Source organism: Lates calcarifer, linkage group LG6, assembly GCF_001640805.2.
Source record: "Lates calcarifer isolate ASB-BC8 linkage group LG6, TLL_Latcal_v3, whole genome shotgun sequence".
NCBI classification, from domain to species: domain Eukaryota; kingdom Metazoa; phylum Chordata; class Actinopteri; family Centropomidae; genus Lates; species Lates calcarifer.
The window spans coordinates 27,086,157-27,374,514 of NC_066838.1; the positions used below are offsets into that span (position 1 = coordinate 27,086,157).

Below are 288,358 nucleotides of genomic sequence, written 5' to 3' on the forward strand. Positions count from 1 at the left end.
GTCTGATGTAAAGAACACTCCTATTACTTGTTTTTTTTCTTTACTGGAGCTTTCAGTCACATCTCATGGTTTTCATCTGCTGTTGAAGGTCATGAGAAGCAGCTGAAAGCTCCAATAAAAACCAAATAATAATAGTTTTTGTTGAGTTGCTGTTTCCTACGTGAAGAATGAACCGAACTCGACTATAGGTACAATCTCAGATGATCCAGAACATAAACAGACCCCAGCTTTTCTGTAATGATGTGGTATGATATTGTTGCAGATAGGAAGCCCAGGAAATAGCCAGATCACAACAGAGTTACTGCACATAGAAACCATTAAAATAACAAATTCAGTCAGTTAAGATACCAGGCTCATGTGTGTATGTTTCCAGGACATAGCCAGGACCCAGCAGGCAGACATCAGGACAGAAATGAGCGAAAGCAAAGATTTACAGTCAGTTACAACAGAAATCATAAGTCTGTTACAATGTGTGTTTTCCAAGTTGTAGCCAGGACTCGACAGAGTGGTGCAGTCTAATTACAGTACATTCAATAACAACATAAATGAGCTGAGCCCAACTTTTCATGTTTCCATTCCCTCTGGTTTTTAGTTTCTCCTTCTTTTAAAATTCAGTCTCCTCTTGTCATAGAGAAACAATAGATGGATAAATTCCAGCATTTAGTTGTAGCCCAGCAGGCAGACTGAAGTGGTGAAATCAAAACAGCTCCAGACAGTAGTCAGAGCCCACAGCAGGTTCTTAGGTCATGAATGGGAAAGTAAGACTTGCCGATTCCAGGTGTTAGTCTGAGCCCAGCCCACACCATCCAGCTGTGACGAACAGACAGTAGTGAGAGGGAAGGGAATGGACGGATGGATTCAGGCATTAGTCTCATCCCAACCCAGCCGCACCGCCACCAGGACTGTTCTCTTTGCTGAGACGGACTAATTCCTGGGACAAAACCTCCAGATCCTGCAGAAAGAGAGAGTTTTAATTCATTTGAATCAAATCTAATCATTCTTGACTTTGGAAACAGCAGCTGACAAAACAGAAACAACAACATGTACATTTCCAATCTTTTTTTTTCTATCAACACACTGCAGCTTTTTTGGTTTTAATCTATGACAAGTCAGAAACATAAGAAATGTCCGTCTTCATTTCTCCAGAGTCCAAAACCCAAACGTATCCAGTTAATAACATTAAACTCTTCTAAAACAATTAGTTTAACAATCAACTCTTCGCGAAGCCCCGCCCCTTTGTTGTTAGCTGCTGTCGGAGCTAGCATAGCATCCACCGTTGCTAACATCAGCCCCTGAAGAAATAATATCCTAATGCTACTAATGTCCTCCCCTGATTGGTCACACACCGATCACGTGACCCATTTCAATGGAAACATATCAGTGTGGGTGGAGCCTGGCTGGCTGATGCTACGCTATGATTGGCTGTCTAGCTTCTGAGGGGCGTAAAAAGTCTTGTTCTCAGTCTTGATGAAGCTGCAGCTAATGATCATTTTATTCATCAATGTTTCTTTTTCTAATTAATCATTTCAAACAGACTGTTTTGGTTCAGAACGACGATGCTAAAACTGAGACAAACTGCAGATTTAAAGCAGCGATCAGCTGGAGGTTGATTTTCTGTTTTTAACTGTTCATGATTCATCATGTAAATGGAGAAAAGAGGAAACAGTCTCCTGTGAAGGTCACTGCAGACTGAGAGTAACCTGCACCTCCCTCTGGGCGATCTGTCCTCCTCCTCCACCCTCCTCAAAACACTCCTCCACCCCCCGCCATGAATTAACCGCCTTACACACAAACACACACTCAGCTCCTGCACACACACACACACACACACACACTCTGTCCAACATGTTGATTTAAAGCAGCATTGTGTAATTTCTGCCTATCGCTGTGTGAACTGCATTACCCAGAAACCCCCTGCTGTGATGTCAGCGTGGAGGAAGGACAAACAGAACAAACTGCTGAGGCTGTAACTTTGGCTCCTGTGTGTTGTTTATACCTCGATGTGAATGAAACAATTAGTCAACTGATCGCCAGGAGAAATAATCTGTAACTAATCAATCAGCTCTGATTATTGTTTCTGTCACTGACTGAGATTTTCAGATTTTCTTGGACCCTGTTCAGACGAACATGAACATCAGGAACCAATGCCTCGTAGTGTGACATGATCAAAGAGCAGCGATGTGGCGTCCATTTTACGCCGTTTGCTGACAGGTACAGAGAAATGTGATGATAAATATTCACTTGCTACTGCTTTCACTGTGACGAGACAGAGAAGAGGAAATGGCTGCAGGTGATAAGTTACAGTTTTTAAACAAATGAAGAAAAGGACAGTAGGTGCTTATGTAGCTAGCTAACCTAGCTAACCTTGCTAACGTTAGCCAAAAACAAAGTTTGATGCCAGCAGGTGCTAATATTAGATAGCTACATGAACATGAAACACCCTGTAAAACCCATAGTTTATACAGGGGTACCTGCTTTTACCCACAGTTGCTAACCGGTGCTAACATTAGTACCCACTAGCGTCGAACTCAAATGCAGCCATTTCCTCTTCAGGTGGTAAAAACAGGAATGAACCCTTTGTTCTGTTTGGTCTTTCTGTCTTGAATTGAAGTTTTAATGAAACACGAATTGGTCAAATCTCTGCAGACGTGATGTCAGGAAACAGTATTTTGTCGGTGAACATCACAGTGAACATCACAGTGAACTATCAATCCAACAAACCAAAAGCTGAACAACTGTGAGTTTTATTTTCTGCCCTGATGACCCAGGTGTAGTTCACGGCTGTGTTTGTGCATTACCTTCTGCAGGTGCATATTCTTGGTCAGCTGCTCCTCCAACATGTTCTGCAGCTTCTTGTTCATCTCTCTCAGGTTCTCGTCTCCCGGTTTGACCAGATCTCTGAGGACCGAACCCAGACCTCCTCTGTCTCCCTGAGAGCCTCCGTGACCTCCGACAGCGCTGCCCGACACGTCTGAGGAGACAAGGAGACGAGGAGTCAGTGACAGGGTAAAGCCGTGCTCAGTCTGTACCGAGTGATTTCCACTGAGACGAGTTAAAGTTTCTCTGCCCGGCTGTAAAACGTTCATCGTGGATTAAGCACCATAATAAAGCTGCTGATTCACTTTAACACCTTTAAGGTCCTTTTCTAAAGCCACTCTGAGACCTTTTTAAAGGCTCTTCAGCCACCAGCTGCACAGTTAGCGCTCCACTGCAAACACAAAACACATTTACAAAGTGCTGCATGGACGAGACAACAATCCAACAATACAGGCACCAGCAGTGGGAATAAAACACAGAACAGTTGCTGAGCAGGAGAAAACACAGACCACAATGTTCCCTTGTTCAATTCCAGCCAGGAGCATTGGTTTCCTTTAAACCCCCCCACCCCACCTCCTTTTTTCCTCAACCTGTTTCTCTTTATTGACCTCAAGGGGTTCATGTAGTGTCAGTAAACCTGACAGAGTCTACAGCCTGTTAGCAGCTCTATGAGGTGCTCTGAGCTAAACGCTAACCTCTGTATGCTAACGTCCATAAACCAAAGCATAATGCTTTGGTAGCTGACCTCACGCAATCCCAGCATGCAACAGTTGAAAACAAAACACTGCCATACTGGCATGAAAGCGCACTCCTCAGGCATACCACTGCTAGCAGCTAGCTTGTCTTTTGCATGTTGTGTTTATAAAAAGTAAACGTGGTGGACGTGTTGTAAGGGTCAGTGTTTTGCAATATGTCATTCAGTTTCCCTGGATTTAAAGTTTGAAGTGAACTTGGCTTGTCCTGCCAAAATGGCGGCTTAAACAAATCGAGTCATGTGACGCCTGGAGCTCCATAGGCCCTTTAACTGTCAGTAAACATAATGATGTTTTTTTGAAGGCAGAGCTCCCTACGCATGTTAGCTAACACTAGCGAGTGAGTTTTGTTGGCTTGTTTTTCAGCGATGGCTGAGGAAAATGTGACATTTACACCCAGAGGCCTGCACCACGTCAGGTAAAAACTGTTGTAACAGGAAAATTTTGGGTAAAAAAACGAACCAAATCTGGGCGGGTTGTGGGTGAGAACAATTTTTTGAACCTTTGACCCCTTATGTCACAGATTCTACAGTGATTTCTTTCATGCTATCTTGGAGCATTTCATAAATATGAATGTAGTAAAAGCAAAATTGTTGTGGTACAAGTCAAAGTCAAACTGGCAAAGTCAGACGTTTGGATTAAGTATGGTTTGATCACGGACGATGAAAATAACATTATCAGCGACTCTGCAGTTTGTAAAAACTCACACCCCTGCAGCAATCTGTTTACACCTACCTGACTGAGAAACCAACTGTGTAAACTAAAGAGAAACTGAAGGCACATAAATCTTTAGATGGAGAAGAGGAGGCAGGTTGACAAGTTGTTACATTAAGTGCAATAAAAGCTCCTACATTTTACAGAGTTATAAGTCTCTGTAAAATCATAGATGGACAGACGTCGATCCCAAAGGTCTGAAAGTCAGAACAAAATATCAGCGTTTTTAGCTGCTGTCCTGTCTGTCTATGTCTGCTTGTAAGACTGAGAGTGACTCAGGCCCATTACTCCAGACAACACAGCAAAGTAACATTTTTTCTTGGTTACATGACCTACTCCTCTGAGGTGATCGTTTGTTTCCGGCTATCACCGTGACCTAATCATGTCGTTGGCACTAAAAGGGAATACTGGACGAATCACAACTTTTACCCGATGATGGCGCTTCATGAAAAGTCAGAGGATCAACAAAGTTCATCACAATCCATCCAACAGTTGCTGAGATACTTCAGCCTCCACACACTGCAGCTCAGACGAGACGAGCCTCAGGCAGAACAGGAGAATCTACACGACAACTAAAACCTGAAACATCCTCCACTGCAGCAGAGGAGGGTGGAGTTTAAGAGGTTAAGAGGCCGACAGCAACAGAGATGAGGATGATTTTTGGTTCTGAGGAGACGAGCAGATGTCAAAGAGCTGAAGTCACTCGACCAACTTTACAGACTGTTGGACCTCGCTGGACCTCTGAACGGGAATGAATCCAATGAAACCAGGAGAGAGGAGGCTGATCCTCCTGCTCTCCTTATGTCTATGAAGGATGGGGCCTCCTGCTGTAAGGAGATGATGAATCTGATGTTTACTGAGCGCTGACAGGAAACGGCGTCCGCTGGCGAACACTGACGCTGAACACTCATCTGCTGAAGCAGCAGAGAGCTGACAGACCGACGGAGAAACCTGCTGCTTCACCGACAGAGAGACGATTACTCAGGTTTTATTTAGACAGCAGAGGGAGAGGGAAACAAGATGGAGACTGTTTACATGGACCGGGTTATTGTTTTAATCTGAGATGATGGAAGAGGAGGAAACAAGAGAGGAGAGAGGGAGGAAAGAAGACAAAAAGGAAATGAGGAGAGGAGGAGATGGTAAAGAAAAGGAGACAGAAGAGGAGGCAAAAGAGGAGGAGACAAGTTGAGCAGAAAGTGAGGAGAGGAGAAAAGAGGAAACAAGTGAGGAGAGGAACAAGGAGAAGAGTTGAGGGGTCTGGAGAAGGAAGGAAAGGAGGCGCTAAAGAGAGGAGAGGAAGAGAAGAGAATACAAATGGGGAGTTCAGAAGTTAGGAAATTAGAGAGGAGAAGAGAGGATGTGGTTCTGTGGTGTTTTTATAGATCTCTTTAGTGAATGAGACAGTTTTACAACCAAACACGTCTCTCTCTCACACACACACACACACACACACACACACACACACACACACACACACACACAACAGAAGCTTGTTCATCACATTTGATCATAAAATTAGACACAAACACTCAAACTGTGTGTGAGGCAGCTGCATAAAACCAAGACATTGACACACACACATACGCACACACACACGTTCCTATAGAGGCTGGGCTGGATGCTGACTGTGCAGAGTGTGTGAGTTGTAAATATTTAACAGCTGAACACCTGTAAAGGCCGAGTGTGTCCCGGGACCTGGCGTCTTTCTTCAGAGAGCTCCGCCCTTCATGAGAATCTCGTTAAAAAAACTCAAAGCGGTGGAGGTGACATGTTGTCAAGATGTTGTTGTCACAGAAACGGTTTTTAAAGAAGCACTGGGATAAACAGGTAAACAATCACACCAAGTCAAGTGCCGACCATTTGAATCGAGCCCTGTTAATATCCAATGTCTCGCCAGGAATATTCACCATTTCCTTATGTTTGCTCTAAAGTTCTAGTTTCTCTTCTAAAATGTGAATCAGTGTGTGTATCATTGTGTTATTAAAGAAGAAGAGGTGTAAACAATCAAAGCAAGTCGTTAAATGTTGATTAAATCTGTAACTGACACAGTCATGGGCCAGTTTCAAAGTATAGCAGGGCTTCAAAAGGTCAAGGTTTCAAATTCTCCATTATGTCGTTCCTTCGGTGTAAGCTTCCCTCACAAACACAAACCCACAACAGACAGAATGAACATTAATCAGAGACCCAGCTGATAGTAGAGCTGCTGCAGGAGACGTTTGTCATTTTAACTGGTGAAAGTGACGTCGATAAATGTGTGAAGCTGCTGCCTGCAGGTTGAGCTGTGATGACGAGAAACAAAGGGAAGAGAACAGATTTGCTTCTGTCTGAGGCAGAGTTTACGTATCACTGGCCACAACGTCCAGTGGAAAATACACTGAATAAACATCACTTTCAAAGGATCTCTTATCACATATAAACATATATTAGGTGACAGTAGAGCAGTAGAGTTCAGTGAAGAACCAGATTATTTTAACTGGGCTGCTGGTTAATGACGACTCATCTTATCCAAATCCCAGAAAATGTAAGTGATGACCTCTGAGTCTGAACAGGAGCTGCTGATGTGCCCTGAAGCAAGGCACTAACCCTCCAGCTGCTCCACACATCAACAGCGTTGCCTAGCAACCACTAGCAACCACGGCAGCAGGTTATAATAACCTGCGACACGCTCGGCCGAGTTTCCACGACGAGTTTTAACTAAGTGGGAAATGAACACTGGACGTAAAGTCACACACACAGAGTCTGGTCTGCAGCTGAAGGAGCTCAGCTCTGGTTTTACTGCCCATTAGATTCACCATTGTCACAGTGTTAATGGGAGCAGAGTGGAGAGAGAGAGAGGAGAGTTAAACCAGTCAAACATGAAATTGAAAACAGCAGGAGAGAAAAAACAGAGAGAGAGAGAGGGAGGGAGGGGGAGAGAGAGGGAGGAGGAGGGAGGAAGGTAACTATTAGTACAGCACATTTCACACTGAGTGATTCAAAGAGTTTTACATAAGATAGAGTCGCATGTTGGAGTCTTCAACCTTCTGCGTTTGTTTAGACGTTTAGTTTACCTGAACAACAAAACCACCTCACCTGTTCACAGGTGACACCTGACAGGTGCAGAGACAGACTCTCAATCAGTCAAATCATCGTGCTGGGTTTTCTTTCTTACATTTCTCCTCAGCTTATGCAGCCTGTTTCATTAGAGATGCACTGACATCTGTTCTAAAATGTGTAAGATCTGAATTAAAATTCTCAACCTGATCATTAACTCTCTCTCTCAGGATTCACGGATATTCATGGGCAGGAACTCAAGGTGCAGCCGAGGTGAGGAGAGCGTTCGGTTTGGCGTCTCTGCTCTTTGCAGACGATGTGGTTCTGTTCGCTTCATCAGACCGTGACCTTCAGCGCTCACTGGAGCAGTTCTCAGCTGGAGTGCTGCATTGCTTCCTCCACGTTTGGAGCGAGTTGCTGCCCCAAGTAAAGGAGGCTCAGTATCTGAAGGTCTGGTTCACAGGTGAGGGGAGGATGGAGTGAGAGTTGGACAGGTGGACTGGCACAGCGTTAGCAGTGATGAGGACGCTGTACTGGACCGTTGTGGAGAAGAGAGAGCTGGGCCGGAAGACAGAGTTTTACCAGATGATCTACGGTCCAACCCTCACCTGGACTTTTGGGTTGTGATGGAAAGAACAAGATCGCAGATACAAGCAGCCAAAATGTGCATCTGACATCTGATCAGCATCCCCCTGATCTTCCCCTCTTCTTTGGAGGGTTTCTGGACACATTCAACTGGGAGGAGACCTCAGGGTAGATCCAGAACAAAGTGGGAACCAGAGAAAACAGGACTAATGTTCTTATTTCTGCTATTTTTTTTCTACAGGAAGTCTGCAGGGAGTTTAACTGAAAAATAAATCTGCTGATAGTTTGAGGAGTTATTAAAAACACTTCTCAGCCTCACTGTGCTAAAACAGCGAAGCAGCTAAATATAGCAGCACTGGGACATTGGAGAGGGAATAAGACTCACACACATCAAACATCATCACAGAGAGGACATTTTCCAAACTAACTCACTAACTTAATTATCAGGAGACTTTCTCTGCTCCCTGCTCATGATGAACCACACACACAGATGTCAGTGCATACCTGTGTGCAGGTAAGTGAAGCGGTAGATTACAGTGGTTGTAATGAAGTGTCAGTGTCAGATAAACGACAGGCAGAGCCGACCGCCTCGCCGCTGACCTCCGAACATGGTGTACCACAGACTCATCTCACACTTACCATCATAAATCTGACTTACGTTTATAACAGTTGTCTTTGTCTACAAAAAGCAGCAGAGAGTTTAATGTAAAGAACAAAGATAATCTGAGCATGTTAAAGTTTTTACCAGCAGCTGCACAAGTGACTGAAGCAATTACAGGCTAATTAAGGGATCTGAGGTTTGGAGACCTGTGAGCGACCGATTAAAAAGAGGAACAGATCAAGTCTGAGCAGCAGAGGTGCAGATTTTAAACCCCACCCCATCACCAACTAAAAAACGCTGTAGGAAATAGCTGTTATTGAGACACTGCCACCAAGCTGCACAGGTAACAAACATTGAGATGTGTTCACTGTCCTTCTGAGTTTGAAACCTCTGGACTGGAGAGTGTGTTACCTATGCGGCTGTCCATCACATATGTCTCTATGATGGCGCTCTTCCTGCAGATATCCTCGGCCATCGACGAGCAGCTCACCTCCAGATGTTTCACCTGAAGACAGAAAATAAAAAACAGTCAGTTGTGGGTTTTTCTTCAGACAACAGAAGGACAATTTACTGATCAATTCAGTCTCTGATACATAAAAAACAATGATAAGAAGCATCTGCAGCTAACACCAGAAAATACCCTGGAGAGTTAACAGACTACACAGCTCTGAGCCACAATGGAACCTGGGAAAAATATTGAGTACTGCAGAGGACATTAATAATGCATCTAAACATAAACCTGTTTCTAAAACAGGTCGAACTTTTTCATTGTTGACCTGTCGACTCTGGGAACAAAGTGAAGCGTGAAAACTGCTGAGACGTTAAAACAGGACGTGGTGAACGTTTGCTTTCGTTCTGACTTTTTTCTTTAATACTTTGACAGGAGTGGGGGGACATATGGTCGTCATGGTAACAGATGGGTCCTCACCTTCTCCTCCAGCATCCATTTCTCCTGCTGAACCTCGGCGAGACGCTGGAACAGCTCTCCGACCTCGTCGTCCGATAATTCGGCGGGACGCTGAGACTGAGGACTGCCCCCTCCGGACTGACAGAGAGAACAGAGAGAAAACATCAGACAGGGATTCAAACTCACTACTCTTTGTCCAAGAGGCTCATGAGAACGTCAGCACAAGATGTAAAAACAATAACATCACCGTCTTTGTCTTTTAAACAGTGTTAGTGAGGCAATCCAACCTTAATTTTATTTTTTATGTCTTTCTTACTGCATTTTAACTTTTGGATGGTTTTATTCAGTTTCTCTTAAATGTCAAATTCCTTGTACTATTTAACCCTTTATTATTATTTTTTCTAAGTTATTTTTTGGGCCTTTTTGTCTTTATTTGATAGAACAGTGGAGAGAGACAGGAAATGCAGGGAGAGAAAGAAGGGGAGCGACATGCAGCAAAGATCCGGTCAGATCAGGAGTCGAACCAGGAACTCAAGGACTCAAGACTCTGATTGAACCCCTGTTTATTCATGTGTTTTGTTGTGTATTCATAATTTCATGTAGTCATTTCAACTTTTAGCTTTTATGCTCTGAGCTGCTGGAACAGTCTGACGACCTGAGAGGAGCTGAAAGTGTCAAAATCTTTAAATGCCAAATTTAAATCTCCCTCTTCAGCCTGGCTTTTGATTAAGTATGGTTCATAGACATCATTCTTTTTACTTGATTTGCTCACTTTATATTATCTTTATTGTTTTATTAATTTTTGTTATTTTATTATTTGAATTGTTTCTTCATTTTATCGCAGTTTATTTTTTGTCTGTTCATTTACTTTTACTTAACCATTTTTAGGACAGTTTTTACTAACTCTGCTTTTATAATTTTAAAATTCTATTTCACAGTTTTTAATGTTCAGCACTGTGTTTGTTCTGTCTTATTATCAGCTCATCAGTCGACTGTGAGGCACTTTGAACGGCACTAACCTGTGTGAAAGGTGCTACACAAATAGTCTGACTGATTGATTGATTGACTCGGGTGCTTATCGAAATATAAAACCAGCACCTGAAATTACCAGAGCATTTACACAACAGGGCTTTAAACTGATGGTTTCACAGCTCAGTCTCTCACATCACAGCCCGTCTGTCATGTGATGCTGTTGCTAACGACGACCGAACCACCACGGTAAACTGACCCGACGATGGACTCTGCTTAGTTTCATGTTTTGACAGAAACACTCAGTTACATAAACTGAACCCGTCAGCTCTATTTACAGCGTTTCTATCAATAGGACACACACACACACACACACACACACACACACACACACACACACACAAATTAAAAATAGCTGCAGACTCAAAGACAGAAAATAAACGTGAACATGATAAAACTTAAATCTACTGTCTGATACAGCGACAGTCTGAAGGGAGTTCAGCCTGTCATCGCCACATCAGGACATCGCCGTGGAAACAGCTGTCATAGCAACAGACAGACAGACACACACACACACAGAGAGGTCAGACTGACCTTTCAGAGGTCACGACCCCGACCAGTGTCTTTTGGTTCCCATTTGATTTTTTACAGCGTCTCCACCCACCTTGTTCTGATTGGTCGGCTGAGCCTCCTTCATCATGTCTCTGTAGGAGAAGGAGGAGACGGAGGACGAGTCTCCGGTCTGCTGAGTCCGACTGGGGCTGTTGATCTCCGACAGAACCAGCTCCTCCAGACCTGAGACAGAGAAGACGAGGATGATGACGAACGCCACAGGAAATCATCAAAATAAACACAAACAACATCTGTGTCCATGCAACAATATTTCTACAAGTCAAAGAATCTCAAATTAGTTTTCTATCCCTTTAAACACTTCAACATGCCTCTAACACTCTGTAGACTGACTTCTAATCTACAGCACCGGCAGCGTACGATCGTTAGCTTCAGAATCCACCGCCGTTACGAAACGACTGGGCCCCAGCACAAGAAATACTCCAACACAAACTCCATCAACAACAAAAACCAGAAAACTTTATCTCATCAGGCTCGTTTGACCAAACAGATTTGACTGATGTTGGGGACAACAAGTGTCAACATCGGGGATTTGATTTGATGTTTTCTAGTGTTAGCATGTCTGCTACTGTGGACAGATCTGCAAACTACTCTGCTGACTGGATAACCTCTGCTAATTCATCTAAACCCCCGAGGCTGATCTGGCTAAATCGTTCGGCTAACAAACCAAAACTGGACCCTGCAGTGAAGCTAAGTTACAGCTACCCAGCTAATCTTTGCTCGTTTGTTCAGTAAGAGGCCGAAGGGATCGGTCAGAACTTTAAGGACTTTACACTTAATGGCAACAGGGGTCAGTAATAACAAGGGTTTTCAGATTTCTGTGTACAGAACTTTTACAAAACACATTAACCTTCATCCATAAATCTCTGGACTGTCCCTCGTCACATTAAGTCAGTGAAGTATTTCTTTAAACAGACTGTGTCTTAAGATGTTGGACTGTCCCTTTAAGTGAAGTAAATGATCCATTAAAGAGATGGTCCTGTGTCTGCACGTTTACCAGGTTTTGTCCTCAATGAACTGTGTTAAATGGTTGCCACTCTGTGCTTTCATGAGACTGTGAGACAGTGGACTATCTGTTTAAGGCAGTGGACTGTCCCATGAAGGCAGTAAATTATCCATTTAAGACCACGAACTGTCCCTTTAAGACCACAGCCATCACTGTTAGGTCGTACACTGTCCCTCTAAGGCAGTAAATTATCCATTTAAGACCGCAAACTGTCCCTGTAAGCCCATGGCCGTCTTTGTGAGGCAGTGGTCTGTCCCTGTGAGCCAATAGACCGTCCCTTTAAGGTGGGGTGGGGTGGGGGGGTAGAGAGATAAGAAGGCTACTTTAAAATGTCTGATTCTCAGGTTTGTGCAGAAGAGCTTTTTAAACATTCATCACTGCTCATAGATTATACATGATGCTGAGGACTGCCCTGCACCGCTCTGAGGGCGAGTGTGAGTGTGTGTGTGTGTGTGTGTGTGAGAGAGTGTGTGTGTATAAATGTGTATAAACAGTGTGACTGAAATGCAGTGAAATAATGTCCAAGAAAGAAACACAGAAAAAGAAATACAACAAAAAAATGAATGTGGACAAACAGGAAGTGACTGATTGTGCAGGTGTGTGTGTGTGTGTGTGTGTGTGTGTGTGTTGTGTTTGTGTGTATTTGTGTGTGTGTGTATTTTGCCAGCAGACGCCAGTGTGTCCACCTCAGCTCTGGGAATCAGAGCGCTGCATTAAATATTGAGCAGAAGGTTCCGGACTGAGCCAGAACCTCCTGATGCAGGGTTAGCACGCCGCTGATTATCGGACCCATCGGTCACGTTACAATCACATCTCAGCCACACACACACACACACACACACACACACACACACACACACACACACACACACACACACACACACACACACTGTTGTCTCTCCTTACTGAGGCAGCTAAAGGGGAACGCCGTCCTTTTAGGAGATTTACACACACTCCCTTTTAGTTTCAGTGTCACTTCAGGTTCTGCTTCATCAACAGTGAACAAAGCTCGATAAGCTGCTGGAAAACATGGCTGCCATGTCATGGAGTTTGGGTTCAATGTGCTGTCATTTTTGTCAGTTACAGGAAAAAAAATCTAAATTTGGGACTAAGTAGACCAAACCAGTTCCTTCATCAGCAGGTGGAAGCATGCATTCAGACCTGACTAATCTGGGCTGTTGGCAGAAACAAAACAAGCTGCCGTTACTGCAGAGAGAACATGACATGTAGTCTAACTGGAGTCTGAACAGGGAACCCAAAACTGAACGTTTATTCTTGGAGGTTTGAACTTGGCATGTTGAAGCCAGACTCCCAGGAACAGGAGGATGCATCTTGGAAAGAAGCTCAACAGGATTAATGTCGCCACACCTGCACACCTGTTTGTTATCATTCACCAACACTGCATCTGCTGGGTTTTATTTTTACACAAGAAAAACTAGAATACTGGAAGAAGCTTTGTCCAGACGTTTATCTTCTCTTTCAAACTCTAGAGAGACATCAGAGCCAGTACTAAACTACCAAAGATGCTGAGACCAGATTGAGACAGGACGACCATGGACGCTTAAACATTATGAAAACCGGGGTGTGTGTATGTGTGTGTGTCAGGTGTCTCAGGTGTGTGTACCTGTCCTGGTCTTGCTGTTGGTCAGTATCTCCTGGAGTCTCTCCTGCAGTTTGTCCGCTCGCTTCCTCTCCAGCTGCAGTTGCCGCTTCAAATCCTTCAGCTGCGCGCACGCACGCAACCACACACACACACACACACACACACACACACACACACACAGAGTCAGGGATTTACTTTCTAATTATTATTTTCCATGCACGGCTGCTCTTAAATTACTCTGCAAAATATTCTCTCTCTCTCTCATCTCTATTCAAATTTTTCTGTCTGTGCATCCACCCATCTGTCCGTCCCTCTACATACAGTCTGTCCGTCCGTCCGTCTTTAGTAACGTCAGTCAGATAAACATTAAACTCACCGCTGCACTTCCCTTCTTCTCCAGAATCCTCTGACCGTCCACGGTGTCCTTTATCTCCTGCAGAGAGAGAACAGATCGATGGAGGACAGAGACAGAAAGAATAAAACTCGAACTACTGCACAGTTGTAAAATAATTCTGCCTCGAAGCTGATACAGCTTTTTAAAGGATCACACCACTGGGTTTGCATATTTCAGCTGCATATTTTACAAATGATCTTGCTCCAGAGGTTCATATCTTTAAATACAAGCATGTGTTCAGATCTCCAAAGGTTAGGAACCACCACTGTCATCCTTTATCTCTAAAGCTTCACCATGTAGACTCTGAAACTCATCACAAGAACCTTAAACTGGAGCTTAAATCTGCTGATCGACCAGAGTCACAGGACACCTTTCAGTGGTTCAGAGGTTATTTATTTTAACTTTACTTTCATCTTAAAAAGTGAGTGATTCTTTTTTTTAAAAAAACAGAAACATCACTATTTGTCAGTGGTATTCCAGCAGCTCCTGGTTAAATCCCTGTTTTTCTCTATGGAGTCTGGTAGAGATATATAGAGATGTTTCTGGTTAAAGTAAAGGATCTGACTCTTTAATAAAAAGCTCTGTCTCTGGAGGAATCCTCTCATCATGTTGTCACTGAGAAGAACAGTCTGAGCTGTTACCTGTTTGAGTTTCCCGATGGTGTCTCCGTGTTCATCCCTCTGTTTCTCCACCTCCACCAGCTGCTGCTTCAATCCCTCCATCTCTGCCTGTTTCTCCTGCAGGACAGAGACAAGAGGACATTATGTTTTAAACAGCACAGTTCAACAGTTTACAGAAACATCACTGAGTGTGTCCGACAAAACAGACGAGACATAAAGAAACTTTTCTTTGCTCTCCTGGTGAAAGAAAAGTAAAATAAATATTTAAACAAACTACATCTCCACCTCTGCTGATGCCCCCTCACTCTGCTCTTAATCCTGCTGACCGGGGATTAATCTCCAAAAAAAACCTGCATTTAATTCTCTTCTAATCTTCTGCTGCTAATTAATTTGACTAAAATCTACATTAACACGCCCGCAGGCTGCAGCCGCCCACCTGACACAGAGGAAAAAAAACAACATGTAATTCTGGAGGAAAACAACCGAGTCTGTTAATTCCCTGTAATGTCAAACACCTTAATAACCGACACACACACACACACACACACACCCCTCATCAGGCAGAAATGAGCTTCTGTGTTAATTTGTTTTTTATTACACTGGGATACAGTTAATAGAGGAAAACAAGGAGGAACAGGAACAGAAAAGAAAATAGCTCAGTGAGGATGTGGATCAGACACAGACAGTGAAGAAGCAGACATGCTGACGAAGGAGGAAAAAACAAAAGCCATGGTGCAGATAAAATAATAAGCATAAAGAGAAACACATGCAAACTACTCATAAAACCGTGTTGGGCAAATGTGAACTTGCCCGTCCAAAAATTTTTATCCTCCTCCTCCTTATTCATGAAAGATTTTTATATCAGTAACAAGAATCACTGCCTCATGGTCGTATGTCTCCACTAACCAGTCCACCTGCAGCTATCGCCCTGACCTTTGACTTCTGACCACTAAATTAACCACTAATTCTAATCACGTCCAAGTGGAAGTTTGTTCAAAATTTGAGGGAATTCCCCCAAGGTCTTCCAGAGATATTACACTGATGAGGATGGGGTGGTCAGCCTGTGTGTGTGTGTGTGTGTGTGTGGACCATGTTGCTTTTTGTCCTGCACCTGTACCTGTAGCTAAGCCTGGATGTGTGGACACCATCCACCTGTTGTTTAATCATTGCTCTGTATTAAACAGATGAGAGCAGCATTACAGACCTCAGAGACCTCAGTGGAGACAACGTGACTGTAAACACTCATGTTTTAAACAGCAGAGTCTGAGGTTACACACACTGTCACTTCACACTCCAGTTACACACTCAAGCTTTTTTCCTAGTTAATCTTCAACTTTTAATTCAAGCTGTGACTGAAAAATAAAACTACATAAAACAACACATCATTTATTCCATTACATCTTTATTATAAAACATGTCCTTTATCTTTTAAAATCCAAGAATCTCTGAGGTGTGACTTGATTTTCTAATTTTTGACTGAACCATAAACCTTTTAATTATCATCAGTTCTCATCTGAAATCTGAGTTTTATAAGAAACAGAATAAACTCGTGTCTTCTGTCTTCTTCTTCTTCACCGTCAGAGTTCACTCAGCCAGGAAACGGTACACGATGACTGAAATTCAAACCCACGACACGCAGAGTACCTGCCGAGCGCCCGACCTGCGCCTGCTAATTAGACTTCTTCCATCATTAATTAACTTTTCCTATTAAGTTTCCCTCGTTCTGCTCTTAGTACGAGGCTGTTATCCAACAGATAACACACACACACACACACACACACACACACACACACACACACACACACACACACACACAGAGTAATCAGTGGAGTCGGTCTCTGAGGAAACAGTTTCTCCCTGAAGGATTTCAGAGGACCACCAGAGGACCAGTCAGCCTGTGTAATCTGATTGGCTCAAAAGACCTGATACATCCACACTGACGTATCCCATGATGCACTGCGGGTTGTACTCTATTGGCTGATAATGATAAGAACGATAAAGGCTCCAGACTGAATCATCGCTCTGGCCTTTTGTAATCCTGGACGCCTCGTTAAGACGTTAACGTTCTGTTTCTCGTGGCTTCTTCCTTATAGAGCCTGAATCTTTAGCAGCGCTGTCCGTCCTTCTTGTTCTGATCTGTATCGAACTGACTGAAGCCAAAGTGGAACCATGACGATGACAAAGCAGCTCGTACATTATCTGCACTCACACCCTCAGTGGACAGACGTCACAGACATGTAGCTGCTGCTGTTGTTATACTCTTTCTGATCTGCGTGGACGATGTTGAGCCTGCAAACGCCTGCACAGAGCCTCATGTACGACCTCCACACTGACTGACTGTGATTGGACTTCTCTGACCGTACAGTCTGAGCCAAGACTACAGTCACAGTAAAAGCAGAAATGGCCGGAGTTACAGAGAGTTCAAACAGACTGGGGATTTATAACTGAGCTGTGAACGAGACGCTAACTTCATATCTACAGTGTTTCTGCTGTTCACAGTTTGTAGCAGCAGGAAATTAACTGTCACTGTTGCAATTACACAACTCTGCAGAGCGCTTTTAATTTGAAACGATGGTCACAGGAAGTGGAAACAGTGGTAACACCAGGTGAGAGAGAGAGAAAGAAGAAGAGAGAGAAATGTCGATGTAACTCGTTAACATTACGTTATACTGGTGATAACTGATCCCTGCTCTACTGGGACAGATCCCAGACCCTGTTAAGTTATTGGCTGTGTCTGTCTCTATCGCCCCCGAATGGTCGAATCGTCATATTGATCATCTGAGTCGACTACAGCCCTGCACTACAGGTCATCAATGAGTTGTCTGACAGAAGGCATGCTGGGAAATGTGATCGTGGAGCTGCTCAACATCCTGTCAACATGTCTATGATTAACAGGGATCTCTGGACCCCACACACTGAGCATCACACAGCAACTGATCTGCAGAAATTCAACTCAGGCTGTGCAGCGTCTGCCAGGCTTTAACAATTCATAATGTCAGGTGTTAATCAGGCCTTCTTTAATTTCCAACACACTTCATCAGGTTAAACGACGCCTCGTCGCCTCGTCGAGAGGAAGGGTCGCTGAGGTCACATGACAGGAAAGACAAAAGACTGACGAGTGTTTTCTGTTTCTCGCCAGAGGCCGGACAGCGAGCGGAGTGTTTCACCAACACGGCGTCAGACTGTGTCTCTGTAACAGACTGTCAGTGTTAACATGAGCCTCCTCCACTCTGATCTGCTGTTAACACGATTTAACCTCCCTGTGTTGCCATGGAGACGACTACGCTTTAATTAGAAACACGCATTCAATTAGAGCTGGACCAGTTTCAACACACACACACACACACACACACACACACCCACAGAGACTGCACATATAAACAAACACCTGCACACTCTTGTATTTATATTTACAAAGATGCTCTCTGAAACATCTTGTTCTGTGTGTGTGTGTCTGTGTGTGTGTGTGTGTTGTGTACCTCCAGCTGAAGTGTGTGTTCCTTCTGCAGCTGCTTGATCTCCTCCTGATGTTCCAGAGAGTTCTTCTCAATGTTCTCCTGCACACAAACACAACAGGTCTTCAGTCAGACGACACAAAAAAAACAACAAACCCAAAACAGAACAACACGTGTGTGTGAGTAAATCCTGTCCAGGTGAAGAAGACAAAGAAGCAACAGCAACACTCACTCTTTATTCAGAGTGTGTGGATTAGAGCTGCACGATTCAGGAAAGATTCTCTCTGAGGATTTTTGTAAAGACGTTTCTCACCCTTATTTACCAGACACACGAGGAAGCAACAGAAAATATAACGATGCCTCACACAGAACAGGCTCATCAGCTTTAAACTCAGCAGCAGTGTGGTCTCCTGGATTTCTGTATACCTGCTTCTAGTGTCCAAGGAGACGTATCAGAGTAGGTTTGTGACAGGATTTTCACATCAGAAACCAAACGAACTGCTCAGCTGGGTCGTCCTCTGGATTCATTTTGCTGTTTTTATTTGTCCTAACACGACGTCTGTCCTCACTCTGTCATTAGTCTCTGTCTCTCGCTCTCTCTGGGTTTACCTCTGTCTCTCTGAATCACCTGCTTTAACGCAGCGTTGTCATTGGCTCAGGGAGAAGAAAGGAGCGTTTGCTTTGATGGCGCTGGTGACAGACTGTGAATTTTATTATGATTAGATGTGAGGTTTAGCAGCTGTGAACACTGAGCACTGGATGTACAGGTGAGTGATTAACGTCCACAGTGCAGGAGCTGGCTAACCTGTGTCTCAGCCACAGCGACGTCCTCCAGTGACTAAAACACTACAGAGTGTTAACTGACTACCATGAGCTCTGGCCTTCTCTGATTGGTCTGATTAACTGTCAGACTGACCTCGGCCTCTTTCAGTCGTCTCTCGAACCATCCTTTGGTTCCCTCCATGGACTGAACCTGAGCCTGTAGCTCCTCCACCTTCGGCTGGAGACCCTCCAACTCTTTGGTACGAGCCTGAAAACACACAGATGCAGGATATACCATGTGATCAGATATATCCTCCTGCCTCCTCACTCCTGGTGCTCCCTCTTCTTCCCCCCTCTTTACCTTCTCCTCTCTCAGCTGCTGTCGGATCTCCTCTTCAGAGCGGTTCTTGTCTTCATGGAGTCCTCTGAGCTCCTTCTCATACCGAGCCCTCACCCCAAGAACCTGGGAGGAGGAGGAGGAGGAGGAGGAGAGGAAGGGACAAGAAGATGAGAGGAGAAAAACAGGGGAATGGATCAGGGTACGATTAAAAAGGAAAATAAAACATGTATAAAGTACACACAAATAAATCAAACAATCCATGAAAGTAAAACCTCAGTCAGAGTGAGGAGAGAAGCAGCTCCTCTCTGCTCCTCTCTGACTCTCACCTCCTTCTCGTGCTGCAGTTTGAGGTCTGACAGCGCCTCCTTGTGGTCGGACTTCTCCTGGTTCAGCTGCATGGCCATGTCGTCCAACATGGCCTTCCTCTTCTCCGCTGTCTGTGCGGGCACACACACACACACACACACACACACACACACACACACACACACACACACACACAGTCATTAGTGTGGTTATGACCTTAATGCCTTGATGTGTTTGTGTACATATGCCACGCTTTTCTGTGTGTGTCTGTGTGTGTGTGTGTGTGTGTGTGTACTATGTACTGTACATTTGTATTTTTCAGTATTCTGTATTTGTGTTTTAGTGTATTGTGTATTGTATATTTGCGTAGTTGTGTGTAGGTATATTGTGTATTTGCACATTGTGTGTATGTGTGTGTGTGTGTGTATCTCTGTGTATTGTCTATTTTTGTGTATTTGTATGGTGTGTATTTTCCATATTGCGTATTTCTGTATTTTGTGTATACAGTGTGTGTATTCAGTGTGTATCAGTGTGTGTATTCAGTGTGTATTCAGTGTGTATACAGTGTGTATTCAGTGTGTATTCAGTGTGTATCTGTGTGTATTCAGTGTGTGTATTCAGTGTGTGTATTCAGTGTGTATCAGTGTGTATCAGTGTGTATTCAGTGTGTATTCAGTGTGTATTCAGTGTGTATCTGTGTGTATTCAGTGTGTGTATTCAGTGTGTGTATTCAGTGTGTGTATTCAGTGTGTATCAGTGTGTATCAGTGTGTGTATTCAGTGTGTATTCAGTGTGTATTCAGTGTGTATTCAGTGTGTGTGTATTCAGTGTGTATCAGTGTGTATTCAGTGTGTATTCAGTGTGTATTCAGTGTGTATTCAGTGTGTGTATTCAGTGTGTATCAGTGTGTATTCAGTGTGTATTCAGTGTGTATTCAGTGTGTGTATTCAGTGTGTATCAGTGTGTATTCAGTGTGTATTCAGTGTGTATTCAGTGTGTGTATTCAGTGTGTATCAGTGTGTATTCAGCGTGTATTCAGTGTGTATTCACTGTGTATTCAGTGTGTGTATTCAGTGTGTATTCAGTGTGTGTATTCAGTGTGTATTCAGTGTGTATCAGTGTGTATTCAGTGTGTGTATTCAGTGTGTATCAGTGTGTATTCAGTGTGTGTATTCAGTGTGTATCAGTGTGTATTCAGTGTGTACCTTCTTGGCCTCGTCCAGCTCTCTCAGCAGTCTCTCCTTCTCTTGTCCTTCCTCTGTTAACTGCTCCAACAACTTCCTGTTCGCAAAACTCGACTCCTGAGAGAAGCAAAGAGACACAAACAGACGGTGAGGAAACACCTCAGTTTGTGACGTATAAAATATGTTGACAAATGATTTATAAAATGAGGGACAAAAATCTTTGGAATCGGTGCATCACTGATCAAGAACAGTGAACACATTAATCTCTACCAGACTCCATTGACAAAAACAGGAATTTTACTGAGCAGAACACAGGAGCTGCTGGAATACCACTGCCTCCATCTGTTAGTGTGTGTGTGTAACACAAACACACCAACAGATGGAGGCAGTGGTATTCCAGCAGCTCCTGCTGGACTCCTGGTGGAGTCTGGTTGAGATTAAAAAAGAGATGTTTAAGGTTAATAAAAAGGTGGATTTTAAATTTAATTAAATGTAAAATATTGTTGGGTCTGTTATCAGTCCAATCAGCAGCAGGTGTGTCATACCCACAGGTGAATGTGTGCGTTACCTGCAGCTGGGAGTCGAGGTCGTCTCTCTGAGCCAACAGACTCTCCTGCTCAGCTCGTCTCTGCTGCAGCTCGGCCGTCAGCGCCTCCTGCTGCTCACGCAACAGATTCATCTCCTGCGTCTTCACCGTCTGGATCTGCACACGATTCAATAAACTTTATTTATCTTCAGATTTTTAAACGAAAACACACCTGTTAGTGCAGAGTTCGATGGTGGAGTTGATGGAGAGGAGGATGGGCGATATGGAGCTGAAGAGTACTACCACATGTGACAGTAGAAGACATCAGATGCCACAAAACAATGGAACAGATGAGTAGAAAGCAACAGAATGACAACAACTAGGAGACAGTAGATGGCAGTAAATGAGACAGCAGAGTCCAGTAGTCAAACCGGGTAAAGTCAGTTGGAGATGGATGAGATGGATGACTCAGAACATACACTGGGTTCTTGTTAGGGTTCTATAAGGTGTCAGGGCTGGCTTTAGAACATTTTGATTGTTATCGAGGGTTTTGGGAGAAGGTTCTGGGGTTCTACACTAGTTTCAGACCATCAATCTAAAGGTTCTACATAAGGGCTCTAATTAAAGCCTAAGATATAATTACCTGTTCAAGAGCGCACAGATTAGTCCTCAGAGCACTGTTCTCCTGTGAGATGGGTTATAGTTCCACACTGAGTGAGGGGTTGACTTAAAGGCCTTCATGATTCTGTCAATGTAAAATGGGTTCTAGATAGTGTTTCTGGAAGATGGTATTTTAGATTTCTTCTGCTCCAGCACTGGCTTTAGTCCTCAGAGCTATGTTCTCTGCTTGAGTGCATGTTAGTTCTCAACAGTCTCGTCCAGAACTATTCGGTTCTAGCTAGGTTCTAGCTATATCGAACTCAAGATAGTTCTACAGGTCTCAGGATTCTCTGATTCTACAACAGACTATGACCAGAAATGTGGTCTGTGGTTCTAGAATACTTCAATCTAAGGGAACCTAGGTTCTGCCTGAGATATAATTACCTGTTCAAGATCGTAAAGGTTAGTTCTCAGAGCACCGTTCTCCTGTAAGAAGGGTTATAGTTCCATACTGAGTGAGGTTTGTCTTATTTATAGTTCAAGATGTTCTCACTTAGAACCAGCTTTGCACTGTAGTAAGAACCTGAATTATTCTATTGCAGAAGAGCCAGTTCTAGATACTTTATTGGGTCAACATAATCCAGACTCCATCTAATCCAGCATAAGAATTCATCTTTTCTAACTGGGTGTGTGGTTATTAGCAGCTAGGTTAGTCATCAGAGAAATCGTCAGGGTTCTACGTAGCGTTCTCCAGGTTTACTAATCATTTCAGCAGCGAGGTTAGTCCACTGAGCACTGTTCTGGGGGAGGTTAACCTTCTACATGATGTTCTCCAGGGTTATTACCTGTTCTAGAGCAGCTAGGTTTGTCCTCAGAGCATCGTTCTCCTGCAGGATGCTGTCCACCTGCTCCTGACTGACTGCGCTCTGATTGGCTACCTGTAGTACCCGCGAACCACAGGGAGGAGGCAGCAGAGAGAACAGAACAGAGGGAAGAACGTACAGAGAAGAGTTCCGATATAGGGAAAAAAAAAAAAAAAAGCCAGAAAAAGAGAAGAAAAGCAAGAATCAGAGAAGGATTTAAAACATGGACACAACCAGAAGAACACAAAATAAAAAGACAAAAAGAGGGATAAAGAACAGAGGAGGAGGATAAGAGCAGAATAAAGCAGGTCAGAAACACAGAGCAGCAGGCAGAGAAATCAACACCAGGCTGTTCCACTGCCTAAGTGATATTGGAAAACATATTTATATTTTTATGTCATATGACAGGGTCGGGAAAGAAAAATCAATCCGTATTATCGAGCTCCATCTCCCTCTCTCAGCATGGGCATCTCTTTTTTTTTACATTTGTTTTCCATTTTGAAAACAGCTCTTGGTGAACATGAATCAATTTTTAAAGATTCATTCACTTTGGCAGGAAACGTCTTCACAGAGCAGTGACAGAAGGAAGCAGGAGTTCCTACAGTCCTCAGTTTTAGCCACATTCCTCCCATCGATCCAACACACTCCCTTGTTTCCTTATCATCTTCCTCCCCCCCACCCCGTCTGTCCTTTGGATAATAATGTGGATAATAATCTAAAAAAGTGTGAACAGATTTCCTCTGTTGGACCTTAGCTTTCCATTGTTATTACATGTCAGTTTGACTTGTCTTTGCCCTGAATCAAGGCTCAGAGGCTAATTTGTTGCTGCAAAATGCCAGGATGTGTGGAGGTCAGTTACTTCCACTTTGGTCTTAAGGCACTCTTGTTGTTCCCTGAGTGTGTTTGTGTGTTATTACCTGATCTTTCAGTGTGTGCAGAGCCAGCTCATGCTCTTTCTCTTTGCTCTGCAGGTGCTCTCTCAGCTCTGCTGTCACCTAAACAACAACACAAACACAGGTTAGTCTTTAGCAGAAGGAGCAGTAACAGTGACAGTAGTTAACAAATCTTTGAGTCTGTAGCCACAGTGTAGGGAGAAGATGTCGATCAGGGAATTTAATGGATGCTGCCGTCAGTGCTGTTCAGAGATATTCTGTGAGTGTTCCTTCAGTCCTGAGGTCTGACCTGATTGGCTGCCATGACGTCTGACTGCAGCTTCTGGACACGGAGGTTCACGGCCTTCAGCTCCTCCTCTTTCCTCTGGTTGATCTCATCGATCTTTGTCCTGCAGAGGAACAAAAACAACAACATCATCATCAGCTCCACGTCTGCTCAACAACACAACAAACATCACACTTATACAGTAGAGTGTATTTCTGACCTGCTGTCGTTGTACAGAGCCTCCTTCTCTCCCTGCAGACGCTGAAAACTACAGAAAGACATGAACACAAACTTCATCATCCATCAGTCTGTTTTTATTTACGATCCAGTCTAAAAGTGCAGCTGATATAAACAGATAAGCTTTAGATAAACTCTGCTGTTCACTGTCTCTCATTAACCTGCTTCCTCTCATGTTCACATCCTGCAGAGATCATTAACTGAAGGTGTCTCACCTCTCCTGCTTCTTCTTTAACTTGTCAGACAGCTGGAGGGCAGACAGAGACAGGAAATCAGATTTTCATTCTTCATAAACAGCTTTGTTTTCTGTTGGTTCAACACTGATATTTCCTGTCAGACTTCATCTTGTCTGATGATATTTACCTTTGTGATCTCTTCCTGTAGTTTGGTGATTTCAGCCTGTTTGGATGCCTGCCGGGAAAACAGGAGACAAACTTTCAGAAACATCTCAAAGTCAAATAAAACACAGAGAAACACAAACACTTTACACTTTTAACACTTTACCTGATGATAAAAGTGGCCACTGAGCGTAAACATTTCATGCAAAGCTGCAGTAGAAAAACTTTATTTCAACACACTTGCAGCTCCAATGTATTATTCCTTTCCAGTAGGATGCAGTTTGGTCAATACTTCTTATTTAATGTTATATATAATTATCAATGTGAAGTGCAGAGTGGTGAGATGTAAGGATTTATAGTCAAACATCCACAGAAGCAGCTCTGTTGTTAAACTGTCCAATAAAAACATGAAACACTCTGAGACTCTGAGAAGTTTGTTTCTGTGTCTACAGAGGCTTCAGCTGCTCAGATCCCTCCTGAGGATGACCATGGACTCTGACTGAAAGGTCTGACCAAACTAACAGCTCCTCCCAAAACATCCGATCAAATCTTCTGAATTATTCTGATAAAAATCAATCAAATATTAAATATATCAAGCGTAGACTGTAATGCAGCTGCAGAAGGAAAGTCTGTCTCAAATCCTCAGCTGTCGCCCCCGGCTGGTGTGAAATGCATGCTGGGACACTTGTCTTGCCCAAGGACATGAGCTGGGACAGTTGCTGGATTATAACATCCTGTTACACAATACAAAATATTTAAATACATCTTGTGATTTTGTGTTTCAAGCGACTTTTAAAGAAACAGCAGGAAAAAGAAGCTATGAATTAATAATAAAGATTTCTTTTCCCCTCCACGTGTGGCGTCTGAGATCAGCTCTAATGATCTGAATGTGCTGTATGTTTCCACTAACATGTTTGGGAACCTTTAAAAAGGCTCCCAGCTGCTGTTGATGACTGAATATTATGAAAAGGACAGAAGACGACGGGATTAAAGAGCTGCGTCTTTCTGTTCGTCTGGTACACACTGACATTTCACCGCTGCTCACCAGCTGCCGTTTATGTTCCTGTCATGAATTAATTAGTTTCCTCTCTCTCACACAACATGTGGCCGTTTCATCTGATGCCATCTTTACTTTTTAGTTTCTCTGTGGTTCAGCTGAGACAGTAGCAGCAGGCAGGACGCTGCCTTTACACTGCAGGGAGTTAAAGTGAGAAGCAGAAGCAGCTTCTGTTTGTATTTTACAGTGTTTTATCTCATGCACGTCAAATGTTTTTAGCCTTTCTTCAGATAATAAACAGTCAAACTGTGTTTGTATTTACTCTGAGGCCAAAGTTTCTGAGGGTTTGCAACAGTAAAATCTGAATGTTTGGATTAATTAATCGTGTATTTTAGTGCGTCCTATCTGAGCATTCAGGTTTGGACAAACAGCTGAACCTGAACGTGGAATCAAAAGAAAGCAGCAGCTTCTCCTGCTCAGAGTAACTGTGTCTATGGCTGTAAATGGCAGAGACTGCTCCTGTAAATATGTGCACAGCCGACAGTTTATCATGTGTATCAGTAGACCATCTATCCATGTTTGTTGGAGCGTCCCTGTAATGCCACAGCTGGTGAGAGGAAGCACAGCGAGCATCCACTCTGCTGGTGAATGTTCACTGCCTGGATAATAAACATATTATTCTGATTCTGACACCTGACTGAAGAGCTCTGCTGTCGTCTGTTTCACCTGTAACCACACCCTTCAGTGATGTCACCAGGTCCTTGAGTACACCTGTGCTTCACTGCAGACAGGTGCAAAGGTAAACCACTGGAGCAAAGACAGGATTTTCAGGGGACTTTAAACTTTAGAGTTACGACAACCTAAAGCAGTCAAATATTGTTCAGTGTGTGGATCAGGTGTGTGTTTGTACCTCGAGGTTGTGGATCTGCTCCCTCAGCAGCCTCTTCTCCTCCTGCTCGGTGTTCAGTGCCATCTCCAGCTCTGGTCCAAAGCAGTGAGTTATTGGACAGAGAGCAGCCGACCAGCCTAGCGCTGCCTGCTTAGCTACAATCTTCTCTACGCTCTTCTCTGACAGGCCTAAAGGGGGCGCCGCACACAGCAGGGGCAGTCTGTTAGGCCAGACACACACTACACCAGCTCCTTACTCTACATGGGGGGTAGGGGAGGGGGCAGGGAAATAAGGGGTTTTCTGGCTGAGCTGCAAAATCAGTCACACCTGTGAGACATCATGGTTTATTGTGGTGCGTTCGCTGACGGCACGTTTATATGTTTGCTCAGCTGAGAAGCAGTCATTAAACATTTAGTAAAACAGAAGTTTCCACTGAAACTGTTTGGGGTCTGCAGTCTCAGGGTTATTATTCATCTTTAATTAAACCAGCTGAACTTTTACTGCAGGTGTGATCTCTAGATCGTGATTGGACCAATAATCACATGACAGGCACAGATGGAAGACAATACTAAGTGTTTGTGTAATGTGTAATATTTACAAAATATGCAGCTTAGTCTGACTTTAAAGTGAATTATTTTCTGATTTAAATGTGTCTTAGTGTTCGTCTCTCCAGTTTTTGTTAACATTTCCAGTCGTCATTACCTCTTTTTTCTCCCGCTCCTGACGTCCTGCTGTGCACGGCTGCTTTCGTACAAACATTAGCTTGTGTGGCTGCTGTTCCTGAGCTATGTGAGTCAACCTAACCTGACGTGGCTGTAAGTCTGGAAATCTCTATAGGAAAAGTTATTCCACGATAATTAGCGTTAGCGCGCAGCTCTACGTAGACGTCTGTAACATGGTTTCTCTCTCAGTTTCAGAATCATTACACCCCAGGTATCCCTTTAAATATTTACAATACTAGTGCTGCTACAATAAGTCTGATGGGGTTTTTTGCATTTAACAATAATTCAATGTTGTGTTGTCTAATGAAGGCAGTCATATTTAGACTGGTGTATTTTAGATCTAAATCAGTTTGATGTCGACTTTCTTGACACTAAAACAAACTCAGCATTAGATGTCAGGAGGAAGTTTAACTGTTAGAAGCAGTCGTCCTGAACAGATGCTGATCAAAAACAGACAAATTCCTGAACTCCATCATCCATCACGTCCTCAGACTGCAGCAACATCCAACAGGTGTGAATCCGTTTTTGCAGCTTTGCCAGAAAAGACCTGACTCAGGAGCCTGAACTCATTCATCAGGGAGAAAATCCTGATGTTTCTCTGAAGCCTCATTAACTTTTATTTGCTACATTTATGTTGACAGTTTATCAGTTGTTCTCGGCTGTGTCGGCTTGTAGTGTGTGTCTGCCCTGAGCCAGCTAGCTGCTCTATGCTTCAATAAAGAGGCTGCGGGTTCACCGTAAATTCTCAAATAAAAACCAAACACCTGATTAAAAAACATGTAGGAGAGGTGGAGGTAGCTGCACTGTAACAACAGATTAAAAGGCCAGTATTTGAGAATTTATGGTAACAAGCTCCATAAAGGGCCACTCCGGTCAGTTCACATGCTTTCATCTGCTAGTATTAGGAACAAATAAATTAAACATGAATCAGCTTTTAGGCTGATTTTCTTCGTTCCAGGCAGCTGCTGGTGAAACGTCGCCTCTGCATAAATCAACCTTTAGAAATGATCCATCACAGTCAGAGTGATGTTTTCATTGTGTTAATGCAGCCAAGAGCAGGTCTCTAAAGTGATGCGTTCAAGGACACTGACGTCTACGACTGAAGTTGTTATTGCAATGATAAAGAACGGACGGTAAAGACAGTTAGAGATCACATTTCTACACAATAAGAGTTTAAACTTTTTACAGTTCAGTGAAATAATTTGGTTTGATTTTCTCACATAAACAAAAAAATATATAAAAGGAAACGTGTTAATTTTCTGTCAATCAACTAATTAATCCACTGACAGATTCAGTTCTACAGAAGATTTAAAATGAAGATCTTAAAGGGCTTACAGAGAGACTCAAAATGTAGTTTTAAGAAATTGTATTTTTCCGTGCTTCCTGATTGTTCAGGTGTAAAATGTCAAAACATAATGAAAAACACGTATACAAATATTTTCTTTCTGACCAACAGTCAGAAAGTTAAAGATGTTGAGTTCACTGACACGGAAAACTGAGAAACTGGATTATTTTCACATTTAAGAAGCTGGGATGAAGTTTTTGTCATCAAACAACCAGTTATCAAAACTGTTGCTCATTAATTTCCTGTTGATTGATTAATCAGTTAAACAACTCATCATTTCAGCTCAGAAATACAAAGGCCTGCTTTAAAAGGACTCCTGTTCAGAGGCTGGAGCGTCCTTCAACGCACCTCTCAGCCACACTGACACACCACTTTAATAAATAATGTTGATTAAATGTTGACTGTGTTGGATCATCTGTGTGCAGCAGGTAGATTTTCAGACAAACCGGTCTGGTCCTTTAAGGATTGGATGAAGCTGTTAGTGAAGGTGTTTGTGAAACAGGTGAAGTAGAAACATGAGTAAATAAAACCTGACCTTCGTTTCAGTTCACTGACGTACATTCTACAACACTTTAGTGCACTGGTGATATTCTATATTTTCCCTCAAGTGTCTGGTTAGTTCATAGACAGGATTCCTACAGAGATAGAGCTTTTTATTACGATCCTTTCAGTTTAACTGGAAATATAACTCCAGACTCCACTGACAAAAACAGGGATTTAACCAGGAGCTGCTGGAATACCACTGCCTCCATCTGTTAGTGTGTCTGTGTTACTGTGGGACTTTCAGTGGTGGAAGAAGTAATCAGATACTTTACATGAGTAAAAGTACCACACAGTAACACAGACACACTAACAGATGGAGGCAGTGGTATTCCAGCAGCTCATGGTTAAATCCCTGTTTTTCTCAATGGAGTCTGGTAGAGATATATAGAGATGTCTGGTTAAACAAAAAAACAAGAATAAGGTTAAAATGAATTAAATAATGAATTCTGTATGAATTAAACATCACTATATATCACTACCAGACTCCACTGGCCACAATACTGATTAAACCTCCCAGGGATGGACTAACACACTGTTGGTTTGAGCCTGCACATGAGCTTTAATGAAAAATACAGAATAACACCAGACTGGTGCCTGCCTGCCTCAAATGGATGACTGATTTAAAATGATGCTGAAAATCTAACATAATCTCACAAAATCAAAAAAGAAACAATCAGAAATAATCAGTTAAAGTAAATCTGAACAGTTTAGTGAAGAGAATAAAGTCGGCAGAAAGCAAAGCTTCTTGTGTTTGTGTTTGTTTCCATGTGAAATCCAGACGTTCACTGAACTGAGACTAATAACTGTGCAGCATCCATGATTACTCTTTAAATCAATACAACATTCACAGAAACACAAACTATTTTAACACAAACACAGGCAATTTATCATCCTTTGGCTTTTTAATTAGAAGTAAAATAAAGTGAACTTTCTCTGTCTCAGACCAGAGAATTACTGAATATCACATGAAGGAGTTTTTCTCTTTTCTTTTAAAGGGAAATGCTGTCTAATAAATAAGAAAAAGAAACTCACCATGAAGCTGTTTCTCTGTCTGCTCCAGCTGAGCCTCTGTCTGTAAACAAAACAATAATCCAGACACGTTTGTATAAATGATCAAATTATATTCTGCTATTTAATCATTAAAAAATGTCTGTTTCTGTCACTCACCTGTTCCAGTCTTTCATTGGTTCCCTGTGCTGCAGACTCCTCCCCTCTCCCCGTGACATCAGAGATTCCATTGGCACTGGCAGATCCGTCGGTCTCTGAGGTGGCACTCTGGTTGCCCTGGGCGACAGTCTGTCTCTGCAGCTCTTTGTCGTAGCGCTCCTGCAGGACTGGAAGGGAATTACACCTCAGATTTATAAACAGTGGTGCTGAAGTCATTATAATTGGTCCTGAACACATCAGAAAGAAATTTTCTATTGATGTAGTTCCATTAGACGGCATTGCCCTGGCTCCCAGCTCCACTGTAAAGAATCTGAGAGTCATCTTTGATCAGGATAGGTCCTTTAACTCTAACTTTAGGGTTGGTCTACAGAAATACATCATCACTGCAGGACGCTTTAGCCGAGAATATTGAACAGAAATATTGCTCAAAGGCAAGGCAGGTTTATTTCTATCACACAGTTAACAAGTAAAGTGCTTCACTAGAAGCAAAGAATATATGAGGCATCAAGACAAAATGTAAAAGCCACATAAGACAAAACTGTTTAGATAAAAATTTAAATGAGTTAAATGGAAAATAAAAACAGAACTTTTTAAGGTGATCAATCTGTCATCAAACAACATCACATCGTCAGCGTAAAAATTGTTGTCGGGGACGTTAACATGAAAACCCATCTACTCACCAGTCCACCTTTACAGCCTCGTTGTGTTTCTACTCACGCTCTTTCAAACTCTCACTAACTTTCTAAGAAGAAAGGCTTTTGTAGAAGAGCTCAGAGCTAAATGAAATGACCAGTTGGAAGCTTAGTGGTGGAGACGTTGACGTCATGTGACCGTGGTGTAGTTGGTTTATAGCCTAACATTAGCTTCTTACTTCAAACATCAGAACAGTGGTGTTCATCTGTGAAGATGATCTGATCAACTAAACCTGAAGGATCAGAAACTTTAGCTGCTCACTGTTTATTTTCTGGAATAATCCAAAACACTATGAAAAAAGCCCACTGGCTTTTTGTGGAGGAACCAGGCTGATGACTTACTAATAAATAATAAGTGATAACTAATAAAACATCAATACCTTTCATTTTCTTCTGGAGGGTGGAGTTTTCAGCCTGGAGGCGTAGCAGTTCTCCATCCACAGGACTGGAGGCAGGGTTGGGCGGAGGAGCAGCTGCAGAGGCTCCTCCTCCCTCCTTCAGGCCCTGGTTTTCCTGCTCCAGCTGTTCGATCTGCGTACACAACTGGAAACAACAACAACAATATAAACCTCACAGAAATATTGATTCAGCGTTGTTTTAGACACAGATGCTCAGGTTTACCTTGGAGAGCTCAGTCATCAGAGTGCTGTTCTGTAGTCTGAAGTCTTCCTCCTGACTGTGGAGTTTCCCCTGAAGCATCTCGTTCTCACTCAGCAAAGCATCGACCTCCTACATCAACACAACACGTACAGAGCGTACGAGGGAGATCAGGGCGGATACACTGGATACTGGCCACTAGTTTGATTAGTTTAGAAACATTTTGTCTTAGCACAGGTGAAACAAGACCTGCAGGAACCTGTGAGTGAATGTGGAATTTGTGTGTGAATTTTAAAGTGACTAAATATATGTGCTGACAGGTGATGAACACTAGAGGCTGCTACTGATCAGTGTAAACCAAAGGTAACCACGGTAACCAGACAGGAGAGACTCACCTGAGCTTTCTTGCTCTTATTCAGAGCCTGAGGAGACAAAAAAGAAACATCCTCATTTAATCTGCTGTCTGAGATAATCTGAGAGAAACTGCTGGTGTTACATTTACAGTCATCAATTAAATAATGAGTAAATAATGACTGATTGTTTATAGTAATTAAGTATTTCTTACCTTCTGTGCTTTGACAAAATCTCTTTCCAGAGCCACATTCTTCTGACGGACGGCGTTCAGTTCTGAAACAACATAAATATTTCAAACTATTGGTTCATTGACAGGGTTTTCCACAAGAACATAAAAGTGCATTGATAAGTTAAACTGGGAAAAACATTGAATAAAGTAGTTTCATGTTCAGTGTTTTTCTGGCGAACACAGGACGTCAGTTAGGGGCTGCAGCTCAGCTAACAGCCTGCAGCCCCTATTTCCTGCCTTTAAAACCTGAGCAGAATAACCTTTAGAAATCAGATTATAAAGAAGTTAAAAAAAGAAAAATAAACATGATTTCATTTTATTTTCTCCAATAAAACAGTCTCACATTAAAAGTCTTGCCTGTATTTTATATGTTTTATACCTTTAGCTGTAATTGTTGTGGAGATATAATTACCAGCAGTGTATCTCTTACAGGTTGTTACGACAGCAGCCTTGATCAAGTTTGTCTATTACCGTATTTTACAACTACTTTAGTTCAACTTTCACAATAGAGTTTCGACATTTCTTCACACACACAAAAAAATCTCAAGACACAATTTCATTTGCTCATCACTAAATAAATGTGGTTTCTCCACCACTTTAGTAAAATCAGCGTTGTTGCATCATAATGATTCATCACAGAAACTCTGTTCTTTCCTGTTGTTACTGTAAAATGTTGCTGTAATGTTGTGACTCACTTTCAACTGGTTTGTGGTTTAATGATGTCCAAGATAAGAGGACGACATTAACTTACGGCGTTTTTTCAAAGTTAAACCTGTGGTCGATTGGAGAGAGATAACAAGCTGATGCAGAGACACAGTCATCATTTAATCTAGGATATTACTCTTTATTCAGCAAACAAAATCATTTTAAATCCTTATTTCTCTTGTTGCGGTTTTATGTTTTTTTATGTTTAATAACTTTTTAAACCTTTAATATCTTTTTTTTCATTCATCTACTGAGCTTTACTTTTGAGTATTTTCTTTTCATGCTACTTTATATTTCTACTCCACATTTCAAAGACAAATACTGCACTTTTTACTCCTGTGTTTACTGTTTTATAAAGTTGTCATTTTAAAGTTTCATTAAATATCACACATCCCAGAATCAGCACAACCTCAGCTCATCACATCAGTAAAAACTCCTGTTCACTACAACAGGAGATATTAGTCCATAAAACACACAGAGAGCAAGAAACAGATGTTGAATCTTCAGTCATTTTCTTCCAAACAGCACCGTGAAACCTTAGCACAGAAAGCTGCACAAACTTCTGTGGGTTGTTCTAGAAGTGATTTGAACTTGTAGCTTCTTCTGAACTTTTTTCTCTTTTTTACCAGGACTTTCCAGCTTGATAGAAAACACAGATTCTCTGGGCTTAAGAGGAAAAACACATCCGTGTCTCGAGCCTGAGGGTTCATTTATTTACTGATTAAACAAGACAATAATCAGCTGACGAGCTGATGATGAAAATATCAGTTGTGTTATTTTCTTCTTCTTTTATGGCGACTGTTTGCAGATAATCTTCATTTATATTGACTATGTTACATGTGTGAGGACATTCAGTCTCTTCAGTGTTAAATTCCTGCACCTGAAACCCAAACATCATCATCATCTAAATCACAGAGAGCTGTTTTACCTGCCGTGTTCTTCCTGAGATCATCAGACAGCTGATAATTCTGAGTCCGAAGCTCCAACAGCTGAGCCTGCGACAAAAATACACAGAGAAATGATCTCATGTCATCATCCATCCACCTGGTGTTTAATTACAGCGATTAAGAGTCCAAGTGAACAGTGTCAAACACACAGAGTTTTAAACGTGAGTTCCTGGTGTCGTGTCTCAATCCAAACGATCTGTATCAGGGATCCGAGCACATACTGTTTATTTCAATGGATCAGTGTCAGCTGAAATAAAGTGGATCAAAACCTGAACCTTTCCTTTCAATCGATTACGTTTTTATTCGTTTTCACATTTGGACCTTAGACAAAAATACAAACAGCACAAATGTGACACAGCAAAATATAATTAGAAAAATAAACACATTTCTGTTAATTCCCAAGGAAAGTTTCCAACTTGGAAATATTTCCAAAATTCATTCAATTCAGTTTAACCTTTGCAACCCAATATGGTAACTACGGTAACAGGGACTGAGCCTGTATCCTACCCTGTGTTCATTAAGTCCGTTAAAGCAGTGATAATTAGTTAGAAGTATGAGCAGCAGTGTAACAACTCTCCACATCCACTGTTCATACTTCAGGGGTTTTTGTTGTTGTTGCTGTTTGTTTGTTGTTTTGTTTTTGTGGGGAGGAACATAAGGTCACATGAATCATGACTGTATCACAGTATCAAGATCATCGCACCCTGAATATTCAAGTACAAGATGCCTATTTTCATCCTGTCTCTGTCACTGCTTAGAATGAGTCCCATCATGATAACAACAACAACAACAACACAATAATTACACTACATTATCTGAGTCTCTGTGACATTAGAGATCATAAACAACCAAAGCAGCCCCAGGTAAAATAAACCTGAGGAGCCGAAGTCACGATACCAGACGAACACACAAACACAGTTTAATAACAAACAAGATAAATGTGAGGCTGCAGCTCGAGCATCACACAGAGGTGTTTCCTTCCTACAGTAAAAACTAGAAACACCCGCAGCCTCCAGAACAAAAACAGCCGAATCAGCAGCTCTGAAACACAAACTCAACAGTCTCACCTTCGAGGGGGGAGGGGGCGGGCTGCAGGTGTGAAACCCTGTGTATGTAAACAGCAGCAGTGTCTGCAGTGAGCATGCTAACAGGTGTCACTGAACTAACTCCCTCCTCTGTCTCATGTTAACACCCTCAGACAGACTCACAGAGGCTTTTATTAGCGCGGCTGATGCTGTAACTTTACCTTCACACACAGACACACAATAGACGACAACAAACAAACAAACACACACACACACACACACACACACACACACCACCGAGGCTGCAGATAAACACAGTCCGCTGGGTGTGTTAGCCTAGCCCGCCTCAGACCCCGTGACTCTCATCAGGGCTAATGTCCCGTGGCTGCTAACATGCCAGCTAACAGACAGACAAGTGTAGTGTGGGGACAAGTGTAGTTAGTGTGTGTGTGTGTGTGTGTGTGTGTGTGTGTGTGTGTGTGTGTGTGTGTGTGTGTGTATGTGTGTGTGTGTATGTGTGTGTGTGTATGTGTGTATGTGTGTGGTTTCTGTTGCCCCTTCCAGGGGAGGAGAAGGCTAAGCTAACTCTAAGCTAGCTCTGACTAACTGCTGTGGACGCGGAGCTAGCATACCGCAGTGGACTGTTTATAAAGCTAATTCTTATTTCATTTATTTGTAATAAGAATAAAAACACCCCTCAGACTCACTGACACCTCCCTGACATTATTAAATTAACACCATCAGCCCCCTCACCCCCACCAAACCCCGAGCTAACGCCGGACACCGTTAACTACTCACACCCTTTAACGGCTAACGGTTAGCATCAACGCCCGTGACAGGTGTTCCTCGCGGCACTGACAGCTACCTGCGCGCGAGCCCACCGACCTGAAACATCAGCCGTCGTGTTTTTCTCACCTGCATCCGATGGAACTCCTCCTCTGACAGAGCCTGCGACATGGCCATGTTTACCTGGGCTGCTTGCTAGCTAGCTAGCAGGCTAAGCTAGCGGAGGAGACGGCGCAAGCTAACAGAGAGGAGAGCAGCCGCACAGAGGAGGACACGGGACAGGAGGTCTCACTCTGACGCCGTTTCCGAGAACCGAGAGCGAACCACAGCTGGAGAGGAAGGTAAACCCTCAGGGTCTGCTGCCCCTCGGTTTAATGGATGAGAAGTAAAAGTACCATAATCTGATAATACTCGATTACAATCAAAAGTACTGTACTCACAAACCCTTCACTTAATGCTGTAATTTATATTGTGTAGCTAGTTTTCCAGTTACTGTAAAAACAAAGCTCTGCCTCATATTTTCTAACTTCCTCACATGTTGTGCCTCTAACATCCTAATGTGAAAAGTAACTAGTAACTAAAAAGTAAAAGTTACATTACTTTTCTCTGAAATATCATGGGTGAGAAGTATAAAGTGAAAATAAAGAATGAAATACTCCAGTAAAGTACCTCAAACCTGTACTCAGGGACAGTACTTGAGTAAGTGTATTTAGTTACCCTCTGACAGGACAAGCAGTATAGATAATGGATGGAGTCTGCTGAACCTGGCAGTGTTTCTCTTCTTCCAGGTAACATCCTGTTTTCATAGCTTGTTTGTGTAAACAGACCCTGAGGAACCTGATGACGCTGTGAGGTTGAATCTGATGAGAAGCAGAAGGAGCTGAGTTAAACAGCTGTGGTTATCTGGACATGCAGTTCAGCTCTGTCAGGCCTTCATGCAGCCGTCTGATACCTCCGTCTCCAGGGTTTATCACCCAGGACGTCCATGAGGCGACGCCAGCCGTCATGTTTCTACCTCAGGACACAAACAGGTCAATCAGACCTGTTGTTTCTGGACAAACCCTGGTGTCCTGAGACAAGACGAGTCTTTCAGAGGGACACTTCATGTCCTTACGCCTCTAACATTTAAAGATAGAATATCAGTTTGCAAGTTTAAATATTTTAAATCAACTCTTAAGCTCCTGCTTTGACCAATTCTATTAATGCATCTACTCTGTCTGTGCACTGGCTGCAGACGGTCGCAGGTGGAAGTGGTTCTCTGATTAAACTGACCACAGCTCAGCTCATTCGCATGTTGTCTCAGGAAGGAAATCTCTCTCTGACATGCATTTACACATGAAAATTTAGCGAAGTAATGAGGTTGCCATCTTGAACATTTTCTTATGTCATTCTAAGTTTCCTCACACTTCTTCCTCCTTTATGCAGAGAAAGAAAGAAAGAAAAAGAGAGGGAGAGACGGGAGCACAGTTATCTACTGTTAAATTATTAACTAACAGGAGTTACATATAGAGACAGAACTGAAACAAAGACTGACAGAGGTAAAGAGAGAACTAAGAGAGCGAGAGAGAAGTCAAGAGAGGTAGAGAGAAAACACAGAGAGAGAGAGAGAGGGGTAGGTTGATTTCATTTTCAGTACTGTCCGATCAGACTGCAGCCTCAGCTCTGACAGAGAGACTCAGTCAGTCAGAGGTCGGCTCAGGTGTTGGATGTCGTCTGATGTTTGCTGGATGTAATTCGATGCGACATGGAGCCGCTGGCCTCGCTGCTGTCCACCCTGAAGACCCTGGATCCTGGAGTTCTGGATCAGGAGTACAGCGTGAGTGTCTCTCAACCAGTTTTAGAGCTTTACACCATCACTGAGAGCAAAGTGGAAATGTTTTCACACCTTCAACAGCCAAGTTTTAATTTAGCATTAGGAGATAGAGGAGAGTTTGGCTTGTGGTTAAAGACAGTTAGTTCTCTTTAGAATCAGGACTCATCATGTTGACAGAGTCACGTTGATATTTGACTTAGAAATATTCAACCAAGCAAATAAATGAAAACAGATCTGTTTGTGTAGATTTCACATGAGAGGACCTAGAAGTAAGTGTATAGAGGTTGAGTAACCCAGAGGTCAGGTTTGAGGGTTGAGGTTGGCGCTGATGTAAAGATACTGGTACATTTCTCTGTCGCACACTTACTCAGCACACAGACTTCTGTTAATTACTTTTCATCTCTGTGTATCTGTGTGTGTTTTTCTGGATCATTAACTCAGCTGGGGTTTCCTCTGTCCGTCTTTTCCTCTACGTTGTTGTTGTAGTTGAGAGAAAGTCTCTTCACTTTCCTGGAAAAACCTTGCAGGGGTTTGTGTGGTTTTGACCCATGAGTTTAAAATTTACACGAGCTGCAGCTTTAATCTGATAAACTGAGCAGCATCAGGCTGATTTGTATAAAACATGCAAAGTTAAACACACTGTCAGGTCTGGGTACTTTTTATTAGACACCACATGACTCTTAACTTTTTCCTTCCCTGTTCTGTCGTTTTATACAAGCTAAATAAAAGAAATCAGACCCCAGATCAGTCAAACTACCTGAGGCCGTTCAGTTCACTTTAAAGGACAGATGCCAAACTCTTCATCAGGTCTTATAGATGCTACAAGGTTTTTAACAGTGTTGGTCTGACAGTTTTATCTGTTGTAAATACCTCTGTCTGCTGGTTGTGTTCATCTAAAGGTTGTTTATTTTTCCTTCTAAAACTGCAGCATTGGTTTTGTTTACACCTTTAATTTCTCCTCACTTTTTGCGATCAGTGGGACCTGATTAGTATAAAATCTAATCCATTATTTCAGTGTCCTAACATGGCTGTACAAAAACAACATTGCAAACAGTACAACCCATCTAAAACCCTTCTGATTGTTGAACGTTCTGTAACTGAACATTTTCCTTCCTCCAGACTCCAAACTGTGAACGTCCATTCAGTCTGTATGAACAGTGGTTAAACATGTCCTGGAAACGTATTGCTATTTAACCAACTGTAAATGGTTGGTTTCTTCCTAAGATTTCTCAACTTATGTTTCCTTACTTTTACATTTTGCGTGAACAATTTGTACGATGTCTTCAAATGAGCACTTCCTAGTTAAAGAGGATGTAAAATGACAAAGAAAGAAATGCCCTGCAAAGTGGTCTGAAAGACTCATTTTGTTCAGGGTTGAGCCAAAAAAAAGATCTCTCACTCTTCACTTAATCTTGTACAAAATGCAGTTGCTCAGGTTTTAATACATCCCAAAAGACAGCATCATGTCGCTCCTGTTTTAACCTCTCCACTGGTCACCAGTCAGTTTTAGAATTGATTTAAAACATGGTTAGTTTCAAAGGACTTCACAGTTTCAGGACTTCACTCTCTGCCTGAAGATCTGAGACTTTCAGAACCAATAACATCTTTTAAATCACCTCTTAAAACTTATCTTTTCAGGAGTTTTCTGTAAAAGTGTAACCGGAAGATGATGCTAGAATCGACAGCAGAATATAAAACGAATTTAATTCTCAACCTCAGAGTCACTTTCTGTCTGTGGGGCTGAATCAAAGTGTTTCCACAGCCAGAGGCAGCAGTTCAGATCATAAACAGACCTCTGACTGCCTGTAACTGGCACTTTGATATGGCGACCCGCTGCAGCAAGTGATGAGGTGAAGCTCTGAACTTCACAGAGTTCAGGGGATGAAATGGCATGATGTTAGAGCGCACAGTTCACAGAGTTCACGAGTAAAAGGTGTTACTGCTGTAGCACAGAAAGCTGAGGGAAAGCAGCTGCATCAGCTTGAATCTTAGACAGTGTGAACATGTCCAACTCAGCTTCACACATCAAATCAGACTTAAGTTACAGTTTGCTGCAGCTCACGCCCACTTACATACAAACTTCAGGCTGAGTAATTCTTCCCCTGGTTCCTTCACTGATAACAAAGGTCAGCTGCTGTGTTTAAACCCTTCTCCATGTTAGAAGTAGTTTAATCATCGTTAGTTTAGCTTGCACTTCGGGGTGAAATTACACCTTTATTGTTTTTCTTTTTAAACTTAATCAAACACTTTACAACAGCAGCAACACTAACAACAACAAACAACATCTGGGGGCTTCAAAACAGACATACACTACGATGATGACACAATAGAGTGGGGCAGGAACAAGTCCTAAAATCAGGAAGTAACTTAGCACGTTAGCATGTTAGCACTTCCTGTTCTCTCGTCCCAAAGTTTAAATGAGTTAAAAGGAAAATAAAAACAGATTTTTTTAAGGTGATCAATCTGTCATCAAACAACATCACATCATCAGCGTAAAAATGAACCAGGATTCTCTGTGTTATATGTGACAAATATCATTATTAACAAGACGATTTGTGTCAGATATGATGAAACTTCACCTGAATATGTTTCATAATGATTTAAAAACTGGGTAGGAGGAGAAAATGTACAAGAAATAAAATGAATCAGACTCAGTGTAGCACCGACAATAGCATCTGCATACCGGCTTTGTTCTTATTCAATCGTTTCACATTTATCTATATTTATGTGTAACTGCGACGCTCAGTCTCAGCCCAGAATTAGTGCTTCACCAGCGTCCTCTTTAACCAAATAACCCAGCAGGACTAAAAAAGGTGCAGCAGAGTATCATAACCAGCAGCTGCTCTGCTCATACTTATATAACAAGACGCTGTGGTTGAACAGACATAAGAAACTGGTTGGTCACAGAGGAAACTTCATTCACAGTTAATATTATAAAGAGTTTGGTCTAAACTTTCTTTATATGAAAAGTTTACTGACATAACTTCTATTATGATTTGATGTTATATAAATAAAACTGACACAACACTAATAAAGATCACCACATCACACACACTGTGTCCAGTGGAGCTGTATCTGCAAAAAGTCAACTGGTTGAAAATAATCCAGCAAGTGGACCATGAGTTAAGAGTTTTTGTCAATCTACAATTTCTAAAATTAGGAGTCGATATTCATGCTTGCAGAAACATATTTCTGTTCTTATTTCCAATGATATGAGGACCTGCAGATCACTTTGGTTAGTGTACAATCAGGAAATGTTATTTAGAACATTATAAAACAAGTCTTAGTTTAGCGAAGTAATGTCAGGTTTAACCGATGTTGAACGACCCGACTACTGACCAATCGGATCACTGGAAAACTAGCCCAAACTGGCCCAGGCTCTTCCCTGAAAGGTTACTGGTACGAGTCAACAGCCACAAACATTTATTTTACCAGTGTCCCAGGCTGTTGGGGGTGTATGAGGTGTGGATGGGTTTGAGTTGTTCATCCATGGTCCTAAATATTCAGCCAGGAAAAAAGGTACTTACACAGTGATCAACTTTATTTCAGCTACTGCCAAATTAGCATTTACTCATTTCACATGAAAGCGTTCATGACTGGATCAGGAAAACCTGGGTTGACTTAACAAATTGATAACCACCTTCGTACAACTGTTTAGTGAGACTGTGGCTGTTAGGTTTAACAAAGCCAGATGCTGAAATTATGTTTAACAGAATTGTCCTGAACCTGACCCTGAATCAGATCTGTGATCAGATTTCTGAATTTCAGATCAGCTCTAGAGGTTAGCGGGGCGTCGCCCAGCTGAATCCTCAGACAAATATAATCATTTTGACGTCTGACGTGGTGACTGTCTGATTACTGATTTATAGTGAGATACTCAGTGACAGGCCTCTGAAATTAAACCTGACAAACTCTCTGCCTCACAGTTTGTTTTAAATCATATGTTCATCATGTGTTGACCCAGTTCGTCCTCTGTGAGCTCGTACACTTTGTCCCACATTACTTAATTATCATTTCCTGTTTCCTACAAACTGTCACGTTTCAGACGATGCAACAAACTGAGGAACTTTCTATTTTCTAATTTGAATAACACAACAGGTTCTTTGTGTTAGAGAGACATATGAGTGGTTATGATGGCTGTAATAAATAAAAGAATTGAGTTTGGTTTAAAGCAGACACACACAGGCGCTGTGTTTTCAGTGTGTGTGTGTGTGTGTGTGTTTTAAGGTGAGTCCACAGGTTGGCTGTTTGTTCCTGTGTGGCAGCAGAGGTTTAACATGAGTCAATAATCCTACTTCCTCATTCTCTCTGTAGACGCTCTCCCAGGTTGGTTCATTATTAACCCACCACAGCAGCTTCCTTGTTGTCGTTGTTCCTGAAATGACTCATCCAGTGAAAGTATGGAGCCTGAAAAACAGACCTGAGATCTGCCTCAGAATCGTCTCAGGTTCAACAATCAGGAGGGTTTTAGATGGGTTCTACTGTTTGTAATGTTGTTTTTGTACAGCCATGTTAGTAAAAGTCTGGTGACATTCCAGATTTTTCTTCTTCTTGTGTTTAGACTCAAACCAACACTGACTGATTTATCTTCCTCCTCTGAGCCACAGAGCTCTGTTGTTTAGAATTCACAGTAATTACTCATTAATCCGCCGCTGAAAATAGCTCCCCAAAAAGCCCTTTATATGTTTCCTCCTGTTTATTTGAATTCAGCCTGATTGTGACATGATGTTTTTGTGGTCAACAAATTTCCAGCATCAGGCCTGAGTATGAACGTCAGGAAGTGGCTTTGTAGCATGCAGTGTCGGGTGAAGTTACTTTTAAAAATAACTTGGTACATTACAAAATTACTGGTATTAAAAAGTAACTCATTGCATTAGAGTACTTTTGCGTTGCCACCACAGTGACAGCTCTAGCTGATCTAAAAACAAGCTGCCGTTGATGTTTTGGAGTTGTAGCACCGGCATCATTGTTGTGGTGCTGTTAGCTTAGCTTGCATGCGCTAGCTAACTCTACTTCACATTTGAAATTCATTTGAGTACTCTGAGTGATCAGAATACTCTGACACCTTCATTTTTAGTGCCCCAAAGAAAGGTCTAACATGCCAAAATTGTTTGTATATTCCTGCCCGGTGTGACGTCTGCTATAATTGTTCTTTCATGTTGACCAACAGGAGGACGGAGCGTTCTCGTAGGGTTATATCACCCCTTGTTGGTTTGACAGCTCAACAGTTTACACACAAGGACGTTATCTTGGATTGGTCGGGGTCAAACTTGAAGAGAAAGCAATTGTGTAGTCTGATCCCGAATAGCAAACACACAGGTGATTTAATTGATCTTGCACCTGGCAATCAGCTGTCATGACTGGAATGCTCAAAAACAAGAAAAACAAACCAGACAGGCGATGATAGAAAGAGTCAACAGATAGAACCGTGGTCAAACAGGGATCAGAAGGAGGAATCAGACAGGTAAACAAAGGTTTAGATAACAGGGAGGTTTATGTACAGAGGGGATGTTCAGCTAAATGGGAATAGGTGTGTGCAGTGGGCGGAGCAGCCAGGAGGCTGGGGGGCGTGGCCAGGTCTGAAATGATATGAGAGCAGGTGAGAGTGAAAACAGGAAAGGAGGAGGAAACTGGTTCAAGACAAACAGTGATTGTTCAAAAACATGTGCACTGGGGACTGGAGACTTGACTGAGACTTGAGGTTTAGTAACTCGACTGGCTGTTATATTTACATTTACATGTGTGTATTTCATCAAACAGTCATATATTAAATGTCAGTTTCGTTGCAGTTGACGCCGAAAGGTGACGTGTCGGACTGTCCCTGAATGCACCAACAGGTGGACTTCCTTTGACAAACAGTAAATAAATGGAGACATAAACAGAGAAAACAACTTGTCTTTGCTCGGGGGCACTCAGGCTCTCTGTGGTGCTTCAACCAGCCTCTGCTAGTGAGTGACTAGAACAGGAAGCAAGTCTGAGTCTGAGCTGTCGAGTGATCAGACGCTGTGGTTTTCACAGTGAGTGACTGAACTGTGACAAAATGAGGATGTGAATTTTAACATTTCTGAGGCTCCTGAACGTCACAGCCCCCTCCCTCTTACTGGCACAGAGACCTGGTTTCTGCTCAGACTGGTTCAGGTCTGACTGAGGTCTTTGAACGCATCAGGTCCTAATCCTCATGGTCTCATCTTGTCTCTTCTCCCGTGCTTCTGCCTGTGAGTGTTTGCAGCTTCACTTCCTGACGCTCTTCACTCAAACACCCCCACACTGGTAAATACTACCTTCCTGTCCAGGTAGTGGTTGCCCTGTGTGGTGAATCATATGTGGGTAAAACAGGAGGGAAGTGAAAACACATGTTGGTGTCAGAGATGTATATGGACAGACAGGGTGGAGGCTATTTTCAGAGCACGGGCTGGCATCACGAATTAAAAGGGAAATGAAGAATAAATACTTTGAATCAGTTTAAATAAGAAATCAGGATGAAATAAACATCATTCACCTGGATGTTACTAACACGTACCACCCACCACTGTTGTAGACCAAACACCCCTCACCCCCCATGGCAACAGCACTCCCCGATGGCAGGGGTCTTGCCCAGCAGGACAAACCCACTACGCCAGAAACATCTGGAGGAACACGACAAAGAACCCAAGGCGTTGACCTGACCTGACCTCCAAACTGGTGTAGTGGGTTTGTCTTCTGGGTGAGGCCCCTGTCATTGGGGAGTGCTGTTGCCATAGGGGAGTGTGTCTGTTGGTCGTGTATCATTAGATTTTTTTTACTTCAGAGCAGCTGATGGGTGCTGACTGTCAGGTTTTTAACCATGTTGCATTCACTGACCTCTTTGTGTATGTGTATGTGTGTGTGTAACAGGTGGTGCGTTCACAGACCCTGTCATTGAAGAGAGATCTGGCTTTGACCACGGAAGCCGGAGCTCTGAAGGAAAACATCAAGAAGAACAGATACAAAGACATCCTGCCGTGTAGGAGCACGCCTCCTCCTCTGTGTCCTTGTCTCCTTCACTTCCATCCTTCCATCCTTCCATCCTTCTCTTTGAAACTCTTGAAGCTACAAACATTGAAAAACAATTCAAATATGAAGTGATGAACAGCAGGACTGATTTCATGTGTGTGTCTGTGTGTAGATGATCAGTCTCGGGTGGTGTTGTCTCTGCTGACGTCTGACTCCGACTCTGACTACATCAACGCCAGCTTCATCAAGGTAACAAACCCAGGTCTTATTTTCCCATGTTGTTGGGTGTAAATGTTTGTTTGAGTAAGAAGAGTAAGATCCAGAAACATCTCTATATATCATTACCAGACTCCATAGAGAAAAACAGGGATTTTACCAGGAGCTGCTGGAATACCACTGCCTCCATCTGTTAGTGTGTGTGTTACTGTGTGGTACTTTTACTTCAGTAAAGTATCTGATTACTTCTTCCACCACTGAAAGTCACACAGTAACACAGACACACTAACAGATGGAGGCAGTGGTATTCCAGCAGCTCCTGGTTAAATCCCTGTTTTTCTCTATGGAGTCTGGTGCTGATATATAGAGATGTTTCTGGTTAATAAAAAGGTCTGTGCTGTTGTTGTGTCTGTAATGTGGGTGTTTGTCCTGCAGGGGGCGTCAGCAGACAACAGGTACATCGCCTCTCAGGGTCCCCTCAGCTCCACCCTGACTGACTTCTGGAGGATGATCTGGCAGCACGACGTCAAGGTCAAACACCAGGAATTAGTCTGTGTCACATGTTCACAGAAAACAACACAGTGACTGGAATTATTGTGGAATTAAATTAGTGAGACTGAAATCTAATCAGTGATGATGAGGTCACTGGTTTCCTCTCAGAGGGCTCTGACTAATGTCTGACCTGTGTTTGTGTTTCAGGTGATAGTCATGGCCTGCAGAGAGATAGAGATGGGAAAGGTAAAACAACAAAACAAGACACAACAGAACATCTCTTCATTTCTGTTTCTGTTCATTTTACCAGGAAAAGAAAAAATGTTGATCAAATATCAAACAAACAAACAAACAAACAATAACAATGAAAAAATAAAAAATTATATTCCTGATTTTTTTTTTTTTTTTGGATAATTCTGATATCAGTGGCTCTTATTTTTGAGGAGAATATCACAAATAAGAAAACTGTGACTTATAGAAATGATAATTCCTATTAAGTATTTCATCTTTATTTAACTTGAAATTCTTTTCCTGTCGTTTTTCTCAGAAACGATTCAAACAGAACAAACTTTTTTCGTACTGCAGATATAATGTTTTCCTCCCAGCTGAATGTGTCTGTATCGTCTTTCTGAATGTGTGTTGTTGATATTTTGTCCTCTGCAGAAGAAGTGTGAGTGTTACTGGGCTCTAGTTCATCAGTCTGCTGCGTTCGGCCCGTTCACTGTTCACAACGTAAGAAAACACTGCTCTTTATTATATGAAATAGTAATAATGATTTAAAGTAAAGATTCAGGGAAAATCTGATTTTTTTAATTTCACATTTTTTAAATTAAATACAAATTTCCCCACTGTGGGACTAATACAGGATTATCTCATCTTATCGTAAAGTGAAAACAGTTTGTTTTAAAGATGTTGTTCTGTTTTTCCAGCAGGGGGAGACTTGTCCTAATGAAGACATGGTTGTCAGAAATCTGACTGTCACATACCAACAGGTAAGAACCTCACCTGAGATCAGATCAGATCAGATTAGTACCAGACAATAACACAAACACCTAATGAAGGCAGATGAAAAGCAGTGCTTTTCTTGGTAAAATTCCTGTTTTTGTCAGTGGAGTCTGGTGCTGATGTGTAGAGATGTCTGTGGTTAAACAAAGAGGATCTTGTCATTATGAAACAACTGAAGCCAAAATTAGTTTTGAACTGATGAAGCTTTAACAGATGAAGTCTGACTCTCATGTTGTGTCTTTGTGGTTGAACTGGAGTGAAGCTCCTCAGTGCTGATCCTGAGTTTATTTACACATTTAGAATAAAACCAAATATCAGACGACACACTGTTTACTGCAGAGCGGTGAGTTCAACTGCCCAATAAAAACCTCCTGACAAACTCATTTCATTTAAAGTTTTTCCATCGTCTGTGACTCTACAGCGACGTCAGGACGTAAACCACAGGAGCCTGCACCGACCTGACCGCTCACAAAGCTTTGACTGTTCTCAGTCTTGATCCTAAAACAGAGACTGAAATCAAACCATGTCAAATAGTTTAAAGTTTAAAGAGGAAATAAATGTAAATGTAATAAATGTAGTGAAGCAGCAAGTAAAATATTTGACTCTGAAATGAAGTGGACAAACATCAAACTGCAGGAAATGGAAAATAATCCAAAAAAGTCCAAGAACTCCTGAACTGTAACTGTAAAAGTAAAGTAGTGGAGTAAATGTACTTAGTTACATTCCACCACTGAGAGTCCAGTGAGTGAAGAACAAAGCACAGTTAAACATAGATGTGTAATATCTAATGTAATCCACAGTAAAGTATCTGATTACTTCTTCCACCTCTGAATTTAGAGCTGAAACAGTTAGCTGATGGATGCTTGTTCATTCATTTATTCATTTAATTCACTGGTTCCAGCTCCACACGAGAACATTTATGATTTTATGTTGTATTTCTTTAAAGACGTCTCCTCACTCGGTGGAAGTTTTCATTATTTCCTTCAGGTTTCCCAACATGTCCCAACATGAGTGTTTCTGTGGTGACTGTAGAGAACCCAGAGTACTAAAAGAAGAACCCCCCCCCCCCCCCCCCACTCCCCTCATCCCCCCCCCCCTCCTCCAGGACACCCGTTCACTGACTCAGTATCAGTTCCTGTCGTGGCCGGATCACGACGTTCCCTACGAGGCTGCAGGAGTCCTGGACCTGCTGGAGAGAGCCAGGAGCAGCCAGGGAACACACACCTCTCCTCTGCTGATACACTGCAGGTACACACACACACACACACACACACACACACACACAGACACACACACACACTCCACCCGCCTCTAAACGGCTGCTAATTCCACATCATTACTGAGGCTTGTTTTTGCCAGCAGTACAGATCGCAGGTCAGATGGTCATTAACATGCAACAGGCCATATCACACATATGGCAGCTTATCTCACACACACACACACACACACACATACTCACACACACAGACACACACACACACACCCACAGCCAGAAAGCAGGAGGCTGTGAATATGCAGCAGGTAACACCTGCTAACGATGGCACAGTTAACATGCACACTGCATCTGTTCCTGTGTGTGTGTGTGTGTGTGTGTGTGTGTGTGTGTGTGTGTGTGTGTTACAGTGCGGGCTGTGGGAGGACAGGAGTCATCTGTGCTCTGGACTACATCCATGACCTGATGGTTACCAAGGTAACAGACGATAACACAGAGTACTCCACTACTTTTACTTTACACTGTAAAAAGTTACGGCAGCGACCCCCGGCCGATCAATTTTCATCTTGGAACAAAGAAACAGAAAACAAAGAACTTGTTTTTATTTGATTTTAATGTAAACATGTGGAAAATAAGAATTATAAGTTGAATTATTTGATTTTGCTCTGGAAGCACAGGTTTGCTTCTTTCTACAGACCATGAGGTGGAGAGGTGATGGTGAAAGAAGGCGACTAAATAAGCCAAATATTTTAGGTATTGAAGCTGAAGTTGTCCACACGTCTCCAAACACTCCTCTCTGAAACTCCTGGTCTGGAGTCAGAGTTTCATGGCTCAGTGGTGTCACCACGAGTTGTGATGCGTTTCTCGTCTGAATAAATCGTCAGTTTCTTCTTCTTTGGTTTCAGGCTGGTAAAACAGGTGAGGACCAAACCAAAAACACTTTGGAGCATGTCAATAATCTTTTATCATCTACAAACGTTTAAAAAAGAAATCTGACACGAGTCCTTCTTTGTTCCAAAACGAAAACTAGAAAACGGTTCTGGTACCGGAGGACGGACACACACACACACACACACACACACACACACACACACACACACACACACACCGGTTAATCAATTATTTTTTATTGACAGTTGTTTTCATTTACAGCAGATCACAACAGACTTCAGCATCATGAAGATCGTCCTGGAGCTGAGGAGACAGAGACCCTCGGCAGTCCAGACTAAAGTAGGTGGATTCACAGCATCGAGACCCTGAGAGATTAAATCCTGTCTGACGGCAAAAACAACACAAACATACACACACTGAAGTTACAAACGCCTCTGATACAAACATGAACAGATTAATGACAGAGCTCAGTTTAGATACACAAACTGACCACAGAGAGACACAAAGAGACACAGAGCGACTGCAAAGACACACAAAACAACCACAAAGATACAGAACAACCACAGAGAGACAAAGAAATGACCATAACAAAATACAAACAACCACAAAAAGACATAAAACAACCACAGAGAGACATTACAACCACAAACACATGTGACCTGTTCACATCCATCAGAGGAATTGTAACTAAGGTGTGTGTGTGGTCAACAAGGCTACACACCGTATATGTGTGTGTGTTTGTGTAACCTCTGTAACCTTGGTGCACTCAGTCAGATAAAATATCAGCACAAGTTTTGACATTCATCACTAAGTTCAAAGATCAGCTCAGTTTGAAGCCAGAGGAGTTTGTAATTTGAGAACTTAACACTGACCTAATATTGAGACATAATGCACTTCCTCTCCCCGACAGTCTGATAAACCTGCACACACAACAAAACAGATTTCTGCCAAAAAATCCCAGTGTGTGAAAATAAAGACGTGAATCATCTGTTTCTTTTCCTCTCTGCAGGATCAGTATCAGTTCATCTTCACGTCCGTCGCCTGTATGTTCGAACAGGCCCTGCAGCCGACGAGGCCACAGCTCTACTGCAACCTGTCCGAGGTAAAAACACAAAGACACACCACACACACTGGAGGAGCTACGTTCACAGGTGTAAACAAAACATGTAAGCTGGAATCAGTGGTGGAGGAAGTCGACAGAGAGCAGCAGCAGAAAGAGGAAGTGTTTGGTAAAGCCAACTTCCTGTATGTAAATTCACTGCTGCAGAAAGTTTGACAGCAGATTGTTCAGAGAGACGAGTGTGAACATTAATGTTTAACCGGAGGAAATTGAAGTCGAACTAATGGACGACACACGCTGACAGGTAGGTCCGACTTTACCGCTGATTTCTAAACAGAAAACCATCAGATGAACAAGAAGTTTTCCTTTTTATATTCTGCTCAAAAAAACAAAACCATTTGATCACGTTACTCAAAAAGGGAAAGACTGACCTTTAGTAACATCGCTTCAATTTTATTTATTTATATAGCACCATATCACAACAAAAGTCATCTCAAGGCACTTTTCATATAGAGCAGGTGTAGACCATGCTCACATATAATATAATGTGGTTTTAATCATTATACGTGTCACTGTTTTGTAGAGACTTGAACCTTGCGTCATTAAATTCTGATTCATGAAAGGTTGATAATGTTGGGGTCATCATTTCCACCTGCAGACAAGTTATAGAACCCAATAATAACTTCATTCAAACTTAAACTCGTCCAAATATCGAGAGTAAAACTCTGTAAATGTGACGTGTTTGATGGTGAGATGATATTTTGAAGACGTTTCCGTTTGTCTTGTTTAAATGTAATGTTCTAATGATAATGAGGCTATAATGATAAACATTAATAATCAGTTTAGAAATGGGTTTGAGTCCATATCTTCTGCCGATGTTTTCTGGTTGTCAGTCGATTGAAGAGGACGACCAGCGATGAATTTAAGAGATAAAAACTCAAGCAAATTGTTGTGATATTAAACATTAGTTACAGCTCATGAACCTTTTTATTCATTTTGTTATTTACTTTCTAAACCAGTGTTACAAACCAATAAGGAAGCAGTAAACAATAGAAAGTTTCTCCTCTTCGTCTACATGTTAAAACACTGACTGGAACGTGTCGTCGTCATTTATCGTCTCTGAGTAGAGTTGTGTGTTTGACACAAGGAACCACACAAACGTGACCACAGCTCGTTAGAGAGGCAGTTAGCTCCTCTGTTAATGGGTTTCCTCAACAGGTGACAAAGTTAAACAGTTAGTGAGTGAGCCCAGAGAGGAAGCATCCAGCACCCTCCTCTAAGGCCGTTAAACTTTGTGATCTGTGCTGTCTGAAAACATCCAGAGCTTCGTCAAATCATGTGCCGTTGTTTTGTCCAATGCAACAGTAACTCTCAGGGTCACTGGTCCGACACAAAATACACCATCATCATGTTAGAAATAAAGGTTTCACCAAGATCAATGTCAGACTTTAAAGGTTTGTTCCATTCGGAGGTCGAAGTCACCGAGTCGACGGCGTTCCAGTTGAGAAGTTGGAAAAGCACGGACACTCGCAGGAAAGTCTTTGTTGTTGTTGCTTTGACGGAGTATCAAAACAAATCTGCTCCACCTGGACAACACCTCAGCTGTTAACGTCAACGTTTTAACACAAACACTTTAGAATGTTCTTAAAAAGTTCTTCCGTTAAACCATGAAGGTGAACTGATTCAGTCGTATCTCAGATTAGCTGTTGTTGCAACAGTTGCTAACAACACTCTACAAACAGCGTAGCAACATGTCCACAGATAAACCTGAACAGTTCTCTGTGTCTGACTGACTTCATGTGAAACTAATGAGACTGAGCTGCTATAAACAGGAACATTAGCAGAGAGTTCACTGCTGCTGATGAGGAGCAGCCATCTTGGAAACTCTGACTTCAGAGTACAACTGGAACCCATGATTTAACTAATTTAAATAATTAACCTTTAAATTATGAATAATATGGATGACAACCAGCTGTGTGCATTTATTTCACATGAGCATTTCCCAACAGGTTATTACGACTGTTCCTGATAATAATTCATTAATTGATCATTAAATACTTCCTGGATAAGCAGCATTAAATGGGCGCATAAATATTTCTCTCTGGTTCACATATAAACCGAAACGACATCAGATGTCTGGAGCCTTCAAAAGACTTTTTAACATATTTGACACTTTTTTTTCTTTTAGAGGAAACTGGTAACAAAAAATGCAAATTAAGACTTTTCAGAAGCTGAAGATAAAAACTGAAGTAAACTGTTCTGCTTTCTGTTTGTTCACCAGCTGAAGACGAAACCAGAGAAACCGGAGAGAAAAACCTCATTAACATCTCCTCACCCCTCCAAGAGGTACATCTGTCTATCTGTCTATCTATCTATCTGTCTATCTATCTATCTATCTATCTACCTGTCTATCTATCTATCTATCTATCTATCTATCTATCTATCTGTCTGTCTATCTATCTATTTGTCTATCTATCTATCTATCTATCTATCTATCTATCTGTCTATCTATCTGTCTATCTATCTATCTATCTGTCTATCTATCTATCTGTCTATCTATCTATCTGTCTATCTGTCTGTCTGTCTGTCGGTCGGTCGGACAGGATGTCTCACCCCAGGGTGTTAAACTAGCACTTTCTCACCCTCCTCTCCTCCATTCCTCCATCCCTCTATTCCCATATGTTACCATGTTACCATTGGAAACGAGCAGAGCGAGGGAGGAGGAGGAGGAGATGGTTTAGAGAGAAATAAGACAAAAGTGGAGGAAAGAAGATGGTAAAACAGGAGAAAAGAGGAAATACAGAATAATAATAATACAGAATATGTAGGAAGAAGAAGAGGTCGAGAAAAGAGGAGAATATTTAGAAGGTGAGAAAAGGAGGGGGTGACAAAAAGAATGGTGTGAATGAGAAAGGAAGGGTGAGAGAGGAGGAGGGGGTGAGACATTAAGAGGAAGGAAGAAAAACATGACAAAGAAGAGAAAATAAGAGAGAGGAGGCAGAAGAGAGGAGGAGAGGAAACAAGAGGAGAGGAGAGGAGGAAGAGAGGAGGAGGAGAGGAAAGAAGAGGAGAGGAGGAGGAGAGGAAAGAAGAGGAGAGGAGGAAGAGAGGAGGAGGAGAGGAAAGAAGAGGAGAGGAGGAAGAGAGGAAACAAAATAGGAAGATGAAAGAGGAAGAGATTGAAGAGATTAAAAACAAATCAGGTGTCAACCACACCTGTTACTGGTCGGCTGCACTGGGACCAGTCGGCCTATCTGGTTACACCACACTGGTTACAGACAGTGTTACCATGACGACCTCAGTGAAACAGCCATAACAGGAAGTGGAGAGCTGAGTGACTTCCTGCTGAGATGTAAATAAGCAACAGCAGCATGTGTGACCTTTCACCACTGAACTCAAAAACTCTGCAGTGCATCATGGTACTGATGATGTACAGGCTGATGCTAACTTTAGGGTTGGTCTACAGAAATACATCATCACTGCAGGACGCTTTAGCCGAGAATATTGAACAGAAATATTGCTCAAAGGCAAGGCAGGTTTATTTCTATCACACAGTTAACAAGTAAAGTGCTTCACTAGAAGCAAAGAATATATGAGGCATCAAGACAAAATGTAAAAGCCACATAAGACAAAACTGTTTAGATAAAAATTTAAATGAGTTAAACGGAAAATAAAAACAGAACTTTTTAAGGTGATCAATCTGTCATCAAACAACATCACATCGTCAGCGTAAAAATTGTTGTCGGGGACGTTAACATGAAAACCCATCTACTCACCAATCCACCTTTACAGCCTCGTTGTGTTTCTACTCACGCTCTTTCAAACTCTCACTAACTTTCTAAGAAGAAAGGCTTTTGTAGAAGAGCTCAGAGCTAAATGAAATGACCAGTTGGAAGCTTAGTGGTGGAGACGTTGACGTCATGTGACCGTGGTGTAGTTGGTTTATAGCCTAACATTAGCTTCTTACTTCAAACATCAGAACAGTGGTGTTCATCTGTGAAGATGATCTGATCAACTAAACCTGAAGGATCAGAAACTTTAGCTGCTCACTGTTTATTTTCTGGAACCAGGCTGATGCTAACTTCAGGTTGGACTACAGAAACACATCATCACTGTGGGACTGTATTTTACATTAAAAGTCCACTTCCTTTTACACTGAGGGGCGTCACATTCATCTCATTTGGAATCATCTTTGTTGCATTAGCAAAACGGAGATAATTTTGAATGTTTGACCTTTTAATAGCGATGACTCTTTCGTTGCCACCGCTGCTAACGTTAGCATTGGTACTTTGCTATCGTTCTTAGACAGTCTTAGACAGACTTTATTGATCCCTTTGGGATGACTCCCTTGGGGGAAATTACGTATTACGTTCAGTGCTCTCTGAAACAAATCTTAATCTCCTTCCATCACGATCACAGCCGGGTCTTTTTGGATCAACTCAAGTCTTAAACAGATGTGGGACCTGTAGCAGTAGAACTGGTCCTGACAAAGACCTGTGACAGTAGGAAATGTGGATCTGAACCTGCACAGGTCCTGGGTCGAGGATCAGTTTCTTTGGTTTGGATGGACGCATTAATAATCTCTCATCTATTTAGGGTTAGGGTTAGGGTTCTGATCTCTGAGCTCAGTCTCCACCTGTGGTGACTCCAGCTTTATAGAACAGTTTTCTGATTCTGTTCAGACTCTCACAGCTGCTTGTTCAGGTTCAAGGTCAGAAGGTGGTCTGGTATAATACAGAAAAAGTTTACAGTGACTTCAGGTACATCCTGTTTATCTATACTGAACGTAAACCACTATCTTTCCCTGAACCTTAACCATCTAGTTTTAGTCAGAACCACAGACTCTACTCCTATTAATAAATGTGTATCATTCGCCTTTGAACATAATTTATCTTTAGTCGTACAGAAATGTAATTTCTAAGAGACAGAGTTCCTCTGTCTAATGTCTGGCAGCCGATGGTTCAGTTAAAACATGAGATATGAAACAAAGCTTTTTTCATTTCCTGGTTTTATTCTGTTGTATTCTATTTTCTGCTGGAAACTAACTATATGCAGCTAAGAAACTTCCCCCGCTGTCTTCACACAAGGCCCACCAGTTTTTTTTTTTTTTAACAGGGTATTTTATAAAATTCATAGTGAACCTGAAAGTCTATTTTTGTGTTTAATGATGACTGATGGCATTAACGCTTTGCATGTTCACTTTCTCCAAGAATTAACATTTAAGAGTAAGGATGTAGTTAGCCTAGCTTAGCATAAAGCCTTAAAGCATCAGTAAGCAGCTGGCCTGGGCAGAGTTCGCCCCCTATGCAAACAGTAATGTAGAGAGTAACAGTTAGTCGTTTTGAGTTAAATGGTGGAACTGGTGATAGCACCAGTTTAACAAATGAGAATCTTATGGAGGAATGAGTTAGCTCTGGTTAGCAGCTAACGTTTATCTCTCTCTCTCTTGTCCGTGTACAGATCATCAAAGCAGATTGAGATGAATGACACGTATGCTGTGGTCAACAAGTCCAAACTTTCCCAGCAACCTCCAACAAAGTCTGCCTATTCTGCTGTAGCCCTGCCCAGATCCAGCAGGTAAAGAAACACCTTAAGTCCCTCTTTAAATGTACAAAACGAATTAGACTTAAATGTTATTTTGATCATTTTCAATCAGCTTGTCAGGATTTCAGGGCTGAACATACGTTATGTCAGATCTTAAAAATAGATCCTGTTAACCTCAGTCAGCCTCAGCCCTTAGATTAAACATTCTTAGAGATAACAAAACCTAAAATATTGAACTTAACCTTTTAGATAATTATGACTTTTTAAATAAAAGATATCAACATTTTGATGTAAAAGTTATAGTTTCAAACACCACTGAAACGTTTTAGGGTTTCCCATAATTTTGACTTTCCTTAAGTATACATCAATTTTTTTTTTTATCTCCAGCTTTGCATCAGTACTCTCCTTATAGAAAATTAAACCATGCTTTTTACGTCCAGTCTCCTGATGTTAACCCTGTTTCTTCCCGCTCCCAGGACGCTGCCGACCTCCCATCACTATGACAACGACCCCGCAGGAGCATCGGCCGCTCCTGTCTACAGCTCGGTCAGACCGCGAGCTAAACCACACAGCCTGACACTCTCCACCACGCCCATCTACGACATCGCAACGTCAGCCAGTCAAAGGCCAGCAGAGGGACCATTGATGCCACACAACAATGGAGAATATCACCTGGTGCCAGGTAATAAATAGAGGACAGGGAGGGTGACAGATGATGGATGAAGAGAAGGACAGACCATAGGTGTAGATTTTCATACGGACAGTAGGAACATTTTTTTTACTGATCTTACAAGAGGTTATGATTTTTAACACCAGTGAAATCTACACAGAGCTGTCAGGTTTGTGTGTTTTCTGGAGGAAGTGAGTCATTGTGTTGAAAATGTGGTGAATGGACATTAGTTCATCTTCATAGGTCAAACATTTCAAACATTACAGAATCAAAACATCCTCCCATTCATGTAGGAGTCAAGACACTTTTCATATATTTGACTTTTGTCTCTTTCAGCTGATCAGCTTTCAACAACAGACGATGATTATGAAGATTTTTCCACTTCAGTCACAGATGTGTCCAACGTCTGTTCACATGGAAACATCGGTCAGTACACCTGTACGGGCTTTCTTACCTTTAAAGGAACAGTCTACCATTTTAGAAAGTCCTCTTGTGCAGAAATAGAAACGTAATCTGACCCTTTGACCCTGTAATCAGACTTTGATTGATTGATTTAATTGGATGTTTCTTGTCCAAATGCACTCTAGGAGTTGTAGCTAACTTTTCCCTTGAAAGTTTTATTTACACAAACTTGTATTTTTGGCTTTCTATCCGAGAACAAGATATTTTTAACACAGTTGTTAATTATTTGGAGTGAGGTTGAGGAACATTAGCAGTTCACTGTTGTTCACTGCTGTTGATGTGAGGAGCAGCCATCTTGGATTCTGATGTCTGATGGTGGGGTTGTTCTGACTTCAGGGGGTGTTCAGGTTCAAACTTCTGACTCAGAATTCAGAAATTCTGACTTCTGAGTACATAAGGAAGACACCATTATTCCACCTGGGACATTTGACTGAAACCTAAGGAACAGTGAAAACCTGAAGTCCTGCCTGGACTGGAGAGAACTAGCAAACTTTAACTTTTATCTTGTATTGGCCTTTTATTTCTTTTAAAACAAACACACACATTCAGCATCCAGAAAATACTCTCATCTAAACCAAGCTGACTACTTTTAACGGAGCTAGCTAACAGCTAACCCAGGCTAACCACATCCAACTCGGTACCTAAATTTCTGAGAGGGAACAAGAGACTTTGTTCCTTCACCTCTGTGTTGAACTGTGTGTATTGTTGTTGGATTATGTATTTTAATGCATCTGTCTTTATTTTTCAGGGTTTAACAGTCGTATCCAGAAGCCCAGAGGACCCAGAGATCCTCCTGCTGAGTGGAGCCGACTAGAGAGATGAACCACTCAAACTGGACGTTGCTGGTTCACAGTACAGACCATCAGGCCATGTCCACACTAATACGTTTTGATTTTAAAACGCAGCACTGTTGCTATGGTTACGCCTGGCGTTCACACTACTGCAGAGTTTTCAAGCCCCCTAAAACTTTTGGAGACTTTTGTAAACAAAACACTCCTGGATGGAAATCGTTTCTGTTTTAAAATTAAAACAGGTTAGTGTTAGGGGAAAATTTCAGGTTAACTGGAGAATTTTGGAAATATTAAAAATTGGAAACTTTCCATGGGAAGTAACTGGATTATATCAGAATTAATGGAAATTAACTGGAAATTTGGGTTAGTTTATACAAACTGTATCAAATACAAACATAACAATAAACATTTAGTTAGATTTACTTAGATTTTTTGTGAACTTGATTAGATTCTTTCTTGAATGAATGAAAGAATTTTTATTCAACTTAAACTGTCAATGAAATGGTGTTAGCTAGCTAACATTTAGCATCTCTGATTTAGCAGCTAGCTACTGTAAACACATGTAGATGTATTTTGTTGCACAGATCAAATATATTAATACTGGGTAGAAATACTGAACTGACTTTACATGAAATCTAGTTGTTTTAACCAAGATTAGGCTGCGAGGTGGGTTTTCTTTTTCAGCTACATTTGAGTTCCCTGTTATAGGTTAACCTGTGATTTAGTTAATTTACATTTTATTCCTGTTAATTCCCAAACTTGCAGAGTTTTGCAGCCCTACTTAGTGTGGACGTAGCCTGAGTCTGGACCGAGTGATTCGACTCTCGATGCATTAAAGTCAACGGACACAGTGGGAACTTTTAACTGAAACCAAAGTGACCTGGACTGTGAGACTCACCCTGTGCTGTGATTCGATGTGACTTGTTGCTTTTGTTTCCTGCTGGTTGAACTGACCGTCACTGTGATCTGATTCCTGCCTCCGCAGCAGGGCTTCATGCTGTCTTTGTATTTTATGAAAGGATTTTTAAAGTTTGGTTTTCAGTGTATGTGTGTGTGTTTTTAAAAACTCCCTGAGAAGAATATTTAACAGCAGCTCGGAAACAGACTGGGACTTGGTTTGTTATTTTATTTTAAGATGAAGTGCATGTTATTTAAAAACACAAAATCCTCATGATTCAGTCCAGGTGGTTCAGTCCAGGTGGAGTCACATGGTCTTGGTGTCGACCACCAGGGGGCAGCAGAGCAACATGAAAACACAGAGACAGTGAGTGTGTTACAGTGAGTTACAGCTTCATCTCAGAGGAGAGACTTGGGAGTTTGTGGCTGGATAACTGGGACACACACACACACACACACACACACACACACACACACACACACACTGTCCAGTCATGCCAAAGGTTTAATTGAAAACACCTTCTTTCTCCCTGAGCGAGTGTGTGTGTGTGTGTGTGTGTGTGTGTGTGTGTGCACGTGTGACATCATCAGATCTGAATCAGATTACGAAAGATAGCTGTGATTCAGCACACACACACACACACACACACATGTCCGTCACTCTGATTTTCAAAAAACCACTAACTGCTGTTCACTCACTGCCAGCTGAGTGTGTGTGTGCTGCACAAAAATGCACACACACACACACACACACACACAGGTCATGGGTGTTGGCTCGGTCAATGGAGAGGAGACCACAGGCATCCAGAGAGGAGGAGGAGGAGAAGGAGGAGGAGGAGGAGGAGGATGGAGAGCGAGTGATGAAACAGAGCGATAGAGGAAATTAAAGGACAGGTTCGTGTTTTTTCAGGGGTCTGATTGTGAGTCGTGTTCTGGCCTCCTGAGCTCTGAGGTTCAGATCAGGATCGTACGAGCTTCAGCTTCATGTTCTGATGATTCATTCTGCAGGTGGAGGCACCAACACGTAGAACAACATGAGCTTGCTAGCTTACATTTAGCATCTCAGATTTAGCAGCTAGCTGCTGTATAAACAGATGTAGATGTGTTTTTTTCTGGTTAAACCTTAATAGCACATTTCAAATATATTAATATAGAGTAGAAATTAAACTGAATTTACATTAAATCTGGTTGTTTTAACAAACAATATGCTGCCACATGTTTTTTTTTTCAACTACTTTTTTCCTGCTAAAGGCTAACCTGTCAAATCAAGAGAACTTGGTAAATTTAATAATTAGGAAAAAAGTAACTTTCCTCACACAGCACTTTTCAAAGATCAGCTACAAAGTGCTTTACAAGACAAAATGCAAATAAAAAACAAAACAGTTTAAGAGGAGGGAAAATATGAACCAAGAGAATGACCATGTGTATTAAAAAGGTTTTAAAGAAGTGACTTAAAAGCTTTAAGAGCAAAAAATCAGACTGCAAACCCTGAGTAGCACACTCATAAAAAGAGTTATATTGAGATGTAAAGTGGTATTAAATAAAGTAATAATTAATGTAATAACCAATTAAAACCACATTTGAACATCACCTCAAGCTACATTCGGATTTTAACTGACAAGAACTTTCAGTGCACAACAAAACCCAGTGTTAGTTTGAACTGGTTTAAGAGTGACCTAACAGCTCCTGACAATCTGGTTTAAGACAAGACAAGATAATCCTTTATTAGTCCCACAGCAGGGACAGCAAAGGTAGAAACGTTTAAGTTAATACTGAGCTCATTAGTTTTAAAGTTGACTTTTATAAAATTGCTTTAATTTTTTCTCTGTGAGTCAAAGTCATTAACACTCGTCACAGGAGCAGTTACTCTCATCATCAGTCGGTCTGAGTTTTTTTTTTCTTTAATAACTAATTGATTGTTCAGTGAATAAAATGTCAGGAAATGTTGGAAAATGCTCATAATTACTCCCTGAAGGATTTGCTGTCAGAGAAAATATTCACATCAGAGATTTTTTGGGCATTTTTGCTTTAAAGAATAACTTTAACACGTCATCAATTATCTAAATGAGTTTTATTTTATTAGTCCGACCTGCTGCAGTCTCTGCTCTGGACGTCTTCTCTCAGTCTTATTAGAGATCTCGAGAAACCTTTGTGAGATCTCAGGAAACTTTCACAAGATCTGGAGAAACTTTCTTAGGATCTCGTAAAAGTACATCTTCAGATTTTCTTTTTTTCCCCTCCTTATCTCCCCCCTTTCATGTTTTCAGTTCTTGTCTTATTCTGCACACTCCCTGTTTTATTTTGGTAATTATTCCTGGCATGTCATTTGTAGTTTTACTTCCTGTCCGTGTGTTTTCTGTCTCACCTGTGTCCCATTAGTTCATTAGTCCTCCTCCGTCCCCGGTGTTTTCCCCTCCTGTTTAAATAAATTATTTTGTTTGTATTTGTACGTCATAATTAGTCCTATATTTGTTTTTTTCTTACAGTTTTTATTTATTTATGCAGGCTAGCCGTTTCCAGCTGTTTCCAGTCTTTACGCTAAGCTAAGCTAAGCTAAGCTAAGCTAACCAGTGGCTGTAGCTTCATTTTAACTCTGCAGACATGAGAGTGAACTGCTCCTTTCCAGACACGAACCTAAACTGAAATCATTTGTTGTGCAGAAAAGAGTGAAGGAAAAAAAGAGAAAGGGGGGGTGGATGAGTGAGGAGGTGATGAGAGGATGAGAGAGGTAGAAAAGTGTAAATGTTAAGAGAGAGTGATGGAGGAGAGAGAGAGAGAGATGGAGTGTGTGAGAGAGTGGAGAGAATGGAGAGAATGGAGAAGAGTGACGAAAATGGAGAGAGTGATAGAAAGAGAGAGAGAGTGATGTAAGAGGATGAGAAGCTGAGGGAGATGGAAAAAGGAGAGAGGGAGGAGGAGTGATAAAAAGAGAGAGAGATGTGAACGGGCTGATGGAGTGATGAAAAAAGATAGATAGTGATTTAAGAGGGAGAGAGTGATGAAACAGGGATAAACGGAGAGAGAGAGAGCGCGGGCCTGCCATGGAGCCTTGTTGCTAGGCAACTGAGCAGCTCCTCTTTGAAGTTTTTCCTCATTGTTTTTTTTTCTTTTCTTTTTTTTTTTTGAACAATGAGGCCAGAGCGAGGCTCAGCGGTAACCACGGCAACCACCTCAGCACCACGCCTGGCGGCCGTCCCGTCCCTGCCCCCCCCCCCACCCCCTCAAAGAGAGAGAGAGGGAGCGGTGGTTTCTGCCAAAGTGCCCACGAGCAGCAGTTTTTCACCCTGAGTTCAGCCTCTCAGGCGACTGTCAGCTTTAACATCTGCAGGATTTTAAAGCCACAGTAGATGAGTTTTTCAGCCTGTAGGGGGCAGAGCTGCTGACGTGTTTTCACCTCATGAAGAGTCTAACAAACAGCTGTTTATCTCAGCATTAATGTGGAGTGGTGTTTGAGTGCAGCTGATGAATCTAAGTCCAGTTCTCCCTGCGTCTTAGCTCTGTGTTTGGTCTCCACCACCTCCGCCAGTCCAGCCCTAAAGTTAGCATCACTCATTAGCAACAGACGCGTAAAAGCTTCAAACATCAGGAGTGGGGGATTTACTGACCCATTTTATGTTGGAGAATCAAACCTGAAAATGTCTTGAGCTTGTGTTAAAACCACAGACCTTATTTCAGACATTTAACCAGAAACACACTGACAACAGGAAGAGCTAACATGCTAACATGCTAACTGACTTCCTGGTTTTAGGATCAGTGCTGCAGCTCTGTGTGTCTGAGTGAACAAGAGATTCATTGAAGAAAAAAATGAGAGAAAGTGAAGTAGAAATCGGACAAATGCGATCAGTCTGTCGTGGTGTTCAGCTGCGTTTTCTGCTTTAAGTGTGTTTGGGTTCTGGATAATAAAACACACTCATACACACACACACACACACACACACACACACACTAACAGATGTTGGATATCAGACAAACCTCAGAGAAGTAAAAATAAATAAAGACAGAGACACCGAAAATTTGTTCTGCTCTGCGGCTTCGACCTCGTAAACTTCACTCGGGATTTAATCGACAGCTGCACACACACACACACACACACACACATACATGCACACAGGGTCCAGATGTGTTTTGTAATAGTAGCAGGGATGTAAAGAAGGAAGCATCCAGTAGGTCCTACAACCACAGAGACACACAAACACAGGCCTATTGTCATTAACACACACACACACACAGATACACACACACAGATACACACACACAGATACACACACACAGAGGTCCATTGTCATGCATGCTGCTGACTGTTTCACGCCGACTTAAAAAGATTAACGGGCAATCGGCATCAATTTACACTGAAGGCAGAAAGAAAGAGAGAAGGGGGTGAAGGGGTGGGGGGAGGTGTGAGAGAGCAGGGGGAGGTGGGGGAGTGAGGAGGGGGGAGGGGGGAGAAAAATGTTTTTAGAGAAACAAATACAGAGAAAAAACCTGCGTGCTGAAAGCAGCGTGAGGATCAGAAGTTAATGAGTTTCAGCTTCTGTCCGACCTGATGTTAAACTGCTGCTGTTACTTTATGATTACAGTAATCTATTACATTGTAATCAGAGGGTCCATGTCCATAATGGCCAACTGATTTTTGTTTTAGAGTATGAAACCAGAAAACAACGAACGACTAAGTTTTATAGATGAGCCAGAAACACGCTGCTCTGAGCCCCAGCTTCCTGTTTCCATTTGTTTTCTGTGCTGCCCAAAAATATCAAAAACAGTTAGCTAAGGTCGTCTGCTTTCACCTTAGCTGAGTGACGATAGCTAAGTCCAGCTTTATTCACCTTAGCTGAGGAGCACAGAAAAGGACTGACAGCTGAAACATGAAGATGTGGCTCACAGCATGAAACACCAGAGCTGATATCAGAGGGACCTGCTTTTACCGGCTAGGTTAGCTAGCTACTGTTAGCACCAGCTAGCATCCACCTTTGTTTTTTGTTTAAGAATTGTAACCTATCATCTGCAGTCATTTCGTCTGTTCTTTCTTGTCACAAGGAAAGCAGTAGAATGACACTGAATGGTTCTGGAGGACGTGTTGGCCCTGGTTTCGGGTCGGTTCAGGAAAAGATCGTGGTTTTCCTGAAATGAGTTTGTCCTCATAACGTCAGAGGACCTTTGTCGTCATGGTTACAATCATAAACACACAGTTAAGGTTGTGGATTAAAGTGTTTTGTCGACCCATCCATCCTCCCTGACCTCCTCCTGACATCGACGATCGCTCTTTAAACTCCTGTCATAATAACTCCAGCCACTAGAGGTCGCCTGACGATAAAACATCACTTGGTTGCGATAAGCTGCTGCAGAGACGATCTATGGACTTATTCACCCTCATCTCTCTCTTTCTGAGACTTCCCTCCATCCTTCCTTCCTTTTCTCTTCCCTACCTTTCTTTACTCACTTCTTTCTTTCCTCTCACTTTGTTACCATTCACACATCCTCCTCCATCTGCTCCCCCATCTTCTCCTCCCCTCATCCTCCCTCTTTCTTCCACTTACTGTTAATCTGATCCACGAAAGGAAAGGAAAGGAAAGGAAAGGAAAGGAAAGGAAAGGAAATAAGAGAAGTGGAAAGAATAAAAAAAGGCAAAGATGAAAAGAGGAGAGGGCTAGACCCCTCAAGTGGCTTCAATTAAGAAAATTACAGAGAGAAACAGAGAAAGAAAGAGAGAGAGAGAGAAGGCAAAACCAGAACTGTCAAACAGGGAGCTGATTACAGGGTGAACCCTGCAGCCTGCAGCCCAGAGCCCTGCAGCATCTAACCCCAGTCTAAACCTGAACCTGAACCCAGCCCCAGAGTCAGGGTTATTTTAGGCTCCAGCTGCTCGACGTGCTCTGGAAACACTGAGTCTGCTGCTCCGTCAGAAACCACAGCCGGTCTGTAGCCAGGCTGAGGCTGTGCAGACCCAGATCTGACTCTGTCTTCAGCTGGATCAGTTTTTATTGCTTGTGTTTGTACGTCTCAGAACAGCTACCTCAGTTTATCTGAGCAGGGTAGTCCACCTCAGCCCCGAGTCTGAGTTCTCTGGATCAAGTCTCAAACCTCTGGGACACGACTTCAAAGTCAAAAGGCAGGTTTTTTTAGTCCATCAACGCTTTAACCACCAGTTCACTGCAGCTGACAGTGTAGTGAAAATTTCATGTCGTGATTATCCAATATTATTGCGATAATCATAGAAATCTGCTTTAAACTCTTAGAACTGTTCCTTATGGGCTGTGGTTAGTTTAATGTTACAGTCAACGACAGACAGGGTTAGTGTTTTGGAATGACTTGAAAGATGCAGCTCCTCCTTGTGGCGATTCAAAATAAATCAATACAGGACTGTGTGTTGGCTGGACAGATTTTGTTAAATCACTTGTGAGGTTATTAACGATTATCCCCATTCATGAAAACCCACGTCCGTAGGGCTCAGTAGCAGACCCGGCCCGTTACCGTGCAGCTATCAAACCTCTTCAATCTGCAGTATTATTATTTTCATTGTCCCTGATCAAACCACACTTATTCCAAACTTCCTGACTTTCTCTTCAAAGACTGGTCTTCCATGTTGACAGGCCCAATACGCCAGTTTTGTTTCTTATTTACATATTTACGAAATGCTCTGACATTTCTTTCATTTCTGTTTTATTTTGAAATCCAAAAATATTATTTTTGTTCTCACCTGCAACCCAACTGGATTTAGTTCTTTTTTTCCTGTGTCCATATCCACAAATTTATGTAAAAGAAAAATTCACCTGTTACATTTTCACTCCACTATCAGAACTTCATATTTCTGACTCTGGACGACATGTTGAATCAGCTGCTTTTTAACATAACATGAGTCCTAGTGGCTAAAATCCCAACAAATATCTCTTTTTTTACAGAGCAGGGTTCATTAAAAGTAAAGTTAATCAGACCGTTTGTGTACTTTGGTCTGTTTATATCATTGTAGTTTCTCCTCGTCTCAGCCTGATTAGTTTGAGGAGGACAACAGGTGGAGTCGGTCTGACGTCCTCCTCGCTGCCTCTGGATGATGTTATAGGAATAATGAGGATAACTGAGACTCTGCAGCTGTTTTGGACTGAAGCTTTATATTTTCTCTGAAGGAGCCAAGATGAAGTTGGAACAGAAAACCAGAACAGAAGAAGAAGAAAAGGAAAAACAGGAGAAAACAGGAAAAGCTGCAAAGAGTTTTCATGATTCATTCATGATTCAGACTCTACACATGCAACATGTTTTACTTTGTGAACAGACAGTAATGTTCCTGTTCAGACAACAGATCTGTTTTCTCTCCCATCAGATCAGCTGACCGATCAATAAACTGGATCTAAGGTGTTTCTGTCCGGTACCTGTGGATCTGGTCGTCTCTCTCCATGTTTCCTCGTCTCCTCTGAGACACATTTAAATAATAGGAGGACCCTCGATGATGACGGAGCTCGATCTGTCCCTGAGTCACGGGTCGGAGGAAATGAGGAAGCAGAACCATCAGAATAGAAAACTCACACCGAGTCAGAAATAGACCTCCACCACCTCCTGAGACTCTGCTGCTGTTAATAAATGTGAGGATTCATTCATCAGAAGAATCCTGATCCACCTCTGATTAGAATCCAGCCACAGATTAGGTTTCCTCTGAAGTGTATTTGCTGGTGCAGTTTGGTTTTATAGAAGCATCATTTCCAAGCGACAGGTCCCATCTGCTGCTGCAGGATACTGTTACACTCTGGATCCATTTCACACAGACACTGATACCATCACTAACAGGTCAGAGAGTTTCCTCAAAACACAAACACACAGCTGTACACCAGACAAAACGCTTTATCGCTAATTTAAAAAAAATGTTATCTCTATTTTATTTTGATTTTATGTTGTTTTCATTTTTTATTTTTATCTCTGTTTAGTTTTCATTTTTAAAAATGTATTTTATTTTTATCGTTTTAATTTCATTTCTATTTTGTTTTATTTATCTCAATTTTATTTTTCAATTGTATATTTTACCTCTATTTTTTATATTATCTCTATTTAGTTTTTTTTTTAAATTTAACTTCTATTATATTTTTATTTGTTAAAAAAATCTTTATTTTATTTTAAATGTATAATTTTTGGCTATTTTTTTTATCTTTTATCTTGTGCTGTCATCCCGGGAGCTACTAATTGGTTTGTTGTTGTTTTCAGACAATGACAATAAAGATCTATTCTATTCTTGACCTCTGACCTCTGATCAGCCTCTACTTCCTGATCTCTCTCTCTCTCTCTCTGACTCATCAGTCTGTCAGTTTGTGTCTAATCTGTAATCATCCTGTTTTTCTTGTGTTTTTAGATCTTCTTCTCACCAGTCACAGTCCTACTCTGTTACTCTGTGTCAGTGTGTATCAGTGTGTGTCAGTGTGTGTCAGTGTGATGGTGTAATTTTGGACACTGGTTGAATCATTGTGAAGGTGAGAATCTTCTTTTCTATTAAAACCTTTAATAAACCCACGTTTTCTCATATACAAACAACTGAAGCAGCACAGTCTGATCTGTGGTGTCGTGCCTCCTGCTGCTCCTATGATCCTGCTCGACGGCCTCAGTCTGCTCTAAATGTACAGTGTCCTGAGATAACTTCTGCTGTGCTGCTATATAAATAATAACGGACTTGACTGACGGCCACCGTAGACTCTGTGACACACTTCTGTCGGCTGCACTCTGCGTTCTCACCACTAGATGGTGCTAAATCCTTCACACTGCTGCTTTAACATTTTTTATTTGTATCACACAATCTCCCAGTATTCTTCTATCAGGTGTTTCTGTCTCTCTTCTTCTTCTGTTTTATATTTATTGATGACTCAGCTCCTGATCTGATCTAAGTTTATCCTGCTGAAATCTGTTGACTCATGTTTGTCATATCTCTCTTTTCTCTCTCTGCTTCCACCTCTTTTACCCACTGTCTGTTTCCCATCACTCCTCCATCTGCACGCCTCTGTTGTCATGCATCTCTTCAGTTCTCTCTGTATATACATGTATTTATACATCTCCACTGCATCGCTATATGTTTCTCTCTCTCTCTTGGTGTGAGCCTGTGTCTCTCTCTCAGTCTCTCTCTCCACATCTGGCTTTGGGAGGAGGAAAAACAGCAGATTAAGGAGTTGGACTCAACCACAGGAGAGTTTACAGAGGGGTGGAGCAGCTGTTTTTACACATAGAAACACACATTTGTTTCTGTTATTTTACCAAAAAAACAAGCCGTTATTCTCCTCCGTCTCCATGTGAAAATGCTGTCTCTGTTTGAGCCTTTAAAAACCGACTCGTTGATGTTTCCTCGGTTTAATTTTCCTCCTCTCACTCTCCCGCCCCCCCTCCCACCCGGGCGCACAGTGGTACGGTCCAGATGGGGGGCTGGCTGTGGCGGAGCAGGGGCAGACCGAGCCGAGCCAAGCCGAGGCAGGCTGTGTGTGAATGGAGGAGACGCGCCGCTCCGCTCTCTGATCTCTGCTCTGGATTTATTCTCTCACCTGTTTTTTTAACGCATGAGGTTTTTTTTTTACCTGTGCGGACTGTCCTCGCGCTGCCCACACCTGCCCTCAGCTCTCTCAGGTTTTATGTGCAGAGAAAGAGAGGAAGAAGAAAGGCAGCAGCAGCGCGTGGGACTGTGGATTTAAATAACTGATTGGACTTTTCTGCGCGTTTCCGTCCAGGTAGGTCCGGAGCTGGGTTTTTTTCTTGGAGGTTTTGGGTGGAGAGGGAGGAGGGGTGGGTGTTTCTACCAGGTCCGGGTGGCAGATCTGGGGGTAGCGGGGTGGTGAAGGTGGCGGTGGTGGTGGTGGAGAAGGGGGGTGTATGTGTGTGGATGTTTGGGGGGGGAAAACGCCTCGTCTCCCCGCCGCATCACCGCTCATCCGCTGCTCCTGCTTTTTATTTTTACGCGTGGAAATGTTCCTTTTCTCCACCGTGTCCCTCACGCAGGGAGTTGGTGTGGGGGGTGAAGGAGAAGGAGAGGGACTGTGTGGGGGTTGATACCCCCAGGTAGGAGTGTTTTTACTCCCGGGGTATTCTGAAGGAGCGCTCGGCCTCGGTGTGAGCTCCGGGTCGCTCCGCGTTTCTTTGCGCATTTCAAACAGAAATTCGGTGCGTAAAAAGAGGCGATCTGTGGCTGCAAATGTGTGTTTTTCAGTGAGTGGTGGAGGGGAGAGTGGTGGGGGAGGAGGGGGAGGAGGGGAGGGGGGCTGGGAGGTAGCAAGGCTCCAGACGCCGATCCATTAAAGAAGAACAAAGGGGGGGAGGCGGCGGAAAAACGTTTTAAATCGCAACAGAAAGAGCGAAAAAAGCGTGAAAACGTCGCTGCGCTCCTCCGCGGACAAACCGGCCGCTGCTGCCCGAGATCCACGCGACAAAACCCGGTGTGGTGTTTTTCTGAATCCGCCTTCATCCGTCCATGTGCTGGAGAGGAGCCTCCATCCTCTGAACCAGCTCTGGTCACAGAACCCGACCGATCCGATCGATCCGAACCCCGGAGACCTGATCGAACCGTTCGGCGGGTTCAGGATCGATTCCACAGACAAAGATCGTGTTTGATCCCGCGGAGATCGATGGACATGATGATGTGGATTCACACCGAGCTGAAGGTTGTCATCAATCAGGGATCCAATCAGTTGTATAACGGGATGTTGGAGCAGATGTTCTGACCTGAATCACGTTTTAATCAAACAAATCATTTGATAATCGATTAAAATGACAGAAACCGATCAGTGATGTGATCAGTTTAACAATAATCATTAAAAATCAGATTTTTTTTTACCAAACACCAAAAACACAACAGTTTCCTGCGAGGTGACGTGAAGGTGATCAATAACAACAAAATCAGAATGATCAGTTGTGATGATCAATAAATCAAATATAAAGCAGGAAGACCAGCCTACACACTGACCCCAGGTGATCAATCATATAATCGATAAGTTTATGATAATGGAGGAGTAAATGTAAATGATGCGAGGTCTCAGCTGATCAATAATCTGATCAATAGTCTTCTGGATCAGATTCAGGTGAAAGATAAAAGATGCGTTTCTGAGTTCGAGTCTCAGTGTTTGAGTTCAGACTGAATCCGAAGCAGCAGCTGTTAAACTGATCAATACTCAGATTGATTAGTATTGATTAGTTGTTCTCTAAAGTAGAAAAGTGCAGGAGACGTCAGGTTCAAAAAAACCAACAGGTTCAGGTTCAGATCAGAGATTATTCCTCGATCAATCTGCACCTACATGTATCAATAATTGGTTATTTGTTTAAATTGATCGTTTTCTAATCAAAGATATTGATCACTTCCTCCTGCCAGTTTCTCTGATCAGAGGATTTTCTGCTTCTCTCTGTTTCCTGTGATTAATTCTGACAAAACAAGACGTTTGAAGACGTCGCTCTGGACTAACAGGTGGTTTATCGATGATTCATCAATAATCAATAATCAGTAGCTGCAGTTCTGGCTCAGATTCAGATTTTTCAATCCTAAAACACAGACTCAGAGTGAATCAGATTAAATGTGAACAGAATCATAAATAACAGGAAAATAACAAACGTGTTAGATTCAAACTCGATCACTTTGACAGGTCATCAATATTTGTTCCAATACTCTCAATAATTCCAGTCGTTCAGAAAGATTCACAGCTTCATCAGCTCAAAGAGAAGAGATGTAAAATCGGACGAGTGGAAGGCCTCGACTCCAAACGTCTCGTTCTGTTTATTATCAGAGAAAACAGAACTGATCACCGATCGATGGATGGATGGATCATTGACGACAGAGGTTCTCCTCAGGTGAAGGTGAAGGACAAACCTGTAGTGACGCGGTCACATGATAAAGATGACATCACAGAAAATTATTGATCAGGTCCTCGTTTCGGTCGTCTGAGTCGAGTTTATCTGCACACGGCGTCTGTGGCTCTGAGAAGTTATTGATTAGTATTTGTTCACGGTGTTAAAATGTTTTATAGACGATATGATTGATCAGATGATCAGAGAGAGTCAGATAACGATGATGATCAGTCTGATCGATGCTGGATATTTCCACCACTGAAGAAGAACATCATCCTCCACTTATTGATTAATGATGTAATGATTTTGGAGCACTGATTGGCTGCTGACAGTGTGAGGTACAGCGGGGGTCAGACGGGGCGCAGGAAGAAATAATGATTGATCAGTTGATCATTTTCTTTAATCGATGGATCCTTTGGTCCAGATATGAAAAAATCAGGATAAAAAACGTCAAAACTTCAGTCAGTGAGCGATGGAATTCTTTTTGCTTGAAAAATGTTTTTTAAAGAGTGATCGATTGTTGCAGCGGCTGCTTATTGATTTGATATCAGTGAGGTTATTGATTAATCAGCTGCTCCTCTTTCAGAAACTGTTGAGTTCACTGCAGCAGGTTGGAGAGTCCTGACCTTTCAAAATAAAACTCTTTGAGGGAAAACCCTGCAGTCTGATGGGAAGTTTGGGTAGTTTTTTTGTTTTGTTTTGTTTTTGTCCTTGTGACCTTTCAGATTGATCATGTGACCTGTTGGGCAGGTCCTGACCCACAGATTGGGAAACAGTGATGTTGTGTTCACAGCTTTTTCTTTCAGTCTCAGGAGGAAGCTGAAAGTGAAACGAGCGTTGACTGTTCACTCTGATCTGATCCAGCTTCAGTCTGGAAGCTTCATTTCTTTTCACTTCACAAACAACAACAACGTCACTCTGCTGTTTCCCTGAATATTTCCAGAGCCACCGCTCCGTCTGAGAGCAGGACTGATGAGGTGTTTCTGTGCTCGAGCTGATGTTTGCTTCAGTAGCTGAGTTTACTCTGAGTTCACTAATAAACACTGAGACCAGACGACACTGAGCTGCTTTCATATCAGAGTCCTGCTCGCTCAGGATCCAAAGATAACGACAGATCAATAGATCCGTTGATTGATCAGGTGATTGAATGAAATGAAATTCAATTCTGATAAATTAAGTGATTAATCAGAGAGGTGATTTTTCCGTTTCCAGGTTTTTAAAGGTGAAAATTTTCTGCTTTTCTTTGTCGGTGTTTCTGGTTTTTTATCGATCAAATAATCAATCACTAGGAAACTGATCAATGATGAAAGTGATTATTAGTTGCAGTTTTACCTGTGAGTGTCAGGAGCTCGTTAAGGCTTCACTCTGCTACAGACACAACAGGAATTGAACAACAAAGAGGTCAAAGGTCAGAGGTCACAGCTGTGGTGGATCTTTTTTTTTTAACAATGATTTCAAACAGAGAAAAACGTGAAATCTTCATATTTAGAGAAAAGCTGCTGTTTGACATGAAAACATTGTTTTTCTTTCTTTTTTTTCATCAATGAATCGATTCATCGACTGATCGCTGCAGCTTTAATCATGTTTACTGACCAGGACTTTGATTGAGATTTGATTTCATTTTTATAAAAGGACGTTAACAAACTGTTTCTTAACTCTGGATTTAAAATCTGAACAGTGCTTGACTGGCAGAGGTTTGACAGCCTGAAACATTTCTTATTAAATGTGAAAACAGGCTGGAGATGTAGGAAGGAGCTGTTTAAAGCCTCGTGTGTCAGACGGAGGATTTAGTTTTTTGTCGCCAGCAGCGAGACGTGAGGACAGATGTTGGATGTTGTGAGGATCAGAAGCGCAGAGGTTTTGTTTCTGTCGTGGTTCAGCTGCAGTCACCTCGGGGTGATTTTGGCTGCGAGGTCGACGTTCAGGGCCGCAGCTAATGATTAGTTTCATTATCTGCAGATGAGTCTTTAAAACGTGAAAAAACCCCAAAGTTAAGACGTCAAATAATAATATGTGTTCTTCAGTCCAAACAGTTTAAAGCCCAAAAATCTTCAGTTTACTGTGATCAGACGAAGAAAAGCAGCAGATTGTTGCTTTTGAGAAACTGGACCAGAAACCGGTTAATGGACGAGTCTTTGCAGCTTGAATCAGGCTGATGTTTTTTTTCTAAAGAGCGTATAAAAGTGTGTTTCCTCTTGTTGAGGATGTTTGAGCTGAACACAGATTGAATGGATATTTACATATGTGTTAATCAGTGAGTGTGTGTGAAGCTCAGCTCCTGCTGTGACGTAACTGCAGCTTCAGCATGTTTCCACACTGAGCTTCACTTTACTGTAGATTTATCACACATCACTTTTTCCATACGTCTGTGTGTGTGTGTGTGTGTGTGTGTGTGTGTGTGTGTGTGATGGGATTTCCTTCTCCTCTCCAGAACTGAAAATCCATCAGTGCTGCTTATTATAGAATATTGATCACAGATCTGTGTCTGTGTGTGTTTGACCTTGTGTTTAATTATAACTCAGCTGAAATCAGGTCAACGTGTCACCTGCAGCTGTGTGTGTTTGTGTGTGTGTGTCTGTAATTTAATCTAAAGCACTGTGTCTCTCTCACAGTAAATTACACGTCATTGTTTATTAATATACAATTAGACTCAAAGATAAACACACACAGACACACACAGATGCTGAGTCAGTGATGGAGTCAGCGCTGAGGAAACGCTGACTCAGCAGACAGAGACACAGGCTCTGATATGATATTTTCACTCGGCAGAGTTTCACCTCTGAGTCTCTGTGAAGACATTTTACAGTCAGACTCCCTCTGTCTGTCTGATCATAACGTCCTGTAGCAGTGACGTCGACTCGACAGTTCTTCCTCAGGAACTCTTTGTGTGTTTGATTCTCAGCAGAGTTTACGTTGGCCAGAATCATGCATTGTTGTCTGGCAAATGAAAACATCACCGGTCAAAATGTCTGGTGGAGAATCTGCCAAATTAATAATCTGTTGTGTGACGTATAAAATATGTCGACAACTGAAAGGTTTAACTTATTTTGGACCTGATTTTCCCATGTAAATAATTTATAGGCAATCACCACCAGACTCCATTGACAAAAACAGGGATTTAACCAGGAGCTGCTGGAATACCACTGCCTCCATCTGTTAGTGTGTCTGTGTTACTGTGTGACTTTCAGTGGAGGAAGAAGTAATCAGATACTTTACTGAAGTAAAAGTACCACACAGTAACACAGACACACTAACAGGTGGAGACAGTGGTATTCCAGCAGCTCCTGATTAAATCCCTGTTTTTGTCAGTGGAGTCTGGTAGAGATATATAGAGATGTTTCTGGTTAATAAAAAGCTCTGTCTCTGTAATCCTCTCATAATGTTGTCAGACACTGAGAAGAACAATCTGAGTCTGTCGGTGACTAACCAACCACTTTAGTGGACGTGTGCACCGTGTGTTTACAGCAGCTGTTCGTGGTGTCCAGATTCACTGTTCCTGATCAATACTGCGCAGATTCCAACACATGGCTGTCAATAAAAAAAAGAGTAGCATAGACTCTGATTCTCAGTCTGACACTCAGCATTTCCTCTCCCACAAACAGAGCTTTTCCAAAACGTCCTCAGGGTGTGTAGATGTTAAAGCGCTGGTTTGAGCTTGTGGACAGATAATGAGACGATGGGCTCCTGAGTACAGACACCAAACCTCTGTAAGAGCGAGAGCCACAGATTCAAACAGAGTTTTTGGTCCTTTTTGCCTCTTTGTGGTGGTTTTGTGCATCTTTGCGGTCAGTTTGCATCTTTATGTGATGGTGTTGCATGTTTTTGTCGTCATTTAGCATCTGTTCAGAGTCATTTGATCGACTTTCCAACAAGAAATGTTAACAGTCATTTCAGAGAAGCTGTGGACCAGCAGCTCCCTGACCCTTTAGGCCCCTGGTCCTCTGCCTGTTTTTATCTGTTCATGATACAGGCTGCACAGTGAGGCTGACTGTGTCACTATCATTGATCCAACAGCAGCTGTTGTCATGAACCTTCATCAGACGACTATGAAATACTGATGTTATCAGTCAGTCTGTCTCCTCACCAGATGTTGCTGTGTTGTTGTTTGTCAACTGAAAAGATGACAAAGAGGAGATTCAACTGTTTTAATGTTGTTCAGGTTTTTTATTCTCCGCTAAAACCACCTGCAAACTGTGAATGCCAGTTAGTTCCTGTATCTGTAGCTGTAGTCTGCTGGTTCTCAAACCGAAACAGATTTTGCCTGGTAGTTTTCAGCAGAAATAGCGAACACAATGCGATCATCATCACATTTTAAGTTGATGTGTTGAACTTGTTCTTAAAAAGACGTTTTATTTTCACATCCAGCAGCACCAGATCAACATGACGATCCATGTGTTCTGGTCTTTGTCTCCACCTGATGAATCTGAGTCCAATATTCCCTCTGTTTCAGCTCTGTTTTGGTCTCCACCACCTCCTGAGGGAAATACCTGGCTCTTTAGTTGCTAAATGCTCCATTGTGTTCACCAGTTAGTCTCTGAATGAGTCTGTCTGCTGACAATGAGCTTGATATCCCTTGGATTTACCCTATGAACCTTTCTAGGGTCCTGGACTCCAGGTTGGTAACCCCCCATTATGGGTGAACAGAGGAAAAGGGTCAGTGTCAGTGGTGCAAAGATACTTAGTTCTTGCAAAGGACTTATATGAATGTTTTAAACCAATGCAAGAGTCAGAGATTCAGGAAGGAGTCAGGAGAGCTGAAGATTTGACCCAAATTCTGCAGGACAATTCAGTGGTTTAAAGAAAGCATAAACCCGACTCATCACACTGACTGTTGTAGTGACGGTCAGCGTCCAGGTTTCCAGATTTAAACAAATTTCCAGAAAGTGGTGAAAAGAAAATATGAATAAAGTCTTGTTTCCATCCACAACCGTCATGTGAACATGAGTCTGTTGGTTGATGGAGATAAACAGTGGAGGAAGTTCTCAAGACGTTAAAGTCACATGTTCAGTGCTCATGTATGTTGTCATTAATCCATTAAGTCTGTTTCCGTTAAACTTCACAAAGCTTCACTCGTGTCCTGTTTTTCACGAGACTCAACAAAAGTGTCGACTTCCTGTGAGATATCTGGAATATTTGCGTCGGTCACACGATTCCCACGGTCGTTCGTGGATGTTCGTCTTCTGGACGTTTGTTCATCAGAGACATTTTCAGTTTTTACAAATCATCACACACACACACACACACACACACACACACACACACACACACACACACACACACACACACACACAGAGACACACACACACACAGAGACACACACACACACACACACACACAGAGAGACACACACACAGACACAGGATGAGCTGAGGAACAGGCAGGAAACAATCATCTGACACTCTTCACTTCCTCACTCGATGCTTCCTGACCTCCAGCAGCTGGACCTGTGTGTGTTTGTGTGTGTGTTTAGTCCCTCGATAGGCCAGGGTCAAACCCATACATGTGCATGAGTGTGTGTGTGTGTGTGTGTGTGTGTGTTTATATAAAGTGTTCAGGGCTGTGTTTTGTGTCTTTGTCCTTCAGGAGGCCTCAGTCTGCTGTGTGCAGCTCTGTGTTTGTATTTCATTCTTCTCTCCACAGAAGGACGACAAAAGACTCAAACGCACAACGCTGAGACACTTAATACAGCTGAAATGTCTGAATAATAAATACCTGACCTGCTAATATCTCCTTTAACTGGAGAGAAGCAGGTGAAACAGGGTCAGAGTGAGATTCCTCACTGACTGAAATGTACAAAAACATCAAGGTCAAAGTGAAAATGAGCTGAAATAAAAACCTCTTGTTATTTCTCAGTTCAGTTGAAGTCAACAGTCACTGTGTCTGAGCCAGCAGGTAATAAAACCAGGCTGTTTAATTAAAAAAAGGAATGTGTGTGATCACATGATCAACAGCTGCGATGTGAGACATCAGACCATATTTCATCAGGCCATATTTCATCAGGCAAAGATCGTTAATTGATCAGTTCTTGATGTTTTTGGCTGGACAGTGGCGGCAGTCCTGTAAATGTCAGTGACTTAGTGTTGAAGTTACACCATTGGTTGAGCAACCATGACGAAGCAATATGATTGGTCCGTTGGCTGTTGGACTCTTCCCATTGGCTGTTTCTCTGTCAGAATGGTTTGGTGCTCCATTACTCTCAGCTCAGGTGTAAGGTGTTTGCAGAGTTCTGTCAATGTTATGGCGAGTTCACACAGCGTTATTTTTCCCCACCTGCGGTAGGCGAAGACCTGCCCCTACCCTGCCTCTGACTCGCCTACCTAGGGTGGGGAAAAAACATAAAGCCTGTTGACTCAGTCACAGTCCAGCTATGTAGTTTTTTTTTACCTGGTCTTGTTTATAAGCTCTGACGATACAAATACTGAACAGTTGAGGTTGGATTGTATAATCGACAGTTCTAAAAAAGAATCTGAGTATAACAGGCAGTATTTTCTCTTTTTTAAACATAAACCTTTAATAAATATTTTAATAAGGGTCCCTTAAATTTAGTTGATAAGTAACTGTAAGAATATCAAACTATCTGTGGTGGGCGGACTCTGTAACGGACAGCTCAAACTCTGAAATAGTCATTTCACAAAATTTTGTGGAAGCACTTGAGAGCTTAAACCTTATATATGTCACAAAACTACCTCAGACACATTTTAACATTTCTTTTTATTTGTCACCTGTCATCTACGATGACTAATCAAAAGGTTGGTGGTTTGATCCACGAGATATTGAACTCCAAATCTCCTGATGATGCACCATCGGTGTGTTAGAGTGTAAAGTGCTCTCTGACAGGTTGTTAAGACTAGAAAAGCTGCTCAGAAATGCAGCCAGTCATCAGCTGCCATGACGCAGTTATTAAGTAGTGATGTTCCACCTGGGGAAGGTTTAAATATGAGTTATTTCTTCAGCCTGTGTTCACGTTCAGTAAAAACTCCTTAATTCAAACCTGAACTTTGTCTGTCTGTGTGTGTGTTTTGTGTTTGAATCCTTGGAGTCCAGGGTCAAATACATGAACGTTTCGAGTGTGTCCACATCCTGTGTGTGTGTGTGTGTGCGTGTGTGAATAATTGCATGTTTGTGTGTGGGTGTGTGTGTGGTATCACTGTGCAGCTGTTGAGCCATAGAAATGCTTTATGAACCAACAGGGACGTATAGACCCTGTGTGTGTGTGTGTGTTCAGGGTGGAGTCCAGGTTTTTTTTTAAATCTATGTTTTCACTCATTAACTCCAAATCACATATAGTTCGACTGTTTCCAGAACAAACCATCAGGTTTTAGATTAATGCCTCTCTGAAATGTATAAACACACATTGGCCGATCTGAAACTCTGCTGCTGTGTTTTTGCTCCACAGGAATGTAAAGTACATGTGATTTGTAGTAAATGAGTTATAACGTTAGAAAAACAGCGGTTTTGTCCTTTAAATGGAGACGGCGAGGCTGTTTTTGGACGTTTCATCAGTTTCTTTTCTTATCTTCCTGGTTTGGACTCTTTAACCTTCTGACTTCGACACCGTCTCTGTTTGGCTTTTTAAACCATTAAAGATGAGGTGAAGTGTGTCCCAGTCTGAGCTTTAACTCTGATCTTATCCCCACAAATATTTAGCTTTAATAATCATAACATGTTCAGATAAGCTGAGCAGGACCGGAGCAGTTACAGAGATGTTGGAGGAACTGAAACTGAACGTGGGGGTGAATGTGGATTTTTTGATGATATCAGAATCAGAACAAGGTTGAACCTTCACATAACCTTCACTAAGTGTTTGAGTGTTTGTTTGACAAACCTCATGATTCTTTCAGTGTAAACCACATTAAGATTTAAACATTTAACATTTAAAGGTGACTACAGCTGCTCATTAACAGTAAAAGAGCAGCGACGTCCGACCTTTTTGACTCGATCGTAACAGACCGATTGGAGTTTCTCTGCTGGTTTGTTGCTCTTTCAAAATGATTAGCCAGTGCTGCAAACTGACCATTTTCGTCATTACACTTACAAACTTTTCAGACCCCTTTAACATCTTCTTTTCTAACAAGCACCTCGCGACAATTCTAACGACTTCTTGGATGAATCTAGGGCTGGGTGATACAGCTGATCGAAATGTTGGAGGAGCAGAGAGCAGAGAGTGACTGTGGATTTTTTTTAATGATATCTGAATCAGAACGAGGTTGAACCTTCACACAACCTTCAAGGTTACCCTAACCCTAACCCCACAACCTTCAAGGTTGTGTGAAGGCAACAAAGCTCATGACTCTTCCAGTGTAAACTGAATTTAAAGATGACTAGAGCTGCTTATTCTGCAGCAGGAGAAAAAAAAAGGAGGGGAAAGCCTGACCTTTTTGGCTGGTCAACAGGCCGACTGTTGGATTTTCTCCATTGGATAGCACTCTCTCAAAACGATTAGCCAATGCTGCAAAGATAGCATTTTTGTTGCTACATTTCCTTACTTTTTTAGATCCCTGTAAATACTTTTTTTTAAATCAAGCACCTAGCAACAATTCTAGTGACTTCTTGGACAAACCCTACTTTCCGCAGAAGGGAGTCGTCAGTATTGGTTGGACTTGCCCTCCGCCGACTCGCCTCTCTTTACGTCTCATTCAGCTGACATGAATGAGTTTTTAACTTTCTCTTCCATGTCTGCTGAATTGTATAAAACACTGCAGTAAAAATAAATCTAGACTCTGTAGGTGTAGGTGGTCACTCTGCAAAAAGGGTGAAAGGTTCATCCTGTAGAATATTAAACATGAGGTTGATCAGGTTTTTCAGCAGTGACACTGTGATAACATCAGATTTATATTTATATTCTTCTGTTAAGGTGATTTTCTAATCTGTACCTTCTTATTGAGGTCACCCGCAGAATTAGCTCCAGGTTTGATTTTATCCTCCAACACGGTGAAGTTTCCCTCTGAGCAACTGGTAGTTTAAACCTGTGATGCTCACAGAGACGAACTGGACTGAACTAAAAGCTTCTTCTTCTTTCTCTCTTAAAAACACAAACTGTTTACACTCGTTCCTAAGTTACAGAACGTTAATCGAGGACAGTTTAAAAGCAGAAAGTGATGAAGCTGCAGCAGGTTTCTGATCCGACGCAGACTCAGCCTGTCAGTGTCACTTCCTCTATTTCCTTTATTTAGTCCAAACTTTTCAAATAAGTTTAACTTCCACATTTTATTTTTGTTTTTAACAACAGACTTTGAGTTAAGAATAAATTGGATCTGTAACTTTATGGTTGGGGTGGACGCCTGTGACACCAGAGACCAGGTTCACATCCAGAGTTCTTTGGTTAAGGTTCAAGGAAATGGTGGTTTTGGTCTGTTTGACTTCGTTGGCAGCAGTAGAATGTTTTTTTAGTTTCTGTTCACAGTGAGTGGCATCCTGTTGCATCCTCTGATACAGAGTCCCACAGTGATGATGTGTTTCTGTAGTCCAGCCTGAAGTTAGCATCAGCCTGGTTCCTCCACAAAAAGCCAATGGGATTTTTTCTCATTGTGTTTTGGATTATTCCAGAAAATAAACAGTGAGCAGCTAAAGTTTCTGATCCTTCAGGTTTAGTTGATCAGATCATCTTCACAGATGAACACCACTGTTCTGATGTTTGAAGTAAGAAGCTAATGTTAGGCTATAAACCAACTACACCACGGTCACATGACGTCAACGTCTCCACCACTAAGCTTCCAACTGGTCATTTCATTTAGCTCTGAGCTCTTCTACAAAAGCCTTTCTTCTTAGAAAGTTAGTGAGAGTTTGAAAGAGCGTGAGTAGAAACACAACGAGGCTGTAAAGGTGGACTGGTGAGTAGATGGGTTTTCATGTTAACGTCCCTGACAACCTCTGTAGTCTCATTTAGACACTCGTTAGCAACCGCCTTTTTTAAGACACGTAAAAGCTTCAAACATCAGGAGTTGTCTTCTGATTTCTGGGAATGTAAAGTCTACAGAGAGCAACTGGTAGTAAATGAGATTAAACATTTAAAAAAAATCATTCTTCAAGTCCAACCACTGCCTCAAAAATGACATTAGAATCGTATCAACACCTACAACAGTCTCAACAAAAAACAAAGAACTGGTGGAAGAACTGAGGATGTTCTCTTGGGACAGAGGCACCACTGTGGTTGTTGTTTTTTGAAGATCTAGAACAGAGGAGTTTGTCTTTCTCTAATGAACCAACATCAGAGCAGCAGCCATGTATTTGAATCTGTCTGTGGTCGTAGCGTTGCAGTGAAATGAAACCTCAGTCGGTCTGTTAAAGCAGAGTTTGGTGTTTTCCATGCTGCTCTGGGCAGACTTCACAGGTTTTAAAATAGCTGCTATTAATGTTTAGCAGTTTAAGGCGTCAGGTAAATGTTTTTTTATCAGACGTTAATGAAGCTGGCGGCAGAGACAGAAACGAGAGTCAGCTGTGTGAAGTTTAACACAAAAAAGGTTTTCAGCTCTAAGTTCTGCAGAAACACCCTGAGTGGTATTTACTCCGATCTGATCTGGACATCTGAGCCGACTTTGTCTCAGCAGGGAGATAAAATCCTGTAATGCGTGAAGTTTAAAGGACCATGCTGCTGTTTTTGCATGTTTCAGCTCATTTATCACACAGGGTGTATGTTTTACATCAATACAGAGCATTTTCCAAAGTAAAATGGCAGATTTTCAGATCAACACTGAATCATATGGAGCAATAAACCCTCTGCTGCTGCTCAGAGCTTGGAGTTTAAACGTTCACACCAGCCATTTTATATTTGACAGCTGATTAAACTGCATGTTTTAATTCATTTTACAAAGCTAACATTAGCATCCACAGCTGTTTACTTATCAGTCTAGTAGAAACCTTAGTTCAGCATCAAATTTCATTGCTTTAGTTTCTCCTGTGTGGTGTTGATGATGGACAGCGTGTTTCTGTTTTTAGTCTCTTGCCAAATGACTGACTTAGCCTCTTCTCCTTAATTTAATTCGTTAGAGTCTGAGCTGAGGAATGCTTTGTAGAGACAAAGAAAAGACCATTTAATGGCGTGAAACCAATCAGAGTGAAAAAAGATCCCACCAGATACATCCTGCTAACCGTCAGACCGTCGATGGTTGTTTGGCTTTTCCCACTGGCTGTTTCTTGGTCCAAAATGTTTTTTTATGAGCAGTTTCTCTAACGTCATCAGGAGTGTGTCATGTTTCTATTTGCCAGCCCAGCTCAGGTGACAGGTGGTCGCAGAGATTTACCTGTTGCCTTAACCCGTTGTTACCTTGTCTTGTTCATTTCTTTTCCTGGTAGACATTTGCCTCCACAGACATGTCTTTTCTTTCTTATTTGAAGCAGCTCTGCTGAGGAACTGAGTACAATAATCTGGTTTTACTGTGTGTGTGAAGAAAAGTCTTACTGGGACCAGTTGGCTCAAATTGGATTAACAAATCAGAGTCCTTAAACATCACACAGGCTCCATCCTCATCCACGTTTTCATTTAAAAACAAAAACATTAAAAGCCTTGTACTAGGTTTCTACCTGGTCTTGTTTCGCCTTTTCTCTCACCTGTAACTTTAAAACCACTTGTGCTACATACTGTTAACTCTTGATCATATTTTTATACATCTACTGTTTCCTGCAGTTTAATAGATATGTGTAGTTTTGCATATTTACCTGATATTGTTTACCTTCTGCTTCGTTTTTAATGTAATGAATGAATATTTCCTTGTAAGTGGCTGCTACGACTTTTCTTATTGATAACTGTTCTACTCTATGAGTTATTATGTTTTTATGTCAGTCTATCTCAACTAATCTGTACAATAGAAAATCTTATTTTAAAATGCTCAACAGTGCACACAGATCAACTGTAGACAAGCTCATTATTACAGTTTAGGATTTATTCAGACTTAATTGTCTATAATGCACTAAAGTCTGTGTATCTATACCACAGCAGTTGTGTACAGGACAAACTCATATTTTCATATCTCAAAATGTTCAGTTCTGTGCACTAATCAACTCAATAAACTGGTGTCGTTTAGAAAATATCTACTGCAGTTTATTACAGTCGAATGCTGAAGTCTTTATAATGATAATCCCATTCCATCTACAAATCAACTCATTTATTTAAGTCAGTTAATTTTCATAAGATTATCAGGGATGTAAACATCATGTGAGTGAGCCTCCGCTCTCACACACATCTTCAGTTTATCTTTATGATCTTGACGTGAATTCAGAGTGTAAGTTAATTGAAGCTGATTGGTCATCATCATGTTTCTGCTCAGAGCGTCTTCCTCTGTGTTTCTCTCTGCTCGTCTTTGTTTCTGATGGACGACGTCCAGCTCAGCCTCAGCTAATGTATCCAATCAACATTTACTTTGTGAGCTCTTTATGACCCTGGCGGAGGATAAATATAGCCCTCAGAGCAGTTAAACGCAGCGTGACTCAACTGTCAGTCACGGGAATAAACTTTGTTTTGATTTTCTGTCCCACCAGTCAGCGCGGCTGTGATATACTGAGGGGTCAAAGGTCGGCGGGGCCCGTACGATGAATGAGCTCCCTGTCCGAGTGCGTGTATGTTTACAGGAATTCACAGTGTGAACTGAAACAACAGGAGATTAATTTCTGCTTCTGAACTCGTTTGAAAGCACAACATAAAAGAGGAAATGTTTTCATCCTACAGTTAGTGGTCGTTACTGACGACAAGAAGAAGAGAATCTATGGCCGTATCATATCGAGGCTAATTGTGGAGATTAAAAAAAGAGAGTGCGCTAAGATGGCTGACACAGGAGAGCAGGGAGAGTCCCATGTGACCTGGGTCAGCTTCTCCAAAGCCGCTCGTAGCTGCTGGGCTAACTGCAGGATCACGGCCTGGGGTAGCCTGGATCTACTAACGAGAGTTTGACGACTGTGATATTAACTGGATTGCTAATTTTGGCTAGCAAAAAACAGGCTTAAAACAAAATGCACTTGCTGAAAAGATGAACAGTCGACTCAGAATGCCCAACACAACATTTTCTAGTATGATTGATTGGTTGATTAATGATATATGAGCTGTCAATCAGAAGGTAGCCACACCCTAAAGAATAACGTGCTTTATCGTCTATTTTCGCCCCCTGCTGGCCGTTAGATAGAATGCAGGTTAAGACATTTATAGATCAGCTTCATTTTTCAGGCTCGGAGTTGACGTCCATTTTTATATCCAGTCTACGCTTCTGTCACATTTGGCGGTGGCTCTGTCGGCCTCACATCATCCTCTGGAAATGTGTTTGTTTAACCGAACTGCAGCCGACCTGACCGCCGCTCTAACCGCTCAGGGTCAGACGTGTTTAGATGTTGAGCGTCTCTGGTTTCCATCAGCTGATCCATTAAAAAAAGAAAAAACACAACTCCAACCACCATCACAGAGTCATGTGATTAACAGTGTTTCCCTCTAATGAAATAACAGTTTGATAGACTGATGATGGTGAGTACAGTGTGTGTGTGGTCTGAGACCTTGTGGTAATGACAGAGGCCTAATAGATGGACTGTTATACACACACACACACTCACAGAGCTAATGGAGCGGTTATTATTCGAGTTGTTGGCAGAGTCGTGTCCAACATCAGAACAAGTGTCTCACAAAAAGCAGCTCTTCATTGAATATCAGCTTAAATATTAGTTGAATTTAATGATTTTTTTCTGCAAAGTCTTATAGGTAAAGTGATATTAAACGTTACTTCTGTCACTTTTATGAGCAGAGGGTATAATGTTGCCATGGATTCTGTGAGCTTTGCTCCAAGCTGTGGTTTGAGCCTGAGTTTTTAGCCCATATTTGGTCACCAAATTCACTGTTAACTGCTCCTGTTTCCAGTAAACCACTGGATGTTCTGACAACTATCACCGAATTTCTGTGATACTGAGGAAAACTTAAAAATGTAAGAATTCTGAATGAAGTTCTGTAGTTCCTCTCCCTGCAAAGATTTGTGGGAAATGTGATATTAAACGTTACTTCTATCACTTATATGAGCAGGGGGTATAATGTTGCCATGGATGCAGATTGAGCCTTGGTTTTTAGCCCATATTTGTTCAGATTTTGGAAAATTCTTAATGCTGTCACTGAATTTCTGTGATAAAAAACTTAAGAAGAAATCTGTGTGAAGTTCTGCAGGTATAAGGAACATCTGTATCTTTTGATTCCTGAGCAGGTTTTATGGACGTTTAGAGACCTTGTTTGAACCAGGGACTCTGAATATTTAATACTTAGTGTAAGAGTTTTGTCTGATAAAAACAAAATGGTCCTCTGTCTTCCTCCTCCTCTCCTTTTTCTTTCCTCCCTCTCAGTATCTCAGTGTGATGGGAGCAGCAGTGTATAATTAACCGCCTCGGTTTGGTGAAGCGAAGCCTTCCTCTGTCTCCTCAGGGAGAGAGAGGGAGACTTGTTCTTATTTACCTCCAAAAACAGCCTCCGTCACCAGCAGCAGGGGTGAAGCTCGCTTTTACAGATGGACAGCGAAGTGATCGCGCCGTGGGGACTCACACAGGACAGCATGTTAGCATGTTAGCGTCGGAGCTGTTAATAGCACACTCAGACAGTTTACAGTGGTTTGTAATTACAGAGGAGAAGACGCAGTAAAATTAAAGTGGACGTATTAAAACACACAGCGGTTCACAGTTCACTGTGTTTATTTAATTACAGGAAGTGACACAACAATCAAACCAAATTAGATCAGTTATTATTTCACCAGCAGAACAGATGTAATGTCTCAGTGTAGAGAGGAAAAGCATTAAAGGCTCAGTCTGTCATTTTTATCATATTTATTATTAAAGAAAAGCACATATTATTCTGTTTTATAACGATTCTTTGTGAAGGATAAAATTCAGATAAATGCACATGTGAATCCAGAAGAGTTTGAGTCACAGAAAGTATTTTTTTCTGTATTTTTCAGCTGATTCCAGTTGAAAATATTGACATGAGTCCTGTGATGTTTTAGCTCAGATTGAATGTGCTGCATTCCATTTACATCAGAGGTCAGAAGTCGGAACTGGGAATGACTAGAACTGGGAATGTCTGAGTTGACGGCGTTGCATTTGAGAAGTCGGGAAAACATGGATGCTCACAGAACCTTTACAGTCGTTCTTTCAGAGTCTAGACAAAACAGGGTTCTGTTGTTTTCAGGGTTTGTGTGTTTTTGGTTTTGCATCGTTTCTGTATCTGGTCGTGTTCTGTGTATTTGCACCTCGTGTCTTTTTGTTTGTGTTCTCTTAAGTTGTAGAACAAGTCATACATTTGACAAATCTTTAACGGACTTCTGCAAATGTAGTTTCCTGCTGCAGGATCAGCACGTTACCTTCAGTTAGCCGGTAGCTGTCAGGATCTTTCCACTTGCTGAGCACTGATCCCAGAACAGGTGCCTAAAACTCAGTGATATTCAGTTTGAAAGGATATGAAACAGAGAGAAGCAGAAAACCAGAGATATTGAAGGATATTTGTTTGATAAATTACTTATTGATTTTGGAATTTGCTGGTTAATGATGGCAGCAGAGAGAGGAGAGGAGCTCTCTCTGACTCTGTTATCTCCATCAGCCTGAATGTGTTTCAATCCGGTATCTGTCCTCCTCTATCTGTCCAGCTCTCAGCTCTTATCTCTGTCCATCTCCACCCTCCACCGTCCCGTATCAGACCACCCCCGAAGCCCTCGCTGCCCCTCCAACCACCACCGACCCCCGCGGCCTTTTCTACCAGGAAACTGCAGCACAATGTGTCTTTGTTGTGTGTTTATTGGAGCCTGTGATTCAAACAGAACCTCAGTCACAGAGATGGAGGGGTGAGGAGGGGGTGAGGTGGGGTCACAGAGGGGGGAGATGGATGCAGATGGAGGGGGAGGAGGGGGTGTAGTTTTATGGCTCCTGGATGCAGCAGCTGGGTGGAGTTCTTAGTGTGCTGTGTTTAAAGACGTTCAGATTTAGAGTCGGAATTATTCCACGTTATAGTTTTAATTAATTCCGACATAATGTTATAATCCGATGCGTTTATTTCTTATTATTATTTCTTATTATTTTCTTATTATAAACATCAGAGTCTTCACTGAAGCTCTGTGGAGCTCACAGTGAAGAAATATTTAAGATAGGACTTATAGTTTTAGAGCTAACAAAGTATTTTTGACCCACATTTTTGCTCATGAGCTGTTGTCCGCCTGGGTTACAGTGTGGTTTGTCTGTTTATTTACACTGAAGTGAAATCTGTTGAAACATGGAAATAAAATAAGAGAATCTGAATGAAATAAAACAAACTGAGAGAGAAGCTGTTGATAAAAAGATGGAGTGGAATGACAACAATTTCAAACTGAAAACAGATGGTGAAATAAACTGGAGGTCGAGTGTTGGTCTGTTAAAGTTTATTCTGCTGATGTCTGAGTCTGTGAAGGTCACTTCTGTCGAACTGAGAGATGAACGTTTCCCTGACGCAGCGGATTCAGGAGCAGCTTTATTAACAGGAATGTCAATGAACGATCTCTGCACGGCTGTGAGGCGACGGGCGAAAGAATCTGATGTTCATAATATAAAGAAAAGAACTGATTTAATATAATAAACCCTGCTGTGCCCAGAGATCAATGAAACTTTAACTTTATACGGTGGATGTCTTTTACAGCAACTTTATTTTACATTATCATCATTTATCTGACTTAAACTGAAGATGTTTTCTTTAAGCTGTTTGTTCCTCTGAATATTCAGTGTTGCATTCACTGACCTGTTGATGTCAGATAACGACAGTGAACACAATAGCTGTGTCCCACCTGGGCAGGTGTTTGTCAGAGTAAAAGTTCATGGTTCATTCGTGTGTTTAATGAACAGTTGTTAGTCTGCTAGCTGTTACAGCTAACTGTCACTGTTGAAGCTAAAACACAGAAGTTCTTCTTCTACTGTTTTTTGTCAGTTCCCAAACAGCCTCAGGTGGATTACTGGACTGGAGGAGACGGATTCAGAACAGAGACACAGTTTGAGTCTCATCTGGATTTTGTCTGAATAAGACGAGTGGTTTGCTCTGATGAAGCTCTGACAGAATGAAAGCTCATGAATAAGGTGGAAACACTGTGTTGATTTAAGTGTGTGAAAATCATTTTGGCCTTTTTGATGCTTTCAGCACCTTAACAAAGAAAAATGAACTGAGTGGAGTGGCGGTCATCGTCCTGCAAACCTTGCAGGAGTCGCACAACAAATCTGGTTGTAACTATACAGTGAAATCTATATTTAACTTTTAGCTGATAAGTGATCATCAGTTGCTGTGATTATTGATTGTTTAGCTCAGTGTTGCTGGTGCCAGGTCCTGAATTTTGCTGCTGATTTTCTTCTTTGAGTTTTGGACTTTAGCACAAATCCATGATGATAATGAAAATATTTGTTAGCTGCAGATCTAAACATAACCCAGACCAGGGTGAACACACACACACACACACACACACACACACACACAGTCTCTGGTTCAGCAGGGTGATGGATGGTCCAGTGAAATCGTAGTCCAGTCAGAGAAACTCTATCTGTCTCCTCTGTCTGCCCAGCTGTCTGTTGTCCGTGCACACACACACTAACACACAGTAACACACAGTAACACACTCTCTCTGGTCCATCTGTCGACCTCTCCTCTCTCTGGTCTCCCCCTCAGCTCAGCAGGCTAATTAACTAATGTGCTGATCTTTCACTGCCTCTTTGTGTTGGTGTGTGTGTTTCATTGTGTGTGTGTGTGTGTGTGTGTGTGTGTGTGTGTGTGTCACAGGGTTAATTGTCAGACTCGGCTTACTGTACCTCTCTGCTGCCGGAGTGAAAACTTTATTATCCTTTCATTCAGAAAAACTGCCTCCATGTTTCTCTTCTTCTTCTGCTGCCTCATTAGCGGCAGTCTGTCTGTCTGTCTGTCTGTCTGTCTGCCTTCCTGCCTGCCTGTCTGTCTGTCTGTCTGCTAATCATCACTGCTGGTGTGTGACTTGTGACGTGACGAGAGTTAATCTGCAGTCGCCATGCCGAGGATTTATTTTAGTTTCATCAAAACCCACCACAACGACGACGACTTCCTGAAAGAGTTTCTTCTTCTGATCTATTAATGAAGCAGCTGAGAGAAGTCCAGACCTCCACTGGAGGACTTTGTGTTTCATTTGCCGGATGTAATTTATGCGCTGACACTATAATTAACGAGACAGGACAGCAGATTACAGCGGTTTGTTTGTGAGGACAAATTAGAGCTGTCACTTTTTATTCAGAATCCAAACTAACGTTCAGATATCTGCTTCGCTCAGATAGAAACGAGCATCACAGAGATCACAGTTTTCTCTACGGCTGCAAGTAACATTTATTATCTTTAATGATTCATCATTTGGTCTGTGAGATGTCAGGAAACAGAAAAAGACTCGGTGACAGAAGCTGGAGCCAGAGATGTTCTGGCATATTTTCATTTTTTGTTCTTTAACACTAAATATTCACCACTGAAATACAAACTAACAGAAAACATTCCTACAGAGATAAAAATTTTTACTAAAGTTTAAGATCCTTTTAGTTTAACCAGAAACATCTCTATATATCTCTACCAGACTCCATTAACAAAAACAGGGATTTAACCAGGAGCTGCTGGAATACCACTGCCTCCATCTGTTAGTGGAAGAAGTAATCAGATACTTTACTGAAGTAACAGTAACACAGACACACTAACAGATGGAGGCAGTGGTATTCAAGCAGCTCCTGGTTAAATCCCTGTTTTTGTCAATGGAGTCTGGTGGAGAGATATAGAGATGTTTCTGGTTAAAGTAAAGGATCTGACTCTAATATCTGTAGGAATCCTCTGTAGGTTTGACTCAAGATCTTCAGTGTTTGCATCAAGCAGCTCATGAATAATAAGATGTGTCAGATTTAGTGTCTGCAGCTGTTATTTTTTAATGTGTCAGATGCATTTTTATATTGATATGAATATGAGATCAGACTGTGGATCAGTAAATACTCTTGGATCAGGGTCAGGGACGATAAACTTGCTGTATCATGTAGTTTTCTTTGTGGTTGTGCAGATTTGAGTCAGTTTACAGAGGAGGAACCGAGCCTCGTCTGTTTCCACCTTCACTTTCTCACATTCTCTCGTATTGATTAATGTGGCCGAGCTGAAAACCATGAGGCTGATACAGTATACGAAGCGCTGCTAGCTACAGTCGAGTGTTCAGTTCCCACTGGGACGCCCACACAGAGAACGTACGCAGCATTTTAATGTAAACCCTGCAGCGAGCGACCAGAACCATCGTTGTCCTGCTGCTGCTGCTGGAGGGAGAAAATCCTCCATTTTGTCTCGTTCATAACTCGACCAGAGAGATTAACATTCAGCTGCTTCCACTGCAGAGCTTCAGTGTTTCAGAGGGTTTCTGGTTCACAGATATAGATGTGTGTGTGTGTGTGTGTGTGTGTGTGTGTGTGTGTGTAACCAGAGCTGTCAGTCAAACGTAAACAGAGTAGAAATGGCTGCCAGGATGAGAGTGAAGTTTCCATCCAGCTCAGTGTTACTGGAGCTGCTGAAGCTTTATGAGAGAATCAGTGAGAAGACAGACAGAAACAGATCAATAACTCTATCTGCCTCCATCACACACACACACACACACTCTGTTGTAAATAAAACTGTCTGTAGGTCTTAAAGCTGCTCATCAGACGGCAGGTGAAGGATCAGAGGAACCTGACGAACACCTGTCTGAGCTCAGAGGCAAATAAATGTGGATTAAAGGAGGAAGTTTCCAGAATAAATTCTGTTTGTGGATTAAACTGCAGCTGTTTAGCCTGAAACTTCAGTCTGTGTGTTGGAGGTTATCAAGGTTATCTACATCATTTAAAATCCAGATAACAACAGAGATATTTGTTCTGTATTTATTATCGTCTCTTATTTACTGTTTTATTTACTGCATGTTTGCATACTGTTTCTACCTTTGTATTTTTAAGTTTTGCTGCTACAAGATTAGTGTCAAGCCAAATTTGTAGTTGAAGGTACAATGACAATAAAACTTCCTCATGTCTCTTTATCATATCAGAGCTAATTTTCTGTAAAATGACCACAGGGAAGAATCTGTTTCTCATCACATTTTGAGTCACACTCTCGACAACTAAAAGATATATATTCAATTCAATTCAAAAAAACTGGCAAAAAAGATGGCAACTTTCCATGAGAATTAACAGGAATATGTGGCAATTAATGGAAAAAATGGAAATTTGCTAAATTGCAGGTTAGCTCATAGTAAGGGAAAAAACATCTTGCAGCATAATATCAATAAAACAACCAGATTTAATGCTAATTATTTTTTCTAGGTTTTCTTTGAGGGGTGGGGGTCATCATTTCATTCTGATTTTGTCATTTTTAAATTTGCATGTCTGCTCCTGACAAAACAAGTTAATTCCTGTAAATTCCCACGGAAAGTTCCTGGAAATTTGCCTGACAACTGGAACATGAAGATGTGGCTCATAGCAAGAAACAGCCTGTAAAACCCAGAGCTTATATCAGAGGTACCTGCTTTTACCAGTGAGTGCTGATGTTAGCTAGGTTAGCTGGCTAATGTTAGCACCTCTCAGACTTTGTAACTTACCAACTGCAGCCATTTCCCTTTTTACCGCACGTGAAGCTGCTTAACTTTCAGTAAAAGCTGTGTGGGTGTTTGATGTAATTTAATGTGGAATAGAAATGTTGAATATTCCAGTCGACAGTTTGTGTTTTCTGTTTTCTAACCTTCGCTCTCTGTGTCTCTGCAGTCATGACCGACTGAAGACGACTCTTCATCAGACCTGCAGCCAGCTCTTCTCTCCTCCTCCTCCTCCCCTCCTCTCCTCCTCTATCCCTCCATCCTCTCCTCCTCCTCCTTCTCCTCCTCCTCTCTCTGTCCACCATGTTCCCCTCATCCTCCTCCTCTCCTGTCCTCCTCCTCCTCTTCCTCACCCTCCTCCTCCCCTCCTCCCTCCTCTCCGCCCCGGCTGTTCCTCCCCCTCCCTCTGTGGCGTCGGGCAGGGCAGTGTACCGGGCGTTTGACACCTCTCTCACCCACCTGACCGTCCACCGGAGCACAGGTGAGGTGTTCGTCGGTGCCGTCAACCGGGTGCTGAAGCTGTCGGCCAATCTGACAGAGCTGAGGAGTCACATGACCGGACCCGTGGAGGACAACGCCAAGTGTTACCCTCCGCCCAGCGTCAGGGCCTGCGCTCACCGGTCTGTCTACACCTGTCTCACCTGTCTACACCTGTCTACACCTGTCTATACTCAGCATCTATAACTCAGCTGTCTGTACACTTGTACACCTGCTTCTGTCTGACACTAAGATAACTAATCTGTCTGCTCACCTGCCTTGCTGGTCATCAGTCTACTCACCTGTCTACCATCTCACCTGTCTAACGTCTCACCTGTCTGTCTGCCCTCAGCCTGGAATCGTCAGACAACGTAAACAAGCTCTTACTGGTGGATTACACTGGGAACAGACTGGTGGCCTGTGGCTCCATCTGGCAGGGCGTCTGCCAGTTCCTCAGACTGGAGGATCTTTTCAAACTGGGCGAGCCACATCACCGCAAGGAGCACTACCTGTCTGGAGCCAGAGAGGCTGATGGGATGGCAGGTAAGGTCAAATACACCTGAACCTCTCAGTCTCCTGCTGCAGCTTTAAATCCAAAGACTCCTCTGCTGCTGCTGCTGTCTTTGAATCAGCTCAGACACTCAGCAGATTTTGTGCTGATATCACGTCAAAGTTTTAATGATTTTCATGCTATAAATGAAAAACAAAGCTCCAGTGTTTCCCCTCGACTTTGTTCTCAACAAGCCGGAGGAGTGTTTCAACCTGCAGGTGTCAATCATGTGTCAGCGTGTCAAAATATTTTACAGGTTTTTATTCCAAATCAGCTGCTGTAGTTTTTAGTTCAGAACAAAAAACCTCAAATGAAGACTGTCAGGACAAAACAGCAGATGACTGACATCCACACAGTCCACATATCTCACGTCAAACCTCCCTCCTCTGTCTCAGTTTGTTGGTTCAGCACAGTTGAACGACGTCACTGATGGAGGTTTGAATTAAATATTTATTGAAATTATTATTTTAACCTCCTGAGTCTCTGCGTCCTCATTATGTATTGGGTTTGCTGCTCCTTATACTTCATTTTGCTAAACTTGGAACTGTTGTCCTCATTAGCTGACGCTTTTTTGTGCATTGTGATTTTAACAAAATCACAATCATCCCTCTGCCAACACATTCTGCAGCTGAGATCAAGATGAAAGTATAAGAGGAACAAAATCTAATCAGAGTTTATGGTTTAAACATTTTTTATGCTCAGTAACATTTGTTTTATGACAACAGGACAAAGAAATTAAAGATGCAGACAAAATCAATGCTCATGTTTGAGGAGATCCAGTCTCACGATTATAAGCTTTGATACAGTTCTGAACATGAGAACCAGAAACTAAAACAGCCTCTTTCTGACACCAGTGTCACTTAACAGGACACTAATGAGACGTCTTCACTGTGGAGGATCAGGAGTCTCCAGTTAAAACTTTTCTCATATCAGATCAATAATTTGATATATAGATGTAAAATGGTGCTTGTATCAGGAGTTGTATTTGGATCAAGTAGGTTGTGAAAATTTACATCCGATAGATTCTTGTGGACATGTGGATTCAGAAAGTATAATTTAGTCTTAAAGGTGTCCTGATCAATCGTCGTCTTAAGTGCTAGAGTTGAAGGCAACTGCACTTCTTTTAGGTTTCTTGAAGACATTTCACCTCTCACCCTCATCTGAAAGGCTTCATCGGTTCTAATGGTTGATTGGGGATCAGGTCTCAGGTATTTTGTCTTTGGTGGGGGTTGTTACATTGGAGCTGGTGGAGAAATACCTAGAACTCCCTACAACCAGCCTTTAGAACTGATGAACCTAAAAGAGGTTCAGTTACCTTCAACTCTAGCACTTAAGACTACCAGGACCTGGATGACCGAGAATCTTATTTATATGCAGATACAGAGTCCAATGTGATAAATCATGACAGCATATCTGGCCCTGAAACACGAAAACATCGTGCAGTGTAAAATCACTTTGTAGTTCTTTGCTTGGCACTGCTCAGCACATTATGAGCCTTTACTTCTCTGTAATGTTGTTTAGCTGCACTTAGCTGTCCTTGTTGTAATGTCAGGACTTGTTGGATTTAGCATCACCTCCTACACAGAGCATTTAAAGGGGAATTCATCCCCAACAAGAATGGAGAAAGAGAAGCAAAAGGATCCATGTTACATTACGTTTCACTGAGTTCCTATGGTTGAAAGGGTTAAATGTCACAACCAACAACCATTATTCAGTGTTGGTCAGTCGATCGACAGAAACCTGGAAACTATTTTGATAATTGAATAATTGTTCCCACTTCTTAAGCTAAATATTTTCTGGTTCCAGCCTCTTAAACATGAAGATTTGCTGTTTGTTGTTGCCATTAAACAGTAAACAGAATATATCTTATACGAAGATGTCACCATTGGCTTTTTAAACTATTTTGTGACATTTAATGGACAAAATGGTCAATTGAGAAAACAGAGGGTGTGTTTGTGTTGATGTCGTGTTGATCAGAATAGAAATGACTTGAAAGAACAAGTTAAGGGTTCATCCAGTCACCTGTGAACACCTGCCTCCTCCTCTGCAGGTGTGGTTGTTGGAGAGGACGACTGGACGGCTGACTCCAAGAGGAAGAAGCTGGTGAAGGGCGGCAGCCGCCTCTTCATCGGCGCCGCCATCGACGGAAAGTCGGAGTATTTCCCGACGCTGTCCAGCAGGAAGCTGGTGGCGGACGAGGAGAGCGTCAACATGTTCTCTCTGGTCTACCAGGACGAGTTTGTCTCCTCACAGATCAAGATACCGTCGGACACACTGTCCCTCTACCCAGCCTTTGACATCTACTACGTCTACGGCTTCTCCAGCCGCACATACGTCTACTTCCTGACGCTGCAGCTGGACACGCAGCTGACGCAGATGGATGCCGGCGGGGAGAAGTTCTTTACCTCTAAGATCGTCAGGATGTGTTCCAACGACACCGAGTTCTACTCCTATGTGGAGTTTCCTCTGGGCTGCACCAAAGATGGCGTCGAGTATCGGCTCGTCCAGGCCGCCTACAAACAGAAACCAGGGCGTCGGCTGGCCCAGGCGCTCGGCCTGTCTGAGGACGATGATGTCCTGTTTGTCGTCTTCTCACAGGTGATTAAACAGCTCGTGCTCAAAGTCTCTTTTCTTTTATTCGCTTTAAACCAGCTCCTCTCTGACGCTGGTTGTGTTTGTGTTTTCAGGGTCAGAAGAATCGCTCCAACCCCCCCAGAGAAACCGTCCTCTGCCTCTTCACCCTCCATGACATCAACCTGGCCATGAGAGAGAGGATCCGCTCCTGTTACCGTGGAGAAGGACGCCTCTCGTTACCGTGGTTACTCAACAAGGAGCTGCCCTGCATCCACACGGTGAGTTACACTTCATCAGTCAGAGAACCCTTTATTATTGGTGTAGAGGCAGATGATGGCACAGAATTTGGTTTCAGTCCGATATGAAGTAGAACCAGGGTCAGGATCATCGATATATCAATACTGATACAGATACTTTTTATGTGTGAGCGAGATAAACACATCATGATTTATGACATGAATATAATTACAACCAAATAATCTGCTAAACATGACACATTTCTTTTCGTTGCTGTCTGCACATGAAAGGTTTTCATGATCAATAACAAATATTCAAATATACTCAACTAAGAGTTTTGTCAGTCGACTTAGATTTGGGTGTTCAATGTGACTATCCAAGTATTTGGGATTTGTCCCAGTAGAGTAAGGATCAGTTGTTATTAGAAATATAACTGAACGTTATAGAGTTACATCTACCTTTATCTCTCTCGTCTCAACCGGGTACTACACCGGGTACTCCACTTCCTGTGACTGTCGTTTCAAATTAAAAGCCCTCTGCAGAGTCTGTAATTGGAGTTTATAATGTTGCAGCGGTGACGGTGACATTCCCATGCTGAGCTGTCTCGCTCCTGTCGGGCTGCTGACACTGTCAGTCTGTTTTAACTCACTGTAACATCTCTACCTCTAAGCCTCTGCCTCCATCACTGTTAGTTTGTGGTTCAGTCATTTTAAGAGAAGATCTGGTTGTAAAGTTGACATCCTGTTGCTCCTTTATACCAAACATAAAGATGTTAAAGTGGGGGGACAGTGTGAAGTAAACTTCACAGTTCAAGGTTCAGCTTTATTGTAATTCCTCAATACAGAATCTCTAATTAAAATTGTGTTGTCTGCCTCTACCTGTACAAATATTCTCAATACCAAACATTTTAAATTAGAATTAGAATTAGCCAGTAAAACATAAAAAGGAAGATGTGCAGTTTACTTACAAACATGTATAGATGTGAATATATTTACAGACAAAGTGCAGTGCACGTGTAAAACACAGGTTATAGATCAGTGAGTCTCAGCCTGCGGAGAGAAGCTGATCTGTAGTCTGATGCTATGACAGCATCTGTATCACTTGTCAGACACAGCAGGCTGTAGCTGAGAGGGTGAGGAGGGTGAGGAGGGTGAGGAGGGTGAGGGTGGGGTGTGGGTATTGTCTTTTAGTTTTCTCTGGGCTCTGCAGGCACCTCATCTCAGACAATGTTACGTGACTGACATAAGTACAAAGGTTTAAGAAGTGTGTAGAAAAAAATAGCTGGTTCTCTGATAAAATGTCAAAGGTGCTGGAGGCCTGTGGACATGAAAAAACGTCAGGGTGGAGGTTAACTACGACTCCCAGGGTGCATTTTGACAAGAAACATCCAGTCGCAAAGCTTTGGATTCTGTGACGTGACCCGGTGTCGGTGGGAAGAAGTTAAAGGTGAAGCTGCTGAGAAAAGTGAAATCAAGCTGCAGCTTCTGGAGCAGTTTATTCTGAACTGTGACAATGAAGAGTTTTGAATTCAGAAATATGATTTAAAGAAAAACTTCACATGGGAACATTGAAATAAAAGAGCCTAAAAAACCTGGCATACAGTTGGACAGTGTGGAGTGTCTCTCCTGTCGGGCTGCTGACAGCATTGTCAGTTAGTGTGAACTCACCAAAACACTGCAAACACCTGACACCTGAATGAAAACGAATCACAATCCCTGATGACGTAATAGAAATTGTTCACAGCAAATCATTTTGACAGAGCAACAACCAGTGAGAATCGTCCAACAGTCGCCCGACTCCTGGTGCAGTTTCATCACAACTGACCTTAATTTGAATAGTCTGGAGCATTTCAACCAGAATCAATTAACTGGACACGTCAGATCGTAGTTTGTGTTTTTGTCCTCATTAAATTTATTGTTAGACATGTTGGACCATGAATTCATCAGCTGAGGTGGTGTTTTGCTTTCAGCTGTGATGACAAAATGTTTTGAATCCGTAAATATGATTTAAAACAATCTTCACATGGAAATAAGAGAAGTTTACAGCTAGACCACGTACAGGCATGTGTCTCCTGTCGGACTGCTGACAGTGTTGCCAGCTGACATTTACTTTACCCAGTAGTTCCTGCACCTATGCATGATCCTGCACAGGCATTCAGCTCTCAGCAGGTAGAACTCTGCAAACAGTTGAGAGTCATGCTTCCCGATGATGTAAAAGAAACTGCTCAAATCATTTTGACAGAGCGTCCGCCAGTGGTGTGGTTTATTTATACCTAAACCTGAACAGTCTGGAGCATTTTGACCAAATATAAATTTTAAGATCTTAGCTTGTTTTCGTTCTTCATTAAATTTCTGTTGTCAGATGGTTTTAATCTATCTAACAAAACGTGTGTCGATTGAATCATTTACACTTGACTGACAAACATCTGTAATGACAGAACCAACACTCACAGATGATCGGTGAGATCCTCCATCAAGGACTCATCACTGATCACACTGGTTCTCTGGATAGAACCAAGGATCAGAGAATCCTGAACAGAGGTAGAGCGGATGGAAAAGGAGGATCATGACTGTGTTTATAGGGTCAGTCCCACTGTTACTCTCCTTCCTTCAGTTCCATTCAGAGGTTCGTCAGCAATATTAAAAAGAATAAGAATTATAAATCCAGAGCCGAAAGATGAGCTGGTGCAACATCGTGAAAAATCAATCAAAGTGGAAGAATTTTAAAATGAGTCGACAGGAAACTTGGTGAAAAAGTTGTGAAGGTGAAAGAAAATCAGTAACACGAGGGTGAAATCTCTCAGTTTCTGGCTTTGTTTTCTTGTCCCTCGGTGGATAACGTACATCATTTGGCTGGAGGCTGCGCTTCAGGCTGCAACACACACACACACACACACACACACACACACACATACACACACACACGCACACACACACACACACACACACACACACACACACACGGTACCACTCTGTAATGAACACCAGTTTGTTTTTCTGACATTTTAACACAAATCTTTTTTATCATTTTTTGCATAAAAGACAAAATATATCGCGAAGGAGCAGAGCCTCCCCCCTTCCTCTCTCTCTGTCTGCAGTGGGGTTATTTCAGGTCGGGGGGTAGATGATGTTCTTATTCATGGCGGTAATGGCCTGCAGTGGTAACCATGGCAACCAAGCAAGGGAAACCCGCCAGGAGACGATGAGTTCGGGCGGCGGCAGGGCTGGGGGGGGGGGGGGTCAGGCTTGGATCTGGATTACTGGTGGTGGTGGGGGGGTGGTGGTTGGTCAGGGGGGTGTTGCTCCCAGCAACCGACCGACCGACCAACTAATCAACCAATCAGCCACAAGCTGATGACAGTGATGAAATATAAGCTAATGACCTGTGTGTGTGTTACAGTGTGTGTGTGTTTTGAGGGCACAGTAAAAGAGAGGGAGACGAGGAGGCGGGGCTTATGTCCAGGCGCTGACCTCCTTCTTTTATCATAACCAGCGGGTAGTATGTCTGTGTGTGTGTGTCTGTGTGTGTGTGTGTGTGTGTGTTGCACCTTCAAGACTTTTCTTCACAGTTAATGATGCTGCACACACACACACACACACACACACACGTTTGTACTGCTACATTTGTGAGGACCCTTGCTGCATTCCTTCACCTCTAAAGGCCGATTCACGAAGCTCCGCGTGATGTAAATTTCATTATTTCCTCGTGTCCCCGAGGGTCCGTGCAGACCCCTGTGAGGACTGAGACCACAGGGACACAACATGTGGAACACAACACAAACACAGTGCAGCGTGTGTTTGTGTTGTGTTGTCGCACCACAAACAAAGCAGCTCCTCTTCCTGCTGTTAGGAGGTCACCATCATGTTCATCATCGTCTCTGTCTGCAGCCATCCTGGACGTACGATCAGAGCTTTAACGTTTTAAATAATTCGATAGCACATAATATTATTTTGTTTGCACATTTTACTGTTTCATCAGTTTTTACAATTCAATTCAATTCAGTTATTTTTATTATCCCAGAGGGGCAATAATTCACAATCATTCAATCAATAATAAACAATAAACAACAATAAATCACACAGAATATTAGTAATAGATATTGAACCTCAGATGTTTGGTGCACGATGCAGCTGTGTCCCGTTTTAATCTTATTCCTCACAGTAACTGTCTTTACAGAATCTGTTTTTTTTTTTATTAGCCAACTACGCAACAAACTCCACAAATGCAACACAGAACGATGAGAGTGGATAGATAGACAGATAGATAGATAGATAGATAGATAGATAGATAGATAGACAGATAGATAGATAGATAGATAGATAGACAGATAGATAGATAGATACTTTGTTAATCCGCACAGGAAATTCACAGTTCCAGCAGCATCAACAGACTTAAAAGGTCGAAGGCATGCAATAAATATTGGGAATAATAATAATAATAATAAAAACACTGCTAATAAAAAACACAGTGAAGAACAAGAAGAAGAAGAGTAAACATTGGGCAACAGTCAGGTAATAATAGATGAATTCTGTTTACAGATAATTGTGATGGTTGTGAAGTGGGAAAAAGAAGTGAGTTATATGAAATGCATGAAAATTATTTAGATGTAAGCAGTAATTAAATGTTTATTAATGTAAAGTGTGGTTTGATAACAGCTCAGCTGCTCCTGTGTCTGCAGGTGGAGGTTTTATGGATCTCAGATTGTTTTATGGGTTCATAGAGCAGTGATGGTGGTGAGCAGGAGGTGTACAGTGGCTTCTCTTTCTGCCCACTCCTGCTTCCTCCATCAGTCTTTCTCTTTCTGAAACCACGTCAGCTGCATAAATCTGAAGCTACATCTCAAAAAAAAAATAAAAAAATAAAACCACACACAAAAAAAACGACAGCATATTGTGTAACTTTCTGTTTATAGAGATATGGAGTTGATTTGGTTGTGTGAACTTTCTGTATTTACAGAGCACAGTGTTCACCATCCAGCTAAAGTTACATAAAATAGAAACTGAGGAGGGACAATGGAAAACTATATCTGTTGTGACTATATTTAGTGATTCTGAAAGCTGACCTTGGTATCAGCTGATACACAGAGTCCTCTTAAATACAATAAAACAAACATTTCTGTGTGATTCAGAGTTTCCTCCCTGTTCTGCTGCTGTGATGCATTGAGGCCTAAAACCCGCTAATGACAGGGTGTTAGCTAACCTCTGAGTGTGTGTGTGTGGACCCTGTAATAAAACTGCTCCTCCCTGGTCTATACACTCTCTGCTCAGTAACATGAAACTGTGATAACATCTGTCACATCTGGATCTAAAATAATGTTAATGATGATAAAGAAGCCATGTCTGAGCAGAAACAGGCACTGGAAGCAGCAGGACCATCCTCCTGTAAAACGTGACCATGTGTGTCGTTTGTGTAGCAGATTATTACGACCCACAGCTACGTCTTCTTGCGAGGTGAGATCTAGTGGCCGTAGTAATTCGAGGTCGAGGTGGACGAATTGGTCAACCAGACAGGACGTTTGCACAGGATGCTTCAGTTTCTGTTTGAACTTGATAGTTGTTGTTTCTTTCAGAAGCAATTTTAGCCACTTTTTATACAAAATATAAAACAAAATGTTAAAATGTAACTCACTGCGTTAGTTACCTACTGAGAAAAGTAATTTGTTAAGAGTACTTTTGCGTTACCGCCAGAGTGACTGCTTTAGCAAAGCTGAAATTTATTTGTTGCTGTTTCGGAGCTGTAGCATTGGCATCGTTCTCCTCCTCTTCTTCGTTAGTTTAGCATGGAGCTTCGGCTTTTTACAGGTGTTGCTCCGCACTTTGCAAGCATTTGCATATGTTAAAAATGGCAGTCACAAAGTTTCAGTTGGTTTTGTTGATAATGATAATAATGATAATCTTGCCCTCAGACCCTGGTATAAACGTTTCTTGGTTCTAGACCAGTAAACAAAACCAGCTTTCCTGTCAGAGGCATTCTTTTGGCCATCAACACGCAAAGAACTAATTTAAACCTACCCACAGGGATGCCAGGTATAGTCATTTTTAAAGTAATTTCTTTCTTTGTTTTCCACAGCCGAAGCAGATCGGGGATGATTTCTGCGGTCTGGTGTTGAACCAGCCACTCGGAGGCCTCAGGGTCATTGAGGGAAACCCACTGTACGAGGACCGGACCGAGGGCATGGGCGCTGTGGCGGCCTACACCTATGGGGAACATACGGTGGTGTTTGTGGGAACCCGGAGCGGACAGCTGAAGAAGGTAGGAAGAGAGGACAGAAGGATGGATGAAAGAAAATTGCTGGTTGATGTTGCTGATGGAGAGATTTTGGGCTGCAGTTTTGTGTTTGAAATTGTCGTTGGATTTGTCTTGTGCTGCTTTCTTGGCTTTTCATAGAAATGGCTGCAGAGTGTTTGAGAGCTGGTGTTTGCTCTGCTGAGAGAAAATGGCTGCATGAATGTTTTAAAATTGCTTTTGGGTCTTTGACTGCTTTCTAGTGTTTCTATTTAAGGAGTTAGAGGAGAGAAAATTGTCTCATTCATGTTTAAAATCACCGGAGTCTCTTATAGTTCCTCCTCGATTTTCTGTTCAGTTTCCTGTCGCGCTGCTTCTCTTTCGCCACAGTGACACCTCGAAGCATTTTTCCTTGAAGCTGGTTAAAGCCATTGATGTGTTGCAGTGAATTAATGAGCAACGGTAGAGAAAGTACTCGGATCAGTACCAATACAGCCGCGTAAAAATACTCTGTTACAAGTACAGATAAAGAGGCGTGTTCCAGCCTTTAGCAGTGACTCCATAATAATAATAATAACCACAATAATAACCATAAGCGCTATAGATCTCTGATAAATATTTCATTTCTGTTACATATTTTCTCCTACTTCCAAAACTCATCTTCAGTCATTCCTCCATATGTGCTCAGGCTGCTCTCTGCTGCCTGCGGCTCTGTTGTTATTATTGTTATCTGGAGCTGAAAATAAGCTGAATGTTGTTTTGATTTCATAACACAGCAAACACAATCTGTTCATTTCCAAGGTTTTTATTCACAGACAGGACAGATAAACAGCAGAGAGGTGTAGAGACAGGATCCAGGACTGATGTAGGATTAAAGAAATGTGAGCTGCAGTCAGACAGACGGACAGAGTCTCAGACGAAGCCTGAGTCTCTGCAGAGATGTTCTCAGCCTCGTCTGAAGCTGTGAAGTTGTCTTGTTGGTGTCGGCCCGGGCTCAGAAAGCTGCAGAGCTACTTGGGCTGTCTGCTGCTGTCAGAAAAATGTCCCACTTAGCAGCACAAAATGTCTGTTTTCTGTCTCCTTCAGAGCTCTGCAGTCGGTTAAAGACTTGCTTGTTTCCCTGCAGGACAGACTCCGTCCTCTCCGGAGGATTTAAGACCTCACTGAGTCTGAGCTGCAGAGATCTTCCCTCCTCTGTCTGGATAAAAACCAACAAACCCAAAGCACAGGGCAGTGATGAGCTGTGAGGGATATTTTCAGTCTAATCACAGACTCACAGATCTTTTATGTTTTAGGAAAATTAACCTCCAGATTATTGCTGATCTTTACAACCGTCTGCTCCGTCTTTAGTAAGATATCAGACAAAAATTGTAATTTATCTAGTTTCTGATCTCCAGGGGAGGATCCCTCTATATCTTGATGATGCCTTGATCTGTCCTCTAGCACCAGTCTAGAAAGTCGCAGTTTAATTCTTAATATCTTTTCATAGATGGGTAGTTCAGATGGCAGATTCAGTTGAGTATAATACAGAACTATACAATGCTCTTAATTTGTGCTGGGAAAGGTGGCCAAGCTCCTAGAGGACCCTTACATCCTCCTAAAGGTGCACCAGACCCACCAAAGGACCCACTAGAAGCCCATTAGAAACTACTGAAATCTTGAGGTCCACTGGAACCTCCTAAAGCACTTCTAGAACTTGCACAGCAAACACTAGGACCTCATGTCCTAATACCAGAACATTCAGAATTTTCCAAGGTCTACTAGAACATCCCAAAGAACCACTAAACTCTTAAAGCTTATGAGAACATCTAAAAAACCACGAAAATCTTCTGAAGGTCCACTAGTACCACATAAGAAACCATTAAAACATTGATGTTCACTGGACCCTAGGACGTCTAGAATCTGCACAACAACCACTAGAACCCCTCTTCCAATACCAGAATATTCTACTAGAACCTCCAAAGTAACTATTAAACTCTTCTGAAGGCACAACAGAACCTCCCACTGGAACCTCTTAAAGGACTTCTAGAATATGCACAACAATCACTAGAACCTCTTCCAACTGATGCCAGAACATTCTAAATGTTCTAAAAAGTCAAAATTTCCAAATCATCACTAGAACTGACAGAATAATCTATAAATTATGTACATATTGGTGCCTAATTAAAGTTTAATTACATGTAGTTTAAGTTAAAGTTTTAGTCCATTAGAAGAACCTTTGCTGTGGTTTTTGAACCAGTAATGGGCCATTTTCAGGGACCTTTAATTTAGTTAAAATAGACATATTTGGTTTCATGTGATTCATCAGTAAGTGATCTACATTCTTATATTTGCCTTCTGGTACCTTCCAACAGAAGGAACCTTAACTTTTCAGTCGAGTTGATGCTGAACTTTGACATACATCATCCTCTGCACTTGAGACACATTAATCTACATCATCACCAGTCATTAAAATTAAAAGATGCATTTAAAGCCCTCTCTTCCTTCCACATTTGACCGCACAATCATCTCCATTTTCCAGCCTGTGGACGATGAATTTTAATTGCCTGAAAACTAAAAATGGAGGCAGGGTGATGTGAATGAATCCTCTCGGCATTCACCCCGCTCACCTCTCCTCCCACACAGCTGCCGCTTTAATATTCATTCACATGGGGAGATATATTCCTCTGAAAGCTGACCTCCGAGAGCGACGGATGGGAGAGGAGAACAGAGGGAGAGAGAGAGAGGATGAGGGAGGGATAGCCGGAGGTGGAGTCTCTGTAGTGAACAGATTGGTGGAAATCGCTGGGTTTGGTTTTAGATGTTGGGCTCCGTGTGACTCGGAGTTGGCGGAGAACACTTTCTATGTTTAGTGAATCCTCCTCCTCCTCCTCTGCTCTCTGGGCTGTTGCAGTCCAACAAACGCTCACCACCGCTTCAATGGCCAAACAGACAATTAGAAATAGACCAGGAATACAAACTTGCTCGTGGCGCTGCTGAGACCACATCAGGCTGTTCTCCAGAACTAAATCTTTGTCTTGGAATCGACTCAATTTGCAGATTTTCACCCTGATTTTTACTAAACTTAATTTACACATACAGGTCTGATCAGGTCAGTTTGGCAAGTTTTGACTTATTGTGTAAACATAGTTGAATTCATGAATTCGTCACCTCCCGTCTAGCCCCAATGCTAGCATTTCTATCATGTGTCTCTGAAAAATTTGTTCCAGAGGTTCAAATCAGCTCCACTGCAGAGGAGGAAACACTTTAGATTTGAATGATCTTTCCTCTAGCGCCACCCTCAGGACAGACTTTAGGACTCAGGATAATCATCTTAATATCCTTTGATAGTTGGGTGGTTCAGATGGCAGATTGAGTTGGTCATTAATCACAGGGTCGGTGGTTTGATCCTCCGCTTTGTCTCTGCACAACCGTCCTTGAGCATAATGCAGAACCATAAAGTGCTCTTAATTTGTGCAGAGAAAGATGAGGAAGAGTTCCTTTGAGCAAAAGCATCAGCTGAGCTCCCAGAGGAAATTTACAGCCTCTGAAAGGTCCATTAGAACCATAAGGACCCAGTAAAGCCTTCGTTAAGTCCACTAGAATCTTAAGATCCACCAGTACCACCAAAGGAATGACTAAAAACTTCTGAAGGCCCAAAAGAACCTCCTAAGTTACTGCGCACAGAAAAAACTACAACTTGCATGAAGAAAATACAAGTATGGCGGCGCATGGTCTTTCATAGTTGTTACTTGGTTTCGTTCAAATCCATAAAACTCACCAACGCTCTGTGCTAACAGTATTTTTTCTAATGTTTTAGCTGTAAACTCTGATGTGTATTATTATTATGTGGATTAATCTAGACCATCACCAGCAGATTAGGCTATTAGGTTAACAATAATTAGTTGCAGCCCTCCTTGCAGGTGTAAAGACTTAAAAAAAATAGATTCCCAACCTCTTTGTCTGGGTATTTTATTTTTTTACTGTACCTTTTTGATACCGACTGAAATGTGTGAAGAGCTTAAAGCTGATGAAATGAAGAAGAATCATGTACAGATCCAACGACAAAAGCAGCTGACAAAGTGAAGTGATGAAACATTTCAACCTTTAAGGTGCAGATCACCTTTTTCCCCAAATGTTGAAACTTCGAAATGCTTGTCATATTCATCACGTTGTCACACAAAGTTCTTGCTCAGCTGTTTGATTTTAGACATGTATCATTTGATGACTTTGGCTTGTGACGATCATCCAGCAGGAATTTCATTTCCTTCAAAACTTTACAGGCAAAGCAGTTGTTTGTAGTTTGTAACCTTTTTTCTTATAATTTGCTTTATTACTTGAACTCAAGGTCTTGTTTCAAACAGGGGCTCTTTGTTAAAATCTAGTCTTTTGACTGACAGCATTTCAGTGTGTCTATGTGTGGCTTATTCCCAAATTATTATGCTTGGTAAAATTACCTTGCAGAAAATCTGGAGCACAGTTTTATTCTAGCGCAGGAGAAACTGTAAAGAGGAAGGAAAGCGGGTGAACAGGAATGTATTTTTGTCCTGAGGTCGCCTCGCTGGAGACCGGGATGCTGTTGGTCCTAAAGTTTCTTCAAGACCAACAGAAACATAAGACTCACAGAAGCAGTCAGACACTAACTCGACATCACACAGGTCATTAATCCATTGTTTTCATTTTTCACCTCAGTAAATGTTTGTGTCTTCGTCTCTACAAAACATTCCTGTGGTTCCTAACTGGGCCGTTGTGATCGATTCTGACTGGGACGAGAGCTCAGACTTTAATGAATTAAATTTAGGAGAAGAGGCTAAATTAGTAATTTGGCAAGAGACTAAAAACAGAGGCACACTGTCCATCATCAGGACACAGAAACCACAGATGCACAGAGAAGAAACTCAGAGGATGAATGGAGGATTAAATTTTAAAGGAAAGTAAAATTATTTACAGTTTTACTTTCCTTTTGTGGAAGTGAAGGTGCCATTGAGCAAGGAACGGTGCATTCAGAGCCTCAAAAGAGGAGAGAGCCAGATTCAGTCCCTGTGTAAACATCAGAGCTGCAGACTTATTTATCTTTTATCGTAGGTCTTAAACTCAGAATCTAATCAGCTGATTCCTGGACTGAAACTGATCTGATGCCAGAGACAAACATGACCTTTTACTTATCATGCTTAACAAACGGACGGAAGGACGGACAGGGAAACGTAACATTCAAACTTGATTAACATTTATAAAAACTCAAAAAAAAAAAGACCAAAACAAGCATTCACATCTTTAAGTTGTTCTGTCTCAGATTCAGGTTGTGTTTTTCTAAAAGCAGTGGTCTGAAATAATCTCACATGTTCCCAGTGCAGTTTATAATTAACTGCATTTACGTGCTGTAGCTGAGGACTGACGGCTTTCTGTCGTAATCTGATTTTTTTAAAAAGCTGTGTAACAAGAAACCAGGTTTCTGTGGTTTCCAGGAGATTAGAGAAACCTGATTTCTCCAGGAGGAGGAGGATTTCTCATATAAACATGCAACTGGATTTTTAACTATTTAGCTTGTTACATGTGAGCAACTAACACTAACGCTGTTGTAGCAGAAATAGAGATGAATCATCATATTTAGACTAATCCATTTGTTGCTACAGAGTCACTTGGTTTGTTCGCTGTGGGCTGCAACTTGAGCCTTGTTTTATTGAGCCTGTATTTATTTACATTGTGCAAACTGGCACCATTAAAAGTAGCTGAATTAACTATCAGCAGCTCCTGTTTGTAGTGTATCCATGGATGTACAGACAACTATCACTGGATCACTGTGATACTGAAGAAAACGTAAAAGCAAGAGGATTCTGAATGGATTCTGTAGCCACATTTTTCTCTGTTTCCTAAGTGGATTTCTGGAGGTTTATTTTGAAATGACATCAGAGATAATGATATCCTCAGAAAGTGGAAGTCACGCTGAATCTAAAAATTTGTTTCATGCCAGTGTGTTTAGATTTCATGGAGTTATGACTCTGAGAAGGAGGACGCAGATCACAGCAGTCGGATTCTACGATTCAGGCCTTAGTTTTCATATACAGAAATAAAAGCCTGTCAGTCTGTTGACTGGAGCTCCAACTGCATAGTCCCACTCGCTGAACTGAGATATACTGAGATTACCCATAATCCCTGGCTCCTGAAGCAGGAAGTGCTGTGGCTGTAACAAACAGACCAAACTCTGTTTCTAACTCTTGATCTTTCCCTCACTTTCCTGGTTATCAGAGATGAACGCTGCTTTTTAATGACTTCTCAGTCTTTTTAACTGATCTCCAGTTCAGCTTCACTCTGAACTCTCTGGTCTGATTCCAGCAGTTTTAGCTGCTGACTCTCACTCAGTTAGAGGAAGATCCAACCTTTGCTTTGAAAGAATCTGAACCCAGTGTCAGATCTGGACCTGGTTAAGGTGGCATTATCTCCCTCAGTGTTTTTCCACTGAGTCCAGGAGCAGGTTGAGAGTGTTGCTGGGACTCAGGCCCAGTCGGCCTCTGCTAACAACATAATCACATCAGCTCTAACTGTCGACACACGGAGCTGGCAGCCCTGACGTCTCTCTGGAAGCTTCACAGTGAAACCTGCCTCAGTCACATGAGTTCTGGGTTTTATACATCCCGGATCTCAATTCCAAAAACGTTAACAGATTCATATTTACAGTAGCTTTCCTCAGCAGCTGGTTTCTGTTCATATGTGTGAAAACCTGTAGACAGATCAGTCAGCTTCTTCAGTTCAGTTTGTGGATCTGGACTCTTGTGAAGGTCACTCTGATTATTTAAGACGTGACCCGCGTATCATCATGTGAGAGCTGGTAAACGCTGCAGATGACGTGTTTACTCCATGAAGAGTGTTTCAGTTTGTGAACCAGATGAACTCTGACCTCTGCTCCCGAGTTTCTGCAGAGAGAAAGAGAAAGAGGAGGGATGGATGGATGAAATATGTTGACTTTAGATTTCCTGACTGAAACAAAACTGGGTTAAAGAAACTAAATCTTCTTGAAAGGATGAGAAAAAGACGAAGGGATGGAAAACTATTCTTTCTTCTTCTCATTTAAACTGAAATAAAAACAAAAATAAAGAACTGAACTAAAACATTTCTTCAAAACTCAAACTATAGTTAAATTAAGTTGAAACTCGAAACTTTAAACACTAAAATTTTATTAAAATAGACTGAAGAACAAATAGAGTTTATTTTCCGTCTGCGTTTATTTTTCTATTCTCAGATTGTTGTTTTTACAACTATTCATCATATGAAAACTTTATTCTTTTAAAATATGACTATTTTATGAATAATTACAGATGAATTCTGACTTTAATAATTTATGATCAATTTTAAGATACATTCATAAAATGATCCCTGTTCTTCTGAAATATTCAAGTTATTTTTTTTATTACAATTTTATCTCAACAATGAATTTATTTTTTATTTAATTTTCAAAATATTACTTTTTAAAAAAAAATTTACAACTAAATATGTTGTATCTACACAATAAGTCCAGTGACTGAATCACAAAATGTCTCGAGGATAATTAAGATAATAATCATGAAGCTTGAAGCATGAAGAATGCTTAAAGAAAAGCAGAGAGAAGGAGAAGAAGAAGAGAGAAGATAGAGGAGGAGGGAGAGGAAAACAGTGTGACAGACGGAGATAAAGTCAACAGAGACTCTGAGTTACGACTTGTTGTTTTTCCTCCTGTCAGAAACACAGCGAGCGGCAGCTTCTCCATGTGAAATGAATCAGGAGGACGGACAGTAACGCTCGCTGTGGTGGGTCTCAACGTCTCAATGCCGCACAAACTAAGAATTATGGGTTTTTCCTGCTGCACCAGGACCCGCAGTTTAACTGTGGCAGAGAGAGAGACAGGGAGGGAGGGAGAGTCACAGGTTCAATTCCTTGTGAAATCAAACGTCTGAGTTTTATCTTTAAAGGAAAAGTTTTATTGAATCTTCTTCTTGTATTTGAGTCTGAATTAACTCTCTGGATCATCGGCTGTAGATGTGTCTCATGCAGAGGTTCAGCAGACGCCCAGCTGCAGGAGGAGACTGTTGCAGCCCTCCTTGCAGGTGTAAAGACTTAAAAAAAATAGATTCCCAACCTCTTTGTCTGGGTATTTTATTTTTTTACTGTACCTTTTTGATACCGACTGAAATGTGTGAAGAGCTTAAAGCTGATGAAATGAAGAAGAATCATGTACAGATCCAACGACAAAAGCAGCTGACAAAGTGAAGTGATGAAACATTTCAACCTTTAAGGTGCAGATCACCTTTTTCCCCAAATGTTGAAACTTCGAAATGCTTGTCATATTCATCACGTTGTCACACAAAGTTCTTGCTCAGCTGCAGCAGACGCCCAGCTGCAGGAGGAGACTGTGGTGGGACTGGGTTTGTCCCAGTTTAACTCTGCGTTGGAGTGTGTTGTAGCTGGATTTAGCTCCATCCAAACACAGCAAGGTTTTTCTCCTCCGTGTGTGGTCGCAAAAACCAATCATCCCTCGAGTGGCTGCTTCAGGTTTCAGGTCCACGTCCACTTCCTGTTTGATCCTGGCACTGCCTCAGACCATCACAGTCAGAACTGGGTTTAAAGGAACGAGCAAAATGGAAAGAACAATCCCAGTGTTTCATCTCTGATCAGAGAAAATCAATATTTGACTGCTCTGGTTTAGTCTCTGACACTGGATTTAACTTTATGTTATATCTTTAAATCGTTCAAACTTATATAAAAATATAAAATGTATGTATTTCCTGCAGTTTTATACGTTTAAATAAAATTAGAAAATAACATATAATGATAAAAAAAATAGCTCATAACACTGTTACACATGATGCGACCAAAAGAGATGGTCTCGTTCTGGAAAAAAAATTAACCATGTTTTGGTTCACTGAAGACGCTATTTTAGACTTGTGGACCCATCACAGGAAGTTGAGGCTTGACACCAATTAAACAGTAGAAGAAGAAAAATAACAGGAAGAGAAGTAAAAATCAGCTGAGGAAGCACAGGAGGAGACAAAATATTTAACCGTGATTTGTTCCAACAATGAAATCAAAAGTCAGCGTGAAAAAAAATTTTCTGAGAGGACAATGTCAGACACTCGTTCAACTGTTAACCAATCAGTGTTGAGTTCAGGGAGACACAGCACGGGTTGGTGATGACGACAGGACCCAGGATTGTCAGCTAAAGTTCTTTAGTGAAACCAAAACTAACCTGATCAAATAAGTTTGGTTCAGACTCTGGTGTGAAAACAGCCATAGTCTCTTTTATGATATTTTCTGGAAGATGAAGTTACATTTCCACGTTGACATAAAAGCATCACACAGCTGCTGCAGATTTGTCGGCTGCACGTCCATCTATCTGATCTCTGGAAACTTAAATCCACTCTTTGCTGCTGACCAGTCGGAGAAAATATTCAGACTTTATTCAGAAAATTCAGCTGAAACTCTGACAGTGACTGAGTCTAAGTTGTGAGTCTCTGACATGTGTGGTCACCGGGGGACGTTGGTGTCTTCAGGTTCTCTGCTCCTCAGTCTGACCTCTGAAGGTTAATAAATTCTCTGCAGGAGTCTCGCTCTGATTTCATTGCCAGAACAAACATCAAGACGCATCTGGAAAAATACGACAAACAGGAGACGCTGTTTTAATGTTTCAGCGAGAATGAGAGATGACATTAAATAAACAGATTCAGCAGTTTGAGTCTGAGAAGAGCTGCAGAGACATCCTCACAACATCCTCACAATGTCTTCATAACATCCTGACAGTGTCCTCACAACGTCCTGACAATGTCTTCATAACGTCCTGACAATGTCCTCACAACATCCTCACAATGTCTTCATAACGTCCTGACAGTGTCCTCACAACGTCCTCACAACATCCTCACAATGTCTTCATAACGTCCTGACAGTGTCCTCACAACGTCCTGACAATGTCCTTACAACATCCTCACAATGTCTTCATAACGTCCTGACAATGTCCTCACAACATCCTCACAATGTCTTCATAACGTCCTGACAATGTCCTCACAACATCCTCACAATGTCTTCATAACGTCCTGACAGTGTCCTCACAATGTCCTGACAATGTCCTGACAATGTCCTCACAACATCCTCACAGTGTCTTCATAATGTCCTGACAGTGTCCTTACAACATCCTGACAATGTCCTCACAAGATCCTCACAATGTCTTCATAACGTCCTGACAGTGTCCTCACAATGTCCTGACAATGTCTTCACAACATCTTCATGTCCTCACAATGTTCTAAGGAGTACAAGTATCTGTAGTACTATCAATACTATGAGTTGTTGTAAAAGAACTTGTATCATCAGTACAAGTAGATATAGTAGTAAAAGCAGTATTTAAGGTAGTAGTTCTGTTCTGAGTAGATGCAGTAGTACTAGTAGTTACAGTTAGCGTAGTATCACTGGTTCAAGGTGTTGCAGTAATAGTAGTATTTGTAGTAGTATCAGTATAAGCGGTTGTAAAGGAACATGTATCATAAGTACAAGTAGTAGAAATTGTAGGAATGGAAGTAGTGATATTGCAGTAGTATCAGTAGTATGAGGTGTTGTAACAGAACTTGTATTATCAGTACAACTAGTATAATTGTAGTAGTATTACTAGTACAAGTAGGTGTTGTAGTGGTTGTAGTAGAAGTAAAAGCAGTGTAAGTTGTAGTAGTAGCAGTTATAGTAGTACTGGGTGGAGTATTATTACTAGTAGACGAGTAAAGCTTGTAGTAAAAGCAGTAGCTGTGTAGTGGTTGTAGTATCAGTTGCCGTGGCAACAGTAGTAATGGATTTCATGTCTTTCAGTTGTTTTTGTACCAGCTGATCTGACAGCTGATTGGCTCAGAGACGGTGATGTCATCAGCAAGTTAGGAGAGAACGAGTGGACAGGAAGTTTGGGGGGGGGGGGGGGGCATCCCGGGAGAATGGGTGTGTGTGTGTGTGTGTGTGTGTGTGTGTGTGATCTGTCTGTTCTGCTGCCAAAACAAACAGGCCTGAGGGGAGAGAGGAGACACGCTGCGCTGACCGCACCTCCCAACACACACACACACACACACACTCTACCATCCAATCAGAGCCGGACTCAGACCTCTCTCTGAGGGTTTATTGAGGTTGTGGTTTCAGGTGACTGAGATCTGACTCAGGATCAGACCAGTCCAGGTGACCGTGGTGTAGTTGGTTTCTAGCCTAACATTAGCTTCTTACTTCAAACATCAGAACAGTGGTGTTCATCTGTGAAGATGATCTGATCAACTAAACCTGAAGGATCAGAAACTTTAGCTGCTCACTGTTTATTTTCTGGAACCAGGTTGATGCTGACTTCAGGGCTGATCGTGCTGTTGTTGAAGCAGGAGGTTGTTCTTCCTGTGACCGTTTCGTTGACTTAATGTGGTCCAACATGATCAGTCTGTTTAATGACTGGTGTCTGAGTTTGCTGGAGTTATATTTTACCATATTATTGATGGACCCAGCTCTCAGAATCCGTCCTTTACATTGAAGGTACATGATGAGGAGATTGTGAACAGTAGAGACGACACAGCAAGAAAAACCTGTTTGAGTCGTCCTGTGAGGACCTGAATGTTGTTTTCAGACTTTAAACCTGTGAACTTCTTCTTTAATTTGGATCATTTGTGTTCCTGTACCTCTCTTAGCCGCTAACAGTGCTAATGGTAAAGTTTCCGGCAGCTGCAGATGTTTCTGTGTCAAACAGTAAAAATGATAAAATATTGTTTTCTTTTTAATCGTCTCTGCAGATTTCTCTCAAACCGACAGACTGAAAGCTTTTTCTTTCTTAAAAAGAACACTTCCTCCTCCTCCTCTTCCTCCTCTTCCTCTTTTCCATTAGCACAAAGTGAATTAGCGGAGATGAGTCAGCCAATCAGCTGTGGCATTCAGAGGGAACAGAGCCATTATTGGCTAATGAGACGACGGGGAATTAAAGCTTTTATTCTAATAACAGTAAATGTCTGTTTGTAACCGAGCCGCCTGCACCTGCTTCACTCTTCTTCCAAACATCATTTTCTGCTTCTTCTCTTTCTCCTTTTCTATTTTTTCCGGCAGCGGCGGCGGGGGAATGGATCCTCACAGCCAGAGAGGGAAATTAATCTGTTGATTTAGATTCATATAGATGATTATTATTAGGAGACGCCTGCACCTGTTTCTCTCTTTTACTGCAGAGCTGAGATCTGGAGACGAACCAAACCCACAGTCACAGTTTCAGCGTTTAGTTTCACTGCTTTTCCCCAAACGAAGACATGATTATTGATTAACTTTTGTTTGGATAGCGATCGTTAGACAGCTGCACCTGCACGTCTCACCTGTGGAGAGAACGTTTAACCCTTATTTCTTTTCATGTTCACCTGCGAAAAACTGCTGTCAATGAGATTTGGAAAAGATTATGGTTTTTCAGATGCTCAGAAAATATGATTGGAGGAGAAATGTTCAGATTGTTCAAACATAAAATCACAAAAAGTGCTGGAATATTCTGCAGAAAACTGCAAAATAACCCTGATATTTGATATTAAATATCAGCTTTATTGATATTAATAAAGCTGATATTTGATTCAGTCAGTCAGTGCAAGTCCAGACTAATCAATCAAATTATCAATGAATCTGCGCAAAAGTTATACCGACTATTATATACATAATACATAAGTTATACATAAACTCAGAAAATGAACTAAAAACACATTATTTCATCAAGAAAATAAGAAACCCCATCGACTCTTTCATACTGTTCAGATTTCATGCCTTCACAGCATCACAAATGTTACCCTAACCCTAGGTTTGATTTGGTCATTGTGTAGAAATGCTACCTAAACCACCTTAAAAATAATGTTCTTAATAGAAACCTGATGTTTTCTGAATGATATCATATAAAATGAAAACTTTACTTAAAGGATAACTCTGGTATTTCCTTATTTTCCATGTTTTTGAGTGTAAACAGTTGACAGATTGATTAATCAGTGCATTATTGATCAAGAACAACAATCTAAAGTGGACAAAGTTTGTCTGACAGCATGATGATAGGATTCCTCCAGAGACAGAGCTTTTTATTAAAGAGTCAGATCCTTTACTTTAACCAGAAACATCTCTATATATCTGTACCAGACTCCATTAACAAAAACAGGGATTTAACCAGGAGCTGCTGGAATACCACTGCCTCCATCTGTTAGTGTGTCTGTGTTACTGTGTGGTACTTGTACTTCAGTAAAGTATCTGATTACTTCTTCCAGCACTGAAAGTCACACAGTAACACACACACACTTCCTGTTCCTGTTTCTGTCAATGGAGTCTGGTAGAGATCTATAGAGCAGGTTTAGAAAGAGCTGCTCTCTGTCCTCTCCACCTGCTCGGCCTCTTTCTCTCTCAGTTTGTCCCTAAAATGAAAATGAATCGAGTGGACCTGAGCGATCAGGATGACTCAGCGTCTGGATGCTCAATTTCCTGCTTTTAAAAGAAGAAAAGAAGTTTTTTTTTAAAAGAACATTTTCCTGCTGTGTGTTCGCTGGGCCAGTTCGCCTCAACCTGATAAATACACGATGGTGCTGTTTTTATTTAAGTGGCTGGGTATTTTTTATAATGAAGGACGTGTGTCCTCACTCTGAGGGAACATTTCGTACCAGGGTGAGGATAAAATTCCTCATCTACAGAGATTTTCATGGACAGAAAATACAGCATTTTGTGATCAACAACCTCGTTTGCTTCAAGACTTCATGTTATTATGAGATTTAGAGCAGAAAAGTTTCAGGGACAAAGAGGAATTCATCATGGTAGAGCAGAGTTTTTACTTTCAGCCATATCTCCTGGTCTTCATCAGTAACAGAGACAGATTTATTGACACGTAAAGGAAGATTTGAATCCCAGAGCTGAGATATCAGAGTGTCCTTGAATGCATCACACAGTCTCTGCTCTCAGCTGCATTAGAGGATAATTTTGGTGAATGTCACTCTGCTGTTTTTCCCATTAATGTGGTTTCTGTGACTCTTAGGGAGTGTTTGAAGTGATTCATGTAAAAACCATGAAAAGCTGCAGGAGGCTGCAGTGTTTTCATCAGGACTCATGCAAGAACATTTTCCTAAAATGGATTTTTCCCTGTGAGGCTTTAAACTGTTCATTGATCATTTACATTATCAACACACCTAAAGGCAGCTGTAAAAGGTGCCTGCTCTACTTTTTGGAAACATTTCATGTTACAGACGAGTAGAGATGAAGAACACACTGAGCAGCTTCAAGTCTGCTTTTAGAAATCAGCAAGCAAAATCAGAATGACTTTAGCAGAGTTAAATCATATTGGGCAACAAAAAACAATTCATCCGTCAATCAGAGCAGAAAAGATGGACAATATTCACAAAATTTAAAGTTAAATAAATAAGAACCAATCTGGATATCATAAAGATATATAAATAGAAATAGTAATTTAGCAAAATGGAACCTTTTTGTAAGTATTTCTGAAATTTCCTGTAAATAATTATCCTACCTATAGAATAATTCTCAAAAAAGATGTAGTGTAATGTAACAGAAATGGACACACAAATATTGTATTGCGAATAGTGTCCTATGTCTTTTAGTAACATTTTTAGTAACCGTGACAACGTAAGCTGCACACAGAAAATGAAAGTAAAGTTGTTGTGAAAATGATCAAACCCACTCCTCTTTGGAGCCTCATAATTTCATCATACTTTCACATAGAAACATGGCTGAAACTTTAAACAGGTCACAAGACTTTAGACCTTTTGGGGTTAAATCTGCATTTTGATAATTATTACAGTTTTTATGAAATTGCAGTTTAAGTTTTTTCAGAGTTTATAATGGGTGTGTATTGCACTGAATGTTCTGTTCTAGAATGTGTGACATCATCACTCTAACTGCCTCCTCTGAACATTTTACCATAAAAATCTGATTCAAACCTCTTTTAATTCCCACAGTTTCCAACCTACACAGACACTTTCTATATGAAGACGTAGAGAAATGTGTCCTCTCTCACCCAGTGTGACTCCCATTGTCACATGACTCACAGTTTGTGAATAAATCTCCTCCAAACACAGAGAGCTCTGACCCACAGTCCCATAGACTGCCATGTTAAACTGAGCTCTGAAGCTCTGTTTTAAAACTGTGACGGAGCCTGAACCGTAAACAGGACGTCCACATATAAAACTTCAGAGTCTTCACTGAAGCTCTGTGGAGCTCACAGTGAAGACATATTAAAGATAGGACTTATAGTTTTAGAGCTGTGAGGGTTTGTTTGATAGCAGTTGTTCACCTGGGGTTACAGTGTGGTTTGCTGGTGTATTTTCTCACAGATGAATTCAGCCAATAGCTGCCCGGGAGGAGATCAATCTAAACTCTGATTGGCTGCCTCAGTAAAACACTCAGCAGGTGATGAGGACGTTCCCGCAGGTCGGATCTGACCCTCGTTTGGATTTTCTTTCCTTTTCTGGATTTTTGTGAGAAATTGAACTCTGTGGTTAATTATCACCGCGGGCTCCCGGCCAATCACATCACTCCCTCAACAGAGCGAGGCCATTGATTGGTTAAAAGGTGAATTCGCCAATGTAAACTGTTTACACACACAAAACACACACAGACACACACACACACACAAATTAACCAATTAGCAGTGATATTTTGTGGTTGGATATTAACTGAGGTTGATTGGTGTGTGATTGGAGGAGGAAGCTTCACACCTGGGCTCACCACACACACACACACACACACACACACGTCAATATGCACACACACATTTAGAGACCCTAACATCACACACTTTCCTCCCTGTTCGTACTGAGTTAAGGACCAGCTGGTGTTTTTGTTTTGATTGGCTGTAAATTAGATTAGACGATTGGCGGTTGCCGCAGCAACAGAGAAATCTACCCCAACTCCCCCTCCTCCCCCCTCCACCCTCCTCCTCCCGGATTTGGAGATTTGGTAGTGGCAGATAGCCAATCAGATACCTGGGAGGAGGCAGCGAGCAGAGGAGTGTGTGTTTGTGTGTTTGTGTGGTCATCACCTGTAAAATGTAAAAAATCATCCAGGACGGTTCAGTGTGACCTCGCAGTGACATCATGGTGACATCACAGCCGTGTCACCTTCAGGTCAAGTCACGTCTGTTGTGTTTACACAGTCTGAAATCACAGATTCGTCTCAGAGGACGTTACAGTCGTGGCTCCTGCCTCTTTTTCCTCCTGCAAATAAACAACAGCAAGAAAAAATAAACACACACATAGTTTTGTTGAGGAGAGGACGTCTTACGTTCGGCCGGCGTTTATTTACTCCTCTCCCCTCTCTTGTTGGTTTGTGCTGTCATCTCATCTCCAGAGAAGAAGAAGAAATGCTGTGTGTTTACATGCTTTAGCGTACTTTTGGTCTGAGGGTCTGTATCCTGGTTTGGGGCTAAACCAGTCCCAGACCACCTGAGAGGTATTGGAAATGTATCTTGGCCCTAAATCATTCAGTGCTCTGGAGCAGCAGTAGTATTTGAAAAACTGACTCAGAGGAAGTCAGTGCAAAGATCTGAGGACTGGACATCTGTCTGATCCACTGTTTGCAGAGACCTGGACAGACCTGTCGCTGTACTGAAGCTTAAGGTAAAAACATGCAGAGAAAAGCAGCTGAATCAGCTGTGATCAGCTCCTGTTTACAGTGAACCCACAGACATACAGACAGCTGTCACTGAATCACTGTGATCCTGAAATAAACCTAAAAACAGGAGGATTCTGAATGAAGTTCTGCAGCGTCTTTTTTCATGATGCAGGAGTGCGTTTGTGCACGTTCATTCTGAGCGGACCTCAGAGATAATGATCCTCAGGAAGTCTGACAATATGATCAGATTTGACTGAAGTCAGAGAGGGAGGGGTTTGATGTCTCTGTGATCGGGCGCTGACACTTTTAAAGCACCTTAAGGTCGCTGCTGCAGAACTCCAACCTAACTTCCTGTTGTTTTTACAACACCTGTGTGCACCTGTTCCTGATTCTGGGTTGGACAGACAAATCCTTGTTTGTGACAGAAGGCTGATAACAACTGTCTAGCAGTGACCCCCCCCCCCAACCTCCCTCTCTTTAATAGGCTCTAAATGGATCAGAGAGAACAGGCCAAGTCTGAAGCCTGGGTGTAGATTTATGTCTCCTCCTGGACGAGGTGGTGCTGTCAGGGGGCCAAGCAGCTGCCCATAAATCCCCCTACCTACCCCCACCCGTATGTGTGTGTGTGTGTGTGTGTGTGTGTGTGTTTGTTTGTTTGTGTACAACTGCCACAGTGCCAGAGGCTTTGAGTTGAAATGGGCTGATGATTCTGTCTGGCAAGTCAAGACGTTGTTCTCTACGGGTGACTGAGAGGCTGCAGAGTGTGTGTGTGTCTGTGTGTGTGTCTGTGTGTTTGTGGTTATTGATTTGTTCGCCTCGGGTTGTGTTTTTGTGCTTACATGCATTTGTTTACCTGTTTATGTATTCTGTATTCCTGTGGGTTTGTGTGTGTGTGTGTGTGTGTGTGTGTGTGGACGCTCAGAATATAATTTTGTTTCCATAAAGATGTAATATGTGTGTGTGTGTGTGTGTGTGTGTGTGTGTTGTAAAAGTCGAGGGTGGAGTTTGGCGAGCTGAAATCAATGAGGTGTTAAAACGTCAACTTACAGTACTAACTGTGTGTGTGTGTGTGAGTGTGAGTGAGTGTTTCCAGATGTTTTAGTTGAAAGCAGATTTGGGATCAGCTCCTGTGATGAAGTTAGAACCTGCTGTCACTTGTTAAAGTCTCTGGCTGGAGCCAAAAACAGACTTATATAATTACTTATATAACTTTAATCGTTATAATTGCAGATTTCAATCTTTCCACAGTTGTAGTTTTCTGCTGGTAAACACATTGAATATAATTTACAAAAACATCTAAAACCACAGAGCGTTAGTTTCCAGAAATGTCCCCAGATACAGTCAATGTCTTTCAAAATAAAAATGTAAGTTACTATTCTGATGCTATACATTAGCCGGTTAGCTTTAACTTTATTCTAACAGGAGAAAAGAGAGTTGTAGCACTGTTAGCCAGTTAGCGCTAACACTTACTTATATATGTAAAGGGAGAAATGAACCATAAAAAATACCATCAAAACACCATCAACACTAATAACTAAAAACAGTTTTAGCTTGCTTCTTGTTTGTTAGCATTTTGCTAAAATAGTTAAAGCTAATTTTTTCTGAAGCTAACAAAAGACAGTGTTATTGCATTGTCAGCATTTTAGCTGCAATTGTTTATAACACCATTAGCAACATAAAGAGACTATGTAACGCTTTCTAATAAGAAGTGTAAGCACTGTTAGCGGTAACTCCCATATTAGCTAAAAATTCAACTTTTTTTTCCAAATATGTGAGTTATGGCTAACAGTGTTAACACCTGTTCTCGTTATTACACTGTTAGCTATAGAAAGCTATGAAAAAGAGTGTCTACTATGTGTAAAGAGTTGTAGTATGGTCAGCTAACTGTAGCATTGCTAGCCTATTAGCTGCTAATGCTAAATGGCTGTTAAATATACAGTGTGTTATTTAGCAGTAGGAGGTATCTGTGGGTGGTTTGTGAATAGCAGCTGGTGTTTGTGTCTCTCTGTGTCTGTCTGCTGTAGCATTTGGTGGAAAAACCTGCTGATGAAAAGGACCCATATGTTAAAAATGGCTTTATATTTTAATAACACATATGGATCCATTTGATGCTGTATATGTCCCTGCATCTCTTATAACATTTACATGTAGCTTACTGGAGGAAATATGCTTTAAGTCTTGCAGGGTTTGTACAGGTTTGCACTGAGATAAAAAAAAAAACTTGTTTTCATTATTTTTCAGGAACTTTTTCGCAGCATGTAGGATGTTATGAGGTGCTGTACAGGAACATGGACTGAGTGTCCCTCTAAATCAGAATAGGCCTTCTAAACCAGGCCAAAGCTGAAGAGACTGGATTTATTTCTGTGAGGGAAGATTTTAACATCACCTCCTCTGCTCGTTTTTCATTTTACTAAGTGGGTTTCTGGAGATTTTATTCAGGATGGACATCAGAGATAATAAAATCCACAGGAAATGCAATTAACACTGAATCATATCAACACCTTTCATGTCTGTGAGTTCAGGTCAGACTGAGTTGTGAAAATGAATCTGCCCTGGAGAGGCTTTAGTCTTTGCCTTTGTCTTTGTCCTGTCATTTTATCAGGGTAAAAATGGCGTGTTCCATTAGCTCATGGAACTGGGAGTGATGTCACCACCGAGTTTGACCGAGTTCAAAGTAAAGTCGCAAAAACATGGACACTCGCAGGAAAAGCCTTTGTTGCTTTGTTTAATGTTAAAATCTAATGTTAACTCCTCAGTTGTCCTCAAGTTAAATTTTGATGCAAACACTTTAGAATGTTCTTAAAAAGTAAAAACACTTTGAAAAAAACACGTAAAGGGAACGCCACGAACATGAACTGACTCAAACCGATTCACGGACTAGCCATAGAAACCAGATAACAACGCTCTGCCTGGTATTTTGCACATACAAACAATATAGTGACATGTAACAACAAGTAAAATTAGTGTGAGTGTTCACTACTATTGATGCAAGAAGCAGCCATCTTGAATTCTTATGTTGGGGTTGGTGGGGTTTCTCCAACTTTCCGAGTTGGAAATCTGACCTCCAGTTGAAACTTCCGACTAGGAACTTGGAAATTCTGACTTCCGAGTGCAACTGGAACGCACCATTAATTACAAAAGAGCACAGTGAAGGTCCCCCCCCCCAGTCTGCTCAGGACCCCCCTGATTATCATGTGTTTGCTGACTGCAGGGTTGTAATTAATCTACAAAATGTTGCAGAGAAAGGACACTGGATCACTGCGAGCAACATATTTGTGTACGTGATGGGGGGGGTCATTTTATGTCTTTGTGCTCCAGGGTCTTTTTTTGTGTTGTAATGTGTCCGTGTGTTAGTGTTAGCGTGTCGGGTGCTAACAGGTTTGAACCTGCCAGAGAGCAGAGTAATGATTTACTCTGTTTACCTAACTGTTTGACCTCTGAGTGTGTGTGTGTGTGTGTGTGTGTGTTTCCTGTAATTATTTAATGCAGTGGCTTGTAACACCCCCACCCCACCCCACCCCACCCCCTCTCCCCCCTCTCTCCCCCTCTCCATGGTTTAGCTGCCACAGCCATGAATGCAGGTGTTTAGGAGGCACCTTTAAACACCTGGGCTCCTGTGTGTGTGTTTTCAGGCTTTTAGGCTATTTGTGTGATAGAAGCAATCCCAGATGGTTTATGAAAGCCTGTAATTTCCTCCCACTTAAATTATTTTCAGAGAATAAAAGTTAAAATCAGAAAAATGTGAGATTTGTGCAGTGATGATGTGTTTCTGTAGTCCAACCTGAAGTTAGCTTCAGCCTGGTTCCTCCACAAAAAGCCAATGGGATTTTTTTATTGGGTTTTGGATTATTCCAGAAAATAAACTGTGAGCAGCTAAAGTTTCTGATCCTCCTTCCGATCTTTTAGACACTGTACATAACAGCCAATCGAGTTTTGTTTTGAAGAAAACAGAAACAGGAAACGAGCCGTTTTCTGATTTTCATTCAGGAACAATGAAATCAGAAAACAAAGACTAGTGTTTTTTATTTTTGTTTTATGTTAACACAGGAAAAATGAGAAATCAGTTACAGTTACTTAAAAACCGTCTGTTTCGTTGTGCGTTAAGTTTTATTTTGCCCCAGAAGTCAGTGAATGAACGATAGCACAGGATCTGCGAAAGCTAGCACAGCTGCCCAGCTAAAGCTAGTCTTAGCTAGCTATCTTCAGCCATAAGGTGAAAATAGAGAAACACCCTGCTATGGGCCCACGTCTTTGTGTTTCAGTTCTCAGTCCTTTGTGCTGCCCAAAAACAGTAAAGTAGCTTGCTAATAAGTTCATCTGTTTTCACCTTAGCTGGGTGGAGATAGCTAGCTAAGACTAGCTTTATTCATTTAGCTTAGCAGCACAGAAAAGGACTGACAACTGAAACGTGGCTCAAAAATTAATAAAAAAAAAAAAACAGTAGTCGTTCTTCGATTTCTGATTTCATTGTTCCCTAAACGAAAATCAGAAAACGGCTTGTTTTTGGTTTCAGTTTTTTATTCCAAAATGAAAATCTATTTTCCGTAATGTTCACGGACCTGTTGACCCGGTTCTCCACGGTTCTAACTCACACTGTGAGTTGTGTTGTGTTATATTGTCCACAGCTGATCCTGTTTTATCTGCTGTGTGTTTATTTTTCTGACTGTAGTCAAACTGTGTGTGTGCCCAGGATCATTTTTAACACCGAGCCCAGGTGTGTGTCGGTCTGTGTGTGTGTGTGTGTGTGTGTGTGTGTGTGTGTGTGTGTGTGTGTCCTTGCCAGCTGATAAATGACTCTTCATTCTCAGTCAGGAGTCTCCGATAAATACTATCACACACACACACACACACACACAGTTTATCACAGCAGTGTGTGTCTGTGCATCGTAAGAACTCACCTTGGGAAATGACTTCATCTCTCTCTCTCTCTCTCTCTCTCTCTCTCTCTTTTGTCTCCTCTCTTTCTTTTCTCTCTCTCTCCTCCTCCTGTCTGTCCTCCTTATCACCCCCCCCCCCTTTCTCCTTATTGACCATGTTTTAGAGCTAAATCCATAAACTTTGTCCCAAAGGACACGTTTCAGCCTGACGTCACACACACACACACACACACACACACACACACACACACACACAATAGTAAAACAGTGTGTGGTCTGAATCAAAAGTGAGGGAGTCTACTATCCCTCCTCTCTTGCTCTTTTACGGCTCATCTACAAGTTATTGTGTGTGTGTGTGTGTGTGTGTGTGTGTGTGTGTGTGTGTGTGTTGAGGCAGTGAGCTGCAGCCACACCCAGTCTAAATCTGAACATGGTTAGACTTCTGAAAAACAGCACACACTCCTACACACTGTACACCACACACACACACATTTTAATCTGTGTGTGTGTGTTGCAGTTAGTGAAGCGAGTAGTTAATTAATCATTTTATTAATTGGATGAAATGATTTTAATAACCGTTATTTAAGGATTATTATTATTATTATTATTATTATTATTATTATTATTATTGAGGACACGTTCTAATCGTATAAAACGTATTTCTTCTTCTTCACTTCAGGACGTGTTTCGATCAGGAAGCATCGGGAAAAATGGTGAAACATTTCCTTCAGAAAACGAACAGGAAGTCGTCGTGAAAATGATCAAACCCACTCGTCTCATTTCATACGGAGCCCAGGAGCCCCCGAAACAAGGAGAGGAGGGAAGGAAGGACAGGAAGGAAAATGAGAGGGAGGGAGGAGAGGTTAGGATAGAGGAGGGAGAAAGGGGGAAAGGAAAGAGGAGAAAAGGAAGGAGAAGAGGAAAGAAAGGAAACGAGGAGGAAAAGAATCAGAGTAAATGACGATGGGAGATTTTTTTGGAGGAGGAAAAAAGGAGGATGCAGAGGAGAGATGAAGAGGAGGATGAGGGAAGCAGGAGGAGGAGAGGGAGGGGGAGGAAGAAGAGGAGAAATGTGAGGAGGAAAATCAGGATAATCGAAGGAGAGGATGGTGCTCGAGGAGGAAGAGGAAGGAGAGATAAGAGGAGGCAGGAGAGGAAGAGAGGAGAGGAGGAGAGAGACAGAGAGAGAAGGAGAGAGAGGGGGAAAGTGGGGGAGAAAAATCTAGAGAAAGTGTTTGAGGCAGAGCTGAGCTTAATCCACCGAGCACCTGAAACTGGGTCACATTAACAGAAAATACAGGGGGGGGGCTGTTTTTCTTCTCAGAGATTTAAGCAGCGAAGCAAAATACTGTATGAAACTGTGACAGCAGTTTAACAGCAGCAGCAGAGGAGACAAGGACACAGGAGAGGAGACAAGGAAAGCAAGGAGAGAACTCAAAGGGGATAGGAAACAAGAGGACGAAGCAAAAGTGAAGAGGGAACAAGGAAAGAGGAGATGAAATGAGCAAGAAGGGGAGATGAGGAAAGGAAACAAGGAAAGATGAAAATGGTTCAGTTCAACCAGTCAGAAACAAACTGGAGCCAGTTTACTGAGCAACTGAGAGTGTGTGTGTGTGTGTGTGTGTGTGTGTGTCAGACAGCTCTTTGTTTCTGTCATTGTGACCTATTGAAAAGTGTTTCCTGTTCCCAGGAGTTCACCAGGGACACACACACACACACACACGCACACACCACAGCCTCTTTGTGTGTCTGTCTGAGTGTGTGTGTGTGTGTGTGTGTGTGTGTGTGTGTGTGTGTGTGTGTGTGTGTGATGGTGATGATAAGCTCCAGTGTTCTCAGTAAACAGACCCTCCTCATTCACTCTGCTGTTTCCACACACACTCTTCTACAGTTACTATCATCACCTTCATGTAGTTACAGTATGAGCAGTAAAAGTACTCGAGTATCATCTTCATGTGAAAACAGATGCTCTTTGGCTGTTAGCTGAGCCGCTAACTTTAGCACAGCTTCTTTTTAATTCTGTGATTGGAATCTAAACACTAAATAAAACAGTGAACCTGTTAGCTGTGCTGCTAACGTTAGCTCAGCTTTGGGTTAGGATTCCTTCAGGTCTTATGATGTTAGAAACAGTGATGGTCTGTGTTTTGCTGCAGCTCGGTGGCGTTCGCTTCATTAACAGTTGCTCCTGTAATTAATGTTTCCGCCGGCGTCAGTCGGTTTGATGTTTTTCACAGAAACATCCCGACCCGCTTCAGTGTGTGTCTGTGTGTGTTATTGCCTCGTGTTTCATCACACACTGAAATGAGTGACAATTATTTTCTACAGAAATTATCCCCCACCCTTCTCCCTCTTTATGCCCCCCCCACCCCCCCGGGATCTGTATTAACGACCTCAGTATCTAACAGCAAATCCTAGACCTGATCATCAATTAAGAAACAATCATTACAAAAAAAGAAATAAGTGAATATTAAAACTCTGTCTCAGTAAGAATCAGCAGCGGTGAGCCCCCCCCCCCCACACCCACACACACATCACTGTTAGCATGTGTTAGCATGTGTTAGCATGTGTTAGGAGCTGTTGTTGTTGTTTTTTACATGACAAATTCAACAAAAAACAGCATCTGTTAGCATCTCTTAGCCGTTGTTAGCATCTGTTAGCATGTATTAGCAGACCTTTCCATGATCCTGTGAAGTGAATGTGAAAACATCAGTTTGTCTCTGTTGCTCTTTTCTTTTCAACATCATCATCGTTGTTGATCGTGATGTTGGTGGTTTTTGTTTTTGTCAGTCACAGACCCTCAAACGTCTCACTCACTCAAACGTCTCACAGTTTATCCACACAGAAAGACACACACAAACACACACACACACACACTTGTCTGAGCTGCCAGTTAGCTGCTTGTCACTCTCCACCTGCTGCTGTGCATCTGCCCATACATCTATCACTGTGTGTGTGTGTGTGTGTGTGTGTGTGTGTGGTCTGAGCCCAGCTGAGTCTCTGTATTTGCTCAGCAGTAATCGTCTGCTTGTTCACATGGACACAGTGTTTGCTGTCGTTCACACAGCCTGACCCCATGTCTCTGAGTGTGTGTGTGTGTGTGTGTGTGTGTGTCAGTGTTGGAATTGCAGCAGCCGCTCTGAGGATCTATCAGCTGTAGTTAAACCAGTGATGATCAATACAGAGCTGCAGGACTGGTCCTAAAACCAGGAAGTCAGTTAGCATGTTAGCATGTTAGCTCTTCCTGTTGTCAGTGTGTTTCTGGTTAAATGTGTGAAATAAGGTCTGTGGTTTTAACACAAGCTCAAGACATTTTCAGGTTTTATTCTCCAACATAAAATGGGTCAGTAAATCCCCCACTCCTGATGTTTGAAGCTTTTACGTGTCTTAAAAAAGGCGGTTGCTAACGAGTGTCTAAATGAGACTACAGAGGTTGTCGGGGACGTTAACATGAAAACCCATCTACTCACCAGTCCACCTTTACAGCCTCGTTGTGTTTCTACTCACGCTCTTTCAAACTCTCACTAACTTTCTAAGAAGAAAGGCTTTTGTAGAAGAGCTCAGAGCTAAATGAAATGACCAGTTGGAAGCTTAGTGGTGGAGACGTTGACGTCATGTGACCGTGGTGGAGTTGGTTTACCTAGATTTAATCCAGAATAATTTTCATTTCCAGTTACTCATCAGTTCCTTTGTGCCTGTCACACAGTGTTGTTTTATTACAGTCAGTCAGTCAGTGTTTTATATGATGTTTAGTTTGAACAGTGACATTAATGTTCCTGTTTGCTCTGCTTTCTGTCACTGAAACACAAACACCTGTCTGTGTGCTTCAGTCTGGACCCAAACTTTGATTTCACCTTAATCAGTGTGTTTGTCCTGATCTTTAAATCATCACATGACCCCTCAGAACAATCCTAGGGTCCTTAGGGTTGAGAACCACAGACTGAAACGACAGAAGACTTTTAGTATTTTAAGTTGTAGTAGTTGTAGTCGTAGCAGCCGACGCACAGTGGTAGTATTTTAAGTAGAAGTAGCAGCGTTAGCAGAATCACACACACACACACACACACACACTCTCAGCCTCTCAGCTGAGTGGATACCTCATGTTGAAGATATTTACTGCTGAGAGCTGCTCTGCTCTTTGTCTCTCCGTCTCTTTCTGCCTTAACAATAACACAAACTCTGCCAAAGTAAAGAACAAACACATTCCTCCTCCGTCATGCTTTAACGAACCAGCTGCAGTCCATCCAACAGCTGGATCAGGGTTTCGTTTGGACCTGAGTCGTCTCACTCTACCTGTCGTTTTCAAAAGATTAAAGGCTGCAGGAGAGTTAATGTTACAGCTCCCATGTTAGCATTTATCAGCAGCACACAGGCTCTGATTAATGCAGCTGTAAGGACGTTTAACTGTTTATTAATGTTCAGTATTTGTTCGATATATTTTAGCTCTTGTTTGAACAGTTTTACTTCGTCCACACTAATCTGTCAAAATGATTGTAAACGCAGTACAATGCCAGGCTAGTAGTCAGCGATGTAACTTGATGAGTCTGCAGCATAGTAATAGTTTCTTCTCAGCTAACCAAGCTAACGTTAGCACCCGCTGATAAAAGCAGGTCCCTCTGATATAAGCTCTGGGTTTTGCTGCGTGTTTTTTGCTCTGAGCCACATCTTCATGGTTCAGTTGTCAGTTCTTTTCTGTGCTGCTTAGCTAAGGTGAGTCTGAGCTGAAAGCTGGTCTTAGCTAGCTAACTTCACCCAGCTAAGGTGAAAACAGTCAACCTTAGCTAGCTATTTTTGCTACTTTTGGCAGCACAGAAAAGGACTGAAGATGTGGCTGATAGCAAGAAACACTCTAGCTTATATCCAGCTTTTATCAGTGGGTGCTAACATTAGCTAGGTTAGCTAGTGGCATTTTGAAAACAGAAAAGCCTGAGGAAAAAAGTTGAACATGGAAACAGTATTTTCATCGATCGTGACGTCACAACTTAACGAGCGGGTTGTTCTTCTATTCGCTCATGGTGGTTGTACTGTACTGAAAACATAACAGTGGGGCAGTGTCGTCTCAGAGTTAAATCACATTTTCAATGGTAGTTCTGACCGGGATGATAAATCAGAAAATTAAGCTTCATACATCATTCTTGTTTCTGGTGAGAATCAGTTACTGCATCTGTGAATATTCAGAATATTCAGGCGAAAAGTTTATTGATTTCAACTTTCTTTCAACTTTCAACGTTTCACATATTTCTCCCACCGCCTCCCCCTTTTCCTTCCCCCCAACATCTTTCTTTTTTCCTTTTGCATCATCCCTCTCTCTCTCGTAGCGAAAAGCTGCCCTACATATTGAAGGATAGATATCGTTGCATCACCACAGGCTACACAAAAAAATCACACACACACTCTGCAGACAACATCCTGCACACACTGTCACAGAGATGCCTTCATACTACACACACACACACACACACACACACACAGAGAGAGAGGTGGATTAATTATTATTCGGTTGCCAAGGAGATGATGGAAGAACGAGCAAATCTGTCAGCTCCCCAAAGAGACTGAAGGCTCTTCACACTTCATCCTCTCTCTCTCTCTGTTTATCTCTATCTCGTTCTACCACTCAGTCCGGGGGTGGGGGTGTAATGGGTATATATTATCTATTATATCATATGTAATTGTTACCATGGTGATCATAATGGAGGCTTAAAAGAGGGATCCTTTCAGGGCCCTTGTGTTGCGCAGTCCAAACAGACGAGACTTAGGAGAGTTAAATCAGCAGATTTCCAATGGAAGTTCTGAATGGGATTTTTAAAATTTTTGCTAAATAATAATAATAAGCTCAGAGGAGAAGTAATGGGAGTCTCAGCAGTTAATCATCTTAAATCAGCAGTTTTTTTAAAGGGAGTTCTGACTTGGCTAGATAAAGAGAACAAGCTCAGGAGAGATTGAACAGGGTAAAATCAGCAGGTTTCCAATGGAAGTTCTGACTGGGATTTTTTCTTTGCTAAATAATAAGAAAAATGCTTGGAGTCTCAGCAGTTAAAATCATCTTAAATCAGCAGTTTTTTAAAGGGAGTTCTGACTTGGATTGTTTTAGATTTAATGGAGTTAAATCAGCAGATTTCTGATGGAAGTTTTGACTTGGATTTTATTTCTTTTTTTGTATTTTTCGTCGGACATTTGAGGACGTGACCGCAGGGTGTCTCAACTGTCACAGTTCACAGCGTGAACATTAACCTGGAGGCGGGGTCAGAGGTCACCCTGTGAGCAGTAAAAATTCTTCTGAACAGTAAATTGTTTTGTTGTGAACAGGAAGGATGGACAGAACTACCAAAATAAAGCCCTGGCATAAAACATCAACAGACATGTCCTTTAATCACAGAATCATCAGCTATTTTTATTTGATCAGTAAATTAATAGACACAAACACTGTGTGTGTGTGCGTGTGTGTGTGTGTGTGTGTGTGTGCGTGTGTGTGTTTTGGGGGGATGGGGGGGAACTAATAAGCTTAACTGCCTCCCCCCTCCTGCCTGCTTCACCCTTCACTGCCCTTCCTCCTCCTCCTCCTCTTCCTCCCTCAGGGTCTGATGGCTGACTGAACAATGTTTAGTGTCTGTCTGGAGGAGCTAAATGGATAGGATGGCCATCCATCTCACACACACACACACACTCTGTATCCTCCTCTTTGTCTGATCCCTGGTCAGGGGGAGGAGGAGGCGACATGGTGCTGGCATCTCCCTGAGGAGCAAACTGGACATTAAAACCACTCGAGTTTAAATTAACAGATTTCCAATGGAAGTTCTGAATTGGATTTTGTATCATAAAGACAATAGCTCCTATACAGAGCAGAGGCTTATGAGCCTTAAATCAACAGATTTCCAATGGAAGTTCTGTATTATAGTTTTTTTTGTTTGTTATTTGTTGTTTTGTCAAACAAAGAAAATGTGCCGAAGAAAGACAACAACAAAGAAAATAAGCTCCATAACAAGACTTATGAGTGTTAACTCTGAAGTTTGTCGATTAGCTATGGTAGTTGTACATTAGGGTTATTGTTAGTTTGTTTGTTTGTTTTTATAAACAAAGAAAATAAGCTGCACAACATGAACAAAGAGCGTTATATATCAGAAGATTTCTGACCTGAATTTTGTGACGAAAATGACAATTAAAAGACATAAATTAGCAGATTTCCAGTGGGAGTTCTGACTTTATTTTTGTAAAAAAAAAAATTATCTTTTAAAAAAAACTGATTTATGAGACAATAATATAAGTTTCCACAAATCAGCAGAGTGTTATCTGTAATCAGTCTTATGTAAATAGTAAAACACTGTCTGAGATATTACCTGGAGCAGTTCACTGATCCCTCACACAGCTATTAAACCTTTTGGCTTCAGCTTCACACACTCAATAACTCTGTTGTCGAGTCTCTTCAGTATCAAAGGGAAACTCAAGGAAAACATAATTTTCAAATTTGTCCACATTATGGAGAAAGTCTGAGAGGAGAGTCTGCAGGAGAGGAGCAGCAGCAGCTGGATGAAACCTGAGCGTAGCATGCTAACGCTAACAGACCGGCTGTAAGTGTGTGTGTGTGTGTGTTGTAGTGAAAGTGCAGGTCGGTGTTGAGTTTCAGGAGTTTCAGGCGGCTGTAATGTGTTAGTGAATGAAAGAGAGGAGCAGACAGATTGAATGAGAGCTGAATGAGTGTGTTAACAGACGCTAATGTGTCTGACAGAACAAGACTTCCATTAGAAAAACACAGAATTTAACGTCTGCAACAAAATAAAAAACAAAAACCAAAAAAATATCTGATACATTATCAGTGAAAACAGAAAATTCATCTCATCTTGAAACAAGTAAAATATCACTAAAATATTTTATATCTATATATAACAGTTTGGATATGGAAGATGTACATTAGGTTTTGATATAGACAATAAATTCTCTCTAGAGGAAAGACTCAAATCAGCAGGTTTTTTATTTTTTTAGTATTTTTTATATCCAAATATGTCCTATATATAGAAAATACAACAGTTTTAAAAAGCAGATTTCCCATGGAAGTTCTGCATCACATTTTATTTCTATCATTTTGTATAGAGGAAAGACGTGAGTGTTAAATCAGCAGATTTCTAGTGGAAGTTCTGCATTAACTTATAGACTTAACTTGAAGACGGATTTACAAATGTTAAATCTGCAGAAATTCTGCATTAGGTTTTTGTTTTAAAACACAAAGAAAATACGCCCTGTAAGAAATACAAGAGTTAGATTCCAAATGCTGATTTCCTTCTGTGTCTGAGCATCAGATCTTATTTACTTAATTTCATTACTGTTTTTCACATTGTTTGATAAACAGAGAAAACAGGCTGCGAATAGAGGAAACACCTGCAGTTAAATCGTCAGGTTTTCAATGGAAGTTCTGAATTAGTTTTTGTTTAATTCGATCTTTTTACATAAACAAAGGAAACGAGCTCCTACAGATAAATGAGACTCAAATGAGCAGATTTTCAGTGGAAGTTCTGACTTTATTCAAGAAAACACACACACACACACAGATGACTTTAATCAGTGTGTTTCAGTCCGTTAATAGTCAGTGACAGTTAACAGAGTAATAATAGTACTTAGCAGCTGTGTGTGTGTGTGTGTGTGTAATCAGATCCATTACCACAGCCATTGGTCATATAGCTGGTATGGCTGTTTGTGTGTGTGTGTGTGTGTGTGTGTGTGTGTGTGTGTGTTCAAGATGGGTGTTATCAGCCTTAAACACACACACACACACACACACACACACACACGCACAGTATTATCAGTAATAGAGTTGGTTTATCTCAGATGAACTGGCAGCTTCACCCCCCTCCCTCACCGTTGGACTGGACCACACATTTAATAGTTATTTCACACACACACATACACACAGAAATACTCGGAGGTATTGCATTACAGTGGAATTTCAGGCAGCTGGATGCAGGCCCCTCTCTCTCTCTCTCTCTCTCTCCTGCGTGTGTGTGTGTGTGTGTGTGTGTAGTATCAGGTTTCCACCAATGGCTGACCAGCTGAACAGAATAAACAGTGAAAATGGAAAGGTGTGATTGGTCTGAAACTGCAGCAGAAACCTCAGTCTGTGTGAGAGAGTTAAATCAGCAGATTTCCAATGGAGGTTCTGAATGGGATTATATAAAGACACAAGGTACACTGTGCTCAAAGAGAGGGCATGATGAATGTTAAATTAGCGAGTTTCCAAAGGAGGTTCTGATTTACAATATTCGCAATATATTACATTACTGAAATATTAAATTGTCATATTATTGTATATTATTGTTGAGACTAGATTAAAGATTGCAGGATTACAAAAGAAACTAAATAAGTTCTGTACAAAAAGAAACACTTACGAGAAGTAAATTAATAAATTTCCAGTAGAGGTTCTGACTGATTTAACTCATGAGAGTTAAATCAGCAGGCTCCCAATTAAAATTCTGACTTGAGTTAATTTATTTATTCATTGCTAAATAAAGTAAATTCCCTCCAGCAGAAAGACTCAAGAAATCTGATTCAGTCATTTAATTTCCACAAATAAACTAAGTTTAAATCACATCAGAATTTTTGTGTAAAACTTGAAGACCTGCTGTGTTGTAGTCTAAAAATATTTACTCCAATAAACTAATGTTAACAGAATATAACTGAGTTATAGCTGAACGACTTCAGCTTCAGTGTGTGTGTGTGTGTGTGTGTGTGTGTGTGTGCTGACAGACACACACTCTAAACCTGTGTGTTTCATTAACTGACTGGATCATGTGACAATAACAAACTCTGCACCTGTTCTTCAGCACAAAACAGTAAACGAGTGAAATAAATCATCTGTGACCAACACTGACTATAAAACACTACAGCCGCAACGCTAGCTAATGAGCTGTTAGCAGATAGCATCATGCTAACCCTGGCTAAATGCTAAAAAAAACACACATCTGTCTACAGAGCTTATTTTGTTTCCTAAAAGAATCCAATTCAGAACCTCCATTGGAAATGTGCTGATTTAACTCTCCCCTCAGCACAAAGCTTATTTTCTCTCTTTAGAAAATACAAGTCAGAACTTTCATTAGAAATCTGCTAATTTAATTCTCATAAGTCTTTCTTTTTTGTGCAGAGCTTAATTTGTTTCTTAAAAGAATCCCATTCAAAACTGCCATTTAAAATGTGCTGATTTAAGTCTTTCTATCACACACATTCATATTTGGCAGTTTGTGATGACCAGGTGTCTGATATTTTTAAGGATATAGAATATTTTAAAACTATTGTATTATACTATACTATTGTTAAAAAGGAACTAAACTTCTGCACAAGAAAAGACAAATCCACTTTTTTCAGCAGAGAAATCTGAGTCAGAACTTCCACTGGAAACTGAGCCAAACAACAGACGTATTGTAGCACGATGAGGGGTCAAAGGTCACATGTCAGAGAGAGAGTGTGTGTGTGTGTGTCCTCAGGCTGTGTGTAGAACAAAGCAGGCGCTGGCAGTTTACCAGAGGTCAGAGGTCAGAGGTCACTTCCTCCATCACACTCGGCCTCTCTCAGTCTGTTCATCACAGAGCGTTCGTCTGATCAGACATCTGACCTGAGGTCAGTCTGTCTGCTCAGCTCAGGTACAGGTGTGGAAGTGTGAACACCTGAGCTGAGTGTAATCCTTTCTCTCCGTTGCTCTGTCGTTCTTCTCTTGTTTCCTCTGATCCTTATTTCCAATAATCAATAATCACTTTGTCAACACAAGAGAGAGAGAAATAAGGAGAAAAAAGAAAGAAAGGAAAAACATGGTACATAAAGAGAAAGAAAAGAGAGAAAAACAGGTGAGTAAAGATGGAATGAAATTAAGAAAAGAGGGAAGGAAATAAAGAGAGAAAAGAGGCTGAAAGAAGAAAATATAAATGAAAGAAAGGAGGAGAGAAGGAAAAAAGAAGCAGAGGAAGAGAAAGAGCAGATAAGAAGGGAAAGAAAAACAGGTGAGGGGAAGGAAAGAAGGGAAGATGGAATGATAGGAGGGAGAGAAGGAAAAAAGAAGACAAGACAGAAACAGAGGACGAGGGAAAGAGAACAACAGAAAGACAAAGAGGGTGAGGAGGGGAGGAAAGAAAAAGATAAAAGTGGAGGAGAAAACGGAAGGAAGGAAGAGAAAGAAAAAACAAAGATGAGCAGAGCGAGGGATGAAGGAGGAGTGTGTGTAGTTCTCTCAGTGTGTTAATTAGCTGTCTGCTCGTTAAGCAGCCGAGCTTAATTAGAGCTGACGAACTACACACACACACACACACACACACACACACACACAGTATTTAGGCAGCAGATCTGACTCACAACAGTTACACAATCCTGTTTCACGGAGACACACACACACACACACACACACACACACACACACAGACAGCAGCAGAGTGAGGGAGGAGATGTTAAAGTAGGACACTGCAGCAGACACCAAACGCAACACACACACACACACACACACACACACACACACACACAACTTTCTGACACAAATCTGAGTTGTAAAAACGTATTTACAGTTTTAATCCATAAGTTTTCTATATTAAAAAAACAAAACGTCCGACGTCGTGTGAGACGAATTTTTCCAAACATCAAACACTTGAACAGAAACACGTCAGGTTTCACTTCACTCGCTGCGTTTTTAACTGACAGCAAGAAAAAAATTAAATCAGCAAATTTTGCATGGGAGTTTTGCAGCTGCGATGGATTTATAATCAGACAGGTTTTGATGGAGCAGTTTCCACCCGCTTCCAGTCTTTGTGCTAAGCTAGGCTAACTCTTTGTTTCTTTCTTCCTATTATCTGTCCTCACTTCCTTTCCTTCCTTTCCTCACCTCCTCCACCTTGCATCATTCCTCTCTGTTTCCTCCCTCCTGTCTGTCCCCTCTGTCTTTCCTACACCCCCCCCCCTCCTCCTCCTCCTCCTCCTCCTCCTCTTCCTCTGTGGTGTTTTTCTGGGTCAGACGCGGTGGAGGGAGGCGGGAGGTTTGGGGGAGAGATTTGGGGGGAATCTTATTTTAGTCGTTCCACATTTTCAAACAGACTGCTCGTCTCCTCATCAGCCCTCTGCCTGATTTAACATCACACACTCACAGAAACACACACATCATCATCACCATCATCATCACCATCACCATCATCATCATCATCATCATCATCACCACCATCATCATCATCATCACCACCATCATCATCATCATCACCAGTCTCCCACGCCGCCGTCTCGTGTCTGTAAAATGGCGTCTGGTTTTAGAGACGTCTCTGCAGCTGCTCGGCAGATTTTCATCAAATTTTCGGAGGACGTTCGTTGTCCAGAGAGGATGAACCTTTGTGATTTTTAGTGACCTCTGACCTTTCCTCTGTCACAGTCAAACCTTTGCTTGCACAACATCTTACATCATCTTTTAGTGTGTTTCGCTGCTAATAATTCATTACTTCTTCCACCACTGGATGAGAAACAGAAATCATTCTGGTAGATGTAGTCACATTTTAGTCATTCGATGAAGTTCTGACTTGATTTTTTGATAAGAAGAATCCTCTTCATAAAAACACGTCCTAGAAAAGTTAAATTAGCAGATTTCCAATGGGAATTCTGCATTAGTTTTTTTTTCTTCTGATAAACATAAAGCTGTTTTGTTTAGAAAAAAGTCTTAAACGAGTTAAATCAGCAGATTTTTAAAGGAAGTTCTGACTTGATTTTTTATAAGGAACTACTGAAAAGAGTTAAATCAGCAGATTTCACATTTTGCATTGTTTAATTCTGTCTTTGCAGCTTTGTGAGGCTGACGCCATCTGAACCTGGTGTAAATGTAGAACAGGACTTTTACCACCTATGTGTCTAATGAGCCGATTGTATTGATTTGCTGAAGTGATCAATTGATCACTGCCTGTTTTAGAAATCGCTGTTGTTGTTTTCTCCAGCTCGTTAGCATTATCTGTTGTGTGTCCTGTTAGCATCATGCTAACGTGTTTTTCCCATGTGTGTGTGTTTCAGATCCGTGTGGATGGGATCCCGCCGCCAGCCCAGAATGCTTTGCTGTACGAGACGGTGACGGTGGTGGAGGGGAAGCCGATCCTGAGAGACATGGTGTTCAGTCCAGACCACCAGTACATCTACCTGCTGAGTGACAGACAGGTGAGCACATGAAAGAGCTGTGACTTTAATTATTATTATTTTTTCTGAAAAGAAAAATTGCTGTCTTAGAAAGACCTGCTGAGTTAAAACCAAGATATTTCCAATGAAGTTCTGCATTAGGGTTTTGAATAAACAAAGAAGAGGAGGTTCTGCACAGAACAAAGACCTCTGTTATTAAATCATCAGATTTCCAACTGAACTTCTGAGTTGATTTGTTTTTTGGAAACAGTTTTATCACTGGAATCACACACATATACACACACACACACACACACACAATCAGTACTTTGGAGGCACTCTAGTTATTTCTGTGTGTGTGTGTGTGTGTGTGTTGGAATATGACTCTTGTTTTAACATCTGCAGACAGGAAGTTGTGAATGTGAATATTGTGAATATCACTCAGCTGGCGCCACACACACACACACACACACACACAGTTTCTGTGTGTGTGTGTGTGTGTCCCATGTTAAAACTCTTATTGTACCGTCGAGAGGAAGCAGAGCTGATTCAATAACTGTTAGTTCCTGTGCAGCTGATGACACACACACACACATTAATATTCAGAAGTGTGTGTGTGTGTGTGTGTGTGTGTGTGTGTTGTGTTCAGGGTCTGATGTCAGTAAACAGCTGTTAGAGTTCAGCTGGACGTCAGTGAACGTTTCTGTTCATCTGGTGATTTTACTAACAAACGTTCATCATTTGTATTTTTAATTCATCTTAAAGCAACAGTCTGATCAGTGTGAGATCTGAATATTCTTAAATAATGGAGTGGCTGTAGTTTGATGTGAGTGACAGTTACAGAGGGAGATCAGCTGCCTCGGCTCCGTTTCTCTGCAGTGTTACATAAACACATTTACATGAAGGTTCAGGCTTCAGCAGAACTGCAGACCTGGTTCCGTCGAGTGAAGCAGAACAGAAACATTTAGTTCTTAATGTTCTGATGTGATGAACAGTTTATTTACACCTGACCAACCTCCTGTTTTCATTTCATCACTTCACGTATTCAGTGTTGTTAATCCAACATGAGTCATGATGCAGCTCAGGGAAATTCAGGATTAATCACAAGTTTAAGATAGTAGTTTTGTTGGGATATGAAACATATGAAACAAATACATGGAGGCTGCTTTTGTTGCCTTTTCACTGCTGTAGAATCCATGAATTGTTAAGACAGCAGAGCTCCAGGCGTCATGTGACTTGGTTTGTTTACGCCGCCATGTTGGCAGGAAAAGCCTGAGCTAAAATAAACAGCACCAGCGTCAATTTCCAGCTGTCAGAGTTCAAGTCGCACTTTATTCTGAGGAAAATGAGCTATATATAACTTGATATATGAAACATTACAGTGTTCCAGACGCAGCATCCAGATCTACAACCTGAGCAACTTTCCCCCGTCCACCATGTTCACTTTTTATAAATACAGCAGGTTAAGAGACAAGCTAGCTGCTCATTTGAACAGCTTTCCTGCCAAAATGGCAGTGGTTTGATTTTGACTGTTGCATGCTGGGATTGGGTGATGTCATCTACCAGAGCTGTAGAGTTCCCCCTGATGAAAGATTTTACAGTTCCCAGCAAGAACAACAATAGAAATCAAAATAGAGCAAATTTTCTATATAAAGCATTTATTTTATTTCTATGAAATGTCAAAAAACAGAACAGTGTCCATCAGAACTTTACAGAGTTAATGTTTCAAATATTCAGTTGACGGTTTATTACAGAGAAAAACAGCAGCTCTTCTTATTGACGAGGCTGGAATCAGAGAATCTTTACCAACATCTAGTTATTGATTATAAAAGTAGCTGCAGATTATTGTTATTACTCTGCCTAGATTTACATTAGAGTGTGTTATTTAACATGTTTAGATCCTGATTCTAAATGTTGAAGAAGCTGAATGAGATGCCGCATCGTGTGAATTATAGATAATACAATGGGATTAATCCACGTCTGATTCGTCCTGTTTGTGACTGTGAGAGGGATTTCTTTAGCAGATGGACTGATTCTGGTCGACACAGTTTAAACTGTGTGTCAGTGAATAAAGTGTGTGAATGTTAAAGTGCAGAATCAGCCGTTTTTTAAATGGAGTCTGGCAGAGCGGAGATACAGCCGCACTGTTCCTTTAAAGACGGAGCTGATAATGAGGTCAGAGAGGAGACGGGACTCCCTGTGTGTGTGTGTGTGTGTGTGTGTGTGTGTGTGTGAGACAATGAATGTATTCATGTGTGAACGTCTGAATGAGACAGAGACAGACAGAGCGTCCACTGTGTTTACTGTCTCCCTGCTGCACTGACACACACACACACACACACACACACACACACACACACACACACACACACACACACACACACTCACTCACTCACTCACTCTCACACACACACACTGACTCACACAGTGACTAACTGTCTGCAAAATGAAGACAAATGTGTTACATGCAGCCCTGAGGTTGTGTTATTGTCAGCGGAAAACCACCAAACTAACACACACACACACACACACACACACACACACACACACACACACACACACACTCACTCACAATCACACACACACACACACAGAGTGATGTGACCAAAAATCAACATTTTACCTGAATCATAATAAATGAACCTTCAGTTAAATGTTTAGAACCTGTGAGTTTTCCCTGTTTTTGTGTGAGCAGGTTGTCGCCTCTCAGGTGTGTAATGTGTGTGTGTGTGTGTGTGTGTGTTTCAGGTGACCAGACTTCCTGTGGAGAGCTGTGAGCAGTACAGCAGCTGCTCTGACTGTCTGGGATCAGGAGACCCTCACTGTGGATGGTGTGTCCTCTTCAACAAGTAAGAAGCTTTCAGTGACGTCCGTCAGTCTGTGGTTACAGGTTCAGGTACAGGTACAGGTGTGATCTGAGATCACAGTTACAGGTAGAACCTGCATGAAAGTAAACCTCAGAAACTGTTAGAGACAGAAACCAATGTTGCTGGTGATCAACAGCTCACCTGTTCACCTGTTCTCCATCGACACCAGGTGATGTTCTGTTTCAGTTATTGAATCAATAATCTGTCAGTAGATCTGGTTTATGACTCATCAAACTAGAAGCACATTCAAAAAGAACAAAGAAATATCACTTGAGTGAATTTCCTGGTAAAACTCTTAGAGTTTGACGTATCCATGCGAAGTGCTGCGTTCACAACCTGCCAACACAGTAGGACATATCAGACCTGGGTCTTAGCTACAGGTGAAACACCTCAGGCTGCAGCTCAGGTGTGCGTTCAGGATTTTTTCACATGTCAACATATTGTCATATTGTAATTGTAAAGTCGTCGTGACATCACCCAATCCCAGACTGTCAGAGGCTCCGGGTCAAAGGATCCTGGTCGTTGTTTCCTCCTCCTCAGATGCAGCACTAACATCCCCAGCTGTCCCACATCTCACAAACACAAACTCTGCTCTTGTGTTGTGGAGTTTTCCCTCTGCATGAGCTGATAAACACAGTATTAAGACTCAGATGGACAGAAATAAACCTGCAGCTTATAACAGATCAAATTATTCAGCCTCCTCATATTAAGTCTTCTCAACGTGAAGCCTCAGGCATCGGCAGCAAAGAGCAAATGTCAACATCCATATCGATTCTGGATCATTTCCTGAGTGAGGTCCAACGAAGTCCAACGAAGTCCAATGAAGTCCGCACCCAAACCGGACTCTCACTCAAGTCCACTTCACTTGAAGCCTCATATGGACTTGATGGATTCTGGACTTGGACGGACCTCAGCTCCCAGATGTCTGTTAAGTCCAGGAGGGATGTCCGGAGAGAGACAGGAAGTCCAGGATGTTAGAGACGATGTCATCAGGGACACACACTCTCAGAGGGGTGTGTGTGTGTGTGTGTGTGTGTGTGTGTGTGTGTGTGTGTCGCAGGTGTCAGATGGTCGGTTTGTGTTTTGGCCAAAAGTAAACGGACGACTCCGACCTCTCAAAGCTGCAGCAAACAGTGACATGAAACCTCCAGGACTGGTTCTCTGAGTCCTGAACCTCAGCCAGGTTTTTGGACTGGGTCAGGTTTGAACCGAGGTCCAGCAGCAGCTGTGACGGTCGCAGCCTCCATCTATTGTTTAATACTGATTAACTCTGACTGAGCCTCTGCATCATAATCCTGATTCCTTCACTGACAGAGGAGGAGGTTTTTCTTTGCTTCCTCTGATGATTCGAAGCTCAAAATTCAATTAAAGATGTAAAGATGTTTGCATTTTTACCGGGAGATTCGGTCCAGGATCTGGTTTCACAGCTGTTCCATAACTTAATATCCACTGGAACTGTTAACATAAAGTTACTTCCTCTTGTGGTAAAAGTGACTGATAACCTGAACCTCGTCCAACACCTCAGGGATGAAGTGCATCTCCGGCCGGGACTAAACCCCTGCAGCAGGTTCAACATCTGGATCTGGATGAAAGACTGGAACCAGAACCTGAGCTATGAAGCTCAAGTTTATCAAACCCAGGACATCTTTTCGTTATCTGGCTTCAGTAAACCTAACAACTGCAGTCTGGCTAAGCGGTCGTACGAAACACTGATACCCGCAGGTCAACTCCGTCACAGCGACGTCCAGAAATGATATTTGATGACGTGAAATGTAAACAACATGAAAAGAAAAATGATAAATAATTTTCAATGAGTAAAGTCAGACTGAGGATTTATTGGAAATCAGTAGAGAAATTATTGTTTCTTACAGAAGTGATCAGAGTCCTCAGGTCTGATTATCTGATAGTTGTAAAGATGATCTTGTCAGATTCTCCTGAGGTGTGAGATGTGTTCAGATTGATTTTTCCCTCCCTGATCTGCTCTGAAGACTTGTAATGGTACATTGTGGTTGGGAGGGTTACTGAGGGATTATGGGGCTGAGGCGAGCCATCAGGTCCTTATACGACCAAAGACCAAACAGTAGGTGTTGGACTCCACCAAGTTCGTCCCTCGTCTCCAGTCCTGTTTGTGATTTTCATGGACAGGATGTTAAGGTGCAGTGAGGGTACGATGGAGTGGGAGATCAACGGGATGATTGGTGCAGCATCAGCAGGAATGAGGACGTTGTACCGGACCGGTGTGGTGAGGATGGAGCTGAGCCAGAAGGCAAAGCTCTCAGTTTACCAGTCGACCTACGGTCCAACCCTCAGCTGTGATCACGAGATCTGAATAGTGAATGAAAGAATGAGATCGTGGGTACAAGCGGCCAAAATTAGTTTCCTCTGCAGGGTGTTCAGGGGTTCAGTCTTAGGGACAGGGTGAGGAGCTCAGAGTAGAGCTGCTCGGATCAGGATCCTCCTGGACGCCTTCCTGTGGAGGTTTTCTGAGCAGGTCCAACCAGGAGAAGACCTCGAGGTAGACCCAGAACCCTCTGGGGGGGGTGTGGCCTGGGAACCTGGAGGGGGAGCTGGTCCCAGGTTAGTGGAAGAAAATGGATGGAAGGATCAATATTTCTGATCAGAAATCCTGTTGTGTAACTTCAGGACAGGAGGAGGACTCTGTTCAGCTGTCCACAAAATAAACGATTAAAGAAAAAAAGAGGAAACAGGAAGTAGAAGGTCAAATATTTGTATGTGTGTGTGGTTTAAACACACGTCTACCATCGAGTGTGAGTTCTGGTTCCCCTGAGGCGTCATTAATGTTTCTATAAATGGCTTCACTCGTTCTCTCTGTTGGCGTTACAGTCGTCAGGACTCTTTGATGTTTGGCGTCCGGGCAGGTGGAGGAAGTTCCTCTTTGGATTAGCACCAATTAGCTTCCCCTTCAAAGTAAAAGCCCTTGTTTTGTCAGTAGGTAGGCAGCTTCTGATGAATCTGTTTTCTGGTTTCCACCGATTGAACGTCTTTGGGTTTTAAAGATTTCTCTCTGTTTAAAGAAACAGCTGTCCTGATGTGCTGGGAGTGCTGAAAGGCATTCTGGGAGATGTAGGACATAAAGTAGGAGATAAAGAAGTGAAGTGTTTCTCAGTAAATACAGAGGAGGATGAAGAGGAGGATGAGGAGGAGAACACATTGTGATAAACAACAGAAAGAAACGTCGTTCTGCTTCCTCTCCTCCTCTCTCTCTCTTTCTTTCTGTCCATCTGTTGTTAATTAGAAGTAAACAGATCATTACTGCAGGCTGCTGTATGTTGTGTATATTGTTGTGTTGTTGTGTTGTTGTTGTGTGGAGCTGCATATGTCGAAGCTGCTGCTCTCAGACACAAACATGAAGCTTCACCTGCGACGGTTGACTGCTCTGACTCCACCTGCACCGACAGCTGCAGACACACAACTACACAACTATACAACAACCACACAACAACCACACAACAACCACACAACAACTACACAACAACCACACAACTACAGGCTGTTCAACAAACAGGAAAATACACAAATGACATGAACATTGTAGAAGGTTTTAATCAATTAATTTTAATTAGTAAAAGAAAAATAAACAAATTAATATTGTGAATTAAATTATTTGAAAATGATTAAATTAGAAATAATCATAATCCAGTGTAAATTAATGCATTTAAAATAAATGTAAAGGTCAATAAGTAAATAATAAAATGAATTTAAAAATAAATAAATGTGTGTAAACAGGTGTCTGTGTCAGACTTTACGTTAGCTGACATATAACAAAATGTCTGATGGAAAATCAGCCAAATAACTAGTCTGTTGTGTGACGTGTAAAATGAAAGTATAACTCAAAAATCAACCCAGCAATCAATGCAGACTCCATTGACAAAAACAGGGATTTAACCAGGAGCTGCTGGAATACCACTGCCTCCATCTGTTAGTGTGTCTGTGTTACTGTGTGGTACTTTTACTTCAGTAAAGTATCTGATTACTTCTTCCACCACTGAAAGTCACACAGTAACACAGACACACTAACAGATGGAGGCAGTGGTATTCCAGCAGCTCCTGGTTAAATCCCTGGTTTTGTCTATGGAGTCTGGTAGAGATATATAGAGATGTTTCTGTTGGAATTTCTGAATAATAACTGACATTTTTGCCATAAAAAAGTCTAGTGTTAACTCTGGTGTGTGTGTGTGTGTGTGTATACAGTGTACTGACCCTGCAGTGACCTTTGACCCCTCCAGGTGTTCCACACAGGAAGCATGTGACAAGTGGGAGGAGCCTCAGCACTTCAACACCCAACTGGACCAGTGCGTCGACATGTCCGTCACTCCGAGCAACATGTCCGTCACCTCCCCGGCAACGCAGGTAACACACACACACACACGACTGACCTCTTCTCCACAGCGACAGACAGAGAGGCTCATGGGTAGTGTAGTATTTAGAGGTACCTGTTAAACTGTTGTCAGAGTTAAAGGATCAGGACACACAGAGACGTTTAAAAGAGAAAAGAGAACAGGAAGTGCTAACATGCTAATTCCTGCTGTTCTCTCCTTGTCTCCTCCCCCCTCCTCCCCCCTCCCCAGCTGACGATCCGGGTCCAGAACGTCCCCGCTCTGTCCGGAGGCGTCTCCTGTGTGTTCGAGGACCTGAGTGAAAGCCCCGGCGAGGTTCTGGCTAAAGGTCAGGTGATGTGTCTGTCGCCGTCGCTGAGAGACCTGCCGACACACACACACTCCTACGGTACGACACACACACACACAGGTCACGTGATCAGGTCGTAGGTATTGATGATCAGTGATTGATAATTTGCTGATTGATCTCAGGAGAGAAGAGAGTGGTTCAGCTGAGTCTTCGCTCCACAGAGACGGGACATCAGTTCATCACCACCAGCTTCATCTACTACAACTGCTCCGTGCTCAACTCGTAAGTCTGGAGCCTCCTCTCCTCCTCTCCTGTCTCCTCTCCTGTCTCCTCACCTGTCTCCTCTCCTGTCTCCTCACCTGTCTCCTCTCCTGTCTCCTCTCCTGTCTCCTCACCTGTCTCCTCTCCTGTCTCCTCTCCTGTCTCCTCACCTGTCTCCTCTCCTGTCTCCTCTCCTGTCTTCTCACCTCTTGTTTCCTCTTCCAGTTTCCTTTCCTATTTTGTTTCCTCTCCTTGTCTCCTTGCCCCCCCCCAAACTCCCCCCAGTTGCCATGGTAACAGCAGCTTTTAGCCCTGGATACAGAAAGACAGATAAAACACTTCCTGTCTGTCTGCTGGGACACACACACACACACACACACACACACACACACCTGCTCACGTCATTGAACTGATTGTTTCTTCTCCTGGTTCTTCAGCTGTTTCTGAAGATAAATCTCTGAGATTTAAATCATTGGATTATTGATCTGGATCCAGGTGAAGCAGCAGGAAGTGGATCAACAATCAGCTGACGTCGTCTTATTTGTTGTTGTCAAACTCCTGTTCACAGTCTTAAAGCCTCTCCCCCTCCCTCCCCCTCCCTCCCCCCTCAGGTGTACTTCCTGTGTCAGCAGTGTGTTCCCATGTCATTGGTGTAAATATCGCCACGTCTGCACCAACAACCTGCAGGACTGCTCCTTCCAGGAGGGACGGGTCAGCAACATGGAGGTAACACACACACACACACACACACTCTCTGCTCTGGGGTCAAAGGTCAGCCTGTGCTGCTGCATGAGATGAGGCAGAGCTGAGACTCAGTCAGAACAAACTGAGACCTTCGTGTTCAGAGATAATCTCTGTTTATGACAGATAATACTACACAGCTGCACACAGCTGAGAGGAGGGTTAGCAACACAGAGGAACAATTTGCATAGTTCACATTTAAGTGCGTGTGAAGCTCAGGAGACTTGAATCTATATTTCAGTATCGCTGACTGTTCTTCTTCATGTGGTGAGAAATAACCTAAACTGTTGGAAGTTAAGCGTGTGGTAATTTGGCAGCTGGCCAGCGTCAATCATTAAGAGCTTAACATGACATGATTATTCTTTTCTCATTTGACACCTGCTCTCTCTATCTTTTGGCTTTTCACTTCTCTGGGCTGGTTAATATCAGTGATGTTGGTAAAGTGGCTGTAGCAGTCTCTGTGAGAGCCACTGTTAGCTGGAATCGCAGCAGGACCATAACTACAACTACGTCACGCATGTAGCGTAGAACTAAATATGAACTGTACGTACATGTGTGATTTGCTGCTGAGAGGAATAATCACTGAGCACGTCTGCAAGGCAACAACATGAGACACAGAAACCATCTGTAAAAACACACAAAATAAAAACCAGAAGAAGATACTCTGTGACCTGATCACCTGATCACCTGACTGCCTAACGAGCTTAGCTGCTCTCAGTCTGCTCCTTATCTCGTTAGCAGACAGATCAAGTTGTTTTGGGGTCTCGTTGACATGATTGGTGCTCAGTGCTTTACAGGGTGACAGTAACAACCTCTGATTGGCTAATTGGTTAATTGAAGATGAATAGCCACTTAATTGACATGAAAGCGTCCAATCACAGCAATTAATGTTAATTACTGGGCAATTAGGCTGACTAAAGAGAGAGAGAGAGAGAGAGAGAGAGAGAGGAGGAGGATGAAGAGGAAAAGATTTTATTTCCTGTTTAACCTTTTATCAAGCAGGTTAAAGGCTCTTTCAGATTAAAAGTCTGAAACTGAAAGCAGAGAGAGAGGAGGAGTTAAGCTGAGCCGACTATCTGTTCATCTGCAGCTAAAAGTAAAAAGAATCTGTCAGCAGAAAAAGAGAAGAGGCAGAGACAGACGCTGGCTGGTGGGTTGTGGGTGGGAGTGGCCTCTGTGGATCTGGTTTGTTCTGGATCATCCCACAGATCCTGGATCAGATTGAGATCTAGGCCAATCCACTCATCAGATGGAACATGTAGCATCAGAATAAAATTATAAAAAAGCTTGTAAAAAGCACTAATACAGCACCAGGCACAGATATATAAAGGGTTAAACAGTCTTTATCACATCACAGTTGATAAACTGTGTAACTGCTGTAAATAAAACCATAGAAGAAGAGAGTCAGGAACAGTTTCTCAGCTCATCGTCTCCTCCCCTGAAACTTCTTACACTTTGTCTTTGAAAATCTTTCCTGTCTCGTGTCGTCGTCGTCGCTCTGAGGTGTGACAGAGTCTGTCACAGGTGAGCTGAGTGTTTGGATAAATGTCGAGTGTTTGCTGAGAGAGTGAGACACACAGTTGGCCTTTATCACACACACACACACACACACACACACACACACACACACACACAGGCTGTCACACAGTCTCCACAGTCACTGCTGGCGTCCGCTGCGCTCTGGTCCACTTCCTGTGGCGCTAATGGTCTTCCTGTCAGTCACAAGGCAATTAATTACTGTGGCGACGCTCGTTAATAAAGGTTTCACTTCACTGAGAGACGCAGTCAGGGTGTGTGTGTGTGTGTGTGTGTGTGTGTGTTGCCAGCAGCCACAGGAAGTTCCAAAGCTTGGATCTGTCGCCAGCTGTCCATTACTGAACACACACACACACACACACACACACACACAGAAAACTTATCACAGTCTGTCGTCGCTGACTGAGAGCAGAGACACTGTACAAGTGTGTGTGTTTGTGTCTGTGTGTGAGTGTGTGTGTGCGACAGACACACACAGGCACATATTGTGTTTCTAATACTGAATCAATAATAATCAATACATCAGTCAGTTTAAACAGATTAGTTTTTTTGTCATTTCACCAACGATATTAAACCCAGAGACAGAAGAAACAACCAGGTGATTTTTTAAACGATCTAAACTTACGGACTGCACCTTTAACCCTTTAAACTCCACCGTCTCACCTGTCAGGTGTGTCCTGGTCTGTACTGGACTCAGTCTACCTCACCTGAGAGCTGGAAGGACATCAAGGTTATGACTGTCTGTCTCTGTCTCTGCAGGGCTGTCCTCAGATCCTCCCCACCTCCGACATCCTGGTCCCGGCCGGGATGGTTCGTCCAATCACGTTGCGAGCTCGTAACCTCCCCCAGCCTCAGTCGGGTCAGAAGAACTACGAGTGCGTCTTCAACATCCAGGGCAAAGTCCAGAGGATCCCGGCCGTCCGCTTCAACTCGTCCTGCATCCAGTGTCAGAACACCTCGGTGAGAGACTACACTACCCAGCATGCACCGCTGCTCCCAGTGCAAATGCCTGTGTGTGTGTATTGTGTCTTTGTGTCTTTCTCTCTGCTCCCTCAGGAGTACTGAGCAGCAGCAGTACTGCAGTATTAGTAGTACAAGCACCTGAAACATGGATGACATCATCAGTCACCTCCCTGTTGTCACGGCAACATCAGGGTGACATGTAAAGTCTTTAGTCAGTGTGCCCCCCCTCACCCAGGTGACCCAGTGACCTCTAGAGGTCAGGGGTCAGATGTCAGGTGGATGGCTGGTATTGATGTCTGACTGGGATTCAATTATCATACACACACACACACACACACACACACACACACACACACACTCCAACTGTTGTCCGTCTGCTCATGTTCATTTCCTGTTCTTCATCTGTCTTCCTGTCGGTGAGCCCGCCCCAAAGACGCCTCACACACACACACACACACACACACACACACACACACACACACACTGACCATCTGTATGTGTGTGTGTGTGTGTGTGTGTGTGTGTGTGTGTGTGTATTTAATTAAGTTACTATTCCCAGAGGAAACTGGCCATTTAGTACAACACACACACACACACACACACACACACACACACTCTTCTCTGCTCATCCTTCAAAATAAAAGCACAGTGTCAGTGTTTGAGCAGAGTCTTCAGGTCTCAGCGAGGACGAGGTCTGGATTTAATCTGATCTGGATCCTTCAGGTTCAACGTCACTCACAGGAACAAAACTAGGGGGGGGCAGGAAGATTGGTGGGGGGGGCACTCTGAGCTGTTTCTGTCTTCAAAGGAACAGTTCAACATTTTGCGACAGGACCACATTAGCTTAGCTTAGCATAAAGACTGGAAGCGGATGGAAACAGTTAGCGTGTCCAGTGAGCTGTGAGGCTCAGTTGATTTAATCAAACAGAAATCAGTGACATGTTCCTCAGCTGGACGGATGATCATGTGACCATCATGTGATGAAGGTCACATGTGGAGGCAGAGAGCTGATGGATGAAGGCTTGATGTGAACAGACAGAGGATGGTAAATGATCTCTCCCTCCTCCTCGTCTCTCCATCTCTCCCTCCAGGGTGTTTTTCTTTCTCATCCCTCCTTCATCTGACAACATGATGAGAGGATTCCTACAGAGACAGAGCTTTTTATTAAAGAGTCAGATCCTTTCAGTTTAACCAGAAACATCTCTATATATCTCTACCAGACTCCATAGAGAAAAACAGGGATTTAACCAGGAGCTGCTGGAATACCACTGCCTCCATCTGTTAGTGTGTCTGTGTTACTGTGTGACTTTCAGTGGTGGAAGAAGTAATCAGATACTTTACTGAAGTAAAAGTACCACACAGTAACACAAACACACTAACAGATGGAGGCAGTGGTATTCCAGCAGCTCCTGGTTAAATACCTGTTTTTCTCTATGGAGTCTGGTATTATGCTGCTCGATCATTCATCAACAGGAAACACCTCTCTATAGGGACCCTAGTGGACATTAAAGGAACAGACTGAACAACACACACATACACACACACACACTCACACACACACACACACACTCCTGCTGCTGTTGCCAGGCACCTCTGACTCCATAGCGACAGGCCTGGCGACCGGGCAGAGGTTACCATGGGGACGACAGATCCACACACACTCTCCTACAGTGTCCACCAGCGCTGTGACATTAAGACCCAGCAGGGGGGGGTTAACACTGAGTTTCTGTTTCTGGACTCTCAGTCAGATATAAATCCTCTGCTGCTCATTAAACCTGTCAACAACCAGGAAGTGTAGGTTTACCAACACCTGAGCAGGTGTCAGTACACTGTCAGCTGTTTACATCTCTGACTCCTCACACCTGCAGACAGGTGACACATTAAAGGAAAAACCAGCACAGAGTCTGAGCGAGGTCAGCTCCAAACTCCACCTCCACCGTTCATCTCCGACCTGAACCACAGAGGCCGACTGAGCGCGCTCACTCGTTCACTCTGCACAGACACACAGGGAGGAGTTTAAGGCTTCAGTGTGTGTGTGTGTGGTTGTGTAGTGAGTGTGTGTTCAGGAGCAGAGGAACAACAACAACAGTCAGGTGTGTTTGTGATCAGTCAGAGATTCAGACGTCAGGGTCGGTGCTGCGTTCACTAACACCAGCTCTGATCCTGTGTGTGTGTGTGTGTGTGTGTGTGTGTGTGTGTGTGTGTGTGTGTGTGTGTGTGTGTGTGTGTGTGTGTGGTGATGCCCGGGCTCAGCTGGCTGCTCTGCTGCTTTTAATGGAAAATCAGGGCATTAGAAACACACACACATCTCTCTCTCACTCTCTCTCATCTTGGTCGTCCACATATTTCAGCTGTGTGGTCATCACTCTAACACACACACACACACACACACACACACACACACACACACACACACACACACACAGACAGTTATGAATAATGTGGTCGTTCTTGCGGCTCTGCAGAAAAGATCATTATAATATCAACACTTTATTAATTGCAGTGTGTGTGTGTGTGTGTGTGTGTGTGTGTGTGTGTGTGTGTGTGTGTGTGTGTGGTAAAATGCAGTAAAACTCTGGTCAGATTTTGAAGTAGTTTTTGCTGAGGAGGGAATATTGAACTGAAACTGGTGTGACTTAACGAAATTTGTTAATTTTGTGTGTGTGTGTGTGTGTGTGTGTGTGTGTGTGTGTGTGTGTGTGTGTGTGTGTGTGTGTGTGTGTGCAGCAGAGGTACAGTATTTTTTTACAGTGGATATTTTTTGCTGAAGTAAGGTTATACAGCTGCCACCTCTTAATTAATCTATTAGTGTCTGTGTGTGTGTGTGTGTGTGTGTGTGTGTGTGCGTGCGTGCATGTGTGTGTGTGTGTGTAGTGTCAGATTATCTGGTGCCATTTGAGTTGAGCTGACGTATTCAGGACACAGCCTCTCTCTGCCTTCTCACCAGAGCTGGAGATGATGAGTTGTGTTGTTCATTTTCACAAAGACTACACACACCTACATGTGCACGCTCAGACGTGCACGCTCACACAGACACACACACAGTTATATTTTTTGTTCCATTAACACCCCACTGTTTATCTAAGAGCAGACTCACAGAGACCTGCAGGTAGATCAGGTTCCTGTCAGCTCGAAATCCATTATGTTGTTTCTCTGACTGCTTTTTGTTGGTTACTGTGGCAACCTGCAGCCGCCATGACAACACTGCTCTGCTCAGTGTGTGTCTGTTCACATTTTCCATCTCTTTATCCTCAGACTCGTATCTGTGCTGAGTTTTTCCTCCGTGTACGCCTTGTACTGCTGTTAGCTGAAGTACAAATACATTACAATAAAACCAGGAAGTCAGTCAGCATGTTAGCATGTTAGCATGTTAGCTCTTCCTGTTGTCAGTGTGTTTCTGGTTAAATGTCTGAAATAAGGTCTGTGGTTTTAACACAAGCTCAAGACATTTTCAGGTTTTATTCTCCGACATAAAATGGGTCAGTAAATCCCCCACTCCTGATGTTTGAAGCTTTTACGTGTCTTAAAAAAGGCGGTTGCTACAAAAACTCTACAAATATCAGCTGTTGTAACTGAATTTAATTGCTGATTAATCTGTCAGTTGTATGTTTGATTTATTGTTTAGATGATGAAACATCAAAACATTTTGAAAGCTGAGCAGAGTCGATGGTGACGTCTTCAAAAGTCACAGTTAAAACTGTGAAACACTCACTGTACTGATGAATGACCAACACTGGGTACCATTTCTTTTAAAAGGTAACTTACATTAGTTACCTACTGAGAAAAGTAACTCAGAGTACTTTTGCGTCACCACAGCTGTAGCTAAAACATGTAGCTGCAGCTCCTGGATATTTGTGAGCAATTATTTCGCACTTTCACATTTTTATTCAGTTTTTCGCTGCATAATATTTGAGCTCTGAAAAATAAAATAAATGTGCAGATCAATTGCACAGATATATATAAAAACAAATATTAGCCTTAGCAGCATTAGCTGTACAAATATTAGCAGCCTGTTAGCAGCATTAGCTTCAGGGTGGAACATGTTGATCTGATTTGTTCTGACAGACTTGTACCTTGTGTTGCTGAAACATATTCACTGTAGATTTTTATATTCATTTATTTTTGCCCCCCCCAACAACCACACCTCCCTCCACCCCCTCCTCTCTGATACAGTTACAGCTCCCAGTTTATTTCATGTCTCCTCCGTTTCTTCTCCTTCTTTAATTAAAGCTTCTTCCCACTGTTTGAACATAATTAACACTGAATTGAATTTTCTGTTTCCCAATTAAAATGTGTCAAACTATTTAAATCTCTCTCTCTTTGTGTCTGTGTAGTACTGGTACGAGGGAGACGAAGCCGGTGATCTCCCGGTGGATTTCTCCATCGTCTGGGATGGAGATTTCTTCATCGACAAACCTGCATCTATGAAAGGTGAAAACACCTCATCCTCAGCCGAAGAGGAGGATTCAGCCTCCTTCAGTATCGTTTTCAGTGATATTTTTGTTTATATTTAATCAGCTACAAATCTCAAACAGCTTCCAGAAGAAACATGCAATCAATAAATCAATAACGTCGATTGATATCTTGCCTGTGTTTGTCAGCGTTGCTGTATAAGTGCGAGGCTCAGCGCTCCAGCTGTGGTCAGTGTCTCAAAGCTCCTCCGGCCTTCGAGTGTGGGTGGTGCACAGAAACCAGGAAGTGTCTCCTGCATCAGCACTGCCCCTCACCTGAGCAGAACTGGATGCACCACGGCCGACACAACCTGCGCTGCAGCCACCCGCGCATCACCAAGGTAAGGAGTCGAACCTGCGACCCACTGGACTGGAATCGCTCTCTGTAAGCCAAAGATTGATAAGTGATCGATCGCCTGCTCCTCCTCCACAGATCGACCCTCTGACGGGGCCTCGGGAGGGGGGGACTCGGGTGACCATTGAGGGAGAGAACCTGGGTCTGCAGGTGAAGGAGATCGCTCATGTCCAGGTGGCGGGGGTCCGCTGTAACCCGGTCCCGTCGCAGTACATCAGCGCAGAGAGGTCAGTGTGTGTCGGGGTATTTACATGTCACAGACGTGTCACAGACGTGTCACAGACGTGTCACAGACGTGTCAGAGGCGTGTTCTGACTCTTTCTATCCTGTGTCTGCAGGATCGTGTGCGACATGGCCGAAGCCCTCCTCCCTCACTCTCCTGGCGGTCCTGTTGAGCTCTGTATCGGCGTCTGCAGTGCCGAGTATCGAACCCTGTCCACCCAGACTTACTCCTTTGTGGTGAGTGTTTCCTGATTGGTCACACTTGTCTTTGTGAGCAGCTGTTTTATTATATTTTTATTTTATCTTGTGACAGGTACATTTTATTAGTTGTAAACAACCAACAGTCATCAGGTCAAATCTGCAAGAATCTGCAGCATAGCTCACAACTTTATTTTTATTCCATCGTCAACGTCAGAACAATGACTGAAGAACTTCCTGTGTGAACTTAAACTCCATTCTCGCTTCAGCCTGAGGATCAGGTCATTTAGAAGAGTCCCACCTGATCTTTACATGGAGCATAACAAACTGTATCACTGCTTAGCTGTCTGTTATTTAGTTAGTGGTTATGAGTTGGGTTTGAGCGATATGGATTTTTCAGGGCTGACACCGATTATGTGTAATGAAGGAGACTGATAACTGATATTATGAACCAAACACTTGCAGTAAAAATGAAAATATTGGTGTCAAAATTTATTGAAATGGATTTAAGCATATGTTGAATTAAAAGAGAACTTTTCATCTTAAAACAAAAAGTGCAGTTAACTGCAAATTTAAATAAACAAACTAAAAGTAACTTCTCAAAGTTTTATAAAGGAAATAAAGTAAAAATGAAGAGTGTTAGTAGTCCCAGTTCAGCAGCAGCAGATTGTGGTGCAGAAATAAAGAGAGACTTCACTGAGCAAAGAATTTTGGTTATTTTCAGTGTAACTAGGAAACTGAGCATGTTAGAAATAGATCATAAGATTGTGGCGTTTATTGCAACTTTGGCGATGTCTGCTGCGAATCATAGCTACGCTCACACATCGTGGTGACTGCGGACTGGTGCAGTTATCAGATTTTTTATTAAATAACGATGCAGATAATCTTAAAATGCAGAATTTCGGATCCACATCATAGTTTGAAAAACTACTGTACTTAACCACTGTAACTTATTCTTTATAAAGTTTGACTGCAACTGTTCACATCAAATGAATCTGCGTCTTCAAACAGTTCTGGTTGTTCTGTATCTGCAGCTACAGAGGAAGGGGTTAATCAAAAGTCCAACAAACACTGAAACGAGTGATGAAGATGTTCTTTTTTTCTTCCTCCTCCAGAGCCCCAGTTTCAGTCGGGTCCGTCCGGAGAAGGGTCCGGTCTCTGGGGGAACCAGACTGACAGTGACCGGTCGACACCTGGACGCCGGCAGCACCGTCACCGTTTACATCGACAAGGAGGAGTGTCTGTTCGTCAAGTCAGTTCAGATCCGACGACTCTGATCAATCAGCTCTATGTTTAATTAGTACATCATTAAAGAGTGAAGATATCTAATATATCCTCCTCCCTCCCCGCTCTTAGACGGACCAATCGGGAGATAATCTGCATCACCCCCGCCTCCCTGTCGGGCCCCGGCCCCGCCCCCATCCGTCTGATGATTGACAGGGCCGAGGTGACGAGCTCCGAGACCAAATACATCTTCACCGAGGACCCGACCGTCAGCAGCATCGAGCCCAACTGGACCATCCTAAAGTAAATACCCACACACCCAGATCCTCCTGAGGAGTAATCAATCAGAGTATTGATCTGTAACCTCTGTGTGTGTGTGTGTGTGTGTGTGTGTGTGTGTGTGTGTGTGTGTGTGTGTGTGTGTGCAGTGGCAGTACAGTGATAACAGTGACAGGAACCAACCTGCTGACGATCCAGGAGCCGAAAGTCCGAGCCAAGTACGGAGGAGTGGAAACTAATAATGTAAGAAAACATCAACACTGTGATCCTGACCCAGAACTCTGATCTGAAACTGTCAGGTCTTTGTTCCTGTTTAATGGATGTTTCTGGTGATTCAAAGACTTAAGGATATTTAAGGGAGTTTCAAGAATGTTTAGGCAGAGATTCAAGAATTTAAGGTGGTGAAAACCCATCTACTCACCAGTCCACCTTTACAGCCTCGTTGTGTTTCTACTCACGCTCTTTCAAACTCTCACTAACTTTCTAAGAAGAAAGGCTTTTGTAGAAGAGCTCAGAGCTAAATGAAATGACCAGTTGGAAGCTTAGTGGTGGAGACGTTGACGTCATGTGACCGTGGTGTAGTTGGTTTATAGCCTAACATTAGCTTCTTACTTCAAACATCAGAACAGTGGTGTTCATCTGTGAAGATGATCTGATCAACTAAACCTGAAGGATCAGAAACTTTAGCTGCTCACTGTTTATTTTCTGGAACCAGGCTGATGCTAACTTCAGGCAGGACTACAGAAACACATCATCACTGTGGGACTCTGTTGGTTTTATCGTCACACTCTGAGCTGTTTTAATCAGTTTCCTGTTCCCTAACACCTCCTCCTCTTCTCTCCAGTTCTGCAGCGTCGTCAACGACAGCATGATGACGTGTTTGGCTCCTGGTCTGGTTTACAGTAAACCCAACCCACCAGAGGGGGCGCTGCGGCCCGACGAGTTCGGCTTCATCTGCGACCAGGTGATGATTCGTCTTTTCACAGCAGGTTAAACTAATAAAGTTTATTTGAACTGAACCAGACAGGTTTATCTTAATGTTCTGGCTCTGGTTCTGGTCCAGGTCTCCTCTCTACTGGTCCTGAACTCCACCCCCTTCATGTACTATCCCAACCCGACCTTTGACCCCCTGGGGAACTCTGGGATCCTGGAGGTCAAACCGGGGTCACCCATCATCCTCAAGGTGAGAGAGACAACAACAAGACCAGTAGAGGAAGAGTTAGAGGCTCAGTCTGTAGACCTGATCCTGTAGACCTGATCCTGTGGACCTAATCCAGGTGTGTTTGTGTGTTCTAGGGTAAAAACCTGATCCCTCCCGCCCCCGGTAACAACCGTCTGAACTACACCGTCCTGATTGGAGAGTCTCCCTGCCTGTTGACCGTGTCAGAGAACCAGCTGCTCTGTGATTCGCCGGATCTCACAGGAGAGCAGCGAGTCATGGTGAGTGACAGGGAGCTTAGCCCCACCCCTTCAGTGATGCCTGAACGTGATTGGTTCAAAATAACCTGAAACACAAAGAACCAGGAAGTGAGGAGGATGAGAAAGAAGGCGAAGAGAAGAGGATGGAAAGAGAGAGAAGATGGAGAGGAGGACGAGAAAGAGGAGAAGAGGAGGGATGGGAGGAAAAGGAGAGGAAGAAGGAGGGAAGAGAACAAGAGAGGAGGACAGAAGAAATAAACGGAGGAGGGAGAGTAGGTAGAAGAGAAAATGAAAAGAGAAAAAAGACGAAGAAGAAAAATGGAGAGGAGGAGAGGAGGAAAAAGAAAGGACGAGAACAAGGGAAAGAGAGCTGAGGAAGAAGAATGAGGAGAGGAAAAAGAGGGAGGAGGTGGAAGCAAGGAGATGAAGGAAAGGAGGAATGAAGGAGGAGAGGAAGAGAGTAAAAGAAAGAAAAAAACATCAGTAGAAGAGAAAATGAAAAGATCCAAAGATGGAAAGTAAGAGTGAGAGGAGGTGAAAAGGGAAGAGTAAAAAATGAGGGGATGAAAGAAGGAAAGATGGAAAGCAGGAGGAAGAGGAGGAGAGGAAAGGAAGAATGAGAGGAAAAGAAGAAGAGGAGGGAGATGAAGGACAAAACAGAATGAGGGGCGGAAAGGACGAGAGGAAAGGGAGGAAGAAGAATGAGGAGAGGAAAGGGGGGGGCGGGGTCTTTATAAAGGTGAAAGTCATTAAATGCAGCCGCAGGGAGTCATGGGTAATTGGTCTGACACACACACACACACACACACACACACAGATGTTCAAAGTGAGGTCCTCATCAATGATCAGACTAAACTATTGATACATTATTAAAACTACTGATCATTAATCGATAACACAGCGTGAGTTCTTCATCTCCTCTTTTATTCATCATTTATTCATCTGTTTTATAATCAATGTTACGACCTGAGGAAACACTTTAATACAACATATAACACACAATTAATACACACACACACACACACACACACACACAGAATATATAAAGGAAGTGTGTGTGTTTAAGTTTTTCCCTAAATATTTTCAAAACAAAACAAATTTTTAGGGAAATGACTCAGATAATATACAGACAAAAATACTGTGTTTTGTTCTGGGTTTGTTTTTTCTGTTCCTAACGTCTAATTTAAGTATTAATGTTTTAAATGTTTTAAACCAGAGTTTCCAGAGTTTTTGGCTCATGGATCCTTTAAAATGCTAATTTATGCTTCCTCCTGCCCTCGCTTCTCCTAATCTGCTGCTAGGAGTCTCTCAATCAAAACTAAAACAAAAGATGTAATTTAATGATGTTGTGAAGTAGCAAGGGATCATGGGAGTTGTTGTCTCCTTCAGTGTTGATGGTTCAGGAGCAGAATAATTTTCACAGGTCTAATCTTCTTCAGAACAAACAGACCAACTGATTAAAACCAGAAAAACTCTGAATAAACCAGCTTCATGTTAACAATCTGTGTTTTTCTGATGGAGTTTGGTTTGGAGCTGAGCTGCTGCTGCTAACGTTAGCTCAGCTCATTTCTCTGAAAACTTTAGACAAAAGTCTGTCTGTCTCTCTAGATCCTGGTCGGTGGTCTGGAGTACTCCCCGGGGACGCTCCACATCTACTCCGACAGCGCCCTCACACTCCCCGCCATCATCGGTATCGGAGCAGGCGGCGGCGTCCTGCTCATCGCGATCATTGCTGTGCTCATCGCCTACAAGAGGAAGACTCGTGACGCAGACCGGACTCTGAAACGTCTCCAGCTGCAGATGGACAACCTGGAGAGCCGGGTGGCGCTGGAGTGCAAGGAGGGTACGTTGGTGGTCACATGGTACACGATACCTGAGCTTTAGCTAGCATCTGCTGAGTTGCATCTGAAAAGATTTTGGTTCAGTTTAGATGATGTAGTTTGTTTAAGTGACAGATTGGTCGACCAAACACAGGAGACTTTAGTTTTGTTCCTGTTTGAACTCAATAGTTATTGTTGTTTCTTTCAGAAGCAATTTTAGACAAAACACGATTTTTCACAAAACCTAACCAGGTAGTTTTTATGTCTTAATCTAACCAGTGCACTAAGAATCAACACATTAGAGTACTTTGATTACTTTTTTGTTGAAATGACTAAAGTGACACACAAGTTTTGCAATTCAATTAATCATCAGTTGGCATGTTTTCAAATAAGCAATCTGTTACCGGTACAACAAAACCAAAACCACAAAAGACAAAAATTTTAGTTTTGGTTCAGCCCTGTTAGCTGTTAGCTATTAGCTCTGTTAGGACTCGGTGTGGATGGTCAAACAGCATCTTCATCCTCTCTGTGTGGTCGCTGGGATGGAACCTTTTCAGCTGATGATTTGTTGTGTTTCCATCTTTGTTGGTTTTGACCAGTGACATGTTTTTCAGACCATCTTAATCTGGGCTTCGTTGTTTTTAATGAAACCAAACCACTTGCATATAATCGACATGCTGTGACCTTTGTTGTTTGGAGGATAATGTCAGTTCTTCACTTTCGAACTTCTCTCTGGTTCTGGTGTTTCTGACTCGTCCACAGATTTCTTTATCTCCTCTAGGTCAGGAAATGGGTGTATTTTGACGTGTAGCCAAAAACTGCCTACTGATGCTGCCGTGTGATAGGTTAGGTAACTGAATAAAAATATCCTGAGCTTACTGTCTTAATCAGCATAAATTTGATTGCAAGATCAAGATCGTTCTATCGTCCAATCCTACATCTGGATGAATGAAGGACCTGAGGTTTTCCTGCAGAACACTGGAGTTTGTTTGTTTGTTTATTTTTCTCTTTTCCTTTCTTTTCTGCAGCCATGATGTTTTCTGTAGGTTTGATATCGTAAAGACCTGAGACATCGATGTTGATATGTCCTTTATGAGGCTGTAGCTATACATTTATGGAGTCATTCAGTTTTTTAGTAAATGTACTTAATTACTTTCCACTGCCAACTTAACAAAGTCCTCCTAACTGTCTCTGTGATTCCTTCCTCCAGCCTTTGCAGAGCTGCAGACTGACATCCAGGAACTGACCAACGACATGTACGGAGTGAAGATTCCCTTCCTGGAGTATCGAACCTACACCATGAGGGTCATGTTCCCGGGAATAGAGGAACACCCGGTGCTCAAAGAGCTCGATGTACGTCCACACAACAACACAACACAAACACCTCTTCATTTCATTCACCTGCTGAACAAATACCATTACAGAAACTCTTCGGAAACAGTCGGAGCATCTTTAAAAATCTGTAACTTTCAGTGTTGTGAATCAGTGTCTGCGGCGTCTGGGCTCTCCGTGCAGCGTTAATTAAGTGAACACAGCGGGGAGCTCTGAGCCACTGAGCCTCTGTTCTCAGCATCCGCAGCCACGAATTAGATTTTCTCAGATCCTAATAACTAGGTGTGGAAGTAGATCAGTCCCTGGGTGGAAGGATTTCCACGAATTTGATGAGAAATGGCAGAAAAAGTTTCTTTGTCTGAAGCTCTGTTCTCGGTGGACTGATGCTGAGCTCCAGAGGTTTTCTGTCTTTTTAATCCACTGTGAATCTTTTTCCCTTTAATTATTATTTCCAAAGTATTTCTGGTGTTTTTTTGTGTTTTTTTTTTTAAATCCTTGTCCTGGTTTAGATTTATTAAAGTTTCAACAAACACTGGTGTTTTAAGACATGACAGTATACAGAGATGGTATATATACTGGGACACGTACAAATATAATATTTATCATGAAATATGTTAATATTAATAGATTTTTCATTCTAATTACATTTCTTTGTTTGATTAATCATGCTCTAACTTTTGGAACTTCATGCTTTGGGGGTTACACTGTGCTTCACATTTTGGCAAAATGGCTCCATTAGAAATATGCATAATTATCTGTTAGTAGCTCCTGTTTGCAGATGTCTGTACAGACAACTCTCACTGAATCACTTTGATACTGAAGAAAACTTAAAAACATGATGATTCTCAGGCAAGTTCTGCAATTTATGAAGAGTGTCTTTTTATCTGATTTCAAAGTGGATTTATGGAGGTTTATTCATGAAGGACACCAGATATATTACATCCTCTGAAAGTGTAAATGACACTGAAGCTAAAAATATGTGTATCACATCTGTGTGTTGAGATTTGACTGAGTTATGGCTCCAAGAACGACAATGATTTTACAGGTTTGACTGAAAACAGAGATTTCTGTCTGATTATTTCATCTGTGAATAATAATTTTCAAGAAGACAAAGTTAAATCTTAATAATCTGTCCTGTAGGTTGTAGTGAAGTACAAACTTAACTTCTCAGTAGAAAGAAAAGTTTTAACAGTCGTCCAGAGAGAAGAAAGGTCCTGATGTTTGTTCAGTCAGTCGGGTTGTCTCAGATTTTATCAGTGAACTGTGTTTGTGTTTCAGTCTCCAGCGAACGTGGAGAAAGCTTTGCGTCTCTTCAGTCAGCTCCTCAACAACAAGATGTTCCTGCTGACCTTCATCCACACTCTGGAGGCTCAGAGGTCGTTCTCCATGAGAGACCGAGGGAACGTCGCCTCGCTGCTCATGGCTGCCCTGCAGGTGCCTGTTTATAATGGTTGCTACATCAATCAATCTGTGATTATTGATCATTACTCATAGTTGTAACTAGGTCACCTGTGGCTGTTAACAGTAGCTAACAGGTGGTTAATAGTTTATAAAAGCTGGTCTTAATATTACTCAATGACTGGTTAATAGAAGCACAGTAGTCATTAATATCTGTTAATAACTTTCTAATAGATTTTTGATTTATATTTTCTAGCTGTTAATCAGTTTAAGTTTAAGATCTGTTAATAAGTGTGGACCATCAGATGAAGAGTGACTGACCGTGTGTCTCCTCAGGGTCGAATGGAATATGCCACCGTGGTGTTAAAACAGCTGCTCGCCGACCTGATCGAGAAAAACCTGGAGAACAGGAACCATCCCAAACTGCTGCTGAGGAGGTCAGAGGGCACCATCTTTAATGTTCGATAATTAAACTGAGAGCTCGTTATAAGAGACAAACTGATTGATTAGGATGTGTTTACATCGTTGAAAGTACATTTAGTCCAGTTCTGAACTTGGTCTTAAGAATTTCTACTTTATGTTACTTTATGCTTTTACTCCACCACATTTCAAAGATAAGTATTTTACTTTTTACTGCACTTCTGAAGTTATTTAAAAATAAATAAAATATGTCGGACTATGGGTCAGAGTTCAGACAGAACCTCCAGCTGAGCTGACCTTTGACCTCTGTGTGTTCAGGACGGAGTCTGTTGCTGAGAAGATGCTGACGAACTGGTTCACCTTCCTGCTGCATCGATTCCTCAAGGTGAGCGCTCCTTCCTTCCCTCCTTCATTACCTCCTCTCCCTAATTGACCTCGTTAAGCCCCCCCCCCCCAGTCTAACTGTGACCAATCAGATCAGAGCCGGGGTTAATTTATTCATGAGGACTGCAGGGGATTGGTTAAATCCTGTCCAGGATTACAGTGAGCTAATGAAGGGATCAGATGTGACTCGGTGTCGGTCTCTGTCCGTCAGGAATGTGCCGGCGAGCCGCTCTTCATGCTTTACTGCGCCATAAAGCAGCAGATGGAGAAAGGACCGATCGACGCCATCACCGGAGAAGCTCGCTACTCTCTGAGCGAAGACAAACTCATCAGGCAGCAGATCGACTACAAACAGCTGGTAACACACCAACACAGTGACACCGACGTTACACTGAGTCAGAGACGACTCTCACAGTTAGAGTTCTGCTTTATCACAACTGACATCTTGTTTTCCAGCCGCCACCACCTCTGCCATCAGTTCAGACTACACGAGTTTAGCTCTGATTTTTGTCTCGCAGACAGTTTGTGGAGATCACAGAGAAAATCAGAGCTCAGTCGGTATTTGTAACTGTTCTAATCTAGGAGAGACGCCCAAAAGATATCAGGTTAAATATCTGAAGTCAGCCAGTGAGAGCACAGAACATGGGATGAGCCATAAAACATCAACGAGCTCGGCTACCATTATTTCTTTTCTTCCTATTCCTCTGAACCAGCGACAGTCGTGACGGGTCGCTGTGTTTTCAGGTCCTCGTTCTCAGTAACACCTTTAGGGAGTTTCCTCAAATTTGGTTCAGTCATTCACTTGGAGATGAACTGAGTCGCATCATTTCCTTTTCATGTTCTCAGGTGTGTTTTCGGACAAAACATAGTTCAGAGATCAGATTCATCCTGGTGAAAGATCTTATAAATCCTGATCCTCTGTCACTGATCAGTCACAACCTCAAGAACCACGACTACAAGACAACGAGTTGTATACTGTGAATACTTCAGTAATCTGGCAACTGTGAAAGTCATGTCACTTTAGTTTTCTTGTGGGACACAGATCTAAATGTATTCTGCAGTTTACTCCTCCCTGCAGAAAAAACCCTGTTGCTGTGCTGAAGAGGAGGAGATGACGTCTCTGACTCCGTGTTGTTTTGAGTCTGAAGGATGAACGTTCAGTTTGCTGTGGCAGCTGCTGATTATCATTATAATTATTATTGGTTATTGATAAACAGCCTAACTGAGACAAACCAGCCGCTGCTTTAAAGAAATGTCTTTCTTTTCGTGTGAAGACGGTGTAATCTGTTTCTACTTTCCTTTCTGTGTGTGTGTGTGTGTGTGCAGTGGTTAAAAATATCCAATTTAACAGCCGGTCGATAACGATGTTTTCCTCACTGTGGCGACAACACACACACAAACACACCCACATAATAAAGTTTTCTGCAGAGAGATGACTCTGTCCTCCCCCTCTCTTCCTCCCCCTCCCTCCCCCCTCAGACTCTGATGTGTATCCCTCCGGAGGGCGAAGCGGGGACCGAAGTGCCGGTGAAGGTGTTGAACTGTGACACGGTGACTCAGGTCAAAGACAAACTGCTGGACGCCGTTTACAAAGGAATCCCGTTCTCACAGAGACCTCAGGCCGACGACATGGACCTCGGTAACAGACACAAGACCTTAATATAACTCTGGTGTTAGTCTGTGTGGGTGTTACTGTCAACAAATCCCAAACCAACTGTCTGTCAGTCTCAACAGAAAGTGGCTAAAACCTGTTCAAACTGTCTCTGACTAAATCTAAATCTACCTCTAATTTTAAAAGATTTTCATGTCAGCTGTTGTACAGACTGTGGAGGAATCATGAACAGGAAGGATTCAAACACTGGGATCAAATCTCTCCAGTAAACATATACATTCAAATATGAATGTAAATAATTCTTCTTCCTGACATCATTCCCATTGGTTTCTACCGATAATGTTCATATCACTATGATCATGAAACTGCCTTAAACTTGGTGAATACTGCACAAACCCCACTCTGTATAGACCACAGAGTATGAGCAGACTTGTGCTTTCATGATTATTAATATCCACTGTTCATGTGTCTGTTCAGTCCACACTGACTCCGACCTCCGGCGTCTTTGTTCCCGGCAGCAGAGACAAACTGTCCTCACCATCTGTCTCATGTCAGAAATATAAAAACCACTGTCACACACCCGGCGTTTCTCTGTCAGGTTGTAAAGATCCCTTCACTGTCTGATCAGTGAGTGTTCACTCTGTGTCTGTGTTGTCAGAGTGGCGTCAGGGCCGACTGACCAGGATCATCCTGCAGGACGAAGACGTGACAACAAAGATCGAGAGTGATTGGAAGAGACTGAACACACTGGCACATTACCAGGTACAACTCAGAGAGAAAGTTTCACTTTGGGCTGAGAAAATATCAAATATCTGAAAGGTTGGACGGAAGTTTAGAAAACATAATTTGTGGTTTTAGGAACAGGATTTTTAATATTTGAAGAATAAATGTCTCAAATAAATGTTCTTCACTTACAGTGTTAGAAACGTAATGTTTTATTTTTTCCTAAGATTATTTTTAACCTAAATTCCATCCAAATATTATTTACATAAAATGTTTAAAAGAGCTGAAGAGATAGGTTGTGCATTTGTTTATTATTGTTTCATAAACATTTGGTATAAATTCTGCACATATCAACTGAGTAATCTTGAAAATTTTGATGGTATTTAGTCCAGCAATGGGGAGGTAGCTAACATGCTAATCAGCCAATACAAACATAAAAACAAAAAGAGCTGGGTGGAGACTTGGCTAACATGCTAACTAGCTAAAATACAAAACACGGCAACACAAGCTGCATGGAAAGGTAATAAGCATTTTAGCTAGCCTGCTAACTAGCATAAAAGTAAGTTAGATTCAGAACTCCAGGAGCTAAATGAAGAGGTAACTAGAGGCTAACTAGTGACCAGGTTAGTTGCTAACTAGTTAACAGGTTAGCTGCAGCAACACAACAAGTTAAGGCCTTCTTCAAATGTTGTATGTCTACAGTGTTCTACACTTACATGAAAATTTCACAGGTCATTTTCAAACTACGTATCTTTCAGTTCAGCTTTTTAGGCAAAGATGAAGCTCAAAAAACTAAATATACCGTACAGTTAAACTGATTTAAATCATCTGAAAATCATTAATTCTTCTTTTAGTTGCTGGTCAAATCATCAGTAGGTTGAAGTTGCATTGGGCAGGTTTGGAGCCATGACCTCATTTTCTTTAAAATCCAGTCTCTGTGTTTTAATGCAGGTTAAAGATTAAAGACCTAAAATCTAAAATGAAAGTTTTGCGAATAGACTGTGCAGGACTGTGCAGCCTCAGTCTCAGTTTGAGTTCTGGTTCTTTATCACTTCCTGCAGTGACACATGTGGAGAGCATCCAGATTGTGGACGGGATAAGAATCGACTGAGTTTGCTGAGTGAATGGATAATTAGTCAGCTGATTGATGGAGCGATTGGCCGATTGATTGATGTGTGTTGTTGTGTTGCTAGGTAACAGACGGCTCTCTGGTGGCACTCGTCCAGAAGCAGGTTTCTGCCTACAACATCGCCAACTCCTTCACCTTCACCAGATCGCTGAGCAGATACGGTACAGAGAGCACACACATTAACTCCCTGCCTTATCTCCAACCAGAGCAGGTAACTTATCTCCCTGTGTGTCTTTGTGTCTGCAGAGTCGTTACTGCGAACATCCAGCAGTCCTGACAGTTTAAGATCCAGAGCTCCAATGATCACCCCGGACCAGGAGACAGGTGCTGCAGGAGTGTATATCTGCTGTACCTCCAAAAATAGATCAGAATACTTCCTCCACCACTGGTACTCGTACTCTGTGTGTACTGTACGGTTTATTAATGTGTTTTTTGTTTGCGTTCAGGAACTAAACTGTGGCACCTGGTGAAGAATCACGAGCACAGTGACCAGAGAGAAGGAGACAGAGGCAGCAAGATGGTTTCTGAAATCTACCTGACCAGGCTGCTGGCTACCAAGGTAACACAAACCAGGATTAATGATTATGATGTTTTTGACCCCAAAAGTTAGAACAATGTGACCTACAAGCACAAATTTGTCAATTATTTTGTAATTACTGTATTTATTTATTTACATTACGGCTATTTAAATATTTAATCCACACTTTGGTCCTCCCACCCACAGGGGACGCTGCAGAAGTTTGTGGACGATCTGTTTGAAACAGTGTTTAGCACCGCCCACCGCGGCTCTGCACTCCCATTGGCTATCAAGTACATGTTTGACTTCTTGGATGAGCAGGCCGACAAACGACAGATCAGCGACCCGGACGTCCGACACACCTGGAAGAGCAACTGGTGAGAGAAAATCGACAATAAAAACCTCACGAACAAGACTGCTTCAGAAAGAGGATCTGATTTAATCTAATCTGATGTTTTCTGTATCTGTGCAGCCTTCCTCTCAGGTTCTGGGTCAATGTCATCAAAAATCCTCAGTTTGTGTTCGACATCCATAAGAGCAGCATCACTGATGCCTGCCTGTCCGTCGTCGCGCAGACCTTCATGGACTCCTGCTCAACATCTGAACACAGACTTGGCAAAGACTCGCCGTCCAACAAACTTCTCTATGCTAAAGACATCCCCAACTACAAGAGCTGGGTGGAGAGGTAGCTAAAATGCTAACCATCTAATATATACAAAAAGAGCAGGGTGGAGCGGTTGCTCACATGCTAATCAGCTAATATTTATAAAACAAAAAGCAGAGTGTAAAGCTAGCTAACATGACAATCAGCTAATATATATATATATATAGCAAAAAGAGCTGGGAGACCTAGCTAACATGCTCACTAGCTAAAATACAAAACACAGCAACACAAGCTTTGTGGAGAACTAGCTAACTTCTTAGCTAGCCTGCTAATTAGTATAAAAGTAAATCTGATTCAGAAACCCAGGGGCTAAATGAAGAGGTTGCTAACCTGCTAACTAGTTAGTATACCAAGTTGATACGACAATAACTAACCGTTAAGTTACTCAGTAGCCACTCACACAGAACATGATGTAAACAACCACAACAAACTAAATGACCCAAATAATTCCAACAAAAACAGCAGTGGTGAGACAGTTAGCTTATTCAAATGTTCATAAACTATAATATAATGTGACATGAATCATATTAATTGGTGTTGACGACTCATAAGGCCATTGCCTGTTAAAAAATTACACAATTAGTTTCGGAGACTTAGGTAATTATCTGGATAAATTAACCATAAAACAACACATTAACTTGTTGATACAGTTATTCAAGTGTGAGGTTATTCACAACTCTGTGTGTTTGTGTCCTGCAGGTACTACAGGGATATTGCAAAGATGCCCAGCATCAGTGATCAGGACATGGATGCCTACCTGGTCGAGCAGTCCCGTCTCCATGGCAACGAGTTCAACACACTGAGTGCGCTCAGTGAGCTCTACTTCTACATCAACAAGTACAAGGAAGAGGTGAGGGGGGGGCAGGTTTCATCTTTTACAGAATGAATAGCTTTTGGGTTCGACATCTGTACATTTTTGATAGTTGTTTTGTTTCGTTTCTGAGTACGGAGCACACACCAAGTCTTTACACCGTTCGTCAGTAATATTGGAGGCTTGATTCAAATTGCGTAATACCTTTTTTTGTTTTGCAGATACTGATATAATTTCATTCGATCATTTCTTTCCTCTGTCTCTACAGATCCTGACAGCGTTGGACCGGGACGGTTACTGTCGCAAACACAAACTGAGGCACAAACTGGAGCAAGCCATCAACCTGATGTCTGGGAGCAGCTGAGAGGAGGGGAAGGAAGAATGGACTGATGGACCGATGGACTGATGGATTGGGGGGGGATGGGGAAGTAGAATTGGGAAGGGGGAAGTGAGGGCATTTCGTTTTTCTGAACTGTTTAAACAGTCAGCTGAACTGCTCCGTATTGGACCGAACTGACCGCCACAGCTCTAGCCCTTTAGCAATCAATCCATCAGTAATTTATTTGTCAATTGATTGATTGATTGATTTGAAGACTAACTAACTGGCTGGCTGGGACCCCAACTACCTCCGTTCGGTGGGTTTTGGGGGCAGAAAATCAGTTTCCAAACCGATTTGGATACATTACAATATGACTTCAATGTGGAATGGAGTCATTTTGGGGCAAAAAAACAAACCTAGATGCATCTGTCGGTTTGGATTTGGATTTAAATTTTCTGCAGGTGCAAGCAGGGATCAAAGTGAAGGGAGCGTGGCTGTGGGAAAACCTGGACACTAGGCTGAAGACTGAGTCAAGTTTCACCAAACAAGGGATGTGACGTTAGGACTGACTGACCTGACTTCATAACTCCCAGCCTAGTTTGGAACTGTCTGGACGCTAGGTTGAAGAGCAAAAGGTCAAGTCAAGTTTTCATCAAAGCTACAGACTTCACCTTGAAATGTTTGTTCTGGTCTGGAAAATCAAGAAACTAAGCGACCAATCAGAAAGTCATGGCAAAATCACAACAGACTTGACCTTACCATAAAGGCCTCATCATAGGCCTGATGAATCTGAGCTGAATATTGAAAGGTTAAATTAAGGCTTACCGCAGACATTTGAGGCCTCTTACTGATGTCGTTACTTTGGACTCTTTGTCCTCACCTTGAAATCCTTAGCCTTGTCTGGAACGATCCGGATTCACTGTAACAAGATCAGGTCAAGCTTTAAGGAAGGAAGTGTGAATGTCAAGTCCTCATTTGGGATATCTCACCCAACCTTGAACTTGTTTGCAAAGGATTCGTAAGGTTGTTTCAAGCTTTAATGAAGGAGAAGGAAGCAAACAATGTCCCAAAAACTGATGACTTGACCCAACCTTGAAATCACTGCTTAATCTCAAAAGATAAGGAATCCAGGTGGACATTAACAGGAATTCACCCCTGGAGAGAAGGAAATACAAACTCCATGAGCCAAGACAATTTGACTTGACCTTGGACTGTTCGGCCAAGCCTCGGCAGGATCTAGAAGTTTCTAAGTTGCTGTTTTAAATAACCGCTCAATGTTTTTTCTCTGGACAATCACTCTGTACCACAGCACACTGAGCCCGATGCCTACCGACCGACCAGTACCTGTGTCCATAAACCTGTCCTTTCCTCCCACCATCTTCTTTTCCTTTCCTTCCAACTCCTAAGAATTTCACCTCCTACTTTTGTTTGACCCGTTTCTTCATGTCATCTCCTTCTCCACCCTCCCTTCCTTCTCCTTGTTTACTTTTATACCTCCTCCCCCTCGTCCTTGCTCCATCATTGGTCAGTCATGCTGGCCTCTGGCCATCCTATTGGCCAGGACTCTTTAGTAATGTACTGCCCGACCAATCAAGACTGTGGATTTCACCAGAATTGTGAACAATTCAGTAAAAATGAAAAGAAACAAATACAGAATAACGTTTTGAATACATTCCAGCACAGGCACACAGGCAAGGTCTGTAAATAAGCAGGTTGACTCACTGATTTTTGGAGGTGAAGAACTTCAAAGTAGACTGATCTGCATTTTTCAGGACCAGAATGACCTGGAAAACGGAGTTCTGAATTCAGCACCAGTCGGTAAACTGACGCTGGTTGGTGCTGATCACTTTATCACCGGACCTTGCACATACACCCACATACAGCCATGCTTTACAGCACCACGCTAACCGTGCCCAGGGGGAAATACTGTGCAGAGCTACAAGCCCAGTGCCATGTAAAGACCGGACCGGATCATGTCAGAACTGGACCGGACTCGGACCAAACCCGGATCAAAAACAACCCAGAATGGAGTTTTAAACGGACCGGACTCAAGAACTCTTAAGACTTGTGGCCATAATTGTAAACAACAAAAAAAGAAAGATAATAATAATAATGATGATAAAGTATAAAAGTTAAAAAAGAATACAAAAAGAAAGGAAAAAAAGAAATATTGAAATGTTAACTTGTAATAAGAACTTTGTGGATTTGACAGTTTGGATTTTACGGAGCTGAACTTGTATAAAGCTGATCTTTACGCTACATCAGAGTCTGGAGGAGCGAGAGAGAGCCAGGAGATGGAGCGACAGATCAGACCAACCCCATCCTCACACCGTCACACCAGACTGGACTAAAATGGATCAAACTGGATTTCAGTGGACAGAATGAACCTGTTCTGTTTGGAGCCTGAAAAAGCTGAACTGATGTCAGCTCAGTGTGTGAAAGGAGGAAAAACAAACTGGACTTTTTGGTACTTTTTTTTGCCAAACTGGGTGTTTGTTTGAGCAGAACAGAAGTGCAGTGTGCTGGATGGAGGGTTGGCCTGGAGGTTTGGGTGGTGTTTGGAGGGGTTAAATTATTGCATGTTTGCTTCGGATGGAGTCATTGTTTTGATGAGCTCTTGTACATCTTAAAGATGAATTAGGGCGTTTTCACACTGCCGGCTCAGTCTTAATTCTACAACCTTAAAATTTGAAAATATACAGACGGACTTTGGACCAACTGTAACTCAAAAACTGAACCCGGTGTGTAACGCACATAATTCTCTGTATGAATGATGGTTAAATGTCAGGTTGAGGACTTTCTGACATGGCAATGCTGCACCCCTCACTCCCCAATACACCTCTTTTTTCTGTGGTAGAACATTTACACTTTGCACAACTGGATCACATGTTGTTCAGAAGTTTGACAGTGCTTTCTGGCCTTCTGAGAATACACAGAACTAGTTTCAGCTGACAGCTGGGATTCATAACACTCATGGCACTTGGTCCTCCATTTTTTTTGTTTACCTGCCAAAAGCAAACACAAATGCCAGAAGCTTTGTCTTCTGGTTTGACTTTTGAACAACCGAGTTCCAACATTAAGGTGCTTTGTGGCAGCTGATAACTGATCACAAGTGAGACCGACCTCACGGCGATAATGTAACAAATATATGAATTTGATCAACTATCCGCAGGCTGATTTTCACACAAAAACAGTGAAACCAATTCATTAGTTTTTCTTAGAAAAAAACATACATATGGATTAGTAAACCACACACTGTGTGCAGATGAGGGTTCAGGATTTCCATTTGTTCAGGTTAATGGCAATAATTGAAAGAAAACACGTCTGTTGATGCATTACCACAAACCACTTTGTCTCCATACCTTATGAGCATAAAATTTCAGTTTCAAGGCAGTACCCTGGTGCCAACAACAAACTTTCTTCAAATTAAAAAGTCATTACTTTTATTTTAAAAAAAAAGTTGAATAGTTTACCAACATGTATGCATGGTTTACTAATCTATACGTATTTCCACACAAAGAGCATCATCAGGTCTTTAAGACTCTGGAGAAAAGCCAGTGTGTTGACTGAAAATGTTCTACCACAGCTGAAGCGTCTCTCTGCTGGCTCTGTGCAATGCCATAAAGCTATAAAGCACCTTTTTTTTTCTATCTTGCTGTTGTTTCACTGTCGTTTGAATCTTTGGGGCCAAAAGGACCCGAGTGAGGAAGAAGAGGAGGTAGGGGTTGATGGAGGAAAAGGAGGAAGGGTCCTGATAAAAGACTGCCTTTTAGATGATTAATTATAGAACAGGGAGGGAAGCCACTACCATACCAATACCACTGTTCATCCAACCTGTGTGTGTGTCTGTGTGTGTTATCCTCATACTGCTGCTGCTGCTGCAGTGGAAACTCAACCGTTAAACCACCGATCGTATCTGCAGCTCAATTAAAGTTCTTTTTCTTTACAGTCACAGTTTAAATCAACCAATCGGTATCTTTAACGCTTTTGAAATCTCAGATTGGATCTTTGGTCTCCATCTTTTTTTTTATTTTAATAAAAATCTTTGATCTCGAAGTCATCAAAAGCCATAAATTGAGTAAAATTGTTCTCGTTGCCATTTTGATTAGAATTCACCTTTTAGTTGGTGTGATGAGATGGAGGAGGAGTTTAGAGGAGGAGATGGGTTTCTGTCAGCATGCTGAAGGGTGAGGAGGAGGAGGAGGAGAAATGAATGAATCCTAACAGGAGAATGTAAAGGAAGGGAAATGGATGATGCATAGACAATGTAAAGGAGGAGGAAACCCAACTGCATGCTGAAAAGGGAGGAAGAGGAGGAGGAAGAGGATAAATTACAATTTTACTGCAGAAAGGAGGAGGGAGAAGTAAGAGGATGAAGGTTTTATCGTGCCATAAGGTGAAGAGGGGGAGGAAAATCTCATGTTCCTCAAATGCAAAGAGGTAGAAATAAATGTTAAAGTAGAACACAGGAAGATCAGGATGAAAAGAGGAGGTCAGATTCCCTTTTTGTTTGCTAAAGTGAGAGGAAGCAGGATGAAAAGGAGGAGGAGGAGGGATGGAAGGAGACGCTGTTGGAATACTGAAATCAGGAGAGAGGGAGTAGAGAGGGAGAATACTGATCAGGGAGAAAAAGACGGAGACAACGTCATCCATCAAACTGGCCGAGGAAGGAAAGGAAAGGTCTGAGAGGAGGAGGAGGAGGAAATGCTTCCAGTGCAGAGAGAAGAGGAGGAGGAGGAGGAGGAGGAGAAAACAGCAAAAACAAAAAGAGCTAGTCCAGATCCAGAACTGTCTGACTCTGTGTCACAGTCCTGGACAACTGTCAGAAGAAAACTGGATATTTTCATTTGGGCAAGCATAAAATTAACAACAGAGAGAGGAAAATAAATAAAAACTGAGTGGATGGAAGGCAGAGTTTTAATGACATAAAGGTCAGAAAGAAAGAAATACACAACATGATTTACTTGGACAAACTAAAGGCACATGAAGACAAATAAATTCAGCATTCAGACACATTTATTAAATCCTTTTTTTCCTTGTACAGTTGCTCAACATTTAACATCTGAGTCTTTGTCAAAATAGGAAGAAAACGTTCTATTTCTAAAAACTCTTTCTCACAGTAAGGATATTTTTGTAAATATAGGGAGTAGTATCAACAAAATTTCAAATAACACCCAGCACTAATTCATAGTGTTTTTGCGATTCGTCTTGCAGTCATCAGTGGCAGCTCTATCGTATTTTCAGCTTCCTCTGTGACTAATTTCATGAGTTTGACTGAAATGTTTTGGTTTCCTCTGATATTCACCTTCTGGTTTGGGGCTAATGGAGAGCTTGAGTAGAATGAAAGAGGAGAGCAGAAAACAGAAAAGGAGAAGAAGAGGAGGAGGAGAAAATGGAAACCTTAGTAATAGAGTTTAAATTTGGCTCGAACAAATCGATTTTTGGATGGTTTTACACTGTGGTAGCTGCAGAGTGTGTTTGTGTGTTTGTGCGCTTGTTTCAGTCTTGTTTCCACACACACACATTTTAACATCATATCCATCTTCTGAACACACGCACAGCCAGGAGGCCAGAGGGTGGGCCGGATCTAATTCCTGGAATAGCAAACAAAACAAACAGGGATTGGATTGATATTTAGTTTTAGTTGCAGTGTCCACAAACACACACAGACACACACAGATGGCTCAGAGTTTTTAACATTCTCCAGCATTGAGATATTTATTGATTTTTTTCTTTTAATTTATTTTTTATGATGACTTATATTTATTGTGGGAGGATGTACACGATTTTATTAGCTTGTACAGCATTGAAGAGAGAAGAGCTCAACATCAGACTTTCACTATACACACACACACACACATTTCCACACATAATCCATGTCTGCCCATGTGCATGCTGGGAAACGACCATTTACTATTAACTTGCTGAAAAAAGGTGACTGACGAAGGCAAACAGTCGAGTTCGAGGTTCTGCTTCTAGTCGTTTCCCATCCTGTCCATGTTCAAATCCATCAATTTGTCCAATCTTTGAGGAGTCAGTGGACAGATTGATCGATTTGATTGATTAGAATCATCCATCAGACTCACTCCACTCACACAACAAACAGTCGGAGCAGTCGTACGATTGTTTCAACTCTTCTGACTTTTAATTCAGACGATGTTTTCCAGGAGTCAGATGGGAGCAGGGACAGAAACAGCAGGGAAACAGGGCTCTCCCATTGGAAATCAGTGGGGCTAGAGCTAATTTCCAATTGGTATAAAATGGATATTTGCTAATCCTCCATTGGAAATTGAAGTTGATTTTATAAGAGCGACCAAAATAAATGGACTTTCTCCCATTTCAAACCAATGGAAGCTCCATAGACTTACAGTTTCCATTTATAATCAGTTGGAGATTGAACAGCAGATCACATATTGGAAAAATTTCATATTAAACCAATGGGAAATTAATCGTCACCCAATTGTATACAATGGATTTTTAGTAAATCCTCCACTGGAAATAAATGGAAGCTGTATTTATGTGATCCTGGCAATCAAAATACCCTCTCACCGGAGGTTATTTCTGTTTTTTAGGACTCTCTAATTTTAAATTAATAGTAGTTGTATCAATGTTTGATTTGTACCCAGAAAAATTCCATTTTATACCAATGGGAGAGATGGTTAAAATTCAGTTGACCCCTTGTGACTGAAGTTAGATGTTTATCATCAGTGGGAGCCTCAGTAATCGGAATTAGAAGTAGGTGACAGTGCTCCACCGTTCATAATCAATCAGAACTGCACTGCTCTCCCATTGGAAATCAGTGGGAGTTGACCAACCACCCCCCCATTAAGCCCCTCCCACCCCTGCAGACTCCTGACTGATAATTGGTTGACTGATAGACAAGTCGAGCCGACAGCGAATCCCAGCGGGCTTCATTGTACCATAGCAACAGCAAATCACTGGACTCCCCATTGAGCTTGAACAGGGAGTCATATGTCTTTATTGTACCATAATATAATTATTATTACTATGATTATAATTATTATTATTCTGAGCAGGTGCTTCTCAGCTGCGATGGGATCGGGATCCACCAGGTTCAAATTACCTTTATCTTAAGCACTTTTCTGAACAAAGTCCTGGATTTTAACCACCAAACTCCCTGATCTCACCAAGTCGGTCTCCATACAGGTCCCCGAGCCGCCTGTTGAGAAGCACTGCTCACACTGGATCTTGTGTCTTAGTTCAGGATGGAATTGTTCATTCAGGCGGCGCTCCAGGTGCTTCAGGTGTTGGATTGAGAGGCTTCACGATGGGTCGTAAACTCGAACAATGAGTCCACTGTGATGCCACAAACTGATCATGTTCTTAAATAAAAAAAACTCTGACAGTCAATATTTAATGAATCGTCCCACAGAGTCCCCTACGAACCAAAACAAGTCAGTGAGGTCCCTCAGGGTCCTCGTGCCTCTATAACCGATCGAGCTGTTTGTTTAGGAAGTCCAGATTTTTGGACCTGATCCGAAACTTACCTGTGGAAAACCCACCTGAACCGAACGGGCATAAATTAATCGTCCAGTAAGAAGAAATCCTGATCAGCAAGGGACCTGAGGATGGTCAGAAGCCCAAGTTCACCACAGAAATCTTGTAGATCTTGTGAAAATGTTGCCAGAGCATCATCCAAGAAGTATTTTGAAATATGGAAATGAATTCAGAGAAACATCCAGGGCTGTAGAGTCTGGCTGCAGCAGTTTGGAACAAAATGATCAAAATTCATCCAGAATTTCTTAACTTCTTTGACAATCTGCTGCATTCAAATCATGTGATGAATAATAAAGATGAAAACCAAAGAATCACTTTATCATCAGTGTTTTGGTCCTCAAACCTTTTGCTAAGCTTTCAGAAAAATCATAATTGGGATGTAAATGTTGACATAAATGCTACTGAGATGTGAGAAACTGGTAATTACGATAAAGTCCCAGTCTGAAATTCTAATTGGATGTTTTTCTCAGCAATGGTCTCTGGAACTTGTAGCTGACTTCCATTTTCTATGGGGAAATTAATCGGCCTGTTCCTGCAGGAGTCCTTTATTTAAATTCCCTGCAGCTCATCAAACACCTGACCGTCTATTACAGGTTTACTGGTGTTTGTCAACCACTGACCTGATTGTAGTGACCTCAGATTGCTCATATCCTCCCGACTCACTGGTGAAGCCTCGCAGTCCACCGCCTGCCGCTACTCAGCGCCGCCGTTCATTCACTCTGCCTGGAAAAACTGTTGTTTTTTTTAATTTAACTGAAAACACAGAAAACACTTCTCGCCTTGATGCAGCGCCTTCCAGGATGTAGTCAGGGCCCATTTTTTTGATACCATTTGCCATTGCCTTGTTTTTAATTTTTATTTTTGCTGAGTTAAAATGTAATGATGATGATGATGATGATGAATCTTCTTCATGTAATAGCCTGTGTCAGTTTTTATACCATTGCCATTGCCTTCTGCTGAGTTTGTATATTTGTGTGATTTCACTAAAGTGTAATGGAAAAGTTGGAAACGTTTTATTGTGTTTTTACTCGTTAGATGAGACTTTAAATATCAGGTACAGGAGTGTCAGAAATAAGGCTATAGGTAAGAGTTATTTTCATGATTGATTAATCTGCTAATTAATTTTTCAATTAATTGTTTAGTCTATTTTCTTTCTGTCACATTTTCTCAGAGCTGAAAGCATGATGTCTTCAGTGCTTGAAGATATTCCGCTGACTGTGATATATGACAAAGAAAAGCAGCAAACCCTCAAGCTGTTAAAGTCTGAATATTGACAGCGCTGACACCTCATACATCAGAAGATTTTCTGCTCCTTTGTAAGGTGACTTTAAGTTTGCTCTCCCCTGCTGCTGCTGCACCGCCGTCAGCCATCACATGCTGGCAAGGGTACAGACTAATTAATGGAGAACAATGATCCAGGCTTTGCAGGGGCTTATCGGCAGCAGCAACAAAAGAGGCGTTATCGCAGGTTTTCATTATCAGGAAATACAGTTGATTAAAATACACCAGAGACACTGAGAGAGACGAGTGGAGTGAGAGACCGAGGAGAAGCTCATGAGTTCTGACAAACTGTTAAATGGTCTCACAGGGTTTTAAAGATCAGAAATACAAACTCAGAAGGTGAAACATACTTCAGCGACTTGATGCTGCTTGGTCAGAAGCTGAGTTTCAGTTTCATCCGTTGCATTCAGTTGTGTTATTCCTCTGCGTCGATGACAGCTGTTCAGTTTGTCCATCCGTATCTTTATACATTCATCCTGTTCTCATGAACATGATATCTCAGCAACACATTGAGGGAATTTCTTAAAATTCTGCAGATATGTTCACTTGAACTAAAGGACGAACTCATTAGAAGTTGGTGGTCAGATATGCAAGAAAGCAGTAAAATAAAAACTGACAAACTTGCCCAATCTCTTGGAGCAGCATCTAGTGGACAGTAGAGTGTGTGCTGAAGGTTTAACAGAAACAAACCAGGATGAAACAGCCTGCAGCTTCCTCCACTGAGGCTGAAACAGGAAGAAGTAACAAACAAACTTTCTCTTTTCTTTTCTGGAGTGAAATCTGCCTTGAGGTTCTCTGAAGTTTTGGTCAGAATAATCTCTGCAGAAGTTTGTAGTTAAATAATAACATCCCGAGTTTGGTTAAGTGCAGCAACGTTTCCTTCACCTGCATCTTTTCCTTACATCCAGTGAAGACAGAAGAAGGGATGTGAGGAAACATGTTTTTAGAGAAATTAACCGTCATCAGTTTCTGACTGTTACAGCTCCAGTCGATGGTGATGGGTTCCTCGAGCAGAGTCGAACTTGAAAGTGACGCCATTGCACTGCACATTCATTGTGACGTGCCTTCAGTGGCGCAAAGAGATGGAGATAGATTTTGTTCTGTTCCATTGACAAATCAAACATTAAAGCAACTGAGAAGGATTTACAGCGTTGGAAATTCATTTATTTCACTGAAGTTTACTAATAATGCTTTGTAACAGCAAGTTAATTAAAGGATGAAAGTGGCTACACCTGAACAGCTCCTAAAAGGTGAAAAAATATGTGATATATTTTAATCTATTGAATCTGTTGTCCATTTTAGTATGAACCTGCAGTGATGTTGTGATGTGGTTTCAGATCAGATGCAGCGTCAGTCCAGATAGAGACTTCAGAGAAGGATGGTCCACTGTGTCCTCCCTCAAACCTCCTCAGAGCAGCTTCAGGATCAACGTCCAGGTCAGGTGAGTGTGGAGTAATGGGGTATGTCTAATGCTGTGTCTCATCAGATACTTCAAGTACATGTACTGTGTATACAGTATACTCAGTGGTTTAGTGTGTGTTATGACAGGGTGGTGTCGTCTCAGATCAAACAGTCCTTGTCAGTCCTTTTCTGTGCTGCCCAAAAACAGCAAAAATAGCTAGCTATGGTCGTCTGTTTTCACCTTAGCTCGGTGGAGATAGCTAGCTAAGACCAGTTTTATTCACCTTATCTGGGCAGTTTTTGGACTTAGATCTGTTCAGACAACACGGACTCAGCTGAGAAACATGAGAGACTCGAAGACGTTGGACCAGGAAACAGGATTTTAATCGGTCGTGATCTGACAAGCAGATTGCCCTCTGCATGTTTCCTTATCTGTCAGACACAGGTCAGCTGCTTTCAGTCCAAACACCTGTCAGTCACTGTGACATCATAACCGGTCCAGCATCTTGGTGGGGACTAAATGCTGGTTCCTGTCTGGACTGGGAGGCTCGTTAATGTGACGAGCTGCAGCAGAGAGACAAACGAGCTTCGTTAAAGATTAAAGCTCTGATTTGATTACAGCTCAGAGTGAGTGTAAAGCCCTGAGTCAGACTGTGCTGCCTGTTTAACCAGCTGCTCAGTCAGCATCTACAGGTGTCACACACACACACACACACACACACACACACAGCCACTCTCCCAAATTAACCGTTAATCATAAACAGTAAAAAAACGATGAGTCATGAGTTTCCTCGTCTCTGCTGCTGCTCGAAGCATCACACACACACACACACACACACACACACACACAAACACTCGTCTCAGTAATAATTTCTTCCGTCAGCGTGTTTTATTTTTTCTGCTGATGTTTGTGTCCTGAGACGTTCAAATCAAAATATTGTCTTGTTCAGTTTTATTCTGACACATCATGTGATTAAATGGACTCTTTAAACATCAGGTTGTCAGTTTTAATAATTAGGACTCATTTATCACGTCAGAACAAGACGTTGTCACAGCGACAGTCCTCACACCTGTTTTATTCAACACGGCCGATAATAAACAATCCAATCCTGGTGTTTTTTAATCTCTGTCGTCTGTGAGTTAATCTGAGGCAGATCAGCTGTGGGAGACAGACATGTCTTTGTAAACGTACCTGTTTCTGTAGGAACTGTCCAGCTCACTAAACCCCTCCCCCAAACAGCAGCTGTCCAATCACAGCTCACCAACACTAACCAGTCTCAGTAAGTGTGTTTCCAGTTTCCAGGTTGGACAGTTTACCTCCCACCTGAGTTTTCTTTAACTGGGTGGTACAAAGCTGCAGAACTGACCCTAAAACCAGGAAGTCAGTTAGCATGTTAGCATGTTAGCTCTTCCTGTTGTCAGTGTGTTTCTGGTTAAATGTGTGAAATAAGGTCTGTGGTTTTAACACAAGCTCAAGACATTTTCAGGTTTGATTCTCCGACATAAAATGGGTCAGTAAATCCCCCACTCCTGATGTTTGAAGCTTTTACGTGTCTTAAAAAAGGCGGTTGCTAACGAGTGTCTAAATGAGACTACAGAGGTTGTCGGGGACGTTAACATGAAAACCCATCTACTCACCAGTCCACCTTTACAGTCTTCAGTCTTTCAGAGTTTAGACAACTTCAAATCAGATCTACTCCTGATGAACACCTCAGCTGTTAACGTTGCTGTTAAACAGGAACATTAGCAGAGTGTTCTCTATTGTTGATGTGAGGAGCAGCCATCTTGGATTCTGATGTCGGGGTTGCTCTGACTTCAGGGGGCATTCAGGTGAAACCTGACTAGGAACTCGTACAACTGGAATGCACCGTTAGGCCACTGAACATTTTAGTTTGCCTTAAATTCAAACCTGAAGATGCCATAGTTTTGTCCTAAGCTGCTGTTCAACTCACCGATCTTATAAAAGTGAACGATCAAAGCAGCTCATTAAGTCTTAATAAGTTCGATCACGGCTGCAGAGCTCCGTCCAGCAGCTTCATAACATTATTGTCTGATTATTAGTGTGTTAGTCAGCAGCTCGACCTGTTTCTGTTAATGACTCTCACACAGGGAATATTTCCTCCCTCAGCAGCTTTAATGAGATCTAACATTTAGAAATAGATTTAACTGTATCAGCAGTAAACGTCGCTCGTGGCTCCATTCTTATTTTCCAACCTGATTATGAACTTTATGAGCTGAAGCTCTGCAGGCTGTCTCCTCTTCATCTTCCTCTTCTTCCTTTTCACCGGGAATGAGCTGATTCTGCCTTTTATGAGATGTTCTGTTTATTTGGAAGATTAAACAACAGTATTAATATTAGTTTACAGCCTGGTGGAGACATTTACCTGCAGCTTCCTTCAGCTTCATTCAGACGGGATTTATTTCTCCAGGGGAGTTGGAGACATTTTAATATCACCTGCCCCGCTCGCTGATTTGAATCCCATCGTAGGAGGTTTGTTTTTCATCCCCTCCACTGTGATAATTACAGCTGAAATTACCGACTGTCTTTCAGCAAATTGTTGGTTCTCAGATTTTAAAATGAATCTATGTGAAAATTGAGGAAGATGAAAATATTTTTTCTCTGTCAACATCTGTTAGATTCAGATGAGTCTCCAGGACCAGGACCAGAACCAAAGCAAACTAAATTCCCTTTTCTTCAGAGACAGAAACCCAGTCAGAGTTCAGGGAGTGGTCTCTCTGTGAGTGTGTTATTAATAAATGATGGGTGTGATGGGAGGGGCCCATTAACAGCACATTTCATAGAGAGGAAAAAACACCAAACACTCACAGAGAGACAGGAGGTGTCAAAGAGAGAGAGTCTTCAGACAGATAAACCAACATGTCTCTCTCTCAGGAATACTTATCTGTGTTCTGATAAAACTCCTGTGGTTTCAGACTTTGTGTCTGATTAACAGACAGTAAACCTCCGGTGTTGCAGATGGAAATGCACATTAATTCACATTTTCTTTTCCTGAAATTTGACTAAAATTTGTGTCACATTTGGACAGAAACTGTCTGTTCAGCGACCCGTCTACAGCCGCTCTGATGTTGTTTGATTATTTCTTTGGTATAAGTGCAAAGAGAGTTAAGACAAAGTCCTTTTAAAGCTGCTAAATTTTTTTCATGTGTCATTTAAAAACTCTGTTTAACCATTTGTTTCCCACTCAGGAAAGAGTTTACTTTAAAGATATGGTTCCTTACATGTTCAAATAAATTTATCAGCTGTTTTAAGATTTCATTCAATAAATACTTGGATCAATGATGGAACAAAAATAACAGGTTATTGGTTAATTATTGTTATTTCTGGAATATTAATCATTTGACATGTTGTGAACCTCGGCTTCTGTTTGTGCACAGATGTCGATTAAAAAACACAACGTAGAAGATGAATCAAAGTCGTACGTCGTCCGTCCAGATTTACAGGTGGTGAAAAATGCATTTGTTGTGGAACTCACACCTTCACTGGAAACATTTCAGCGCTGGGCTCGGGCTGATGGACTGAATTTGAGCAAAAAAGAGATACAGGCACCCAGGGATTAGACCATACCAAACCGTCTCTCCCTCTGAGCTGCTGTTAATGAGGCTCTCAGTGTTTGTTGCTGAGATGAAAATATCTACAATCCCACAGGAGAAAATTAACCACTGCTCGCTCTCCAGAGATTAGACCGAACACAGAACTGTAGGAAGCTGATCGCTGCAAAAAAAACATGTCAGTTTTAATTATTGTTATCATCATTTAATGAGTTTAAAATTCTTATTTACATTTTTAGATTCTTATTTAGGTGAAACAGATGATGACACGTCCCAGAGGATCAGACTATTCTCTGAGCTTCACTGCAGATAATAACATGCACCCTCCAGAGATTAGACTAGACCAAAATGTGTTGTTCATTCACTGATATTTAGGTCAAAATACACACAGTCCTGAAGGAGGAAAAATGAGGGACATTAGCCACCCAGAGATTAGACCCTTCCCTGAACTAGCTGCTCCTGTGAGATGTCCTTGAAGTGAACAGAGGACTGAGCCTGTTTTCAGGAGATAGACAGGTCCCATTGGACTTGTCTATTCTCACTTGGCGTCTGAAATGGGAACTGGCAACAGTAGCCATGGAGCAATGGATCAAAATAACGTCTGCTGTCCAGAGAGTAAACCAGACCAAAACTCACTCACGTCCCTGTGGAAACTTCAAACCACAAGTGAGTGAGGTTTGGGTACAGACTAATCCCTGGACACTGTGGGTGTGATCACTTTTATATCTCCAACAAAAAATGAATCCATGTTAATCTGTGTTGAAGAGTCTGATCCAGGAATAAAACACAACCCAAACACCGTAAAGATATATAACTCTAATTCAGGATTAATCCAGGCTCTAACCACTTTAATTTATGATTTATTTACAGTGTAAATATTCTAATCCAGATTGGATTAGTGACCTGTATTCTTTTATCTACAACTAATTTAATCTGTAGCTACTTTAGGCCCTAAAATATCTTCCACTAATCATGCTTCATTCTCTAATCCAGGATTTGTCTTAATCCTAAATATTAATCCTGAGTTAATAGGTCCTGAATATTAATATGTCATTACTGAGTGAACTAATATGTCTGAATAAAATAAAATGGATTTGAGTTGATTAATCTAGAGCTAGTTTAGGGTCAGAATACTCTAATATAGGACAAAGTCTGCATCCTGTCTCATAGGACACACACACACTCGTTGAGCTCCAGCCAATTAGCTAATGGCTCGTTAAGGACATCATCCATTAGAACTTCTAATCAATCAATTAAGCAGAACAGATGAGGATTTAATTGATCTCCTTCAGCCTTCCTATTGATCACGTGATGTGGTCACCACGGCAACAACATGGGACTGAAATGATGAGTCAGCAGGACGTCTGTGTGTGTGTGTGTGTGTGTGTGTGTGTGTGTGTAAGGGCTTGTCAAAACGTCAGATTCAACTAGTTTAAATGGTTGTTTTAGGGTTCAGCATTCAGCTGTGATGTTAAGGCTCTCTTCTTTCCTCTTTCTTCTTTTTTTGACTCAGACCTGGACCTGGACCTGGACTCAATGTAACTGGATTCAACATAACTGGTCCTACATATACAGACAATCACCAGGAGTTCAGATGCCTCAGGCAGAAGTATTTATTACAACCTGAATATCGACAGAGAAAAATTATGAGCAGCACTTTACCCAAATAAGGCCAAACTATGTTCTAAATCTAAAGGTGTGAGGGTCACTCAGATCTGACCATGTGACCTGTCCTTTCCTCTGCTCACCTCATCCTTGACTGGAACTGGAGTTGGACAATCCTCTTTATCAGTCTGAGGTCACGACTGATGGAAATCCTGCTTCCTGGTCCAACTTCTCTGAGTCTCTCCTGTTTTCCAGATGCTACAGTGCTGAGTCCCGTGATGTTTGAACAGATCTGAGTCATTCTACTATTTTCACTGTGATGAGGAAGAAACATGAAGATGTGGCTCAGAGCAAGAAACACCCTGTAAAACCCAGATCTTATATCAGGGATACCTGCTTTACTAGCTAACCTAACTAACATTAGCTAGGTTCACTAAGTTAGCTGGCTAACATTAGCACCCACTGGCATCACGCTTTGTTTTTCTTCATTAGTTTTAAAACTGTATCTTATCAGCTGCAGCCATTTCTTCTTCTCTTCCTCGCCACAGTGCTTTTTCAAACAACAGGATTTTCATCCGCCATAACATCACGACTTAACAAGCAGATAGTGACAAAACACAGGCCACAGAAAAATCTATCAAAATAATTTAATCCAATTTCAAATCAATATAAACTTCCAGATTTTTGTAAGAGGAAACTATTTCAGCCTGCTGATAATTGATAATGTAATGGTGTTTCTGTCTTTGCTGAGTGTTGGACTCACACATTGATTTGGCTCTGAACATTGGATCTATATAAAATACCAACTCACACCAGACCCACTTCAAACTGTCGGTTTTATAAACGAGGACCGGGCCAAAACGTCCTCATAACGTTGGTCTAAAACCCGTCCTCACAAAAACACAAATACAAGAACACACAAACACAAACAAAACAACCGGAGCCAAGTCCTGAGAAACACAGTGGAACTGTTTAGTCTGTGGGTGTTTGAACACAGCTTCATCAGCAGAGGGTTTAGCTCTCGGTCTGTAGTCCAGTGGGCCCGCTGCCACCAAATTAATGAGACTTTATGGGCAGCAGTCCCAGAGTTAAACACACACACACACACACTCCACGTCGTTGCTGTCTGTGTTGTTGTATTGTTGCTGTCTGAGCTGATAAAACTACAGCTCACTGATGCTGAAAACAACAACGTGACGTCACCTGATCGGCAAAGTGAAAAAACCTGCTCAACACTGAAATCAATTTGTTCCTGAAAATGATTCAGAGCTGATGGTTTACGACAAAAAAGATCCTGTTTCTGCAGAAACATTATCACTGAATTAGACTCAGAACGTTTTCCATTATCTCCAGTTTGTAGCCTGTTGAGGAAAAGTGATGGTTTTTATTTTTCCTGAAAACAACATTTTTCTCTTTTCAGATAACAGAGAAATCTCTGCGTACCTGAAGGTGACAGATGTCTGAGGACAGCACAACTTGACTCAACAACTTGTAGGAAATATTATGTTATTTGCACAAAAAAATTTTGTGGGACTGCACCAGCAAGGCAATGTAGTGACTCTTTGGAAAAACCTGAGCTACTTTCAGGAAAAGAGACTCACCGCTTTTGGTTGTGTTTTCCCTCCACAGACTCACCTGACTGAGCTTCTACCTGTCTCTCTCTCACTAATCATTTCACAGTTTCATGCAGCTGAAATCACAGCTCAGCCGTCGTCTGTAACTCACCTCTCTGGTGATTCTGTCAGACGATGTTCTGGTTATAAAATCAGGATTTTAGCAGTGACTGCTGATTAACACGTCGTCTGAATGAGCCGAGGTTCTGTCACTGTTTCACACTTGATCCAGAAACAGAAAAACATGTCAGTGAAAACAGATTTAATGTGAAGTCAACTGTATTAAAGTTCTGTATCTGTGTTCTTCACCACAGGACTGACACATGTTGTTTTGGACACATGTGACTGAGATCATATGAACTCTGAGGAGGTGACATCAGTGATACAGAGGTGAGGTCATATTTTACTGATGGAGGCGGCGGCTGCACCGACATAGAATATTCTATTACACAGTGTGTGTGTGTGTGTGTGTGTGTGTGTGTGTGTTGTGTCCACTCAGCTCTCATCATTAATACATGTCATCATTTCCACTCCGAGTGTTTCTGACCTTGTCTCCTTCAAACACGAGTGTCTTTAACAGGTTTTTCATGTTTTTACCTGCTCCTATCAATCAGACCTGATTGAACATGATTTCTAAAGATTTCTGTTTCCTGTCGATCAGATCTCTCTGAGTTGAGACTGAAGCTGCTGGTTTATTGTATTTTATTTTTTCTGATTCTGTGTTTTTGTCAATTGAGATCCAATAGTTTATTCTTTTTTTATTTTTTAAAGGTCCAGCTCTGTTTGGGACATTTCAAATCAATTTAAAAATCAACCTGTCAGTGCTTTCAACTGTTTATAAATGACTTCAAACATTAACAGTGTAATTACATTAAAAACCATCTGAAGAGGACCTTCACATCCCGTCCCCTTTAAATAAATGACATGTACAGTCACTTACATCATGCAAAGATAATAAACTTGCTCTTCCCAAGGGTCTGAAGAACTGTGCTGTAACACAACACAACAAAACAAAACAAAACAACACAACACAACACAACAAAACAAAACAAAACAAAACAAAACAAAACAAAACAAAACAAAACAAAACAACAAAACAAAACAAAACAAAACAACACAACACAACACAACAAAACAAAACAAAACAAAACAAAACAAAACAAAACACAACACAACACAACACAACACAACAAAACAAAACAAAACAAAACAAAACAAAACAAAACAACAAAACAAAACAAAACAAAACAAAACAACACAACACAACAAAACAAAACAAAACAAAACAAAACAAAACAAAACACAACACAACACAACACAACAAAACAAAACAAAACAAAACAAAACAACAAAACAAAACAAAACAAAACAACACAACACAACACAACAAAACAAAACAAAACAAAACAAAACAAAACAAAACAAAACAAAGCACAACACAACACAACACAACACAACACAACACAACACAACAAAACAAAACAAAACAAAACAAAACAACAAAACAAAACAAAACCTCCATGTGGACGGGGCTGACTCCCACTTCCCTCCCGCAGCTCCACCTCACTGTATTTCTGCCTGTTTCCTTTAAAGTCTCCTTGTTGAATCTATGACATGAAGAATTAAGGCAGTTCTGAAGTGAAAGGGTCCGACCCTGTACTATGAAGCTGTACCTAATAAAGTGGCCGGTGAGTGTATATTCAGTAATTAATTCAGTGGCTTTTTTTCTTCTGTCCCTCTCTTCTTCCTCTTTAAGCATAAAAGATAAAGATATGAATCTAGAGCTGTGAAGTGAAAGGAAAAGCTGTCAGCCATTTTGTCACACTGTTGTATTATATGTTTGTTTGTATGTGATGCTTTGTGTTGTTGGTCAGATGACCACAGGACTAAGATCAGGACATGCTGTTGTTGTTGTTGTTGTTGTTGTTGGTCAGATGAGCAGATGAACGTTTGTCTCTGCTGCTGTGGATCTAAACCAGACTTCAGTCTAATCCAGTTTACAGTAAACTGCTGAACAGAGTCAGTTAACCAATGACCCTGCTGCACGTTTATTCACTTATGGAAGATAATAATGGAATTGAACTCATCCATATCTGCCAACAGGGGAGGTCGGGGGGGTCTGTTGTTGAGGTCAGTGATTAGTTTGTGGTGTAATATTTTTATTATATTTTATTCTAAATGAAAATCTTTTCTGTCTTTTTCCAGCCTCCTGGTTTTTACCCCGACCCCCCACAGAGACTGGAAACAGTCCTCAGGACCCTCTGGGGTTAAACCACCTGGCAACAGCCAAGCAGCTTTTGCATCATTAATGATCGAGTGTCAGCCGGTCACATGATGCCGGCATGAGTCATATTTAATGAATGAAGTCTGGTCATCATTTTAAAATCATCTGCTGAGACACAACATCCATCTTTATTTTACACAACAGCTGAAAAATATCAGTTTGAAATGATTTTATATGACTGACTTTCCACAGACCCCCCCGACCCCCACAGACCCCCCGACCCCCCATCTAACCACTTATCCCTGAACAGCATATACCCACATACCCATTAATGTCACTGCCATGAATTTAAAGACAGTGCTAGCTTAATGAATGTATTTATAATATGTGAGGTTAAATATCATTCTATTATTCTATATAATCTATTTAAAATTAACACAAACTAAAGGATTTCCTGTCTGTACTGCTGATATCAGGACAAAAATAAACTTCAAAATGAACTTTGGTTATAAAATCGGAACTTTATCACCACAATAAAAAGTATTTAATTGTATTTAAATCATGAGATCATCACATTTTTAAATCCCCATTAGAAACATGATGTTTAAACCCAGACTCAGGACACTACGATCCTAATCAACGCCTGCTGCTGTGTTGTGTTAATACTACTTTACATTTCTACATCATCCAGTCCTCTAAACTTTAACGACCACACAGGTCGGTTGTTCCTACCCTCAGATGGATCTGAGCTTTGTGGGAATCTGTTTGATACATTCTCCCTCTTCTGTTTTGGTTCAGTGCTATTTAAATTAACTACAATGTGAAAAGACGACTATGAGATCATTTGTTAGCATGTTAACCACCAGCCGCCGGAATCGGTATCTCCAGGACGTTAATCTGTCTGCAGGTTTGTAATAATCTGATGGTGTGTCAGAGGTGATTATCAGCCAATCAGAGCGGCTTCTTCACCTGTCACATCAGTAAAATCCTTCCTCCTCTTCTCCTGTTAAACTGGAGCAGAAAGAGTTCATCTGTGTCTCATTCATAACTGAGAGCATCAAAGACTTCCTCTCTTCATCCTGTAATCCTCACTCCTGCTAATCCCTCTGTCTTCTCTCTCTCTTTTATTTCCCTTCACTCGGATCCTTTAATCTGTCTCTCGTTTTATTCTCATCATCTCTTTTATTTCCACCTGTCTCAGTCTTCAGGTCCTCATACGTCAGTCAACAGCTGATGGATATTTGTGGTTTTGTTGAATCTGTCGACACCAGAGCTCTGTTTGTTTTCAGATTCATTCAACTTCAGTTTCACTCCACATGTTTCTGCCACTCACCTGCCTTCAACATGTTATCTTTACTGAGAGCTTTTCCCTCAGTGTATTCAGCCTGTGAATCTCTAATTCTGAGCATTTCAAGTAGTCGAGGCTCGGTTTCCAGTCTGACGTGTTTTGGTGGTACCGAGTGGAAATTAAACATCTGGAGCCATTTTTGTGCTGGAATCTCCTAATTTTCAGACTTTGTGAAGTCTCTATAGTTTAGACAGTTGAGCTAAAATGATGACACCATTTTTGACAGTGTTGATAAAGTAGTTCCCGCCCTCCTCTTGAATCTGATTGGTCCATGTGAGAGCAGTAACTTGGCGGTGTTGACACAGGAATAAAAGCTGTACGCTGAGGATGTTGAACAGAAAACAGATTCTGCCTGTGGACACACTCTGGTGCTAACAAATGACCTGAAGATGATCAGTGTTAGTTTTAATTATTAACACTAACTGAACTTCAGCAGCGAGTCTGTCCTCTCTGTCCACAGATGAAACCTCAGCTGTTGTTTCTGTTTCACCTCCTGCTTTTCATCCAGTTTTCACGTGTTGTTCAGCAGCTGTTTGGACAGAGTGGATCCAGGTGACAGGTTAAAGTCTTTCACATCCACAGAATCAAACACCTGGAGATACAGCGAGAACCAATCAGACATCAGACCTGGATTAAAGATGTGACCCAATCAGGAAACTTTGTCTCTTTTCCTTTCCCTGTTCTTGTTCCTTTTCTCCTTTTTCCTCTTGTTTACTTCCATCCTCTCCTCTTTGCTCCTTCTTATTCCTTTCCTTTCATCTTCCCTCCTCTCTTCTCCTCCATCTTTCTCTCCTCTCCAAAGTCCATTCTTTCTTCCTTTCTTTCTCCTCATGGCTGTATTTCCCTAATCGTTTTATCCATGCACCATGACTCAAACGTGCACACACACATACACATACACACACTCAAACACACACACTCAAACACACTCACACTCACACACTCAAACACACTCACACACACACACACACACACACACACACACACACAGACACACACACTCCAGCAGAAGGACACATTACCCCCTGCATGAACCGACTCAGCTCTGCCAGGATCAGGGGGGCTGCACAGCACTGATAACAACACACACACACACACACACACACACAGAGGTTTAATGTTGCAGCTGATCGATGAGTCTGAAATATAATTCTGTTGAACAGACGACAGTTAAAAGACAGAATCCAACAATAAGAGGCAGAGGATTCAAAAACATGGCCGAAAGCTTCAGATCCAATTGTCCCAAAAAAAATGACAAGTGACACAAAAAGGGTGAAACCTGAAAGACTTCAGAGGATCAGAGTCTCATGGTTCAGTAAATCAAACACAACTTCAACAACACTGACAGCATGCAGAGCTCACAGCTCCCCCTACAGGCTGCAGAGCTCATTACAGCCACGACAGGACGAGTCAAAAAACGTGAGGTTTGTCCTGAGGGTGGCGCCAGAGGAACGAGCGCAGTGGGTAAGAGTCGTCTAGGGATTTCTCAAATTCAGCTGAAACCAATTTGCATGAAAAAGCTTGACCCAAATACCCAAACGCAGAGAGACAGGAGTCGTTCAGTGACTTTAATCATAGAAATGATGATATAAAGTCTCAGAGGGAAGAAACACAGAGATGGGTGGCCTGGACTCTGGAGACCAGCAAGGCGGGAAAACTCAGGCGAGCAGCTCGGATACCCGACAGCTGCTGGGGAAAATCTGGGAGTGAATGAAGCCACCAAGAAGGGCAACCGGGATGCTGGAGGTCTGGGCAGAAAGCCGGCAACTAGGGTGCAGGACAGGGAGGACCCAGCATCTTCTCTGTAGTTCTGAGGGTTTGATGTGTTGATTACACAATTTACAACCTCTTCTCCAACTGGAAGTTGTTTTAGGATGTATTCACCAACAAAAGTGATTTGTGTCCACACCGCGTCCTTTTTTTTTTTTAATCTTACTGTAACTCATTAAAGATGTCATAAAAGTGTGATAACCAGCTTTTCCTCCATTGTTTTTACAGTTAAAAAAGTTTCCTTCATATATTGCACCGACTCTCGCCTGAACTGCATCTAAGAATATTTGCGTAAAGTTTAGCCTTTCTCAACTTCCCCCTGTAGTGTAGTTGAATAAAGCTGGTCTTAGCTAGCTATCTTCACCCAGCTAAAGTGAAAATAGACAGCCATATCCAAGTATTTTCACTATGGGCAGCACAGAAAAGGACTGACAACTGAAACGTGAAGATGTGGGCCCACAGTTTATAGCGTTAGCACCACCAGGTGCTAACGTTAGCTAGGTTAGCTGGCTAACGTTAGCACCTGCTGGCATCAAAGTTTTGTCGTAACTAATCAACTGCAGCCATTTCCTCTTCTCTTCCTCGTCACAGTGAAAGCAGTAGAATGACTCTGAATAGTTTTTGGACTGATCTGTTCAAACAACACAGACTCAGCACTGCGGCATCTGGAAAACAGGAGAGACTCAAAGAAGTTGGACCAGAAAACTGGATTTTCATCTGTTGTAAAGTCCCTGAATCCACAACATGAACAACACAAAGGGCAGGTTTTAACACTGGCTGGTTAACTGGGAGACTGGGAGCAGGTGTGCGAGTTAGAGAGGAAGGTCAGGTGACTGGGACAGGAGGGAAATAAAGTCTAGGGCCATCTGGTGGACAACTGAGTAATGACAGTTTATAAAAGAAGCTCAGCAGGAGGCACAAGGCTGCAAGGCCGGGTCTCATTTACAACGAACCGCAGCTGTCACTGTCTCAGCTTTTTGAATCCATATGTGTGAACAGCCTGTAAAGCTCTTTGGTGGTGGCACAGGGCGTAGAGATGAAGTGCAGAGGCATCGGCAGGGCAGGAAGACATCTTACTCTCTGTCTTTCTTTTCTATTTTAATGACCTGAACTCCTCAGCACCATGTTTACAGTCAAACCAGCAGGAGTGGACTAAACCATCGGACCAGGAGAGGCTGTGATATTGTTTTAGATGCAATAAGTCATCTGTCAGACTGTTTATTCAGCCTCCAGCTTTTAATGGTAATAACATAAAAAGTTGGAGAAAAATAAAGAAGAAGAAGAAAGAGGGATGAAGAAAGGATATAAACAGGGACAGACAGGGAGATAAAGAGTCTTTATGAGGGTGGACGTTTTTATGAAAAAGACTGTGTGTGTGTGTGTGTGTGTGTGTGTGTGTGTGTTCTATCTTTATGGGGTCTGATGGTGTGTATTGACTCCCCTCTCTCTGCTGCCCCCAGCAGGCTGTCACTGGTACTGCAATGTGTAGAGAATGTTTATTAGAAATTAGATATTTGGACCCGAAGTAGCTGCAGTGGAAAAGAGCAGCAAAATGACAATAAAGTCAGTGCAAATTTAAAGTCATAGAAACTAAAATGATAATAAAGACTGTTTAATATCTAATGTCAATCAAATTCCAAAAATCTGTTATTTGACAGCAGAGATCTCAAATCTCTTCAGTTGTGAATGTTAAAGATGATTGTTGAAAACAGAAAACACACAAAACTACAAAACAAAAAACACTTGGACTTTTCAGGTAAACCAGGATTAAAGGCCAGATTCAACTGTAGTTGATTTCTAGTTCTTCTGGAAGTTCAGGAATGACAGGAAACAACAAAATTCTTTATTGAAAGTTAAGATGGTCCAGTCTCCGACATTTTGCCTTTTAAAAGAATGATTTTATTTGGGCTTTAATTTCTTTTGTTTAAAACATGTGACCAAAGTTCCACATTTAAGTCAAGTGATGAAAACTGAACAAATGCCATCCACTGATGAAGACCATGAGATGTGGTTGAAAGCTGGGACCTTGAGTCAGTGTTATTTTTACACATTTACATTTACATATATGTGTTGTGTTGATGTCAGTGATATAACATTCAGTTTCCCTCAGGGATCATTAAAGTCCTGTCTGTCTTCTAATCTGTCTGTACATGTTTAATAATTCACTGTGGAAACAGAACGAATCTGACTGATAACCAGAGAGTCTGTGGGAAAACAGTCAGAGTGAGATGTCTTTGTTTTCTTCCTCATCTCTGTCTCTACTCACAGTTCAGCTGGACTCCAGAGATAGTTTTCTGCAGACAGTGTCTCCCTCTGCTGGTCAGGAAAAGGAACTGAACAACAGGTTAAAGGGAAATAAAATGAAAATGACATATTTCTCTTCATTGTCATAACTTATTCTGACTTTATGTAAAAAATATACATTTATCATCACTGCCAGTAAACAATGAAATTGTCTTTTTATGGTACTAAACACTATCGAAGTATGATCTCAATAAGATGATGGTGAAGATGATAGATAGATTTAACATACATTTTAATTCCTGCTAGATTCCTGCTAGTATTTATTATATTTAATAAATTATTTTTACTATTTCTATTTGATATTTGTGACCATACTCCATACATTGGTGTATTTCTTCTGTGTCTTATCATAAAATATTGATGTATTGGTTCAATTGTTATCATTCATGTTCATTGTGTTCATTAGCAACTCACACAAATCCATTTTTTAAAATTATGATTTTTTTATTTGTTCACACACAGGACCGTCTTTGTGTTTTGCTTTTGTGCTGAATTTATTGTAAATTTAATGTTATATTTGTAAAAATTCAGTAATTCAATGTTCATATCTGTGTTGATAAAGTTATTTCAATTTAAATTCATAAACTGTGACGTAATGAATTTACGTCACGACTCCGCCCTTCCAAAATCGCTGTATCCAATCACGTGTCGGAAACCGGATGAGGTGGCATTGGACGCCGGAAACAGTGTGTATAAAACCAGGCTAAGCTAACAGGCTAACTGACGCGACTGAGCTTCGTGCTGAGAACTCGGCGAGTTCCTGATTTTCCTCTGAGTCTTGAGTCTGTGAATCTTCTCAGGTGAGTCCGAACCTGCCGAACAATGACTGATGTTTTATTTTATCACAGCCTTCAAAAGCTAATATCTGCTAACTGCTACTAGCATGTTAATAACAACTACAATTAAGTTAGCATGTGTCGTCGAAACTTAAAACCGGGCGACACAAAACCCTAACAGAGTCAGGCTACAAGATACGTATAAAATATGTTATGCAAGAAGATCTGAACGAAAATATACAGATCTCAGCACGTAGATGTAGCCAGGAGGATGTTAGCATGCTAGCTACTCCAGCTAACAGACATGTGCTAAGCTGGACGTTATGAGGTACTTTCTGTTCTAATGGAAACTCCAGCGTCTGAGTTACTAGCTCGTTAATTAGCATCGGTTCACTGATCAGTCTTCCAGCAAACACACTGAACTTTAACACAAACAGTGCGGCCTTCATGCTAACCGTCTCCTGTGTCACTAATTACATCAGAATTTACATGATGTCTGATTGTTGTCAGAGAGCAGTGACTGTGTAGCTGTTAGCCGTCAGTTAGCACTTTGCTGTGTCGTGGCTGTTTATTTGAGTCAGAGGTCGTAAAAACAAGTTAAGGACAGAAATGTAGTTTTATTTTACTGCGCAGACAGAGCACCGGAACAGGTGGAGTGACTGAATGTGGCTTTCGGTCTGGGTGTGGGTCTGCAGGTTGGATGCAGTTCTGTTGCAGCCTTGTTGCATGACACAGCTGCTCTGAGCTGCCACACCCCCCATCACCCCCCACCCCCCACAGACACAGTTCATACTGCTCCGCAGATCGGGGTTAAAGGCTGAAATTAGCTTATGATTCAGCACCTATTTATTTATCAGGCTAAAAAAGTGAGAAATTTTACACGTTTTCAGACTCGAGTTTCTGGTGGGAGGATTCGCTGCTTTTTATCCATCATGTAAAACAATAAACTGAACATCTTTGGGTTTTGGACAAAGTTGTGATTTCTTTTCAAATCCTTACACCAGAATAAAATTCATCATCTATCACAGTTACACTGAGTGACTCACTTCATGTCCTTTGACCCACTTATTGTTGTGAAACTGTGTCAGATGTCCCAACTTCTGACTTTATCATGTTGAACAGCTGATAAATATTGAAACAAAGGACTTCCCACTTCAGTGAATCCTGGTACTTTACCAACTCTGATCCTGAACAGATCCGGCTATTCTATTCATGTAAACAGTTTTAAAAAGGGTGATTTCACACATCAGACCAGGTCCAGATCTCAAATCTCCTCCTTTTCACAGGCCGTTTTCACTTCCAGCATTTAAGCATGTAATCGAGGATGTGATCCAAATGATCCTTATTTCCATCCTCAGGTAGAATATTCACAGAGACCTTCTTTATTTATTTACAGGTGCTTCCTGATCCATTAGAAACTGATTTTTGTGGAGAAACTGATCTGGTTTTTAGTCTGAGAGGAATTCAGCTGCTCCGTGTTTTTATTGGTTTTATGCTGAGCAGTGGATCAGGACGTAAACACATCACACTCAGCTTCTGTTTAATCTGATCTCATGTTGAGTTACTGCGCGAGGCTGAGAGAGAAACGTCTGAGGTTAGAGTTTTTTTAAATAAATAAATTCCACTTCTACCAAATGTGTCAGTATTTGTTAAATGTACCAAAAATCATAGATTTAGATGAGTGAAGTCCATGATTACACGAGTAAGAATTCTTGTTGTTTGCAGCGTCAGTTAAACTGTTTTTAAATGAAGACCTGTCGGTTCGTTCCTCTGTGATTCAGCCTCTGTTTGACCTTTCACCTTGTTCCAGGTGTGTGTCTGACCCATGAACCTGTTCTCTGTGTTTGTTGCTCAGGAGTCAGGATGAGTCTGCAGTGGACAGCGGTCGCCACCTTCCTGTACGCAGAGGTCTTCTTCCTTCTGTTGCTCTGCATCCCCTTCATCTCACCCAAGAGGTCGGTGCTCACCTGTCCTGTGCTCACCTGTCCTGTGCTCACCTGTCCTGCTTCAGTTTAATAGACAACTGGAGACACTTAAGATCAGAGATTCCTACGGAGATAGGCCTTTTTAGAAACAGAAACATCACTGTATATCAGTACCAAACTCCACTGACAAAGGGAGTTTTGGTACTCTGAGTATCTGATTACTTCTTCCACCACTGAAAGTCACACAGTAACACAGACACACTAACAGATGGAGGCAGTGGTATTCCAGCAGCTCCTGGTTAAATCCCTGTTTTTCTCTATGGAGTCTGGTAGAGATATATAGAGATGTTTCTGGTTAAACTAAAGGATCTGACTCTAATAAAAAGCTCTGTCTCTATAGGAATCCTCTCATCATGTTGTCACTGAGAAGAACAGTGAGTCAGTGACTAAAACAAGAACGTTAGTGGACAGACTTTGACTTGGATTAGATCACAGTCTATCAACAGTAAATCTTCTGTGCTCAGATCAACGTGTAAAAACCATAGCTCTGAACATTTAAAACGTGTCATAAATCTGGATCTGTGGGTCGATGGGAGGAGGAAACATCAGCTGTAACTCAGACAGTTTCAGCTCATTGATCGTAAACAGCAAACACAGAAGCAGCTCTGTGTGAATGTGATGAGATTAAAACCCATCAGACCTCCTGACTGAGCTCTGATTAGCTCAGCACACAGAACAGACACTTCACTGAGATCTCAGCTGGTTTTATCTGATCAGGGTTCAACTGAAACTGGACTTAGAAACTCAGAGGAACTCATGACTCTGTGTGTGAAGCTCTTCTCTCTGGAATGACTGAAAATCCAGTTCTGTTGGTTGAGTTTTACATAATTTACAGACACTCCTGTTTGCTGATCACATGCTCAACAATAGGTGTAATCTTATTATAACAGCTGGTAATCGATTACGTGTAATATCAGAATCAGACTTTATTGCCAAGTAAGTTTGCACATACAAGGAATTTGTCTTGGTATATTGGTGCTAAAGGACAATTTTAATCAAAAGAAAAAACTATATTTACAGGAACATAAGTGACATGACAGATTATCTGCATTTTAGCTCATTGGATATTAGAGTAGATGTGTTCAGTTAAAGTTCAGAGAGGTTCAGTTGGAGAAGAGAAAACCAGAGCTGATCTCAGGTCTGTTTAACTCTGTTTACCCCTCAGGTAACTGGAGTTAAACTCACCTGTTTTACACAGTCCTCTGTTTGTATGAAGCCTCTGAAAATGGAGGAGTGTCTGAAAATGGCAGCTGAACGGTTTGCACAGTGTTTTTGTTAAACCCCTTTAACATAGTTTACATTGCCTGGTATATGCTGGCTTTAGGCCAGTGTCATGTGCTGTTGTCTGGCAGATGAAAAACATCAAATGTTCAGTAAAAAATTAATAGTCTGTTGTGTGACGCATAAAATATGTTGACAACTGAAAAGATAATTCTGATGTTTTTAACTCATTTTCACATGCAAATGACTGATAAATACAAAACTCTTTGGAATCAGTCAGTGAATCTCTACCAGACTCCATAGAGAAAAACAGGGATTTAACCAGGAGCTGCTGGAATACCACTGCCTCCATCTGTTAGTGTGTCTGTGTTACTGTGTGACTTTCAGTGGTGGAAGAAGTAATCAGATACTTTCCTGCAGTAAAAGTACCACACAGTCTGGTTGAGATAAAACCTGATGTTTCTGGTTAATTAACAGCTCTGTCTCTGTAGGAATCCTATCCATAATGTCTTCAGATAGTTATAATAACATTCATTTACACCAAGAAACATGAGGTTCAGAATAACAGTTTTGTCTTTTTACATGTAAACATATTTTATGCAGATGTGTGGTTTTCACTGTTTCATTCAGTGATTGTTCAGTTTTACATTTCCAGTTTCCCCAGAGAATCAGATTCATGCAGATTTCTTGTTGATAGTTTTTTTTCTGGTTGGTTTTGAGTTTCTGCTGCTCGGCCTCTAGGTGGAGCCAGAGCTCCAGGTTTCCCACCAGGTCTCAGCTGTGTGTCTCTACTGTTTTCTACTGTGTTCTGATGTTTCTGCTCTTCCTCCTGCAGGTGGAACAAGATCTTCAAGTCTCGTATCGTCCAGACCATCGCTCTGTATGGAAACACTTGGTTCATGGTGGCCATCGTCATCCTCATCTTCCTGTTCATCGGTACGTCTGTGTCTGTTTCAATAAAGTTTTTGTTGAATTGTTGGGAGATTAATCAGAGGTAAACCAGGGTGTAGTCACCACCGCCCTCAGACACCTGGGAGCACATGGATCCAGACTAACTTTTTCATGCACTAGTCAATTCTGAGAGGTTCTTCGTAGGAGATGAGGTTTGTCAGTGCCTGAAGCGTGATCCAGTTTGCACGTGTGTAACCACGTAAACAGAACTGCAGGTTTTGTTTGTTAGACTGCAGTAGACTCAGTTGTGAACTTAAAGTGATGTGAAATCTTGCAGCTGTGGAACGGATCAGGCAGCGTCGTAAGAGAAGTTCAGTTCTGCGTATGGGCGGATTTTGGCTCATGCGTCATGTGTCACTCATTCATTCACTCATTCATTCCTCCCAGGGTTAATCTTCATGTGTTTTATTGTGTGTGTGTGCAGATGCGATCCGTGAGGCGAGGAAGTACAGCGTGTCGGAGACGGTCGACCCGAGCAACCATCCGACAGCCATCGAACACATCCACATGAAACTGTTCAGAGCTCAGAGGAACGAGTACATCGCCGGCTTCGCCCTGCTGCTCTGCCTGTAAGACACACACACACACACACACACACACACACACACACACACACACACACACACACACAGCCAGCTGCTCATTCTTTCCATCCTACTGTAAAATTCCTCTGTATTTAGATCAGTCTGCCTGTTGCTCTGTGTGTGTGTGTGTGTGTGTGTGTGTGTGTGTGTGTGTGTGTGTTTCCATTGATAGTTACAGTAAATCCTCCAGCCTTGTCCTGATTGGTCAGGAGCTCAGGAGTGTGAATCTCTCTCTGGGTCTCTGATTGGCCGTCTGCTCGGACAGAGGGTCAAACTTCGCCTTAAATCTGATTGGCTGCTGAGTTCTGTGACGTGCTGCGTTGTTATTGGACGACAGCTTGTTGTTGGGCTGAACATCCATAAAGTTACTGAGTGATTATCAAACTTAAAAACCTCAAACATCATCTCCTCATAGAAAGAGTCTCTGCAGCTTTTCCTTTATAAATCCAACCTCCAGAAGTAAGAAGCTAATGTTAGGCTATAAACCAACTACACCACGGTCACATGACGTCAACGTCTCCACCACTAAGCTTCCAACTGGTCATTTCATTTAGCTCTGAGCTCTTCTACAAAAGCCTTTCTTCTTAGAAAGTTAGTGAGAGTTTGAAAGAGCGTGAGTAGAAACACAACGAGGCTGTAAAGGTGGACTGGTGAGTAGATGGGTTTTCATGTTAACGTCCCCGACAACCTCTGTAGTCTCATTTAGACACTCGTTAGCAACCGCCTTTTTTAAGACACGTAAAAGCTTCAAACATCAGGAGTGGGGGATTTACTGACCCATTTTATGTTGGAGAATCAAACCTGAAAATGTCTTGAGCTTGTGTTAAAACCACAGACCTTATTTCAGACATTTAACCAGAAACACACTGACAACAGGAAGAGCTAACATGCTAACATGCTAACTTACATCCTGGTTTTAGGATCAGTCCTGCGTTTTTGCTAAGTTTTGTGATCAGTTTTGTGAACAGAGAAACTTCAGCTGATCTAATTTATTTTATCTCCTCCTTCTGACAGCTCATATTTCTGTAAACTACTGTTTTAAATTCCAGATAGAAGCTGTTCATCAGTTTAGTTCAGTTTAGCCCGTATATATCAGATTTTTACGCCTCATATTTCACCTCTGGTCTCTCTCCTCTCAAGTCAAAACAGAGATTTAAAAAAATGTCATATCTCTGAAAGTGTTGCTCTCCAACTTTTCCCCCATACACCTGAACACATCATACTACAAATACTATAGCTCCTTGAATGTCTCCGACTCAACTTCAGTCGTTTTATGGTCCAGCCCAGCAGTCAGCAGCAGCTCACATCGACCATCACGTCAGGAGAAGTCGATCGAGCACACCTTTTGCCTCGTCAGATTCCTCAGGTGCTGTTTGCAGCCTGTAGGGGGCAGCAGCAGGCGCGGTGACGGGTCAGCGTTCGTCTCTGTTTGTTGTTCAGCTGCAGCAGCTGCTGCTCTCTGACTCACTGCAGCACCGCGGCATGTGATGCAGCAGCTGCGAGTCCAGGAGGGAGGAAGCGCTCCAGCATTTAGACCGAGCCCTCCTCGGACAGACGGTCTGCTGTGATCTGGGACTGTGACTCAGGAATTTCCAGCCTCGGCCAAGGAGAAAATATGTAGCACGAGTTTGTGGAAAGGCTGAAGCACTGGCAGCTGATCAGATTATTTCAGGCCTGAGAAGTAACTGACAGCCATATTTGGACCTGAGGGTGTCGTCTCCTACAGACGTTCTCCTTTTTTTGTCCTAATAAACGACAAAGCTTTAGGTTGGTTCAGTTTATATTTCCCTCTGATCCACAGAGATCTTACAGCCTGATTTATCTTCCTTCTCTGAGACACACAGCTCCTTTGTTTAATTTACATTTTGACTCATAAACACACATCCTCACTGGAGCACCAATCATGGACTAATCTGCCACTGAAAATAGTCCCCAGCAAGTGTTTGATATATTTCACCCTGTTTGTTTGATTAAAAACTACAGTGAGCAGCTGTTGTAGGAAGTTACACGTTTTAAAATAAAAATATATGTGTGAGGTGTTTTAAAAGATTTATGTCTTCAGTAGGAACAATGAGTTCTGAGCTGAGAGCAACAGACAGAGGAGGAAGGAATTTACAGGCGCACCAACACATTGGTTGACCATAAGAAAAATCCATTAGATGTTAACAGTGCAGACATTATAATGTCTTCATAAGACACAGTTGCGTGTGTCAACCATGTGCACACTTGTGTACACAAACAGTCTGCACTGGTGTACATGTTTTCCCAGCATGCAGTTGGGCATGCTTGACAGAGATCCGTCTGTGTTGGTGTTTGAGTATCTTTCTATTTCAGAGCTCAGGTAGTGTTTTCAGTGTTTGTTTTGTTGCTGTTTCTTGGCGCTGGTCTTGTGGCTCAGGTCCAGAGGTTTGCTCAGTAATTAGGCATGGGTTCAGGGCAGGACTGTCCTCAATAACTGGGAATAACCTGATTCAACTCAAAAATATTAGTGGACAAGTTGTTACACTTGTTTTAACTGCCTTTTTTTGCGCTGCAGGAGGAACAGGCTGTAAACTTTACAACCAGATCGGTCTTAAAATGATTGAACTACAAAACTAACAGTGATGGAGGTAGAGAATTGATGAAAACGAGGCAGAGAGACTTGTTTCTGTTTCTGCTCTGTACTGATCCTCTCAGCTCAGGTGCCAGGTGAGTTCACCTGCTGAGAGCTGCACAGTGAAAGCAGAAACTACCAGAGTTACAGAGAGTTCAAACAGACAGCAGCCCGGCAGCAGAGACGTGGAGCAGGAGGATTTATAACTGAGCTGTGAACCAGATGAAGTTGCAGTTACGTGACTCTGCAGAGGGCTTTTAATCCATATTGTTGGATATTATTATATAAAGCTGTGAAGTTTAATAAATGTCGTCCATCTTGTTTGTTTTCTGTCCCTGGTCTCTGTGTGGACAGACCGAGGTCAAAGTTCACATCTAAAAACACCAGACTGGTCCTTTAACCAGACCCAGCAGCTCCCCCACTGGCTGCTGACGTACAGGAATGGGGGCAGTTGTTCTGTTTGCCCCTCCTGTTAGCCCCCCCCACCCCCCACAGCCATGTCCACACCCCGATGTGAGCCACCGTTACATCACTGCCTGTCAACGCCACACACAGCACACACAACACACACAACACACACAACACACACAACACACACAGCACGCACAACACACACAGCACACACAGCACACACAGCACACACAGCACGCACAACACGCACAACACACACAGCACGCACAACACACACAACACACACAGCACGCACAACAACACGCACACACACACACAGCACACACAACACACACAACACACACAGCACACACAGCACGCACAACACACACAACACACACAGCACGCACAACACACACAGCACGCACAACACACACAACACACACAACACACACAGCACACACAGCACGCACAACACACACAGCACGCACAACACACACAACACACACAGCACGCACAACACGCACAACACACAGCACGCACAACACACACAGCACACACAGCACACAGCACGCACAACACACACAACACACACAGCACACACAACACACACAACACACACAGCACACACAGCACGCACAACACGCACAACACACACAGCACGCACAACACACACAACACACACAGCACGCACAACACACACAGCACACACAACACACACAACACACACAACACGCACAACACACACAGCACGCACAACACACACAACACGCACAACACGCACAACACACACAACACACACAGCACACACAACACACAGCACACACAACACACACAACACACACAGCACACACAACACACAGCACACACAGCACGCACAACACACACAACACACACAACACGCACAACACGCACAACACACACAACACACACAACACACACAGCACACACAACACACACAACACACACAACACACACAGCACACACAACACACAGCACACACAGCACGCACAACACGCACAACACGCACAACACACACAACACACACAACACACACAACACACACAACACACACAACACACACAACACACACAACACACACAACACACACAGCTCAGCTGGGAAATGTCAGGGGTAACTGTGTGTGTGTGAAATGGTGAATGGCTAAATTAGGTTGTGACAGATTTAGTGTTACACACACACACACACACACAGGTAGGTGTAACAGCTGATGCAGCAGCAGTGTGTCTCAGGTCTCAGGTGGTGTGTTGTTGAGTTGTTGTTCCTCTCACCTCACTGAGTTGCTCTCTCACACTCCAGCTGTTTATTATCACTGCAGCTCATTGTTATCATCAGCTGGTGCAGCAGGTCATCAAAGAGTTGGTAGTTCAAGTCCCCTGCATCTGAAAATGTCCTTGATGAAACCTGAACCTTTAACATCCAGGTCCAGTCCAAATCCATGCTGTTATTAACAGACTGTTCTTCTCAGTGACAACATGATGAGAGGATTCTTCCAGAGACAGAGCTTTTTATTATTATTATATTATTATTTTATTATAAGAGTCAGATCCTTTAGTTTAACCAGAAACATCTCTATATATCTCTACCAGACTCCACTGACAAAAACAGGGATTTAACCAGGAGCTGCTGGAATACCACTGCCTCCATCTGTTAGTGTGTCTGTGTTGGTATTCCAGCAGCTCCTGTGTTCTGCTCAGTAAAATTCCTGTTTTTGTCAATGGAGTCTGGTAGTGACAGTGATTGCTGAGTTCTTGATCAACAATGCACCGATTCCAAAGACTTTTGTCCCCATCAGTCACTGAGTTGTAAACATAAGGCCTGGATTAAAAAACCCCAGTTATTCTTTCAGTTGTCAACATATTTTATACGTCACACAGTTTGGTGGATTGTTGTTATGATGTTGGAGTCGTGTCTGATTTCTGTTTGTCCTCAGTGTCTGTGATCACACTGACTGGTCGTTTGTCGTCATTTGTGTGTTTTGTGTTTGCAGGTTGCTGCGTCGTGTGGCCACACTGCTCTCCCAGCAGGCCTCGCTCATGGCCTCCAACGAAGCCTTCAAGAAGCAGGCGGAGGGCGCCAGCAACGCCGCCAAGAAATACATGGAGGAGAACGAGCTGCTGCAAGAGGTGAAATAAAACACTCGATGATATAGATAGAATTTTAGCTGCGATTGGAGACAGAAACTGTAGTCTCACACAGGACGAAACAAAACAAGAAGAATATAAAGCTTTTAACATTTGTCCACAGAAGTGTAAACATGCCTGAGTGCATGGATTGATTATTAATCAAGGTCAATAGGGTCCAGGGAGTCAGGGGTCTCTGGACCAGAGCCTCAGCAGGAAGTCAGACAACTACAAAGAGACACAAACTGACTTCAGAGAGACACAAACAACCACAAAGACTCATCCCAACTCCACTTTTGTGTCTTTCAGTCTGAGTCTTACTCCTAATGCGGGGGGGTCACATATCTGTGAGTGTATCTAACTCACCTGTAGGGGGCAGCACTGATCTGCAGCTGCTGCTAAAACCAAGTAAACACTGGAAATATTCACAGAGGAACACGCACACACACGTTTCATCTGTGTGTCTCATTCACAATGTCACACACACACACACACACACTGTGTGTAATCTGAGCGGGGGGGTTGTCCGGGGGTGAAGAGATCACCCAGGTCCTGCTGCTAAAAAGAGAAATTGCTTCATCTGCATGTGACAAGCATTCACACACTCACACACTCAGACGGTTGATTCACGATGCTTCAGTTCAGTTTCCAGGACGATGTTTACAGGTTGTGTATTTTAAGTTTTGGCAGCAACGAGAATTAATTTGAATTTATTCGAGTTAAAGTTGTTTTTCATAAACTGATCTCTGCAGGTTTCAGAAAGAGTCTTTTACCTCTGATAAAGTCACGTCAGTCCTTTCTGACAAAAACATTATATAATACATACATTAATAAGCCACACCTGAAACACACCTGATTTCTCAGCAGGTCATTTCAGTCATAGAGACAGGCAGTGGATATAATATGAGACTGGTTCCCTCTCTCACTCCCAAAGCAAGAGAGAAGGAAAAAAGTCTGGATTATTTTTCTACTGGAAGACATAAGAGTTAGTTTTTATTTTCAGTTATTTCCTCTTGTTGTTCTGAGCTGGAATAAGAGTAAAATCAAATAATCTTTATTAATACGCAGCTTTAATCATCGTTATGTTTTTATTTACATTGCCCAGTGTGCAGAGACACAGACTGACTTCAGAGACACAAAATGATTGTGATATTGTTTGAGGTGAGTGCACAGTAAAACAAATAGATAAAAACAAATAGAAAACAGGCATTTAGCTGGAGGGTTGCTGGTTTGATTCCCAGGTAAATGTTTATTTAGACAGATCAGCTCTTGTTTCCCTGGTGCCTCCCTCTGTCCTCAGTGGACTGGGTGTAAGAGGGTCAGCGTTCATTCAGACAAACTGTTTGTACCTCAGAGGTAAATGTAAGTGGGAGGTGAATGTATCCTCATACACCCTGTCCCAGTGGTTTGGTACAGGTGATCTCACCATCCTTATCAAAACAGTGTGGTGTGGAATTATGTTTGGTTGTTGTGCAGCCATCCGCTACGTGTGTGTAGTCACATTCCTTCTAGATTTACTGTTCCTTGTTGGCACTGGGAACTTACCGCCTCTCAACCGTCTGCGGTTACTATTGTTTGATTCTGTGTCAGTGAATCAGCGTGGGTGTGGGTGCAGAGACGGGGGAAGCCCTGCAGGCAGCAAATCACCCGTCAGATTCATTCACTCATTTTCCATGTAGTGTCTTTTCCGTCTTTCGTTCTCTGACACGACAGAAAAGAAAAACAGGCTGATGGTTTAGATAAGTTTGTCAGTTATTGTGGCTTCTTCACTGAATCGATGCCGCGCCTTAGCCTGAGGCGTACCTACGTACCATGTACCTAAATGTTGACTAATCATAATAGTTACGGTGAGTTAATACAGATTGCAGCTGTCAGCAGCCTAACAGCAGAGACACTCCCTGGTACTGTAGGATTTCAAAACTGAACCGTGAACAAGACGCCAGCTTTACTTGAATTTATTTCCTGCAGTGCATCAAACAACAGCTTCACAAACTCCTATAGGTTAAACTGAAACAACAACACTTTTAGGGTCGACTGACTCTGAAAAGAAAAACACAGTCAAGGCTGCAACAGTCCTTAAAGAAACAAACCAGAACCCATCTACTCACCAGTCCACCTTTACAGCCTCGTTGTGTTTCTACTCACGCTCTTTCAAACTCTCACTAACTTTCTAAGAAGAAAGGCTTTTGTAGAAGAGCTCAGAGCTAAATGAAATGACCAGTTGGAAGCTTAGTGGTGGAGACGTTGACGTCATGTGACCGTGGTGTAGTTGGTTTATAGCCTAACATTAGCTTCTTACGTGGTGTTCATCTGTGAAGATGATCTGATCAACTAAACCTGAAGGATCAGAAACTTTAGCTGCTCACTGTTTATTTTCTGGAATAATCCAAAACACTATGAAAAAAGCCCATTGGCTTTTTGTGGAGGAACGAGGCTGATGCTAACTTCAGGTTGGACTACAGAAACACATCATCACTGTGGGACTTATGTGGGTCTTATATTCGGGCCAATTCTGTGTCCTTCCTCTCCAGAGCTGCAGAGATTTCTCAGCATATTTTTTTAGGGTAAACTAGATTCAATCCTCTCCTGGTCAGGGAAGCAGAAGCACAGTGAACATCTGATATTATAACATGTCCTCTCCTGTACTCACACACCTTGCCCTCAGTGTTTGTTTATACGGATGAGAACATGACGTTTCACTGAGACAAATGAGGATCTTAACCACACTGTAAACAGAGAGTCCTGCCAGCATGTACACCACAGGATACCATCTGAGAAATGAGACTTTTGACATCTTAAAATGTAATGAAATGTCACAGTAAGTGGAGCTCAGTCAGAGATACAGTAGATAAAGTGTGTTATTTTTATGTAAACTCCTCAGTGTCACTGTAAACAACATCTGTTGCTACAGTAACAAGAGTAAATGTAATTCCTCTGATCATGGCTCCTATAACGAGCTGTGGATAATTAATGTTGATTGATGAACAAATATCTCACAGCTGTGGTTCTGATCTGAAGAGATTTTCATTCACTTCTCTTGTAAAGAAGTTTGTTGTTGTGTAACTCAGAGCTGCAACCGACATGAAATTCACCTGTAAATATTTTGATAATGAAATAATTCTAGGTTTAACACGACGTCTGTCCTCACTCTGTCATTAGTCTCTGTCTCTCGCTCTCTCTGGGTTTACCTCTGTTTCTCTGAATCACCTGCTGTAACGCAGCGTTGTCATTGGCTGAGGGAGAAGAAAGGAGTGTTTGCTTTGATGCAGCTGGTGCTGCTGATGAAAATATCGCATAGAGCTGTGAATCGAGATCACAATTTTATTACTATGAATCGTCCAAAAGATAAGAGAATCCATAAGATGATCCTTTATTAGTCCCACAGTGGGGAAATTTACAAAAAGAATGATGTTAAAATAGTTTCTTAAGTGAGGCCCCCCAACCCCTCCGTCATATACGTATACCTATGTCTTCCCCAAGTTTAGAGAAAATACTGAGTGAACCTATAGATTATAATTAATAATATATAATAGAATATATTTTTGTGAAATTCCTGCAGGAACAGTGCAGAGAAACTGAGGTGTCTGAGTCTTATGTCACAGTGTGTGTGTGTGTGTGTGTGTGTGTGTGTGTGTGTGTGTGTGTGTGTTGTGATGTGAAGGCCAGTTGTGTGCATGTGGAGCTGCAGTAACACACACCTCTCCTGGTCGTCATCACTATTTCTGTCAGGATGGTGTAATTTCAGTGCAGACACAGTTACTCAAGGTTACACAACTGCTGCCCCTGTGTGTGTGTGTGTGTGTGTGTGTGTGTGTGTGTGTTTGCACGGTGTGTTACATGTTCCTCTCAGACCAGGACACCTGCTCCCTCTGTAAAACCAATTTTAAAACTGACAAACTAATTGAATGAATTTAACACCTGTTCACCTGTTTATCCATTCAGCCAATCACGTGGCAGCAGTGTATAAACCGTGCAGGTACGACTCCAGAGCTTCAGTTCATGTTCAAACATCAGACTGAGGAGAAAATTTAATTTCCCTCATTAAATTTTCTCAAGTCCAGGACTCGTAACTTGGGGACTTGGCGACTGTAAATACTGTATATAAATACTGTAAGATTCAGTTTCCTGCTCGGACACGTGTGGATTCATGTTCACGCTGGTGGACGGGGATTTGCGTCCTAAAGCCTGGTCTGATCTTCGCCTTCGCTGCCTTGTCCACTGGGGTCTGTCTTTGTTGCCCTGCAGTTACACCTCCAAGACTCCAGATGGCAGTGTGGTTTCAGAGAGGCACCAGGGTCGTAACAATATCAAAATCTAATGATACCATATTTTTAAAAAGCTGTTTATTAGATCAAAGTTCTTGTGATTTCATGAAACTGAAGACACCACAGCTGTATTGTATAAATCAAGCTTAAGGCCGTCCTCTCCGAATCGCCCAACAATTCATTCGTTCAAAATTTGACTATTGTGATTATTATTCCGCATCCCATCCCAGTCACATGACCCACAGGATTCCTGAGAAAATGTCGGCCTTTAGACTGACTCTGCGTTCAAGTTCTTCTCTGAAGTCTGAATTTCTGAGTTCCCAGTCAGAAGTTTGAACCTGAACGCCTCCTGAAGTCGGAGCAACTCCGCCAACCCCAACATCAGAATTCAAGATGGCTGCTCCTCATCAGCAGCAGTGAACTCTCTGCTAATGTTCCTGTTTATAGCAGCTCAGTCTCATTAGTTTACATGAAGTCAGTCAGACACAGAGAACTGTTCAGGTTTTATCTGTGGACATGTTGCTACGCTGTTTGTAGAGCGATGTTAGCAACTGTTGCTAACAACAGCTAATCTGAGATACGACTGAATCAGTTCACCTTCATGGTTTAATGTTCCAGGTTAGAAATGTGAAGAGTTAAAACTCTAACAGCTGAGCTGTTCTTCAGGAGCAGATCTGATTTGAAGTCGTCTATAACAGATCTGTGAGTCCATGTTTCTCTGACCTCTGATGTAAATGTGACGCAGGATGAACCCTGATGACTCTGACTCATCTGCAGTGACTCAGACTCAGAGCTGCAGGATTATGATCAGAATAACGTGAAATAAACAAATCACTGCTCAGTCTGCAGGAGTGAAGCTCAACGTGGACGTGAAACACCAGATAAAAACACAGATTTTAGTTCCTACGTGTTTTTTTGCAGAGAACCTGGACTCGGTCTGTGATTCAGTTTCAGTTTGATCTTCTTTAGATTGTCTCAGAGGTGCAGATCAAGCTCTGTGATAATGTGAGAGGCTGCAGTCGACGGCGTCTCATGGCTTCTCTGAACCTGAGACCTCGTGCTGCTGGATTCGGTTCACAGAGCAGTAAAATCAGGTTTTATGGCCTGAGCCTGGTTAAAGGTCTGAGGCTCAGCAGCTGTTTGACTCTGTCACACTGAGCGACGACTTGTCACCGGCCGAGTACATTTACTCCAGTACTGCAGTCTTATACTTCTTCTCCATCTGCTCCTTTAGGGCTTCAAGAAATAAAGAAATTAATCTGCCAGTTACTTTCTCAGATAATTCATCAATCGAATATCAACATCAGCAGAGTTGATGTTGATATTTTGGACCAACACTCCAAAAGATAAAAGATCTTTAATTCACTGAAGAACAGCAGATGTTCATGTCTGAGACGCCTCGGTTTAATCACAACCTGATCTGGGTCTTACTCTCTTTACTCCTGGGTTCAGAGGTGCTGCAGATCTTAACTTATTATTCTGCACTCTCTGTCCTCCAGACTTCTCCTGAGCCTACTGTAACTTTTACTCATGTAATTCCCTGTTACTCACTAACCTTAGTTTACAATTTGGTTCTTTGGAACATCATATGTTAATCACTGCACTTAGGTTTGGGTGGGACTGAACAAAGCTGCAGTCAGAGCTCAGGTGCAGCCTGAAACTGAAGCGGACTTGTGGATTTGAGGGTTTATTTGCAAAGGAAATGTTCCAGTCACCGTCGATGTGACAGTGACAAAAAAATCCAATGTGAGAGCTGTCCCTGCATCTGCTGTTATTTCTACTTTCTTGGCTTCCATCAGTCTGAAATCATTTCAGTCACTAAAGGTGTTTGTTATTTGTTCCTGTCGTTTGCTGTCACATGCGTGTTTCGGTTCAATAAACCAGTAACCGCCGGATGGCCGGACATTAAAACATTTTCAGCCGACTAATTTCTGAATGTTTCAAATCACATCAGCGTCACTTTCTCTAACGTTCTAACTCTAATCTTAAACCAGATGAAGGATTGTTGTCGTCAGACGTCTGGATCTTCAGTAATCAGAGAAACAAGCTGAGCTAACAGCTGCTCTCCACGTCCTGAGTCTGAATATGAAACCATTTTATTCAGTGAGGCCTCAGTGGAGAATTCAGCTCCCAGTCAAAACCTCCGGAACCATGAACACTGAAGGAATCTGAACCTAAAAACGACCTGAGCTACTGTTAGCAGCAGCTGGGATAACAGCCCACAGGCGCTTATTAAACTACTAAAACAATAACTCCTGCCCAGACCATTAAACCCCGGCATAATACTGTAATACACTGCCTTTAATTGCCAACGTCTGTTCCAGTCTTTTGTTTGCACAGAGCGAGTGCAGAAACAGAACCATGAACATGTTACCATGTCGATTAATCGACTAATCGATTATTTATGCACATCCCTATTATATATAATGACCACATGGAAAGGACTGTTTTAAATCAGACTCAAAAATGTCATTATTTTCCTCCTTTTATGTGCAACTTCTGAGACGACCTGATAAAAGATGACTATAAACATTTCCTCTGTCTCTGCAACATTCACCAACACCTGATTATCATCACACCAGGTGTTCACAGGTGAATACTATCAAAGACGTTTCAACAGTAAAATAAACTCAGAGAAACTCCGATCGCAGCTGATTTATCTCAGGTTCCTCTCTCTGTGGTCGTAGCCACATAATCAGGTGTGAATACCAAACGCTCCTCATTCACCCCCTCAGCTGCCAACACACACACAGAAACAGGAAGTTCCACCATGAAGAGTTTCTGCTGTCACTTTACTCAGGTGTCGCCTGTCGGCCAATCAGAGCACAGGATTCCTCACACACACACACACACACGCAGTGAGCAGCTGCTGTGTGTCACTCTGAGGTTTTGGGGGCGTTTGGTATGAACACCTGTCGCTCTCTGAGTCCAAACTCATCTCCGACCAGAAACCGACTTCAGCAGCCTCTCAGGAGTCTGGGGCTTTTATTTTGAAATCCTCCCTCAGGCTGCAGAGGAAGGAGGATAAACTGATTATTGATTATAGATCTGATAAATCAGTTTGTCTGTAGCTGCCCTCTGATCGCAGAGGTCAAACCAGGTTGGAGTTTGTCCAGCAGAGGGCGCTGTTTGTCTCCGAGTCACATATTTTAAATAAAGGTCAGTGAACTTGAACAAACGTCAAAAGTTTAACTCGACAGCGTCTTTTTTTTTTTCTTTAGAAACTTCGTGAGGCCGGGGTCGAGGTGCCGGAGGCCGGGACAAAAGGAGCAGGAGCAGGAACAGGACTGCAGGAGGAGAACAAGGGTCTGAAAACGGAGGTGAAGACTCTGAAAGAGGAGCTGGACACCACCAAGAAAGGTGAGGAGGAGGTGGAGGTAGAGACCGAGCAGAAGATAAGGAGGAGGAGGTAGAGAGGGAGCAGGAGGAGAGGAGGAGGAGGAGAAGAGGAGGAGGAGGAGGAGGAGGAGGTATGTAGCAGCAGCAGGTGAGAGGATGAATCATCGTCTCTGACTCTTGGCGTCTCGTTGTTTTTCAGCTCTGCAGAAATCTGACAGCGACGTTCGTGCAATGAAGAAACAGGCGGAAAATCTTACGGTGGAGTACGACCGACTGCTGGAGGAGCACAGCAAGCTGCTGGTAACACACACACCTAAATACACACCGTCTGTCCAACAAACTCTTGTTTCGCCCTGTTCTCTGTCTGCAGGCTCAGTGTTGTTTCACCCTGTTCTCTGTCTGCAGGCGAGCAGCGATAAGAAATCAGACTGAGGAGGACAAAGACGGTTTCTGGCTTCTGACATCTTCATCTTCATCATCTTCTCCGTCCTCGACAAACAGTCTGCAGCTTCTGTATCCACCTTTGCCGTCCTGCTCAGCGGCATGATGTCACTTCCTTTCTCGGGTCAGCTGATGTCGCCGGGCTGTGATTGGTTCATTAGACTGTTCAGAACTTTTATCAGAAGATTTAAAAACTCTTCAGCTTCTGTCACTGTCGGACTTTTTTTAGGTTTGTTTCTTTTGCACTGAAAGTTTTTTTTTTCATTTTCACTTTGACTTTGTTTCCTTTTTTTCCACTTTGCTGTTTTTAAGTCGATTTTCTTTTTCTACTTTCAAACAGCTGATTTACAGAGTTAAAGTATGATCTGATCATTCCGGTTCCTGACACAGCCTGAATTTAAATCATGTCTCAGACAAGTTTCATTCCAAAATATGACGTCCAGAAATTCACCTGATGAACGTCAGGTTGTAAATTCCTCCTCAGTGTTTCTGTTGCATCTTTGAATTAAATGAAATCCCCTAAATTCCTGATTTGAAGCGACGGTTGTAAAGTTTGATGAAGAGTCGTGTCTCTGACTCGGTGAATGTTTGGACCTGGAGTCAGTCACTTTGTTCGAGCAACAAACAAAAAAAACATCTGCATCTTTTTGTCACATTTTCTGTTCTGAGTTCTGTGAAATAAAAAGGTGAAAAGACGTCAGAGTTACAGTCCATGATTTTACTTGCAGCCTGAGAGACATGGAGCTAAAATATCTACTCTCACAAAGGTTCATGAGAGCTTGTAAAAGTACATCTTGCGAGAACTCAAGAAAGAGAAAGAGATCTTGAGAAAGTTTTTCTTTTTCCAACCTTCAGATTTTTTTCGCTCTGTGTCTCAGACTCTGTATAATCTCATGGTGATTTGAATAAACGATCAGAGCAGAAAAAGTGACCTGAGGAAAAATGATTCCAATCGATTTTAATTTTGGAACAAAGAACGAGTCTTTTCCATATTTGTTTTTTAAATTATTGTAAATGGTAAAGAGAAAAGTATTTGTCTTTTTGCTTTTTTGGTTCGCTTACTCTGGAAGTCATGAGACTTTACCTGGTTTACTGACCTGAAACCAAAGAAGAAGAAGAAACTGGAAGTTTATTCAGACAAGTAACATGGAGGAATGTTTCACAGGGATCCTGTGCTCTTAACAGCAGGAGAAAAATAATTTAACTTTTTCAACTAATTTCTCATTTTCCGTTAAAATGTTTTAAAAATAGTCCTTCTTTGTTTTCTGATTTCTTTGTTCCAAAATGAAAATCGGTCAGCTGTGTGTCGCAGTGTTTTGCTCGTCCTCTGTGATCAGTTGTGGATTTAGGTGAATGTTTTCCTCTGTTCTCACTCCGTCGATCAGTTGGTGTCTGGGTTATTTTGTGGTTTTCAGACTGAGACGTGCTCGGCGGTTAAATAACAGGCGGCTCTCTTCCTGCAGCCTGAAAAACCTCCATCTGTTTAATCTGAGAGTAAAAAACATGATTTCTCATGTGATAATTAGTAATCATCATGTTTGTCATCCTCTCTCTTCAGAGGAGCTGAACGTCTCAGTGGGAGTTTAGTTTCTCTACATTCCTTTTTCATTTCCTCCTGATAAGCAGAGCTCGATTTACCCCCTGAGCAAACTGCCCCTCTGCCCCCAGCTTCTCTCTGAACTGTAACCCGCAGCATTAAAGCTCAGTAACACGGTTAAAAGCCTCCGGGCTGCAGCTGACGCCCGTCTCCTGTTAGTAACGGTCTCTGTTTCCTTCTGATTCATATCTGAGACGAGCTCCAACAGAAGCTCAGCTCTGTTCACAGGAAACAGGAACTAAAGCTCCCACTGAGGCCGTTGTGACGCGCCATTCACTCCCAGTGCTTTTATTTTGAAAATATTTTAGGTTGAAGACACGGTTTTCTTCTTGTAACTGGTCGATGTTTAAACTTTTAGCATCTTTTAACATCAACCTGAGATGATTTCTGTTGCTGCTGTAGCTGAAAGATTTTAGACAAAAACTTCAGAACAGAGTCGTCGCTGAAAATAAAACTGGCGACAAAAACAAAACCTGAACTGAAAAAGAAAACACAGGCATCAAAAATGACAATCTTACAATCTTGTAATCTGACTTTAGTTTAAGACTTTTTTGTATTGTGATGTTTTTCGGTAATAATCTGCAGATTTTTTTGTCACGTTTGTCGACTTTCAGTGGCAGGTTTTTTTTTCAATGTCGCTGGTTTTATATTGAAATAAAGTAGGAAAACAGTATTGTAAGATTGTCATTTTTGATGCCTGTGTACAGCTGTAAAGAGCTGAAAAGATTCTTGTCCGTGTTGTCTCAAACTACAGAAACTGTTTAAATCAGACTCTGTTCCAGTGAGAAAATATTTCCATAAATCTCTGTGAATGTTTCAGCTTCTCTTCAGTCTCCGTGTGTCGGTCGACAGCAGCTGGATGAACAGTGGAGGTAAAGTAGAGTCCACATGGTTCAGTTTGTGTTTTCCAGTTTTCTGGGTCTGAATCACATTATTCACATTCCTGTCTTGTTGCATGATGAAACTTTAAGATGGTTTATTTTGTCACACCTGGGTGAATTTATTCTTGTAACTCAGAAATAAACAGAGGTCATACATGTTCATGTGTTTGTTTCTGTATAAATCTGCATGTGTTGGTTCAATAAATGGAGCAGAGGTTCATGTTTCTCGGCTGATTTCATGAAGCTTTCGGACCAAACCTCCTGCTCATATTTCTGTATTTATACAGAATTATTATTCTCACACATGTTCACAAAAATCTGCTCAAACAGTAAAATCCTGTGGTGTTAGTTGTGTTAAACTGTAGGTGGTGCTGTTCACGGATATGATGGGATTTCTCAGGTGAAGTCTCTCTGGATTCGTCGCGAGCTGAAATAAACCTGAAAAGGTTCGACTCAGTCTGCAGGTAACTTCCTGTTTGTTTCTCTTTGAGTCTACAAAAACAAACAAACAGAACAAAAATCTTAAAGATGTTTTGCAAAGTTTTGACTAAGGAAAATCTTTGTAGAAAATGAAAAACATCTGAAAACAGGAAAATGAGACAAAAAGTAGCTGAAAACTTTTCTGATGATCAGGATTCACTTTTCGCTGTCATCCTGCAAGAAACTTTTATGTCTAAAGATAGAGTTATAAATAAATATCTCTGGATAACAGACTTCAGATGTGTTTGGAAGCTTGTGAGGGGGAAAATGGATGAAAACTGAAGAGTGACAAAACAAAATCACAGTAAATTAAAATTCATAAAAATTCTGAAAATGAGATTTTGATTTTAACCTCTTTCAGACACAAACCTTGTTCTGTAAATGTTCTGGAGGTTTTAAATGCGGGTCTCATCTCAGTTTGTAACAACTGCAATAAAGACAACAACAAATATTTGTTCTTCCTTCACTGAAATGATGATATCAGACTAAAAATTTTACTTCATGTCAGCTGTGTGGATGAAATCATGAACATCTTCATTCAGCACCAGTAGACAGTCATCATAGGTTGACCTCTTTGACCTTTTTCTGTTTTACAGCCTGAAATTAAACCCAGTGAAAATATCTCTCCAACTTTATTCACACATTTTGTCTTAAAACGTTCAAGTGACAAAAAAAAAGTAATCAGTTCTGAAAATTAGTGAAAAACCTGAAAGAGTTGAAAACTAATCAGTCACTGAGTCAGGTTGGTTCAGGTTTGTTCTTTCTGCAGCATCGTTCGAGTTTGGTCTAATCTCGTGCTGATGGATCCTCAGGTTTTCAGTTGGAGGTCAGAGCTCAGATTTGTTCACTCAACAATGTTCAGTTTCTCAGCTTTAATCTACTGTTTTGTGTTGTTGGCAGGGTTGCAAAAGGCCAGGAAATTTTGGTACAATTCTTGAATTATGGGAATTGAGTGGAAATTTGGGGTAATTTATACAAACTGTATCATATACAAGCAAAAATATAAACATTTATTCAGAAGCAGAAGCTGCAAACTAATATACATTTAATAAAAATGACATTTTTGACTCAGATTTATTTTGTGAGTAGAACTCAATTCTTTTATTGATCGACAAAAAAAACCATGAATGTTAAATAAAATCCACTCATCAGATGCAGCATGTATCATTATTTTATAGAATAAGATGAGAAAAAAGCTTATAAAAAACACTAATGCAACAGCATGCACAGATATATAAACAGTTAGCTAAACAACTGCAACAGTCTTTAAAAATATTTGACAGTTGATGCTGGATAAATGAATAGAAACAGAGTAGAAAACTGAAGAAGAAACAGCATCACAACTGAGCTAGCACCATGACAGCTAGCTTCTTAAACTGTCAATGGAATAGTGTTAGCTAGCTTACATTTAGCATCTATGATTTAGCAGCTAGCTGCTTTACAGGCAGATGTAGATGTGTTATGTTTCTGGTTAAACTTTAGTATCACAGATCAGATATATTGATCCAGACCAACTGGACATAGTCTTTTAGGCTGCAACTGTGACAGAGGAATGACCAAATGACCAGTGCAGGGGAGAAATTCAACAGAATTTATATTAAATCTGGTTGTTTTAACCAACATGATACTGCAACGTTTTGGTTTTTTTCTCAACTACAGTTAAGTTCCCTGTTATAGGCTAACCTGTGATTTAGCTCATTTCCATTTTATCCCCATATATTCCCATTAATTCCCATGCAAAAAATGAAAATTCCCAGACCTTTGCAGCGCTGTTTGTTGTCAGTTGTTGTTTGATTTATTCAGCTCCTTGTTCGCTGAGCCTCTTGATGGTGTTACCAACTCACTGTCTCCAGGTGTCTTCTCTCCTGTTTCTTACTTGTTCGTGAATTTTTATTAAACAGTTTAGAGATGCGTCATAGTTTTGTTCTAATGCATCATTTTCATGTCGTATTTCATGATTCACCTGAAGACTCTGAAACAACTGAGGTGGAAACTTTGGACCCAGATTTCCTTTTTTGTGCCCTGAACATGTGAAACTGATAAACGTCAGTGTGCGCAGGACTTTATCTGCAGCATGTTTCCTCGTCTGTCTGTTTTTTGTCTTGTGTCTAAACATAGCTTCCCATCTTCACCTCCTCCTCCTGCTCTCAGTCTTAAAAAAGCAGCTGTGGGTCTAAACGTCCATTTGGCTTTAGAAACCGGTTTGAGCCGCACTGCCGAGCCTCTGCACCATCTCACCGGATCAGTTTTCACAGCCGACCCGAGCACCTTGTGTCTAAAAACCGCTGACAGCAGAACATCTTTTTTTAAGCCTCCAGTATTCCTGTCTTCTGCTTCCTGGAAGTTCAGATAGTTTTAAAGGTGTTCAGGCCACAGAGAAAATAATAATCGACAGACATCGTCGAGTTCGGAGCCGACAGACTGCAGAGTTTTTTCTTGGATGGATTCACAGCGTCAGCGTGAAACTGCAGCTCTGTGTAACCACAACATTTCCAGTTTAATTTCAGCCGGGAGCCTCTGTGCTGTGATATCATGTGTTTCCTGTCCCTTCACACTGTCAGGCAGTGAAATAAAGGCAGTTAGAAAATCTAATTTTATTGCCCTGGCTCAGATTCCAGCCGCTTCACCTTCACCACTGCGACCTCAGGCTGTCTTGTTTGGTGCACTTTGTGTTTACTGTTGAGTCTGAGCTTAATTTAATCAGTTTATACGAGAGAAATAAAGTCTAAAGTATAAAACACTGCACCAACAGAGTCATGCTGGCTGCAGACTGGAGGATAAATGGACAGATTTTTGGCCTGATTCACCTCCTGACTCGAAGCTGGTCTGAACCAAATGATCCTGTAGTGTGAGGGGTTCACAGACCGGTGATCTTCATGTCTCTGACTGGAGGCCTGTAACACAAAGGCAGTTTAACCTCCTTTGGTTTGACTCAGGTTCTCAGGTGAGCTCACTGAGCTGTAGTTAAAGTGACAGAGATTGAGGTGTGGGTCAAGCAATAGCCCTCAGGTACAACCTGTCCACCTTTAGCAGTACAGGTAAATCAGGAAGTGACAACTGACGTCACTGAGTTACTCCTGAAGTTACTCTGATCTCTACAGGTGTCAGTTTACCTGAGGAACTGAGACCAGAAAGTTTAAATCATCTGAACTTCTAATGTTACTGAAAAACTTGTCTGTGACTGTTTTCTTTTCTTTGTGTAACGATTGTTTTGAAAACAGGTTTTGAATAAAGTTATTATTATTAATACGGAGATAATCAATAACCTATAATCAGATGTGATCTATTTGCTTGTCCTCCACCAGGGCATTGTAGACCAGAGGGGAGGAGGTGGAGGAGGAGGAGCGACAAGGACGCCTGCCTGCACTCACTGAGGCATTGTGGGTAGTGTCCCCTTGATTTCCAGAATTCCCCAGAACTTCCTCTCTGAAAGCAGTTTGGATCAAATCAAGGACAAAGTCAGTAGAAGAGATGTTTATATCTCTTAGTTTCCAGGATTTGTTGTGAAACGTATTTAAACTGTGACCAAAATAAGAAATCTGTGAGTTTGAAAGTTTATTTATGAAACCATTGGTCGTTGATAATCTTGCAAAACATTGTTCTGGAAGTCAGTTATTGTTTCTAAGGTCAAGAATGTCAACATTTAAGCAAACATGATGAGAAGGTACCAAAGTGCTTAGAAAAATAGAAATTTTAACACCTGGACAAACTCAAACTGCTGAAAATGATTGTGTCATACGATCTGAACTCTACTGTTACTCTTCTAAACCATCACAGATACTCATTCTCCCAAACAACCCAGTAACCATGGAGACAGATCAGCTGTTTGTCATGACGCTGGTTTTTATTGCCATTGGTTTAGTCTGTGATGAACAAGCACAGTGATCACAGTGGCTTACAGCATGGAGACCCTCGCAGGGGTCAAAGGTCAATGAAACACAGGTGACATCACCGGGGCTCACAATCAACTCTTTCATTATTTTTGGCTGGTGACTCGTTAACGTCAAGCCCCGAGTGTCGTTACTATCGTTAACACAGATATTAGTTCATTAAGCTACTTATCACCTAATCGATTGTCTAATCTACAGTTACGGATGGAAGACTGTGGTTTACAGGAAGTCACAGAGACACAGTTACAATAAAAATGGCTGACGCTGCGATGGATGAGGTCACCATGTTGCTCAGTTTGGGCAGGAAACACAGACAGGATTTCAATATTTTTAAGCCAACAAACAGCTTCTGGAAGCTCATACGACCTGAACAGGAAATAAATAAATGAAAAATAAGAAATGATAAAATAAAAACTCTCTACAGAATCTCTTTATGAGATATTAGCAGATTTATCAGAATTGCAGAATTATCTATTATCAGCTCCTGTTTTCAGTGAACCCACTAATGTACAGACAACTATCAGTGGATTACTGTGATACTTAAGAAAACTTAAAAACAGGAGGATTCTCAGGCAAGTTCTGAATTGATAAGAGCGATTTTTTCTATGATTTTTAAGTAACTTTATAGACAGTTGTTCACGATGGATATCAGAGATAATGATATCCTCTGAAAGCATAAATTACACTGAATCTAAAAATACATGTTTCATGTCTGTGAGTTCTGGAGGAGGACTGTGATTTTTGATGCAAACTGTAGCAAAAATGCATTATAAACATGTTTGCTGATGATGTTGCACTCTTCGTTAGCTGTTGCTAAAGAGCTATATTTAACTGAAAAACACAATTAAGGTTAAAATAATGACTAATTGTCAGGTTAAATTTTATTAATTCTTTAATTTCATTATTCAGTCTGACTTTGTGTTTATATTAGATGTTATCATGTTGCCCTAACCAATCAGATTTGACTCCGAAGCTGTCGTAGAGGTTGCTAGGGTGCAGTTAACCTCAACCTCCTTTTTTAGCGCCCCAAACTAGGCGCTAAGAAAGGAAAAAAAAAAAAAAAAATCTAACTGGACCGTCAGTTTTGACTAACTAAACTAACTAAATTCTAATTACAAGATGCTTGTGAGAGTTTTTACCTTATTGTGACCTAATTTTTCATCCATTTCTTTTAGCTCAGAACAAACCTGATTTAATTTCTATACGTTCTTAATTCTTTGCAATGTTTTTGTTGAAAGATGTGATCAGTGATATTTTCCCTCTCATTATACAGATCTGTACGTTAAAGCCTGGGGGGACTCTGTCTCTGTTTCCAACCCAAACACGATGGGATTTCCCACCGGAGGAGAGCGCCCCCTGCTGGTTCCATAGCTACAACACCACCTTTCCAAAAAAAAAAAAAAAAACATAAAGTAAGTTATTTAATTAAATGACCAAAGGTTTTGGTTGTTTTCCAAGAGCACCAGTGACATGTCATACTTTTCTGTTGTGTCAGGAAAAGAGAAAAATATTTTTGTGGTGACAAGAAACCAAAAAGAACAAAAAATCATCTTTTTCATCATTCCCTTTAGGATGTCATAGTTTTCTTTTTTGTTTAAGTTAGAAAACGTTTTGGCAAAGTTATTGGCTAAGAGATAATTAACAATACTTTTTTCAAAAATTATCTATAAAAAATAATAATCTACAGTAAAATGGAGCTGAAATTAAAAACTTTAAAAGCTGCTGTGAGTGAATCCAGTCTGAGAACAGCAGAAGGTTTTAGGATCAGACACTCTCCAAGGAAGGAAACCTGCTGACAGTATCGTTTATCAAAACCTGCAGTGGACAGTCAGAGCAGACGGATTGTTTGGATTCAGTTTGAAAACTAAACTAAAAAACGCTAAAAAGATCTGCAGAGCTGCAGAATTTAACTGGAGAAACATCTGAGGTTTACACAATAAATTTGATTTTCATTAGAACCTTTTCTCTTTTTAAATTTCTGCATCTATAACTGGGTAGATGTCATAATTATTAGATATTTAGTCTGTATTCAAACCTTTTTAAAATAATCACTGTAAACATCTGAATAGTCTGTGTGTGTTACAGTGTCAGCAGCAGTTTTACAGAAGTTTGTGATGTTTACATCCAGTCCTGCACTTTACAGTTTCAGATCAAAGATACTGTCACAACATGTTTTAGTTTTTTGTTGTTTTTTTTTTGGCAGAAAAGCACAAAGACAAAATGACATGACACAACATCAGATTTTGGTAAATGTACATTTTCATTTTCTCCATATCTTTTGTTAAATGGCTGCAGATTTATTTTTTAAAATTCCACCCTCTGACCCTCTCAGGCTCCGGTCCAGAGACGAGACACAAACTTTTAAAAATAAAAGATTCTACGTTTAAAATGTCGGTTTGATCAGTTCTATAAAATACTGCCTCGGGTTAGTTTTTATTAGTGAGATAACTGTTATCAGTGGCACTTGAGTTACACGATTGTGACCTCTAGATCTCTAATCTCACTAGTTTAATCATCAGTCCCTCTGAAGCCCGTCTGTTTTAAATCTGATTTTTATTGGACAGATTATTTGATTTTCTATATTTTGGACCAGGGTCAGTTTGTGTTTGATTATTTTCTGTCTGACATGAAATTAGATTTGGTGCCTGGCAGACTGAGCTGATTGGTCAACTGGTTCTTGTTTTAACTGTGTTTGGAAACACAGACTTTTTAAAACTGATTTATTATATCTGGCATCACAAAAGTGTTCATCAGTCTCTGAATGTGATTGGTGTCTGGAAGCTCCCACTGACTGCTTGGATATGTAGTTGTGTTTTCCGGGTAGTGTTGGATCAGCTCACCTTGTTGAGGTAGCTGTAGCTGTATTTACTGTTTAATTGGTGGTGAGTGGTTTTATTTGCCTGGATCAGCATCAGTTTAACTTCTCAGACAGAGCAACGCAAACTTCAACAACCCTCTTCTTATTTTAAATGGCAGAGTTACAGTCGGCAGTTATTCAGCCTTTAAAATGTTTCTGGCTTCATGTTTTTAACATTACTGAACTTATTTTACATCATGTAAAAATATGTGCAAATTAATTTGATCAAATTAGACAAGCAGATTTAAGTTTTTCAGTCTTGGTAGAGATAATAATAATAGTAATAATAATTTGAGAATTTGAGCCATGGGGGGTCTGAGGGAAAAACACTGATATTCAGTAAAACACACAGAGAAAAAAAAAAAGCTAAAATCATCTAAAGCTAAAACTCTTCAAACACTTGAGCACTTTGAGAATTAAAAATCAGAAAGATAAAGAAAAAAAAGAGATTCCCTTTCGTAGTGTGTTCGGAGCCACACGAAGCCTCGACAGCCTTAACATCACTGCATCGCAGCAAACCCGCCAAAATAAAATCCCTGCCCTTCGCTGCTTGTTCACGTTAGCCAGTCAGACACCGCTTAAAGGCCTCACTGCACCAACATATGTCATAATAATATATTTTACATTTTATTTATATTAATTTTGCACATTTAAGACTAAGTTTAACAGTTTTTGTTTTTGTTTTTTTAAATTTGCATCCTGGGGGTCAGTTCTCAGTCACTTAAATTTCCATTGATGACGGAGAGCCTTTAAAGCTGCAACGTGAAACAGGATGAGGACGGAGACATTTCCAGAAACACTTCCCACAGTCCTCTCTTGCTAGCAGCCGGCGCAGCCAATGCCGCTGACAAAAGATTTGCATAAAAAGCTAAAAGAAGTTTTGTTTTGAAAGTTTTAATGAGAAGTGAGGTAGCCTGAAGCTCGAGTTGGTCGCAGTCTGCGTCACTTGGCGCGGCTCGTTGCTCGTGTTTGCCGGCTAAACGTGAACAATCAGCCAGAAATCATCATCATCATCATTTACATACTGCATCAAATATAGATAGCACACAAAGATATTCAATATATATATATTTGTCATCCTGTATGTATCAGCAAAATAAAAGCCTCCACAAAATAAATCTCTGATTCATTTTACAATATGTAAAACAAAACACCATTTCTAACACGATTCTTTTTAAAAGTGCTAGCAACATTATTTTACAACAATGTGCAAATGTATGTAGTTTTATTATATCTTACATTCTAATCATGTTTCCCCATGATAGGTGGATGGTGAGTGGTTGCTAGGAGACAGAGTTGTAGACACGCCCCCGCAGACTGCTGATTGGTGGGCTGTAAACCAGAGCCGTACACAGGACGTGCTGTAGGGCTCGGGGTTTGGCTAGTCAACCGTACGGACTCTAGAGTTAAGACAATGACGTAAGGCAACGCTTGGCATCACGCTGAGTCCTTCAGCTCTCATTGCTCCACCAGCTGATCTGGCTGCAGGTAAATACTGACTAACTCCTCATCTTCTTAATCTGTGCCAAAACATAGTAAAAGGTTCTGTTGGTAGTTCAGGGAACTAAGGAGTAAAGCAGCATCTGAAATCTGATAAATATAATCAGTCAATTGTTGTTCTCTTTAACAGTAAGACATTTTTGCGTATCTGCTCAGTGGAGCTAAAGCAGTTCAGTTTTGTGATGATGTCTGGACAGAAATTAGACTTTCTTGGACAGAAAAGTTTGGAAGAGGCTTGTGTTGTGCGTCAGTGTTATCACACATGTAGCAAACTGAATCCAGATTAAATCTAGTCCTGCAGAAAAGGTTCTCTTACATCCAGTGAGTCGGGAAACAAGTTTTTAGATGAAAATTCTCAGCATTGACCCCCTGCAGCTGTTTGTGAGGAGAGTGCGGTGTTTGGTAGGTGGAGCTCAGCGTGAATGAGACTAAATGAGACGAGGCAGAGAGGAGTGAACAGGTTGATATTGGCAGCCTTGAGCCCTGGTCTGGGATCAGCCCTGCAGGGCCAGTATCGTTCTGTTTGGCACTTCAGTCAACCCGGGGGACGCAGAAGTCCGACCTCTGACCTGATTCTCACACAAGCCTGAACCTCCTCATAAGGAGGTCAGATCCAGAATATTGAAGGGGTTAAAGGTCAGGTCCAGTGAGATTTCAGTCACCACTTGACAGTTTTCCAGCTTTTTATTTGATGTTCTTCCTGTTTCAGTTTCGATTTCAGTTTGCAGTGATGAATCTGACTTTAGTTTCAGTTTCAGTTTGGACGAGTCTGTGGTTCATCAGGTGATCAACTGGGACATCATAGAACACGTCAGGTACTGTTTGTTTATTTATTTTGAAGATTTGTGATATTATTAAAACCCTGAATATCTGAGGTTCTCTATCTGCTGAAGAAAACCATGTGATCAGGCTGCAACCATGGTCTGACATCAGTGATGGAAAGTATCTCCGTGCATTTACCTGAGTATTTCCATTTAATGCTACTTTATACTTTTGCTCCACTACATTTATGTAACTGATACAACTGATCTTAACATTAAAATTTATGACTATAAACCTATAGTTTTGGCCTGTGACTCTCGCATCTGAAAAATGAAAACAACTTTGGATCAACAAACATAGTTTTTTTTCTTAATCTTCTCATGACTCCTCAGATTTATCTCTACCAACAGTAAAAAGCTGCTTAACAAAATAACAATATCAGAGATAATATTATTTCACTGATGGGGATAATACATCTGTACTTCTATTCAGGTACACTTTTACTTGTAATTGAGTATTTTTACAGTGTTATATTGGTACTTTTACTCAGGTATCTGAATACTTATTCCACTGCTGGTGGATTAAACTGTTTTGTTGTTGAGTCCCTTTTGAGATTATGTAATAATGCACTTGATCTCATCAGTTCTGTTCTTATGCTTCATAAATTCCTAAATTTGCTGTAAATAATGAACAACCACTGAAACAAACTGAGCCTGGAACAGCTACCTGCTTTGCCCAGTTGGTAATCGAGCCTGGGATACAACTAATGATTTTGTTTGATGATTTTGAATTGTTTTTTATAAAAGATTAACCTGCTTATTATTTACTTCATTACTCCATTGGTTTGTAAATGTAAGAAAACTTTTAAATCATCAACAGCAAAAACCCAAAGATATTGAACACAATTAAGAGAGTAGAGCTTCATAATGTTTGGACTGTTTACTTGATAAATTATTTATGATCAATTAATCAATTATCAGACTTATAAAAATTGCTGTTGGTTAATTTTAAAGCTTGTGTTTTGTCAACCCTTTAATTTCAGTTTGTTTGCATTCAGGTGAAACCACAACCTGGATTTCAAAGTTCAAGCTGGAAAAATGAGGCAGATTTCTCTGAAGAGGACCGTGAGTTGTGGTTGAAAGCATTACAAACAAGTAAGTTGGACCTTGTGTGACAGAATTCTCACTGGACCCATCCTTCGAGTGTCAGATCTATTGTTGCCTGAGTGAATCAAGCCTCAGTGTGACTGTTGAAAACAGATTGGAGGTCAGCGGTCTGAGAACCACACGCTGCTCAGGAGTCAGGACTGTTCTGGGATCAGTAGTAGGAGCTGGTGATTCACAGTATTATGGTTAAAAACATCAGGTGGATGGTTTCAGTTCAACGGCGATGTCAGTTCTGATCAGGGTTTAGAATTTAGATCAGAAACAGGCTTCAACAATCAAAGTGTCACATAAAGTGCTCACAACCAGGCTTAAAGACATTAGATTCAAGGCTCGTTAAACTCAGGACAGTCTGATGATGCATTCAGGACTCACTGAGCTCAGATAAGCGTGGTGAGTTCACGGACCGCTGGTTGCCACGCAACAGGATTTTATTTTTTTCTGTAGTAAGAAAAGCCACATTAGTGTTTTTCACACATTTAAGTGATTCTTCTAGGACATTTGAAGAATACACTCAGACATGGAAACTTGTCCTTTTGCTTTTCCATTTAAGCGCAAAAGTGAAGATCAAATGATTCTGTCATTTTTAATTCCTGTTACGATACAAATTACCTCTTATTATTTTCTGGGGGTCAGTCAGTCAGTCAGTCACTGTCTAGAACTCTGTCTTCAGGAACGGTCATTACACAAACACAGCTGTTTAAAGTGTTCTGAAATTTAAGCTTAAATTTTACGCACAAGTTTAGACTCGGAGCTCAGATGCTGCAAAAACAGCAGCAAAATGAAAAAAGACGATCAGCGAGCACCAGTCCCAGTGTTGATGTTTAGTATTGTCAGAATGATGATGAAATAATGACAGGCAGTGAATGTGTAATGTCCATCTATCAGGTTTGTGTATGTTTGCATGTCCAATCCACCAACCCCTAGACAAGATTGCATTGATACCCTTTATCTAAGATGGAGGAAGCCCAACCTCTGATTTGACAGAGACGTTCAGCAGCTTTTTGAGCATAGTGAGACTCAATCAGGAAGAAAAACTTTCCAACATTCTTCAGCCCCTCCAGGGTTTGACATTTTGTCAAGAATAATTATATCTTCATTGAGAAGCAAAGAAGAATCAAAGCCCTTTACAGTTAAAGAACCCAGTGATCTGCTGATTTTAATGACACATTTTGTCATAAAGGAGGCATTTGTTGTTGGTGTAATGATAAAAACCCTCCTGGAGGAGCTGGGTCATTCCCTTATTCCTTTATTCCTTTACAGGTACGGAGAATCTTCGCAGCGTTGGTCTGGTCATGTCTGGAGGAGCTGAGGAGACCAACCAATCAATGAAAGCCAGCAATCAGTGAAGGACAGACCGATTGATCATTTCATGAGTCCATTCTGAGGCCTGATACCGGGTGGAGGTAAATCTGAAGGTCGAGGTTGTGGTGGTGAGGCGCCTGCTATCTTGTCATAAGTGGGGTGGATGGAGATGGAGCTCAGTGCCTACATGACGCTCTCGAAGATGATGACCTTGTTGTCGTCTGTGCCGGGGGACAGCGAGGTCAGGGACTTGATGTCCGGGGCCATGTACTCCAGGTGATGGGCCCCCCACACCGGACTGGTCAGGTGGGCCAGGCGCTGCAACACACACCAGGAAACATCAGAGGTCAAACAGATGAGAAGTGACGTGATGTCATAGATGGCTGCTCCACCTGCCTTTAGTAAGGTAAGTCTTGATTGGGTCGCACCAGGTATCAGTACAGTCTTTACTCTGTCTGTGTTTAACTACACTACTACTACACTACACTACCTGGACAGACTAAAACCAATTTACTACATCTGGTTTCTGACTATGACATACATTGTGACAAACTTTTACTACTAGACTCGGGGCCGTGACATACTTTAATATAACATACTACACTAAGATGTACTTTAAAGTAACATGATGGAATACTATACTTTACTACTATACTAAGTTTGACTACTGTACTTTGCTCATACTTTGATCATACTATACTATGACATAGCTTAGTATGACACACCATGTTTTAGACTAATAAACTTTTAATATTGTACTTGTCATACTTCACTATTACTCATACTTTAAGACAATTTACCATGTCTGGCAATACTATGCTATGACAAACTTAAATAATGACATTGTACTGGAACACATGCTTTGCTATGTTGAACTCTGACCACTGTACTTGGGATACATTACTATGTTTGGCCATACTACCCTGAGATACTTTAAGCTAACATAAGATACTATGATATTCATAAATATGTCATGTTATGTTATGACAGACTCTCACTATTATACTTGAGACACTTTGTCCAGACTATATATTGTGACATTCTAAGTTTTGACATACTATACCATGACATAGTTTACTAAAGTTTTACTACTATACTGTAAGTGGGCATACTGTACTATGACATACTAGGTTCACAGGAAGCTTTGTTCCACTGTAGAATCTAAATGTATAGTTTCAGTGTACTGGAATTTCCTGGATCACTGTACCATGTTATAAGTTGTGTTATTGTCATCAGTAAGAAATGTTTCACCTTTATTTAAGTGAAAATGAAATTATATATCAACATCTGTTAAAACAATCACAATATGATTTTTTTTCAGCCCTAATGCGATGGGGTGCTGACCTCTTTGAAGGTTCCCTTGGCTCTGAAGAGTTTGTAGAGAAGGCTGACAGGGATGCAGAGCATGGAGGACAGAGCCAGACACCAGCCAATCACCTCACCCCACCATGGGTACACGTACACATTGTTGTAGGTCAGTGGCTTGTAGTTCACCAGGTGGAACAGAAAGATGCCCTGCAGGTGAGATAACGGGGTGGGGGTTGGGGGTCATAAATTAATGAAAATAGTTGTACATTTCTATACGACTATGGTAAAGAATTCAGAAAGCTGTGGTGTGACTGTAGTTTAATATCTCCTCTACAGGACCAGTGTTGTTCAGTCTTACCATGCAGACACATGGAGTTATAAAGGACCAGCACCACTTCATCCAGGGGAAAGGCCTGTAGCCAATCATACGAGCTACATCATCCATGAAGCGGTCAGCACCTGCAACAGAATCATTTTCAATCAAGGAGAAATGTGAATAGGTAGCTGCAGTTTTACTGGATTGACATTTGCTGACTGATTGCACAATTACATTTTTCTTAAGACTTACTATACTCTGATGTCTTTTCAGTATCCTATACTATGACCTTATGATTTACTTAAGTCTGACATTTTTGTTGACTTGATATACTATGACAATTTTAAGACATATTATGACTTTATTTAGAGGTATTTTTTTAAATGTATCTTATGACTTGAGTATTACATTTGTATAGGAGCGTTGTACTGAAATTTTTTGACTGTGAATTTTTGTTGACCTACTATATTGTGATCATTTTTAAACATACTATACCATGACATTTGTTTGACATACTATAACATTTTCTTGACATGGTGTAATGTGACATGTTTTAGACTCACTGTAATGACATGTTATACTATGACATTTGTTTGACATACTGTAATGTGATGTTTTTGACACCCTATACTATGACATTTTGTTCACATTTGTGACCAAATACTATACTATGACCTTTTAGTCACGTTTTTGACCACATACCATACAATGACATTTTCATCAACTTTCTAACCACATATTAACTATGACATTTGTGACCACATGCTATACTATGACATTTTTTCCACATTTTGGATGCCACACTATATTATGAAATTTTTGTCCAATTTTTGACTGCTTACTATAGTTTGACACTTCAGTCACATTTTTGACGCTATAGTGTACTATGACGTTTTTATGACATTTTTGACAATATGCTATACTATGATGTTTTTATGAAATTTTTGACCACATATTATAGTATGAAATTTTTTTCCACATTTTGGATGCCACAGTATATTATGAAGTTTTCGTCAAATTTTTGACGTTATAGTGTACTATGACATTTTTATCCAATTTTTGACGCTATAGTGCACTATGACATTTTTATGAACTTTCTGACCACATGCTATACTATGACATTTTTATCCAATTTTTGACTGCATACTACAGTTTGACACTTCAGTCACATTTTTGACGTTATAGTGTACTATGACATTTTTATGAAATTTTTGACCACATATTATAGTATGAAATTTTTTTCCACATTTTGGATGCCACAGTATATTATGAAGTTTTCGTCAAATTTTTGACGTTATAGTGTACTATGACATTTTTATCCAATTTTTGACGCTATAGTGCACTATGACATTTTTATGAACTTTCTGACCACATGCTATACTATGACATTTTTATCCAATTTTTGACTGCATACTACAGTTTGACACTTCAGTCACATTTTTGACGTTATAGTGTACTATGACATTTTTATGAAATTTTTGACCACATATTATAGTATGACATTTTTTCCACATTTTGGATGCCACAGTATATTATGAAGTTTTCATCAAATTTTTGACCACAGACTAAACCATGACATTTTTATGAAATTTTTGACCACATACTATACTATGACATTTTTATCTGATTTTTGGCTGCTTACTATAGTTTGACACTTCAGTCACATTTTTGACGCTATAGTGTGCTATGAGGTTTTTATGAAATTTTTGACCACATAATAAACTATGACATTTTTAGCACATTTTCGACCACATATTATACTGACATTGTTTCCACATTTTGGATACCATACCATACCATGATGTTTTCAAATTTCTTACCACATACTAAATTATGACATTTTTATGAAATTTTTATCCAATTTTTGACTGCATACTATAGTTTGACACTTCAGTCACATTTTTGACGCCATAGTGTACTATGACATTTTTATGAAATTTTTTACCACAGTGTACTATGACGTTTTCATCAAATTTTTGACCACATGGAAAGTATGACTTTTTTTAGCAGAATTTTGATGCCATACTATACTGACATTTTTTCCACATTTTAGATGCCATAGTATATTATGACTTTATTGATGCCATACTATGATTTTATGATTTAGTATACTGCAAATTCTTTGTTGACTTATCATGACTGTAAATGTTGTCTCTTGTTGTATTTTCTATCTCCAACTTGGTGTTTTTATTTGTGTTCTTGCCTGTCTTGGCCAGGTCTCCCTTGTATATGAGAATCTTAATCTAAATAAAGGTTAAATGAATTAATAAATATACTGTACACTTGCATTTTTTATGACTATCATACTAAGACGCTTATATGACTTATATTAGGGTTAGGGTTATGTTCTTATTGGTTAGGGTTAGGTTTCTATTTTATGGATTTGGGTTATATTTCTACTGATCAGGGTTAGGGTTAAGTTTTTATCAATTAAGATTAGAGTTATGTTACTACAGGTTAGGGTTACATTTCTATGGACTAGAGTTAGGATTACATTTTTAAAGATTAGGAGTATGGTTACATTTCTGTAGGTTAGGGTTACATCTATGTAGATTAGGGTAATGATTTTATAAGTTAGGGTAATGTTTCTTCTTTATGGGTTTTGGTTATATTTCTACTGATCAGGGTTAGGGTTAAGTTTTTATGGGTTAGGGTTAAGTTTAAATCAATTAAGATTAGGGTTATGTTACTACAGGTTAGGGTTACAATTCTATAGCTTAGGGTCAAGTTTTTATGGGTAAGGGTTAGGGTTACATTTCTATAGGTTAGGGTTAGGGTTACGTTTCTATGGACTAGAGTTAGGGTTACATTTTTAAAGATTAGGAGTATGGTTACATTTTTGTAGGTTAGGGTGATGATTTTATAAATTAGGATTATGTTTTTATAATTTAGGATTAGGGTTACATTCTCATTGGGTTAGGGTTTCAGTTGTATTGATTAGGGTTATATTTTTATAAGTAAGGGTTACATTTCTATAAATCAGGGTAAGGGTTATGTTTTTATAGGTTAGGGTTAGGGTTAGGGTTACATTTTTAAAGGTTAGGAGTAGGGTTACATCTATGTAGATTAGGGTAATGATTTTATAAGTTAGGCTTATGTTTCTATTTTATGGGTTTTGGTTATATTTCTACTGATCAGGGTTAGGGTTAAGTTTAAATCAATTAAGATTAGGGTTATGTTACTACAGGTCAGGGTTACAATTCTATAGATTAAGATCAAGTTTTTATAGATAAGGGTTAGGGTTACATTTCTATGGACTAGAATTAGGGTTACATTTTTAAAGATTAGGAGTATGGTTACATTTTTGTAGGTTAGGGTTACGTCTATGTAGGTTAGGGTGATGATTTTATAAATTAGGATTATGTTTCTATAATTTAGGGTTAGGGTTACATTCTCATTGGGTTAGGGTTTCAGTTGTATAGATTAGGGTTATGTTTTTATAAGTAAGGGTTACATTTTTGTAGAGTTAGGGTTACATTTCTATAAATCAGGGTAAGGGTTATGTTTTTATAGGTTAGAGTTAGGGTTACATTTTCATCAGTTAAGGTAATGTTTATATAGGTTACAGTTACATATTTATGGGTAAGGGTTACATTTTTATAGGTTAGGGTTAAGGTCAAGTTTTTATTGATCAGGGTTAGGGTTATGCTATGATATTTTCATCAAATTTTTGACCACGTACTAATTTGTGATATTTTTATCAGATTTTTGACTGCATACTATAGTTTGACACTTTAGTCATATTTTTGACACCCTAGTATACTATGGCATTTTTTGACTGTTTTTGACGTCATAGTATACTATGACATTTTTTGACCGTTTTTGACAACATACTGTACTCTGACCATTTTTGACATCATAGTATACTAAGACATTTTTTGGACGTTTTTGACGCCTTAGTATACTATGACATTTTTTGACTGTTTTTGACCTCATACTATACCATGACATTTTTTGACAATTTTTGAAGCCATACTATACTATGACATTTTTTGACCGTTTTTGACGTCATAGTATACTATGACATTTTTTGACCGTTTTTGACGTCATATTATAATATGACATTTTTTGACTGTTTTTGACGCCTTAGTATACTATGACATTTTTTGACCATTTTTGACCTCATACTATAATATGACATTTTTTGACAGTTTTTGACAACATACTGTACTCTGACCATTTTTGACGTCATAGTATACTAAGACATTTTTTTGACGTTTTTGACGCCTTACTATACTATGACATTTTTTGACCATTTTTGATGCCTTACTATACTATGACATTTTTTGACTGTTTTTGACGCCTTAGTATACTATGACATTTTTTGACCATTTTTGACCTCATACTATACCATGACATTTTTTGACCATTTTTGATGTCATAGTATACTAAGACATTTTTTTGACGTTTTTGACGCCTTATTGTACTGACATTTTTTGACTGTTTTTGACGTCATAGTATACTAAGACATTTTTTGGACGTTTTTGACCTCATACTATACTATGACATTTTTTGACTGTTTTTGACGCCTTAGTATACTATGACATTTTTTGACCATTTTTGACCTCATACTATACTATGACATTTTTTGACTGTTTTTGACGCCTTAGTATACTATGACATTTTTTGACAGTTTTTGACCATTTTTGACGTCATACTATAATATGACATTTTTTGACCATTTTTGACGTCATAGTATACTAAGACATTTTTTGGACGTTTTTGACGCCATACTATAGTATGACATTTTTGGACCATTTTTGACCTCATACTATACCATGACATTTTTTGACCGTTTTTGACACCTTAGTATACTATGGCATTTTTTGACTGTTTTTGACGCTTTAGTATACTATGGCATTTTTTGACTGTTTTTGACCTCATACTATACCATGACATTTTTTGTCCATTTTTGAAGCCATACTATAATATGACAGTTTTTTTACCATTTTTGACGTCTTACTATACTATGACATTTTTTGGACGTTTTTGATGCCAGACTATACTATGACATTTTTTGACCGTTTTTGACGCCTTACTATACTATGACATTTTTTGACCATTTTTTACGCCATACTATAATATGACATTTTTTGACTGTTTTTGACGCCTTAGTATACTATGACATTTTTTGACAGTTTTTGACAACATACTGTACTCTGACCAGTTTTGACGTCATAGTATACTAAGACATTTTTTGGACGTTTTTGACCTCATACTATACTATGACATTTTTTGACTGTTTTTGACACCTTCGTATACTATGACATTTTTTGACCATTTTTGATGCCTTACTATACTATGACAGTTTTTGACACCTTAGTATACTATGACATTTTTTGACCATTTTTGATGCCTTAGTATACTATGACATTTTTTGACTGTTTTTGACGCCTTAGTATACTATGACATTTTTTGACAGTTTTTGACCATTTTTGACGTCATACTATACTATGACATTCTTTGACCATTTTTGACGCCATACTATAATATGACATTTTTTGACCATTTTTGACGTCATACTATAGTATGACATTTTTTGACCATTTTTGACGTCATAGTATACTAAGACATTTTTTGGACGTTTTTGACGCCATACTATAGTATGACATTTTTGGACCATTTTTGACCTCATACTATAGTATGACATTTTTTGACCGTTTTTGACACCTTAGTATACTATGGCATTTTTTGACTGTTTTTGACGCTTTAGTATACTATGACATTTTTTGACTGTTTTTGACCTCATACTATAATATGACAGTTTTTTACCATTTTTGACGTCTTACTATACTATGACATTTTTTGGACGTTTTTGATGCCAGACTATACTATGACATTTTTTGACCGTTTTTGACGCCTTACTATACTATGACATTTTTTGACCATTTTTTACGCCATACTATAATATGACATTTTTTGACTGTTTTTGACGCCTTAGTATACTATGACATTTTTTGACAGTTTTTGACAACATACTGTACTCTGACCAGTTTTGACGTCATAGTATACTAAGACATTTTTTTGACGTTTTTGACACCTTACTATACTATGACATTTTTTGACAGTTTTTGACGCCATACGATACTAAGACATTTTTTTGACGTTTTTGATGCCTTACTATACTATGACATTTTTTGACTGTTTTTGACCTCATACTATACCATGACATTTTTTGACCGTTTTTGAAGCCATACTATACTATGACATTTTTTGACAGTTTTTGACGTCATAGTATACTAAGACATTTTTTGACCGTTTTTGATGCCATAGTATACTATGACATTTTTTGACTGTTTTTGACCTCATACTATACTATGACATTTTTTGACTGTTTTTGACGCCTTAGTATACTATGACATTTTTTGACCATTTTTGACCTCATACTATACTATGACATTTTTTGACAGTTTTTGACAACATATTGTACTCTGACCATTTTTGATGCCTTACTATACTATGACATTTTTTGACCATTTTTGACGTCATAGTATACTAAGACATTTTTTGGACATTTTTGATGCCAGACTATACTATGACATTTTTTGACCATTTTTGACCTCATACTATACTATGACATTTTTTGACAGTTTTTGACGTCATAGTATACTAAGACATTTTTTTTGACGTTTTTGACGCCTTACTATACTGACATTTTTTGACCATTTTTGATGCCTTAGTATACTATGGCATTTTTTGACTGTTTTTGACGCCTTAGTATACTATGACATTTTTTGACAGTTTTTGACCATTTTTGACGTCATACTATACTATGACATTCTTTGACCATTTTTGACGCCATACTATAATATGACATTTTTTGACCATTTTTGACGTCATACTATAGTATGACATTTTTTGACCATTTTTGACGTCATACTATAGTATGACATTTTTTGACCATTTTTGACGTCATAGTATACTAAGACATTTTTTGGACGTTTTTGACGCCATACTATAGTATGACATTTGTTGACCGTTTTTGACACCTTAGTATACTATGGCATTTTTTGACTGTTTTTGACGCTTTAGTATACTATGACATTTTTTGACAGTTTTTGACCTCATACTATAATATGACAGTTTTTTACCATTTTTGACGTCTTACTATACTATGACATTTTTTGGACGTTTTTGATGCCAGACTATACTATGACATTTTTTGACCGTTTTTGACGCCTTACTATACTATGACATTTTTTGACCATTTTTTACGCCATACTATAATATGACATTTTTTGACTGTTTTTGACGCCTTAGTATACTATGACATTTTTTGACAGTTTTTGACAACATACTGTACTCTGACCAGTTTTGACGTCATAGTATACTATGACATTTTTTGACAGTTTTTGACCATTTTTGACGTCATACTATACTATGACATTCTTTGACCATTTTTGACGTCATAGTATACTAAGACATTTTTTGGACGTTTTTGACGCCATACTATAGTATGACATTTTTGGACCATTTTTGACCTCATACTATAGTATGACATTTTTTGACCGTTTTTGACACCTTAGTATACTATGGCATTTTTTGACTGTTTTTGACGCTTTAGTATACTATGACATTTTTTGACTGTTTTTGACCTCATACTATACCATGACATTTTTTGACCGTTTTTGACACCTTAGTATACTATGGCATTTTTTGACTGTTTTTGACCTCATACTATACCATGACATTTTTTGTCCATTTTTGACGTCTTACTATACTATGACATTTTTTGGACGTTTTTGATGCCAGACTATACTATGACATTTTTTGACCGTTTTTGACGCCTTACTATACTATGACATTTTTTGACCATTTTTTACGCCATACTATAATATGGCATTTTTTGACTGTTTTTGACGCCTTAGTATACTATGACATTTTTTGACATTTTTTGACGTCATAGTATACTAAGACATTTTTTTGACGTTTTTGACACCTTACTATACTATGACATTTTTTGACCGTTTTTGATCTCATACGATACTAAGACATTTTTTTGACGTTTTTGACGCCTTACTATACTATGACATTTTTTGACTGTTTTTGATCTCATACTATACCATGACATTTTTTGACCGTTTTTGAAGCCATACTATACTATGACATTTTTTGACCGTTTTTGACGCCTTACTATACTATGACATTTTTTGACAGTTTTTGACAACATACTGTACTCTGACCATTTTTGACGTCATAGTATACTAAGACATTTTTTTGACGTTTTTGACACCTTACTATACTGACATTTTTTGACCATTTTTGACCTCATACTATACCATGACATTTTTTGACCGTTTTTGAAGCCATACTATACTATGACATTTTTTGACAGGTTTTGACGTCATACTATACCGTGACATTTTTTGACCGTTTTTGATGCCATATTATACTATGACATTTTTTGACCATTTTTGATGCCTTACTATACTATGACAGTTTTTGACACCTTAGTATACTATGACATTTTTTGACAATTTTTGAAGCCATACTATACTATGACATTTTTTGACCGTTTTTGACGCCTTAGTATACTATGACATTTTTTGACCATTTTTGACCTCATACTATACTATGACATTTTTTGACTGTTTTTGACCTCATACTATACTATGACATTTTTTGACAGTTTTTGACAACATACTGTACTCTGACCATTTTTGACGTCATACTATAATATGACATTTTTTGACCATTTTTGACGCCTTAGTATACTATGACATTTTTTGACAGTTTTTGACCATTTTTGACGTCATACTATACTATGACATTTTTTGACCATTTTTGATGCCTTACTATACTATGGCATTTTTTGACAGTTTTTGACACCTTCGTATACTATGACATTTTTTGACCATTTTTGATGCCTTACTATACTATGACAGTTTTTGACACCTTAGTATACTATGACATTTTTTGACCATTTTTGATGCCTTAGTATACTATGGCATTTTTTGACTGTTTTTGACGCCTTAGTATACTATGACATTTTTTGACAGTTTTTGACCATTTTTGACGTCATACTATACTATGACATTCTTTGACCATTTTTGACGCCATACTATAATATGACATTTTTTGACTGTTTTTGACGCCTTAGTATACTATGACATTTTTTGACAGTTTTTGACAACATACTGTACTCTGACCATTTTTGACGTCATAGTATACTAAGACATTTTTTGGACGTTTTTGACGCCATACGATACTAAGACATTTTTTGGACTTTTTTGACGCCATACGATACTATGACATTTTTTGACTGTTTTTGAAGCCATACTATACTATGACATTTTTTGACCGTTTTTGACACCTTAGTATACTATGACATTTTTTGACCATTTTTGATGCCTTACTATACTATGACAGTTTTTGACACCTTAGTATACTATGACATTTTTTGACCATTTTTGACGCCTTAGTATACTATGACATTTTTTGACAGTTTTTGACCATTTTTGACGTCATACTATACTATGACATTCTTTGACCATTTTTGACGCCATACTATAATATGACATTTTTTGACCATTTTTGACGTCATACTATAGTATGACATTTTTTGACCATTTTTGACGTCATAGTATACTAAGACATTTTTTGACAGTTTTTGACGCCATACTATAGTATGACATTTTTTGACCGTTTTTGACACCTTAGTATACTATGGCATTTTTTGACTGTTTTTGACGCTTTAGTATACTATGACATTTTTTGACAGTTTTTGACCTCATACTATAATATGACAGTTTTTTACCATTTTTGACGTCTTACTATACTATGACATTTTTTGGACGTTTTTGATGCCAGACTATACTATGACATTTTTTGACAGTTTTTGACGCCTTACTATACTATGACATTTTTTGACCATTTTTTACGCCATACTATAATATGACATTTTTTGACTGTTTTTGACGCCTTAGTATACTATGACATTTTTTGACAGTTTTTGACAACATACTGTACTCTGACCAGTTTTGACATCATAGTATACTAAGACATTTTTTTGACGTTTTTGACACCTTACTATACTATGACATTTTTTGACCGTTTTTGACGCCATACGATACTAAGACATTTTTTTGACGTTTTTGATGCCTTACTATACTATGACATTTTTTGACTGTTTTTGACCTCATACTATACCATGACATTTTTTGACCGTTTTTGAAGCCATACTATACTATGACATTTTTTGACAGTTTTTGACGTCATAGTATACTAAGACATTTTTTGACCGTTTTTGATGCCATAGTATACTATGACATTTTTTGACTGTTTTTGACCTCATACTATACTATGACATTTTTTGACTGTTTTTGACGCCTTAGTATACTATGACATTTTTTGACCATTTTTGACCTCATACTATACTATGACATTTTTTGACTGTTTTTGACGCCATACTATACTATGACATTTTTTGACAGTTTTTGACAACATACTGTACTCTGACCATTTTTGACGTCATAGTATACTAAGACATTTTTTTGACGTTTTTGACGCCATACTATACTATGACATTTTTTGACCGTTTTTGATGCCGTACTATACTATGACATTTTTTGACTGTTTTTGACGCCATTCTATACTATGACATTTTTTGACAGTTCTTGACAACATATTGTACTCTGACCATTTTTGATGCCTTACTATACTATGACATTTTTTGACCATTTTTGACGTCATAGTATACTAAGACATTTTTTGGACATTTTTGATGCCAGACTATACTATGACATTTTTTGACCATTTTTGACCTCATACTATACTATGACATTTTTTGACAGTTTTTGACGTCATAGTATACTAAGACATTTTTTTGACGTTTTTGACGCCTTACTATACTATGACATTTTTTGACCATTTTTGACCTCATACTATACCATGACATTTTTTGGACGTTTTTGATGCCAGACTATACTATGACATTTTTTGACCATTTTTGACCTCATACTATACTATGACATTTTTTGACCGTTTTTGACAACATACTGTACTCTGACCATTTTTGACCTCATACTACACTATGACATTTTTTTGACCGTTTTTGACGTCATACTATAGTATGACATTTTTTGGACGTTTTTGACCTCATACTACACTATGACATTTTTTTTTACCATTTTTGAAGCCATACTATAATATGACAGTTTTTGACCATTTTTGACGTCATACTATACTATGACATTTTTTGACCATTTTTGATGTCATAGTATACTAAGACATTTTTTGGACGTTTTTGACGCCATACTATACTATGACATTTTTTGACAACATACTGTACTCGGACCATTTTTGACATCATAGTATACTAAGACATTTTTTTGACGTTTTTGACACCATACTATACTATGACATTTTTTGACCATTTTTGAAGCCATACTATACTATGACATTTTTTGGATGTTTTTGACGCCTTACTATTTTTATGAAATTTTTGACCACATATTATATTATGAAATTTTTTCCACATTTTGGATACCATATCATACCATGATGTTTTCAAATTTCTTACCACATACTAAACTATGACATTTTTTCCACATTTTGGATGCCACACTATATTATGAAGCTTTAGTCCAATTTTTGACCACATACTATACTATGACATTTTTATCCAATTTTTGACTGCATACTATAGTTTGACACTTCAGTCACATTTTTGACGCTATAGCGTACTATGATGTTTTTATGAAATTTTTGACTACATATTATAGTATGAAATTTTTTCCACATTTTGGATGCCACAGTATATTATGAAGTTTCATCAAATTTTTGATGCTATAGTGTACTATGACATTTTTATGAAATTTTTGACCACATGCTATACTATGACATTTTTATCCAATTTTTGACCACATAATAAACTATAACATTTTTATTTGATTTTTGACTGCATACTATAGTCTGACACTTCAGTCACATTTTTGATGCCATAGTGTACTATGACGTTTTCATCAAATTTGACACTGACATTTTTAGCAGATTTTTGATGTCATACTATACTATGACATTTTTATCCAATTTTTGACACTATAGTCTACTATGATGTTTTTATGAAATTTTTGACCACATATTATAGTATGAAATTTTTTTCCACATTTTGGATGCCACAGTATATTATGAAGTTTTCGTCAGATTTTTGATGCTATAATGTACTATGACATTTTTATGAAATTTTTGACCATATGCTATACTATGACATTTTTATCCAATTTTTGACCACATATTATACTGACATTTTTTCCACATTTTGGATACCATACCATACCATGATGTTTTCAAATTCCTTACCACATACTAAACTGACATTTTTATGAATTTTTTGACCACATACTATACTATGAAATTTTTATCCGATTTTTGACTGCATACTATAGTTTGACACTTCAGTCACATTTTTGACGCCATAGTGTACTATGACATTTTTATGAAATTTTTTACCACAGTGTACTATGACGTTTTCATCAAATTTTTGACCACATGGAAAGTATAACATTTTTTAGCAGAATTTTGATGCCATACTATACTGACATTTTTTCCACATTTTGGATGCCATAGTATATTATGACTTTATTGAAGCCATACTATGATTTTATGATTTAGTATACTGCAAATTCTTTGTTGACTTATCATGACTGTAAATGTTGTCTCTTGTTGTATTTTCTATCTCCAACTTTGTGTTTTTATTTGTGTTCTTGCCTGTCTTGGCCAGGTCTCCCTTGTATATGAGAATCTTAATCTAAATAAAGGTTAAATGAACTAATAAATATACTGTACACTTGCATTTTTTATGACTATCATACTAAGACGCTTATATGACTTATATTAGGGTTAGGGTTATGTTCTTATTGGTTAGGGTTAGGTTTCTATTTTATGGATTTGGGTTATATTTCTACTGATCAGGGTTAGGGTTAAGTTTTTATCAATTAAGATTAGAGTTATGTTACTACAGGTTAGGGTTACATTTCTATGGACTAGAGTTAGGGTTACATTTTTAAAGATTAGGAGTATGGTTACATTTCTGTAGGTTATGGTTACATTTATGTAGATTAGGGTAATGATTTTATAAGTTAGGAGTATGTTTCTATTTTATGGGTTTTGGTTATATTTCTACTGATCAGGGTTAGGGTTAAGTTTTTATGGGTTAGGGTTAAGTTTAAATCAATTAAGATTAGGGTTATGTTACTACAGGTTAGGGTTACAATTCTATAGGTTAGCGTCAAGTTTTTATGGGTAAGGGTTAGGGTTACATTTCTATAGGTTAGGGTTAGGGTTACATTTCTATGGACTAGAGTTAGGGTTACATTTTTAAAGATTAGGAGTATGGTTACATTTTTGTAGGTTAGGGTTACGTCTATGTAGGTTAGGGTGATGATTTTATAAGTTAGGATTATGTTTCTATAATTTAGGGTTAGGGTTACATTCTCATTGGGTTATGGTTTCAGTTGTATAGATTAGGGTTATGTTTTTATAAGTAAGGGTTACATTTTTGTAGAGTTAGGGTTACATTTCTATAAATCAGGGTAAGGGTTATGTTTTTATAGGTTAGAGTTAGGGTTACATTTTCATCAGTTAAGGTAATGTTTATATAGGTTACAGTTACATATTTATGGCTCAGGGTTACATTTTTATAGGTTAGGGTTAAGGTCAAGTTTTTATAGGTTAGGGTTAGGGTTATGCTATGATATTTTCATCAAATTTTTGACCACAGACTAAACTGTGATATTTTTATCAGATTTTTGCATACTATAGTTTGACACTTTAGTCATATTTTTGACGTCACAGTGTACTATGATATTTTTCTGAAATTTTTGACCACAGACTATACTATGACGTTTTTATGAAATTTTTGACCACATATTTTACTAAGACATTTTAACTGATTTTTTGTTTTGTTTTTTTGTTTGCTTTTTCGTTTTGACGTACTATACAATGACATTTTGTAGACATACTTGATGCTTAAATTTTGAAATGTGGTTACCCTTCGCTTGTTGTTGGTTGTTTTGTTTTTTTTATTTTGTTGTTGTATTTTCTGCTTGCAAAATTTTGTTTTTTTACTTCTACTGCCTGTTTTGACTTCCCATTATGAAAGAGATACTTAATGGAAAGTTCCTGGTTAAATAAAGGCTAAATAAATGAGTTCTGGCATTTTTTAATGACATACTGTGGCATATTTTTTTTTATGACTATACTAGGACATTTTCTAAACATAGTATACGATTAAATACTTTTGCAGTTTTCCACTGCATAACATACTTTATGAATTATGTTCCTATAACATAACATACACTCCTACAGTTTAGTATATTTTGTCACATTATACCAAATGTACTTTACTAAGAGATTGTATACTATGGTTTACAACTTATTGTGACCTAACATTTAGCGCACTATACAGGCTGAAAAACTGAACTGTGAACTTTACTCACATCACCTTACATAACTATTCATATGCTTATTTTAAGATCAGATACTTAACTGGCATAGCATTCTATGGCACACCATGCCAATACGTAGCAGTGAAACAGTACACTAGGTGTGTGTGTACACAAATGTATGTGTATGTTACTCACCATAGACCCAGGCAACTACTATGCATTCCCAGAATGCTTGCCACAACAGAGTCATTCCACTGGCCGAATAGTAGTCAAACAACTGGAAGACGTACATCCCTCCCTGCCGAGAGAGAGAGAGAGAGAGACAGAGAGAGAGAGCTTAGGCTAAAAAAAAAGTATTTCATCATGAAATGCATCTTTTTATTTCAGTTCAGTTCTGTATGCACTTTTATTGCTGCCAGTTGGAAGAAAAAAGTTGTTTTTTATTAACAAAGAAACAGATGGTCTGTAACTGACCTGCGTCACCATGGAGAGGTCGATAATGAAGCACAGTAAACAACATATTGCCACAGCAATCTCCCTTTTGTAGCGATGTTGGTATTTTCCAGGAAACAGATCCAGAATTCCAGTAACAAATCCCTCCACCCCAACAAACTGGAGAAAAAGACAGAGAGAGAAATACAGACAGTACAACAGTAAGTCAATAGGCAACACATGAACAACACCTAAAATTAACTGCTGATAGATACGATATGATACGACTTTGTTTGACTCTCTGGAGGAATGTTAAATAAAATAAGGAACTTAGAGAACTAAATGAATGAATTGCGCAAATAGCAGTGCAACTAATAAAAGATGGGCACATGATTTATCATTGTCAGTATTTGTCATATTCAGTCTTCAATCTATGATAATGTTAATGACAGCAGGGACTGATGCTGGTGCATTCAAGGATGCTCCAACATCTGAGATTTAAGCAAGCTAATCAGTCAACATTTTTAATGCACAATGAGTTTGATGCTCTGACAAACAGATCTCGTCACTGTGAAACTTTTGGCAGCTGAAGGTTTGAATATCCCAGATGTCAGTGAATGCACCCACAGTGGGACTTTTTAAGCACACTCTGTTCTCAGCTGCACCACCACATGATGATGATTTAATGCTGACAAAGTAATAAAGTTGGATAAACTGGCAACAGTGACTGTGACGTTGAGTTTGAGCAGGAAAACAAAGTGTTGTTCACCTGACTGTCGAGTCCAAGCAGCAGCAGCATGAAGAAGAAGAGCGCTGCCCAGAGAGGAGCCACCGGCATCAGACTGACCGCCTTCGGATACGCGATGAAGGCCAGACCTGGACCTGAAACACACACAGAGAGACAGATGTCAACACACATCAGATGTTTAATGTATCAACACAAGTCTGAACTATGTCACATGGTTTTATTTACATCACAACATTCGTCTGTTTTTTTTTCCTCTCTAAGAGAAAAATCCTTGTTTCATTGACAGAAACTCACGAGCTCTCTGTCTTTTGAAGTTTAGCAGAGATTTAGATTTTATTTAATGTTGGTTTGATGCAGTTTTTTTTACCCTGTTTGAGGTTTATTCTTTTCCTTTATTTGTATGTTTTAACGTTTTAATTTTATTTTAACCCAGTATAAATAAAAGTTGAATTAATTAATAAATTATTATAATCTCTATTTACAGCACAATTTCCTCCTCTAATTATTTAATTTGTATTCAACAAGAAAAAAGATAAAAATTTGACAGAAGTCAGAAAAAAACTTTACATGAATTATTTGTTTTTCTGCTTTTAATCATCACGTGACGCCACAGATTTACGGACTGGAAACAACTGCATAAAGAAGATGAAGAAATTTATTTTCATTTCATTTTATTTAGTTTTTTTAATCCATAAATGAATCTTATATAAATGTACCTGTAATAATTTAGCTTTAGTTAAAAGGTTACAGACTGCACCTTTAAGCCTTTGATTGACAGGTCTCTCATCCAATCAGCTGTGGTTCAGCCCCACCTTCTGCCAACGTGTTTACTGAGACTTAAACTGCAGGAGATTTGATTTTCTTACCTCCTCTGTCCTGCACTGGTCGAGTGATTAAAGGTGCATTACGTACATTTACAGCAGGTTTGTATTCACTGTGTTTCAGAGCCGAGCCTTATGAAATAAAGATAAGTCACATGTCATGAGGTGAAAGGCCCTGGTTAAATAATCCTACAGTTAATACTGTGCGCACACACACACACACACACACACAGTGAGGCTAATACTTTAAACCATTGTAAACGTGTCAGACGGGATTCAGAGTAAATTGGATTTGCTTTTGTTCTTTTTACAGCGAGATTAAAATAAAAAGATTTATGTCCTCACACCGAAGCGACTGCTGTCATTTTCATTTACACACATGAAACACAGTTAACCTCAGTCGTGTTAGCCTCCGTTAGCCAGAGCTACGCTGGTGTTATTTTATAAAAAACAGTGTGAGCTCTGCAGGATGTTCTTCCTTCAGGTCAACAGGTTCTCTTTCAGTCACACTCTGCAGTAATATTTCATTACGGTGGCAGATAATAAAACCCTCAGTGTGTGTGAATGAGTGTGTGGAGGTGGAGTCAGCGAGCAGAAATAGAAATAGATTTCTATGCGACGGCTGCAGCGAGCTACCTTCTGTGGAGAGACTAAATATAACAGTGTGTGTTTGTGATGTCACGTCATGTGCTTCAGGGCTATTAATAAACATACAGTTGGCTGAGGACTGTACACATTAAGCTACACAACACTCACACAACACTTGCAGCTGAAACCAGCACTGAGTCAAACACTGAGTCTCTGGGTTCATTCAGAGCTTCAGTCTTCACAGGAAAACATGCGAAGCTGCTTTCACTGACTCAGCCTTAAAGAAGCTGCAGACCCTTTTTCTCTCAGTGAATACTGTCATGTATTTGTGGTCGGAGCTGAGCTGGAGGCAGAAGGTCTTCCGACACACATCAGCTAACATCAGCGAGCGAGTTTTGTTGTTTTTCAACAGTGGCTGAAAATTAAATAACAGTGTTAAGAGTCTACAGACGATATTCAGCTGAAAATAAGGCTGAGAAATGAAACTATAATAGTTATTGTGAAATAACTTCTCCTCGATACAGAGCAGCAGCAGCACGAGCTAATGTTTGAATGACAGCAGAAAATGTTAACAAAGACGACGCCGCAACAGACACCAGCCGAGGATAACACCACTGACTCAGACCCAGACCAGGTCCTGCTGGTCCCCCTAAAACAACCAGTGTGAAAACTGCACAACAACAACAGAGCACAGAGTCACTTTCTCCAGCTCCTCGCCTCACCACAAAAACACGAACCTGATGATGTCTTCATATCTCACTGAGGAGGAAAAAGGAAACTTTGGTCAGCAGCTTAAAGAGCTGGAACGAGGCCCAGAGAGTTCAGAGTGACACTGAACTGTAGATCAGTTAGAAAGATTTAGAAGTTCATCTCTGATTTCCAGGAAATGGACGGAGTTTGGTGTGTTTGTCACTTCCTGCTCCAGGAGAAGGGGATCATGGGTAAGCATACTGCTGCTCAGTGAAGTTACTTTATGTTGCTTTAACAGAGAATCAGCTGTCAGTGTTTCTCACCTGACTCAGCGACCTGTGAGATGTCGACTCCCTGCTCGGCAGCCATGAAGCCGAGGATGGAAAACACGACGAAACCAGCGAAGAAACTGGTTCCGCTGTTGATCAGAGCCAAGACGAAGGCGTCTCTGCAGGAAACAAGACACAGAGAAAATTAACCAGAAGAGCTGAAAAAAGCTGCTTCAAAAATCTTGTCACTGCCGTTATTATCCAACATTATTAAATACACTTGTTTTCTCCAGCTGCACAAGCACATTAGCATCATTTATTCAAATGTTACAGACACACAAACCAACTCTACATATCCAGATTTATCTGTATTTTGTGACCCTTTGCCACCCCCGGGGGTGAGGGTTTACGGGGTGACGGGGTGAGGGTTTAGGGGGTGACGGAGTGAAGGGGTGAGGGTTTAGGGAAGGCATTATGTCGTACTTGTAGCAGTCGTTGTTGAAGCGGTTGTAGCTGCCCAGCGCTGTCAGAGCTCCGAGCCCGATGGCGTAGGAGAAGAAGATCTGTGTCCCGGCGTCTATCCACACCTGCAGAGAGGTCAGAGGTCACAGGTCTGATGTGTTCACTGCTCAGCTCAGCATCTGATATTTCACTGCTTCGTTTTTCATCACACTCAGAGCACAGACTGTTTTTGGTATCATTTAGTTTAACCAGAAACATCTCTATATATCTCTACCAGACTCCATTGACAAAAACAGGGATTCCAGCAGCTCCTGGTTAAATCCCTGTTTTTGTCAATGGAGTCTGGTAGAGATATACAGAGATGTTTGTGGTCAAATAAAAAGGATTGGAAGCCTGATGAGCAGAACTCAGGGCAGCAGAGCTCCATCAGTTTGCACTGACCTGAGCCTCCTCCAGTTTGGACCAGTCAGGTTTGATGTAGTACATGATGCCGTCATAGGCTCCAGGGAGAGTGACTCCTCTGACCAGCAGGATGATGAGGACCACGTAAGGGAAGGTCGCTGTGAAGTACACAATCTGAAACACACACACACACACACACACACACAGGGACATGAATATTGTTGTATGAAGAATGTGCAGTATGCTCCTTTAACTGTGAGAATCAGGTAAAGAAAATGAAGACAAGGAAAAAACTAAACATGAACCTGATCTGAGTGAAAACACAGAGAAATAAACCTGCTGAGTTTATACACACACACACACACACACACACACACTCTCCCTCACAGGTCATTGAGTTCCATTCAAAACTTTTTTTTTTTTTCATTTTTCATTATTTATGCACATTTAATGATAATTTCATCATTTTTTAATTATTTAATCAAACTTTCATTCTTCATTTCTCATATTTATTTTCTATTTTATTTATTTCTTTGACTCTTTTTATTGTTTTATATATTTTTCTGTCTCATCCTCTGTAACCTCTGTTTGTCTGATTTTATTTAATCATAGTTTTAAAACTTGTTTTAATCCTGATTTTCCAGCTGCTGCATGAATATGGTTAATCACTGTAATTATTATTTTTACTCACAGTACTTTCATATAAATGCTGTTTTAACTGAGATTATTATGAGGATAAAGCTCAGCTCTGTGAATGAACTGATGCCGTCTCTCTCCCTTTTTCTCAGTGTGTGTGAGCCTCCCTCGCCCTGCTCTGACCTGACGCTCGTCTCTCAGCCTCCCGCTGATGATCCAACAATAGAAACTGTTTCTGTTGGTACTGAGAGCCGTGTGAACTCGGTTTGAGACCAGAAACTCTCTCAGTTAGATGGAGGTAAAAACTGTCTCATTACAGCTGGACGTCAGCTTTTTAAAGGAGCAGTTTGTCCAATAAAAACACTCAGTTCTGGTTTTACGTGTCCAGGTTTGGTTTCAGAGACTCTGAAAACCTTTATTATACCTTATTCATTTCTATATATCTTCAGTGTTGTTGTCCTAGTTTTGGCCAATAAAGTTCAATCTAAAAATTATAACGTCTTATTTTACAGGTCAATAAATTTATTTTATTTCCAAATATATTTTCCTGAAAAATATCATTTTCTTCAGATTACAGGTGAAACAGAGAGTGAATGTCAAACTAACACAACCCTGAGACTTTGATTCAGAGGAACAGGTTGAAAACAATTCAACATAAATGAAGAATAAAGTTCCAGTGAGAAATGAGTGAGTTAAAAATATTAGCTGAAGTTTAAACAAAACTATTTCTTTCATTAAAATTCATGTGAACTCAACACAGCTAATTTAACCAACTGAAATATCAGTGTCAGCTGTTTTGTCTGTGTTTTTCCTGTAATTTAAAACCAAACTACTCTGTTTGTTTCCTGGAAAGTTTGAAGAATTTTCAGAGATAACAGACCTGTGAAAACTAGTATCTATAAAGACAGTACAAAGTACACACTGTAAACTGGAAATGAGCTAAACTGCAGGTTAGCCTGTAACAGGGAACTGAAATGTATTAAAACAAAAAAAAAAACATCTAATGTCAGTTAAAACAACCAGGTTTAATGTCAATTCGACATCCAGTCAGTCTGGATCAATATATCTGATCTGTCACATTAAACTAGCCAGCAACTAAATACATCTACATCTGTTTATACAGCAGTTAGCTGCTAAATCAGAGATGCTAAATGTAAGCTAGCTAACATTTTATTCAACGTTCACATTTTTCAAATGTGTATTAGTTTGCATACAAACAAAATGTTTAAATTTCAGTTTGTATGATACAGTTTGTATAAATTGCCCAACATTTCCAACTTGAAAACTTCCCATTGAAAGTTTCTGGAAAAGTTTCAAAACATTGAAAATGTCTTTTAATCAGTTGCTCGCCCTCTTTCTTCCTGTTCGCTCTGTCATGTAAACTTAAATAAAAACTACGGCGCTATAGAGAAACACCCTCATGTTTCCGTACATTAGACTTTGTCTAACAGATCTAAGTTTACAGACTCAAGTGCAACAGGAGTAAAATAAAATAAAAATAAAAAATAATTTAATATTACATTTTTTAGCACTTTTTGAATTTTTTTAGCAGCTCATTTTTTAGAGATTGTTTCATTGTTTCTGCTCCTCCTGAAGATATTGTAGGTCATATTTACGTATCTACTAAGTTTCCCACCAGGGATGAATAAACGACTGAGCTTTAAAAAAGTTATTTAATAAAATGTAAGACTTTTCGACCTGTCTCTCCTCTGTATGTTTATTTTATTCTGGTAAATCTCAGTTATGTCCCCGCCGAGAACCATGAATATTATAAAGAGCTGCTCTATGAAAGTGAGATGATGATTATTATTATATTCTATCCTCAGTAGAATCAGTAGAAACTGGAGTTGAGGTGTCGGAGTAAAACCCTGTGCAGGACAGAGTGAGGGTATTTCTCTCAGTCACGTCCCACTGCAGTGGAGCTGAGCCCCCCCCACTCCAGCAGGACAACCAATCACAATCCACCACCCCATTCACCCCCCCCCATTGTCGTCATAGTAACGATTAGCCTGCCATGTGACAGCGACACGTACGAGTCTCATCGTCACGAGCCAATGACACACACACACACACAGTCTCTTTACATTCATCACTTGAAGGTTGTTGTAGATTTAAAGGAACAGTTCACAGTTTTATCAGGACTATTAGAGGAAAAAATCACCTTCAAAATAATCAGTACTTTTAACAGAGTGTAACTGAGTACAGTTACTTTATTTTAATTAAACTATTGCGTTAATTTATCAGCTTATTTATTTTGTTGTTTACAGTTCGTGGCTTCAGCTTCTTAAATGTGAAGATTTTCCCTTTAATGATTTTAATTTATTTGTAATAATTTTTGAGGTTTTTAATAACAGGTTCTCATTATTTTAAACATGTTGATTAACTGAGGAAATAATCAGCACATTAATTCATAATGAAAATAATTATGATCTATTGCAATCGTATATAAATCAGATTTTTTTAAAACTAAGTTCATCAGCTACAAAATATATGATATAATGTAGATCAGTCACAGGGGTGGAGTATTTTTACCTTTAATACTTTAAGTACATTCTGCTGATAATACTCAAAGACTTTTACTTGAACAACATTTTCACTGCAGTATTTTTACTCCGTTGTAATAAAATCATTGCTCAGCAGAAACAGATTCAGTTTGACTTTTCTCTGATGATTGATCAGCAGTCAGGTGACCTCTGACCTTCAGCAGTGTTATGTAACTGACTGTAATGAACCTGTTCGTCAGGATGTGTGTTCTGGTGTAAATGACGCTGTGGGGACCCCCCCCCCCAGAGGGTCCCCACAAGGTCAGATCCTCAACTGTCCGGCTGCGAATCACCAGTTTTCACCAGACTTTAAGTAAAACGATAGAAGAAGAGTGTGTGTGTGTGTGTGTGTGTGTGTGTGTGTGTGTGTGTGTGTGTGTGTGTGTGTGTGTGTGTTACCTTCCCAGTGGACTTGACTCCCTTCCAGACGCAGAAGTAAACCAGGACCCAGACGGCCACTAGACACAGCATGAGCTCCCAGTTAAACTGTCCAGGTTCATCCAGACCAGATGAGATGTTCAGCACCTTGTTCCTGCAGAAACAGAGAAGGGAGGATGTTTAAATTCACACACACTTCCCCTACTGGACGGATTTATTCCAGCAGCTCCTGTGTTCTGCTCGGTAAAATCCCTGTTTTTGTCAATGGAGTCTGGTAGAGATATATAGAGATGTTTCTGGTTAAACTAAAAGGATCTGACTCTTTAATAAAAAGCTCTGTCTCTGTAGGAATCCTGTCATCATGTTTCACTGAGAAGAACAATCTGAGTCTGTCAGAGACAAAAACAAGAACTTGACGTCCATTGAACTGAATCACATTACAGAAGCTGTTCATGGTTTAATGTAGAGTTTTGTCCTCATCCCAGAAACATGGAAAATAAGACCCAGGTGAAGAATAATCTATCACACATCAGAAACTCCACCAGACTCCAAATACTAATGAGCTGTGTCACCTAACGAACCCTAACACCTCGTTAACTGCTCGTTATGGTAATCACCCACCAGGATGACAACAGCATCACTGCTGCAGGGAAATGACGACTGACTGTGATACATATCCCCTAATCTACACCAGAAACACAGCTGTATCAGAGGCTTAATAGAAGAGACATAGAAGAGGTGGAATTAGCTACTGAACTGCAGGTTTTAGTCCAGATTTTTTGTTCCCATAAAATCAGACTGACTAACAAGCATTATGGTAACCAAAGGCCCAAACTATGTCCGAAATCATTTCCTATTAAACATTTACTAAACTAAACATTTACTGTTCATTTCAGCTAATATCCGACTCGACAGAAGAGAGGTGTGGTTAATGTCTGTAATAACAGCAGGACAAAATGGACTAAACACTGTTTACTGTGAGTAGCTGAGCGGCCATGTTTGTAATTTCTCCAAACAAATTGTAGTTTTTTTTCTGGGCTCACACAGTAAAAGATGTTTCACTTTGTTAAAATCGTATTATTCTCTTAAAGCAGCAGCTGCTGTGGAGCTGGATTGTCTGTAAACTCCAGGAACACGCTCCATTGATTCATTCATTCATTCATTCATTCATTCATTCATTTATGAGAGGTTGTATTGAGTTACACAAGTGAGTTGAGTGGAGGCTATACAGGAAGTGACAAAAAATTCACAACTGAGGGATAAAAGTAGAATCTGTGCTATGTTCACTGACAATCAGACAAAGTGAAGATGTAAAATTTCCAGCTGCCAGTGATGAAGCAACACAATGACATGTTTCTGAAATCTGAATTGGCTCCTGATTATTGAGTAAAAGTGAGTGTTTGTTGTGTAGGGAGAGAGAGAAGTGACCGAGTCAGCAAGGGAGTGAATCTGGACACAACCTCACTGACTAATTCACTTCCTCTGAAATTCTTCTTCATGGTCTGAGTCTGTTAACCATCATAACACAGGGTAACAGAGGTTATGTAGAGGGTGAGGCGACATGGGGAGGCTGACTGACCTCACCCTCAGAGAGCAGGCCTCCAAACCTAAACCCTTGGGTCCACTAAGCCCATACGATCAAACGTAACCTGCAACAACCACAACAATAAAAACTGAGGGTCACATGTTCAGTCTGTTAAACTGAAATTTGAACTTCAGTCTGTGATGATACAGCAGCATCTACACATCATTTCCATTTTTCAGAAGAGGGTACGACAGTTTCAGACACATCCACACAACATTAATCATCAAAACACTTCATCCACTTTTACAACATTTGGTTGAATCCCATCTTCATTTGGGAGGATCCCACGTTCACCACAGAAAACCAGTTAGCCAAGTTAAGTAACTCTAGCTCTACTTCCTGGAAATGACATGTTGAAATCATAAGTCATCAGTTCATGTTCAGGCTGTTTTTGGCTGAAATTTGTTGAAAAGACAGTTTCAGTCATCAGAAGTAAAACATCCTCTGATCTCTGAGTCGGTTCTGGTCTAAGGTTTAATAAAGTTTTGTCCCAGTTCACCTGGAGAAACTGTATTTAAACTGGAGAATCTATCTGGGTTTAATGGAGTTTAAGTGCTGCAATATGGGAAAACCAGTTCAGTTGATTGGACTGACTGCTGATGATTGCTGATGATCTCTTTATGAGTTTTCTCCATAAAAGTTTGGGGAAACATGGGAAACTTGGATCTTGAGCTCATTATACACCTTTATCTTACTGTCTGGTTTCTGTTTGATTGTTTGGTAGTGTAAATCACAACGGTACAACCCTGATGTGGTTATTTTTTTGGAGATTTTTTTAAATTAATTTGTCTTTTAAGTTCTGTGGATTTACTTGTTTTTCTTATTAACATGTCTGCGCCAGTAAATCCAAATAAGAAGCTGGGTATTGTTGAATTTCAGTTTCCCTGTCTATGATGCAAAAGGTGGTTTGGTCTGTTACTCTGAAATGGGGTCAAAAACTTGACATAGAAAATGTTCAGTACATAACTTTGGCAACAACAGCAACGTGTGGGCCAACTATTCAAAACTATATTAATCATGCTGCACCTGAAGCTAGCTAACCTAACAAAGCACTGCAGCATCTGGAAAACAGGAGAGACTCAGAGAAGTTGGACCAGGGAACAGGATTTTTGTCAGTCGTGACATTACAGCTTAACAAGAGGATAACTCAAGCTCAACCTGATTCAGAAACGACCCAGTGACCCCACCCAACACAATCCACGGACCAGAACCAGAACTTACTCCCAGAACTCGATGATGGGCGACCGGGCATTCGCCAGCTCGGCGCAGGTCAAGTTGCCGGTGATGGTGACGTTGGCGAGGCTGCCGTTCTTACAGTCCTGGTGGTGGAAGATCTCGATGCAGCTGGGTGTGTTCCATTCATTGTCACAGGTGGACCAGGGCAGGGTGGAGTTAAAAGACTTGATCAAGTAGTAGAAACCCCAGGCCAACACCATGATGTAGTAGGTGTTACAGAAAAACACGATCACCATGGAGGCGTAGCCCAGACCTGTGGAAGAGGGGGAGAATACGACATGAGATCAGACTGAATAAGGTCAGAGTTTAGTTGGTTAATTTCAGGAAAAGATGGTCCAAAAAACTTCCCAGTAGACACTGCACTTCCTGTGGTCGTCGGCCAAACACCTGCTAAGTTTGAAGTTGGGTGGATGAGCCTTTGTGGAGAAAATTTAAGGACAGATAGACAGATTCCTCCTTTTTATTTTTGAGGCTGTAATTCAGAGCAAGGACTCTGCAGTTGTTTCTTCATCAGTATGTGTTGTGTCATCATTTGTCTTCACACTCCTGCTGGTGGAGACAAGTTCACTGATTCATGAGTGACACAGAAACAGTAATCAGGAGCAGCGAAGTCGAGCTGATCCACTTCCTGTTTGTAAACTGGGTCAAAAGTGTAAATCTGCTGTTATGAGTTTATGAGCAGCAGGAGATATCTGATTACACCTGAACATTTTGATCTGAGGTGACAGAGGTCCAACGTGTTGTCACAACGAAGTCTGGTTTAAGGATTAACACCTGGTCCAAACTGAGACGACTGAATCTCAAAACACTGTAAAGTTATAAGTTGTAAAAATGTTATATCCCCAACACTGACCTTTACAGTGACACGGTTCTTAAGTTTACTGAAGCATTTTACTGTTATTGTAGTTATTCAATGACGTTTGTTCTCTACATATTACAAAAATACACAAATAGTAGTACCATATATATGTAAGTAGTAGTATTGCACGATTGTAACAGTTCTATCTACAGTCCTGAGTATGTAAGTGACTTGTACAGTAAGTGAACAGTGCGATCAATACATCTGGTGTTTTTACTAATAATCAACTGAGAAATAAAATGTTAGAAAATGATAGAAAATATTCAAACTGATCAATTTTCATCAATGAACTAATGATCTCAGCAGTGGAGCAGAGGTTAGTTTGTGGGCAAACAGTGAAATGTTGCGTACAGTTGGGATCAACAACAACGTGTTACCTAGGCAGGTTTGTTGCTCGACTCGAGGAGATGAAGCTGAACTTAGTGACGAGTCACTGAGTTCAAATCACCATTATTATTGATTCAGTTTTATCAACATGTAACTGCTGCACTGTTAACAGTTTATCTGATTTCAGCATTTCATTTTTATACTTTTATTGCTTTTATCTTTTATCTTCAATCTTTTATTATCTTCACTGTCTTTCTGTTATTGCTGTTTGATCTGACTGACATCCTAAGTTTTGTCAACTGGTTGTAAAGTTGGCAAAGTTTCACAGATTGACTGATTGATTGGTGACAGGTGGGATTCTCAGGTGTGTCACTGCCTCTAACTGTGTCAACTTGTATGAATGTGAAGGTGGAGCTGAGTCAACACCACCTGAGGTGTAAAGGTCAGAGGAAAGTGGAGTAAATTAATCTGTCATAAAGAGTCATGTGGTTAAAGATCAAACTGCTGATAAACAGTGTAAAGCAAACAGTGATATAAAGGAAACAGTCGACACGTCTGTGTGTGTGTGTGTGTGTGTGTTGCTGGTAGTTTTCCAGCCGTGTCCTCAGGCACGTACAGCAGGATCACAGATTATCACCTCCAGATAAACCTCCTCTGAAAGCTCAATGTGTGTTTGCTGAACTGACGTGTCGCTCAAACTCACCTAAACTGCTTACTGCATGGATTTATGTCTGTTACCGCGGCAACGTGACTTCAGCGGCAGGGATGTCGAGGGTTTTGGACGACACCAAAATAAATAAATAACATAAAATAAAATCTGGAGGACAGGTTTAATCCTGACTTTTTAAAGATTTAAAGTGTGTCTGTTGTCTGATGGTTTGGAAAGTAACTGAGTATATTTACTTTAATACTCAACTACAGTTTTACTGTGCTTTTAATTTATTTATTCATTTCATTCATTACATACAGGTATTTATTTTACTTTTAACAGCCTCAGTTACTTTATAAATCAAACTGATGTTTCTATAATATGATGCATCGTCGTAAATTCCATTGACTCTCTGTAATTATATTATATTATTATAAATTATAATCATGTTGCTGTGGGCATTGTAGAGTTTGAGTCTGATATTTCTTTATCTTTTCTGGTGATGTATTTAGAAGCTTCACCTCGACAAACTGTAACATTTATCCACATCAATACATCAGTGATAATATAACTGTTTATCTCTCACAGGAGACACATTTTTACTTTGATACTTTCAGTAAATTTATGTGTCATTACTTTTGTATTTTTATTTTTCAATGCAGGACTCTTACTTGTAACAGAGTATTTTTACTCTGTTGTTCTGCTACTTTTATCTGAATTCTTCTTGCAGCATTTAAATTTGAATTTCTAATTTCACATGAGGACCAGTGCAGGTGATAAAGTTTGTTGTGAGTTGTTTTTTGCAAAAGTGGTGAACTTGTTTTTTGTAACAAGACTTAAATATCCAACACCTTATCAGACTGTCTGAGGCCTGTCCTGAGGAAACGATCCCTCCTCTGTTTCTTCTTCTTTTTTAAAGGTTTTGTTTTTAAACTCAGATAAATATCTTCTTTTAAATCAGTTTATTTCCTAACTGTTTGAAACATGAATGATGTCGTCCTTCATGGTAGAAGTTAGGGGAGATTATAAACTGGAGAAGCTGAAGCTGTGAATCTGCACCTTTAAACAGCGGAGCGATGTTCCACACGTTGATGCTGCCGGCCTTCATGAACTGTCCGAGGGCGATCTCCAGGAAGAAGATGGGGATTCCTCCGACGAAGATGAACAGCAGGTAGGGGATGAGGAAGACGCCTGAGGACAGACAGAGACCGGGTCAAAATACAACTCACACAGAAGAAATCAAACATGGACGTAAAGAAAACATGGCTGCCACACTCGTCACTAATTACTTTGATTCATGCGACTAAAACGCCCCATCAAACAAACAGCTCGAAAAATACAGGTCTTTAGTCAGAGTTTTAAAACAGCCTCCATCTCTGTTTCTAACAAGAAACAGGTTAACATGGCAGTCTATGGGACTGTGGGTCAGCGCTCTCTGTGTTTGGAGGAGATTTATTCACAAACTGTGAGTCATGTGACAATGGGAGTCACACTGGGTGAGAGAGGACACATTTCTCTGTGTTTTGCTTGAGTGCTTTTGCTTCTTTGCTTGAGTTTTGTCAAAGCTGCAGGATTAGTTACGTGCTGAACATGAGACGATCCACAGATACAAACATTACACTGAATTAAACACGTTGGTTTTTCACTTCATTCACAGATGAACTGATCGTTTTTACAGCTGCTTCAACTCCAACACAAACTGTGGTTAAGTTTCCGTCACTTCCTGCAGCTGTTTCACATTAAAAGCCTGTGAGGGGTTACACCCTTTCAGCTGCTGCTGGGCTTTTAATGTGAAACATCTGCAGGAAGACTTCAGTTTAACTGAATGTGGGATAAACATCATCAGATTATGGAGCAGATTTAATGAACTGGGCTCATTCAGCTGGACTCACTTTATATTTGTATTTTTCTGTTTCATCTTTAAGAAACAGAAGATGAGATCTCTTCTTACACCTTTTTGTGTTTTTGTTTTTTTTTTTATCTCACTGCACAATCTCATTTTTCATTCCTGGTTTTATGTTTTGTTTTTTATGATTTGTGCAAATAATTAAACTAAACTAAGCGGCAGATGAAAATGCAGGAAGAGAAAGAAAACATGTCATTAAATATAAAACAGGAGAAATTAGAAATAAAGTTCTGACTCTGACATGAATAAATATCTGCTTCTCTCTGCAGTAAATCTGGTCATTTTTCTGAATTAAATACATCATTCTTCAGCTGTCGATCTTCAAACCTCAGATGTCTGAGTGTCCTTGAACGTAGCAGTGAGGGCAGTTTTCGAACATCATGATGTTATATTGGATCATTTCTCTGCACAGACGTGAAGTAAAACAGGATTCTCAGCGTTAAACTGCAGTTTGGTCCTTTAACGTCTTTAATAAATCACAGCCCAGTGTTATTTGGGTCTCATGTTTATTTCAGCAGCATCACGACAACAGCTTTATGTAACTGAACAGGAAGGAGGGAAGGAAGTGAGACTCCATCCCTCCATCCTCTCCTCCATCCTCTCCTCCATCCTCTCCTCCATCCTCTCCTCCGCCGTCAGATATAATCCAGTCTCTGAACAGAGTCGAGGACGTGAATGAAAGGAAGAGAAGAGAAGAGAAGAGAAGAGAAGAGAAGAGAAGAGAAGAGAAGAGAAGAGAGATGCTCTCTTTCTTTCTGAGACTCACAGCTTCCTGCTGAGTTCAGGTGAAATAAGAAAATAAGGAAAACAGAGACTCACAGACACAATAAAACTCCCTGGGTTAAAATTAGATCACAGTGATGGTTTCGTGTCAGGTTATGAGATCTGTCAGAAACACCTGAGAGGACGGACGCTGATAAAATGTCCTTGTTGTCCTGTCACAGCTGATGTTGGTGCAGCTGACAGATATCAGACACAGAGGGAAGTTCATCAGATGTTTGATCAGATCTTCTCTGTGTCGGAGTTTAATCGATGTGTTCGTATCAGTGAGGTTGTGTCTAATGATTTTCACTGCTGTTTGTTCATGTGCTGCTCTGACTCGCTGCCTTTATGAGGCCACTGATCTTTGTTGGATCATTTCTTCACTGAGGAGAAACTGACTTCCTGTAGCAGAATAAAAAATAATGATAAATCAGTAACTGATTCATTTTCCTGATGATCGATCAAAGAAATTTCTTCAAATATTGGTCCCTAGTTTTAACCCAGAGCTTTGAATGTGTCTCTGTTTCAGTCTGGACTTTGTTCTTTTATCTGATTTTGTATCATGTTTATTTATTTCAGTCTCATTCTTGTGTATTTAAACTAACTTCAGAGGTGTGTGGTTTTTCAGGGGGTGAGGGAAACAGGTTAGAAATGAGATGTAAAGAGAGGGGGAGGATTTCCCATCATGCTCCTGTGACATCCTCCGGTCGATGATCAGAACATTAAATAACAATAACACTGATGCTAATGGACGTCAGCTCTGTCCTTGTATAATAGCTCAGTGTGTAATGGCAGCCGCTGTTATATAACTGCTGGCAACAGTACACCCCCCCCCCCCCCCCCCCCCCCCCAAACCCCCTACGATTCCATTCATACCAGTTCCCAGTGGCACTATGACCCAGTTACCCCCCAGTGTGTGTTTGTGGACACACAATTACAATACGAGAGAGAGAGAGAGAGAGAGGGAGAGAGAGACAGAGAGACACAGAGAGAGGGAGAGAGAGAGAGAGAGAGAGAGAGAGAGAGAGGGAGAGAGAGAGAGAGAGGGGGCATCATTCCTAATTGTTCATTCATGTCTCTCGTCCCAGTTCAGCGTAACAGGAGAGGAGTTTTCATTCATTCATTCATTCACTGTATCACACTGAGTAACTGTCACATGCTCCACACCTGGATCACACCTCTATCAAGCTTTAGGTTCACAGTCAGGAGCCTCCACAGTAACCACTGCTCCACAGCTGAAACCACTTAATGTCTTTATTTATTAGTTTCAGTTATTGTCCGTATTTAAACACGATGAATCACATGATCGTCCATCGTTAAATGGTCAATCGTCAATAACCTGAGAGGCTCAAACTCTGACAACGACACACTCCTCTGAGCCTCGTCGAGTGAAACACACACACCTGCACTGTGTTTCCTACAGTTACAGTTTGTTGATCTCTCTGGGCCACCGTACCCCAACAATCCACTCTTCTAAACCTCTGTGAAACCTGACGAACCTGAACTGATTGATTAAAACTGATTGATTATATCACTGGATGGAGCCACAGGAGCCAATCAGAATCCAGTATTCTGTGTGTCTTTGATATTAATGGAGCCTTGAGGCTGCACACACACACGCACACACACACACACACACACACTTCAGCAGCAGCTCGTGTAGCTGCTGATGGATGAGACACGACCACCGGCTGAATGACGGCTGAATGACGGCACAGTCAGCCATGATGTAAGCTGGAGTAGAGCTATGCAGGTTAGCATTAGCATGCTGCTGTGACACACACACACACACACACACACACACTGCATTCTGGAGTGTTAGCCTAGCATGAAGACACACAAGCTGCAACTGAGTCACGACTGCAGAGAGAGAGGAAAAGACATGTGGGGAGGGGGAGGGGGCATGTCAGCAGCTCAATAAAAATCCCCTTCACACACACACACACACACACACACACACACACAGAGAGAGAGAGAGAGAGAGAGAGAGAGAGTTAATGCTGTTAGCTCATCAGTAACTCAGTGTTGATGGGATTACAGAATACGGTGGCCTCATCACAGTCAGCTGCACACACACTGAAATACACACCAACTGTTCACACACACACACACAGTTACATCCAAATACACACAACTTTATTCCACTGAACAAAGTTTCCAATGGTTTCAGAATATTTCCATCTGATGCAACATGAAAACAAAAAGTCTCTGAACGTCATCCTCCAACCAGTGATCTGTTCATACAGGCCAACACAGAGCTGCAGCACTGATCCTCAAACCAGGAAGTCAGTTAGCATGTTAGCATGTTAGCTCTTCCTGTTGTCAGTGTGTTTCTGGTTAAATGTCTGAAATAAGGTCTGTGGTTTTAACACAAGCTCAAGACATTTTCAGGTTTTATTCTCCGACATAAAATGGGTCAGTAAATCCCCCACTCCTGATGTTTGAAGCTTTTCCGTGTCTTAAAAAAGGCGGTTGCTAACGAGTGTCTAAATGAGACTACAGAGGTTGTCGGGGACGTTAACATGAAAACCCATCTACTCACCAGTCCACCTTTACAGCCTCGTTGTGTTTCTACTCACGCTCTTTCAAACTCTCACTAACTTTCTAAGAAGAAAGGCTTTTGTAGAAGAGCTCAGAGCTAAATGAAATGACCAGTTGGAAGCTTAGTGGTGGAGACGTTGACGTCATGTGACCGTGGTGTAGTTGGTTTATAGCCTAACATTAGCTTCTTACTTCAAACATCAGAACAGTGGTGTTCATCTGTGAAGATGATCTGATCAACTAAACCTGAAGGATCAGAAACTTTAGCTGCTCACTGTTTATTTTCTGGAACCATGTTAAAGCTAACTTCAGGCAGGACTACAGAAACACATCATCACTGTGGGACTCTTTTAAGATCAGAAACTGCAGCTACAAGCAAAAACCACAGTGATTTAAATTCCCCTCTGAAGTCGTCCAGTCGTACAGACTCTGTGCATCATCGTCTACAACTACACCTGTGTCTAAACTGTAACCCTTCGGCTTCAATTTCATTTTGGGGAAGAGGAGGACGAAGTCACAGGGAGACAAACAAGTCAATGTTGACAGTCAGAGACAAAGACGGTGTGCGTCTTCTTCAGTCCTGGAGACTAAGACAGTCAAAGATAAAAGTGTGATTAAACTACCAGCTAGTTTCAGATCAGTGGTTTACTGAAGTCAGGTGTCTTTGCTTTACTTCAGTGTTTAGAATCAGCAGGAAACAGAGAGTTAAAGTTATCAGGACAGAGGCCGTGGGTGAGGACTGGACCTGGAGCAGGTGAGACAGGTGGAGCATGTCGGGTGGTGTCAGCTAACATGTAAAGACGTGGTTTGTTCCCAGCTGAAAGTGAGACAGAAACAGAGCTGCGGCTGTTGCAGTTAGCCTGCTAAGCTGCAGCGTTACAGTTAGCTAGCTAAGCTGGCTAATCCGGGGTAAGTCACTGGGCTAAGTACTGACAGACTGAGAGGCTGACGGACCGGTGACAGAGCTAATGACGGAGCAGCAGCTTCACCACCACCATCACCGTCCTGTCACTGAACTTCCTGTTCCCATGAGCCTCAGCTGCTCTGTTAGCGGTGAACAGATGCAGATGTTTGAGATGAAACGATGAGGCAGAGATGGAGTGTCCTGATCTGTTCATAACATATTGGCTCGACGTGACTCACTCAGATCTGATGCCAGCTGACCTGGGATCAGCCAGGACATCTTCCACTGCTCTGGATCCAACCAGCTTTAATTAACAAACACATGTGTTTTAACAACTGAGGGACTGGAACTCTCATCAGTGAAATCTCCTTAATTTATCATGACTTTGAACAACTAACCAGCACTTTTATTGTCAATTAATGGCAGCAAACCTTTAAACTTTAAACACAAAACCTCACAGACATTCAGTTTACAATGATAGAAAACAGAGAAGCAGACGGTGGTGTGTTTCACCACAGAACAAATAAACCATCAATCGCTCATCAGATCGACGGAGGATCATCAATAATTCAGACACAGGGAGACAAAGAAAGCAGAAGAGACTGGATGTACAGTTAAATGTCCTCCACCTCTCTCTCTCTGTCCACCTGCCAAAAACCTCACGGAACGAAACAAACACTTTCTGCCAAACGCTAACGTAGCTTAGCTGAGTTTAGCCTCCCCTGGCAGATCAACTGGCCCACATCCGTAAATAGAGGCTGATTAACTCACCTGTGCTAAACATGACTCAGCACTTCTCTGCTGAGGTCAGCGAACTCTGAACACTGCTTCATTATCATTTCTATCAGACATTAAACGATAATCTGATCCACGTCAGGATTTATATAAGCTTATTAAAGAACTTTGATCTGATTTATTTCTGTATGAATGCAGATATTATATTTGCTGGCTCAGCACAAAGGACACAAATCTGCCCACGTTAAATAAAGTTTCTTAACATTTATTTAATACAGATATTAATTGTACTTTTAAACTCTGGACATGTATTTATCATCATCACTGTGTGTCCTCTGCACTGAGCCTGATGTAGACACCAAACATAAAATCAAAGTTTTGAACTGTTCCTTTAATGCACCGATGAAACACAACTACGCTCTGAACTCTCCACTTAAAGGTGATCTAATTTAATATTCAGCCTCTGTTTGACTCTGAGCAGATAAACTCAGCTCAGTGAAACTTTCATTATCGTTATTTCATTTTCTTACTTTGAATAAAAACAGTTTGTTGTGCTGCGTTCAGGAGCAGTTACATAAGACTGATGAAACGACGGTCAGGACGACCCGAGGGACTCGAGTCAATAAAGCACAGAGGGAGATAATAAACAGACGAGGAGCTGAAACAGAAACTGACCAAAGAGGAAACAGAAACACTTTGAGACAGAACGACCACAGAAACTGTCTGAACCTCGCCACAGTCACATGACTTCACCATCTGAGCTGAACAACACAGTTTCACCAGCTTCCCCTCAAGGACCACTGACACCTCCTCAAGAAGGAGAGGAGGGGAGGAGAGGAGAGGAGGGGAGAGGAGGAGAGAGGAGGAGAGGGGAGAGGAGAGGAGGAGAGGAGAGGAGAGGAGAGGAGGAGAGGAGGAGGAGGAGAGGAGAGGAAGGGAGGAGAGGAGGAGAGAGGAGGAGAGGGGAGAGGAGAGGAGGAGAGGAGGAGAGGAGAGGAGGAGAGGAGGAGAGAGGAGGAGGAGGAGAGGAGGAGGAGGAGAGGAGGAGGAGAGGAGGGGAGGAGAGGAGGAGAGGAGAGGAGGAGGAGAGGAGGAGGAGGAGAGGAGGAGGAGAGGAGAGGAGAGGAGGAGAGGAGGAGGAGGAGAGGAGAGGAAGGGAGGAGAGGAGGAGAGAGGAGGAGAGGGGAGAGGAGAGGAGGAGAGGAGGAGAGGAGAGGAGGAGAGGAGGAGAGAGGAGGAGGAGGAGAGGAGGAGAGAGGAGGAGGAGGAGAGGGGAGAGGAGAGGAGGAGGAGGAGAGGAGGAGGAGGAGCAGTGAGGTCTGTGAACAGGATTAAGAGATTACAGACTCTCCTGTTAATCTCTGAGCCACGTGGTGAGAGGGATGATGATGTCACACTTGGCAGCCAATCAACACACACTCTGTAACTGTCTGTTGACCTTTGACCCCGACTCTAACAACAGCTCTGAGCCAATGACCATCGACTCTAACTACAGCCCCGACCTTTGACCCCTGATCCCTGAGTGAAGGTTCATCACCATGCAGCAGAGCAGGAACACCTGAGCTGACCCTTCAACCAATCAGAGCCTTCGACACCTGATCACCTCTGATCAGACATTTCAAGGCCCAGTCTGACCACGTCAAAGTCTCATCTGGACCTGAACCTGAACCTGAACCTGAACCTGAACCTGGACCTGGACCTGAACCTGAACCTGAACCTGAACCTGGACCTGAAACGCTGACGAGCGGAGGAGTGAACAGAGTGTCCTCACTGAGACAGAAGAACAGACAGAGACAGACAGAGAGTTCTGTTCATCGAGGACGGAGAGAGAACGAGTGCAGGTCATTTATAACCCGGGGGGGGGGGGGCAGTCACTCTGCCAAGGACACACAGACTCTGCAGGAAAATAAATCTGAGGAAGGAGAGGAGGAAGGAGAGGAGGAAGGAGAGGAGGAAGGAGAGGAGGATGGAGGGAAGGGAAGACAAAAGTAAAGGAGGAGGGGAGGATGCAAAAAAGGACATTCAGGAGGAAAAGAAGACAGAAGAAAGAAAGGAAGGATGCACAGAAGGAATGAAGGATAGAAGAAAAAAAGGAGGAAATGGAGGGAGGATGCAAAGTAGGACAAAAGGACAGAAGGGAGGAAGGAAAGGAGAAAAGACAGAAGGAAGAAAGAGAAGGCAGAAGGAAAGACAGACAGATTTAAGGGAGGAAGGAAGATTAGTTTCTGCTGAAGCAGCGAAATGAGCAGAAATAAGACGTCATGTGATTCAATGAAGAATTTAAACCAAAGGTTAAAGTGAGAAAAATATTAACGACAGAGAGGAGAGAGAACAGAGAAATCCTGAGGTCAGTGAAGGCTACGAAGATCAGAACAGAAACAAGACGATCGATTGTAAAAGAAAAGAAGGAGAGCAGAGGCTGTGATGTCATCAGTCGGACCTGCAGCAGGTGAACAGGTGTGAACAGGTGTCATCTGAGACAAACTGCATCATAAATCTCTCTAGAACAGGAAATTATTAACCATCACACACGGAGGTCAGAGGTCAGAGGTCACACTGACTGTTTAACAACCCATCCCTGCTGTTGCGTTCAAGGATGCTCTGACGTGGGATTTACAAGTTACCTGATGAAAAAGGAGGAGAAGTGAGACCTGATGTCAGAGAATCAGACAGACACGCTGAGGATTGTGGGTAACAGGTCGTGTAAATCTGGAGACTGAGACTCTCGTGTCTTCTCAGATGTCGCACCGTCCTTGAACGCACCTCCAGGACAATGTTGAGTCACTGAACATGTGATCTGTATCTCATCTGTAACTCCTCACACAAGGACCCTCTTAACCTCCAGGAACAAACTCCTCCTGCTCCTTCCTGTCTTAATGTAAACACTGGATCAGTCTTTATCTGTCAGGTCAGTCCTGATGATGAGACTAAAACGTTACAGATGATCAACGCACCTGTATCACCAGTAAACAGGTGTTCTACAAAAGGCTTTCTTCTTAGAAAGTAGATGTCGTAGATTAAGATGTGAAAATGTCTTGAGCTTGTGTTAAAACCACAGACCTTATTTCAGACATTTAACCAGAAACTTTGGGACGAGGGAACATGAAGTGCTAACATGCTAACATGCTACGCTACATGTAAAGTCAGAGGTTCAGAGTCGTCACATTTGGTCCAACAGTGGTGGAGATATTTCAGTCTGACGCCTTCAAGGCTTTAAAAAAAAGTTCCTTTAAAGAGAGAGTTTGGCTTCAGTCCCTGTTTGATAAATCAGGTGAGAAGAATCAGAGTGAAGGATGTGACCTTTACTGACAGTCAGAGTTACAGGACGTCAGTGTCTGTGTGAACTGAACCTTTTCTCTGGATTCTCAGTTATTTAACCTCCTCCTCCTCCTCCTCCTCCTCCTCCTCCTCCTCCTCCTCTCTGTGTGAACATCCAGACCTTTCCCTCCTCTCCTCCTCCTCCTCCCTCCTCTGTCCAGCTCAAACTGGCTGACTGTGTGAACCAGACCTTTTCAGGTGAGAAGAAACATCTCTTTCTCTCTCTCGCAGCAGTTTGTCTCCGCTGGTAAAAGTTTAGTTTCAAAGGAGACAGAGACGTGATGAAGAGTCCTGCTGAGACGACGACTCCTCCTCCTCCTCCTCCTCCTCCTCCTCCTCCTATCCTCCGGGGTTTTACACAAAACATTTCAACTTTAGTTGAAAGTTTAGTCCATAAAATGTCAGAAAGTAGAGATGAAAGTCTCTGAGACAGAAATCATCGCGTCAGAGAAGCAGAAACAGAAGCAGAAATATTTCCCTAAAAAATGTCAGTTAATCAGTTCATCTGTAATCATGAGACATTTTCGAACTGATTATATCAGAAACTTTCTTCAGTCAGTTGATCAATAGAAGCAGCAGATATTCTTACTGACGACTGATCAGATGAGGTCTGTGGGTATTTTCTCACCAGACTATAGACCAGAAAACAGAGTTTACAGATTCCTGTGATATTTAAACCAGGTTACAGGTGCTGTTAAACTTCTGAACCGTCCTGATGCTGTGAGACTGGAACAGTGAGATCTCTCTCTGTGGTTAAAATATCAGTAAGTCTGCAGGATAAACATCTTCCTCTTCCCCTCCTGGCTCTTTGGTCACAATCCAAACATTAAACGATCTCATGCTGCTTCAACAGCTGCAGAGAAAAGACTGATATTAAAAACTGGTTCAGAGTCTCCATCAGATCTGTAACAGCTGTAACTCTGCATCATTTTGTGTTACAGCAATGGAGGGCTGTGAATTTCACACCTGGACCTTCACAGGTGTCCTACCTGAATGAACCCACCTCTGAACACTGTCATTATGAAGCGACGGCTACAGAAACCACAGAAACAGGTCTGAATAAATACTGTTACTGAAGCAATGCTATAAAAACCCAGTTCAACAGGTCTCCAAACACTGCAGCCACAGCTGCTCCACACATCATCTGCTGCAGAAGCTTCAATATTAAAATGACAAAAGCAATAAAATACAGGTCAAATATATTTCACTCACTGAAACTGCTGATTATTTGTAGATAAATAAAAAACAGTTTCTGCTGCGCGGACATTCTCGGCCCTGAAGAGAATTAAAACTTGACTTTCAGTGTTAGCCTCCATAACAATAGAAAAGGACTTATTGTTGAACTGAGACTCAGAGATAAACCTCTACAGAGTCTCTGAACTCTTCCTCCTCCTTCAGTCAGTGTGAGCTGAACAAACAGCTGTTAAATCTATGTTAACATGTTTTAGCTTGTGCTAGTAGCTATATATGCAGTAAGCTAGCTCTGACCATCCAATCACATGATGTGAAAACACTGACGTTGTCATAGACCTGTTAGCAGACCCTGGTCTCACCAACTCAAAATCTGAAAGCAGCGTAACAGTTTAATCCGTACAGTATTAAAGAGAAAAACAACATATATAAAATTTTAACTCAGTGTTTAGCAGAGACGGTTCCTGCTGGTTTACAGATCCAGGATGATTGAACATTTCTGGGAGGTTAAAAAGTTTAAAAAGTGGAGTGTCCAGTATTTGTCTTTAAAAACTCTCTGTGAAAAACTAAGAGATGATGCAGACACAAATAAATAAATAACTAATTTCTGTTTTTTCTTGTGAAAGAGTTTTTGTTTTTCTGTCTGTGGTGAGTCAGTGAACGATGAGTCACAGAGAAAATAATCAGCTACCAAACAGAAAACAGGCTTAATGATTAAAACTGCAGAGACATGTTTTCTCCATGTTAAATATTCACACGTGTGTGTCGTAAATGGTAAAACAGACTGCGCTGCACTTATACAGAGCTTTAAACTACAGGTCACATTCACCCATTCACACATCATTAATCCTGAGTGACTCGTGTTATTTTCTAGGAAAATCAGGTCCAGTCTGACGAGGAGAAGATAAAAACTTAATTTTTAATTCAGTTTCAGCTAGAGTCAGATATATAAAGACAGGAGGTTATATAAAGCAGATATATGAAGAAACTGATATGGAATGAAATAAAAATATTCCTACAGATTTAATAGATCAGATTAGAAACAGGAGACAGACAGACACAGAGGGAGGAATCACGGTGTAAATGAAAGTGAATACAGAGAGGGAGTTACTGAGAAAATAAGGGTAGAGAACAGGAAGTGGACACACAAAGATACAGGATGTGTCAGGAAGCTTTTTACAGACGGACACAAGATCAGTCAGAGGCTGGAGCGTTAAAACACGTCCAGGATATAAAGACAGTTTCATCGTGGACAGCCTGACTCTAACCTTATCACACCTCAGAAATGACCACTGCTGGTCCCAACAAGGTCAGTGTTTGTCCTAGAAAAGGTCCCCGTAAGCAGGACCAGGTTTTGGTCCCCACAAGAGCAACTGGTCCCAACAAGGTTGGTGTTTATACTGGAAAAGGTTCCAAAGATGTTACAGAAACACACACACACACAAACACACACTGATCAGCTGATTCAGCTGCTGTCAATCTGATCAATAACAAACGTCAAACCATCATCAACACATTTTTCTTATTTCACAGCAAAAGTCAAAAACATCTCTGACGATGTCTTTGTGTTCAGACGTCACCGACACGTCTCTGGTTCGTTTGTTTTTCACAACAATAAACTGTTCGCTGGTTAAAGTTCTACAGACACCAGCTACGTTAACTTCACCCTCACAGCTCTGCTACGTCAGAACCTGATGAGATGATTTCTGGACATAACTTATTCTGTGAGATCGGTGTTTTCATGTTTGATTCATCAGCAGTAAAAAGACTTTTCCTACTCTAATTATTTGACCTGAACACATCATTACAAACAGTCCTTCCTGAGGAAGAGGAGGGAACCAATGAGAGGCTGGCTTTGGGAGGGGTGTGGCCTCAGCTCTGTACACCTGCTCTCTCCAGGTGTGTGTGTGTGTGTGTGTGTGTGTGTGTGTGTGTGTGTGTGTGTGTGTGTGTGTGTGTGTGTGTTGGCCTCACCTCCTCCATTCTTGTAGCACAGGTACGGAAACCGCCACACGTTCCCGAGTCCCACAGCGAAGCCGACGCAGGACATGATGAAGTCCATCTGCCGGGTCCACGTCTCCCGCTCTGGGTATCCTGGACCCGCCGCCGTCACCACGCCTCCTTTCTTGTCCGGACCGGCACACGCTCCACTGCTGCCGCCGGACGCCGCCGACAGGGGGACAAGGCTGCCATTAGCAGCCGCGGGAGGGTAACCGCCGCCACCGTTAGACAGGAGGAGGGGGTTCTTCTTGGACTCCTCCAGGAGGACCAGGGAGCAGGAGGAGGCTGGAAGGGCCTGTTTCTCCATCACGAACCAGTCAGGAACCAGTCAGGGACCAGTCAGGGACCAGAAACCAGTCAGGGACCAGTCAGGAACCAGTCAGGGACCAGTGAGGGACCAGGAACCAGTCAGGGACCAGTCAGGGACCAGTCAGTAAGTGGTCTTTCAGTTCTGGTTCTACAAACCCTGGTCGTTTTAGACTCTAAACCAGTATCAAACCAGTCAGTAAAGGAGCAGTCTGCACTGTTTGCTGTTGAGTCTTTTCTCCCTTTAATGACCCTCTCTCAGGTGTTTCCTGTCACCTGTCCACTTCCGGTCACCAGTTTAAAAAAAACCCAGGAACAAACCAGTCTCAGTCGGTTTCACTTCCCCCTTTAATTTCACGTCTTTTTGTCTCTTTAAAAACTCAGTTCTCTTCTGGTTTTAGTCCTAAATTCAGTTCCGTGTTCACCTTCCAGTCAGGAACAGATGAGTCAGTCAGCAGCAGGTCCAGGTCTGTCCCAGTCCGCTTTAAGACCTCTGCTGTTCCCGCCTTCAGTCTCTGTCTCCTTCTTCTCTTATAATAATAAATCAGATTATTATTATTAGGATTATTATTCTCGGAGAGCAGCGGGCGGGTCGTGGATCAGCTGATCCCGAATCTGTTCTTTTATTTATTATGAATCCAGATCAGTTAATTCAGTTTTTTTTTTTGTTTTTTTTTTTTTTTTAAAGACACAAAATCAAAAAGGTCTAAGAATAATCGGGAGACATTTCTTTCTCGAATGGAAAAATAATAAGAGGAAATGATAAAATAAAAAAACCGTGAAAATAAAAAATAAAGGGAATTACACCGACGATCGGACAGCGACCTTCAAAAACAATCCACGAAACACTTGAATGTGAGTCTGAAGAATCGCATGGGAACAGAGAGTCACGGAGGAGACGGCGGCCTGCTGGAAGACAGAGAGGACGGAGAGGACGACAAAATCAAAATGATGAGTCTTCTTCTTCTCTCAGCGAGAAAAAAAAATCACCGAGCGGCGGCGCGTCACGGCTTCAGTCCCGGCGGCGGAGAGCGGCGGGCGGGCGGCGCAAGCTGTGGAGGAATTGTTGCAGCTCCATCCGAAAACGGAGGAGACAAAAAGAAAGAGAAAGAGCGAGAGAGAGAGTGAGAGAGGGGAGGAGGAGGCGGAGGGGAAATAAAATAGGACCCTGAACGCGTCCCGGTCCTCTCGGCTGTCAAATGTCCCGTTAGAGACGCTCCGAGGTATTTAAAGTCCTGCTACGGTCCGTCTGTCCGTCCGACCCGACGACCGGCTTTAAAAGGAGAAGCCGCTGCTCGGAGTGACGTCAAAGCCCCCGCCCACTCTCTCTCTCTCTCTCTCTAACTCACTCTCTCTCTCTGTCTCTCTCTCTCTCTCTCTCTCTCTCTCTCTCTCTCTCTCTCTCTCTCTCTCTCTCCAGCTCTTTCAGTCTCTGTGGATCAGACGTACACTCAGGTCGTTTAGGAGGATGTCGGGACCGTCCTTCTGTCGGGTTCTGGTTCTGTTCGGGTTCTGTAGCAGATTCATTCTATAGCAGATTTACTCCCATTTTCAGGCTCATCGTCCTTCTGGTCTTCACCTGGTGGTCAGGGCTCAGTTCACACCTGGCCCCAGGTGATCCCACCACAGGTGGACAGGTCTGAGCACCAGTGTAAACTGAGGACGCATTGAGATCCAGTCCCTCAGACCAGGTTCAGAGCTGGGACGATTAATTTGTGAATATTTAGGCTAATTGCGATTTTTCTGACCGATACTGAGATTTGATTTGCGATATATTTGTTGAAAGTCAAGCTTCAGTTGGTTGGTCAGCGATACACAGAGGACACTGTCTGATTAGATCACCTGAGACATTGCTGCCAGGTGTGAACGAGGCCTTAGAGACGGAAAAAAAGGTCCAGTGCTTCGTTTAAACCTTCAGCTGTGACTCTGTGCTCCAGCTCCAGCTTTATACCAATCATCAGTTCTTGACCCGCAGGTCTTTGGAGATCTGTCTTGTGAGGACTGGTTCACTCGGGGCCCAGTTTGTGACCCAGACATCATCAACAGAAAATCTGTAAATGAGAAAAAGTAAATGAGAAACCAGCTGCAGGAAAGAGAGCAGCTGACGACGTTTCTCTGCCTTCAGACGGCTGCAGGATCAGCGGGCACAGAGGTTAAGGTCGTTATTTAAAGATTTCTACGCATGTTTTGATGAAAAAGCAGGTTTAGGTTCTGTATCAACACTGGAAAAGCATCAAACACTCAATCCACAGCCTGTGTTCAGAAACTGAGCCTTTAAACAAACCTTCACGAAGTCAGTAACTTTACAGCCTCCACCCTCAGCACAGCTCACCTGGACCCAACGTCCAACCTTTGTTTTGTTGTTTTAACTTTAACAACACCGAGCGGTCGCTGAGCTAACGCTGCGTTCCATTTACAAGTCGGAGTGACGTCACCTCCGAGTTGATCGTGTTCCAGTGGTGAAGTTGGAAAAACACGGACGCTCTCAGGAAAGTCTTTCAAAACAAACCTGCACCAGTTCCAACTCATCCAGCTGCTAGAAACAGGAACATTAGCAGAGAGTTCACTGCTGTTGATGTGAGGAGCAGCCATCTTGAATTCTGATGTCGGGGTTAGTGTGGTTGCTCCAACTTCAGGGAGCGTTCAGGTTCAAACTTTTGACAAGTAACTCGAAAATTCAGACTTCTAAGAACTTGAACACACCACAACAGTTACAAGACAGAAGAACGTCAAGGAAACGATGTTGGGACGCCGATCGCTGCGTCGCCTTCCCAGTGACAGAGATATCAGAGTCCAGTGGTTTAAGTTTATTCTTTCTAAAACAGCAACAGCTCCGGCTGCTTTACATTCCCTTCAGCTGTGGCCGTCTACATTTGCATTTTCAGGTGGGTTCACCTGGCCACAGTCCATCACCTGTGGTTGGTCTGATGGTGTGTGACTCAGAGACAGTCAGCCAATCAGAAGAGAGGCTCAGAGACAGGAAACATCCAGGATCAACTCTTCAAATAAAACACATACAGGACCTTTAAACGCTCCGTCCACCTTCATTATCTGGCCTCACTCATCCTGGACGGGACGGCGGGGTGCTGGAGCCTCTCCCAGCATGCACTGGGCACGAGGCCAGTCTGCCATTCTGCTCAGTGTCAGTCTATCACACGGCCGACACGTACATACTGCGAGTCCAAAGGTTTACAACGACCTCGCAAACGAAAGGACACGGAGAAAAAGAAATCTGGGACAATGAATAATAAAATAAAAAAACATTTACATCCACTGGGACTGATGAGAAAACACACAGAGGTTGTTTCATGTTTCATGTCTGTAAACTGATGCTCATTAATCTACTCTGAATAATCCATAATAACACAGGGAAAACTTGTTTTTAGAAGTTTGATGATTAAAAACTACATTTTCTCCATGTTTTTTAGAATAAAATCTTCTATAAATCAGGCTGTGAATGATCTATGAACAAACCCTCAGAATATAAACAGGAATCAAACTGGAGAGTGAATAAGAGCTGAAGAGGAGATTTCTGCCCTTTAAATATTTGTCTTCTAATTTAAATCTACAAACAGAGAAAGTTCAGTAAAATAAAAACCTGAATGTGGATTTTAGATGTTTTCTTTCCACTGGTCTGAAGTAAAATGCACACACCTTTTATCAGGTCCAGCAGCTCATCCTGAATGTCAGGACAAAAACCACAAAGACAGAGGAACAGTAGACCTCTGTGATAAAACTGTGATCAGCCACAGATCAGGGCGAGGCTTTAAAACCACCTCTAAAGCTCCCAGTTTTCCCAGGAGCTCAGTGACCTCAATAACTCAAGTAACTGAGTGAGAAGGGTCTTGATCAGGGAGGAGACTGAGAGCTTCAGTCCTGAGCAGAGATGGACCAGCTGATCCTCAGTCAGGTCTTTGTGTTGGACTGAAGCCAGTGTGGGTAAAAGGCACCTGATCGCTGTGATCACAGGTGAGTCATCCTGGCCAGGTACGCTGAGAACTGTGGACACAAGCTATTGTGATGAGCAGGAATGTGTTTGGTTTGGATCTAAAACCTGTTTGAGATCAGGATAAGTTCACAATGAGGCCTGAAACCAGAACAGATCCAACACACTGACACACTGACCTGAGACCTGCAGAGACACAACAGGACTCTGCCAGACCTGATCAGTCTGGTCCAGGATCAGATCTCAAATGCAGGGGACTGAGAGGACCCATGAAGACCTGCAGTGAGGAGTCCACCTCTTCTTCGTCTTTTATTTTCAGTTCACTTTGTGTTTCCTGCTGTCATTCTGGTCCTGGTTCTAGTCCTGGTTCTGGTTCTGGTCCAGCCAACAAATAGTTAAAATCAGAGCTCACCTCTCTGACGCCTCAATAACCAGGACCAGAACCGTTTCCTGTTTGTGTAAATAAAGCGAGAACAGAGGAGACGTTCTCGTGTTCTCTGACTGATTTAAATAAAGTTTGTTCAGTGTTTGGACAGAAAATACTGTTCGACCTGAGTCACATTGTGCACGTTTAGTTCACGCCGAGTGATAAAAATAAACTTTATGTCAACAACAACAACACAAACACACACAGTCCTCAGTAAACACTCACCTCTCAGTGGTTCCTCAGTCAGGAGGAGGCTGAGAAAAGAGGAGAGACAACAGTGTGTTACTTGTTTAATGAACCTGTCTAATACCTGGAATGTCCTGATAAAAACCTTTCAAACATTCAAATGATATAAGGCTGTGACTAATACCTGGAAAGGTCTGGGGGGTTTCAACACCTTGGACTCTGTCTAAAACTTGACAGGGATTGAAAGGCTCTAACATATACCTGAGTCCTGACACCGATGCTGCGGTCCAAGCTACCTCCTGGAAATGACCAGGAGGCTTTGGGCTGCAACTAATACCTGGAAGTGACTGAACCTTCAATAGGTAACACTTGTTATTGCCTGGAAAGTCCTGATTAATACCTGGTGCATGAAAGCCAGGGCCGTTTGGAAAGCATTTGGACGTGGGCTGTAATTAATGTCAGAAAGACATCTGGTAATACCCTGCACCCCTGAGATCAGTTAACATCTGGCAGGAGTTCAACAATGAGACAAAATCCTGACTCATACCTGGAAAAGAACAGGAGGCCTGACGTCCAGGAAAAGTTCTGGATCTGAGGGCTGGAACTAATATCTGAAGGAGACTGGATGGTATTAGCTAATACGTGGCACTGTGTGGAGGGTCCTGACTAATACCTGGCAGGGATTTGAAGACATGAAGACTTTGCTCTTTGTTGTTGTTTCAGGAGCTGTTGGATCAGGGAGCAGCTCAGTCTCGTTTTCACTCATGACTTTTAAAATCCAGGTCTGTGAATCTTTACAGGCTGTGATTTGCCTTCTCTTCAGTTCCATTCAGCTCTCTGTTGACTTGACTTTTAATCCCACAATGCATTTCTTCTGAGTGTTTACCTGCAGGTTTCCTCCCTGGTTTCTTCTTTGAGCCTCTCAGGATTGAAACCAGTGCAGCTCCTCCACTGAAACAGTCACTGTCGCCTCCTGGTGGCTGAACAGCCAAACTACAACAGAGGAGAGAAGAAGGTCTGAGTTTCTGCTTCACTCAAATCATCTGATTTACACAGAAATTAACGAGATTTAAAAAAAAAACAACTCAACATTAAAACAACTTCATCATGTGTGAGGTCAACAAATCAAAATAATAATAATAATAATAATAATAATAAATTTTATTTATAGTGCACTTTATATTTTAGCAAGAAAATCTCAAAGTGCTACAAAAGTAATCAAAATGAATTAAAAACAGTTAAAAGGAATAAAACATCAAAATTTACACAAGAAACAAAATTACAGGTTAAAAGATTTTTTAAAAAGGTACGTTTTTAAACCCTTTTTAAAACAGTTTAATGACTGTGGAGCCCTCAGATGTTCAGGGACTGTTCCACAGTCGCAGAGCAGAAGAAGGTCTAAGTGCGTTAGTAATCAAGTCTGGAGGAGACGAAGGCGTGGACGAGCTTCTCAGCATCTCTTAGGGTGAGTGTAGGACGGAGTCTGGCTATGTTCCTGAGGTGATGAAATGATACTTTGCAGAGGTGACTGATGTGGGCCTCAAAGGTCAGGTGGGGGTCAAACCTGATGCCAAGGTTGGTGACTGTTGATGATAGTGGGATGTCCTTACCAAAATATTCTCGCATGAAGGAAACAATGAGACTCAGCTACAGATGGAAGAAAATTCATGAAAAATAGTCAGTGGTAGAAAGTAACTGAGTACGTTTACTCGAGTTTTGCATTTGCTCAAAATAAATTTATTAAAGGTACCTGTGGCCCATAGAACAAACAGCAGTGCCTGGAGTGGTCATACAGAGAAAAAATATATATATGTATGCCACATTTTACTAGACTGAACGCATGAAATACAATTTGTTCCCATGTTTTGAGTAATTATTATCCACAGCAACTTTTCCATATTTTACCCAACATGGCAGCGTGCAGCGGCTTCCTAGCACCTGCAGACAAGTGTTTTTCCACTTGTACTTTCTCAGTTAAGTATAGTTCATTAGTTCATCTGAACTTTTAACTTTAATCAATCTTGTCATTACAATTCTACCGAAGCTCAAGGAATTTAATGTCAAGTCTAATTTTAATGTAATTTGATTTTTTATCATGTTATCTTTGACTTTTGTTTATTTTAGGATTTTTATACTTTAGATATTTCTTCTTATTATATATTAGAGTCCATTATGTATTTTATTACGCTACATCTGCAACCTGAGTTTCTGAATATCTGACTTTTGTTCTGCTTCAAAGATCAACATGTTCTGGAACGACAATGAACAATCCGTGATCCTTGAGCTCTGCATCTGCTTCAGATATCAGTGTTATGTTAACCAGGTCTTCAAACTGGGCCACACCCCTTCACCTGTGCATCTACCTGCTGAACCGCTGCAGCTTTTTAACATTACAGATATATAAAGTGTCAGAACCACATCAGGCTCAACCTCACCTGACGCTCTGCAGGCAGGTGAACAGGTGAAGCAGTTAACTCTCCAGGATGATTTACATTCTCGTAATGACTAATGTGACTTTGCTGACTATCAACTTTTCACTGATAATTGAAGCTGGTGAATGAAGAAATCCTGTCTGTTGTCATGACGATCTGTACATTACCTCATGCGCACAAATTAATTCTAGTGTTAGCATTAGCAACATGGCGGCTGCTCTCAGCCTGGCTACAGCTGTCCAACCATAAACCCTGTCAGAGCTGTGATAAAGGCAGAGATAAACACCTGGTCGTATAAGAACAACAGAAAAAAAACAACTGACTGTCGGTTTGAATCCCACAGCTCTCTCCACCATTGAACCAGTCAACACTGGGATTTATCCCGAAGCTGTGATAAAATCTATATAGTCGATCCCAGAGGAAACGTCCAGGTCTGAAATTCTCTCCCAGTTTGACTGAATTTCTGAAGTTCACTCTTATTAATGGTTTCTATCACTCTGCTGTGTGTTTGTGTGTTTTCTGAAATCACTGTACGAATGTTGACCTCTCAGGGCCATTGTAGAGTCAACATCTATCAGTTTGAAAGAATAAACAAAAACTTTGGGTTTTTATCATCAAAGTCAGTTTAATGTCATGTGATGTTTCTCAGAGAACAGATTCCACTTTAATGTCTCAAAATCAACAAAATTACAGTTAAAAATAAGAAATTCAGTTTAACAACGTGAAGCAGTTCTGGAGGCTTTAAGGCAACGAGGTGACAAAACATTCACAACATGGAGAGTTTAGAGTGTTAAAAGTTAAGTCTGTAATAGTAGATAAAAATACAGAATCATATTAAAAATGTATTTTACAAAAACACTGTAAACTTTCAGAATAAAAGATGTAAGGTCACTTTATGTTGATTTTCCCTTGAATCATTTTGCTGCCTTGCTCAGAGGCACTTAAGTGTCACAGACTTTTATTAATAAAAAACATATTCACAGAACAGTTTGAACAGTTCCTAAATGTTTCTCATCCATTATGGAATAAATGTCTGCTTTTATTTTGAAATGTGAAAAAATTACTACAAAATTAAATAAATGAAAATAAAAATAAAAATACTCATTAAGACATAAATTTAAATCTTTGGTTTTTCAAATAAATCTCATAATTTTGATTTTATATTTTAATTCTGACTAAAAATGATCTGGATCAAATTTTGACTTGAAATGTCTTCAAATTTGTAATTAAATCTTCTGTTTTCAGTTTTGTAGTAAAGTTTTTTATATTTTTTAAAATATTTGGTACAAACAGCTGAGAATAAATTGAAATAAAAATACTAACTCTAAATTGTGACCAAGTCATTTAAACAATTTCATCATGTCACAGTTTTGATTTGTACAATATTTTTAGTTAAAACATCTGTTTTCAGTTTCACGATAAATCTTATCATTTGGATTTTTTTTGTTTTCATTTTGGAATCATAAATATGAAATTTTATTTTGAAATAACAGACACTTTGTTTAAAAAACAGATAAAAATAAAAATATTTCTGGCATATTGAGCTTATAATGTTCACTAGATGATACATATAAAATGTTTATTATTCTAACTGATTCTTTTGGTCAAAATACTTGTTTCAGAACAGAGTTTTCAGTTTAATAGTAAAATTTGATTTAATGAGAAAACAATTTGAATAATTTCCCTCTAAAATATTGAGTTGTGTCGTGAAAATAAATATTAAAATATCAAGATGACAGCACCTGTTGATTCAAATTGATGATTACTTCATTATTTTTTCCCTCTAAAATATTTATGCTCTTATCTGGAGAATAGATATGTTTCTAATATTTTATTATTTGTATCTCCTGATGTGATTTTTATTTAGCTAAAAATCTATTTATCACAAAATAAAGAGACACTTTTTTGAAATTATCTGAGGATAACTCAGGATTATCTCAGTATAATTATACTGAGATAATCATCTTGTTATCTCCATTAAATTATGTTTTCTTTTCCAAAATATTGAAACTGAAGTTATCCTGAGATAAATAATCTGATTGAATACTGTCGTGGTGTCAGATGTTAATGTGTTAAATTAACGGTGAAGGCTGCTTGTGTTTAAGTACCTGACCATCACAGTACAATAATGCTGCAGTACCATGGTAGAACCAGCAGGGGTGCTGTGGGCCTGACTGGCTGAATAAAGGCTAAACATGAAAAGTGAGGACCTCAGCAGCTGTTTTTCCAAACGTCCGTCAGATCTTCATATTCAGTCGTCTCCTCAGGATCCTTTCTCTTTACCTGCAGACCTGCACAACAGATAGAAGAGGAGGAAGAAGGAGGAGGAGGGGGGGGGGGAGGGGGGGTAGGAGGAGGAGAAGGACGAGGAGAAGGCAAGAAAGGAGGGGGAGATGGAGAGGAAGATGGATGGAAAGGAGGAGGAGGAGAAGAGAGGAGGTTAGACAGCCTGAACTCACATTGGCTGGTTTCATCAGACTACACTTCCCATGATTCCACAGATATGATGGAAACATCAGGATCAGCTGAGTCTGTGGTTCATCCTCAGAGGAACATGAACTGTTAATACTTCGGCCTGAACCACAGATAGGCTGCGACCTGTGACCTGCAGGTCGACTCAGTTACAAACGACTCGGCCTGAAGCTGAGGTTCTGGTTCTGGTCAGACTGGGCCCACGATATAAAACAGTCACAGGAGAAATGTGTCTGTCTTTTTAACACTCACAGTTTTTCATTTTTCTGATTCTACTTACAACTTTTAGTTTTCACATTTTCAATGAAAAAACTTAACTTGTAATGGAGTATTTTTACTCTGTGTGATTGGTACTTTTACTTGAATAAAAGATCAGATTACTTTTCCACCACTGTAACTCCACATATGAAAAACAGGGACCAGGTCTTTCTCAGGTAAATATTAAACTCTTTCGTAATTGTTCCCTCAACTCGTATCACAGTTACAGTGAGGACGACTCTGCATTAAAAACTAAATCTGTTGAATGAGACAAAGAGCAGATGTTAGTTGGTCATGTCAGGGTGTTAGAGGTGTTAGGAGGAGCTCTCAGAGGAGATGAGTCTCCACAGATTGATGAAGACAGAGGGGGACGCTCCTGCTCTGATCTGGGAGCTGGCTCCACCATCAGAACGCCTTGTGTGCAGGGATGGTGATGGTGACGATGATCCTTGGAGGAACACAGTGGCTGAGAAGGACTGAGTGTCCTTCAGGTTTCTGCTCACAGGTCTCTCTGTAGTCTCTCTGAAGTCTCTCTGAGACCAGACGCACCGCTGCATTCTCGACCATTTTAAAAACTTGACATTGTGGTTTTCTTCTGTTCATCCTCAAGTGAAAACAAGATGCAGTTCTGCAGTGATGATGTGTTTCTGTAGTCCAACCTGAAGTTAGCATCAGCCTGGTTCCTCCACAAAAAGCCAATGGGCTTTTTTCATAGTGTTTTGGATTATTCCAGAAAATAAACAGTGAGCAGCTAAAGTTTCTGATCCTTCAGGTTTAGTTGATCAGATCATCTTCACAGATGAACACCACTGTTCTGATGTTTGAAGTAAGAAGCTAATGTTAGGCTATAAACCAACTACACCACGGTCACATGACGTCAACGTCTCCACCACTAAGCTTCCAACTGCTCATTTCATTTAGCTCTGAGCTCTTCTACAAAAGCCTTTCTTCTTAGAAAGTTAGTGAGAGTTTGAAAGAGCGTGAGTAGAAACACAACGAGGCTGTAAAGGTGGACTGGTGAGTAGATGGGTTTTCATGTTAACGTCCCCGACAACCTCTGTAGTCTCATTTAGACACTCGTTAGCAACCGCCTTTTTTAAGACACGTAAAAGCTTCAAACATCAGGAGTGGGGGATTTACTGACCCATTTTATGTCGGAGAATAAAACCTGAAAATGTCTTGAGCTTGTGTTAAAACCACAGACCTTATTTCAGACATTTAACCAGAAACACACTGACAACAGGAAGAGCTAACATGCTAACATGCTAACTGACTTCCTGGTTTTAGGATCAGTCCTGCAGGACGCTATGATCTGCAGATTAATTTTACAGTATTAATTTTGTTGAATGATATAAGATTTCCTCAAATGTTTGTGAGAATATTTCAGAGTTTAGGGATTTTACTGTTGAGCCACTGTCAGAAAAAAATACATCTGAGATTTAGAGAATAAGAACAAAAAACCTGTGAATTCATTTACTTGGACAAAGAAAATCCAAAAATATTACAACATATTTTCCTAATGATCTGAGTTCTTCTTGAAATATTTGACTTTTTCCTCAAATATTTCAACTCTAACAGTGGCCCTGATAAAATCCAGAAATAAACTGTAAACTAGAGGAAACATTATAACTGAACCTACAAATTAAGACAAACTCCAGAGTTTTTGAGTCCATGTCCTTGTTTATATAAAACTTTTACCAAAAGAAGTATGTACAAATTCAGAGGCATTGGTACAAATCAACAATCAAAGTGCAAACTAACAGACTGGTGATGAAACGTGTCGATTCCTCTGACAGGTTTCATCCAAACAAACCTCCAGACAGAAGAGGAGGAAGTTTAAAAACCATCCTGAGAGATTCCTGAAGGGAAATGAATCCTCCTCCTGCTGCATCCTGAGACTGAAACTCCTCCGACAGTCTCATGAATCTCTGCAGTGAATCTCACAGGATGTTTTTAAACAGCCAGCAGGGGGAGCTCCACACTCTCAGCTCAAATATGACAGAAACTTAAACTGGTGTTTGAGGCTGAAGGAAAATTCAGAATTTCTACAATTTGGTGCAAACTTTAAACCTGAAATTTTTAGTTTCTTAATTTTTTATTTAAAAATGACCACATTCATTTCAAGATTATGAGATAAATTATCTCCAGAAAACACCTTTTTACTCTTTATTATTTATATTTATATTTATTTTCTAAGTCTTAGAGAAATTTACGACCCAACAAAAACCTTTTCTAGTTGAAACAAGATAAACATTTTCTGGAGATAACAAGATAATTTCCTTCATCTCGAGATAATTTCCTATTTTCTTTATGTTGTTCAAGCATGTTGTCGTCATGTTATCTCGAGATATGAGGAGTTTTCTTTCCTTTTTGTGCGCAATTGCTGTATTCTTGTTAATTTTTCATTAACTTGAGACAAGAAAAATATCTGCGATAAAATCTCATGTTCACAACTTCTTCTGTGAAAATGTGATATTTATATGTTTGTTTAAAAATAAATAATGATTCCTGCCATGACCACTCTCAGCTTCCGTATTGATAAGTGATTGATAAGAATCCTAAACTCCACCTGACCAGAGAAGAGCTCTGATTGGTCGACAGAGAGTTTCCTGCTGAGTTTCCTCCTCGTTCACCTCCACTGAGAAAACAAGACAAACCAACAGACCATCCTTTCATTTCCACATTAAATAAAAACAACTCATATATTAATATATCGCTTCAGACAGAAACCGTGGAAATTTTTTTTTACAAAAACAGAAAATAACAAAATGTTGTTTTTCTTTTTGTTCTCCTTTCACAGTTCCATTAAAATAATTGAGAAAAAATCATCCTTGATTCTGACGAGAAACAAAGAGCTGTTCTTATTTCTTTTTGCAACTTTGGAGGAAAAATGTTTTGTTTTTTGTCTCCGAATCGACGCAAAGGAAGTTTTCTGACCTCAGATCAGTTTACTGCACAAAGTCTGAAAACATCTTCAATTATTTATGAATCATTTTCTCATTTTCATGAAGAAATTCTGTTGTTTTCTTAAAACTAACTCAAGTTTTGTTTTTTTACAATAAGGAGAAAATACTTATTGAGAAATATTGAATCCATAATTGTGAGCAAACGTCTCCAGAAATCGTGCATTTTAAATGTATTAGTAAACAGTTTGTGGTGATCTGTCTGAGCATGAATGTGTTTAGAAAAACACACAATAAACCAAAATAAAGATTTGTGTCAACTTTCAGAAATAAATTTAACAGAAATAATTTTAGTCTCATGAGAAGTAAAGACAGAAACCTCCTGACAGCAGGGATTTAATTCAGAGGAAAATGTCCAGCTGCATCGTAATCATCGTAATTTTCCTTTAAAACTAGATTTAGCCTCCCTGCAGCAGAGGCTTCCAGCTGCATCAGTATAAAAGTTAAATCCTCTCTGGTTCCAGCTCACATGTCTCAGGTTTTCCCTGTTTTCATCATCTGAGGTTTTGATGCATGAAGAGCTGCAGTTTCCTCTAAATGAGCTGAGACAATAAGCTGTCAGGTCAGAACGTAGCTGCTCCAATCACCTCAGTTTACAATGTGCTTCAGTGCAAACAAACATATTCATGATGAATCAGATGATCACAAACTGAGAAGTGCTCTCAGGTCAGTTCCTCTCTTTACTCAAAAAAAATATAAATGTTATTTTCTTAGTTTAAATGAATGTTTCTGATCTAACAGAATAAACTCTGATTAAAACTGTCTTGTTAATAAACAGCCATAATTTCCCTCATAGAGACCTGATACTTTCTGATAAATGTCATCAACAGTTAACCTTTAACCTCAATAAGTAATGTTTGGATTATCTGTAAATTAAACTAGAGAGAAACTAGGAGACAGAAATTATTCTTATTTTTACCTGGAGATGCTGAGGAGTTTCTGGGTGCATTTTCAGCCCTGAGTAACGTCTGCAGGCTTCAACACAAGAGGCCAGTCTGTCCAGAAAGGCAGGGCAGCCTGTGTGCAGCCTGAGAGGCAAAATCCAGGGCAGAGAGTTCCCCACCTCCTCCTGCAGCGACGTGGAGGCCGAAAAACAAAAACTGTTTCTCCAAAGTGGAAGAAGCAGCGTAAACACCAGGAAGCAGCTCAAACGGAAACAGGCTCCACCTGATCGACTCAGATCAATCGACTCAGATCAATCGACTCAGATCAATCGACTCGAATCGACGCACACGAGCAGAGAAACATTCAGGTCGCCTCCGCAGAGCGTCTTCTTCAACAAGACGCCCGCAGCAGGACAGTTTTGGTGAGAACAAACATTATAATTCTTATGATTGGTTAATTTAAAAGGTGCTCCAATCAACGAGCACATTCCCCTCTCAGCTCCCGTCGCACCTCCGGCTGCGTCTCCCGCTGATCTGAGGTCAGATCTTTCAGCAGCAGCGCGGTGAGACAGGAGCTGGTTTGTCCCTTAAACCAGGATAAAGAAAAAGCTGCTGTACACGGCTAACGTTACACCGACACCACCGTATGGCTTCTGTACAGATGACAGGAAAAGGCACCGAACTGCAGCGTCTGCAGCAGGCCGACGGGAAACAGGAAGCTGCGCCGTGTCTCACCTGGCAGGTGTTTTCACTGTGCAGACCGACAGCCGCCGGGAAATCTGATCCATCAATCAGCTGATTAATCAATTATGATCAATATCAGCAGAAATCAAAACCAACATTTTAAACGTTGGTTCAGATGAAACGTTTAATTTCCAGTTTCCTGTTCTGAATTTTCTCTCATCTAGAGAAAGATTTTCTGACGTCACTTTCACACCTTTAACTTCCTTCACTGGTCACCTGATCAGACAGGTGAGTCCCTCCTGCTGCGTCATAATAACGTGTGAAGAACGTGAATCTCACACGGTGAAAAACTGATTTCATTTGATTTTTCGGAGCTTTCTCACAGTAAGTAAAGGCATCACAGTCACAGGTTCACATGTTCACAGGAGACGACGTCACATCTTCACCTTCCTGACGACGACACTTCCTGTCAGTCACAACGCATCCTTCTCTGATTGGTCACGTTCTGATCATGTGACTGTAACATGGAGAATAAACGCTGCGCAGGTCACAGAGGATTTAACGAGCTCCTCCTCTGTCTCTGTAAACTGGACTTTTCTTTTCAGATCAATCGACGGTGAATCGATCGATCGAACGTTCCGATCAGAGTTTAACGTCAGAGCAGCAGGTCAGTCTGGAGGCTGCACAGTGAAAACAATCGATCGGTTCAACATCAGCTCAAACTGCAGATTCTCCTCCAGCAGTAACAACGATAATCAATAACCAATATATAATCTATAATCTATAATCAGCGTAAGGCTTTTTTCTCTTTTCATTCAGTGAATAAAGTAAAGAGTTTTAAGGCAGAGAGGGCGACAGACAGACAGACAGACAGACAGACAGACAGACGTGGTCAGGGTCTCTGCAGCTCCTCCTCCTCCTCCTCCTCCTCCTCCTGCTCCTGTTGTGCTTTGAGCTGTTAGGCTGTGATGTGGACGGCAGAGGGAGGAGGGACGACACCTCCCTGAGCTCTGAGGAGGAGGAGAGGTTAGTGATTAGGAGAGGAGTTAAAACTAGTCGTTAAGGAGCGCTGCACCTCCTCCTCCTCAGACGGAGGGGAGGAGAGTTGAGGAGAAGGAGTGAGTTCAGAGTCACAGCTGGACAGTGAGGAGGAGTCGGTCTCTGCTCTCCTCTGCATCACAAACCTCCGAGGAGGTCATGGACTCCTCCGGTCTCCTCCTCCTGTGTCGGAGAGATGAGGAGGTCTGTGATGGAGGGAGAGACGGAGCAGGAAGAGAAGAGAGAGGTTTAAAAAGGAGGAAAATAAAGCGTCTCCTCCTCCAGGTGTTCTCAGGAGGAGGTGAGGAGGAGGTCTGTAAGAGGTCAGAGGGTCAACAGGAGGTCAGGAGAAGGTGAAGAAGCTGTCCTCCTTCAGTCAGAGAAGCTGATCAGCAGGAGAGGGAGAGGAGGAGGTGAAGAGGTGAAGGAGTCAGGGGAATGGAAATTGGGGGGAGGCGAGGAGGAGGAATGTGGGAGGAGGTCAGCGAGTCAAGAGGAAGTGAGGAGATCCAGAGGAGGTCACAGAATTGGGAGGAGTAGGAGGAGGAGGTGTGGAAAAGGCCAAGCCAGTGACCTCTGACCTCTGACCCCGCCGAGAGCAGACAGGAAGTGAGCACCAGGAGACGCCACAGACACAGAGAAGGAGGGAGGGAGTCACTTCACCAGCACTGACTTTGGCAGAAACGCCTCCATCTCTGCGCCTCCATCCGCCCTTGGCGACGCCGAAGATGCCGAGGAAGACGAGGAGGAGCTCGGGGACGAGGAGGCGCCGGCCGGTTTGGGGAGGCTGTACATGTAGACGGCGCCGATGACGAGCCCCGCCCCCGCCGTGAAGAGCAGGTCGACGCGGAAGGCGAACAGGTAGATGGACATCACCGTGGAGACGATGATGGAGAAGGAGGTGGCGAAGCCCTTCAGGATGTTGTCGGCGTACTTCACCACCACGGCGACCAGCAGCCCGCCGAACGCCTGGTTGAAGATGACGCACCACACCATGTCCGTGTAGCCGAACAGGAAGCCGCGCTCGGCGATGGCGGCGCCGTCGTTCCACCACAGTCCCAGCATGCCGAGCGCCGTGCCGAAGATCCCCAGCTGCACGTTCCTCACCCAGACGGAGGCGGAGCTCCCCTTCAGGATCTTCTCAAAGTAAACGCCGGCGAAGCCCGACGACAGGCAGCTGATCACCACGGCAACCAGACCCACCATGTAGTTCTGATTGGAGCTGTCCGACACCGACGCCTCCTTGTTCCCCTCCTGCTGCACCTGAAAGCATCAATCAATACGAGAAATCTATCAGCGATCAATCAGTCACCAATCACCTGTCAGGCCCAGATCAATACGATCGGCTCTATTGATCAATACGTCACATACACAACTGTTAACGAGGGTCACACAGGTGAGGTGGAGGAGACAGGTGAGGTGGAGGGGACAGGTGAGGTGGAGGGGACAGGTGAGCAGGAGGAGACAGGTGAGGTGGAGGAGACAGGTGAGGTGGAGGAGACAGGTGAGCAGGAGGAGACAGGTGAGGTGGAGGAGACAGGTGAGCAGGAGGAGACAGGTGATCAGGAGGAGACAGGTGAGGTGGAGGAGACAGGTGAGCAGGAGGGGACAGGTGAGCAGGAGGAGACAGGTGAGGTGGAGGAGACAGGTGAGGTGGAGGAGACAGGTGATCAGGAGGAGACAGGTGAGGTGGAGGAGACAGGTGAGCAGGAGGAGACAGGTGAGGTGGAGGAGACAGGTGATCAGGAGGAGACAGGTGAGCAGGACGTACCTGTACGATGGCGACCCCGGCGAACAGCAGCAGCAGAGAAACCCACTGAACTCTGGACAGCGTTTTTCTCAGCATCAACACACTGAACAGAGCTGTGGTGAGGATCTTCAGCTGGTAGGTCACCTGACCGAGGAGGGGAGACACGATTGGTCCAAACTTAGTTCAGGTGTTTCACTCACAGAATCAAACCTTTGTTTATTGTTTAACAGGAAACAGTCACATTCATTCACACCTGGAAGCTGCACAGTGCAAACACTGCAGTGGATCAATCTGCTGCTGAAAATAGTCCCCAACAAAGGTTAAGTTTTAACCTGCAGAGGAAAGAGCAGGTGTGAGGTGGACTCACCTGGAAGGTGGCGGCCGGCAGGTTGGAGATGGCGACGTACTGCAGGTTGTTCTGCAGCGTGTAGATGAGCGAAGGGACGGCGAGTTTCAGAGTGTCTTTGTACTGAAACACGATGGAGTCGATCAGGAACAAGGTCGTCTCCTTCACACTGACTGACAGACAGACAGAGAGAGAGACAGGGATGTAATGTCGCTCTGTCACAGGTCAGTGAGACAGGTTTAAAGATCTACAGGTTGTTTCAGATTCTCTCTTAAAGTCACAGATGTTGATTATACTTTTAAACTGATAGTTTACTGTCAGAGGCTGAATGACTGAAGTGACGTCAGTCGTCTTGTGTTATACAGATACTGAGTTAGCTGCTGAGACAGAAGAACAGAACAATGGAATAGAACTTTATTGTTACTGTTTTAAAACACAGCTAACGACCTGGTAGCAGCTGCAGGACTGACAGCCAAAAATAAAAGTAGACAAAAATGAGAAATATAAAATCAGATAAACACAATGAGGCAGTTTATACAAAAGTAACAGTGCAACATGATAATAAAATAAAGTGCAGAGTCTCTCCTGGATAATAACCATCATGGACGTCGACGTTCTGACGTCCTGTTGAAATTATTTATTTTATTCTGACAGTTTTGTGGACGGTTCAAAACACTACATTACCCATGAGCCTCAGCTGCTGTTGTCATGAAGAAGACAATTTAAACAGCTGAATGTTTCATCAGGTTCCTACAGATCTTCAGCTTCAGACTGTGAAGCTCTGTGATTGGCTGTTTGTCAGGGAACTGCACCCTGGGAGTTGTAGTGTTTTAATGTTTAATCCTCTGAGTGTCCAACATTAAAAGCTCCTCTGTCTCTGCTCTGATGAACTTACATCTCTTCTGCAGCAGGATGATGAGCAGACACGTCAGCACCTTCAGGATCTCCGCCATGACAACGGCCGACGTCGCAAAGAAGCGGTCGCCCGGCAACGTGCGGACGTATCGGATGCTGAGGATGAGCGATGCATTCTGGACCACCAGCACGGCCAGGCTGATGTACTTCAACCTCCTGTTGACTGCAGAGAAACAACAGAGACACCGATTAGAGCTCCAGATAAAACTACTGTCACAGTCGACCCAGGTCTCTGTTCAGGTCTGAGTTTTCACTCTGAACACAAACCAAAATAAAAACTTTACTGTGGACCTGGTTCAGGAGGTTTTTCATTATTTCCATGAAACTTTCCAGGAAGTTTTTGGGAAATGACAGAACAAGCATCGTATTTTCGAATGAGTGACTTTATTTGTAGAAAACAAACTGTCGTCAGCTGCGTCTGAAACCTTCAGGCTGTGAATTCTGGTGGTCAGATCGTTCAGTCCTCCTCCCAGCTGGGACATTTTTTAATTAACTGGGTGTGTTGTTCTGATTTCATCAGGGAGGATTACACACACACAACAGTTATGCAGAAGCTTTAATAGGAAACAGACGCTCATCATAAACTTCACAACTCCATTTACAATCCTCCTGTTTTGAACTTTCCTTCAGTGTCACAGTGAAACACTGAGAGTCTGAACATCAGTGGAGACTCTGACTCCAGGAGCTGATCACAGATCAGCTGACTTCATTTTCAAAAATGTAAAAGAATACAGGCTAAAAGAAGGTATGTTAACTCACCTGAAATAACTCGCCCGTTAACTCAGACACCGTGTTGGCAGGAGACTACAGCTATCAGCTTAATTTACTGATTTTTAACCAAACTTACACCTGATTCTTTGGACAAATGATCTTTTTTAATCTAAGCAGTGCAGGTAAGTGTGCAGGTAAGTGTGCAGGTGTGGTCCTGAGCAGAAAGACAGATTAAAAGACAGATAAATGAGAGTACTGGATGTTTGTGGTGATTATGACCTTTAATATTTATCAGAAATAATTCGAGACATTTCAGAGTTCTCAAGGACCTGCAGACCCTGGTTGGATGTTTCAGATCCAGGCTCTGAAACCGTAACACACCTGCATGAATGTGGACAAACCTGACGACATATTTACACAACAAAGACCAGGATGGGGAGGGGGTGTTACCTGAGTTACCTGCAGACATAGGTGTGCCCTCACCATGAACAGAGCCTCTGTGTGTGTGTGCGTGTGTGAGCGCAACCTGAACCGGAGCTCCACGTCACCAGCTCTGTGACAGTTTACCTCCTCTCTAACTCACCTGGTTCATTAAGCTGTTTGTTAGTGTGTCTGCAGCAGCTGTCGAGCTTCAGCCTCCATTTAAATAAAGCACCAACATTAACTAACACTGGCGGGTTAGTTAACTGCACTAAAACTAGTTTAAAACCAGTTATCGGTGGAGTTAGCTGCTGTGAATTAGCCACGTTAGCTCCCAGCGGAGCTAACATGTTAACAGGTAATTTAGCTTGTTTTAAATTAAAATGACGACACTTTGTTTATTAAAAACTGTGGGTGATGTGTACACTGGTTAGTTGGGCTACTAGTTAACTTCTCTAGTTAACTTCAGCGGTAATAACCCTCATGAGTTTAGCCGTTTAGCCGTTAGCTAACCTTCACCGCCGTGTAGCGCGTTCACACCGACACAAACAGAAAAACTTCAGAGGTTTTTATTTATATTTATCCACAAAAAGTAATTTAATTCTTATTGTCACACACCAGCCCCCCCACCACGGAGCCCCCAGCCCACGGATCCCAGTGTTAGTGGGCCGTGTGAGGTCCACACCGCCCCCGAGTCTCTGCTCTCCCTCCCCCGGCTCACCTTCACTCTGACTCCGGCTCACTGCCTTCTCCTCCGCCGCCTGGCTGTGGTTCCCTCCGGCCATGCTGCGCTCCCTCTGCCCGCCCGCCCGGACCGAGCCCTCTCTCTCTCTCCCCCGCCGCCGCCGCTGCCTGCTCGGCTAACGCTCCGCTAGCCTCCCAGCTAGCCCCCGGTTCACAGTTCAGACCCAGCCGGAGCACCGATCGACCTCCGGGTTGTTACGCAGGTTAGGGTGAGAGGCTGCGGGTCTACAGACGGATGTTAGGCCGGAGCTGAGGTTAGAGGAGCCTGCGGAGGAACTACCGGGAACATCGGCGTGAAAACACTCCGTGAAGGAGGTGAGGTGTCCAGGAACCGAACTACAGCTGCTGAGATAGCGCTGACTGTCAGGAGGTCCCACTCTGATAGAAAAAAAACGCGTCCGCTCTACTGAACCAAGCGAGAATTACTGTGAAAACCACTTTGTGTGAAATCGTTCTGTTTGAAAAGTGAAGTACAAATAAAGTTTGTTTGATTGATTTAAATAACTCAGACCGGTTCTGAAGTGGCTCAGGTTTTAACAGGGGTTTATCTTGTCTGTGAGACGGGCTCTGAATAAACAGTCAGAGTGAGACTTCTCTCATCTTTCTCCTCTTTGATTCTGCCAACAGAAAAACAATCACTTCCTTGTTCTCTGTCAGGTTGAAGGGGGAGGAATCCTATTGGCTGCTGAGTGAACACCTCACCTGTCAGATGTGGTTGATGTTGAGCGCCACCTGCTGGTTCACTATAAAACAACTGGTTCATTATCCTTTAACTATCTTTACCACCAGACTCCATAGAGAAAAACAGGGATTTAACAGGAGCTGCTGGAATACCACTGCCTCCATCTGTTGGTGTGTTTGTGTCACTGTGTGACTTCCAGTGGTGGAAGAAGTAATCAGATACTTTATTGAAGTAAAAGTACCACACAGTAACACAGACACACTAAAATCTATTTTTAGCAGCTAGTATTTTAGATTGTGCAGATATTTCAGGTAATATTTATGCACTTCCTCAGTTACTTCTGCAATGTCGTCATCTTTTATCTTTGTCACCTGACTGTGAGTCAGTATCATCTGTGGCACCAGAGTCAGGACAGGACAGACCAGTAGAGTCAGGACAGGACAGGACAGGACAGACCAGGACAGACCAGTAGAGTCAGGACAGGACAGGACAGGACAGACCAGGACAGACCAGTAGAGTCAGGACAGGACACAGTGTGATAAAGTGTGAAAAACTCTTTTATTGAGGCGTCGGATCTTTTTTCCTTCGATCCATAAAAACTTATTTAATGTAAATAAACAGGAACAAGTGGCTGAGGAGCCACTTTGATCATTAAACCACAGATTAATACACAAGTATTTACAGTGACATCAACAGAGTCACTACAAACCACATACGTGTGGACCTGGATCCTCCTCAGACCTGACAACACAGGAGGAAACTCAGAGCTGAAAAACTGAACTGAGATCTGCTCTAACTTCACTGGACCGCCCCTTCATTCCCAAATGATCACATGGAAACTTTCTGAGTCCGTTTCTGTGTAACTGTTTGTTTTTTGAGGAAATGTTTGAACGAATCAGGAACTGGAGAAAGTTCTGGGCTCAGACGTCAGGAAATCACCTGAGAAAACATTTCAAACATTTTCCTGAGAAAGAAATCATCCCTTGTTTGATATCATCAAACAATCATTCAGTGTGCAGATGTTTCACTCAGATATTAACCTGAGCTGAATCATCTTTCTCCAGGTTCAGTTACATCAGGCGACAGTGGTGGAGTTGGTAAATAAAGAGGAAATGACTGCAGAGACACAGCTCTGTCCCAGCTGTTAAAAATAAACAGACGTAGTAAACGGTCCACAGCTTCAAAAATAAATAGCAGGTCAATAAATAACCAAACAGGAAGTGGATCTGAATCAAACCTGCTGCGTTCAGAGATAAATAAACAGACGACTGCAGCCAAACTCGGATTGAAATAAATAACTCCCCGTTAGAGGATGGTTAACGGCGTCCGACTCGTGTTTCAGCTCGTTAACGACTCGTCTCTTCAGGTTTCAGAGATAATAAAGTCCTGTGAGTCTTCACTGGGATGAGGTTAACGAGCTGAAACAGGAAAACGCCGCTGATCTGCTCCTTTAGAGTCCAGTGTGAGCTTTTAGTTTGTCGCCGCCCTGCTGGCCGAGCACAGTCCTGCACAGAGTCTCAGAGTCCAGAGCCCTGTAGGTTCAGGTTTAGGTTTATTGAGGGTGGGGCTGTTAGAGGGACTGACTGGGTAGAGAGCTGCGGTCCTCCTGCAGGTCTCCTCCCCCCTCCTCCTCCTCCACCTCCCCTCCCTCCATCCAGGGGTGAGACAGGATCTCCTCCAGAGTGGGGCGCTCCTCTGGGCGGTACGACAGACACCAGCGAATCAGACTCTGGCATTCTGCGAAGAGAAGGAGGGAGTTAATGATGATGTAAGAACAGGACAATTTCAGCCAATCAGAGTGTTGGGGGCGGGGCCTGCGCTCACCTTTAGAGACCCGCCTGGTGAAACTGGGCGTGGCCTTGACGATCTCCTGGTCACGCTCAAAGGGGATGTCGCCACAGACCATGTCAAAGAGCAGGACACCCAGAGACCAGACGGTGAGAGAGACGGCCTCGTACGACTGAGACAGGATCCACTCAGGAGGACTGTAGACCCGGGTCCCTGAGGAGGAGGAGATACCGGTCAGTTAACCTGTCAGAGCAGCCATGTTCTCACCGTTACACCGACCCTAACTGTACCGTCTCTGTACCTTCGAACTCGCTGTACGGCGTCTCCTTCAGCGGAGCTCCCGACCCAAAGTCGATGATCTTGACGTCCAGCGTCCTCGTGTCGACCACAATGTTCTCGTCTTTGATGTCTCGGTGCACGATGCCGTGAGCGTGCACGAACTGCAGCGCCTCCACGATCTGACGGAAAAACCTGAAGGAAACAAAACGAGCGTCAACACCCAGAGCAGAGAAGAAGAAAGTCCGATAAACTCAGAGAGGAAGCAGCAGAGGGGAGTCAAACCTGAGAGCGAGGTGTTCAGGCAGCGCTCCTCTCTCCGTGATGAAGTCGAACAGGTCCTGGTACTGAGCCGGCCGCTCCAGCACCAGCAGGAAGTGCTGCCCCTCCACCTCGAACCAGTCCAGCATGCCAATGACCCCGTCGTGACCTCCGACCTCCGACAGCCGCTGCAGCAGAGCGATCTCCATGGGCACAGGGCTGACCTCACCGGGCTGAGGGGGGAGAGGAGATGGAAACATGAGCCGCCATTATCATCATCAAATAAAATAAAAAAATACATGGTCTGTTGTCTGACGTATAAAATATGTTGACAGCTGAGAGGACAACTTGTTCTGGACCTTATCTTCACACGTAAATGAACAGTGAACCTGGCCATCAGCACCAGACTCCATTAACAAAAACAGGAATTTAACTGGGAGCTCCTGGAATACCAC

General features: G+C 41.4%; 7 protein-coding genes across 15 annotated transcripts in view; 3 read left to right on the plus strand and 4 right to left on the minus strand.

Moving 5' to 3' along the window:
* Window positions 1-722: 722 nt before the first annotated feature.
* gripap1 (GRIP1 associated protein 1) lies at window positions 723-35,721 on the minus strand. 3 transcript variants are annotated; one of them, XM_018670799.2, is made up of 29 exons: window positions 35,528-35,721; window positions 33,569-33,635; window positions 31,918-31,979; window positions 31,748-31,774; window positions 31,377-31,484; window positions 31,136-31,298; window positions 30,064-30,230; window positions 29,929-29,968; window positions 26,308-26,474; window positions 24,426-24,473; window positions 24,278-24,309; window positions 24,046-24,093; window positions 23,850-23,949; window positions 23,585-23,662; window positions 22,650-22,742; window positions 21,247-21,381; window positions 20,700-20,795; window positions 19,515-19,625; window positions 19,210-19,311; window positions 19,003-19,116; window positions 18,111-18,188; window positions 14,653-14,748; window positions 13,994-14,050; window positions 13,639-13,738; window positions 11,043-11,173; window positions 9,431-9,547; window positions 8,914-9,007; window positions 2,799-2,971; window positions 723-952 (listed from the first exon to the last, which is right to left on the minus strand). In XM_018670799.2, exons 1-29 carry the CDS (start codon window positions 35,573-35,575, stop codon window positions 872-874), a joined length of 2,733 nt encoding a protein of 910 aa, XP_018526315.1. In that variant the 5' UTR covers window positions 35,576-35,721; the 3' UTR covers window positions 723-871. The 3 variants fall into 3 exon arrangements, with proteins under 3 accessions (XP_018526315.1, XP_018526317.1, XP_018526316.1); XM_018670801.2 differs by having other exon boundaries at window positions 26,308-26,378; window positions 35,528-35,719; XM_018670800.2 differs by lacking the exon at window positions 22,650-22,742 and having other exon boundaries at window positions 35,528-35,720.
* A 484-nt stretch (window positions 35,722-36,205) lies between these two features.
* Window positions 36,206-57,632, plus strand: ptpn18 (protein tyrosine phosphatase non-receptor type 18). Of its 3 annotated transcripts, none has more exons than XM_018670805.2 (16): window positions 36,206-37,214; window positions 44,085-44,193; window positions 44,356-44,432; window positions 44,835-44,930; window positions 45,099-45,137; window positions 45,555-45,623; window positions 45,821-45,883; window positions 47,002-47,144; window positions 47,520-47,586; window positions 48,265-48,339; window positions 49,010-49,102; window positions 51,342-51,406; window positions 54,521-54,637; window positions 55,081-55,286; window positions 55,611-55,700; window positions 56,485-57,632. In XM_018670805.2, exons 1-16 carry the CDS (start codon window positions 37,143-37,145, stop codon window positions 56,556-56,558), a joined length of 1,455 nt encoding a protein of 484 aa, XP_018526321.1. In that variant the 5' UTR covers window positions 36,206-37,142; the 3' UTR covers window positions 56,559-57,632. The 3 variants fall into 3 exon arrangements, with proteins under 3 accessions (XP_018526321.1, XP_018526320.1, XP_018526319.1); XM_018670804.2 differs by having other exon boundaries at window positions 45,824-45,883; window positions 48,262-48,339; XM_018670803.2 differs by having other exon boundaries at window positions 36,561-37,214; window positions 48,262-48,339.
* Window positions 57,633-66,846: 9,214 nt separating this feature from the next.
* plxna3 (plexin A3) lies at window positions 66,847-169,202 on the plus strand. Its single transcript, XM_018670806.2, has 38 exons — window positions 66,847-67,107; window positions 89,927-90,377; window positions 90,587-90,777; window positions 92,835-93,382; window positions 93,472-93,636; window positions 99,665-99,847; window positions 134,272-134,412; window positions 137,119-137,219; window positions 141,485-141,608; window positions 141,827-141,983; window positions 142,067-142,166; window positions 142,757-142,871; window positions 145,182-145,382; window positions 149,720-149,816; window positions 149,987-150,177; window positions 150,270-150,418; window positions 150,530-150,650; window positions 151,727-151,863; window positions 151,968-152,138; window positions 152,264-152,357; window positions 152,959-153,078; window positions 153,178-153,297; window positions 153,411-153,554; window positions 155,142-155,376; window positions 156,564-156,706; window positions 157,964-158,119; window positions 158,420-158,520; window positions 158,822-158,888; window positions 159,099-159,245; window positions 160,367-160,526; window positions 161,158-161,261; window positions 162,416-162,512; window positions 162,598-162,675; window positions 162,798-162,910; window positions 163,076-163,245; window positions 163,341-163,553; window positions 164,232-164,382; window positions 164,612-169,202. The coding sequence occupies exons 2-38, from the start codon at window positions 90,061-90,063 to the stop codon at window positions 164,705-164,707; spliced, it is 5,718 nt and encodes a 1,905-aa protein (XP_018526322.1). The 5' UTR covers window positions 66,847-67,107; window positions 89,927-90,060; the 3' UTR covers window positions 164,708-169,202.
* Window positions 169,203-189,928: 20,726 nt separating this feature from the next.
* On the plus strand, window positions 189,929-210,683 carry bcap31 (B cell receptor associated protein 31). Of its 2 annotated transcripts, none has more exons than XM_018670796.2 (8): window positions 189,929-190,096; window positions 191,928-192,027; window positions 194,114-194,214; window positions 194,654-194,798; window positions 199,808-199,943; window positions 207,427-207,565; window positions 207,744-207,844; window positions 207,950-210,683. In XM_018670796.2, the coding sequence occupies exons 2-8, from the start codon at window positions 191,936-191,938 to the stop codon at window positions 207,974-207,976; spliced, it is 741 nt and encodes a 246-aa protein (XP_018526312.1). In that variant the 5' UTR covers window positions 189,929-190,096; window positions 191,928-191,935; the 3' UTR covers window positions 207,977-210,683. The 2 variants fall into 2 exon arrangements, with proteins under 2 accessions (XP_018526312.1, XP_050927479.1); XM_051071522.1 differs by lacking the exon at window positions 189,929-190,096 and adding an exon at window positions 191,498-191,666.
* Window positions 210,684-214,763: 4,080 nt separating this feature from the next.
* On the minus strand, window positions 214,764-266,002 carry slc6a8 (solute carrier family 6 member 8). The gene is made up of 14 exons (XM_051071516.1): window positions 264,778-266,002; window positions 264,388-264,737; window positions 252,116-252,247; window positions 249,207-249,474; window positions 246,422-246,554; window positions 242,883-243,017; window positions 242,463-242,566; window positions 242,034-242,158; window positions 239,633-239,745; window positions 238,906-239,043; window positions 238,627-238,729; window positions 224,087-224,187; window positions 223,765-223,935; window positions 214,764-222,738 (listed from the first exon to the last, which is right to left on the minus strand). The coding sequence occupies exons 2-14, from the start codon at window positions 264,719-264,721 to the stop codon at window positions 222,604-222,606; spliced, it is 1,992 nt and encodes a 663-aa protein (XP_050927473.1). The 5' UTR covers window positions 264,722-264,737; window positions 264,778-266,002; the 3' UTR covers window positions 214,764-222,603.
* Window positions 266,003-272,310: 6,308 nt separating this feature from the next.
* On the minus strand, window positions 272,311-285,265 carry slc35a2 (solute carrier family 35 member 2). Of its 4 annotated transcripts, none has more exons than XR_001960353.2 (7): window positions 284,874-285,265; window positions 283,002-283,184; window positions 282,128-282,279; window positions 281,782-281,904; window positions 280,684-281,273; window positions 278,324-279,982; window positions 272,311-274,002 (listed from the first exon to the last, which is right to left on the minus strand). XR_001960353.2 is itself a non-coding variant. In XM_018670780.2 (6 exons), the coding sequence occupies exons 1-6, from the start codon at window positions 284,935-284,937 to the stop codon at window positions 273,975-273,977; spliced, it is 1,140 nt and encodes a 379-aa protein (XP_018526296.1). In that variant the 5' UTR covers window positions 284,938-285,265; the 3' UTR covers window positions 272,311-273,974. The 4 variants fall into 4 exon arrangements, 2 of the variants coding, with proteins under 2 accessions (XP_018526296.1, XP_018526295.1); XR_001960354.2 differs by lacking the exon at window positions 272,311-274,002 and adding an exon at window positions 276,102-277,079; XM_018670780.2 differs by lacking the exon at window positions 278,324-279,982.
* An 852-nt stretch (window positions 285,266-286,117) lies between these two features.
* Window positions 286,118-288,358, minus strand: part of pim2 (Pim-2 proto-oncogene, serine/threonine kinase) — a 4,542-nt gene continuing 2,301 nt past the window's right edge. The window contains exons 4-7 of the mRNA XM_018670781.2: window positions 287,928-288,136; window positions 287,668-287,837; window positions 287,403-287,579; window positions 286,118-287,315 (exon numbers count right to left, since the gene is read on the minus strand). Of these exons, the coding sequence (XP_018526297.1) occupies window positions 287,149-287,315; window positions 287,403-287,579; window positions 287,668-287,837; window positions 287,928-288,136 (723 nt within the window). The 3' untranslated portion in view covers window positions 286,118-287,148. The remainder of the gene's footprint in view (window positions 287,316-287,402; window positions 287,580-287,667; window positions 287,838-287,927; window positions 288,137-288,358) is intronic.

What these genes read in the sequence shown, in the direction of transcription:
- gripap1 (XM_018670799.2), bottom strand. Translation starts at nt 35,575, where the DNA reads ATGGCCATGTCGCAGGCTCTGTCAGAGGAGGAGTTCCATCGGATGCAG. An exon ending in AGGAGTTCCATCGGATGCAG is followed by an intron (nt 33,636 to 35,527) that starts GTGAGAAAAACA and finishes TTTTTGTCGCAG; the next exon opens with GCTCAGCTGTTGGAGCTTCG. An exon ending in ATTTTGTCAAAGCACAGAAG is followed by an intron (nt 31,775 to 31,917) that starts GTAAGAAATACT and finishes TTGTCTCCTCAG; the next exon opens with GCTCTGAATAAGAGCAAGAA.
- ptpn18 (XM_018670803.2), top strand. Translation starts at nt 37,143, where the DNA reads ATGGAGCCGCTGGCCTCGCTGCTGTCCACCCTGAAGACCCTGGATCCT. An exon ending in TCTGGCAGCACGACGTCAAG is followed by an intron (nt 44,931 to 45,098) that starts GTCAAACACCAG and finishes TTTGTGTTTCAG; the next exon opens with GTGATAGTCATGGCCTGCAG. An exon ending in GCCCTGCCCAGATCCAGCAG is followed by an intron (nt 54,638 to 55,080) that starts GTAAAGAAACAC and finishes TCCCGCTCCCAG; the next exon opens with GACGCTGCCGACCTCCCATC.
- plxna3 (XM_018670806.2), top strand. Translation starts at nt 90,061, where the DNA reads ATGTTCCCCTCATCCTCCTCCTCTCCTGTCCTCCTCCTCCTCTTCCTC. An exon ending in CCCAGACTTACTCCTTTGTG is followed by an intron (nt 150,651 to 151,726) that starts GTGAGTGTTTCC and finishes TTCCTCCTCCAG; the next exon opens with AGCCCCAGTTTCAGTCGGGT. An exon ending in GAGGAGTGGAAACTAATAAT is followed by an intron (nt 152,358 to 152,958) that starts GTAAGAAAACAT and finishes TCTTCTCTCCAG; the next exon opens with TTCTGCAGCGTCGTCAACGA.
- bcap31 (XM_018670796.2), top strand. Translation starts at nt 191,936, where the DNA reads ATGAGTCTGCAGTGGACAGCGGTCGCCACCTTCCTGTACGCAGAGGTC. An exon ending in AGAACGAGCTGCTGCAAGAG is followed by an intron (nt 199,944 to 207,426) that starts GTGAAATAAAAC and finishes TTTTTTCTTTAG; the next exon opens with AAACTTCGTGAGGCCGGGGT. An exon ending in AGGAGCACAGCAAGCTGCTG is followed by an intron (nt 207,845 to 207,949) that starts GTAACACACACA and finishes CTCTGTCTGCAG; the next exon opens with GCGAGCAGCGATAAGAAATC.
- slc6a8 (XM_051071516.1), bottom strand. Translation starts at nt 264,721, where the DNA reads ATGGAGAAACAGGCCCTTCCAGCCTCCTCCTGCTCCCTGGTCCTCCTG. An exon ending in TTCAACAACGACTGCTACAA is followed by an intron (nt 242,159 to 242,462) that starts GTACGACATAAT and finishes TGTTTCCTGCAG; the next exon opens with AGACGCCTTCGTCTTGGCTC. An exon ending in AGTAGTTGCCTGGGTCTATG is followed by an intron (nt 224,188 to 238,626) that starts GTGAGTAACATA and finishes ATTCTGTTGCAG; the next exon opens with GTGCTGACCGCTTCATGGAT.
- slc35a2 (XM_018670779.2), bottom strand. Translation starts at nt 284,937, where the DNA reads ATGGCCGGAGGGAACCACAGCCAGGCGGCGGAGGAGAAGGCAGTGAGC. An exon ending in GAGCCGGAGTCAGAGTGAAG is followed by an intron (nt 283,185 to 284,873) that starts GTGAGCCGGGGG and finishes GTTTCTCTGCAG; the next exon opens with TCAACAGGAGGTTGAAGTAC. An exon ending in TGCCGGCCGCCACCTTCCAG is followed by an intron (nt 281,905 to 282,127) that starts GTGAGTCCACCT and finishes CTCCTCGGTCAG; the next exon opens with GTGACCTACCAGCTGAAGAT.